At 34.1% G+C, this 288,358-nt stretch overlaps 8 protein-coding genes and 2 long non-coding RNA genes across 11 annotated transcripts; 2 read left to right on the top strand and 8 right to left on the bottom strand.

Annotated features, from left to right (window-relative positions):
• Positions 1–547: 547 nt before the first annotated feature.
• On the bottom strand, positions 548–11,188 carry LOC100375301 (uncharacterized). The gene is made up of 5 exons (XM_085500634.1): positions 9,777–11,188; positions 2,170–2,381; positions 1,770–1,868; positions 780–952; positions 548–625 (listed from the first exon to the last, which is right to left on the bottom strand). The coding sequence occupies exons 1-5, from the start codon at positions 11,186–11,188 to the stop codon at positions 548–550; spliced, it is 1,974 nt and encodes a 657-aa protein (XP_085356760.1).
• Positions 5,556–6,389, top strand: LOC146742177 (uncharacterized). The gene is made up of 2 exons (XR_014929820.1): positions 5,556–5,780; positions 6,264–6,389. It is a non-coding gene; the product is annotated as an uncharacterized LOC146742177 (long non-coding RNA).
• A 4,306-nt stretch (positions 11,189–15,494) lies between the features above and the next one.
• Positions 15,495–16,328, bottom strand: LOC144343154 (uncharacterized). The gene is made up of 2 exons (XR_013418896.1): positions 16,104–16,328; positions 15,495–15,620 (listed from the first exon to the last, which is right to left on the bottom strand). It is a non-coding gene; the product is annotated as an uncharacterized LOC144343154 (long non-coding RNA).
• A 37,812-nt stretch (positions 16,329–54,140) lies between these two features.
• Positions 54,141–175,759, bottom strand: LOC102803250 (adenylate cyclase type 2-like). Its single transcript, XM_085500250.1, has 25 exons — positions 175,633–175,759; positions 112,275–112,595; positions 96,253–96,603; positions 88,330–88,479; positions 85,805–85,971; positions 83,695–83,806; positions 82,552–82,679; positions 81,988–82,146; positions 81,390–81,525; positions 80,356–80,520; positions 79,631–79,689; positions 78,368–78,385; positions 76,357–76,437; positions 75,843–75,912; positions 74,575–74,757; positions 72,566–72,694; positions 64,260–64,367; positions 63,654–63,829; positions 62,287–62,371; positions 61,463–61,621; positions 60,392–60,538; positions 58,784–58,921; positions 57,951–58,074; positions 56,615–56,739; positions 54,141–55,828 (listed from the first exon to the last, which is right to left on the bottom strand). Exons 2-25 carry the CDS (start codon positions 112,539–112,541, stop codon positions 55,682–55,684), a joined length of 3,384 nt encoding a protein of 1,127 aa, XP_085356376.1. The 5' UTR covers positions 112,542–112,595; positions 175,633–175,759; the 3' UTR covers positions 54,141–55,681.
• LOC102803143 (AN1-type zinc finger protein 1-like) lies at positions 175,654–183,759 on the bottom strand. The gene is made up of 4 exons (XM_085500633.1): positions 183,723–183,759; positions 182,213–182,337; positions 181,082–181,237; positions 175,654–175,821 (listed from the first exon to the last, which is right to left on the bottom strand). The coding sequence occupies exons 1-4, from the start codon at positions 183,757–183,759 to the stop codon at positions 175,654–175,656; spliced, it is 486 nt and encodes a 161-aa protein (XP_085356759.1).
• A 1,119-nt stretch (positions 183,760–184,878) lies between these two features.
• Positions 184,879–187,179, bottom strand: LOC146742176 (AN1-type zinc finger protein 1-like). Its single transcript, XM_085500252.1, has 3 exons — positions 187,096–187,179; positions 185,801–185,843; positions 184,879–185,165 (listed from the first exon to the last, which is right to left on the bottom strand). Exons 1-3 carry the CDS (start codon positions 187,148–187,150, stop codon positions 185,090–185,092), a joined length of 174 nt encoding a protein of 57 aa, XP_085356378.1. The 5' UTR covers positions 187,151–187,179; the 3' UTR covers positions 184,879–185,089.
• Positions 187,180–187,230: 51 nt separating this feature from the next.
• LOC100375155 (proteasome assembly chaperone 2-like) lies at positions 187,231–201,551 on the top strand. Of its 2 annotated transcripts, none has more exons than XM_002741582.4 (7): positions 187,231–187,369; positions 192,673–192,847; positions 198,961–199,019; positions 199,461–199,579; positions 200,184–200,378; positions 200,539–200,659; positions 201,406–201,551. In XM_002741582.4, the coding sequence occupies exons 1-7, from the start codon at positions 187,313–187,315 to the stop codon at positions 201,496–201,498; spliced, it is 819 nt and encodes a 272-aa protein (XP_002741628.1). In that variant the 5' UTR covers positions 187,231–187,312; the 3' UTR covers positions 201,499–201,551. The 2 variants fall into 2 exon arrangements, with proteins under 2 accessions (XP_002741628.1, XP_085356377.1); XM_085500251.1 differs by having other exon boundaries at positions 187,326–187,352.
• Positions 201,552–206,323: 4,772 nt separating this feature from the next.
• Positions 206,324–213,761, bottom strand: LOC100374049 (phosphoenolpyruvate carboxykinase, cytosolic [GTP]-like). Its single transcript, XM_002741574.3, has 9 exons — positions 213,609–213,761; positions 212,203–212,478; positions 211,772–211,956; positions 211,128–211,331; positions 210,614–210,801; positions 210,114–210,452; positions 209,354–209,555; positions 208,408–208,503; positions 206,324–207,303 (listed from the first exon to the last, which is right to left on the bottom strand). Exons 1-9 carry the CDS (start codon positions 213,635–213,637, stop codon positions 206,846–206,848), a joined length of 1,977 nt encoding a protein of 658 aa, XP_002741620.1. The 5' UTR covers positions 213,638–213,761; the 3' UTR covers positions 206,324–206,845.
• An 18,196-nt stretch (positions 213,762–231,957) lies between these two features.
• On the bottom strand, positions 231,958–258,144 carry LOC100373895 (tyrosine-protein phosphatase non-receptor type 1-like). The gene is made up of 9 exons (XM_085500249.1): positions 257,990–258,144; positions 250,179–250,275; positions 242,409–242,509; positions 236,268–236,366; positions 235,556–235,705; positions 235,240–235,449; positions 233,908–234,084; positions 233,615–233,802; positions 231,958–232,419 (listed from the first exon to the last, which is right to left on the bottom strand). Exons 1-9 carry the CDS (start codon positions 258,044–258,046, stop codon positions 232,233–232,235), a joined length of 1,266 nt encoding a protein of 421 aa, XP_085356375.1. The 5' UTR covers positions 258,047–258,144; the 3' UTR covers positions 231,958–232,232.
• A 5,558-nt stretch (positions 258,145–263,702) lies between these two features.
• Positions 263,703–285,056, bottom strand: LOC100373747 (eukaryotic translation initiation factor 2 subunit 2-like). The gene is made up of 8 exons (XM_085500248.1): positions 284,889–285,056; positions 282,912–283,134; positions 282,419–282,507; positions 279,369–279,564; positions 272,305–272,378; positions 266,829–266,977; positions 266,484–266,626; positions 263,703–264,110 (listed from the first exon to the last, which is right to left on the bottom strand). Exons 1-8 carry the CDS (start codon positions 284,904–284,906, stop codon positions 263,935–263,937), a joined length of 1,068 nt encoding a protein of 355 aa, XP_085356374.1. The 5' UTR covers positions 284,907–285,056; the 3' UTR covers positions 263,703–263,934.
• Between the last annotated feature and the right edge of the window lie 3,302 nt (positions 285,057–288,358).

Genomic DNA, 288,358 nt, shown 5'->3' with positions numbered 1-288,358 from the left:
ACAGCTTTGATATTATTAATAAAATAATGAAAATGTGTCATTCAACTATTGTGATTTTAATCTTGTATGAAAATTATCATCCGCATCAAAATACGTCGGTATACACTATAAGGTGCATTAGGTTATTGAATTTAAAACGCGAGTTGTATATATATATATACTATGTTTTAAATAATTTGACGTGTTGATTTAATTGTGTGTCCTTAGGACCATCTTTACCGTGAGACTATTTCTATGCTTTATTTATGACATAGTGGAAACAATATGACGTCACTGAATAACCATGGTTTAAACAAACGCTGATTTTCTGTAATTCAAGCAAAACACTTGATAATGGTAATGAGAATCAATAATATTCAGGTAATGTTTATTGAAGAAATTATTGAATCGAGAGACTTTGATCTTGACTTTGATGTATACTTTTTAAATGAGGTAGAAATTGAATATATGACCTGAGTTGTTGTTTGCCAATACAAAATTTCTCTGCATATTGCACGATGTGAATGACTGTATATAATAAGCTTTTCATTGAGGAGCTCTTTTATAACTAGTCTGCCCACTCAACATGATGATCTTCGGGTTCTATTTTGTTCTTAAGCCAGTATGTCTGCATGAAACCTTTGCCCTGTGGATAAAACACAAAAAATAGAGATGTTATACACAGTGCAAGTCACACATTGGTCAAAGTTGAATATTATTGACGAGAATTTTAAATATACAAAATATAATTGTTAAGTTGAAGACCTAATACTATCACATTTACATTAAATTACATTTACCGTAAAATCGTAATTTCCAGAAATTCGATAGTATAGTGTCACACATTCAATATATGCTAAACATATAGCTACATTCTTCACCTTAATATCGATAGTTCCGCGTTGTTCTATGACAAACAATGGATATCTGCATAATGCTTCTTTAGTGCTTTCACTTATATGAATCCTGAGAGCTGAAAAATATAGAGATACAACTATAAGTGCCATAAATTTGAAAGCAATCAATATTAGAGCACGTAAATGGGAATGTTCGCTAAAGTTCTCTCTACACTGTATAAACCTTCACGGATTAAGAGCGCCGTTGCTATTCATGTAACTAAGAACATGGATCTTGTAATTGACCATATATGCATATATTATATGATAAGAACATCACATAACATTTTGATGTTTTCTCTGTCAACATAATGTGTGACCTCATCATGACAATTTATTAGAACTGACAACGGTCTTACAAAATGCAAGTAAATATGTGCATGTTAAGTTGTTAATAAGCTACCTTAATTCTAGTGTTCTGTCCGTGACGTCAGTTATTGGCAAATATGGAAAAACTGAAGTCCTCGTATGTTTTCAATCACATTGAATCAATAGATCCGGTGAAATAAAATTGATCCGCCATGTAAGCGACCGAATAAATTGATTTGCAAAAGAAGTTTATTTCAATAGAGCCTTTACTAGATATGAGTTGACAGTGTTGTATGGAATGGTCTCGCACCCTTCATTTCTTTACAGTTAATGAATTATTTGAGGTAAATCTAACCTATATACAGTGTGTCGATAAACTGACTGTACACTGGACCATTGAACATCACACAATACGTACGTTGAACACGTATACATATATATATCTCATTTGTACTTTTTTCGAGGGGATGGCTCGGGTAAGCGCCCACCCCTAAAAAAATCGCGATTTTCTAAGTTGAGGCCCCTGGGCGCTAACGCGGTCGAGTACGGTAAATGAATAAGCTCACAAAATTGCACTCGTTGTACCTTGTCCTGTTGATTCCATCCGAGCAGCCGTGTTAACCGTGTCCCCGAACAAACAAAAACGAGGCATTTTGAGCCCAACCACGCCCGCCACACAAGGACCTTTAAAAGAGATACTAGTAGTTAGAAGATAACGACATATCCGTATCATCATGAAGACATACGAATATTAGTTTAGTTTCTTTTCTATCTTGTTTTATTAGTAGTAGCCAAATTAGCATTGAAAATGCCAATTCGCTAAACATATTTGTAAATCGTTTATATTACTGTAGACGTCGTTTAAAAATGAATAATACATCCTGTTTTTGCAACATCACTATTAAAAATGCTATAAATGCTACAATCGTGACAACAATATTGGACGTCACAGTTGCTATCCTTGACCGGGGTGTTACAAACTTACCCGTATGAATGCCGATACGAAGGCTCAACTTTTCGTTAGGTAGATGTGGAACTATGAAATGTTTAGCTTCTTCTAATAGGTCCAGAGACATACTCGCAATCTCCCATGCATGCAGGTCAGTGCGTCCTGGTAAGCCAGACACAACCATGTAAGCATCGCCTATGGTTTCTACTTTGTAAACATCGTATCGGTCAATGCACTCGTCAAAGGTACTGTAAGAGACCAGCAGAAATCCGGCGATAATGCGTAATGAAAAATAACATGTAACAAGTTTTTTCTTCATTATTCTTTGTATTTATTTATTTATTTATTTATTTGTTTGTTTGTTTGTTTGTTTGTTTGTTTGTTTGTTTGTCTGTCTGTCTGTCTGTCTGTCTGTCTGTCTGTCTGTCTGTCTGTCTGTCTGTCTGTCTGTCTGTCTGTCTGTCTGTCTGTCTGTCTGTCTGTCTATTTATTTATTTATTTATTTATTTATTTATTTATTTATTTATTTATTTATTTATTTATTTATATTTGTGTATGTCCATGTACGACTCTTGATATCCGCAAAGCAGTGAGTGTTTTTTTTTCTTTTTAAACAATTCTGACGCCAATTATTGGATCTATGTGTCTTAGGGTCCACCTCCATTTCACCGCTGATGTTACAGCTTCTTGTAATCTGCTTGGTTGCGTTTAGTTGTTTGTGTTATTTAAACTTTCACTAGTCAAGAGCGGATATTAATAAGTTGACGCCACTCCTCACTGAATTGGGCTGTCAAATTTAAAGGTGGGCCGAGGGTATATTCAGGGCAATATGGCAACTGGAATCATGGTGAGGTGCTTTGGGAAATGTGCTAGTATGATGAAATTGTTTTTGCGTATCTGTTAATCAAATTAATTAGCTGATTACGAGTGAATGGCTGTGTTATGTCTGTCATCGTTTAGGCCTATGCGAGGTCCTGCATGGGAATTGGCTCAGTGATTTGGAACTAATTACGAGATAACCGTCGCTATTCGGACTACTATTTCTGACAGTTGGTATTTGCAGTTGTTAATGTAGTGAACGATTAATCAAAAGATATGACGTGTTTATTACTTAGTATGATTGGCTGTATAATTGAAGGTTACGCCATATAGTCTTTATACTGCTTTGTAATTGGTTAAGGTTATGAAGGTGAATAAAGTTGTTTTAGTTGGTCTTGGCGAGTACACCGGGACAGACGCAGTCCTGGAGAGTCTTGGGGCGAGTCTTGACGCAGTCTAGAGGCAGTCTTGGGTCAACCTTGCGATAGTCTTGGGGACTTTTCCCCAGGGCACTGTGTCTTATAGACCGACTAAGGCGAGAGTTGAAACGTATTTCGGTGTATGCGTCTTATTTGACTGTAAAGTTTAAGTGACTTTCCCGATCCCGTACCTCAAGGGGACGCGATATAGAGAGACGAGACGAGATTTACCCCTGACACGTGTGGAGAACCCAGAGAGAAGAATTACCTCCTCATACTAGTTACGATGTTTTGTAGCCAAACTGCACACCATGAACGGGCCAAGAATATATGCGCCAAATATTCCACATATCTTTTGGCGGTTTGATGTCCCTATGTAATTGTTTGGTGATCAATGGTGATATTGATATAACAATGTACAAAAAAACAACAACAGAATTTGATTGGATGTGTTAGTGCTCAGACTAACAGTGAAATCTGAGGTTTGTAGTGAGTCACCACCAATTACTTCAATTAGGTTTCATCATGGGCCTATGTAGAATTTATGCTTCCATTCAGTGTATTCTTCCCCCTACGATCAGTCGAGTGTGCGCAATTATTACATGTAGTTTTAATTTTTCCTTGATTTCCAAACTTGGAAGTTTTTGTCCGGAGATTTATATTTTGCCAATTCTACTCGTTATCATTTCACGTGTACAATATGAGTTAATTTGCCCTTGAAACAAGAACAATATGTTTAGGTTTTAAGAAAGATCCAGAACGGTTTGCCATGATTATTCACTCTGTTGAGAAACGCACGTTATGCATGTGATAAAATGGTGTATTTATATCACGTTTTTTTTGTAGATTAAGGATTAAAGTGCTCCCAAAAATGTTTTAATCCCCATCGACCAATCACCTTACACATATCATAGTATTGTGATAATTTGTAAATCGTTCGCTAGTTTGGGATTAGATCGATGTACTTTAATGGCTCTAGACTTATTACGCAATTTAATAAATAGTCTATGAGCTAAGTTCGTGCATTCACAGAAATATCCCGCCCATAAATATCAATGTGCGAAATCGAACTTATATTTCCTTATACAGTCGTGGCTAGATGATACTGATTGCACCATCATGATATTATATTGAATCCAATTTGGTCTTTTACTGCTAGCAATTTGTCGGCAATCATGTATATTCACACATTCAATGTTCATCATCGTGTCTAAATCATAATTATACGTCATTTTGAATTAAGATCGGGCAAATTTTGCTAGCATATAGGTTCTAGTGTATATATAGATAGCGCTGTATTTTTCCAGTTTTACCGAGGGTACTGATAAGTTGATATTTTATTTTACATGTTTAAATCATTGAACTAGAAAATAATGGAATCAACCATTGGTCTGTATCGATTCCTAATGAGATATACCTGAAATATCTCTAAAATATACAATATTGTTACGTGAACTCCTTGAACTACAATAGTCACACTAGAAAATTGAAAAAAATATCGCTAGGCTTTTAGAGATTACAATTACCATATTTTGCCAAGTTTGATGTAAGTCTGTAGTTCCTAGACACCAAAGTGATTTCCTATCGTATCAACCGTAAGTAACAAACATGCAGCTTTTAGATTTGAGGACTACAACTTAGATTTAACAAGATATAATAATATGAACAAAAACAGGCACGATAATACGATATATTTTTCTAGTTTAGCCGTGTGCGATATGTATATCACCTCGCTGGTTGTGATTGGTTCCGGATAGGAGATCTAATAGTTGACTTCATTTCCGATGCAGCATGATCAAATAGTTGACCTAGTACATGTATGACTTGGTCGTGATTAATCAGTGCGATATATTCAGATATAATCAGTGGTGTCTTGTGTAAAGTGACAGTTCTGCAGTGGCGGATCTAGGGTGGTCTTGGGGTCCGCCCCCCCCCAATCTGATTAAAATCTGATGTAGTGTACGGGCTTTAATTATTTTGGCTATAAACTTATTTTAATTTAATTTTTATTACTTTTGTTATTACTTTTATTTTATTTTATTTTATTTTATTTTATTTTATTTTATTTTATTTTATTTTATTTTATTTTATTTTATTTTATTTTATTTTATTTTATTTTATTTTATTTTATTTTATTTTATTTTATTTTATTTTATTTTATTTTATTTTATTATTTTACTTTGATTTGGATTTTGTGATTTTTTTAATTCCGCCCTACCTACATCTGAGCCGATGCCTATGTAACGAGATTTCAACGAGACCCACTATCGACGATTTTAGTCAACGAATCACATACCTCCTTCTATAGCGCACATGATGACGTCACCGGGCGGAGTCGGGTGGCAAACACACTCAAATAAAATAGCGGATTATACCGACGTTAGCGACCGAGAATAACACGGCTTTTCAGTAAGTGTATCATTGTCAAATGCAACGAAAGTCATTTTTATGTTAATATTGTGGCTCGAATGGTTCGACTTTAGATCGTTATTTTGCATAGTTATTCTGGGAGTGACGATTTTGTTTCCGCCGTTTCGACCGAACACCAGTGTCTTTTTCCAGTCGCCTGCCCTGGAGACGGGTGATGTTTTGTTGAAGATCGGGTATTGAAACCGTAGCTGTAAATATTCATCAAATTGTATCATCATTTTGTACATTATACAATAACTCTTTATTAAAGTAATTGAGCTGATTTGGACTGGAATAAAATATTTTTTATTGGACCACATCGCAATAGTATTGATCAGGAAATATTTTTTTGCTCCAATTTTCTGCGTCGATGCCGTGGGCCGGTGACCGTTATACAATTCAAAATCAGTTTGCATTTTTTACTATAGCCGTTTACAGTGTTCTAATCATTACGATTTACTTATTTTTTTGCTTCCATTCTAGATAATTATGCTCAGTGATGTAAAATTGAAGCGATGACTGAATGAACGAACCTTGGTTGGCGAAGATGTATCTGGAAGTGTACACATTTGTTGGAAGTGAAAAAAATATTCAATGTAATGACAAAAATTGTAAAATGCTGTGGAATTTCTTTTGCAAATAAAAATATACTAGCAATTTTCTATTAATGGTTTATTCAAGTGGGCAAAATATAATGTACAGAAAGATTGCCCGTAGAGTATCACTACACTGAAAAGTAAGCAACCGACAGCCTGTATAAAAGGGGGGCTGTGATTGGCTGTTACTTATGCGAGATTTGAACGGGACTTACTTAGGCGTCGGATCAGATGTAGGTAGGGCAGAATTAAAAAAAATCACAAAATCAAAATCAAAGTAAAATAATAAAATAAAAGGGCATTAATAACAAAAGTAATAAAAAATAAAATTAAAATAAGTTTATAGCCACAATAATTAAAGCCCGTACACTACATCAGATTTTAATCAGATTGGCCCCCCCCCCCCGTTGAAAAAATTATTCAATTTGTTTTTGTATAATATAAAAAAATCATTAACTTAGTCTGTCGATTTTAAAGTTTGGACCCCCCATAAAAAATCCTGTATCCGCCCCTGTTCTGCTACTTCTGAATCAAAATACTGTGTCTATGAGACTAGAACGTAACGTCTGATTGATAGATGTGCTTCTCAAAAAATTAACTGCCGGTACATTCAATGCCAGTGCGAACACTGGTTAATATATTAGAGCCATGGCCATATAAATTGTAGTCTGTAATCTGAGATGAATATACATAGATATCGACAGACACGGAAATTGTGGCAAAGCGATGAGGCGTTCAAACGTCCTGTCCTTTGAAGAGTCAGCGTGTGGTCTCGAAATACATACTGTTTTTATGTCAAATTGAAATGGATTTCTAATTCGTAAAAGGTCATTCCGATGAGGGTTGGAACATATTGGAATACATGAACATATCCGTGTTAAAAACATATATGTAAATAAAAATGAAAGAAAAACGGAGTGGTGTCTTGTCTTGAGACAATGATATTAATACATGTATATTGTATAAATATAACGCATAACAGATATATAAATTTGTCTTGCGCATGGAAGAATTAAAGTGCAAAATCTTATTTTGAAATTCTAGGACACCCCGTGCAGAGAGTGATATCGTGAACTTATTGTCAGATGTATTTAATATCCTTGAAAAGAACGAAGGTTTTCGGGTATGGTGTATATGTATGGCGACTATGTGAACTACATTAATGAGCGCATATTAAAGGGAGGTGGTCGGCGCGCCGCGTCTTGTTCGGTATGCGACTCAGTGCGACTGTTCCGATAAAATGTAATGTGTTCTACTCTATTGGGGGGGGGGGGTCAAGGGGGTGATAGCTGGTACAGGTTACAGGAAATAAAAACGGCATTTTACGTTTTTACAGAAAATAAAATGAAAGTTTCATTTACAGTACAAAATAGTTTTTTACACTTTACAGATATAGCAAATTCCTAATTACATTTTACATTTTTATAATATTTTTGATAATTTGTGTTTAAGAATCAAAATTGGAAATTGCGTACGAATTGCAACATTTTATTCGGAAAATTCTTTATACGCTTACAAAAAAATAATATCATTGTACAAATAACGGACGAATAAAATAGCTGATTACATTTTACACCTTGCCCATGTCTACGAATTTACGTTTTTTATTTATTTAAATTACATTATTACGAAAATAAAAACAATTTATTACAGCTTACGACGCTAACATATAAACTATGTTACACGCAAGAAACAATAACTGTATCTCGAAGCAGCTTTACCGCACACAACTCACCGGACATAGACTATACATCAATGACAACAGTAACGTTGCATGATGTATTAAAGCTAACCAGATATCTTACGCCGTCCTCGGGAAGGGTTAGGGTTATGACTGTCCATGTGACCTGGTCAACCAGTACGGTTAACGGTCTCTCCACGTAATCCATTTCTGTCATTTTACAGACTTAATATACCATTGATGAATCCTTTCCTTAGTAACACCAGTATAAATTAATTGTATTGTTCATGATATGTGAAAACTAACACCACAGAACTATAAAACATATTCGTTAAAGGACAGTATAACTCTCAGTTGGAAAGATTTTCTTATTATTTGTTAACAAGCTAAGTACGTTGCTAACAACAGGAGCATTTCGTATTCTTCTTTTCAGTAACGATTTTGTAAAAAAACACTTGAAGGTTATTTCTACATCATGTGACCAGCGCGCTGTAAGCACACACTGTTTGTTAATGGTCATATTCGGGGTATATTATAACATTGCCGCGATCTTATCATTTATGCGATAGGAAAAACATATTTAAGTGCGCAAATAATTCCAAATTATTCAGACCAAAATCGATACCGTATCTAATACCAACAATGGGAACAATTGCGTGATTAGTCAATTAATTAGTGCAAAACTTCCAAATTATCAATTATAGCAATATCAGCTTACTAGTATGTCAATATTATATTATTACAGTTTTTTCATAATAATGTCTTTCGTCGATCATATTTATTTCATTTTTACAATATTATATTATCATTTGGTTATTATTATAATCTTTCACCATTATTAAGTCATTATTTGACCATGTGACCAAATAATTACCAAAAAATGACTTATGCATGTGAAATAAGTCAATAAAGCGGTTCAATAATTAACTACTACTGAAAGAATGATATGATATTGTCCTAAAGATAAAAAATATATTAAAAATAACAAATAAATATGAAAAAATGCTAAATGCAAACACACACGCAATAAATTTTAAATAATGAAACAATAATATAAATAAATATTGGTGAAAGAATATACGAATTACCGAATAATATAATGTTATAATATTGAAATAATTATCTAAATATGATCAAAAACGGCACAATAATGGAAAACAATGATGACGTAAAATAAACATTTTGTTTCATAGGTTTGGTTTCAGACGCATAAATATACTGTTGCCAATGCTTTGAAGTTGATTAAATGTTTCAGTGCAAAGTCCAGGTACAAGGATGGATGTAACCAATTGGTTGTTCCATGTTTCACATCGACAATATATATATTTGAAATTGAAAAGGTGAATTTATTTTTTACAATCTTGAATTGGACCGTTGGAAGCTTAACTGTTTACATACTTATGCGAATCATTGAAAGAAAGTACATAGTTATCTTTTTCGTGAAATTTAAATTATGTGTTTTTATTTTTGGTGATTCCTTGATTTATATTTTTATTTATATATTTATTCATGTAATTTGGGAAATTTATTTGTTTGTACTCGTATGTGTGGCCATTAATTGTGTGAATGTCGCAATCCTTGGTGCATGGACAGTTCATTTCCTAAAGATTATATTATTATATTGTTCCAGCAATAGAATACATTACACACAAAACATTTTAAAAACTGTATGTTCTGTATATGTGTGCCAACAAATATCATAAACGTAAGTTGTATTACCTATACAAAGCGTTTAGAAATTGGACTACATCCATCGGAGTGCTCTTTGCGGCCATTGCTGTAAACCCAACGATATCGCTAAAATATATGGTAACGTTCTCGTAATACTCTGTCTTGACTGATTTGTTAGATTTAAGTTGATCTGCCACTGACCTCGGTAACATCTGATAAAGCAGCCTGTCTGTCTTTTTTTTCTCCATGGATAGTTGTCGAGTTTGGCTAGTTATCTTACTACCGTACATTGTTAGTGAGGAAAGAAGCCGATATATACTATATGCGTACCAAAAACCCAAGGAAATGCAAAGTATTGTGATGCAGACCATCAGAGTAATGTGCGTAATCAGTTTTGTCCTGGCGCTTTCAATGATGAATTCCGCTTCCCTGATAATGTCAGCGGATATCTGTACTCTCACTCCTGCCAATATATCAATGTATTCTGTCATATTACCAAACCAATAGTCCGCCATTGTCGCAGACATGACAGCGCCGTATTCCTGACAATGGTAACTGTTTTGAAAAACCTCGCTTGTCATCATGGACAGTGACACGTTCAGAGGATAGTGCTCTTCCATGCGTATATATAACGTGTCTGCCAATGTAGGCGAATACCTGAAGGCTTCCCTCATTAGCGCCAGTCCCTGGGAGTGTACTTGCATCATCCAACGCAACGAGGACGTTGATAGTGGCGAACAACTTGCATAATATGTTGCTCCCAGTGCTCTCTCGATACCGATCACGTCTGTTGCACTTAATAAAGACGATTTGGCAACCAAGGACGACCAAAGCCAACCGACTTTGGCTTTAATCAACGCGTTTGTGTTTTTTTGCATTAAAGCTTCGTTAATGCTCGTATAAAATATAATATTATCTTCAATAGAAAGATGCACTGATGATTGAAGCACTTTTAGTCTATGTTCGTTGATAAAGTCGCTTAACTCCCGACAGCCTGTGACTGCGGTAATGACATCGCACATGCTTCCCGACTCCAAGGTGAACATAGCCAACAACTTGGCATCGGTATCAGGATACAAGGAATGAAGGCTATGACGCGCGTTTAAATTACTTCTATTTGAACTCAAGTACATTGCGGTGATCCCTCGTTCCTTCTGCAGGTTAATGACTGCTGCACTAATGATTAAGTCAATATCAACAGATTTGTACAACAAGGCAGCCGCATCTCTGTCCTCCAAGGTTTCCTTTCCTGACAAGCCTGACTGCACGATCAGCGTGATAATCGGCACCAGTATGATAGCCATCATTTTAACCATTTGAAACACCCGAGATGAACCCGAATTGCGAAGCACCTCGTCGAATCGTTGTTTGTCTGAGAACAGCGCATCAGAGCTTTGTATAGACACTCCACTTTGTCGTCTGGACACGGCGTGTATGTTTTCTACTCTGTTCGTAGGCATTTTTGAAACAGATAGAAAGTTTGTGAATATTTGAGAATCTTCCTACCTATATATATATTATGCTATTAGCATCGATCAGTTAATATTGCTTTCTTCAGGTGTAGAATATTACCAACCATTATCACCGACAACCTTTACCATAACGATTAACAATAAACTCCAAAATTGTCCAACAAAATCAAATATACATCATTTTGAAATTACCCACAATGCATTTTAAAGTCTCGTGTGTAGTGTCTCAGCCATATACAACCGTTTTACTGTTTCTTTATAATATATATATGACGTGTCTGCAATTTGAGTAAATTTTGTACTCTTCAGTAATGGGAATAAAATATAGCTACGAGCAGCAATTTGGGGCTCAAGATATATAATATACCGGACGTAGGCCTTATTATGCTTGTCAAATTTCGAATGACTATTTACAGCAGTAATCTTGGATGACTTATAGAAATCCGAGTGATATGCCACAGTAACTCAGATTGCTAATATTATAACATGGTGACATATAGGGGTGCTAATAATATAACATGGTGACATATAGGGGTGCTAATAATATAACATGGTGACATATAGGGGTGCTAATAATATAACATGGTGACATATAGGGGTGCTAATAATATAACATGGTGACATATAGGGGTGCTAATAATATACCATAGTGACATATAGGGGTGCTAATAATATACCATAGTGACATAAAGGGGTGCAATAATATACCATCGTGGGTAGTAATAATATACTATGATGACATTTACGGGTGTTAATATTATACAATGGTGAAGTATAGGGGTGCTAATATTATAACATGTGACGTATAAGGGTGCTAATATTATAACATGGTGACATATAGAGGTGTTAACAATATACCATAGTGACATATAGGGGTGCTAATATTATACAATGGTGACATATAGGGGTGCTAATATTATACAATGGTGACATAAAGGGGTGCTAATATTATAACATGTGACGTATAGGGGTGCAATAATATACCATGGTGACTTATAGGGGTGCTAATAATATACCACGGTGACATAAAGGGGTGCTAGTAATATACCATAGTGACATATAGGGGTGCAATAATAAACCATAGTGACATATAGGGGTGCTAATAATATACCATAGTGACATATAGGGGTGCTAATATTATACCATGGTGACATACGTGGGTGGTAATAATATACTATGATGACATTTACGGGTGTTAATAATATACCATGGTGACATATAGGGGTGCTAATAATATACCATAGTGACATATAGGGGTGCTAGTAATATACCATAGTGACATATAGGGGTGCAATAATATACCAAAGTGACATATAGGGGTGCTAATAATATACCATAGTGACATATAGGGGTGCTAATAATATACCATAGTGACATACATGGGTGCAATAATATACCATAGTGACATATATGGGTGCCAATAATATACCATAGTGACATATAGGGGTGCTAATAATATACCATGGTGACATATAGGGGTGCTAATAATATACCATGGTGACATATAGGGGTGCTAATAATATACCATAGTGACATATATGGGTGCAATAATATACCATAGTGACATATAGGGGTGCCAATAATATACCATAGTGACATATAGGGGTGCTAATAATATACCATAGTGACATATAGGGGTGCCAATAATATACCATGGTGACATATAGGGGTGCAATAATATACCATAGTGACATATATGGGTGCCAATAATATACCATAGTGACATATAGGGGTGCTAATAATATACCATGGTGACATATAGGGTGCTAATAATATACCATGGTGACATATAGGGGTGCTAATAATATACCATAGTGACATATATGGGTGCAATAATATACCATAGTGACATATAGGGGTGCCAATAATATACCATAGTGACATATAGGGTGCTAATAATATACCATAGTGACATATAGGGGTGCCAATAATATACCATGGTGACATGTAGGGGTGCTAATAATGTACCATAGTGACATATATGGGTGCTAATAATATACCATAGTGACATATAGGGGTGCTAATAATATACCATGGTGACATATAGGGGTGCTAATAATATACCATGGTGACATATAGGGGTGCTAATAATATACCATGTTGACATATAGGGGTGCTAATAATATACCATAGTGACATATAGGGGTGCTAATAATATACCATGGTGACATATAGGGGTGCTAATAATATACCATGGTGACATATAGGGGTGCTAATAATATACCATGGTGACATATAGGGGTGCTAATAATATACCATGGTGACATATAGGGGTGCTAATAATATACCATGGTGACATATAGGGGTGCTAATAATATACCATGGTGACATATAGGGGTGCTAATAATATACCATGGTGACATATAGGGATGCTAATAATATACCAAAGTGACATATAGGGGTGCTAATAATATACCATAGTGACATATAGGGGTGCTAATAATATACCATAGTGACATATAGGGGTGCTAATAATATACCATAGTGACATATAGGGGTGCTAATAATATACCATAGTGACATAAAGGGGTGCAATAATATACCATAGTGACATATAGGGGTGCTAATAATATACCATGGTGACATATAGGGGTGCTAATAATATACCATGGTGACATATAGGGGTGCTAATAATATACCATAGTGACATATATGGGTGCAATAATATACCATAGTGACATATAGGGGTGCCAATAATATACCATAGTGACATATAGGGGTGCTAATAATATACCATAGTGACATATAGGGGTGCCAATAATATACCATGGTGACATATAGGGGTGCAATAATATACCATAGTGACATATATGGGTGCCAATAATATACCATAGTGACATATAGGGGTGCTAATAATATACCATGGTGACATATAGGGTGCTAATAATATACCATGGTGACATATAGGGGTGCTAATAATATACCATAGTGACATATATGGGTGCAATAATATACCATAGTGACATATAGGGGTGCCAATAATATACCATAGTGACATATAGGGTGCTAATAATATACCATAGTGACATATAGGGGTGCCAATAATATACCATGGTGACATATAGGGGTGCTAATAATGTACCATAGTGACATATATGGGTGCTAATAATATACCATAGTGACATATAGGGGTGCTAATAATATACCATGGTGACATATAGGGGTGCTAATAATATACCATGGTGACATATAGGGGTGCTAATAATATACCATGTTGACATATAGGGGTGCTAATAATATACCATAGTGACATATAGGGGTGCTAATAATATACCATGGTGACATATAGGGGTGCTAATAATATACCATGGTGACATATAGGGGTGCTAATAATATACCATGGTGACATATAGGGGTGCTAATAATATACCATGGTGACATATAGGGGTGCTAATAATATACCATGGTGACATATAGGGGTGCTAATAATATACCATGGTGACATATAGGGGTGCTAATAATATACCATGGTGACATATAGGGATGCTAATAATATACCATAGTGACATATAGGGGTGCTAATAATATACCATGGTGACATATAGGGATGCTAATAATATACCATGGTGACATATAGGGGTGCTAATAATATACCATGGTGACATATAGGGGTGCTAATAATATACCATGGTGACATATAGGGGTGCTAATAATATACCATGGTGACATATAGGGGTGCTAATAATATACCATGGTGACATATAGGGATGCTAATAATATACCATGGTGACATATATGGGTGCTAATAACCTACCATGACCATAACACGTTCAAAGTTTAAAATCATAGTAATTTATCACTAATTAATAACCCGCAAAAAAGTATATGATTACCACAATGATACTATCATTCTGTCCAAACAGGTCAATGACCTGTATGGGCACGAAGACGAAGTAGTTGAATACAATCGGATGCAATCTGATTAAAATCTGATGTAGTGTACGGGCTTTAATTATTGTGGCTATAAACTTATTTTAATTTTATTTTTTATTACTTTTGTTATTAATGCCCTTTTATTTTATTATTTTACTTTGATTTTGATTTTGTGATTTTTTTTAATTCTGCCCTACCTACATCTGATCCGACGCCTAAGTAAGTCCCGTTCAAATCTCGCATAAGTAACAGCCAATCACAGCCCCCCTTTTATACAGGCTGTCGGTTGCTTACTTTTCAGTGTAGTGATACTCTACGGGCAATCTTTCTGTACATTATATTTTGCCCACTTGAATAAACCATTAATAGAAAATTGCTAGTATATTTTTATTTGCAAAAGAAATTCCACAGCATTTTACAATTTTTGTCATTACATTGAATATTTTTTTCACTTCCAACAAATGTGTACACTTCCAGATACATCTTCGCCAACCAAGGTTCGTTCATTCAGTCATCGCTTCAATTTTACATCACTGAGCATAATTATCTAGAATGGAAGCAAAAAAATAAGTAAATCGTAATGATTAGAACACTGTAAACGGCTATAGTAAAAAATGCAAACTGATTTTGAATTGTATAACGGTCACCGGCCCACGGCATCGACGCAGAAAATTGGAGCAAAAAAATATTTCCTGATCAATACTATTGCGATGTGGTCCAATAAAAAATATTTTATTCCAGTCCAAATCAGCTCAATTACTTTAATAAAGAGTTATTGTATAATGTACAAAATGATGATACAATTTGATGAATATTTACAGCTACGGTTTCAATACCCGATCTTCAACAAAACATCACCCGTCTCCAGGGCAGGCGACTGGAAAAAGACACTGGTGTTCGGTCGAAACGGCGGAAACAAAATCGTCACTCCCAGAATAACTATGCAAAATAACGATCTAAAGTCGAACCATTCGAGCCACAATATTAACATAAAAATGACTTTCGTTGCATTTGACAATGATACACTTACTGAAAAGCCGTGTTATTCTCGGTCGCTAACGTCGGTATAATCCGCTATTTTATTTGAGTGTGTTTGCCACCCGACTCCGCCCGGTGACGTCATCATGTGCGCTATAGAAGGAGGTATGTGATTCGTTGACTAAAATCGTCGATAGTGGGTCTCGTTGAAATCTCGTTACATAGGCATCGGCTCAGATGTAGGTAGGGCGGAATTAAAAAAATCACAAAATCCAAATCAAAGTAAAATAATAAAATAAAATAAAATAAAATAAAATAAAATAAAATAAAATAAAATAAAATAAAATAAAATAAAATAAAATAAAATAAAATAAAATAAAATAAAATAAAATAAAATAAAATAAAATAAAATAAAATAAAATAAAAGTAATAACAAAAGTAATAAAAATTAAATTAAAATAAGTTTATAGCCAAAATAATTAAAGCCCGTACACTACATCAGATTTTAATCAGATTGAATCGGATGTAACTAGAACACCGAGTTCAGTATTATTTTTCTATTTTTATCTTATCTTACGTAAGGGAAAGTACACACACATTATGAATGAACCGTATATAATGCAGCGATGCAATATTATTATTATTATTATTATTATTATTATTATACACAAGATGGATTGAAGCACACCTAGTGCTTCCCGACCAATCATCGCAAGACCTTATAGACATATTAATATTATGTTTTCGAGTGTTCAAGTCAAACGTCTTTCTTTTCATAAATTGTCCAAGGAATTTGATACACCTTTGTGTTCATATAGTGTTCGAGAACTTGAATACGATTTTACGATTTTACGCGACAAATATGTTTTTGACTCATATTATTGGCCATTCACACGATCGTTTCCAAGGGGAATTTAATGAGGTGATTAATTGGTACAATGCCAATAAATTAACCCTTAAAACCAACTTCACAATTTTTAAAACACTTATTAGAAAACATGTTGATATTGATAATAATTTACAATTAGGTAATATGTATTTAAAGAGGACTGATTATGTCACATGATCAACTGTTTAGCACTCCATTGGAAACTTCATTTTAAATATTTTATCAAAATAATTACTCCATAGGTGTGATATCAAGATTGCAGTATCATGCACAATAACACTTATCAGTGTTGCTATGAAACTGCCTCATTCAACCACATTCATACATAGGAATCAATTTTGAATACACGTTTTCAATAAAAGATATTCAGATTGATAACATTTCCAAGTTATGTTATACATTCAGACCCAGTCTTTGAAATCATGACAATTTAGCAAGAAATGAATTCCCTTATTTTGTGCCAATTTCAAGATCATTAACACAAAATCAAATTCGTTCAAATGCCTTCAATTGACTGTAAACATAGTATAATATAATATACAGTTGTACTCTTCTTGCCCTGAAATACACCTATTAAAAAAATATATTCATTTTGTGTCGTTATTTGTGCATTTAGTTTAGGTGCTAGATGCAGAAGATTATGTTTTGGGAAAAAAGATGTACCGAAAATGAGTTACAGCAGAGACCATATCATTTCCCAGCATGTCTTGCAGTATACTAGCATATATTTCACTTTTTTTTGGTAATCAATCTTTTTTACTTATTTTGGTTTTACTTCTAGACAATCATAAATATATTCGCCACCTGATACAGATATTTAGGTTGTACATGTAAGACATGTCAACGGTTGTTTTTGGGGGAGCTGCTGGCTTGGAGGGTAATAAGAGACAAGTAAACAAAGGCTCACTGTTCACCAGTATAATTGTCAATCTGTCATTTCAGTATTCAAATTGTATGTAACCAATGACGACATATTTCTAAAGATCATCACAAACACACACGTGTATTGATTCACGCATTGCGTAACAAATATTCAGAGACTTTTTTTTTTCAATTTTAGATGGGGCGTAGTCTTATTTTCATTACGAATTTTGTGTAAAATAGTTGTACTCATTGAAGGCCTATAATATATCAACTGATGGTTTAAATCCTCAATACTGATGATTTTAACATATACGTTGGGCAGGCCGTGAACGTGTTTGGAAATACGTGAATGTATGTTGTTATATATATTACAGGAAAACATCGACCGCATCAGTCACTGGTGTATTTTGCTCTGAATAGCGTCTAGCTATATTGTGTACAACTTTAATCAATGTTTTATTCATAATTTACCGGTGAATCGATGAAATATAGCAATTCAAAGTGTAGCATATCAATCTATTCACTTTACGTGTGTAGTGTGAATTAGATACTTCTGGGGAGACCAGTTTTATAATTTCACTGTCGAAAATGGCTTCTTCTGCATAAATATATAGACTCCTTGTAGCCTGTCCAATTCGTCGGGCTGGCCGTGAACGTTTTTGAAAATACGTGGATATATTCAATTTAAATCGTCAATATTGGGGATTTCAATTCACGCCAGACTGACCGTGAAAGTACATATCACCATTTACATTACTACAAAAAACTCGTCAAAGATAGATCAACCGATTTTTTTTACAGCCCGAATTAATGTACACGAAAATGATTTTTTGTCGCGTACGAGTACGAAATTGATGACGTCTGTTAGGAGTTCAAAGGACCCTTACGTTCAAAAGTCTCCCCTGTATATTTTTTATATCTTAATTACTCACTAATTTATGACTCTTACATTCATATTTTAGCAGGAAGTTGTTTAACTTTATATTATCAACAGATACTGTTGGCGTTTCCTTATTTTTGCGAGACTCTATTTATTATTAATAACTCTTTTTCGTCGGAAACCCCGTTCTACTTCTTCAAACGTGCGAAAAAACCCGTCGATAATTGACTACTAGCCTGAGGAGTATGAAAATGGCATCATGGGAAAACTTTAAATTTGTCTACCGGAAATCAATGGCCGTTCTGTTGCTGTTGAACCGTCCCGCGAATCTTCCACATAGATTGCTATTTTACATCACTGCGACTAAAAGGTGGGTAGTTATTCAATTTGTTAACAAACATGTACAAATACTAAATAATGGGAGGTGGGTGTTTCATGATTGTAATCGCTTCGTGGACAGTTGTCGCTGACGCTGGTTCCACCAGTGCCAGAGACAGAGTGCTCGTTTACTAGTGCAGTGATGTGATGGTGTGAGCTGCAGTCCGGGTGATATGAATTGGGAGATACAATGTAATCAGCAATCATAGCTAGCATATAAATTGTTCATGTTGCTTCTAAAATATGCCCGTACTATTCGAAAATATTGGGTACGTTCAGTGAAGTGAGTGACTCAGGCCGACAAACAGCTCGTTGCAGTTTAGTCGGTCGCCACTTATTCTGATCATGGAGGTAAAAAACATCCGTGTCCTGATAGACAATCTGCATGGTGCTGTCTCCAGTGTTTTCGTAATTTTGGTAATGTGTTTTGAGAAATCTGATTTTTTAAATATGCCTGTGCGTCGTACAGCTCCGAACACGAAAATTAGAAGCAGACTGGCAACGCAAGCCCCATCAAGTCATTCCATGTGTGCCTCCAATTGATCGAATGTACAATGATACGCATTATTAACTTGTCGAGATAAATTGATACACTGAAATACCCCTACCCAAAGGAGGGCAAGTATGTTTGAGTTACAAACTTTGAGTTACAAACAAGTCTTATCATAATTTAAAGGTCACTGTGACCTTATTCAAAATTATTTAATTTATACCCCATAAAAGTATATACTGAACAATTTTACATTACCATATGTTTTGTGTTGTTGATGTAACAGTTTCTGTCTGCATTTGGTCAAGATCTAAAGAAAAAATATGTTTACTATGAATTTATTATTTTATTCTGTTTTAAAAAGAATGAGAACCTGTTTGTAAATTTTATATGATAAATTTAATTTGGGAAAAAACACAAACTGTACACACTTTATTCTTTTATCCAAGATTTTGTATGATCATATTTTTATAATTTATACTATTTTGAAGTAGTGTTTTTGCGTGAACTTAAAAAACATTTTTTAGAGAAATTTAGAAACAATACAGCAAAGGAAACACAGGCGTACACTACTGTACGCTATTATGTAACACATATTTACAACAGCATAGTATACAAAACAGAAAATGTTGTATTTAAGTTAAACAACAATCACATGTTGCGCATCTCCATGCCTGTCATAAAAGTGGTATCTCCCAACTGCCCGCGAAACATGTATCTAAACTCCAAAGGCCCGGCCTTTGATCTGATTGAGTTTTGTCTAAACAATCATGTACATTTCATGATCGACCTGACCGCTTTTATCGAAGGTTCTAACCGGCAAATCTGCACGTCTGTGTTTCCGTTACTGATTTATCTGCATGATTGGTTGGAACTCCATTGACAATCCCTTTTCACAATGTATGGTCCAGCATAGTGGTTACAAGTGTACGAACAGTCATATCTCTGTCATTTCTATGCCAATCTTCTCCAAACTGGGTATGATATTAGTGTACTTCTGGGTCCGGTGCTGACAACATATAGTGTGTGTGCTAATTTGCATATTTGTAAATTGTAATGCTTATGGATGAAGTAATATCTCTGGCATGGCTGATATTCTTCAAACTTAGCATGATTAATGTAATTATTGATCCGGTGGTGACAATATATAGTGTGTATGCTAATTTGCATATCTGAATATTATTTGCATATATTGATATTTGTGGACAAAGTCGTATCTGGTGTTTCTATGTTGATCTTCTCCAAACTTGGTATGGTTAGTGTACTTATGGTTCCGGTTCTGACAACATATTGTGTGTGTGCTAATTTGCATACGTTTGCATATATTAATGCTTATAGACCAAATTGTGTCTGGCATTTCTATGCTGACTTTTTCCAAACTGTATTGACTGTCACGCTTATTTTTAAAACTGTTGCTCTCAATTTACAAATTCTCTCCATTCACACTAAAGCTTTTCAGTGTTTAACTTTAAATGCAAGAACAAAGAGTTCAAACATTTCGAGCAACTACATACAGATTTGTTCAGTGTAATCAACCAGATTTAAAAATAGCATACACTGCCTTATGGTCACTGTAATAGCAGTGTAAGGTACCCAAAGCTGTAACTGCTAGTGAATGATTCCTGAACAGCTTGGGAATCAACCATCTCTGATGGTTTTCTTGTTTTATTTACATATTAAGACATTTGAACAAAGTGATTTAAATTATTGAACTTAACACACAAAATCACCATTACCTGTAAATAGCATTCTATTTATTTGGAAACTGTACATGTATAACTAACCGGATGCAACACATACATGTGCGGTCAGAAGAGATTTAAATTTTGAGAAGTCTATAAGAAAAGGGGGGATTTGTCGAGCGGAGCTTATCATATGAGTGAATGTCCGTCTTCGTCCGTCCGTCGTCCTTGTCAATGTTTTACTTTTTCGACTTCTTCTTGAAAACTACCAGCCTGAATGCTTTTATACTTGGTGTATATGTACCTTGGGTAGATCTCTCTCAGATTTGTTCATTTTGTATTGATATCTTCAATTTTCTAATTTTGGTGAATATTTTTGTCATTTTTGGTTAAAAGTGATATTTTCGGCTTCTTGTTAAAAACCACAAGTCTAATTGCTTTGATATTACATATATAGGTACTACATGTGGACCACTCTCAAATTTGTTCATTTCATGATGACACTTCAATTCTCTAATTTTGATGAATATTTTTATCATTTTTAGTAAAAGTGATATTTTCGACTTCTTGTCAAAAACCACAATCATATATGGTGAAAAATGATATTTAGGGGCCCAAGCCTGTAGGGCGTGGCCCCTATTCTTATTGTTCGGTTTTTAGGGGCCCAAGCCCGAAGGGCGAGGCCCCTATTCTTATTGTCCGGTTTTTTCTTCTTTCTTTCTTCTTTCCGCCGCAACTTTTTTCGTCAAGCCGTTTGAGAAAACCGCTGAACGGAATGGTCTGATAATGCTCTATACTGATAGTCCCTAATGTGAACTGGTGCAACATGCTTTCAGAATTTAGATTGTTCAATTAGTTTGGCAGCCATATTGGATTGAAATAAAACCGGAAGTGGCTGTTTGACCACTTTCTGAGGGTCTAGGCGTCTAGATTTTTTTATGGTATATAGTACAACTCATGTGTAATAGATATCAGCAATAAAAACTTTAGCGGTCATGTGACTTTTCCCGCCATTTTGTTTTTCCTAAAAACGGCAAAAAACACTTTAAAATCTTCTTCTTCAGAACCGCCAAGTAAAATGTTCTCATATTCAGTACTTAGCTTCTACATATGGAGCAGATTTAGATTTGAGAAATTCATTATGATTGGTCACGTGGTTTGGCCGCCATTTTGGGTTTGTTCTCAACAGGAAGTAGTTTTTTACTCATGCCGCACTTGAGCGATTATCTCAAATATTGCGTCATGGCATGTCTCTAACTAACCCTTTCAGAAACCTAAAAAAAATTTCAGATCAGTCACATGGTTTGGCCGCCATCTTGGATTTTAAGCAAAATTGATTAAAAGTTTGGGCATTTGTTTCTCAGAGGTGAGTCAACGAATCTACTAGATGTTTTTATATTTACCATGCCTGGCCTCAACTGCATATGAAAAAAATAATATATTTTCGATAAGTCACGTGGTTTGGCCGCCATCTTGCATTTTGTGAAAATTGATATTATGCAACTACATGTTTTGTATTAGTCCGATTGGAATAAAATTTTGTATGTGTATTCTACTCTTTAGATACATTCTTTCCCCTGAATGGCATATGGCTAGGTCATATGGCTACACGCCCATGGGGTGGGGGCTTCTAACCTCATTAATATGCATAGCTGCTATATCTCAAGCACTGTTGCAGTTAGGAAGATGATTCCTGTGTTATCATGACAACAGTGAACAAGCAATTTCATTAAAATAACAGATTACCATATATGGTCATGTGAACTCATTAATATGCATAACTGTTATATCTCAAGCACTGTTGCAGGTAGGAAGATGATTCCTGTGTTATCATGACAACAGTGAACCTTAGATTTGATTAAAATAACATATGACCATATATGGTCATGTGAACTCATTAATATGCATAACTGTTATATCTCAAGCACTGTTGCAGGTAGAAAGATGAAACCTGTGTTATTATGATGATGTTAAACAAGAGATTTGAATAAAATAACAGATGACCATATATGGTCATGTGAGCTCATTAATATGCATAATCGTTGTATCTCAAACACTGTTGCAGTTAGGAAGATGAATCCTGTGTTATCATGACTATGTTGAACAAGAGATTTGATTAAAATAACAGATGACCATATATTAATAACCTTTATATCTCAAATAAATATATGGAACCAACTGCATTTCGACCTCATGGTACTAATCATTCAAACTAATTGTGTATCATGTGTATCATTTGACATTATTTATGGCATGTATACTTGGGCCCCTGTGATGCTGCTTGCAGCTTTAATTAGGGGCCCAAGCCTGTAGGGCGTGGCCCCTATTCTTATTGTTCGGTTTTTTCTTCTTCTTTCTTCTTCTTCTTCTTTCTTCCATAACTTTTTTCGTCAAGCCGTTTGAGAAAACCTCTGAACGGAATAGTCTGATAATGCTCTATACTGATAGTCCCTAATGTGAACTGGTGCAACATGCTTTCAGAATTTTGATTGGCCAATTAGTTTGGCAGCCATATTGGATTGAAATAAAACCGGAAGTGGCTGTTTGACCACTTTCTGAGGGTCTAGGCGTCTAGATTTTTTTATGGTATATAGTACAACTCATGTGTAATAAATATCAGAAATAAAAACTTTAGCGGTCATGTGACTTTTTCCGCCATTTTGTTTTTCCTAAAAACGGTAAAAAACACTTAAAAATCTTCTTCTTCAGAACCACCAAGTAAAATGTTCTCATATACAGTACTTAGCTTCTACATATGGAGCAGATTTAGATTTGAGAAATTCATTATGATTGGTCACGTGGTTTGGCCGCTATTTTGGGTTTGTTCTCAACAGGAAGTAGTTTTTTACTCATGCCGCACTTGAGCGATTATCTCAAATATTGCGTCATGGCATGTCTCTAACTAACCCTTTCAGAAACCTAAAAAAAATTTCAGATCAGTCACATGGTTTGGCCGCCATCTTGGATTTTAAGCAAAATTGATTAAAAGTTTGGGCATTTGTTTCTCAGAAGTGAGTCAACGAATCTACTAGATGTTTTTATATTTACCATGCCTGGCCTCAACTGCATATGAAAAAAATAATATATTTTCAATAAGTCACGTGGTTTGGCCGCCATCTTGTATTTTGTGAAAATTGAAATTATGCAACTACATGTTTTGTATTAGTCCGATTGGAATAAAATTTTGTATGTGTATTCTACTCTTTAGATACATTCTTTCCCCTGAATGGCATATGGCTAGGTCATGTGGCTACACGCCCATGGGGTGGGGGCTTCTAACCTCATTAATATGCATAGCTGCTATATCTCAAGCACTGTTGCAGTTAGGAAGATGATTCCTGTGTTATCATGACAACAGTGAACCTTAGATTTGATTAAAATAACATATGACCATATATGGTCATGTGAACTCATTAATATGCATAAATGTTATATCTCAAGCACTGTTGCAGGTAGGAAGATGAAACCTGTGTTATTATGATGATGTTAAACAAGAGATTTGAATAAAATAACAGATGACCATATATGGTCATGTGAGCTCATTAATATGCATAATCGTTGTATCTCAAACACTGTTGCAGTTAGGAAGATGAATCATGACTATGTTGAACAAGAGATTTGATTAAAATAACAGATGACCATATATTAATAACCTTTATATCTCAAATAAATATATGGAACCAACTGCATTTCGACCTCATGGTACTAATCATTCAAACTAATTGTGTATCATTTGACATTATTTATGGCATATACTTGGGCCCCTGTGATGCTGCTTGCAGCTTTAATTAGGGGCCCAAGCCTGTAGGGCGTGGCCCCTATTCTTATTGTTCGGTTTTTAGGGGCCCAAGCCCAAAGGGCGAGGCCCCTATTCTTATTGTCCGGTTTTTTCTTCTTTCATCTTCTTTCTTCTTTCTTCCGTAACTTTTTTCGTCAAGCCGTTTGAGAATACCGCTGAACGGAATGGTCTGATAATGCTCTATACTGATAGTCCCTAATGTGAACTGGTGCAACATGCTTTCAGAATTTCGATTGTTCTATTAGTTTGGCAGCCATATTGGATTGAAATAAAACCGGAAGTGGCTGTTTGACCACTTTCTGAGGGTCTAGGCCTCTAGATTTTTTTATGGTATATAGTACAACTCATCAGTGATCGGTCATGTGATTTTTCCCGCCATTTTGTTTTCCCTAAAAACGACAAAAAACACTTAAAAATCTTCTTCTTCAGAACCACCAAGCAGAATGCTCTCATATGTAGTATTTAGCTTCTATATATGAATCCCATTTATGTTTGAAAAAATGTTTACGATTGGTCACGTGGTTTGGCCACCATTTTGGATTTATTCTAAACAGGAAGTAGTTTTTTACTCTGATAGCACTTGAGGGATTATTTGCAATTTTGCTTCATGGCATCTGTGTATCAAGCCCTTTCAGAAACCTAAACAAAATTTCAGATCAGTCACATAGTTAGGCCGCCATTTTGGATTTTAAGCAAAATTGACCAAAAGTTTGGGTATTTGTTTCTCAGAGACGATTCAACCAATCTACTAGATGTTTTTATATTTACCATGCCTGGGCTTAGCTCCATACGAGAAAAATAATATTATTTTGATCAGTCACGTGGTTTGGCCGCCATCTTGGATTTTGTGAAAATAGAAATTATGCAACTACATGTTTTGTATTAGTCTGATTTCTTTCAAATTTTGTATGTGCATTTGTGTCATCAGATGCATCATTTTGCCCCAATAGCACACTGTTAGGCCACGTGGCTGGGCACCCATGGGGTGGGGGCTTCTAATCTCATTAATATGCATAACTGTTATAACTCAAGCACTGTTGTAGTTAGGATGATGAATCCTGTGTTATTATGACAACGTTGAACAAGAGATTCGATTAAAATAACAGATGACCATATATAGTCATGTGAGCTCATTAATATGCGTAATCGTTATATCTCAAACACTTGCAGTTAGGAAGATGAATCATGTGTCATTATGACAACAGTGAACAAGAGATTTGATTAAAATAACAGATAACCATATATAGTCATGTGAACTCATTAATATGCATAGCAGTCATATCTAAAGCACTGTCGCAGTAAGGAAGATGAATCCTGTGTTATTATGACAACAGTGAACAAGAAATTTGATTAAAATAACAGATGACCATATATGGTCATGTGAACTCATTAATATGCATAGCAGTCATATCTGAAACACTGTCGCAGAGCAGGACATGTAACTAGTGTCATTATGAAGACATTGAATGAAAGATGTAACTGACATTAGAAATGGCTATATATGATTATGTAATCTCATTATTGTGCATAAGAACATGGCTCATTATATATCCTGAAAACCATATTTCGATAACCAAACCAAGTGAATACATGGTACCAACTTCATTTTGACCTCGTGTTACTGATAATTCAAGCTACCTGATTGTCTAACATGTGATCTCATTAATTATGAAACAGAATCTTGTCATCTTGGGCCCCGGTGACGCCGCTTGCGGCTTTAATTAGGGGCCCAAGCCTGAAGGGCGAGGCCCCTATTCTTATTGTCCGGTTTTTAGGGGCCCAAGCCCAAAGGGCGAGGCCCCTATTCTTATTGTCCGGTTTTTTCTTCTTCTTTCTTCTTCTTCTTCTTCTTCTTTCTTCCACAACTTCTTTCGTCAAGCCGTTTGAGAAAACTGCTAAACTGAATAGTCTGAAAAAGCTCTATACTTATAGTCCCTAATGTAACCTAGTGCAACATGCTTTCAGAATTTTGATTGCCCAATTAGTTTGGCAGCCATATTGGATTGAAATAAAACCGGAAGTGGCTGTTTGACCACTTTCTGAGGGTCTAGGCTTCTAGATTTTTTTATGGTATATAGTACAACTCATGTGTAATAAATATCAGCAATAAAAACTTTAGCGGTCATGTGACTTTTTCCGCCATTTTGTTTTTCCTAAAAACGGCAAAAAACACTTTAAAATCTTCTTCTTCAGAACCACCAAGCAGAATGCTCTCATATGTAGTATTTAGCTTCTATATATGAATACCATTTATGTTTGAAAAAATGTTTACGATTGGTCACGTGGTTTGGCCACCATTTTGGATTTCTTCTAAACAGGAAGTAGTTTTTTACTCTGGCATCACTTGAGGGAATATTTTCAGTTTTGCTTCATGGCATCTATGCATCAAGCCCTTTCAGAAATCTAAAAAAAATTCAGATCAGTCACATGGTTTGGCCGCCATTTTGGATTTTAAGCAAAATTGACCAAAAGTTTGGGTATTTGTTTCTCAGAGACGATTCAACCAATCTACTAGATGTTTTCATATTTACCATGCCTGGCCTTAGCTGCATACGAGAAAAATAATATTATTTTGATCAGTCACGTGGTTTGGCCGCCATCTTGGATTTTGTGAAAATAGAAATTATGCAACTACATGTTTTGTATTAGTCTGATTTCTTTCAAATTTTGTATGTGCATTTGTGTCATCAGATGGATCATTTTGCCCCAATAGCACACTGTTAGGCCACGTGGCTGGGCACCCATGGGGTCAGGGCTTCTAACCTTATTAATATGCATAACTGTTATAACTCAAGCACTGTTGTAGTTAGGATGATGAATCCTGTGTTATTATGACAACGTTGAACAAGAGATTCGATTAAAATAACAAATGACCATATATGGTCATGTGAGCTCATTAATATGCATAACTGTCATATCTCAAACACTGTTGCAGTTTGGAAGTGGAATCCTGTGTTATTATGACAACATTGAACAAAAGATTTAATTAAAATAACAGATGACCATATATAGTCATGTGAGCTCATTAATATGCGTAATCGTTATATCTCAAACACTGTTGCAGTTAGGAAGATGAATCCTGTGTCATTATGACAACAAGTGAACAAGAGATCTGATTAAAATAACAGATAACCATATATGGTCATGTGAACTCATTAATATGCATAACCATTATATCTTAAACACAGTCGCAGTTAGGAAGATAAATCCTGTGTCATTATGACAACAGTGAACAAGAGATTTGATTAAAATAACAGATAACCATATATGGTCATGTGAACTCATTAATATGCATAGCAGTCATATCTAAAACACTGTCGCAGTTAGGAAGATGAATCTTGTGTTATTATGACAACAGTGAACAAGAGATTTGTTTAAAAATAACAGATGACCATATATGGTCATGTGAACTCATTAATATACATAGCAGTCATATCTGAAACACTATCGCAGAGCAGGACATGTAAGTAGTGTCATTATGAAGACATTGAATGAAAGATGTAACTGACATTAGAAATGGCTATATATGATTATGTAATCTCATTATTGTGCATAAGAACATGGCTCATTATATATCCTGAAAACCATATTTCGATAACCAAACCAGGTAAATACATGGTACCAACTTCATTTCGACCTCATGTTACTGATAATACAATCTACCTGCAGCTGATTGTCTAACATGTGACCTCATTAATTATGAAATAGAATCTTATCAGCTTGGGCCCCGGTGACGCCGCTTGCGGCTTTAATTTCTTCTTTAGGGGCCCAAGCCCAAAGGGCGAGGCCCCTATTCTTATTGTTCGGTTTTTTCTTCTTTCTTCTTCTTTCTTCCGCAACTTCTTTCGTCAAGCCGTTTGAGAAAACTGCTGAACTGAATAGTCTGAAAATGCTCTCTACTGATAGTCCCTAATGTGAACTGGTGCAACATGCTTTCAGAATTTCGATTGGTCAATTAGTTTGGCAGCCATGTTGAAATGAAATAAAACCGGAAGTGGCTGTTTGACCACTTTCTGAGGGTCTAGGCGTCTAGATTTTTTTATGGTATATAGTACAACTCATGTGTAATAGATGTCAGCAATAAAAACTTTAGCGGTCATGTGACTTTTCCCGCCATTTTGTTTTTCCTAAAAACGGCAAAAAACACTAAAAAATCTTCTTCTTCAGAACCACCAAGCAGAATGCTATCATATGTAGTATTAAGCTTCTATATATGAATCCCATTTATGTTTGAAAAAATTATTACGATTGGTCAAGTGGTTTGGCCACCATTTTGGATTTCTTCTAAACAGGAAGTAGTATTTTACTCTGGCAACACTTGAGGGATTATTTTCAATTTTGCTTCATGGCATCTGTATATCAAACGCTTTCAGAAACCTAAGAAAGATTTCAGATCAGTCACATGGTTTGGCCGCCATCTTGGATTTTAAGCAAAATTGACCAAAAGTTTGGGCATTTGTTTCTCAGAGGTGATTCAACCAATCTACTAGATGTTTTTATATTTACCATGCCTGGCCTTAGCTCCATTTGAGAAAAATAATATTATTTTGATCGGTCACGTGGTTTGGCCACCATCTTGGATTTTGTGAAAATAGAAATTATGCAACTACATGTTTTGTATTAGTCTGATTTCTTTCAAATTTTGTATGTGCATTTGTGTCATCAGATGCATCATTTTGCCCCAATAGCACACTGCTAGGCCACGTGGCTGGGCACCCATGGGGTGGGGGCTTCTAACCTCATTAATATGCATAACTGTTATAACTCAAGCACTGTTATAGTTAGGATGATGAATCCTGTGTTATTATGACAACGTTGAACAAGAGATTCAATTAAAATAACAAATGACCATATATGGTCATGTGAGCTCATTAATATGCATAACTGTCATATCTCAAACACTGTTGCAGTTAGGAAGTGGAATCCTGTGTTATTATGACAACAGTGAACAAGAGATTTGATTAAAATAACAGATGACCATATATGGTCATGTGAACTCATTAATATGCTTAACCATTATATCTTAAACACTGTTGCAGTTAGGAAGATGAATCCTGTGTTATTATGACAACAGCGAACAAGAGATTTGATTAAAATAACAGATGACCATATATGGTCATGTGAGCTCATTAATATGCATAACTGTCATATCTCAAACACTGTTGCAGTTAGGAAGTGGAATCCTGTGTTATTATGACAACATTGAACAAAAGATTTGATTAAAATAACAGATGACCATATATAGTCACGTGAGCTCATTAATATGCGTAATCGTTATATCTCAAACACTGTCGCAGTTAGGGTGATGAATCCTGTGTTATCATGACAAGAGTGAACAAGAGATTTGATTAAAATAACAGATGACCATATATGGTCATGAGAACTCATTAATATGCATAACCATTATCTCTCAAACACTGTTGTAGTTAGGATGATGGTTCCTGGGTTTTCAGGACAACAGTGAGCAATTGATTTCATTAAAATAACAGATGACCATATATGGTCATGTGAACTCAATAATATGCATAACCATTATATCTTAAACACTGTTTCAGTTAGGAAGATGAATCCTGTTTTATTATGACAACAGTGAACAAGAGATTTGATTAAAATAACAGATGACCATATATGGTCATGTGAACTCATTAATATGCATAGCAGTCATCTAAAACACTGTCGCAGAGCAGGACATGTAACTAGTGTCATTATGAAGACATTGAATGAAAGATGTAACTGACATTAGAAATGGCTATATATGATTATGTAATCTCATTATTGTGCATAAGAACATGGCTAATTATATATCCTGAAAACTATATTTCGACTACCAAAGCAGATAAATACATGGTACAACTTCATTTTGACCTCATGTTACTGATAATAAGATCTATCTGATTGTTTAACATGTAACCTCATTAATTATGAAACAGAATCTTATCAGCTTGGGCCCCGGTGACGCCGCTTGCGGCTTTAATTCTTCTTTCTTTCTTTCTTTCTTTCTTTCTTCCGTAACTTTTTTCGTCAAGCCGTTTGAGAAAACCGCTGAACGGAATGGTCTGATAATGCTCTATACTGATAGTCCCTAATGTGAACTGGTGCAACATGCTTTCAGAATTTAGATTGGGCAATTAGTTTTGCAGCCATATTGGATTGAAATAAAACCGGAAGTGGCTGTTTGACCACTTTCTGAGGGTCTAGGCGTCTAGATTTTTTTATGGTATATAGTACAACTCATGTGTAATAGATATCAGCAATAAAAACTTTAGCGGTCATGTGACTTTTCCCGCCATTTTGTTTTTCCTAAAAACGGCAAAAACTACTGAAAAATCTTCTTCTTCAGAACCACCAAGCAGAATGCTCTCATATGTAGTATTTAGCTTCTATATATGAATCCCATTTACGTTTGAAAAAATGTTTACGATTGGTCACATGGTTTGGCCACCATTTTGGATTTCTTCTAAACAGGAAGTAGTTTTTTACTCTGGCAACACTTGAGGGAATATTGTCAATTTTGCTTCATGGCATCTGTGTATCAAGCCCTTTCAGAAACCTAAAAAAAAATTCAGATCAGTCACATGGTTTGGCCGCCATTTTGGATTTTAAGCAAAATTGACCAAAAGTTTGGGTATTTGTTTCTCAGAGACGATTCAACCAATCTACTAGATGTTTTTATATTTACCATGCCTGGCCTTAGCTGCATACGACAAAAATAATATTATTTTGATCAGTCACGTGGTTTGGCCGCCATCTTGGATTTTGTGAAAATAGAAATTATGCAACTACATGTTTTGTATTAGTCTGATTTCTTTCAAATTTTGTATGTGCATTTGTGTCATCAGATGCATCATTTTGCCCCAATAGCACACTGTTAGGCCACGTGGCTGGTCACCCATGGGGTGGGGGCTTCTAACCTCATTAATATGCATAACTGTTATAACTCAAGCACTGTTGTAGTTAGGATGATGAATCCTGTGTTATTATGACAAACTTGAACAAGAGATTCGATTAAAATAACAAATGACCATATATGGTCATGTGAGCTCATTAATATGCATAACTGTCATATCTCAAACACTGTTGCAGTTAGGAAGTGGAATCCTGTGTTATTATGACAACATTGAACAAAAGATTTGATTAAAATAACAGATGACCATATATAGTCACGTGAGCTCATTAATATGCGTAATCGTTATATCTCAAACACTGTTGCAGTTAGGAAGATGAATCCTGTGTCATTATGACAACAGTGAACAAGGGATTTGATTAAAATAACAGATAACCATATATGGTCATGTGAACTCATTAATATGCATAACCATTATATCTTAAACACTGTCGCAGTTAGGAAGATGAATCCTGTGTCATTATGACAACAGTGAACAAGAGATTTGATTAAATAACAGATAACCATATATGGTCATGTGAACTCATTAATATGCATAGCAGTCATATCTAAAACACTGATGCAGTTAGGAAGATGAATCCTGTGTTATTATGACAACAGTGAACAAGAGATTTGATTAAAATAACAGATGACCATATATGGTCATGTGAACTCATTAATATGCATAACCATTATATCTTAAACACTGTTGCAGTTAGGAAGATGAATCCTGTGTTCTTATGACAACAGTGAACAAGAGATTTGATTAAAATAACAGATGACCATATATGGTCATGTGAACTCATTAATATGCAAAGCAGTCATATCTAAGCACTGTCGCAGAGCAGGACATGTAACTAGTGTCATTATGAAGACATTGAATGAAAGATGTAACTGACATTAGAAATGGCTATATATGATTATGTAATCTCATTATTGTGCATAAGAACATGGCTCATTATATATCCTGAAAACCATATTTCGATAACCAAACCAGGTAAATACATGGTACCAACTTCATTTTGACCTCATGTTACTAATAATTCAAGCTACCTGATTGTCTAACATGTGACCACATTAATAATGAAACAGAATCTTGTCAGCTTGGGCCCCGGTGATGCCGCTTGCGGCTTTAATTAGGGGCCCAAGCCTGAAGGGCGAGGCCCCTATTCTTATTGTCCGGTTTTTTCTTCTTTCTTCTTTCTTTCTTTCTTCCGTAACTTTTTTCGTCAAGCCGTTTGAGAAAACCGCTTAACGGAATGATCTGATAATGCTCTATACTGATAGTCCCTAATGTGAACTGGTGCAACATGCTTTCAGAATTTCGATTGGTCAATTAGTTTGGCAGCCATGTTGAAATGAAATAAAACCGGAAGTGGCTGTTTGACCACTTTCTGAGGGTCTAGGCGTCTAGATTTTTTTATGGTATATAGTACAACTCATGTGTAATAGATATCAGCAATAAAAACTTTAGCGGTCATGTGACTTTTCCCGCCATTTTGTTTTTCCTAAAAACGGCAAAAAACACTTGAAAATCTTCTTCTTCAGAACCACCAAGCAGAATGCTCTCATATGTAGTATTTAGCTTCTATATATGAATCTCATTTATGTTTGAAAAAATGTTTACGATTGGTCACGTGGTTTGGCCACCATTTTGGATTTCTTCTAAACAGGAAGTAGTTTTTTACTCTGGCAACACTTGAGGGAATATTTTCAATTTTGCTTCATGGCATCTGTGTATCAAGCCCTTTCAGAAATCTAAAAAAAAATTCAGATCAGTCACATGGTTTGGCCGCCATTTTGGATTTTAAGCAAAATTGACCAAAAGTTTGGGTATTTGTTTCTCAGAGACGATTCAACCAATCTACTAGATGTTTTTATATTTACCATGCCTGGCCTTAGCTGCATACGAGAAAAATAATATTATTTTGATCAGTCACGTGGTTTGGCCGCCATCTTGGATTTTGTGAAAATAGAAATTATGCAACTACATGTTTTGTATTAGTCTGATTTCTTTCAAATTTTGTATGTGCATTTGTGTCATCAGATGCATCATTTTGCCCCAATAGCACACTGTTAGGCCACGTGCCTGGGCACCCATGGGGTGGGGGCTTCTAACCTCATTAATATGCATAACTGTTATAACTCAAGCACTGTTGTAGTTAGGATGATGAATCCTGTGTTATTATGACAACCTTGAACAAGAGATTCGATTAAAATAACAAATGACCATATATGGTCATGTGAGCTCATTAATATGCATAACTGTCATATCTCAAACACTGTTGCAGTTAGGAAGTGGAATCCTGTGTTATTATGACAACATTGAACAAAAGATTTGATTAAAATAACAGATGACCATATATAGTCACGTGAGCTCATTAATATGCGTAATTGTTATATCTCAAACACTGTTGCAGTTAGGAAGATGAATCCTGTGTCATTATGACAACAGTGAACAGGAGATTTGATTAAAATAACAGATAACCATATATGGTCATGTGAACTCATTAATATGCATAACCATTATATCTTAAACACTGTCGCAGTTAGGAAGATAAATCCTGTGTCATTATGACAACAGTGAACAAGAGATTTGATTAAAATAACAGATAACCATATATGGTCATGTGAACTCATTAATATGCATAGCAGTCATATCTAAAACACTGTCGCAGTTAGGAAGATGAATCCTGTGTTATTATGACAACAGTGAACAAGAGATTTGATTAAAATAACAGATGACCATATATGGTCATGTGAACTCATTAATATGCATAACCATTATATCTTAAACACTGTTGCAGTTAACAAGATGAATCCTGTGTTATTATGACAACAGTGAACAAGAGATTTGATTAAAATAACAGATGACCATATATGGTCATGTGAACTCATTAATATGCATAACCATTATATCTTAAACACTGTTGCAGTTAGGAAGATGAATCCTGTGTTATTATGACAACAGTGAACAAGAGATTTGATTAAAATAACAGATGACCATATATGGTAATGTGAACTCATTAATATGCAAAGCAGTCATATCTAAAACACTGTCGCAGAGCAGGACATGTAACAAGTGTCATTATGAAGACATTGAATGAAAGATGTAACTGACATTAGAAATGGCTATATATGATTATGTAATCTCATTATTGTGCATAAGAACATAGCTCATTATATATCTTGAAAACCATATTTCGATAACCAAAGCAGGTAAATACATGGTACCAACTTCATTTCGACCTCATGTTACTGATAATACAAGCTACCTGCAGTTGATTGTCTAACATGTGATCTCATTAATTATGAAACAGAATCTTATCAGCTTGGGCCCCGGTGACGCCGCTTGCGGCTTTAATTCTTTCTTCTTTCTTTCTTCCGTAACTTTTTTCGTCAAGCCGTTTGAGAAAACTGCTGAACTTAATAGTCTGAAAATGCTCTATACTTATAGTCATTAATGTGAACTGGTGCAACATGCTTTCAGAATTTCGATTGGTCAATTAGTTTGGCAGCCATATTGGATTGAAATAAAACCGGAAGTGGCTGTTTGACCACTTTCTGAGGGTCTAGGCGTCTAGATTTTTTTATGGTATATAGTACAACTCATGTGTAATAAATATCAGCAATAAAAACTTTAGCGGTCATGTGACTTTTCCCGCCATTTTGTTTTTCCTAAAAACGGCAAAAAACACTTAAAAATCTTCTTCTTCAGAACTACCAAGCAGAATGCACTCATATGTAGTATTTAGCTTCTTTATATGAATCCCATTTATGTTTGAAAAAATGTTTACGATTGGTCACGTGGTTTGGCCACCATTTTGGATTTCTTCTAAACAGGAAGTAGTTTTTTACTCTGGCAACACTTGAGGGAGTATTTTCAATTTTGCTTCATGGCATCTGTGTATCAAGCCCTTTCAGAAACCTAAAAAAAAATTCAGATCAGTCACATGGTTTGGCCGCCATTTTGGATTTTAAGCAAAATTGACCAAAAGTTTGGGTATTTGTTTCTCAGAGACGATTCAACCAATCTACTAGACGTTTCTATATTTACCATGCCTGGCCTTAGCTGCATACGAGAAAAATAATATTACTTTGATCAGTCACGTGGTTTGGCCGCCATCTTGGATTTTGTGAAAATAGAAATTATGCAACTACATGTTTTGTATTAGTCTGATTTCTTTCAAATTTTGTATGTGCATTTGTGTCATCAGATGCATAATTTTGACCCAATAGCACACTGTTAGGCCTCGTGGCTGGGCACCCATGGGGTGGGGGCTTCTAACCTCATTAATATGCATAACTGTTATAACTCAAGCACTGTTGTAGTTAGGATGATGAATCCTGTGTTATTATGACAACCTTGAACAAGAGATTCGATTAAAATAACAAATGACCATATATGGTCATGTGAGCTCATTAATATGCATAACTGTCATATCTCAAACACTGTTGCAGTTAGGAAGTGGAATCCTGTGTTATTATGACAACATTGAACAAAAGATTTGATTAAAATAACAGATGACCATATATAGTCACGTGAGCTCATTAATATGCGTAATCGTTATATCTCAAACACTGTTGCAGTTAGGAAGATGAATCCTGTGTCATTATGACAACAGTGAACAAGAGATTTGATTAAAATAACAGATAACCATATATGGTCATGTGAACTCATTAATATGCATAACCATTATATCTAAAACACTGTCGCAGTTAGGAAGATAAATCCTGTGTCATTATGACAACAATGAACAAGAGATTTGATTAAAATAACAGATAACCATATATGGTCATGTGAACTCATTAATATGCATAGCAGTCATATCTAAAACACTGTCGCAGTTAGGAAGATGAATCCTGTGTTATTATGACAACAGTGAACAAGAGATTTGATTAAAATAACAGATGACCATATATGGTCATGTGAACTCATTAATATGCATAACCATTATATCTTAAACACTGTTGCAGTTAGGAAGATGAATCCTGTGTTATTATGACAACAGTGAACAAGAAATTTGATTAAAATAACAGATGACCATATATGGTCATGTGAACTCATTAATATGCAAAGCAGTCATATCTAAAACACAGTTGCAGAGCAGGACATGTAACTCGTGTCACTATGAAGACATTGAATGAAAGATGTAACTGACATTAGAAATGGCTATATATGATTATGTAATCTCATTATTGTGCATAAGAACATGGCTCATTATATATCCTGAAAACCATATTTCAATAACCAAACGAGGTAAATACATGGTACCAACTTCATTTCGACCTCATGTTACTGATAATACAATCTACCTGCAGCTGATTGTCTGACATGTGACCTCATTAGGGGCCCAAGCCTGTAGGGCGTGGCCCCTATTCTTATTGTTCGGATTTTTCTTCTTCATCATCTTCTTCTTTCTTCCGTAACTTTTTTCGTCAAGCCGTTTGAGAAAACCGCTGAACAGAATGGTCTGATAATGCTGTATGCTGATAGTCCCTAATGTGAACTAGTGCAACATGCTTTCAGAATTTCGATTGGTCAATTAGTTTAGCAGCCATATTGGATTGAAATAAAACCGGAAGTGGCTGTTTTACCACTTTCTGAGGGTCTAGGCGTCTAGATTTTTTTATGGTATATAGTACAACTCATGTGTAATAAATATCAGCAATAAAAACTTTAGCGGTCATGTGACTTTTCCCGCCATTTTGTTTTTCCTAAAAACGGCAAAAAACACTTAAAAATCTTCTTCTTCAGAACCACCAAGCAGAATGCTCTCACATGTAGTATTTAGCTTCTATATATGAATCCCATTTATGTTTGAAAAAATGTTTACGATTGGTCACGTGGTTTGGCCACCATTTTGGATTTCTTCTAAACAGGAAGTAGTTTTTTACTCTGGCAACACTTGAGGGAATATTTTCAATTTTGCTTCATGGCATCTGTGTATCAAGCCCTTTCAGAAACCTAAAAAAAATTTCAGATCAGTCACATGGTTTGGCCGCCATTTTGGATTTTAAGCAAAATTGACCAAAAGTTTGGGTATTTGTTTCTCAGAGACGATTCAACCAATCTACTAGATGTTTTTATATTTGCCATGCCTGGCCTTAGCTGCATACGAGAAAAATAATATTATTTTGATCAGTCACGTGGTTTGGCCGCCATCTTGGATTTTGTGAAAATAGAAATTATGCAACTACATGTTTTGTATTAGTCTGATTTCTTTCAAATTTTGTATGTGCATTTGTGTCATCAGATGCATCATTTTGCCCCAATAGCACACTGTTAGGCCACGTGGCTGGGCACCCATGGGGTGGGGGCTTCTAACCTCATTAATATGCATAACTGTTATAACTCAAGCACTGTTGTAGTTAGGGAGATGAAACCTGTGTTATTATGACAACATTAAAAAAGTGATTTCATTAAAATGACAGATGGCCATATATGGTCATGTGAACTCATTAATATGCATAACCATAATATCTTAAACACTGTTGCAGTTAGGAAGATGAATCCTGTGTTATTATGACAACAGTGAACAAGAGATTTGATTAAAATAACAGATGACCATATATGGACATGTGAACTCATTAATATGCATAACCATTATATCTTAAACACTGTTGCAATTAGGAAGATAAATCCTGTGTTATCATGACAACAGTGAACAAGAGATTTGATTAAAATAACAGATGACCATATATGGTCATGTGAACTCATTAATATGCATAACCATTATATCTTAAACACTGTTGCAGTTAGGAAGATGAATCCTGTGTTATTATGACAACAGTGAACAAGAGATTTGATTAAAATAACATGACCATATATGGTCATGTGAGCTCATTAATATGCATAGCAGTCATATCTAAAACACTGTCGCAGAGCAGGACATGTAACTAGTGTCATTATGAAGACATTGAATGAAAGATGTAACTGACATTAGAAATGGCTATATATGATTATGTAATCTCATTATTGTGCATAAGAACATGGCTCATTATATATCCTGAAAACCATTTCGATAACCAAACCAGGTAAATACATGGTACCAACTTCATTTTGACCTCATGTTACTGATAATTCAAGCTACCTGATTGTCTAACATGTGACCTCATTGATTATGAAACAGAATCTTGTTCTTAGGGGCCCAAGCCCAAAGGGCGAGGCCCCTATTCTTATTGTTCGGTTTTTTCTTCTTTCTTCTTCTTTCTTCCACAACTTCTTTCGTCAAGCCGTTTGAGAAAACTGCTGAACTGAATAGTCTGAAAATGCTCTCTACTGATAGTCCCTAATGTGAACTGGTGCAACATGCTTTCAGAATTTCGATTGGTCAATTAGTTTGGCAGCCATGTTGAAATGAAATAAAACCGGAAGTGGCTGTTTGACCACTTTCTGAGGGTCTAGGTGTCTAGATTTTTTTATGGTATATAGTACAACTCATGTGTAATAGATATCAGCAATAAAAACTTTAGCGGTCATGTGACTTTTCCCGCCATTTTGTTTTTCCTAAAAACGGCAAAAAACACTAAAAAATCTTCTTCTTCAGAACCACCAAGCAGAATGCTATCATATGTAGTATTAAGCTTCTATATATGAAGCCCATTTACGTTTGAAAAAATTGTTACGATTGGTCACATGGTTTGGCCACCATTTTGGATTTCTTCTAAACAGGAAGTAGTTTTTTACTATGGCAACACTTGAGGGATTATTTTCAATTTTGCTTCATGGCATCTGTATATCTATCTCTTTCAGAAACCTAAAAAAGATTTCAGATCAGTCACGTGGTTTGGCCGCCATCTTGGATTTTAAGCAAAATTGCCCAAAAGTTTGGGCATTTGTTTCTCAGAGGTGATTCAACCAATCTACCAGATGTTTTTATATTTACCATGCCTGGCCTTAGCTCCATATGAGAAAAATAATATTATTTTGATCAGTCACATGGTTTGGCCGCCATCTTGGATTTTATGAAAACAGATCTTGTGCAATTACATGTGTTGTATTGGTCCGATTTGGCTAAAATTGTATATGTGCATTCTACTCTTGAGATGCATTTTTTCAACCGAATGGCACGTGGCTGGGTTTTGTCGATGGGCGCCTAAGGGGTGGGGGCTTCTAACCTCATTAATATGCATTACTGATATATCTCAAGCACTGTTGGAGTTAGGAAGATGAAACCTGTGTTATTATGACAACATTAAACAATTGATTTCATTAAAATAACAGATTACCATATATGGTCATGTGAACTCATTAATATGCATAACCATTATATCTCAAACACTGTTGTAGTTAGGAAGATGATTCCTGTGTTATCATGACAACAGTGAACAAGAGATTTGATTAAAATAACAGATGACCATATATGGTCATGTCAACTCATTAATATGCATAACCATTATATCTTAAGCACTGTTGCAGTTAGGAAGATGAATCCTGTGTTATTATGACAACAGTGAACAAGAGATTTGATTAAAAATAACAGATGACCATATATGGTCATGTGAACTCATTAATATGCAAAGCAGTCATATCTAAAACACTGTCGCAGAGCAGGACGTGTAACAAGTGTCATTACGAAGACATTGAATGAAAGATGTAACTGACATTAGAAATGGCTATATATGATTATGTAATCTCATTATTAAGAACATGGCTCATTATATATCCTGAAAACCATATTTCGATAACCAAACCAGGTAAATACATGGTACCAACTTCATTTTGACCTCATGTTACTGATAATTCAAGCTACCTGATTGTCTAACATGTGACCACATTAATTATGAAACAGAATCTTGTCAGCTTGGGCCCCGGTGACGCCGCTTGCGGCTTTAATTTCTTCTTCTTCTTTCTTCTTTCTTTCTTCCGTAACTTTTTTCGTCAAGCCGTTTGAGAAAACCGCTGAACGGAATGGTCTGATAATGCTCTATACTGATAGTCCCTAATGTGAACTGGTGCAACATGCTTTCAGAATTTTGATTGGCCAATTAGTTTGGCAGCCATATTGGATTGAAATAAAACCGGAAGTGGCTGTTTGACCACTTTCTGAGGGTCTAGGCGTCTAGATTTTTTTATGGTATATAGTACAACTCATGTGTAATAAATATCAGAAATAAAAACTTTAGCGGTCATGTGACTTTTCCCGCCATTTTGTTTTTCCTAAAAACGGCAAAAAACACTTTAAAATCTTCTTCTTCAGAACTGCCAAGTAAAATGTTCTCATATTCAGTACTTAGCTTCTACATATGGAGCAGATTTAGATTTGAGAAATTCATTATGATTGGTCACGTGGTTTGGCTGCCATTTTGGATTTGTTCTCAACAGGAAGTAGTTTTTTACTCATGCCACACTTGAGCGTTAATCTCAAATATTGCGTCATGGCATGTCCCTATCTAACCCTTTCAGAAACCAAAAAAAAATTTCAGATCAGTCACATGGTTTCGCCGCCATCTTGGATTTTAAACAAAATTGATCAAAAGTTTGGGCATTTGTTTCTCAGAGGTGATTCAACGAATCTACTAGATGTTTTTATATTTACCATGCCTGGCCTCAACTGCATATGAAAAAAATAATATATTTTCGATAAGTCACGTGGTTTGGCCGCCATCTTGCATTTTGTGAAAATTGAAATTATGCAACTACATGTTTTGTATTAGTCCGATTGGAATAAAATTTTGTATGTGTATTCTACTCTTTAGATACATTCTTTCCCCTGAATGGCATATGGCTAGGTCATGTGGCTACACGCCCATGGGGTGGGGGCTTCTAACCTCATTAATATGCATAGCTGCTATATCTCAAGCACTGTTGCAGTTAGGAAGATGATTCCTGTGTTATCATGACAACAGTGAACAAGCAATTTCATTAAAATAACAGATTACCATATATGGTCATGTGAACTCATTAATATGCATAACTGTTATATCTCAAGCACTGTTGCAGGTAGGAAGATGATTCCTGTGTTATCATGACAACAGTGAACCTTAGATTTGATTAAAATAACATATGACCATATATGGTCATGTGAACTCATTAATATGCATAACTGTTATATCTCAAGCACTGTTGCAGGTAGGAAGATGAAACCTGTGTTATTATGATGATGTTAAACAAGAGATTTGAATAAAATAACAGATGACCATATATGGTCATGTGAGCTCATTAATATGCATAATCGTTGTATCTCAAACACTGTTGCAGTTAGGAAGATGAATCCTGTGTTATCATGACTATGTTGAACAAGAGATTTGATTAAAATAACAGATGATGACCATATATTAATAACCTTTATATCTCAAATAAATATATGGAACCAACTGCATTTCGACCTCATGGTACTAATCATTCAAACTAATTGTGTATCATGTGTATCATTTGACATTATTTATGGCATGTATACTTGGGCCCCTGTGATGCTCCTTGCAGCTTTAATTTTGAATTCTTGTTGAAAACAAGTCCCATTGCATTGATACTATGCATATTGTTCATTTTCTAATGATATCTTCTGTTCTTTAATTGAAATGTGCATTGCTAACAGCTGAGCTATCTCAACCGAGAGCTGGTTGTTAAAAACTTCTATCTGAAAAGGGGTTTAGTTTTCTCACTTGTTACTACAGCTGCTAACAATATTGTATAATTTTATCTTACCATTTTGTTGTAAATTCATATTTTACCCCATTTATGCATTTTATCGTTTTTTCGGACTGCTGTTTTTAGTCCCTGTTCGCACGAAGTCCGAAAACGAGGACTTATAATTCGGTCTCCGTCTGTGCGTCTGTGCGTCCGTCCAGAGTCGTATCTCAGAATCCCTTGGACCGATTCCGTTCATTCTTTGTATGTTCCTAGTACTTTATGTGGGACATATGCACATGCAGTGGTTTAGCGATTCGATTCAAAATGGCCGACTGGCAGCCATCTTGTTTTTTGAAAATGTTGTATTTTGCTTTGTCAGCTTTGTCAGTTTTCATTCAAACTTGGTACATAGATTATACATGTTAGGATACATGTCCCTGGCCGTCCGTGAGTTCCTGAGTCTGTCCGTCCGTCCGTCTGTCCGTCCGTGTGTCCCTCTGTCCAGAGTCATATTTCAGAATCCTGTGGACTGATCCCGTTCATTCTTTGCATGTGCCTAGTACCTTATGTGGGGCATATGCACATGCCGTGGTTTCGTGATTCGATTCAAAATGGCCGACTGGCAGCCATCTTGTTTTCTGAAAATGTTGTATTTTGGACATGCTTTGTCAGTTGTCATTCAAACTTGGTACATAGATTATACATATTAGGATACATGTCCATGACGATTTATTTCGCAATTGGATCAAAGATTGTCGACTGGCAGGCATCTTGTTTTTTTATGCGGTATCTTGGACGTGCTCTGTCAGTTATCATTCAAATTTCGCACATACATGTACTTTATACATGTTAGGATGCATGTCCATGACAATTTGTTTCAAAATCTGGTAAAGGATGGCCGATTGACAGCCTTACTACTATATTTCCACAATTTGTGTACCATTTTCATTCGTATTTGGCATACACCATACATATCAAGTGTGTTTCATAATCAGATCAAAGATGGCCGAATAACGGCTGTTTTTATTTTTGGCCATATTACTACTACACGGAACACGTGTTTTGATGTAAATAAACAATCTGTTGTATACGCCACTTGGAACTCAAGTTTCAAGGACACGCTCGCGACAACCCCTCCGCTTTAATATGACGAGCACAAAGAGAACTTTGAAAAATTTAACGGGGACTGTGTCATTTTCAATGACTTGTTTTTAATTGTAATTTTATCATATTATTTCGTAGTCATTTTATTAGCTCCGCTGTCGACTTTGTCGAGCGGAGCTTATCATATGAGTGATTGTCCGTCGTCTCCGTCGTCGTCCGTGTCAATGTTTTACTTTTTCGACTTCTTCTTGAAAACTACAATTCTGAATGCTTTGATACTTGGTGTATATGTACCTTGGGTAGACCTCTCTTAGGTTTGTTCATTTCATGTTGATATCTTCAATTCTCTAATTTTGGTGAATATTTTTGTCATTTTTGGTAAAAAGTGATATTTTCGACTTCTTGTTAAAAACCGCAAGTGCAATTGCTTTGATATTACATATATAGGTACTACATGTGGACCTCTCTCAGATTTGTTCATTTTGTAATGATATCTTTAATTCTCTAATTTTGGTGAATATTTTTATCATTTTTGGTAAAAAGTGATATTTTCGACTTCTTGTTAAAAACCGCAAGTCCAATTGCTTTGATACTACATATATAGGTACTACATGTGAACCTCTCTCAGCTTTGTTCATTTTGTGATGATATCTTCAATTCTCTAATTTTGGTGAATATTTTTGTAATTTTTGGTAAAAAGTGATATTTTCGACTTCTTGTTAAAAACCAATAGTTCAATTGCTTTGATATTACATATTTAGATACTACATGTAGACCTTTCTCAGATTTGTTCATTTCGTGATGATATCTTCGATTCTATAATTTTGGTGAATATTTTTGTCATTTTTGGTAAAAAGTGATATTTTCGACTTCTTGTAAAAAACCAATAGTCTGATTGCTTTGATATTACATATATAGATACTACATGTAGACCTTTCTTAGATTTGTTCATTTCGTGATGATATCTTCAATTCTCTAATTTTGGTGAATATTTTGGTCATTTTTGGTAGAAAGTGATATTTGATACTATACATATTGTTCATTTTCTAATGATGTCTTTAGTTCTTTAATTGAAATGTGCATTGCTAACAGCGGAGCTATCTCAGCCGACAGGCTGCTTGTTTTATACCCTATTTATGCATTTCTTTATTGTGTTCTCGTCATTTTTGCAGTGGATTGTTCAATTTTATGTAAAATTTTATATCTATATGCTGTGCATGAAAAACCATTTATGAATGTACTGTTTTAAATTAATAAATTACAAATTACAATTACAAATTTTGACCTCAAAACAAATCGATTTGTCCATGGTGTCAGCGATTATTTCCATCAGTACATTCATCATCCCTATCCAAACACATTTAGTGCTACTGGTAACTTCACTGTCCTTTACATGTGTTTAACCATTACACAGCATAATTTTCAATACCCCACTATTAAACATCTGAACTCTGCCCCCCCCCCCACCCCCACCCTAAAAAGCATGGGCAGTAGAAGCATTTTCAAACAAGAGCTGAAGAAAATGCTTCTCAGTGAGTGATATTTATCTATGTACATAGAGCATATTCATTTTAAAAGTATGCAAATTTGAATACTCTTATTAAATAATTTTAATATCATTCATTCATTGTGATGATTGATTATACTATTTACTGGTTGATCTCATTTATTTAATTCATTATTTTTGTTTGTTTACTGTGACTTTTATGACGACTTAATTTTTTTATTTAATATTAAGGGCCATGGACTAGACTAGTCCAAATGGACTATTTCCTTGGTCCTGGCCAGTATTATACAAATTTGTCCCGTACATGAACATGTAAATATTTTGTTTGTATACTGGTGAAATAAATAAATATAAATATAAATCTAGAACCAGTGATCATATTCAGACAAAACTCGGCAATCGGATAGTATGGGACAAACGAAAGATTTTGTTACAAATCTGTGCATATTTAATCAGGAAAATTTGCATTATAATGAATTCTTCTGGTGCTAATATCTCAAAACAAAATCGTCACATACAACCCAGAACACTGAAAAATATATTTCTAATAACCGGACGAAATCACAGATAATTTAAGGCACTAGTTGTTGGTGTCAATCTGTGCATAATTAATTCACTTTAACTTATAACTTTTTTGTATGAATAAATTCTTGTTCCAATTGTACCTTGATAACTAATCTTAATATTTAAGTAGTAGATGTGCAGTAACCGTATGTCAACAAGCTATTCTGATATCTGCATTAGGAGCATATATATTGCACGTTTTATATTATATATTTACTTCTCAAGAAAGCTGGCACAAAATAAAATGTTGTAGTATATTTCTGTACGGTTTAAATTAAGGTTTATTGTACATTTCTTTTTATTCACAGGATAAATGCAGTACACCAATTAACTAAGGAGTTGTAATGAAGACCGGATTGGTGGAAATTTGTCAGATCCTGACCCTCCTGAACCTTGCATACATGCAACCTGATATTATTGTTTTGTTTTGCAAATGTGTGTTTAATATTAACTTGAATAAATGATTTCCCCAAATGTTACATTTTAGGTGTTTGTTTTGTTTGCCGTCTACTTCACGAATAGTTCAATAATTTATAAAACATGATGTTCAAAAGTGCCCTCAATAAATGTCTACTAATATTAATTATAAATAAATGGAAGTTCAAAAGTATCCTATTTACATTCAAAAGTATACTCGTAATATCTTAGGTAATAGAAGATTTCAATAAATGTCTACTAATATTAATTATAAATAAATGGAAGTTCAAAAATATCCTATTTACATTCAAAAGTATACTCGTAATATCTTACAGTTGTGTAATAGAAGATTTCAATAAATGTCTACTAATATTAATTATAAATAAATGGAAGTTCAAAAGTATCCTATTTACGTTCAAAAGTATACTCGTAATATCGTAATGTTATGTAATAGAAGATTTCAATAAATGTCTACTAATATTAATTATAAATAAATGGAAGTTCAAAAATATCCTATTTACATTCAAAAGTATACTCGTAATATCTTACAGTTGTGTAATAGAAGGTTTCAATAAATGTCTACTAATATTAATTATAAATAATTGGAAGTTCAAAAGTATCCTATTTACGTTCAAAAGTATACTCGTAATATCGCAATATTATGTAATAGAAGATTTCAATAAATGTCTACTAATATTAATTATAAATAAATGGAAGTTCAAAAGTATCCTATTTACATTCAAAAGTATACTCGTAATATCTTACAGTTATGTAATAGAAGATTTCAATAAATGTCTACTAATATTAATTAGAAATAAATGGAAGTTCAAAAGTATCCTATTTACATTCAAAAGTATACTCGTAATATCTTAGGTAATAGAAGATTTCAATAAATGTCTACTAATATTAATTATAAATAAATGGAAGTTCAAAAATATCCTATTTACATTCAAAAGTATACTCGTAATATCGTAATGTTATGTATTAGAAGATTTCAATAAATGTCTGCTAATATTAATTATAAATAAATGGAAGTTCAAAAGTATCCTATTTACGTTCAAAAGTATACTCGTAATATCGTAATGTTATGTAATAGAAGATTTCAATAAATGTCTACTAATATTAATTATAAATAAATGGAAGTTCAAAAGTATCCTATTTACATTCAAAAGTATACTCGTAATATCTTAGGTAATAGAAGATTTCAATAAATGTCTACTAATATTAATTATAAATAAATGGAAGTTCAAAAATATCCTATTTACATTCAAAAGTATACTCGTAATATCTTACAGTTGTGTAATAGAAGATTTCAATAAATGTCTACTAATATTAATTATAAATAAATGGAAGTTCAAAATGATCCTATTTACGTTCAAAAGTATACTCGTAATATCGTAATGTTATGTAATAGAAGATTTCAATAAATGTCTACTAATATTAATTATAAATAAATGGAAGTTCAAAAATATCCTATTTACATTCAAAAGTATACTCGTAATATCTTACAGTTGTGTAATAGAAGATTTCAATAAATGTCTACTAATATTAATTATAAATAAATGGAAGTTCAAAAGTATCCTATTTACGTTCAAAAGTATACTCGTAATATCGCAATATTATGTAATAGAAGATTTCAATAAATGTCTACTAATATTAATTATAAATAAATGGAAGTTCAAAAGTATCCTATTTACATTCAAAAGTATACTCGTAATATCTTACAGTTATGTAATAGAAGATTTCAATAAATGTCTACTAATATTAATTATAAATAAATGGAAGTTCAAAAGTATCCTATTTACATTCAAAAGTATACTCGTAATATCTTAGGTAATAGAAGATTTCAATAAATGTCTACTAATATTAATTATAAATAAATGGAAGTTCAAAAATATCCTATTTACATTCAAAAGTATACTCGTAATATCGTAATGTTATGTATTAGAAGGTTTCAATAAATGTCTACTAATATTAATTAGAAATAAATGGAAGTTCAAAAGTATCCTATTTACATTCAAAAGTATACTCGTAATATCTTAGGTAATAGAAGATTTCAATAAATGTCTACTAATATTAATTATAAATAAATGGAAGTTCAAAAATATCCTATTTACATTCAAAAGTATACTCGTAATATCTTACAGTTGTGTAATAGAAGATTTCAATAAATGTCTACTAATATTAATTATAAATAAATGGAAGTTCAAAATGATCCTATTTACGTTCAAAAGTATACTCGTAATATCGTAATGTTATGTAATAGAAGATTTCAATAAATGTCTACTAATATTAATTATAAATAAATGGAAGTTCAAAAATATCCTATTTACATTCAAAAGTATACTCGTAATATCTTACAGTTGTGTAATAGAAGATTTCAATAAATGTCTACTAATATTAATTATAAATAAATGGAAGTTCAAAAGTATCCTATTTACATTCAAAAGTATACTCGTAATATCTTAGGTAATAGAAGATTTCAATAAATGTCTACTAATATTAATTATAAATAAATGGAAGTTCAAAAATATCCTATTTACATTCAAAAGTATACTCGTAATATCTTACAGTTGTGTAATAGAAGATTTCAATAAATGTCTACTAATATTAATTATAAATAAATGGAAGTTCAAAATGATCCTATTTACGTTCAAAAGTATACTCGTAATATCGTAATGTTATGTATTAGAAGATTTCAATAAATGTCTACTAATATTAATTAGAAATAAATGGAAGTTCAAAAGTATCCTATTTATATTCAAAAGTATACTCGTAATATCTTAGGTAATAGAAGATTTCAATAAATGTCTACTAATATTAATTATAAATAAATGGAAGTTCAAAAATATCCTATTTACATTCAAAAGTATACTCGTAATATCTTACAGTTGTGTAATAGAAGATTTCAATAAATGTCTACTAATATTAATTATAAATAAATGGAAGTTCAAAATGATCCTATTTACGTTCAAAAGTATACTCGTAATATCGTAATGTTATGTAATAGAAGATTTCAATAAATGTCTACTAATATTAATTATAAATAAATGGAAGTTCAAAAATATCCTATTTACATTCAAAAGTATACTCGTAATATCTTACAGTTGTGTAATAGAAGATTTCAATAAATGTCTACTAATATTAATTATAAATAAATGGAAGTTCAAAAGTATCCTATTTACATTCAAAAGTATACTCGTAATATCTTAGGTAATAGAAGATTTCAATAAATGTCTACTAATATTAATTATAAATAAATGGAAGTTCAAAAATATCCTATTTACATTCAAAAGTATACTCGTAATATCTTACAGTTGTGTAATAGAAGATTTCAATAAATGTCTACTAATATTAATTATAAATAAATGGAAGTTCAAAATGATCCTATTTACGTTCAAAAGTATACTCGTAATATCGTAATGTTATGTATTAGAAGATTTCAATAAATGTCTACTAATATTAATTAGAAATAAATGGAAGTTCAAAAGTATCCTATTTACATTCAAAAGTATACTCGTAATATCTTAGGTAATAGAAGATTTCAATAAATGTCTACTAATATTAATTATAAATAAATGGAAGTTCAAAAGTATCCTATTTACATTCAAAAGTATACTCGTAATATCTTACAGTTATGTAATAGAAGATTTCAATAAATGTCTACTAATATTAATTATAAATAAATGGAAGTTCAAAAGTATCCTATTTACATTCAAAAGTATACTCGTAATATCTTACAGTTGTGTAATAGAAGATTTCAATAAATGTCTGCTAATATTAATTATAAATAAATGGAAGTTCAAAAGTATCCTATTTACGTTCAAAAGTATACTCGTAATATCGTAATGTTATGTAATAGAAGATTTCAATAAATGTCTACTAATATTAATTATAAATAAATGGAAGTTCAAAAGTATCCTATTTACATTCAAAAGTATACTCGTAATATCTTAGGTAATAGAAGATTTCAATAAATGTCTACTAATATTAATTATAAATAAATGGAAGTTCAAAAATATCCTATTTACATTCAAAAGTTATACTCGTAATATCGTAACTTTATGTAATAGAAGATTTCAATAAATGTCTACTAATATTAATTATAAATAAATGGAAGTTCAAAAGTATCCTGTTTACATTCAAAAGTATACTCGTAATATCTTACAGTTATGTAATAGAAGATTTCAATAAATGTCTACTAATATTAATTATAAATAAATGGAAGTTCAAAAGTATCCTATTTACATTCAAAAGTATACTCGTAATATCTTACAGTTATGTAATAGAAGATTTCAATAAATGTCTACTAATATTAATTAGAAATAAATGGAAGTTCAAAAGTAATCTATTTACATTCAAAAGTATACTGGTAATATCTTACAGTTAGGTAATAGAAGATTTCAATAAATGTCTACTAATATTAGTCATAAATACGTTTACATTGAAATTCTTATTTTTCAACGAAGTTAAAAAACATCATTTTTTTGGCGTTCTAAAACCTCGTAATATCGCAAGTTTAACAAATCTTAGAAAGGGTATTGAGACCAGAAATAAAAATCTTGTACTGAAGCTCAAAAAATTACAGTTGTACCAAATATGTCAAAACTCATGATTGTTCTAGTTAGCTCATTGATATACTTAAAATACAATATTCAGATATGTTTTTCATGCATAGTTTATCTCTAGAAAATGGAGGAAACATTTATCATTCACCAATTTTCATGAAATTAAACAATCATTAGTATTCTAATTTGCATATTCAGATAATTACCACTAGTAATATGGATGCAGACTGCATCAATGTATGTGCCTATCATATTTCGTCCAAATCTGTCGAGTTGTTGAGATAATCCATATTTAGTAATGTGCAAATGAGGCAATTTACATATGCAAATTATCTCTAAAAGCAGGGGCCATAGAAATGATGTCAATGTATATCCCCACCAAATTTAGTTCAAATCTGTTGAGTGTTGATGAATGAATCCAAACTTAGTGAAAAAATGCAAATTGGCTAATTTACATATGTAAATTACCCAATAGTAATATTGCCTGCAAATAACATCAATGAGCACCCGTATCAAATTTGGTTCAAATCCGTTGAGTTTTCATGAGATAATCCCAATTTACTAAAGAATGAATATGGAAATTGTCTAATTTACATATTTAACATTAACAGATTTTGTATAAGTATTCATATTTCTTTTCAAATGTCTTCAAATTTCATTTATCTTCCTTTTAGACAACCTCAGAAAGTGAAGTTTATGTGTAAAACGCCTGCATTTGTGGTGAGCAGGCAGTAACGTGAATTAAATATGCTATCAGACAGTACCTATGCAGTACCACCTAAGCTTCTGTTCATTGGGACATGGGACCCTTTTGAACGCAAGGACCCTTTGAACTCCTAACAGACGTCACCCATAGCGCCACATGTGGCAACGTGATCCCAAGGAGAATTTATTTCCATTCATGCACTTATATACGATGATGTTAAATAAATGGGCCCGGACAGCTAAAAATGTCAAAATAAAAATATGACATCCATCTTACCATAAATAAACAGATATTGTTATAATTCTTTGTTAGTAAAATTTCATTGTGAAGGATTAAAAATAATATGTAAGAAGCAATTATGATTATGATGAAAAGTAATATACCTTCTATGTGGTTATGTACACTTTTTCTAATGCACACATTTTACGAGGCAACGTATGTGAAACGGAGTAGCGTCAGTCCAGCAAATTACGTAAAATTACACTAGATATAACATATAAAACTGGTTGCAGCATTTCCTCGTGGTCGTGTTTTTATTTTGTCATTCCCTCCAAACGGTTCCGGGTATTTGATTTGATTTAATGAACTGTTTGACATAAATGGCTGCCAGTCAGCCCTTACAATCTACCACAAACTGGGTGTATTCTAACAATCTAAAATAAAAAAAACCATGTATATGAATAATAAAGAGATTGTGTATCCACCAATGTCAACATGCGGTACGTGTTTTCAAACAGTCGACAATGTGTGTATCCAGGCTATAGACACATAACATATCTGTTTAAGTTGGTGTATCATATAAGAAAATGCCATTTCCTTGTAAAAAGGGCCTTACCACTAGAATATTTGATTGACAACATATTTGTCAAGATTGACAGACACATTTCAACAAAGCATTGATGTCACAAAAAGGTTTTATTTGTATGAAACAGAATTTCTTTAGAAATTGGTTAATCCTTGACTGTACCAGCCTTTCTGTTCATACATCTTACAAATTTAACTAAGTTTTGTACTATTGTTGTCACTTTTAGAATGTCCGTTTTGTTGTGGATTTGACGGTTTATGATTTTGAATAGCGATGGATTATGTTATTTCAGGATTATGTCAGAGCAGGATTCTCTTCAATATATATATATATTGAAATTAAGAATGGTCGCATATAATTTTTAACTATGGTTTCAGTTCATAATAAACAAATTATTACTTAAAAATTATTTACCTCAAATGATAATTTCATTGTTAACAGTCTCTGAAAATTTGTTCATCAAATTATGTCTAACAATATCTATTTTTTTCTTTATTACTACTAATATTTTATATTTCTTTGCTTACGTATTGTTTTATTTGTTATTGATGTTTATTGTTTTGTTGTTGTTGTATGTTTATTGACCATAGATAATGTAATCCAATGCATTATTTCGAGCCAAATAAAACATACTATACTAAAGGTATACTATACTATCACATTGATATATGGCAGTTGCCTCGCATAGTGGTAACTCACTTGAATATCACTGGCATATCATGCCATATATATTAATACGACACTCATTAATTGACCTTATTGTTTTGTTGTAATATTAGTGTAGAATTATGACGAAGAACTTCACTTGGTTGCTGGCTACATCATAGAATGCCAGGGAGTTACTTAGAGCTTTCAAATCACGCATTTCGCTAAATACAACTTCGATACGATACCCAATATGATACATTCACGTATGCAAGTTAGATTGTTTACGGGATCCATCTGGAATACAGCTTAATTATGCAAGTGTAAAGACAAGTAATGTTGCATCATGCAGGTCGTAAGGAGACTGCAGCTCTAATGAAAAGGATCATGATGATGTAAGCAACCTCATTCTGTGGTGTTGTAGTTCACGTGCGAGTTAGCCCCTTCCTTGTAGAGACTTTTGTTGAAATACCACTGCTCTGTACATCTTTGTGAACACTGAAGGCGCTGAGCAAAGACCAACATAATTACTCAAAATCGGTATGCCATTCCCTCTACTACAAATTACAACAAAGGTCAACTATCTGATTGTATAGGTATATGTTGGTATACAATTTGTAATCCAGAACTGCTATCTTGTCATTTGATTTGACACAAATCGGAGATTCAATTCAATACATTTGTACATCTATGACTTGATGTATAATGAATATATCAAATTTGAACATAATCAGTCAAAGCATGTCAGAACCACATTTAGTAATATTTTGAATCCAATCTGAAATACAAAATGAAGTGCCTCAGGGACCCATAATGTCTAATGTAAGTACCAAGTTTAAATAAAATAAGAAATTAAAAAGATCTGGTGATATAAACAAAATGGCTGCCAGTCGGCCATTTTGAATCAGATTTGAAAAACAAAATGACATGCTTCAAGGTCCTATAATGTCCAATGTATGTACAAAGCTGAGATCTGGAATGCCAAATATGTTTGACTTTGTTGATTTTTCAGCACAAAAATGGCCGCCATTTGAATAACCATTGTGAAACAAATTAATGTATAATATTTATAATATTATGTATGATGTATGAGTGAAGTTTGAATGTAGTCAGTCCAGGAATGCCTAAGCATGGATGCACACAGAGATGTCAATCTATCAAGTTCCATTTTCGGACTGCGACCAAACAGGGACTTAAATAGAGTCTCTGTGCTCTATTCTAAGGGTGCAAGTTGATGTGAATGAATGGCTAGTGGCGACATGAATGGGAATAACTAGATTAGGAAATATGGTCAATTCAATCACTTGCATATATATACATTCAATTGCAAACTAGGATTTGAAAACTGTATATTAATTTATTTTTTAAAAAATGTGCCAAGATACAAAAACAGTAAACTACATTTGTATATTTAGTCATTAAAAACATCTTTAAAAATACTTATATAAGTTTAATAAATAAAATATTTTCAACACGCTTGTTATTAAACTAACAGTGTTTGTGCTACATTTGGTGCACTGCAACTCAATCCAACTGGTCTTAGCAGCATTAATATATCTACAGTTAATTAATTTATTGCATATCACACAATATATAAAAGATATATAATACATGTCAGAGTGAAGAGATTGGATGTTATTTCTCAATCACTTTATTAAAATGGTATACCAGGGTCCACAGCAATTGAAAAATCCTCTGAAAGTCTTTTGATTTTTTGAGGTCTGGAAAGTCTTTGTGTTGTCTTTAAATTACAGGAAAAATGAAAAATCTTAGAAAAGTCATAGTTATTAATTCAATTTTTTCTCCAGGGAACAATCATATCTTCAGAACTTTGATGAGCTCTGGTGATGATGTTGGCCTGAATTAAGGGTCAAAATGTCTTGGAAAAATGCAAGAAAGTTTGGTAAAGGTGTGGAAAAGTCTTGGAAATCATTTGGCTTTTGGTGCTATGGACCCTGTATACACCCCTGACACTATACAGTTCGTGAACACAAAATTATAAGACAAGTTTTGAGTTTCGTCATTGCATTAGAAACTTGCCCACTCTGGTGTAAAGATGTTTCAACTTATGACATTTAATCAGAATGCCAGGAACCAGAAAAACCAGTGAACAAACTGTACAAGCTAAAAATCACCCCCTTCTCTGATAGTGCTATAACCCAAAACTCGTCTATTGGCAGACATCACCCCATACCATGTTAGCGCAGCATATAAACATGCACACTTGACAGTGAGCAGGTTTAAAAGCGCTTATGGTTTTACAGAAGCTACATCATCAATAAAAACATAGAAAAATAGAGTAAATACAAGATATATTAAAGCATGGTTTGACAGAATAATGATAAGTGTAAATTTTATTATTGATCAATACGACTATTTATTGTGAATATGCAGAGTACTAGGTTAGGAAACATAGTTTACATATTATGTAAATAAGAATTTGAAGCATGAGATTAACTTTAATATAGTTCAATTATGTAATTTGTTTTCAAATAGATGGTCTCCATTTGCATAAATTGTGACATTATCATGTTCACGTAAAACATTTCAAAACTACATGGAAACTAAGACAGATCAAGATGAAAAGGGCATTCAGAAGTTTAGTTATCCAAAAGATGAATACAAGACATTGGACGAAACTAATAATATTTGTATTGAACAGATTGCATAATAGAGGCTTTGCATCATTACAAGAGATATGTAACAAAGAGAATCTGGAGACGATCCATGAATAAGAAATATGTGGATCCTATCATCTGTTTCCTAGCGATGCACATGATACAGTGTAGTGTACGATCTATCCAATATTTGTGTTGACTAAAATTGGTAAAACGGACCATGATATTTGCATACCAATGATGGATATTCCGGTACTAGTGAATAGCTGCCTGTGATAGAGATTTGTCCAGTTTGCGTACAAGAAATGTTTTTAGTTGTCCTTTGCCTTTAACAGACACATAACCTCGAGTCTCGCATACAAACCCCAGTTCTGATAACACTTTACTTGTTTCTTCAGTCACCTAGGATACAATGTGTGTATCATTGAGTAATAAAGAAGAACTACGTCAAATGCGTACGGCTGATAGTGCTTTGCTTGAGGATTGATCAATAATTCTCGACTGACAATAATGCTGACAATGGACGTTAAATAAACACGCATTGTATGCGACGGGAAGCTTATCGCCCGTTATATCAGAATCGTCAACAACAGAGTATACAGATAAGATGTTACTATTTAAACCGTTCCAAAGATAAACATTATGCAAATATCCACGAAACGGCAGTTGTAGTCTTTTCTGCTAGCATTTTAAAACACTAATTTAAGCAACGTTATTTCGCAATTTCGATCTTTTGTAAACCTGGGATGATGTATCAAGGTCTAAAGTAACCGTTTTGTCAATTTTTGAAAAATCAAGAAAAAAGTGAAAATTTCCCTTCTTGCTACCTTAATATTTAAAAAGCTTCAGTCCTTTTTTTCTAAAATCAACACACACGAGGAGCATTTAAATTTTATTTTTATTCTGAAATTATCATTAAAATTATGATTTAACTGATGAAGGCAGTGACATGAATATTTGGGGGAGGGGGAGCTAATAGGGAACAGTGAAGAGAAATTGGTGTTACCTTGAGTTAGTGTGATTTTGGTTCATTCATATTAAATCGAAGACTATGAATCGATGATATCTACTGTGATCATACTTAATCGTTTCTGTACTATTAGTTCACAGCTTATTTGGTCACTACAGCTACGTAATCCAATATACTGGTACATACAAATAAAATGACTCCTCCTCCCTCCTACTTACCTGTATACATCCAATAACCCCTGTAGAATCCATTCGACTTGCAACATTAACAGTATTACCCCATATGTCATACTGTGGTTTCCTTGCACCAATTACTCCTGCCACAACAGGGCCATGATTGATACCTATGATGCAAAAATAAATAAAATCACAGAAATCTTCTATTGTTTATCAGCTTAAAATGAACAGTAACTTTTTTTTAGATACAATTAAACATTTTGCAAATTTTATATTCTACCGGTATATCTAAACAAGGCATCAAAAAGCAAAATAGGGAAGATTTGGAAATAACCAAAGAGAATCATGCTTTCACAATTGACATAATTAGCATGATCCTAAGGAGGATGATAGAGGATAATAATGAACTTTTAAGAACATATCAATATAATTATATGTGCTACACACATGAAAGTTATGACTATATAGTGTTATTTGAGGTGGTGGAACATTCTCTTACATTTAAATCGATTATATATATATTACTAAGAATTCATAAATTGAGAGTATGAAGGTGTACAGTATGATATGTATTGAGGGTCACAAATGAATTTGGGAAATCACACGAATTGTGAGATGTTCTCGAAATCCTAATACAAATTAGTGAGTCTGTGGAAGAACTGATTCTAGTTCATCTCAGACTGTTTTCAATAGTGTCCTTGCTGTGTAATATGTGTTTTTCTTTATTGAATGCAGTGATAATTTCATTCTCCTTTGTTTACGTAATTAAACAAGCGAGGATTTCTGAAAATGTAGGTTCCTCTTGAAAATTTGTGATCACATTTCATTTTGTGTGACCGTTCAATTAATGTGAGATTTTCATCACACATCATACCCTAATCTTATAAATCATTGCAAGGGATGCAAACTAATTTCTGTCGCAACAAAATAGATAAATTTGTCACCCAATTCAAAAGTGGGCAGTTCAGTTTAGTTCAGATGACCAATATATTTTAACCCTCAACACATACAAAAAGAGATAATTGATATTATATACTGTAAAAGGGTTAATTTTTCACTGGGCTTTAATTTTGCTTATTTCACTGACTGGAAAATGCGCTAAATTAAAACCCAGTGAATATGTAAAATTTTGCATAGAGCCCATTTAGATAAATGATAAAACAATGAATTTAAAACCCATTGAATATGCCTGAAACGGTAAATCAGCCAAATTTAAACCCAGTGAAAATTAGTCATTTTACAGTATATAAGAGTAAAGATCAGCTATGAAACATTTTTAATATACGAATGACATCCAATATGCTTTAATTGGAATGTTTATATATTCTTCTTTTTCAATTTTACTAAGTTCAAGAGTTTGAGAAGAGATTTCACTTACCTATTCTGAGTTTAAAATCATTAAAAGAATGTTTATTAATAATATCTAATTTTTGCATCATTGCCATGGCAAACTCATTTAATACACCAACATAATATAAGGCCTGTTTAGAGTTGGCACCATCCTGAAAAAAAAAAGTTATTCTCATATAAACACATTATATAATTATAATAATTACTGACACATACAGGAGTAGGCCCTGTGGCGATTGTGCTAAAGCCTGTTTTTTTTTTCATATTAACCTTTACTATGATTAGTAAAAAGTTGTTCAACCCCCTCCCCAAATCCCTTTCGGTTTGGAACTCCTGCCATTAACTATATTTATGAGTGCATGCAGGTGATGTATTCTCACATTTATGAGTTTATCGCATTCTGAACTGAAACTTTATCCACTTCTAGCCCCATTTTTTTGGTTTTAGAAACCCACTTTCAGATTTTTAATGATCATCAACAGGGCAATGTGTATTTTGATCAGTTATGCACCTGCATAATTAAGCCTCTAACCAAGGATGATAGCTTCGTGGACATGTCTACAACCAACTACTAGATGGCAGAATAAGAAAAAAACGTCTGTTTACAAACAAAATTAAGTGAAATAGAACAACCAGTAAGGTGACACTGACTGTTTACCCTGTCTATTAATTACTAATTACTATTTATTGATTTGTTGATATCCTTTTACATCAGGGGTTCACTAATAAGAAATTAGGAGCTGCAATAAAATTATTGGAAAAAGCACATACTATCAAGACTGAGCCAAATGCTGCAACATATCGTGTTAACATTGTTTTTTTTTCATTTTGTGAATTAAAATATATTACATGAATGCTCACTTTAACATTTTCCTCAGCAAGTTTTTCAAGCGGCCGTTCATCATTTTCTTCACTTTGATGGAGCCCTGCTGCTGCCATGTAAGTGCTGCCAATTGTTTTAATCTTCTCCACACAGCTGTATTTAGGCTTGGACAACAACTGAAATCACATCAAGAAAGAAACCATTGGATTGTAAGTTATTTTACAAACCAAGAATATGCATATGGTGTATTAAGTTTATAGTTAACAATAAATAAGATTCAATAGCACTAATCAAGTGATTTATAATAAAATACATACAATGTACGTCTGTCATATCATGGAAGTATAAACAGATTATACCTCCATGGTCATATACATGTAACCACACACTAAGAAATAACTCCTATAATCAAAACAGCATCTGATTCAGTAAAGTAGAGATGTAGTCATTTGGTTTTTCAGAAAATAAATAAACATTTTAACATTTGCTCTATCTGTTATCAGACATGGTTTTTTTTTCTATGATAAAATGCTGTTTTTCTACTCTCATAACAAGTTTACACTCTTTTCTTTACTCATGGTACACACTGTGTAAGTATTGTTTCATTAATATTCAATGATTCTACAACAAGCTCAATTAGGTGTGAATGAGGATTAGCTGCCATGTTTGTCAATTACAAATACCTAGATAAAATATAAACAATGATTATTTCCAAGGAAGGGTAAATATCAACATACTAGTAGTAATGTTTCAAATTATTTATTTATCTTAAATTAACTGACTGTAAATGTTAAAACAAAAGATAACCTTGCTGAAAGTATAGATTCACAAAAGTATTTGCTCCATTTTCAATTCTGAACAACTTTGGTTTGCTAAAATCCAACTTGATCGGTGAATATAACAATACAGTGTTGCTGTGTTTGATTTTTTTGGTTGTCAAGGATACAGTTTTTATTTTGAACAGAATTACTCAGAATTAGATGTAGTAATTTCTGAATGTTAACCCCATTATCAGTGGATTTTTGTTAAGAAGGCTTCTCTGGTTACACAATGTCAAATTTCACATACTCCTACAGTAGAATGTTTTACTGCATTTATATATAGCATCCCTATAAAAAAAAAGTCTGAGAATTCCACATAAGTTAAAGGAAATTTTATTTTATTATAGATTTTCTTAATAAAAAAAAGAAGAAATTGTTATTTTTCTATACAATTGCATGTATATATCGAGCAAATTTCTATACGAAGAAAATTTTCATAAAAATCCTGGAATAGAATTGATAAGAAGAATTTAGGTTTTAGTTTAGTTAAAGATTTACAAAATGTCTGTAGAAACTACCGGTACAATTTATTGAGGTGGAATCAATATTAAATGTTAGTTTGCCAATAATATTTTTTCAGAAAATATTAATTTGTATAATCCATGATTAAATGCTCAAAACTCTAAAATGTGTTACCAGTTGTAAAATATTTTCCATAGAAATCATCATAACAGTATTGATATTTTATTACATATTACGCTTGAACTAAAATGTAGGAGCCGTGCAGACAAATGCTCTTATCAAACTCTTTTCATTTCTTGCATAATATTCACTTTATAATCTATATATATTAAGACACAAGCTATGAGTTGTTAACAAACCAACCTCATCAAAATCAGCAATGATTTCATTTAAGAGTCTCAGACATTCCAGCCCTTCTTTGTTCACATCTGTCTCTGTATAAAACTCTTTGTAGTTTGGTATTGATGCAAACATCACAGCAACTAAACTGTAGCCCTGATGGTATAGCTCCTATTGTGAAAATTAGAACATGTAAATGTAAACTAAGATATGCAAGTTGCAAAAACAAAACAAGCAGCCTGTTGGAAGAGATAGATCCGCTGTTAGCAATGCACATTTCAATTAAAGAACTGAAGATATTATTAGAAAATGAACAATATGTATGGTATCAAAGCAATCGGACTTGCCGTTTTCAACAAGAATTCAAAAATATCACTTTTCACCAAAAATGACAAAAATATTCATCAAAATTAGATAATTGAAGACATCACCACGAAATGAACAAATCTGAGAGAGGTCTACATGTAGTACCTACAATGTATATGTATGAAAGCAATTGAACAAGAATTCAAAAATATCACTTTTTAGCAAAAATGACAAAAATATTCACCAAAATTAGAGAATTAAAGATATCATTACAAAATGAACAAATCTGAGAGAGGTCCACATGTAGTACCTATATATGTAATATCAAAGCAATTGGACTTGTGGTTTTCAACAAGAAGTCGAAAATATCACTTTTTACCAAAAATGACAAAAATATTCATCCAAATTAGAGAATTGAAGATATCATCATGAAATGAACAAATCTGAGAGAGGTCCACATGTAGTACCTATATATGTATAATATTAAAGCAATTGAACTTGTGGTTTTTAACAAGAAGTCGAAAATATCGCTTTTTACCAAAAATGACAAGAATATTCACCAAAATTAGAGAATTAAAGATATCATCAAGGTACATATACACCAAGTATCAAAGCAGTCAGGCTTATAGTTTTCAAGGAGAAGTCAAAAAAGTAAAACATTGACAAGGACGACGACCGACAATCACTCATATGATAAGCTCCGCTCGAAAAAGTTGACAGCGGAGCTAAAAATTAAAAGAAAATCAGACCTATAACATAATATGAAATAAAGCTTGTTGTTACACTCACATCAGATTTCATGCCACTTTTTAAGAAATGTTCTGCCACATGTTTAGGGAGTACATTTTCTAAAAGGACTTTATTTAGCGACTCCATGGTTTCCACTTCTTCTCGCTCAACACCAAACTTTGACTGCCATAAAAAATCTAACCTAGCTGTATACTCCATCTGAAATGCGAATAAGATAATGTATGTAGATAGTTGGTCCTGTTGATCATCATCGTCCGAATCGCACGGTTTTGCTAAAGCCGGCCATTCATAACCGCTCACGAACCTGTGCGTGATCGTGTTAGTTGGTCCTGTTGCTCACCTGCTGATACACGTTTAGCTCTCACTAGATAAGCAGTGGTTTCAGGAGTGTAACAATTGTAGAGTCTAGTACTGAAGTAGCATGCAGGATGTAGGATATTATACAATCAAATGTTATTTTTTCATGTAATAGATCAAAAGACAAGCCATGCAAGGCACAGTCCCTGTTAGTTATTGATTTTAAGATATAAAGTTTTGTTTATAGTAATATAGCTGGAATATAACCATGTCAGGAATATAATTTTTTAACATTAAAATGATTGACATCTTGTATCTGATCGTCAAACGAGTACCTGTCCATATTGAGAGATAATGCTCTGGAACAGCATTAATTAAAACAAAATCGGCCATTTTGAATACAGCTATATATCTATAACATAATATATAATGAATATATAAAATTTGAACATAATCAGTCAAAGCATGTCAAAGATATAGCTCTAGAAGTGCATTCATTTAAAAACAAAATGGCTGCCAGTCAGCCATTTTCTGCGTCCAAACAGGGACTAAAAATTTACACTTACCTGTCTGTCTAAAACCAACAATGTAACATATATAGTTGCTAAATATAGGGTGCCATGCCAACGGGTTGATACATAATCATTGTAACTGAAATATATAAAATTATAGATTTTACAAATTTAAAATTCTTTTCATAAATTCAATTTTGCCAGGAACAAATATTTTGTAAAAAATGAGAACTTAAAAGAAATGAGAAATAAACCTAAGCCACCTACAATTTATTGCCTAACCAACAATTCAGGCCAAATGGTGCAAAATAACAAAAGATTTCAAAGAAGTAAATGTCGTCTGTTGAAGCAACAAATTAATTAATTGTGGGGGGGGGGGGGGGGCTAATTTAGCAGTTTACAGTCAACCTTGTTTACATGGTAAAGCCACGGGTTTCATCCCTCTAGGCAGGATTTTTAAAGGAGAAGCTTTTAAAATGAAGTCTATAGATGTCACACAGGAGGGGAGAGGGCAATTTAGCAATTTTTCAGCATGTTGATCTTGTTTACATGGTACAGAGACTGCTTTCATCCCTCTAGGCAGGATTTTTAATTGAGAAGCTTTGAAAATCATGCCACACAACCAATCTATGCAAATCCTCAGATAAAAAAGTGAGGTTGCATTAATCATTGAATGTATTGTAATATACTGTAGAATGAATACAAGCAACCTCTCCGCTGAGATAGCTCCACTGTTAGCAATGCACATGACAAATCCGAGAGAGGTCCACATGTAGTACCTATATGTATAATATATCAAAGCAATTGGACTTGCGGTTTTAAACAAGAAGTCGAAAATATCACTTTTTACCAAAAATTACAAAAATATTCATCAAAATTAGAGAATTAAAGATATCATTATGAAATGAACAAATCTGAGAGAGGTCCACATGTAGTACCTATATATGTAATATCAATGCAATTGGACTTGCGGTTTTTAACAAGAAGTTGAAAATATCACTTTTTACCAAAAATGACAAAAATATTCACCAAAATTAGAGAATTAAAGATATCAACATGAAATGAACAAATCTAAGAGAGGTCTACCCAAGGTACATATACACCAAGTATCAAAGCATTCAGGCTTGTAGTTTTCAAGAAGAAGTCAAAAAAGTAAAACATTGACACGGACGACGGACGACGACGACAAACAATCACTCATATGATAAGCTCCGCTCGACAAAGTCGACAGTGGAGCTAAAAAGTAAAACATTGACACGGACAACGACGAACAATCACTCATATGATAAGCTCCGTTCGACAAAGTCGACAGCGGAGCTAAAAAGTAAAACATTGACACGGACAACGACGAACAATCACTCATATGATAAGCTCCGCTCGACAAAGTCGACAGGGGAGCTAATAAAATTGAGTGTACTTACCCTGTATTAAGGTAAAGTGTATAATCATAGGCATCAAACACCAATTTGTGTGTGTAGTTTAGAATAACGATATATGCAGTCAGAGCTGCCAACATAAATATGGCTTTCATCCAATATGTAATACGTAAAAACACCATGCTGGCAACCATTGCTAATATGCAACTAAATATAAAATACTGAAAAAAACAAACATCTTACATTAATGAGCATGAATTTGTCATAGTTAAGATAGTCAAAAGGCTGTTATTGTAAAATAATTTATTTTAGCTGGAATAAATTTTCGCTGAAAGGACTATTTCGGTGTTTTGTATGAAATTTATTTTCACTGAATTTTTACGAGTTGAATGTAAAATATATGTATATTCGCTGGATTTTATTTTCACTGAATTATTCCTTCAGCAAAAATTAATTCCAAGTGAAAATAAAGTATTTTACAGTATACTGTTACCTCATTTGTTTATATTTTTGTAATGGTACACAAGACTGCTTTAATGCCTCGATTTACTCAAATCTAATAATTAAAAGCAATTTGTTGTCGAGACAGAATGCAGTATAACATAATGAAAACCCCTGTAATCAAGTAAATATTTTATACATTTGACTTACAGTAGGGTATGGACAGGTTAATTCATAAGAAACAGTCTGATTCGCCTCTACTGAGTCATTATTTGATGACAGCTGTATTGATTCTGACGATGATACACTGCAACTTAACTGAAAATACAATAATTGAATGTGTTAGGAATTAATTATAAAGAACAACAGTCATCGCATCACATGTTTTTTTAAATATGTCCCAATGTATATGTGTAATTAAAATCACATAATTTTTCACTTTTTTTTTCAGAGAGAATCAAAACTTTATTTTGTTTAGTGTGCATACAATCAGCAATACCTTAAAGCATGGTGGTCGCCGCGCAGCGCGTGTTCGAATTACATGTAAATAAACAATGTATTTTACACGTGTTGTATACGTCGCTATGAGTCCCATATCGAACAGGTAGCGGCACGACGACTACTCCCTTTAATATAAGAAAGTCTGAATATCCTTCTATTCCAACGCATACAGTGCTATTAACAGTGTTACAACAGTAACATTTTCATGCTATTCAAATTTCCAAATCTTTGCTACACTATGGTAAGTACATGGAATTGTTCTATTATACAATTAATAATAGTCCTAATAGCTATTGATATATACAATTTGAATAAGGTAATTCTTCAATTAGAGAATGACTCAATTACATGGAATCATTACATTTTTTTTTTCGACCTCTTCCCCTAGGAAAAAAATTACATCAAGTATGGACTTTAAGATATCAGCTGTTCCAGCAGAAAAAAATAAATACAGTATGCCTGCCTTAGATGTACCTGCTTGTATTTGTGCAGTCTTGGGCATTTATGTACCAAGGTTTATTTTAAATCCGGTACATGTTATTAAGATATCAGAAAATTGCAAAATTTATGTAAATTAGGTAATTAATATGCATGTATTTCAAACTCTAAAGTTATCAAGTCTCTGGATGGTTCAAAAGCACCTATATACATAGTTCTATTTAAAATGAGTGGTATTGGAAAAAATATGTAATATATAATTTGGTTAATTGGTTAATTTATGCAAATGACTTAATTAGTATGCACAGAATTCAATCCCAAATTAAACACGTACACATGTACATGACTTAACCCCGAGAAAACCTATATAACATGTGGTAATTTAGATAATAGATAATTTCCCTAATTTATGAAAATCAGCTAATTAATATGTGTGGGAATCAGCTCTACAGTATTCCGGTCTGATCAATGCCAAGTACATCAAGCTACCAAGGTTCATTAAAATGTGTTGATATCAGTAGAAAAACAAAAAATTAGTTAATTATTAAGCAAATTAGAAAATTCATATGCATATAATTGCAACTTAAAACTGATCAGTTCTGTGCTTTGTTCCGGGGCATCCATGTAACAAGTTTCATTGAAATCCAGCAAGAGGTTCTTGAGATATCGATAGAACAGACACATACTGTAGAATACTTTATTTTCGCTTGGAATTTATTTTCACTATTTTCGCTGAAGGGATGATTCCGTGAAAATAAAATCCAGCGAATATACTTTTTTTCCTATATTTCACATTAAACTCATCAAAAAACAGTGAAAACAAATTCCATACAAACTGCCCAAAAAGCCTTTTCAGTGAAAATTAATTCCAGCGAAAATAAAGTATTCCACAGTACATGTTTAAGTGCTACGAACACAGTCAATTACTAGCAAGCTTATATTGTTGGGTTACTAATGATCTCTTCCTCTGAATGACCTCTAACATTTTATACATATAGTTGCAGAACATTTATTTATTTATTTTACACATGATTTCAGGTTAGAAGCATTCTGCTCCAATACGGAAAATTTAGTTTTTTGTTCAAAAACGTTTCACGGCTGCACTGCCAATGCACAAAGTATTTTTCATGCCCTAATTCTCTGTCATTTCTGGTGATTACTGATATATATTTCTGTAGATCATCAAGTCTTTTAATCCAAAGGCTTTTTCTATGTGAAATATAAGCTCTGAAAACCAATGATGATTTTTTTCTGAGAGAAAATTCTGATTCTGCAGGGCATAAAATAATAACCAAGGAGTGAATTACTGTAATTTGAATCATTATTTGGAAGTTTGGAAAATTCAATGGAAGAAGATTATTAAATGAGCCACATCTATTCGGATAGAGGGCTTGTGAATGAGCCATGCACTGAATGTGTATTCTATTACACCATTGTCAACACCAGTAAATTTTAAGGTGTCAATACTGACCATTATTCAACATAATGGATTCTCGTAAACTGCACTGAGTCTCCATTTGGATACAATGTTGTATGTTCGCTTCAAAGTAGTCAATTTAAATAACCAGCCTCTGGTGCAATGTAACTATACAGATTGGATAGCTGGCAATAACATCAACATGTACTCCTATGCTTTGAAAACTCTGGAAATTGCGGTAATAAAATGACTCCATACCCCTGAGTATGCACACATACACACAGGCAATCTGGCGGGAACTATGAGTAAATGTATAGTGTAGCAGTGTGAGGCTGAGGCCGAGGTCTGTGGCTAATGATGGCCAATATAATATTTTCTGGACTCTAACATTTTGTTTTTTTGGCATGATATCAATTGATGAGTTGACTGTAAGCAATTGCGATTTAAAGTTTAGCTGCAGTTTCGAAGTTATGCCTGTGGCGGCAACATTTAGTTTTCAAAAATGGGATTATGAAATGAGTGACAAAAATCAAAATCCTATTTTCATTTTGGGACGTTTCATTTTTCATTTTCATTTGCCAGAGGGCCTAGGTATGCCAGAGGAAGGTACAACTTCAAGAATCACAGCTAAAATATTAACTGTGATTACTTACTGCCAATTCATCAATTGAAATTACGCCAAAAATCAAAATGTTAGATTCCAGAAAATATTAGAATTCACTTGGCCGTCATTAGCCACGAACCAGCCGGCCGGCCAGCCTGCCACGAGATTATGAAAGTTCCTTGTTCATGTTAATTTAATTTGAAAGATGCAATAATGAAATAATGCATGATTTTATGTTTGTAAAATTGTACAAGTCTTCTTTGTTCAACAAATTATCAGACTTATAGTATTAATTTTTTTATAGATTATAATTGAATGTCACAGTTAGTTTGTTGTGTCTCCAGCCTTTTTTAATAATAATAATAACTTTATTACACAACTTAACCATCTGTGGGTTTAGTAAGGTAAAATGAATACAAAAGACAAATAAAATAAGACACACTAAAATTAAAATACACTGAAATTCAACATAGAAAGAAATACAAATTAGAAAATCTCTGAAAAAAATGATTAAACAGCAGCAAGGTTCTCCCAGACCACAGTTACATATTTATCTTTTAGAAAATTGTATTTTTTAAATAATATGACAAAGCCATATTATTTCCCATTATTTTCACAAGTCATTAATTTTTATTTTAAAATACTCCAAGACATGTTTTCTCTCTACTTCATAGAAATTGCAATCTAAGATGAAATGCATTTCATCTTCAATTTGATCTGAATTGCATTTTTTGCACGTTCTTTCATTTTCTGGGGTTTTTGGTTTACTCTTCCTTCCCAATTCAATTTCAAGGTTGTGGTCACTGAGCCTAAACTTTGCTAAAACTCTACGTTGGCTGAAGTTTTTCATTTCATTTAGATAGTTTTCTAATTCAAATTTTTGTTTAAATACACTATATGTTCTAAGTTTGTTCCCCTCTTTTTTATTTAATTGTTTTCTCCATGATTGAATAAATTCATTTGATAGCTTTGTTTTTACAACATTAGTTAGTTGATTAATATTGTTGATCTTGTTAGTTTCTTTTATTTTAGACAAGTTTTTTTCTCCAAAAATTGTTTTTATTTGAGTAATCCAGGTAGAATTATTTTGTATTTCCTTTAATGCACATTTTAATATGTGATTTTCAGGAAGCAAATTTATTCTGTACCAGTATTTAACCTTTGAAACCATTGCATTTATTTTTACTGGGAATCTACCTAGTTCACCCCTTATACCAACTGATTGTGTAAATTTACTAACACCAAGAATAAAACGATAATAATTATTACAAACTTGCTCTAGGTTATTTGTGTCATTTGTTAGTTCACCTGCCCAAATTTCTGACCCTTACATTAGAATGGGTGTAACCAACTGATCAAATAATTTTAAACACAATGAAGTTGAAATCACTTTATGACTAAGTATAGTTTGTCTAATGGCAAATAATGTCTTCATTGCTTTATTTTCTAGCATACAATGGTTTGTTTTAAATTTTCCATTCGGAGTGAATATCATACCCAAATAACAGAACTCCTTGACTGGTGTTATGTTTTTACCATCTATAATAAAAGTTTGGTTTTTGGTTTTTTTATTGCACTAATTACTTCAGACTTTTTAATCTCTTCGTTCAACACTGCATTGTAGTTTTTTAAGTTCTCCTTTGCTAATAAGTCTTGGTCAATTTTATTATTCTTTATGTTATTATTATTATATAGCTTATTAAAGTGATCCATAAAATTGTCATTTGTTATAATGGCATCAGATTTTCTATTTTCTGCATTCCTCAAACATTTTAGAACTGACCAATACTCTGTGTGATTGTTGTCACCCATTTCCTGCAACTGTTTTATTGTATTTTCTTTAAATTCTTTTTTCTTATTTTTGACTATTTTTTGTAATGTTTTTTTAATGTATAGTATGTTTAACAATAAAATTGTTTGGCTGATGAGATAATGTTTTTGCCAGTTTTATAAGTTCTCTTCTGACTTCATTGCACGTTTTGTCAAACCAAGGCGTTTTATATTTTGTATTTCTTTTTTTATTTTTTCCTTGTTTGACCTTTTTTAAGCTATTGTCAGCAATATTTAGTAGAATGTTTTTTAATTGATCAGTTGTTTCATTCACATTCATGTTTTCTGTATTACAATTAAGAAATGTATAAAGACTCTTTTCAACATTTTGATTTTGTAAAATATTTTTGAACTTATTTTTTGAGTCTTCATCCCATATGTATTTGGGAGGGAGTGGGTTTAACCTATCCGTCTTTTCATTGTTTCTTTCTCCCTTAATTGCCAATGTCATTTCAATTGAACAGTGATCTGACAGGTAGTTTAAGTCATTCACTTTGAAATGCTGTATGTATTTATACATGCTTTTAGTACATACACAATAATCAACCAAACTGGATCCAGCTGGATGATAACATGTATAATTTCCCACTAGATCACCTACTGTCCTCCCATTAACAACTATCATATTATTACCAATACAAAGATCAATCAACTGTTTACCAAACTTATTAATTTTACAGTCTTGCGTTTGCCTTTTACTGAAATTATCTGAGGTATAAGTAGTTGGAACAGGAATATGCAAATTGCCATCAAATGGTATGTTGTCAGTAAGGTTTCCTGTTCGACTGTTCATATCACCAATAATAATCACCTCACCCTGCTGGGAAAACCTTGCAATATCTTTTTCTAAAGTTTCAAAATAATCATGGTCGGAATGGTATACAGATACCCCAGACCATTCGTCCCGGTGTTATCGCTATCGCCACACGAGACTCCAGCTTGTCTCCTATACAATTTTCCTTCCGCCCACTTAATTTTAATATTCATATGACCTTTGCACTGACATCGATAGCCAATCGCATTCGACCGCGGACGTCACTCTAAATAAACAACTGAATAAATTAATATACCATATTTGGAAGATAGCGGGTAAATTCAACGTTGTTGGTGTGTTCCTTCGGGTTCCGAAGTCGCACGAAACGAGTTCATGTTCCGTTATCTTTCGCAAGTAAAACAGGTCGATATGTATTAAACATGGCATTTGTTTTCTTGTTTTAACCCCCTTATTACGCAAGCTTCCGTCGAAGTGGTGTTTTTTTCGACGATTTGTGGCATGTTGCAAAACGAACGAAACATTGCGGCATTCTTAGCGGTGGATAAGGGATAGCTGCAGTTCTGTAGCTCGCTTGGTTTCGCTGTCGGTTATTTTGTTCGTCGTGGTGTTAACGCGAAACCAGGGAGCTACAGTTCCATCCTATGCGAGTTACCATATTTTACCGACCTGAAATCAGGTCACAGCCGTTTTTTTTCATTATTTTCGCCTCAAGTTTCTACTTTTCTACTATCGATGGGTCCCGAAACTATTTCATCAATTATTTTGAGGGCGATTGTCCGAAATTGGTCGATTTCACGACGAAAACCGCGGAAAACTACAGCGAAATCCCCGCGTTTGCCGCCATCTTGAATAAGTTATCAAGGCGTCACAGTTTTCCCATTTCACGCAGTTTTCGTCGTGAAAACGACCAATTTCGGACAATCGCCCTCAAAATAATTGATGAAATAGTTTCGGGACCCATCGACAGTAGAAAAGTAGAAACTTGAGGCGAAAATAATGAAAATAAACGGCTGTTACGGCCCGACCTGATTTCAGGTCGGTAAAATATGGTAACTCGCATAGGATGGAACTGTAGCTCCCTGGTTTCGCGTTAACACCACGACGAACAAAATAACCGACAGCGAAACCAAGCGAGCTACAGAACTGCAGCTAGATAAGGGATCGACTATGTCGTCACATTTATGTCTCGTTTGAAAGAGAATAAACAACCGCTCAGAAAAATATGTTGCTAATATTTAAGTGCGGTGCCTTGAAATCGCCTGCCCGACGTCCAAATTTCAAAAGGATGTTCGATTTGCAATGACGACCGTTCATATGTACTAGGGGACGTTACTAATTACTACTAGGGTCGGTGTTTGCATTAAGAATTATAGAACAAAAGATCAGCAAAGCGGTGCTTTTGTCGGCGATTTTGTCAAAGGGAATATTGATAAAATGTTGCAAAACAGAATCGCGAGTTGGGTGAAAAATTGCGCTGGCGGCATTCTCAGCGATGGCGACACCCGAGAAACACCGTGTCACGGTGCATTCGTGCATCAGTACACCGAAGAAATACATACATATTGTTGCGGACAACTATTGTAGACTGTGTTCGTGTAGTCTTCGAGTTTGTGGACAGTTAAAGTCGTGTGTGAATTTATTCAAGCCAGGAAAAGCAGGAGGGATAACTTATGGAAATCGTCTTTCCAATTTGATCCAGTGCGACGTTGTGAAAGGAGCGACTCTGTCGTCTCATCTATGTCTAGTTTGTAAGAGAAAGATTGATAGCGCAGAAAAATCCGCCAATAATGTAAAACAGTGGCGTGAAATTGTCAGTCATTCTAATATCTCCCAACCTGTGAACGAAAGGGTTAAGCGTGCTGCCTTGAAATCGCCTGCCAAAACTAAAATGGCGCGTGTCACGTGACTTTGTTTACTAAAGATAGCGTGGGCGTTTGATTGACACTCAACTCATTAGTATTCCACCAATCGCAGCTACATCTACTTTCTGGATGTGCGCAGTCAAATTGTATAGGAGACAAGCTGGAGTCTCGTGTGGCGATAGCGATAACACCGGGACGAATGGTCTGGGGTAGTATACAGAATTCTCTGGCGGTATATAAATGCAACCCAGATAGATATCTTTGTCCAGAGAAAAATAACTTTTATCCAATTTGCACCACATAAAATCACTTATGTCAGAAGAAATTTTATGTAACCCATTTCTTAATGTTGATTTAAACAACAGTGCAACACATCCCGAATTTCTTCTGCTCCTATTAGATTTTCTTATCCTATCTGACCTGAAATGGCTATAATTTTCTACATCCAATACTAAACTATTACTACTGCTACCAAGCCATGTTTCTTGTATACAAAAAATATCATAATTTTGTACTACTGTACTAAAATCAATCTCAGTACATTTGTCATCTAAGCCATGTACATTCCAGCTGCCTAGCTTTAGGTATGTTCTATTAATTTGTTTCATTTTTTAATTACCTAACTGTGTACAGCAAACAGGTAGGTTGTAGGTCGAAATATTATATCTAAATAGTTACATGTTGTATATAAGAAAAAAAAAAATTTGGCATGTCCATAATTAAGTAAATGTAAAGATGAAAAAAGATTAATAATTTGGCATGTACTCATCATACTGGTGATTATACATATAATCTCTTCTTGGTTTAGTGTCTTTATAATATCCAGAATCATAATTGTAGTGTAGATTGTCGTCATATCTGTCATAACAATACATCCTTGGGGCATGTTGGTACAAGTCTCTTTTAATAATACATATATTATGTATAGAAACTATAATCTTATTATAAAATTTTAATCTATTTATATATATCAATTGTGGCAGTTTCAGGTTTAGGAAATGTGACTTCAATTAAATATCTGATCAGTTTTTTCCGTTACCCATAGTACATAGTACATATTGGGATTACCTTTAATTAGTGAGTACTTACAATATTAATGACGGCCATGACATAGATAATGATCACAGTGATAGATGCCAACAATCTTCTTAGCCATCGATTTCTTAGTACTGCATTAACTGAATCTGTTATCCATGATGGTGTTTGTTTACAGTAACACTTTATAAAGAGATATAGAGAAACAGAAGGGAAGGAGTAAACAAAAACAAATTGCCATCTTGAATCAATAAATTTCCAAAAAATAAGAATCTGCCTCTCATTATGTATTGTCATTGTACCAAGTTGATTTAGATCAGCTCATGCAATCATCTCAGAGAACTAGTGGCAGATGAGTTTATGTTATAGGATTTAACGATTTTAATCCAAGAATGATGCCAAGTAGCCAAATTCGATCAGATAAGAAAACAAAACAAGCCATGCATGGCACAGTCCCCGTTAGTTATCGAATTTAGGATACCGGTATATAGTTTTGTTTATAGTAATATAGCTGGAATATAACCATGTCAGAAATATGATTTTTTAACATTAAAATGATTGACATTTGTATCTGATCGTCAAACAAGTACTTGTCCATATTGAGAGATATTGCTCTGAAACAGCATTCAAAATCAGCCATTTTGAATATATGTATATATATATATATGATATTCATTATATGATGTATAACGAATATATAAAATTTGAATATAATCAGTCAAAGCATTTAAGAGATATGGCTCTAGAAGCCCAATCATTAAAACAAAATGGCCGCCAGTCAGCCGTTTTGAATCCAATCTGAAAAATAAAATGACGTGCATCAGGAACCTGTAATGATCTAATGTATGTTATAAGTTTGAACAAAATCCATCCATAAATGCAAGAAATGATTTTTTTAGCACAAAAATAGCCACAATTTGGCCACTTTGAAAAGGAACGTCAAACCAATATATCCGTATATCCATGACATGATGTATAATGAATATTAAAAATTTGAAAATAATCAGTCAAAACAAGTCAGAGATATGGGTCTAGAAGCCCATTCATTAAAACAAAATGGCCGCCAGACAGCCATTTTGAATCCGATCTGAAAAATAAATGATTAGCATCAGAAACCTGTAATGTCTAATATATGTACCAAATTTGAACGAAATCCATCCATAAATGCCAGAAACGCTTGATATTTGATGATTTTTTAGCACAAAAATGGCCACCATTCGGCCATTTTGAATAGGATCATCAAACCAATATATCTGTCTATCTATGACATGATGTATAATGAATATTTAAAATTTGAACATAATCAGTGAAAGCAAGTCAGACATATGGCACAAGAACCACATTCATTAAAACAAAATGGCCGCCAGTCGGCCATTTTGAATCTTATCTGAAAAACAAAATGATGCGCATCAAGATCCTATAATGTCTAACGTATATACCAATTTTGAACAAAATCCATCTGTAAACAGCCGAAAATGCTTGATTTTGATGATTTTTAGCACAAAAATGACTGCCATTCGGCCATCTTGAATCAGATCGTGAAACAAATTGATGTGCATATGTATAATATCATGTATGATGTATGTGTGAAGTTTGATTGTGATTAGTCCAGGCATTTCTAAGATACAGGTCGGGACGCACACACGGAAGCACGCATGGACGCACAGACACACGGAGGTCAAATCATAAGTCCTCGTTTTCGAACTGCGTCCGAACGAGGACTAATTAGCTGCATGTGTATCTTGTGATATAGTATCTGTGTACCAAATTTGAACATAAGTAGTCGCTGCATGCCAGAGAAACATAGTAAAAAATAAAATGGCCATTAGTTCGCCATCTTCAATTAGATTTAAAAAAAAAAAAAACTGCCTACCCAATATGTACTAAACTTGATCATGCAAAATTTGATTAAAATTGTCAAACTCATCTATGAGAACCGGTTGCAGACATGGCCATTCAGCAATATTTAGTGAGATCAAACAATATTGACATGCATTCTGAGTGAGTGATTCTGTTATGATTATAAAGACATATAAAAAGCACTGAATCATACAGATACTTACAAATATGTGCTTTGCAATGGCAATGAAGAGAATAGATAACAACAGAATACAAGACACCGCATAGCTTATGAACAACATCATTGTCTTCGGCATGACAATAAACTGCACAATTGCCATACATAGAAAGAGGATGAATGCACAGCCAAGATACGACTTGAAAAATGGGTCCTTCAATTTACCATACTGAAAACAACGAATAAAACAAAGTACATCTAGATCTGTTAATGGTGAATAATACACATTTACAGTGGGTGCAAGATATTTGCATACACTTGACTCCCGTACCCGATATCCCCAGACACTTCAATGGTCATTGTAGACTGACTCTCAAGTAAGTGGATATGTAACTTTATTGCGTCTATAACATTCACTGGAGTGTCTAGGAAAGTATCTCGAGATGTTGCAAAGTCTCTCGGTAATTGCCTTAGTACCGGGTACGAGAGTCAGGTGTATGCAAATATTTCGTGCATGTAACATCATTAGCCACCAGAATTTTTAAACTTGTCTAATTACATGTACAGCTACCAGATAAATTACTATCCAAATTGTGTTCAGTAATCGTTGAATCAGAACCAATCAGAAATAGTATTACTGGCATCTTTATATAGTAACGTAAGCATAAATTCATTAACAAATTTGTTCAAAGACGAGCTACCTGAACATGATTTTGATAGTTATTTGAACAAATGTAGTTGAGAGCACTGTATCTCAGTTAAATGAGATTTTACATTGGTGACAACCTGCTTGGTGTTAAACAGATTTTTCAGAGCATGCACAGAAAGTATGGGAATTTTGAAACTACCCCAGTGTAGCCATTGATGAAAAAAAACAATGGCAAAATTGGTACTTGAACTTGTAACAGATGTTAGTCAAGTATATGATTCACAAAAATAATGTCATAAAATCAGGAGACCATAACTTATCTTTTATTTTATTCTTTATGTCATGTAAATTTGAAAAAGAGTCAAACAGTAACGGATCACTGAACTTGACTTTATTGCTATATTAACCCCATAGCATTTTAAAGCAGAAAATGGTGGCCATTGAAATCGTGTAAAACTAGAGACGTCTGTAATGGAATAAAATAAATAATATAAATAAAAAATTTGCATGTATATAGTGCCTGAATCAATCACACTGTGTAATGTACGATTTTCCAAAATCTTTTGGAAGATGTTCAGACTTGATGAGCAGTATGTAAAAAAAATGCCCATCCTACAAAACATCCTACATTTCAAAACATATTGCAGTTTACAAAATTTACATACCTGTTTTTCTCTTTCTTCATCTAAAAATAACAATGTTCCTCTCATTATGTCTTCTGACTTCAACCACTGCCTGCGAAAAAAATAACATTCCCTATGATGCATGAAAAACCATACAAGGTAAAAGATGATTTATTGGAGCTTTGTGACTTCACATCAATATATGCATCAACTCTCGGAAACAAGAGTAATCAATTTTTAGCAATTGTTATCACTTCTGAATGTTGGCAATCATTGTGGCTGCTCATTTCATTTTTGGTTCAAATTTCATTGGCTAAGATTTTTGATTCATGATCCAAATTCATGCACACAAAATGCACCATTAAATACATGACATCACAGTCTGAAAACATCATCTCTATAATTAAATATTTTCTCAGAGAACTGGTTTAATCTGAGTTTACTTCGAAACTGCATGGAACAGTTGATCACTCAGTTGACAGCTGTTAACATCTTTAAGCCACTTGTAAAACTAAACAACATACTTTCAGTGAAATTTAATCACCAATTTACTTACTTTTCTGCTGCTTTGCCATCAATTGCTTCTAAAAGACGCTCACTAACCTTTCGCTCCATTACTTTATTCCTGTATGCTACCCTAAAAAATAATTCAATATCATGAATAATTGCGATAATTTTTGTCATTTTGTCATTTTCAAAGTAGTTTCTAACATCACTTGAGACAAACTGCATTTGCTAGTCATCTTTGTTTTAGTCATGATATTTTGGGTGAAAGGAAAACTAAGTATAGACATTTTATTCTATAGATCAATTGTTTATGTTGTCAGAAATAATGAAAACTACATAGCGTTTTCAGCAAAAATGGAATAACATTGTACAGAAAGCTGCATATGTATGAAAATTATTCCTACTACTTACTGTCTTCCTACAATCAGAAGCACAGTTGAGACCATGATACTTATTTATTATAGTTTAAAATCCAGGGAGAGAGCTAAAATTGTTCAGATAAATCCCTAATAGGACCTTGAAAAATAATTTGGATAATTGTCATTAGGATATATATTAAGGTCAATTTTATATTCCAAAGAAGTTATTACTGTCCTGTTTGACTAAAAAATGGCTCATTATGTCTTAAATTGATTTACAGGTAAATCTAATTTGATAAAAAAGTGGTTATTCAATCAGAATATGGTCAAATTCAATGTAAACAATGTAAGAGACTACAACTGTATAAACAATTTAGTACCAATCAGTGGTTACATTGCCTCAAACTATATCTGATCTACTATACCTATATACTTATCTACTATACCTATGTAAACCAATTGGAGTATGCTTTACTAGGAAGTGGTTTGTAACAGAAGTTCTGATTGGCTGATGATCCAGCAAAATTTGCATGAGATTTGCACAGGTCAAGTTAGTGACAAAGTACACTAGAATTGAATGCTACCACCATAGATTTTATACTACTCAACAAATTACATATACCATATTCCCCAAATGCTACCACCATAGATTTTATACTACTTAACAAATTACATATACCATATTCCCCAAATGCCACCATCATCTATTTTATACTACTCAACAAATTACATATACCATATTCCCCAAATGCCACCACCATCTATTTTGTACTACTCAACAAATTACATATACCATATTCTCCAAATGCCACCACCATCTATTTTATACTACTTAACAAATTACATATACCATATTTCCCAAATGCTACCATCATAGATTTTATACTACTCAACAAATTACATATACCATATTCCCCAAATGCCACCACCATCTATTTTATACTACTCAACAAATTACATATACCATATTCCCCAAATGCCACCATCATCTATTTTATACTACTCAACAAATTACATATACCATATTCCCCAAATGCCACCACCATCTATTTTATATTACTCAACAAATTACATATACCATATTTCCCAAATGCCACCACCATAGATTTTATACTACAACAAATTACATATACCATATTTCCCAAATGCCACCACCATCTATTTTATACTACTCAACAAATTACATATACCATATTCCCCAAATGCCACCATCATAGATTTTATACTACTTAACAAATTACATATATCATATTTCCCAAATGCCACCATCATCTATTTTATACTACTTAACAAATTACATATACCATATTTCCCAAATGCCACCACCATCTATTTGATACTACTAAACAAATTACATATACCATATTCCCCAAATGCCACCACCATCTATAATAGTTTTATACTACTCAACAAATTACATATACCATATTTCCCAAATGCCACCACCATCTATTTTATACTACTTAACAAATTACATATACCATATTCCCCAAATGCCACCATCATCTATAATAGTTTTATACTACTCAACAAATTACATATACCATATTCCCAAAATGCCACCATCATTTATTTTATACTACTCAACAAATTACATATTTTATAATCACCTATTGTTTAATTTACCTACTATGAATAATATTTTTATTACAAGGCTATTACTTAATTAGAATGCAAGTCTGGACAGTAGCAGATACTCACGGAATATCATAGTGAACACTGGAATTAGAAACATTAACATAATCAATCTATCAATCAATAACTAACTAAATAAACGGTAAATAAGTGAAATTAATAAATGAATGAATAAACAAAAAGCAAATAAAACAATAAGAAAATCAATTAATAAATGAATGGATGACAATTAATGAAACAATGAATGAACAATCAAACTTTTATTTTTTTTTTAGATTAGTTTCTGTAATTGCTCTTTTAATAATTACAGGTAGTCACAAATTAGTAATGAGATCAGTTTTCATAGGTGGTGCATAGCGCCCTCAAGAACCTATCTGAGAATGAGTGTAAGGAGCCACCTACAGAGGGCAGGCTCTATAACCAGTCTGAAGATCAAATAGAAGACTATTGAGTTTGGGGGTAAGTATATGAGGTTATTACAAGCCATCTTATGATTAATAAAATATATTACAAATCAATTATATTATTTAATTCAAAAGGTCTATAATATCCTAAAGTATGCGCCATTGTTATCAGTCAAAAGCAGGCACATGAACGTTTGATATAATATTGGCCTCTCCCAGTGTATTTCTTGTCTCCAATATCATTTTTTGTGTTACTGGCTTCTTAATCCTTAACATCTGGGGCATTTAGATTGTAAAAGGATGGCAACACTTCCCAATGTGTTTCCCCACTGGGGGCTAGGTAATTTGATTTTAGTTATTGTCTGTAGCTTCTGCAAAAAACAAGAATTATTGTTCCAAAGTGGCTGTCAGCCACTTGGAAACGCTAACTCTTGATATCAGCCTCCAGCGAGGACAATAACTATATAATAATTTAATTCATTGGTTGGTTTGTACAACAACAAAAGCTCTGAAGTCAAATGTCTCATACCAGTCACTGGTAGCATCAGACTCGTGATCGGTAGACCCAAGTTCAAATCCTACTTTAGGCTGAAAGGGTCGACCTCTACCCTGGGTGAGTGTGCCACAGACTCAATGGGAAGGCCAATTCCACTGGCTGAGATTCATTCACTAACTGACTTTTGGGGAACCTGGTAAGGTCCATAGGTGTTTGTGTTCGACCCAGCCTGGTTGATGCCAGGGTAGAACATTAAATAGTCATATGTCTTTCTACATTCAAATATTATTTACTTATTGCCAAAATAAAATATTTGGTGTGTTGGAAATCTATGTATATTAATTTATTCAAACTTAATTTAGTAGAGACCTGCATGTAACAGATAGTCATTCATGTTATGTGTAATTCTACCATTATCATTCCACTTACTTTGACTGATGATCAATGTTAGTCATTGCCAACATATTAACTTGCATAGCATATAAGCCCTGGAAAAAAAAAAAAATTTTTTAACTAAATAAAAAATACAAAACTTATTTAAAATTGTAATTTATTTTTTCTACTAAAGCACAATACAGAGAATGTATAACTCTGGTTTTAATATAGTCAATTATTATACATGTACATGACATGTGTCACCATAACACTATAAGTTACAGCGTGCTGTAATTTGCGGTATTTTACAGGGTATTTTCATCCTACCATATTAGGAAATACGAATTTCAAATATGGAATGATTATGTGCGTAAGCGTCCTCTAATAATAAAAACAAAAATGGCTGCTGCAGACTTTGACCGGACTCCACACATAGAAGTTCGCTGATTCTGTTCTAAACTTTTTGGATTTCGGCATTCCCATGGTATATCCTTGGAAGGAAAAGATGTATAATAATAAGGTTATTACGAGGATACTGCATAGTATGCACTCAGAAAGTACACTGTTGCATCGACCTCCACTGCACATCAGTCAATACTCCCGCTGTACTGTCTTCGTGCATACTTTTTGGTACTAGTATCCTCATAATAACCTCATATTTTTATATTCCCTGCATTTGACATTTGTGTAGACCTCACAGGTATATATTTTTTTTATCACCATTGAACAGAGATACTTGAGACATTATCAAGTTGACAGCAGCCAAGAAACAAACTTACCGATCCAACACCTTTACCAGTCATATTAACTTCAGATAGATTAGCAAATGGTTTGTCTGCACCCCAAGTTTCTAGATATCTGGCGACTTTCCTGGCTGTTGATTTTCGTCTTTTTATTCCAGATGCCTTTCTGTGGGTTGTTGACGGAGATGGCGCAACAGTACACTAATAATCAAAAAAAATAGATTGCCTTGTAATGAGTCTAAAAGGTCTACCATCAATGCAAAACATAAATTAGTTATTACAGGGTTTGCGCTAATGTCTCGGCAAGACGAGTCCCACTTACAAAATTTAAAAAAATTTAAATTTCACCCTGGGTAACTTTATTAGAAATTGGATCCTAGCTTGCCTGCAAAACTGGGTTCCTCTTCAATAATTGGAGTCTGGGAAGCAAAATATGGAGTTAACGCAATCCCTGAGTTAATACTGTGATACACCATCAAAAAAATTGATCATATATACTATGACTATTAAATAATATAATTTTATTTCCCAAAAGTATATAGTAGAACTGCACTGCATGAATTATCTGAATGCTATTTTATTTTATTCCCTTGTCCACAGTTGTACTTGCATCAACCTATATTGTAACTACTGGTTATATAAACATTTTCACCATATACCGTTCTACATGTTTATTAAAACAAAGTCAAACACCATATTTACTAGCCCCTTCTCCACAAGCTTATACATGAATGAAAATACTTTATGAATGGAAACACCAGTCTGTATCTCAGTCTGTCAAACAAGGTTTTAGAAAAATAATAGATATATATATATATGCAAGGAAAGTGCATTATGTATGTATTGAAAAGAATGAGGTGACCTGACTTAATTCAGATATATCTTCAAAAATCAAATCATGCTACACATGTTAGTGAGTTTACTGGACAGGGAATGAGGATCCAGAACAGGATATTACTGTAAAACAAGTTTTGTAGTAGCTAGTGAACATTGATGTTCATGAAATTATGTTTACATAGGCACACTCAAATCATCAAATGGCGGATAGGGTTTGCAGTTCGGTTTATTACCTTAGTAGGAGGTATCACAAGATAAGTTTCTATATTGAGATCTCCAAGATATTCATCACGTTTGCCGCCGTTTCCTGGTTCCACTTCATATTTACCACCAAGTTGACACAAAGTAGCTTCTGTAATATGGGTTCGGCTACAACAAAAGATGAAATAAAGGTCAGAATCTCACTAGATCAAAATTTATCCACATGGATTTTGTCAAAAATCAGTAACTGTATTCTTTTGCAACTGATCTACTGGAGGACATTTTTAAAAACAATATAAAATCATTGAAAATACAAGTATGCAAAAGCTAAAAAGAGAAACTTAAATTCTCAAAAACAAAAGTTTTATCAACATAGACAAAAGAGGGCAGTATCATGGACTACTGTCAAGACGCACAGAATGTACACGTTTAATATGATCTTCCAAAACACATAACATTTACTTGGATTGTCGGGTATTGGATATCTAAGTCCAAAAACTGGTCCTTAAAAAACATATTTAAATTATTATGTATATGTGACCTAAAAAGCACATGGGGTTGATAAAACAACAATATTTTATCCCAGGAGCCGCTCTTCTGATCTATTTTGCCAACACATTATCAACTTACCCTGGTAACCCTCCTGATTCCATATGATTGGCTAATGTGACATCATGTGACCATACATCATATTGCCATTTTCTAAGTCCTAATACGCCACATAGTACATTACCAGTGTGTACACCAACTCTCATATTAACATCTACACCGGTGGCTTCTCGTACAGTTCTATTATCAAGAAATATTGAATGAAATTATAAAGCTATAGGTATATTCTCAACAACTTGTTGAGGGAATATGGTATGTTACACTAGCATATATTTTTTTAATAGTAATAGCTTAATAATATGCATCTATCAGCTGGGTAGATTGATGCTAGGTGGGAGTGGGAACAATTGTACTAGGTTGCTGGTTACCTCAGCAACTTTCTGACTGAGTCATGGCACATAAATTATGGCACACAAAACAATGACTTCGCATGCAAACACTCTATCAGACATTTTTTTCAAAATATATGTCAATTTTTTAAATTTGGAAAAAAAAAAAACTCTTGGGATAGCATCTGAGTACTAACAGCATTGAATGAGATGCACATATTTAATGTAACCATCTGTCAAGATGAATAGTTCTTACCGTATGGATTCACACATTGATAAGCCCATTTCAACACAGTTCTCAGCATGAGTTGGTCTTGATATAGGTAAGCCAGATACACAATAATAACAATCACCTAAAATCTTAATTCTCATACAGTTATTCTCCTACAAAGTAAACAATTACAAACTCACATTTAAGATTGCATGTCAGGAACATTCAAATTCACAATAAAGTATTGCAGAATTGGAACAGCACTCGGTAGTCGAAATAACTATTCATTAATTTTTTTAAAAGTCAAAAATCAGTATGACATACTGTACATGTACACTTTCAAACTTGATCACCGATATATTATATTCTAAACTTAGTTATATACTGTCCACAATCAATAAAAACAACAACAAATAATTAGTTTTTTGGGGAATTCACCAAAATGTTGCATAAACACCAGCAAATGTGTTTCTCTATTTCAAAAAAAAAAAGTTTTTTTTTTTCATTTGTTTTTAATTAATTAATTAGATAAATAAAATTTTTATTGAACTTTATTTTATTTTTCCAATTTCGCATTTAAAATGAAATAAAGTTAATAATAAACTTTCCTAAGTTTGATATGTTTGTAGTTTTGAAGTAATTCTATCAACTAATAATTTCTGGCTGTGCTACCAATTGCATATGAACAATACCGGTACTGGCGATGGACGTTAGGTGGCAAAGTCTCTAACAACTAGAACAAAACTACTTTTTGTGGGTGTGCTGTATTTTGTCTTGTGCATGGACGATATGACTACCACAACAGCAGACCTCTTTTGACCCTTAGGATTAATAATTGCAAAACCAATTCAACCCATTATTCTTTATCAACATGTAATGTTTAATAGATATCTGCTGCAGAATTGCTGAGAGAAAGCTGCAAATGCAGAGTGACAAACAGATGGATAAACAGATGAACCCAAGTAAGTAGTAATATGAACTAACCTCTTTAAAGTGAGAGGGGTGTCACCTGCCCATGCCCGAGAATTGAGTCCCAAGCGATGATAACAACACACGCTAAGAACGCAAAGGCTCATGGGTAGACGTTTGTTTGTAAACAGTGAAACGCTATGGCCACCTGATGCATACGTAGGTGACGACTCCCCCACTTTAAAATTTAACTAAGTTTAAAATTTTAAATTCACCTACCTCTGCCAGTTTATCAAATCTTCCGAACAATTCATTCAATGTTTTGACAAGCTCTGGTGCGGAGCATTCACTTGCTAATGCAGTGAAACCAACAATATCTGCATATAAAATACTATGAAGAAAACAGTGAATATATGCAGTATTTGAATCCTACAGAAAAGAATGTGCTGCCCACCACAAGTATAGTAAACACTGCCCTCAGTGGTAGCAACAACAAATGCATTTGTTTGGTTTTATTGTGTATACCGATGTTCAGAAAACCCACATACATGTGGTCACTGAACTACATGTACTTTTTGCACAAAAAAATAGCTCTATTCTCCATGAAAATGGAGATTTTTGAGCAATTTACCATATATTTATCACCCATGTTTAATGGATTGAATGTCTACAAGAATGATGGCAATTGCAATCGAACTGCAACACAAAAGAATCCCATTTCTCTATATATTATATTCATTGTGCTAATTAGGCTTTAGTACGGGGGCGGTCTGACTCCTTTATTGGAAACAGAAATTTAGTTGGTTTTTCCCATAGCATACCCGACAAAAATTTTGAAACTCTTCCACGACATTAACTAAATTTATTAAATTTATAGTTGTACTTTATTTTCACTATACCATTCCTAATTAGGTTTTACACAGTGAGTTAGTTCTGACATGATACAACTGCAACAGATCTGCTACATGTATGTGTAAAACAATATATGAATCCAAAGATTCCACTGGAATAATAACTTTAGAAATTTCGGTCAACCACGAATTGGTTATTTACTTGTATCTTTTACATTCTTTGCCTGTCAAACAATATTCTGTCTCTATTTTTAATATTGAATAAAGCTATTTTTATCACATTATTCTATGTAAAATATGATTGGTATTTTTATATTTTTAAGAATTACTAAATCTATATTTCGGGACTCAAAAGTAAGACTACCACTTTTTATCTTTGGGCTACAATTCTAAAATTAGTTGTCGAACATGACTACCCAAATTACATAGAATTAATTTTAAAACTTATGAGTATTCTGCATAACTAAACCAAACCAATGACTTATATTTATATTTTTGTGTTTGGCTGTAGTACCCAATAAAAATACTAGCCCAGCTAGACCTAATTTTGTTAGATGACAGAACATGTAAAAGATGTAACATAAATTCTCTTGATGATGAGAAGCATTTTATCCTTAAATGTCCTTCCTTTAAAAGTGAAAGGAAAAGACTTTTTGAAGATTGTGATCTCAAGTCTAATTTACCAGATGATATTTTCCTTGAGGTAATGAAAAATGCAAAAGCCCTTTCACTATACCTTAAAGATACTATCTATCCTCGGGGGCGGAGCTACGTCACAAGACGTTCCACGTTGCTACGACGCGCACCACTGTACATGCATTTCTACGGGCTCTGTGCGCGCTGCTGTGGAACGCCGGTCGAGCCGGTGAAAATTCGAGAAAACAACACAAACTCAACTTTGAAGTAATCCCAAACAACCAAATTTATATATGTTACACACCTAGAGCTAATCTTGTTACACTGTTCAGAGGAGTCTCAACAATCATCCCAAAGTACCGTTTTCTGCGAGTTTTGGGCCTTTGTTTTCACCGCCGCGGGTTGCCAGACGGTGAAAATGCCCGGATGTCCGCCCCCGAGGATAAATCCCCTGAATAAAAATTGTGAGAATCTTGAAGTTACTATTTTGTTATTTCTTTATTTTTTTCCAGTTTTACTGTTTGTTTTTATTATATTTTACATGTCTTGTTATTCTCTTTACCTTACTATTAAAATCTTCTGATGATTTAGTTGTGTAACAAAGTTACCGGTATTATTATTATTACTGTAAAATCTGTATTAGAAGCTGCGGCTTCTATTAAAATGGTACATAACACAGGAGATGCAGCTTCTATTAGAGCATCTACACATATGAGAAATGGTGAATTTTTGGTTCTCAATTGTTCAAAATGAATGGGTTCGACTTCTATTTGGGATACAACTACAGATTTTATGGTAATATATATGACTACCATGATGAAACATTGTATTTTGATGACTGATACTATCCAACATACTAATCTTGTGTCATTTCGCTGAGATACAATGCTACTCATACTAACCTTACATTCATGTGTCTTTTTACGTAAAGATTATGGAAATGTGTTGTACAAACACTATTGCGATGTAATCTGTGATATTGACGAGGATCATCACGGATTCTTTGTATCATTTCGTTTCTCATTTCCACTGCTAAATGGGCCGGTAACACTGATAATAGCAACTTCTCCTGAAATGTAGTGACAAAAGGCATCAATAACAAACTAGAAAGAAAGTTTTTATGTTGAGTTCCCTTCCAAAACATCCTTATCTTAAAGTTAATTAAATTAAAAAAATAAATATGATGGCTTAAGATAGGAAATAAGTTACTGCCACCCCCTCAATAACAAATGGTTTACCCCTAGTACATGGTAAAGCTGGCAATTTCAACATGGACATATGGACACAAATCCACTAAAGCGATTGTGACAAGTCGTGTATGTAAATGGCCAGTCCCAGGTGATGACAAATAAATAATTAATTTTAACTAAAAATTGATGTGGTGTGGTGTACTAGGGAAGCAAGGCTGTGGCGATCGAACCATGGTATGGTGAACAGACTTAGGGGAATTAATAGTTGAGTACATATGATAGTCAAGCATATCATAAGATGCCTCTTGTTTTATAATAATTCTAATTTCTTCCAATTCCACTGCATTTAGACTTCAATTATGAATGTAAATCACACAACGCACGTTGTCACATCACCGCAGGGGATATTTCAAGATGGAATGTAGATTACAGCATATCAGCTGCAAAATAGATATCACATGCATTTTGGAGATTTGTGATAGTCAATGCTGGATTAATCTGAACCCAAAAGACCATGCAGTATTGCTGTGAACATTTCTTGATCTCAGTATTGTATACTAATTAGATCAGAGCATGGAACTTATCAAGAGTAACATACACGTCACTTGTATAAGGGTTTCAATACTGTAAAATCTGTATTAGAAACCACGGCTTCTATTAAAATGGTACAATGCAATAGAGGGGATGAGGCTTCTATTAGAGCATCTACACATATGAGAAATGACGAATTTTTGGTTCTCAATTATTCAAAAAGAATGGGTGCGACTTCTATTAGGGATGCGGCTTCTAATACAGATTTTACGGTACTTGGAAAGTAATCTCATTTTCAATTACTGTTACCGGTTAGATGTGTCACATTAAAACAAAATTACGGTAGTTAAAATAGCTATATGTTATTCCAGTGAGTTTGTCTTATTGCTTGAATTAGTAGAATATAAAGTGTCACAGTCATTGCACTAACTTAAGCATGTTTGGTGATGGGTTTCATCGCAAGAAGATTGTTATAAAACTTAAAATTTAAAGGCTGATGGAAACGGGCATTCAACTCACATCCTTTACAATTTTAATTTCATTAGTATCAAAGCTCAAATCTTTTGAAGAAGAACTGCAATGAATTAGGGATACCATTATTTTTACATGCGCAGAGTGACGACTGTGGCATTTTAAATTTGCTTAACATTCAGAGTGATAGAGGCAACTTTTGTCGCCATTCGCAAAATTAAATCCATATGTAATTTGATTAAATTTCTTTCAAAAATGTTGATCAAGATAAAAGGTTTAACAAGCAGCCTATCGGCTGAAATAGCTCCGCTGTTAGCAATGCACATTGCCATTAAAGAACAGAAGATATCATTAGAAAATGAACAATATGTATAGTATCAAAGCAATCGAACTTGCTGTTTTCAACAAGAATTCAAAAATATCACTTTTCATCAAAAATAACAAAAATATTCATCCAAATTAGATAATTGAAGATATCATTACAAAATGAACAATTTATGTAATATTAAAACAATTGGTCGAAAATATCACTTTTTACCAAAAATATTGACCAAAATTAGAGAATTTAAGATATCATCATGAAATGGACAAATCTAAGAGAGGTCTACCCAAGGTACATATACACCAAGTATCAATTTGAAAGTATTCAGGTTTGTAGTTTTCAAGAAGAAGTCGAAAGAGTAAAACATTGACACGGACAACGACGGACAATCACTCATATGATAAGCTCCGCTCTGACAACGGAGCTAAAAAGGTAAACTGAATATTTTAAAGCGGGAGAGTCGTCACCTGCGCATGCGTCAGGTGGCCATAGCGTGTCATTGTTTACAAACAAGCGTCTACCCATGAGCCTTTGTGTTTTAGTGTGTGTTGTTATCATCGCTTAGGACTCAATTCCCGTGTGCGCGCAGGTGACGACCTTCTCGCTTTAATGAATTTTTAATTTTTTTGTGGGGAAGGGGGTGATAAAACAAACAGAAAAAGTAATTGCATCCATTTAATTCCATCTTGATAATTTTTTACAAATTATCAACAAACCTGCCTGGCATTTTGAGAATATAAAGCACTGCATGACTTCTTGAATTTGTTTAGATCAAGATTTATTTGGAAAATACTCGGACGCTATTTCTTCGATATTTGTTTTGATGCCAATGCTGCATGCCTTCATGCGCTGGACAGTTTATTATCCTCTTGCATGTTTGCTTTATGCACTGTGGTCAGTATAAATTACATACCTGCTGAGCTTGTTGATGTTCCAATTTAATTCGAGATTCTATACAAGATCTGGTATCCAAAAAGGTTCTTCTATGTGCAATATCTGTCATGTACTTGTGGTAGAGTCCAGCCAGATTCAAGCATAGAAATATCACAACATTAGCTACTATCTGAAAAATACAGCAAGAATAAGATGCATATAGTATTGTAGTATTTAATATTCAAAGCTTGTTTCACTGGTCACAACATTGGCTACTATCTGAAAAATACAGCAAGAATAAGATGCATATAGTATTGTAGTATTTAATATTCAAAGCTTGTTTCACTGGTCACAACATTGGCTACTATCTGAAATATACAGCAAGAATAAGATGCATATAGTATTGTAGTATTTAATATTCAAAGCTTGTTTCACTGGTCACAACATTGGCTACTATCTGAAAAATACAGCAAGAATAAGATGCATATAGTATTGTAATATTTAATATTCAAAGTTTGTTTCACTGGTCACAACATTGGCTACTATCTGAAATATACAGCAAGAATAAGATGCATATAGTATTGTAGTATTTAATATTTAAAGCTTGTTTCACTGGTAAACACAATTGAAGTGTAAATATTAATATAAGGATTATGTGGTAATAAGAATATTGACTTTAGAGATTATGATGAATAAATGGGACATGTAATGAATAGTTTTTTTTTAAAAAAAAAAAACAGATTGCAATCACGCTCAGTACACACATGCCTGCTTCTTGTAAATTGAATCAACTATATGGAAAATCTGATCCTAATTCACTGATAATATTTACGTTAACCACATATATAATTACATAGATTTAACAAAAAAGTAAAAAATTCTACAAAAAAAATATGGCAACGAGATAATTATAAGAATACAAAAATAAAGATAAAAGAAGATAAAATAAAATAAAACAAGCAGCCTATCGGCTGAGATAGCTCCGCTGTTAGCAATGCACATTTCAATTAAAGAAGTGAAGACATCATTAGAAAATGAACAATATGAATAGTATCAAAGCAATCGGACTTACAGTTTTTAACAAGAAGTCGAAAATATCACTTTTTACCAAAAATGACAAAAATATTCACCAAAATTAGAGAACTGAATATATCATCACAAAATGAACAAATCTGAGAAAGGTCTACATGTAGTATCTATATATGTAATATCAAAGCAATTGAACTATTGGTTTTTAACAAGAAGTAGAAAATATCACTTTTTACCAAAAATTACAAAAATATTCACCAAAAATAGAGAATTGAAGATATCATCACGAAATGAACAAATCTGAGAGAGGTCCACATGTAGTACCTATATATGTAGTATCAAAGCAATTGCACTTGCGGTTTTTAACAAGAAGTAGAAAATATCACTTTTTACCAAAAATTCCAAAAATATTCACCAAAATTAGAGAATTGAAGATATCATCACGAAATGAACAAATCTGAGAGAGGTCCACATGTAGTACCTATATATGTAATATCAAAGCAATCAGACTTGCGGTTTTTAACAAGAAGTCGAAAATATCACTTTTTACCAAAAATGACAAAAATATTCACCAAAAATAGAGAATTGAAGATATCATCACGAAATGAACAAATCTGAGAGAGGTCCACATGTAGTACCTATATATGTAGTATCAAAGCAATTGGACTTGCGGTTTTTAACAAGAAGTCGAAAATATCACTTTTCACCAAAAATAACAAAAATATTCACCAAAATTAGAGAATTAAAGATATCATTACAAAATGAACAAATCTGAGAGAGGTCCACATGTAGTACCTATATATTTAATATCAAAACATTTGCACTTGCGGTTTTTAACAAGAAGTCGAAAATATCACTTTTTACCAAAAATATTCACCAAAATTAAGGAATTGAAGATATCAACATGAAATGAACAAACCTAAGAGAGGTCTACTCAAGGTACATATACACCAAGTATCAAAGCATTCAGGCTTGTAGTTTTCAAGAAGAAGTCGAAAAAGTAAAACATTGACACGGACGACGGACGCCGGACGCCGACGACGGACAATCACTCATATGATAAGCTCCGCTCGACAAAGTCGACAGCGGAGCTAATAAAAAGGGGTATGCCAGCGTCACAGCATATTAAAATGATAAACCTACTTTGCTAATTGTAAATTTGGAGAAATACTAGCAAAGCATCATGTGTGTTTGGGTAAATCACCATCTCATATGAGACATTAAAGTCTCCAGCTTTCAAAACACTTGCATCTTCTTTTATTCACTTAAGAGTCTATGGGTTTGTTATTGCATGGAGGTAAAAGACAGTCTGTCTTTTAACTCCATGGTTATTGTATATTGCTTTACAGCACTCATAATGCAGCATGCATGATCCTTATATACCTGTTAAGACCTATTCATCTATGAAAAATGATTTTGTAACACATTTATCGTTTTAGGATTTTAGATAAAATGCTCTTCAATTAAAAAAAATCTTATCAAATCACAAATTAACACAACCTACACAAGTGTAATAGTTTAAATTTCACTGATTTACCATTTCAGGCATATACAGTGGGTTTTAAATTCACGGTTTTATCATTTAGACAATGTGTTCTATGCTAAATTTTACATATTCACTGGGTTTTAATTTAGCGCATTTCCCAGTCAGCGAAATAAGCCAAATTAAAACCCAGTGAATAATTAACCCCTTTACATAACCTGTTAAAGGGGAACCTTCCAAGCCCAGGGATTGCACCAAAGAGTCATGGGACACTATTGTTTATGTTGTTTACAAAGTTAATCTATTTTTTGTTATCTATTGTAATTTTAATCCACAAAGTAAATTTGTTGTGTGATTAGGCTTAACTGGTTACTGTACATCCATTGTTTTCTTCTAATGTCAAACGTTCAGGAGATATATATAATTTAAACCGCTTGAGAGACAATAAGAGACAAATTTACACAAATTTTGCGAATCAGTGAGAATCGAATCATGAAAGTTAAGAAGGTAGCAGGTAGGTAATTTTTCTGGGGTCCTACAACATGGAGTGTCAGCAACTTTCATGAAATTTCGTCTTCATAAATGCCATAAAATCATCAAATTACAAAAATTTCAAGCAGAGAAAATTAAGCGATTTACAGTACATTGCCATATGTACAGGTTGAGTAACCGATATAGACTGATTTAATTAAAGATCAATCTATTGTGAGATTTTCCCTAGATTCTATCTCAAATCTGTATTCCCCAGATTACAGGAATGATCAATTTCTGTAATTACCTATCATAGCTTAAATCTTCCTGTCTGGGGCGGGTCTAATTAATGTAGACCTTGCCATTCATAAATTTGATAGAGCTGGTTTATCCTCGTGGAGTATGTGAACAGCATTATCTACAAGGTTGCATGTAATCCAGCATGTGATATGGGGATAACATTATAGTGTTATGCACATGTGCCATATCAAGCAAGGAACTTATAATAAACAAACTACCAGTAGTACACATTTTATTAAAATAACATAGTTGCACCTGGTGCTAATCTTCTAACACAATCATTATAAAAATAGATACAGACAAATTATAGTATATTTATGTGGTAGCATTCCTGAGACGTAATTTAAACTCTTATCTATTCCCAGAGTGAGCAGACAGACTGTTGGTTTTCATTTAAGCAAACCATTTATATATGGTTATTGATTCAACTTGCTGTTAATATAGCTTTGCATATAACTGTCCATCCAATAATAACACATACTGTATTTGTTCTATTGTAGGTGCATTTCTAAGATGTCAGGACACATAAACCAAAAACTATTTATTGAATACTGAATTATTAAAATCTGACTCACACATTTATTAGCGCATGTACTACTTACATGTAACTAAACAAACAAATACTGTAAAGGAGTTAATTATTCACTGGTTTTTAATTTTGCTTATTTCACTGACTGGAAAATGCGCTAAATTAAAACCCAGCGAATATGTAAAATTGAGCATAGAACACATTATCTAAATGATAAAACCGTGAATTTAAAACCCACTGCCTGAAATGGTAAATCAGCGAAATTTATACCCAGTGAATATGTCAAATTTAGCATAGAAAACATTATCTAAATGATAAAACCGTGAATTTAAAATCCACTGCATATGCCTGAAATGGTAAATCAGCGAAGTTTAAACCCAGCGAAAACAAGCCATGCATGGCACAGTCCCTGTTAGTTAGCAAATTTAAGATATATAGTTATCTTTATAGAAATAGCTGGAATGTAACCATGTCAGGAATATGATTTTTTTAACATTAAAATGATTGACATTTGTATCTGATCGTCAAACAAGTACTTGTCCATATTGAGAGATATTGCTCTGGAACAGCATTCAAAATCAGCCATTTTGAATACATGTGTATATATATATATATATATATAACATGATGTATAACGAATATATAAAATTTGAATATAATCAGTCAAAGCATTTAAGAGATATGGCTCTAGAAGCCCAATCATTAAAACAAAATGACCGCCAGTCAGCTATTTTGAATCCAATCTGAAAAATAAAATGACATGCATCAGGAACCTGTAATGTCTAACGTGTGTTATAAGTTTGAACAAAATCCATCCATAAATGCAAGAAATGCTTGATATTCGAGAATTTTTTCAGCACAAAAATAGCACACTTTGAAAAAGATCATCAAACCAATATATCCGTATATCTGTGACATGATGTATAATGAATATATAAAATTTGAACATAATCAGACAAAACAAGTCAGACATATGGGTCTGGAAACCCATTCATTAAAACAAAATGGACGCCAGACAGCCATTTTGAATCTGATCTGAAAAATAAAATGACGTGCATCAGGAACCCGTAATGTCTAATGTATGTACCAAGTTTGAACGAAATCCATCCATAAATGCCAGAAATGCTTGATATTTGATGATTTTTTAGTACAAAAATGACAACCATTCGGCCATTTTGAATAGGATCGTCAAACCAATATATCTATGACATGATGTATAATGAATATTTAAAATTTGAACATAATCAATCAAAACAAGTTGGAGATATAGCATGAGAACCACATTGATTAATACAAAATGGCCGCCAGTCGGCCATTTTGAATGTTATCTGAAAAACAAAATTATTTGCATCAAGGTCCCATAATGTCTAATGTATATACCAAGTTTGAGCAAAATCCATCTGTAAACAACCAGAAAATGCTCGATTTTGATGATTGTTAGCACAAAAATGGCCGCCATTCGGCCATCTTGAATCAGATCATGCAACAAATTGACATGCATATGTATGATATCATGTATAATGTATGTGTGAAGTTTGATTGTGATTAGTCCATGCATTTCTAAGATACAGGTCCGGATCCACACACAGACACACGCACGCACACACGGAGGTCAAAACATAAGTCCCCGTTTTCGGACTGCGTCCGAACGGGGACTAATTAGTCATTTTACAGTACAGTATTATACAATATACTCGTAGTCTCTTGATTGCAAGCTGCTTAATTAACATTTGGGTACAATGTAGCCATATACGCTACCCATAATGCCAACTTTTCACAACTTTTGAAAAAACAACCATGAATACAAACAAATGATAATTTGCATGGAATTAAAATTTGTTTTAATATAAATTGCATAATACAAATAAAAATATTTTAACAAATTTCTCTCAACTAAAACAAAGCAAAGAATTTGAGTAATGCACCTAGATCAGCAGCTTTTGGCTTGTAGCTATAGGAAGTCTTCTTCTGATTTGAACTGGTGCTATATTTGAAAATGTCTATATATATATCACGGATCCACCAATTATATCTATACAGATATGCTGGGATCTAATGTCAGTTTTATTTTTACTATTATGCCCAAGCCTCTCACAGACTGAATTAATTTCTGTGTGGTACATGTATCACTAAAAATACTGTTTACTTCCAAAATGTACAAAAATATTTCCACTAATGCAGGAGATTTTATGCAGGTTGTGAGTGAATCCAAAGAAAATTTGGGTGATTGCAGGTGACACACAGCAGTGAAAAAAATGGCCACCAGTTGACCATTTTGAAAAGGAAAAACATGCACCTGCAACCTAATATGTATTGTCATCATATCCTGTTTGAAGTTATCTCTGAAAACTGCCTGTTTTCAAACATGAGGATTTAATAATTTTATTATTAAAATGGCCATCAGTCAGCCATATTTAATCAGATTTAAAAACAAAATTAGTTGCTTACACATATGAAACTTGTGATATAGTGTTCTGTGTATAAAGTTTTGACATACATGTAGCTGGTCATAGCATACCACAAAAACAAACATTTTGAAAAAAAAAAATGGCCACCAGTGTCGTCTTGAATTTGATCTTGAAAAACATGTAACCCAGTATGTTTTGTCATCATACCAAGTTCAATTGAAATCAAACCAGTCATCTCTAATCAAATCAAAAACATAACTGACATACATATGCCTCATCTTTAGATATAAAAGTTGAAAGAATTGAGAAATAAATGTCTTATAATGAGTGGGTTCGAGTTGACACTTTGTCCAAAAAACAACAATGATAGGTTTGTGCTCTTCAAATGTGCTACACAAAATTAAAAAATGAATGTTTCTGCTCTTGCGCATCTCTAATCACATCAAACAAAAGTGAGAAACTAAATATTCTACAGGTATTAACCATACCCCCGGTAATATCAAAGCACCTGGTGGGTGATACCATTATTTATAACTTTGGGGGTCAACTGGCTGGAAGACCTTATATCTAACTTAAACAATAGTAAAGTAATGAAAATGATGCCATAAACTTAATATATTATGAGGTTACTATGAGGATACTGCAAAGTATGCACGAAGACAGTACAGTGTGAGTATAAGCGCGATGCGTATTGTCTGAGCGCATACTTTGCTGTATCCTCGTAATAACCTTATTATTACACATCAAAGTTATGCACTGAGACAAGCAGCGAAGGTCAATGTAACAGTGTACTGTCTGAGTGCATACTTTGAGGTATCTTCGTTATAACCTTATTATTATACATCTTTTCCTTCTAAGGATACATCATGGGAATGCCGAAATCCAAAATGTTTAGAACAGAATCAGCGAACTTCTTTGTGTGGAGTTCGGTCAAACCCTGGTGGCAGCCATGTTTGTTTTTATTATTAGAGGACGCTTACGTGCGTAATTATTCCATATTTTGAATTTGCATTTCCTAATATGGTAGAATGAAAATACCCCGTAAAACACCGCAAAATTACGCCATGCTGTAACTTATGGTGTTAAGGTAACAGATGTATAATAATATTAATTACCGGTATGCCTAATCAGCTGCATCATAATTAATTTCAATGAACCTATTTCAAAAGTAAATATTATCGGCTTCATAATATAAATTATCTCTCAGACTTTTGAAATATAGCATTCATATTCACCAGAGACTACAGCATAGAGACACATGTCGCCACTGATCCGAAAAAATACATGTTATAGGTAGATTTAAACCCTTCAATATGGCTCACATGTGTAACAGCTTGATTTAAACAGACATTATGTTTGAATCTCATAATAAAATTGATACCTAATGGTTTTGTGAAAACAGTGTAAGGCCTGCTTATTGCAATTGAGAGGGCCACCCACAGAACTCACACCATACACTGTGACAGAGTGTTTAAAACACTGTGAACTGCTTTTTTTTCAAAAAACAAATTTTAAAACCACAACATTTTGCAACAAAGAACATTTCAATTCATTTAAGACAGGATTTTAAGTCTCAGTGACTAAAGTCTCCACAAATGTCCTCAACATATCATATCATATCATATCATATCATATCATATCATATCATATCATATCATATCATGAAAGCAGTCATGAAAAATAAGTGTTTACAATATTCTTGCATTTAATCAACTAATTTCCTAATATTAAATTACCACCTACCTGTAAAACTTTATCTTGCAAGGAACCAATGGACAGGACAGCAACTACAATAACATGTGGCAGACATGTTACTATGGCAACAATAAAAGCATCTCTCACAGACAGTGGTAGTAGAGTATAAGTCACCAAGAGAATAAAGGCAATAAATCCAATAAATTCGGTGGGTAGGTGGATAGTTCTAAAAGCGATTAGTAAGTAAGCAGTCGAAACCAACAAAAACCAGACGATAATGGAGATTGGTTTCATGAAGTTCTTGATGACAAAATCAAAGTAGAGGAAAATCAGAAGACAAACGTAGATGAAACTGGATACTATGATTGTAACTATTGATGGCAGATCACGGTAAAAACTCTGAAAAAGAGAGAAAAAAAAATGTCATTAATCTTACTTAAAAACTAAATTAACTCAACTTTTACTAAAGACTAAATGAAATGAGTGCTCAATATGGTTGTGCACATATTATTGAGTCTAAAGTTTGGGTGTTATAGCTTGATATATTTAACATTGTATTTGTCTAAGTCAAATCTGGGTATAGTGAACACTCAAGGAACTTTAAAATGCTTTTTATAGACAGGAGGTCTCTTTATATTGATGTTGGATTAATTTTTCATGGATTGCCAAATTGCCAATCGCCATGTTTGTACAAAAAATAATGAGATGGTACTGTTGAAAATAAAAAAAATTGACTGGAAGGAATTAAAAATTATTCGTAAACAGAATGCTATTATTTTGGACTGAAGATGATGTCACATAAGACAGGTGGTTTTTATACACAGGTTGTTCATACATTATACCGTTGGACTACCGAAAGTGGTCACTATAAGCAGGTGGCCTCTATATAGAGGTTTTGGATGGACTTGGCATCAATGTATTATCTTTATCTTTTGTTCTTTTCTGCAATTATATAATACATCTATTCAACACATCCATTTCCACTTTTTTTTTTTCCATGCATACATATACTAATTCTCCTCTCAAAACTTGAACTACTGTAAAATACTTTATTTTCACTGATTTTTGGCGAGTTGAATGTAAAAGAAAGGAAAAAAAGTATATTCGCTGGAATCTATTTTCACTGATTCATTCCTTCAGCGAAAATAGCGAAAATTAATTCCAAGCAAAAATAAAGTATTTCACAGTATTCATAATGCTCTATGTATTTAATGACACGATTCAACGAATGTAAACATATATTTTGGAATACCCCACATCAGTCTTCACATTTACTAGAACATTAATTAATTCTATTGTCAAAAACACAATATCTCATGAGTGGCAGGCTGATTATGTAAATTGATCTTTCTGCTTTCTGATCTACTGTATTTATCTACCCATCCAAAACACTGCCCATGGGCATGTATCATCAGGTGGGCGTTTTGGAGCCAGTACGTGCTCATTCAAAAATATGTCCTTCAAAACATCGCCCAGGGCAGGGTATCAGATTAATACGATATTAATTAAGAAAATTGAAAATAATAAAGGTCAGTATTGCCTAAACCAATTTGTCTGAAATTATTACACATGCTTCTTTGAAATCAATACTTTGAGTAATTATTACTGAAAACAAAGACAAAAAATAGTCTCAGACAGTATTTTTCAAAATTCACAAAAGTGCTGATTTTGATATCCAGTACTAACTTCATATGAAACTTTAATTCTTGTAGGTGAAAAATCAAAAATTTTACATTTTTGGAACAGAATAAACAAAAGCAAGTTTTTATACTAAAATAAACATAACTTGCAGATAACTTCAATTATAGTGCTTACAGAAAATAAACAACATGTTAATGATAAAATGAGATTTATACATTATATATAAGTGAAGATGTGGTTCTAATAGAGCAAACATATCTTATGTTTATATGTTTGTTTTTTTCATATAATATAAATGAATCATTTTTAAACAGCAAATAAACATTGACCAGACTATTTGATACCAGATTTACTATTATAATGATTAATATTATACACAAAAAATACAAAGATTAGAAGATTCAGTTATGCTACAACTACCCCAGTACTACAATGAATTATTACTTTCCAATAGTGGTATGCTGCCCTCTACAGTCACATGGATGTCTCACAAGTGGCAAAATGAAACCACAAGTCTTAGAGCTCACAGTGACAAGGGGACTCAAAATCTAGTTTACACATACATCCATTATTGAATTATTGACTAAACCGTTCAGCTGAAAAACTATAAATATTTTCTACAATGAGTAAATCAATAAATATCCGTACTAAAATAAGTAAGTGATGATATACACCTGTTATGATCACAGAGTGATAATGTTTTTTGAGTTCACATCAATTTGAGTAAAACAAGAGCTTTATTTTTTGTGTGGAATTATTTATTTCTCTTATATTTCTTTTCATTTTAATTTATTATCTATTTGCTAGAAGTTTTTTTAAAGTGTTGGTAATCATGCAGAGCTCACAAGACAATGTGACTATAGTTGAAATAAAACATGTACATCATAAAAACAACAAAACAATTGCCTTATATTACATTAAAGGGACACTTCCAGTTAAGCCTAATCTCACAACAAACTTACTTTCTGGATTAAAATTACAATGGATAACAAAAGATAGATTAACTTTGTAAACAACATAAACAATAGTGTCCCATGATGCTTTGGTGCAATCCTTGGGATTGAGCGGTTCCCCTTTAACAATCGATACAATAAGTAGCTCACAACATATCAAAATTTTATTTTCAATGAACGAGGAAGATGATGCTAAAAATTCCTGAATTCCTTTAAAAATGCATAGCTCGATTCTCTGTCTGAAGTGCATGTAATTTATGTACTTCTAGTAGAGACGTGATCTATTAGAGCAAATACAGTACTGAAATTCATAGTTAAAAATATATTATGCCTCATGGAATTTAATAGAAAACGGGTATTATATTTGCTCTATTAGTAGTGCATGCACTAATGTAAATAACAGAGCGATGTATGTACAGTCAAACTATTAAGTAATATTTTAATGATCCAGCATACAATGAACAAAATGTTTGGTTTTATGTTTGCGCTTCTAATAGCAAATATGGTATATGTATATTTACAAAGCTAAGTTATAAATGGAAAAAAGAAATATATAGCATAAATAAACAACCATCTTAAAATTTAACGAGTAATTTATCTTTTTTTGGCGTCTCAAATTATTTAACATAGCAAGCACATGTGTCATTGTACTAAACTGCTAATAAAGATGAATGAAAGCAAAATATTAAATTAACTCCTGAACATAATACCGACTTTAACAAGCTTCAAGAGAATCACTAGAATAAAATGAATAATGACATTTTCGCAGGTAATCCTTCTGAGAATGGATGATATGAATACCTTTTAAATCAACTGTCAGGAAGTTAACAGATGATGCTATTTTGGTCAAAAGAGTTTGAAATAACAAAGCCAGTTTCAGTGATAAATGTTGTCATATAAAACATATGTATCATTTTGTTTCATATTCAAGATCTCAAGATATTTTCTTTTAACCTTTTCACCACCAGACTTTCTCGCCCAAACTATTTCAAATTTATTCTTTTTTCTTATATACTTCTATATTTCTGGAAACTAACCCTAATTTTGGAGCCAACAGACATAATTTCAGACAATTTTCAGTTCTTACTAAAAAAATGTTGCCATTTTTGTCCCAAACTTCGGAAAGAAAATGCAGACTATAAACGGGACTATTTTGTGAATGGTGGTAAAAAGGCTAAGTCTGGCATCAGTAGACATGATTGTTTAATTGCTGACATGTTTCCATTACTAAAGAAAATCAAAGAAAGCTTAGAAAGAACTCCCGTGTGCTGAGAGTTTTGGAGACACATTAAAAATTAATTCAAAATTACTTATACTTGAGATATTGATGGAATAGCTGAAAACTAATTATGCAAATAAGGTAACTAATATGAACAGATTTAGGTGTAAAACTAATAAGGTCTGCACAATGTACCAAGTTTCATTGGAATGTGATTAGAACCAAAAAAATATTAATTATTATGCTAATTAGAGAATTAATATGAACAGATTTTAACCCAAAATTAATCAGGCTGTCTATTGTCCTAGAGCATTTATGTACCAAGTTTTATTCAAATGTGATGATCAATACTTGAGATATTAGTATTAATTAATTATGTTAATTAGGTGATTAAGAAGCATAAATATTTACCAAAAACTAATATGGTGCATAGTCTTAGGTTCATTGAAATGTGATGGGTACTATTTAAAAGTTTCATTGAAATCCAATGAGTGGTTTTTAGACATCAGTGCAACAGCCATAGAACAGCAAAAAATTAACTAATTATGCAAATTAGGTAATTAATAGGCACAATTTTTTATCTCAAAATTAATCAGGTCTCTGCATAGTCCTAGAATATCTATGTCGCAAGTCTCATTGAAATGTGATGATTAGTACTTGAGATATCAGGTGAAAAGCTGAAAATTAACTAATTATGCTAATAAGGTGATTAATATGCACAAATATTTACCAAAAAAACTAATTAGGTCTCTGCACAGTCCTCAAGTAACTATGTACCAAGTTTCATTGAAACGTGATCATTACTACTCGAAATATCAAAAGCTGAAAGTTAATTAATTATGCAAATTAGGTAATTAATATGTACTGATATTACCCTAAAAACCATCAGGTCTGTGCAGTGTCATAGGACATCTATGTACCAAGTTTTATTGAAATGTTATGATTAGTACTTGAGATATCAGTGGAAAAGCTGAAAATTGATTAATCATTATGTAAATTAGGTAATTAATAATATTCACAGATTTTTACCCAAAACTAATCAAATCTGTGCATTATTTCAGAGCATCCATGTGCCAAGTTTCATTGAAATCCAATGAGTGGTTCTTCAAAAATCAGTGGAAAAGTCATAGAACAGCTTAAAATCAGCTAATTATCATGCAAATTAGGTAATTAATATTCATAGATTTTTACCCAAAACTAATCAAATCTGCGCACTAGTTCAGAGCATCCATGTGCCAAATTTCATCAAAATCCAATGAGTGGTTCTTCAGATATCAGTGGAACAGTCTCGGGACAGCTAAAAATCAGCTAATTATCATGCAAATTAGGTAATTAATATTCATAGATTTTTACCAAAACCTAATCAACTCTGCGCATTATCCCAGAGCATCTATGTACCAAGTTTCATCAAAATTTGATTAGTGGTTCTTGAGATAACGGTGGAACAAAAAAAGTGACATACATACATACATACAGACATACAGACATACAGACAGGGTAACTGCAAAGACTCCCTTTTGTGCTTCGCACACGGGAGTCAACAATGGAGTGTGGAAAGTGAGACTTAAATACAGATTGCAGACTAAAAATAAATCACTGCAAATTTCACAATAAGGTTTACTTTTGCACATGAATATTCCATGACTTTGCATATGATCCATTATTTGTTGCAATTAACCAGAAATATTTATTCTCAATGTTTTTCCAGAGATGGAATTTTGAAAATATGCCTCCAAATCAATCTGATTAAAATAAGATCCTGGTTGGCTTAATTTTTTTTTTTATATAATTACTATAATTATTATTTATTGTAATTATTTACTATAATTATTATTTCTCGGTGGCTTTCACAAACAAAACCATTTTGGCAGGAAAATAATTGTAACGTCAAAATATAATTAAAAAGAATAATAATTATAGTAAATAATTAAAATAAATTGCCCCACTGCACTTTAATAAATCTGAACCATGCTTATCATATACAGGTTCCATAGCAGAAAGAGCCAAATGATTTCTAAGACTTTTCCAGACCTTTTCCCAAACATTTTGACCCTTAATTCAGACCAACATCATTACCAAAGCTAATCAAAGTTCTGAGGATATGGTAGTTCCCTGGAGAAAACAGGCCTTTCTAAAATGAAGTAATAACTATGAAGAATTTAAAGACTTTTCAAAGACTTTTTTATTTTTGCTGTAATTTAAAGACAACTCAAAGACTGTCCAGACCTCAAAAAATACAAAGACTTTCAAAATATTCTCCCAACCCTATGGACATAGCTATTACAACCTTGCCCATTAAGAATCTAACAAATGGTGGATCAATACAAACTAACAATGCATGATCTTTTTTGCATGACAAAAGTGAGTATGAAAGTTCTCCAATAATATAATTTAAACATTTAGGTTGGAATAATATTGACCACAAAGTTGGCAAGGATAATCAAGTTATAATAATTACATAAAATCAATATTCAAGACATGTTCCTCAAATAATATTACATTTACTGTATTAATCTCAATGTACCTTATAGAATGTTCCAACATGAATTCCAACATAGTACAGCAACATGCTAAACAAAATTTTGCAAGAAAAATACTAGTCAGTCTATTCCTCAATCAATACATGTGATGTATTAATCTCAATGTACTGTGAAATATTTTTGCGTAGAATTTATTTTCGCTGAAGGGATGATTCAGTGAATATAAAATCCAGCGAATATACCTTCTTTCCTATATTTTACTTTCAACTTGTCAAAAATCAGTGAAAATAAATTCAATACAAAACACCCAAAAAGTCTTTTCAGCAAAAATTAATTCCAACTAAAATATAGTATTTTACAGTACTTAAAGAATAATATAACAGGAATTGTACAAAATTTCCCAAATAATAATACAGATTTGGCGAGAAAGTACACTGTACTGTTCCTCTTGATGACTTATACTACACAATGAAAACATCATATTGGTTTACCACACATATCCAATAGACCATTTTCCGTTCACTGCGAGAATCACGCATTATGCGTGAAATCGAACGTAAAAACAGGACAAACAAAGGTCATAGCGTCGTAATGTTTTAAATAACTGTTGTGAAAAACACATTATGCATAAATACCTAGAACCATATGTAAAGTTGGAATTTCCATTCAAATGTAAAAACAGCTGTTTTTGAATTTGTTTTGAATTTAGTCTGTCAATGTGACTTTCCCTATTCATGTATCAATATTAGCACTTTTGTCTTCTAGTCATACATGGCTGATGAAGAAGTCATTTGGATAATTATATTCTGCTCACTTTCCACTCAACTCTCTTGAGTGATTTAGTAATCCATTTTCACTACCGGAAATTTGTCAGATCAAAGTCCCTTGTTAATTGAGGGACGATTTGGTAATTTGAGGTTGTTTGAATTCAAGAACTAAGTCACTGCACTGAGACAATATATCTGCCTATAAAAAGAAACATTTTGCAAAGGTCGCTGTGTTGCAGGACAGAAAACATTTTCAAAATTTCCATTGACTTCTGAAATTTAAAAAAAATCTCTCAAAATTTGGGCAATTTACAGTGTACATTGAATGAGGCTGATGCAGTGACGTAGATAATAAGATTGATGGTTGCACTAAGAGAATATCTGGTAAATACATTCTTATTGACATCTAAATTTTTGTACACATTTGTAGCTGTAGTCCAAGGGAGTGTATGGACATAGTGACCTTGTACGAGCTTATATCTGAATTCCTGCTGTAACTCTCCTACAGGAATGTCCCTCAAAAATGGCTGCTATCTCTTGATTGGTATCAACAGTTTCAAATTAAAAATAACAAAACAAAACTTTTTGGAGGGTGGGGTGTGTGTGCGGTTGTGAGCTACTTGTCAAAACATGCACTGAACTGAAACAAGTTAAGTAAGTGTTTCTAAATAAATAAACAACAAATCATTGTTAATGACATAGTCCCCGTTGGAATTAGGGTAAATGTTGTTCATGCCAAAAATGTAGTATTATGATCCAAAAGCATAGTTAATGATTTAGCATGAATAATTGGCTGGTCTAGTATCAACAGAAATCCGATGTATTAAATGACTCTTCCAAGATTAAAATATATGGTCAGAAATTAAACAGGATATGCTATTTATGCATTTATTGTATCCATGTTGAATTTCATTTGTCCAGGCTCAAGTACAGAGATTCAAAACAGGAAACAAATCATTATGGACATGTATCTCAACATATATAATGTTTGTATCAAATTTGAAAACCGACAAACCCTATCCAAGATAGCACATTTGCAAAAAAACAAGATGCATGCCAGTCGGCCATTTTTGATCTGATTATGGAACAAACTGACATGAACATGTATTCCTATATGTATGATGTATGAGCCAAATATGAATGAAAATGGTCCTTAAGCCTTGGAGATATTGTAGTATGGTCAAAAAGCAAGATAGCCACCAGTCAGCCATCTTTGATCTGATTGTAAAAAAATTGTAATCTAAAGTGTACAATGTATGTACCAAATTTGAACAAAACCCCACAAAGCATGCAATAAGATACCACATTTTCAAACAAACAAAATGGATGCCAGTCGGCCATCTTTGATCCGATTCCAGAAACAAATAGTCATAGACCTGTATCCTAACATGTATAATGTATGTACCAATTTGAATAAAAACTGACAAAGCATGCATAAGATACCACATTTTCAAATCAAAGAAAGCTTAAAAAGAACTCCCGTGTGCTGAGAGTTTTGGAGACACATTAAAAATTAATTCAAAATTACTTATACTTGAGATATTGATGGAATAGCTGAAAACTAATTATGCAAATAAGGTAACTAATATGAACAGATTTAAGTGTAAAACTAAAGGTCTGCACAATGTACCAAGTTTCATTGAAATGTGATTAGAACCAAAAAAATATTAATTATTATGCTAATTAGAGAATTAATATGAACAGATTTTAACCCAAAATTAATCAGGCTGTCTATTGTCCTAGAGCATTTATGTACCAAGTTTTATTCAAATGTGATGATCAATACTTGAGATATCAGTATTAATTATTTATGTTAATTAGGTGATTAAGAAGCATAAATATTTACCAAAAACTAATATGGTGCATAGTCTGAGGTTCATTGAAATGTGATGGGTACTCTTTAAAAGTTTCAATGAAATCCAATGAGTGGTTTTTAGACATCAGTGCAACAGCCATAGAACAGCAAAAAATTAACTAATTATGCAAATTAGGTAATTAATAGACACACATTATTTATCCCAAAATTAATCAGGTCTCTGCATAGTCCTAGAAAAAATGTCGCAATTCTCATTGAAATGTGATGATTAGTACTTGAGATATCAGGTGAAAAGCTGAAAATTAACTAATTATGCTAATAAGGTGATTAATATGCACAAATATTTTACCCAAAAACTAATTAGGTCTCTGCACAGTCCTCAAGTAACTATGTACCAAGTTTCATTGAAACGTGATCATTACTACTCGAAATATCAAAAACTGAAAATTAATTAATTATGCAAATTAGGTAATTAATATGTACTGATATTACCCTAAAAACTATCAGGTCTGTGCAGTGTCATATGACACCTATGTACCAAGTTTTATTGAAATGTTATGATTAGTACTTGAGATATCACTGGAAAAACCGAAAATTGATTAATCATTATGTAAATTAGGTAATTAATAATATTAACAGATTTTTACCCAAAACTAATCAAATCTGCGCATTAGTTCAGAGCATCCATGTGCCAAGTTTCATTGAAATCCAATGAGTGGTTCTTCAAAAATCAGTGGAACAGTCATAGAACAGCTTAAAATCAGTTAATTATCATGCAAATTAGGTAATTAATATTCATAGATTTTTACCCAAAACTAATCAAATCTGCGCACTAGTTCAGAGCATCCATGTGCCAAATTTCATCAAAATCCAATTAATGGTTCTTCAGATATCAGTGGAACAGTCTTGAAACAGCTACAATGTAAAAATCAGCTAATTATCATGCAAATTAGGTAATTAATATTCATAAATTTTTACCAAAACCTAATCAACTCTGCGCATTATCCCAGAGTATCTATTTACCAAGTTTCACCAAAATTTGATTAGTGGTTCTTGAGATAACGGTGGAACAAAAAAAGTGACATACATACAATGTACATACATACAGACATACAGACATACAGACAGGGTAACTGCAAAGACTCCCTTTTGTGCTTCGCACACGGGAGTCAAAAACAAAATGACTGCCTGTCAGCCATTTTAGATTGAATCAGTATACCACTGCATGTGCATATGTCCCAGATAAAGTACTAGGCACATACAAAGAATGAACATATTTGGTCCACAGGGTTCTGAAATATGACTCCGGTCGGAAGGAGACCGAATTATAAGTCCCTGTTTCGAACTTCGTTTGAACGAGAACTAAACATGGTTGTCATTTTTGAGTTGTATGATTTAATCCTAAACTTTAAAAAAAGAATGCCATATGGTACAAGGCAACATGTGCATGATGAAAAAACAAGCAGCCTATCGGCTGAGATAGCTCCGCTGTTAGCAATGCACATTTCAATTAAAGAACTGAAGACATCATTAGAAAATAAACAATATGTATAGTATCAAAGCAATCTGACTTACAGTTTTTAACAAGAAGTCGAAAATATCACTTTCTACCAAAAATGACCAAAATATTCACCAAAATTAGAGAATTGAAGATATCATCACGAAATGAACAAATCTAAGAAAGGTCTACATGTAGTATCTATATATGTAATATCAAAGCAATTGAACTTTTGGTTTTTAACAAGAAGTCGAAAATATCACTTTTTACCAAAAATTACAAAAATATTCACCAAAATTAGAGAATTGAAGATACTATCACAAAATGAACAAATCTGAGAAAGGTCTACATGTAGTATCTAAATATGTAATATCAAAGCAATTGAACTATTGGTTTTTAACAAGAAGTCGAAAATATCACTTTTTACCAAAAATTACAAAAATATTCACTAAAATTAGAGAATTGAAAACATCATCACAAAATGAACAAATCTGAGAGAGGTCCACATGTAGTACCTATATATTTAATATCAAAGCAATCGGACTTGCGGTTTTTAACAAGAATTCGAAAATATCACTTTTTACCAAAAATGACAAAACTATTTACCAAAATTAGAGAATTAAAGATATCATCACAAAATGAACAAATCTGCGAAAGGTCTACATGTAGTATCTATATATGTAATATCAAAGCAATTGATTAATTGGTTTTTAACAAGAAGTCGAAAATATCACTTTTTACCAAAAATTACAAAAATATTCACCAAAATTAGAGAATTAAAGATATCATTACAAAATGAACAAATCTGAGAGAGGTCCACATGTAGTACCTATATATGTAATATCAAAGCAATTGCACTTGCGGTTTTTAACAAGAAGTCGAAAATATCACTTTTTACCAAAAATGACAAAAATATTCACCAAAATTAGAGAATTGAAGATATCAACATGAAATGAACAAACCTAAGAGAGGTCTACCCAAGGTACATATACACCAAGTATCAAAGCATTCAGGCTTGTAGTTTTCAAGAAGAAGTCGAAAAAGTAAAACATTGACACGGACGACGACGGACGACGACGACGGACGAACAATCACTCATATGATAAGCTCCGCTCGACAAAGTCGACAGCAGAGCTAATAAAAACTGACAAAGCATGCATACATGTAAGATACCACATTTTCAAAAAACAAAATGACTGCCTGTCAGCCATTTTAGATTGAATCAGTATACCACTGCATGTGCATATGTCCTAGATAAAGTACTAGGCACATACAAAGAATGAACACATTTGGTCCACAGGGTTCTGAAATATGACTCCGGTCGGAAGGAGACCGAATTATAAGTCCCTGTTTCGAACTTCGTTTGAACGAGAACTAAACATGGTTGTCATTTTTGAGTTGTATGATTTAATCCTAAACTTTAAAAAAAGAATGCCATATGGTACAAGGCAACATGTGCATGATGAAAAGAAAGTGAAATCAGGTTGTACAAATTCTCCTTATTTATTCATAAGGGGCATCATCGAGGGTTATAAAATATTCTATAGAATCATGTGTTCACAGTATAGCATACACAAGAGGGTTACGAACTATAGGTCTCAATGATGTATGTCACAATCAAGTATTTTATAATCCTATCGAGAGTTCAGATAAGTATTACACACCATTAAATCATAATCTGTTCTTATAAAGTTCCTGTTGGACAGGAAACTGAAATTACTTACACATTTTGTTCGAGTGTGACCACCATGTTTATAGTCTTGTGCTTTAGAGCATTTTTTTTTTTTTGCAATTTCATACACTCATCACAGTAAATGTCATTTTAGACTGATTTGATTTTTAACAACAATTTCACAGTTCTCAGTTCTCACCCAACTTGAAATAGTCAATCATAGGAGTGTCAGTTGAAAAAAAAATAATTTTGATTTTTACAAAGAATCAAAATAAAAAAAAAAATTTTAAATTAAAATAAACCAGACATGTACCGAATTTAAAACTGTGTGTTAATTGAGTGGATTAATTCAAAACTACATGTAATATAAGGACTCTTCCCAATAAAAAATTATTCTGGTAAAAGGTTTTTTATTTATATTAAAAATCATTTTTTTTCTTGTATTGATATAATAGAGAACAAAAAAGCTGATAATTTATGTAATTAGTAGGTAAATGTGACTGACATATGATTTTCCAAATGTGATGTCCGAAACACATTTAAACACGGTTGGCTAAATTACATTGTTTTACCTGCCAGATGTATAATAAATTATTTTTTGTAACAGTAATACTGTCAAATAATATCCTGTACTACCTGAGGCATAAGTGAATATACTCACTGTTGCAGCTAGGAATGATTTATTATTTATAACCATATAGTAATTCAACTGTTCAAAAATGGAATGTGCAATCACTGCTTTTAGCTGCATCTTCTGTATGTGTATTGAGGACTGTAATTGAATTGACTCAAACTGTTAAGCCCCCTATCCTTGAAACATAGTTAAGTCATTGAAGCTTATAGTCATCTCTAAATCTTTTCAATATTTTAACTTCAGTGTTGTGGGTAGATCTTGATCTTGTAAAATACGTTTTTACAGATTAGTTCAAAAGTACAACCACAACAGGTGAAATTATGAAGTATTGAAACAGCTGTTGAGGTTTAAGAGCATAGATATTTTTATCAATAGAAATTATGAAACTTGAATAATACTTTTAATACTGATAGAATATAAGATGGCTAAACTTACAGTTGAACTGATTTATACAACAGCTCGAACATTTGGATTAATTACCGGTATCTAATTTTTTATTTGCCCATGCAGTCATAATTTTTTTATATTTCTGGGGATGGATCTATGTCACAGAACGTTCTACGTTATTTGGACGTGCACCACACCCACTAATACAGTGATGGGACGTGGTCAACACTAAAAGATAATACACGTATGATTCAATCAAAAGCCAAATTATTTATGCAGTTTCATTTCATGTTTGGGAAGAACCTGTTTTACAAAGGTTGTCAACCTGAATAGAAGGGCAACAAACATGTATATTTGGTCCATTGGTTTTAATTAGAATCTGCTATTGCCCTCTTACTGTCTTAATGCGACAATCTCATCTAATTATCACTTGAGTAAATTTAAACTGACTGACTTGGCCTCATCTCAAGGGGGAGCAACATTGTTGGGCAAGGGCTGCAAAAACACTGTGCAATATGTCATTAGAGGCTCAATCAGTAGACAGTTGGCCAAATTCACTTGTGGAACAATAGACTGCATCTGGATGGGAACTTGGTTCCAGCTGCACTGGGTCACTCACAGGAACTTTGGCCTTGGGGAAACCATTTCAAAGAAACCAAGTAGGTGTGATGAATTCAGATTCTAACTCAAGGATCAACGACTATAAAAGCACATGGCATTATCTGCTGCCAAAACTGCCTGTTCAGACACTTGGCCAGTCAACTAGATAAATCGTGTACATCTGCATGCACAATCCAAACAGTCGTGATCATAGGCTTTCATCACTGTGCTTCAGATGTGATAAAATAGGCTTGGATTGGGCAGTCTTGTTAAATTGTTGAAGCACATGGTCCTTGTGACAGTGTGCTTCTTTGTGATCTGACATCTTCAATGTTTCAAAGCATCACAATACAGTAGTAAACTATCCAATCCATGAGATCTATGAATATTAAACTAACACAAAATGAGCTAATTAACTCTGCAATCAACAACTGTAAACTATATCATTCTGGGTTTTAAAACACTCCAATCACTTTGAGCAATGAAAAGAAAAATTATTGCTATATAGGGTCCAAACACCCCAAGGTGATCAACCATGGATATGTGATCATCTCCCATATTAAAAAATCATGACCAAGATAATCGATAATAGGATAATCAATCCACATGTTTCACTGATTAGTTCAACTGATCGTACCTGTATCTTCATCTTTATGATACAAGTTGGGTCTATTGAATGCTTTGTTATATGTTCATTAATAATTCATATTTGAAAGCATATTTTGATGAACACTACAGGCAATAAAATCTTAATTATAATAAAATTACTACCTTTATTGGCAGACTGCTCAGCTGAAAAATTAAATTAGAATTGGACAAGCTTTTAATTAATTATGTAAAGTAAAACAACCATAATTACCTACCTGAGTTATTTTTATACTTATACTAATTTCATACTATGAAACAGAAAATCTAATTGCAATCCAATCTTCTTATATAATATAATTTACATTGTGTAATAGCTACATAAATCATTTTTAATATTCCTACAAAATTGAGACAGACTTGAGCAAAAACTTTTTTTGACTTGTAATGTCAAATGTGACGATAAATTTTGATTGGATATGCATTTGCCCTTTCTACTTTCATAATAAAACATGCAAAGAAGATTGTTCAAACGAGTTATACTGATACAGTTTGATATCTATGCAGAATATCTAGAGCTGGTTAATTTCTTATGTCGCCTGTTGTTTATTAATCATCTTGCAGAGAAAATACAATTGGACTCCCTGCAATTATTTCTTTAGTCTTTGTGCCAATTAATTTTTATGTAACAGAGAACTCATTATTGCTTGGACATGCTGTATATATGAATATCTTAGGGCAACTGCAGTATAGATTACTTTATGATAATAATTGTACCAAAAATAACAAATGTTTGTAACTAAATATGACCAGTCGTTAATTACCGGTAATAAAAAAATATGACAGTACAGTCTTCAGTCACAAGCCTTAAAGCAAACTAATGGGTCTCTACATCATCATATTTGGGACATGACTTCTGTGTTAATTTCCTGTTTCAATCCACGGTTGTTTACAATTTGAACCTGCAACACCTGCGCACTGAGCAATTGTGGCCTTTTCATTAATTAAATTTAAGCCGCTTAACAAGAACACCCACATTCTTTATTTTTACTGGTGCACAAACAAAATCAATTATGGTAAAGTGCACGCTGCAATGCAGTTTAAATTTTAGTGTGCATATGACAATCTTAAAGCAATAATAGCTATGATTTTGCACATTTTTTTTGTTTAAAGCGAGAGAGTCGTCACCTGCGCATGCGTTAGATGGCCATAGCGCTATATTGTTTACAAACAAGCTTCTGCCCATGAGCCTTTGCGTTTTTAGCATGTATTATTATCGTCGCTTGGGACTCATTTCCCACGCGAGCGCAGACGACGACCCTCTCGCTTTAAATATAACCACATAAAGCTGATCAAATCACACCAAGATATTGTTTTACGCAATTGCATGGGCTAAGTAACCCCACACAAGACTAATATCACAATACATTCCCGCACAAGCACATTACGCCAACATATCTATTTTGAGTCAATTTAAGATATGATCAATTATAATAAATATTTTTATGTTCAGAAAATATTTGCAGATGTATTTTACTCACTGCAACATTATTTTTTTAAATTCAAGAATTTAATTTCCTACAAAATCTCAACACACAAAAGTTGGGAAAAGACTAGTAGAATGGGAGTATTAAATTAATGTGGAAACATAGTGTTGATAGCCTTCATTTAATACAGTCATAATAAATTTCAATTTAATAATAGCAATATTATCGAAACGGAAATAAAACATTAGTTTCAGCTATGAATGTCTGTTGACACAATCTGCACAGATAAAATAAGTGGAAATGTTGAAGTACGATATAATGAAAACAATACCTTGTGAAGGAGCAGCATCAATGTTATTATGCTAAGTCCAATAGCCAGGCCAATTACTATCAAAGTTATTAACAGAGAATGTCTTTGTTGAACACGATATTTTTTATATAATTCTTCCATTTCCATCTTTCTAAACTTCTCCTTAAGTTCACTGAGCGACCAGTGAGTTTGATCTGCAGCATTTTCTTGATCCTGGAATATTTCCTCAATTTCCACCGAGTCCAAGGTGAGGTCATTATTTTGAGAGCGTCCATATTCCAAATTCATTTTGAATGTCTCAGGAGGTTGGCATAACAGTCACAATCCCAGAATGGTAGTCATCTGATTAAGAGAAACAGGGAATTACATATTAATCAAATCAGCCTACAATACTTTTGTTAGTAGTAATTGACCTCATACTGCTGAATCACGTTCAGTATTCAAGTAAGGAACAAAAAGATTAAATGAGACGCATAATGTAGTTCAGAAGCCACATGTGCAGTGTAATAATTAAATAGATTAAATGGATTGCGATTATACCACATGAAGTAGATGGATTACCCATGAATTACAACCTGTAGCAGGAAGTGAACTATAATCATCCAAAAAGAGGTTTAGATACCTGAATGGAAAGGTTGATTTTTCTCAGTAGAGTGAAATTTTATAGATACCCCATGCATCAATGATTTGTTATTCTGATCAAGCGTATTAAACATGGAAATTCCCACACAGCTGAGCTCAAATTCACTGCAGTAAAACCCAAACATCCCCTAATTTGATGTTAGATGGGCAAGAAGCCTTCATTATCATAATGGGTGGAATGGGGGATGGGTCTTTTTTATGTCATAAATTGTCATAAGAGTATCCTATTTTCACCACCTGAGACTTGCATTCAAACAAGTTATTGTTTTTCCCTATCAGCAGACACATTTCAATCAATACAAGTAATAAATACAGCAGCATTGCTTTCAGAAATAAATACATTGTTACTCTTTCTTATACATGTATATCTAACTATAAATGTTGCCAATCAATAAAAATTGTAAATATGAGACAATTTAAGTATTTAATCATATTTCATACCAAACAGGTCAATATCCCACTTTAAAACCAGGAGATGAGATTTTTTTTTAAATCGCTAAAAGCAACATTTTGTTATCTGCAATTGCAACTTGCAACATTTGGCAAGTGAGTAAAAAGTTAAATCTGTATTCCACAGGGACGAGCAATTTCTGCAATTTGCTGTCCAAGTAAAATTGCCTGTCTGGGAACGGTGGACATTCATTTTAACCTCCAAAAACTGTGTTCATTGAGTAGATAAAATCACTCCAGTTACTACAACCACATTAGGGAAATCTTAGGAAGATTAATGACAAAATAATCAACAACAATATCTGAACAGACATGTTGACCTAGTGCATTAATCAATGTTAAGGGGAAAATGGTTATTATAGTTAACATCACAATGACCAAAGAGACTATTTCATTTATCTACATAAAGGGAAGTAATTTTCTTTCAAACAATAAATCAATGTTGGCTAAACATCTAGTTGCGTAAAATCATTTTTTATGTAAGTTTTAATGCACATTGTCTTGTCCAAAAAGTATTCAATACACAAAGAAACAAGAAGAGTTCCACCGCAGAGTTCACCAGTATCAATACTATAACAAGTCATTGAAAATAACACAGTCCCCGTCATATTAAAGCGGAGGGGCTGTCGCGAGCGTGTCCTTGAAACTTGAGTTCCAAGTGGCGTATACAACAGATTGTTTATTTACATCAAAACACGTGTTTCGTGTCATAGTAATATGGCCAAAATATAAACAGCCGTTATTCAGCCATCTTTGATCTGATTATGAAACACACTGATATGTATGATTGATGTATGTGCCAAATACGAATGGAAATGGTACATAAATTGTGGAAATATAGTAGTAAGGCCAAAAAGTCAGATGGCTGTCAATCGGCCATTCTTTGAAACAAATTGTCATGGACATGCATTGTAAGATGTATAAAGTACTGCATAAAAAAACAAAAACAAGATGCCTGCCAGTCGACCATCTTTGATCCAATTGCGAAATAAATCGTCATGGACATGTATTCTAACATGTATAATCTATGTACCAAGTTTGAATGACAACTGACAAAGCATGTCCAAAATACAACATTTTCAAAAAACAAGATGGCTGCCAGTCGGCCATTTTGAATCGAATCGCTAAACCACTGCATGTGCATATGTCCCACATAAGGTACTAGGCACATGCAAAGAATGAACGGAATCGGTCCACAGGATTCTGAAATATGACGTTGGATAGACTGATGCACGGACAGACGGACACACGGACAGACAGACTCAGGAACTCACAGACGGTCGGGGACATGTATCCTATAAACATGTATGATCTATGTACTAAATTTGAATGAAAACTGACAAAGCATGTCCAAAATACAACATTTTCAAAAAACAAGATGGCTGCCAGTCGGCCATCTTTGATCCAATTGTGAAATAAATCATCATGAACATGTATCCTAACATGTATAATCTATGTACCAAGTTTGAATGAAAACTGACAAAGCATGTCCAAAATACAACATTTTCAAAAAACAAGATGGCTGCCAGTCGGCCATTTTGAATCGATTCACTAAACCACTGCATGTGCATATGTCCCACATAAAGTACTAGGCACATGCAAAGAATGAACGGAATCGGTCCAAGGGATTCTGAGATATGACTCCGGACGGACGCACGGACACACGGACGGACGGAGACTGAATTATAAGTCCCCGTTTTCGGACTTCGTCCGAACGGGGACTAAAAAAAATATTCACATGTCTTTTCTCAAAACAAAATAAATTGCTATTAAATAGAGGCAACCAGTAATTATTTATTCCATTCATATGCAGGCATGTATGTACAATATCAGGAGTAGACAAAAAATGGTCTAACCAACTAGCAAGTTACAATTTATCACACAGATATTTGTTTTTTTAAATTATTAAAATAAAAGATGATACATTTTAAATGGTACAGTTTCAAATAAATCAGTTCCAAGAAAGAAAAGTATGATATTAACAATAATATGGTCCAGTGGTTTCTAGGAAGTGATAATCATGTTGTAAACTGACACCTTTCTCTTGTCCAGCCAGACAAACAGCAAGGATTTATGTGTATGTCACCACCAAACCTATCGTAATTATACAGATATGCTTATACAAAATATAACTATAAAATAACACCTACCGAAAAAGGTTGATTACAAGAAAACTTGACGATTGCAAATGATTAATAGTATACAAGTAGATAATTATTCCGACATTCGAGCATAAAGAAATACTGCAGAGTGAATTTCACCACCACAGATTGAAGGGTAGTGTAAACAAACGACATATTATACATGTGTTCTATATGTCACATGACACCATAATTACTACAATTAATGTGTCAAAGTTAATGAATGAAACATGCATAATTTAGTACAAACAAGGTCATTTTGGCTTTGAAATGACTGTTTTTATTTAATAAAAGTATTCATTAACTGCAGCTGTGTGTCCCTCTAGCACATATAAATGGATATATAATGCATATTCATCCACGCATACTCACTATCAATGGTAGAAACAATCTTATTAATATACCTGAAGAAAGACATTGTTTTATTAGGAGAGCTCACTTTGTTCCTCCAACTGTTAACTATGGATGGGTACATGCCACCAATAAGTTGACATCTACTGAGCAGTTCAAACTAAAAAAACATCTAGTGAGTATTCTGATTGAACACAAATTAAAAAGACAGGCATTCACAGTTTGTGAACGTTTTTAATTATTTGACAATGTTTGTGTCAGAGAATATACGCAGTTTGTTTACTTTTACTGGATGAAACAAGTTTAATTACAGATATTCACAGATTCAATTCACAACAGGTATAACAGATGAATGGTTCAATGGCATGATTTGCTCACATACTGAGAAAACTGGATACAAACTTTTATTATTAATATGCTTTAGAAATACGAATAATGTCATTGTAGTTGACCTGAATAATATTGTGAACATTTAATCAACCAAAACATTGGTGTTTGTGCCATATGACATTGTTAACCCCCAACCCTAAGATAATTGGATAGGCATGAAATTTCAATTCCTAAATAAATACCAGACAAATAGCTATAAAATCTACGTCAACAGCAGAGCTAAAAAGTGTTGCAAGCAATAGTTTATAATTAACTTAGGCACAGTGGGATTCAATTCTGTTAATGGTCCACCAATGGTGATCTACTTAGGGGAGCATTGCAACAAATCTGAGATTTTCAAATATGATTTGACTGAAAACCAATCGGCTTGGACACTATATTACTGTATACAGTGAGCAGTGTGTCTTCTAAGCCAATATAACAAATCACTGAAGCACACAGACTTCCTGCATGTGATGCTACTGTAAAATACTTTATTTTCGCTTGGAATTTATTTTCGCGAAGGGCTGATTCAGTGATAAATAAAATCCTGCGAATATACCTTTTTTCCTATATTTCACAATCAACTCGTCAAAAATCAGTGAAAATAAATTCCATACAAAACACTCAAAAAGCCTTTTCAGTGAAAATTAATTCCAGCGAAAATAGTACTTTACAGTACTAATTGTGCTAATTCACTGGCGCATCGTTGACGCAACGGAAAATCATACATTGCTTTGGCGATCTTGAAAAATCTCTTATTATAGTCATGAAATTTGTAATATGTCACATACAATTTTTTTTTCTTTCTAAGATTGAGCTTCCCAGCAGTCAACAAACTAAGTCAACTTGATTTTGGGGATTTCATTTTGACTCATTTTGATTTCTACAAATCAGTCCTGTTAGAGACCACACTGTCAGTATATATGTTCGGATGCAGCTGGGTCAAATATTTTAATATTACCGGTAATAACAACAGTGTCATGGATCCGGCTTCAGTTGTCCAGAGACATTAAAGTACTGTGAAGATGTTGTTTACTGTTTCATTCAAAAACAACTATTAAAATGATACCTGACTCATTTAACCTATCGTCAGACATGTAAATGTATGACTCAGTACAAAACAAAGTGTGTGAAAAATATAGATCTGAGGTTTTTTTGTATTTTGAAATATATAAAGATATAAATATACCATTCGTATAACATGAAGGTCATAAAGACAGTTGTAGTTCACTGAAAAAAATACATTTTAAAGATGCAATATGGATGAAAACATCATTTTTTAATATTGATTGTTCAATACTCAATACTGTAGACAAAATCAGCGCCAAAGACAAAGTAACATGGACCAAAAGCATAGTTAGTAATTGAGAGTGAATAATTTGCTGGTCTAGTATCAACAGAAACTTAAAAAATATATTAAATTACTCTTTCAAAATCAAAATATATGGTCAGAAATTAAATAGAATATGTTGTTTATGCATTTTTTGTATCAAAACTGAATTTCCTTTGTTCATGCTCATGTACAGAGATATAGTAGTAAAGTCAAAAAGCAAGATTGTAAGCAGTCAACCATCTTTGATCCAAATGTGAAACTACATGTAATTGTCATCAGACATGTATCCTAACATATATAATTTGAAGTGAAAAACCCATGTCAATGATACATTTTGAAAAAACAAGATGGCTGCCAGTTGGTCATTTTGGATGCGAACATGAAACCAATCGCGGACATGTATCTCAACATGTATAAAGTTTGTATCAAATTTGAATGAAAACTGACAAATCCAGTCCAAGATACTAGTACCACATTTCACAAAAAGTAAGATGGTCGCTAGTTGGCCATCTTTTATCTGATTATGAAACAAACTGACATGGACATGTATTCGAATATTTATGATGTATATGCCAAATATGAATGAAAAAGATCCGTAAGCCTTGGAGATATTATAGTAGTATGGTCAAAAAGCAAGATGACCACCAGTTGGCCATCTTTGATTCGATTGTAAAACAAATTGTCATGCACATATATCGTAATCTAATATGTACAATTTATGTACCAAATTTGAACAAAAACTCACAAAGCATGCATAAGATACCACATTTTCAAAAAACAAAATGACTGCCGGTCAGCCATCTTGAATTAAATCAGTTAACCACTGCATGTGCACATGTTCCAGATAAAGTACTAGGCACATGCAAACAATGAATGGATTTGGTCCATAAGGTTCAGGAATATGACTCCGGACGGACGGAGATCGAATTATAAGTCCCCCAATAATATAAAAACAGTATAGAGTGGCTATACTCAAAAACCAATTTCCCACATCCACAAGTATGGAGTATTGAACAACAAAAACAATTATATTTTGACATTCCATCTGTGTAATATTGCCTAGTTGACATTTAATTTAATATTTCTGGGGGAAAAAAGCCCCCAGGATAGCTCCCCTGTTGATAATGCATATAGTCTGAAAGCAATCGGATCTACAATATAATCACAGAATCTGAAAGAAGTACACCAAACGTACCTACATACATGTATAAATTATCATTTTTTACTCAAAATGACAAAAATATTCACTAAAATTAAGAGTTTTCATCACAAAATGAACAAAATCCATGATACCTTCTTGGAAAAGATCAAAGCCAATGTATAATGGATAACAAACAATGAACACTCAGTAATATGAATAGTTCCTTTTGACTTTAAATTATTTAAAAAAAATATTTTTATAATAACTACTTTTTGGTACAACCTGTGCTGCAGAAAAACAATCTAAAACATGCCAAATTTGAAGTATTAGTTTGTTAAAGTATGGTAACTTGGATGCTAATGTTAAATACTATTTTTTGGCTTGTATCTATTGTTCTTATGGTCTGCTAACATTTGATAATGGACAGTTTTCATTCAGCATTTACTAGGAAAGTACCAGTCTATTACAATGTAGTTTCTTTGTTACCATTTCACCAATACCTGTTCACCAAAGACCATTTACCAGAAAACTACTGTTTTTCAGTATGAGGTTGTTTTCGAATGACCCAATTATTATAATGAAGAGTACAACATCGATCTTATCCCCTTCACTATTTAAAAATAGGCGATTTTTTGGGCAGCATCACCCTGCATTTGAACCAATGATTTCTAGATCGAGCTGTATGGATGCATGGTCACTCAACTAAATGAGCTAAGCAGGTAATTTGTACTTGAATGCAATATATTAAGTTACTATATGTACATGATTCAGGTGCGATTTCTTCAGTTCATTGGTCAATTGTCCTTCTGTACAGTGACAACACACAACAGGGCTTCAGAAAAAAACACCTAAAACTAGTTAATTATCAGTATCACTTCATTGAAGTAGAGCAACTAGGATGTTAACGATAGTGAGGCCTGTTTTGGGTCTTGATTCTACATGTAGATGAACGTCCTTTGCCCAAAACAGGCTGATAACGGCAACAGCTTGTTTAGGGTCTGTCTCAGTTCTAATGAAATGTCCTCAGTCCTCTGGACCTCAAAGTTTTACTTGAACCTTGACCACAAGACAGGACATTATCTACTGTTAGCATTTCTGTAGCTGTGCTTTACGTGTTAGTAACTGTCCAACTCATCCGGGGAGAAATAAATGCTTGTATCTCAACAGAAAATTTGGTTTTCCCGAGGGAGGTAGTAGGAATGATCAAAAAACAAATTTGGTTCATTCATTATTCTCACTTTATCATCCCTTGGGAAACCAATTTATTTTAAAAACATGATTATCACTTCAAATGTCAGCACATTTGTTGTTCTTCATTCATATTTATCCAAAGAAAATTAGATATCATGTACGTTTTTTATCTTTAACTGAATAATTGACTTGGTACTATGGTAGTATGATAATTACTATCCAATGCTGATAAGATAACATCCCGTCTGTAGGAATATTGAGGGTACCTGTGTTTGTTTCCATGGTGACAAAACCTCCCCATAGCATACAAGTCAAACTTGATTATTTTCTATTTTGAATATTAAAAAAAAACAGAGATCAACCAGCTTGAGAATTGTACTTTTTTTCTCTAATTTTCAGTCAAGGCATAAGGTTGTAAATATTTCAGAGATTTCAATGTATCCTTAAATACAAGACCTGGTCTTCCCTGTCGTATCTGACTGCATTCTGCCTCATACAATTGTTTGTCGATTAGTATTAAGCACAAAATCTCAGAATATAGTTTCTATTAGCTGGTCAACACATGCATTTCTAGAAAATGCATGTGATTTGACATTTGAGTTTTTTACAAACCAGGAAATGGCAACAAATAATTATGCTATGTATTGCACTATTAGCTAGAAACTTAGATGGTAGGTTGTGTAGCCAAGACAGATTTTGTCACTTCTATCATACATGTGTTGAAAAAAAAATGCGTGCATACTTTTAAGTTTTCATAATATCCAAATAAAATATGCATTTAATACACATAAATTATGATTAAAGACTCACTGGAATTGCAAAATTATTCTAATGATTAAATCAGGTTTCACTAAATTTGCTCACAAATTTGTACCTACAATCATTTTATTTATATACCCAGAGCATCTTATTGAAGAAATAGAAAAATCTATTAACATTGTACATTCTCCTTTTGCCCTCCTGGCGATAAAATCAGAATGTGACGAATTTAGTGGTTGCACATCCATTATTGTCTGCATGATTTATAACTTCATTATTTACTGGCTTTGTGGATAATAGGTGTGTAATTCCGCTGTCAATCTTAGCATAAACCTTCAATTAAAATCACTGCATTTATAACACTCAATACATCAATAGACATTTCTAATGGATTTACCGACAGCCAAATTCAGTCAATTGATTTTATTATGTATGAGTGAATTTGATTGGTCTGGTGTGGAGATAAAATGAATCTGTGACATAAATTGTGTGGGAAGTTAAAGAGAAATTAATAAGTATACTGAAAATATAACTAAAATTGGGTTTCAGCTTAGGATTCTGAAGGCACTATATAATTTCAAAGCCTGTTACCTCCCGTTTTATAATGTAAAAATTTCATAATTTTCATATATTTGGTCTATTACATTTTTTTTTTTTATAACAACTATGACCAATCTTTTCACAAATATAGTGAATTTCATGACAACATGAATGGCTTTATGGAAAATCATAAATATTTATAAAACATACAGCCCATCAGGCTTCATTCATGTCCTAAGTGTACTCTTTCATTGACTATATAGAAACCATTTGGTAACACCAATTTACCAGTAAGTATTTGCAGATTTCTATCAATCATTGGTCGATTTACTAGCATCCGGTACTGCCTGGTTTGCTATGCTTCAAATAGATTTGATTAAATCACTGTTATGAGGGTGAGACGAAGCTAAATGCATACAGTATACTAGTAACTTGTTTGGAAACATGACTGTTTCTGTAGGTTTGAAACGTGCAAGGAATGACCTGACCTGACAACCGCTTAAAAAATCTGCCATAATAATATGCTACATTAAATATAGAAACGTATTGGTAATGCTTGGATTGATAACAACTCTATTTACTAGTGTTATGCAATGAATTAGACATCCTGACATGTGAAATACATTTAGGATACAATGTAACTAAATACCATATATTATATGGCAATATTTTATCTTCTACTGATATCCAATATGTCCCTTAGTATTGTAGTTCAACATTCTTAACTTGTTCAAATCACGAAACGACCTCAAGACACATGAAAGCAAACCGACCAACAACTTATAACTGGCAATGTTGCCATTTGAGTGTCTAAAAACATATGACGATAACAGTATATGTGTTGCGATTGGTCAAGCTGTTTGTAACCGTTATTTATAAATATTTTACGTATAAACAAGCAGCCTGTCGGCTGAGATAGCTCCGCTGTTAGCAATGCACATGGCAATTAAAGAACAGAAGATATCATTAGAAAATGAACAAATCTGAGAGAGGTCCACATGTAGTACCTATATGTATAATATATCAAAGCAATTGGACTTGCGGTTTTCAACAAGAAGTCGAAAATATCACTTTTTACCAAAAATTACAAAAATATTCATCAAAATTAGAGAATTAAAGATATCATTATGAAATGAACAAATCTGAGAGAGGTCCACATGTAGTACCTATATATGTAATATCAAAGCAATTGGACTTGCGGTTTTCAACAAGAAGTCGAAAATATCACTTTTTACCAAAAATTACAAAAATATTCACCGAAATTAGAGAATTAAAGATATCATTACAAAATGAACAAATCTGAGAGAGGTCCACATGTAGTACCTATATATGTAATATCAAAGCAATTGGACTTGCGGTTTTTAACAAGAAGTCGAAAATATCACTTTTTACCAAAAATTACAAAAATATTCACCAAAATTAGAGAATTGAAGATATCATTACAAAATGAACAAATCTGAGAGAGGTCGACATGTAGTACCTATATATGTAATATCAAAGCAATTGGACTTGCGGTTTTCAACAAGAAGTCGAAAATATCACTTTTTACCAAAAATGACAAAAATATTCACCAAAATTAGAGAATTAAAGATATCATTACAAAATGAACAAATCTGAGAGAGGTCCACATGTAGTACCTATATATGTAATATCAAAGCAATTGCACTTGCAGTTTTCAACAAGAAGTCGAAAATATCACTTTTTACTAAAAATGACAACAATATTCACCAAAATTAGAGAATTGAAGATATCATCATGAAATGAACAAATCTGAGAGAGGTCTACCCAAGGTACATATACACCAAGTATCAAAGCATTCAGGCTTGTAGTTTTCAAGAAGAAGCCGAAAAAGTAAAACATTGACACGGACGACGACGACGGACGACGACGACGACGACGGACAATCACTCATATGATAAGCTCCGCTCGACAAAGTCGACAGCGGAGCTAAAAACTGATAATCATACCTTCAGGAAATTCACTGTATCAGCAAATTCCTAAAACACAATTATCGTATTGATCAAGTTTAATGAACGAAATGTTCACCTGGTAAACATAGGTAGGTTGTTCCAGCCAAACCTTGCAGGTGAAATCCAAATTTCAAGAGGTACCCGGTACACCAATTCACATGATTTTAACATAAAATGACAATTACCACCAAACAATTATGAATACTTAAAAGAGGAAGATGCAAGACAAAGAGAAGTATAAACCAACATTTTCTGAGAACACCGATCAGTGGCAAGATCACCAATTAACAGAAATTTGAGTTACTAGGCAACATACAGTTAACTGTTAATTAAAGTTTGAGCTACAAAATGTAGACATGGTTTTGCAAAAGTGGTTTCTGAAATATGGGCAGGGTCGTTTTTGTAACTCAATGTTTTCGTAACTTGATTTCTGTTACTCGAACAATTCAGCATCTCATCAGTGGCCACCATTTCCTTCAAAAATTCAAGGTTTGTGATAGTGAAGAAATGATGCATGACTGATTGATTGCTTAAGTATGTTGAATCATGTATGAGTTTGATGAATCAAAGAGAAGTGAGTGTATATGCATCCAGAACGTAATTGCATCTTTGTGTTTGATTAGGGTCTCATGTGATGTATACACATAAAACACTGTAGCACCCATTGAAACCAGCCACCACACAAGTTTTGGAGGTCTTTGCTAAAAAGTTCTTTAACTTATTTTATACTGAATGGGAAGTTAGTTATAACTGAATCAATTATTGCTCCCTGATGCGAGGTGAGCACATTTGTATCATGTACCCAGGTATATTGATTACTTATTTTATCTAAACTAATCAGCTTCCATAGCAGAACATACGACCATGAGAAATACCTGCCTTATCGTCAGTTGTCACACAGAAGTCAAAATAATTGAGCCCTGAAGCACAGATCTAGCAACCATGCCTGATTGGGGCAATACAATATTCAACCCTGGAATCCAGGATGGTATTCAACATTCACCACAGGCCAGCGCACTGTGACATCATTGTTTACATTTTTGACAATTATTTATCCAACATGAAAACAAATGTTACACATGGATCTGCACTAGCTTGCAATCTGCTGTGACAATATTGTTCTTATTATGAATTTAAAAGCTGTTTTATTAACCAAGAAACATACATGTATATATTTAATCTAAAATTGTTCTATTAGAATGTGTTCCCACATGTGTATTTGAATAGGTATGGATTCCCGAATGAGCATATAGGTCCCCTATGTATTTGAATTGGTGTGTATTTTCCATGTATTTGAATGGGCATAGGTAAGGGATAAATGGATCACTCATAATGCTTTCACATTTAATGTTGTAAGTGCACACACTGATAAAAAGTATCTCATACTGAGCAATATAGTCACAAACATATTGAAATATAATTAAATTACATACCAAATCTAGTGGTGGATATCATCAAATCAAATTACCGGTACATGGAAAATGAAAAAAAGAAGAATTCGTATGAAATGAAATTTGCAATCCTAATTTATTTATTTATATTTATTTATTTATTAACACACAACATCCCCCGGAGGGGATGAAAAGGGTTACAAATCAAATATTAGTAAAAGAAAAATAACTACATAAAAAGTAAGGGAACAAAAAAGCATTAAAAAAAAAAAAAAAAAGGCAAATTTGTATACAAGGAATGTGTTACTGGCTTAGTTTATGTAGGTGCTGCTGTCTTGTATTAAAACAGTTTTTTAAATATTGCACTAAAGGAATTGACATTTTCTCGTTACTTAGTAATGATATGAATTTATTTTCATTACTAAATTTGTCAAAATTTGGTATACATTTATTAGCAACAATGTAAAGTTTTGATCTTATTTCGTTGTAATGAGGACAATTTATGACAAAATGTTGTTCATCTTCAACATGGTCATTGTCGCACATATTGCAGACTCTGTCTTCAAAATCCAAACCTATATGCTGGCCTGTTTCAATTTTCAGACAGTGGTTGCCAAGTCTAAATTTTGTTAAGGATTTGCGAAGTTCATTGTTTTTCATAATTGTTAAGTAGTTTTCTTGTTCAATTTTGGTTTTAAAAAGTTTGTAGGTTCTTAGTTTATTTTTAGAATTTGATTTTTTCCTATTGTCATTATTTATTTCATTTTTCCACTCAGTTGTAAACTCTTCTTTTAATTTCTCATCAATTGTTTTTAGTTTTGATAATGAGATAATATTTGTTTCATTTAAAAGATAAGAATGGTTTATATTTTTTAATATCAAATCAAGTCTTTTAAACCATAATTGATGAATGATTCAATTTCCATTTTTCATATCAGTAAGTATAGTTCAAATGTTGACTTCTCAAGATAAAAAAATTAATGGAAAATCTTGTGTACAAACAAAGTGTAGAAAATGTACTAAATAAAGCTGTACATGTACATTAGATGAACAATATATCAATAAAATGATTTAGTTTCAGTTAATTGTCTAGTGTATGTTTTTAAAATACAAAATTAGTACTATTTTCTCATTGATTTAAGCAGCATAATAAACCTGAATAAATTGACTTTCACATATAGACAAAATACATTTCATAATACACTGTCAAATAATAATATATACAAATGAAAGACAAGAACTTTATGAACAATTTAACAGAATAAACAATAATTTCTCAACACAGAATTACATAGACAAATTCAAAATGATTTTTAACACGACAGAGCCATCTCTACTTTAATAGACATGTTATCAGATACTTAAACAATGCTTTTACTAATAGACTAGCACTAACTTGTAGTTGAGTTGGTGTTTATATGCACTATATCAAAAAAAAAATTTTTTTTATTATTTACAAATCGAAAAAATTGTAACTTTTTTACGGTTATAATAAAGGTTATTATTATTACATAGAGAAAAAACTAGCATATTATGATGGAATATTCTTTTTACCTAAAAAATCGAATTAAAAAACAAAAACATAGTTGAACTCTGGTGACTTTGTCCTTTGTTATATAACATTATTTCTTTTTTCATAGTTTGTATCATAATTAATTTTGAATACAAACAAATTTTAAGATTGAAACAGCAGTGGGAAAGCAGTCTATCATAAAACCCTGATTGTAATTTCTAGTTGGCTGAACAGGACGAAAAATTGTAGTTGTATGCATTGTTTTAATCATTCATAGCACATATTGGGAACAGAATATATGTGAGGGGGTATAACTCATTAACATATTTAAATGAGTTGGCATCATCCATCATTTTGATTGGTTAATTAAGGATTTCACCTATCAGGTCAAAGAATACCTCCCCAGGTCAACTCGATTAAGAGCAAAAACATGGCAGATATCCTACTGCATCGAGCATTATATGCAACCGGAATCATTCGCTTCAATAAATTTATTTTTTGTCCGTTAATATAATCACTACTAAGTATTAATCAACAATTGTGAAATGCAGCATGACTGAATTGCACTACCGTGATGATTTGCTACTAAGCAATGCAGTCGTGTTTATATTTATTTGAAACTTCTTTTAGAATATACTTTTGTTACCAATAAAATAAAAAATAAAAAAATTGTATTTGTACCAGCGGTCTACTTTTTAATTCAGCATCTTCTTTATCTGGGAACCCTTGCTGTGCATAGAACATTAACTGTAGCAACAAGAAAAAAATGTATCAAATTTTAGATTAGCTTTTACAACAGTTTCTTTTGTCTTGAGCGGTCCAACTGCCAGCGTTGAAAGTCGGCGTAGGTGGATTTTTCCAAAAAATGTTTGATGATCATTATTTGAAATTTTGAACTCCAAATTAGGGCCCACCAGCCATGAAATCGCCAAGAGCGATTTTTTGGATGGGCCAATTTACGACAGAATTCGGTACATGTATGTCATCTATCTCTTACTATGAGCTGACTGAAGGCTCGGCTGAACACTGCTATTAAAGTAAGGATTATAAAAATACACAGAAAAAACACTGCAAAGATGTAGATTCTCATGAGACAACAGTACTGTTGACTTCTTTCTCCACTAGACACCAACTAACTATTTTTAGATACAAAGTACATACTTCAAGTCTGAAGATGATTTGCATACAAAGCAGAGCTTGCAACATGATAGTTATCCCTTGAGGGCGCTTTTTACTCTTCAAATAATACAGACATCACACAATGAATATAATGAGGTAGTTTATATTTGTCTCAGTAAATCATTAATTTTTGACAGAGATACCTGTAAAAAATACCAGCTAAGATTTTCTGTTATCTTGCATGTTTCATGATTCTGTTTGTGTCTAAATGCAGCATTATTTTTTCTGAGATGAGGGATTTGTTTTTATACTAAAATTTTGAATTACTTTGAATAGTATTAATTAATGAATTACTGATTCGATTTACTCTGAATAAATTTAAAACAGAGAGGAGAATCATATTGAATTATGGGTAAAACTATTTTTTATCAACAACAAAATAACAGTTCGTCACAACTATACCCTTTAAAAAAGGATTTCACATTGTTCTAATCACTGTAGAATAAATGTAATAAAAGAGAATGAGCTAGCTAGCTGAAAAGTGAATCAGAAAAATATCAAATAAACTGATGGTGACCAGTTTAATAAATATGAATTCAGAGTGTTCTATTTCAAGAAGAAGCCAACTAGCGACATTTGAATGTGTATCACCAATAATCAGACAAGTAGAAACATTCACGATTTTTTATCAGACTACTACTTTCTCATTTTTTGAATCATATTTTCACACAGGACATCTGTCGTTCGCACTAAGGGCAGATTTTATACTGATGAATTAAGTGACAAAGTTTGATACAGTTTGGAATAGAATTAGTAAAGTTATTATGTACACAACAATTATTAACAACAATGGCGCCAATGACGATTACAGACATTTTTCCCATCTTTGATGATACGGTCAAGGTAAAAAATATGTCAAAAACACAATAAGATGAGTTTCATTGAAGAGATAAATTAATGTGAACAACTTGTGGCCATAACAAAATTATGTTATGTTGATAAATCTACTAATATTGTTTTAAACTGTAAAATAAAGATGGCTAATTTCAGTAAACAAATCACACTTCAGTATAGTGATTTATCAGGTCGGAGTGCTCTGCAAAAAGGCTGTTTTTGAAAATAAGAAGTACTTTATTTTTTTGTTGTATACAATCATGAATATTCTTAGGATACAATGTTAGTTTTAGTTTACTAGTAAGGCTTGATTTAAGCAGAATTTGAGTCTAAAAGTTAACAAGAAGATATGTTTTAAACAACCATGCAACTCTTCCAGGTGACTGTCAATCACAGGTCTATTCAAATTAATATGTTGTTTCAAAGCAGACAGTGATGTACATGATATGTTAGCGCATATGATTAACACATAGCTGTGGTAACATTTGCATATGATGTGAATACTTATTTTTTCTGCAGAACCTCAAAGTCTCAAAACATTTAGGCCATTTACGTCACCATCTGTCACTGTAACGTCAAAAGTTACAGTTGCCGTAATTTTGCGGTATTGCACTGGGTATTTTCATCCTACCATATTAAGAAATGCGAATTCCAAATATGGAATGATTACACACGTAAGCGTCCTCTAATAATAATAAAAACAATCATGGCTGCCACCAAGGTTAGACCAGACTCTACATAAAGAAGTTCACTGATTCTGTTCCAAACATTTTGGATTTTGGCATTCCCATGATGTATCCTTGGAAGGAAAAGATGTATAATAATAAGGTTATTACGAGGATACTGCAAAGTATGCATTCAGACAGTACATTGTCGCATCAACCTCTGCTCCCGTTGTACTGTCTTTGTGCATGCTTTGAGGTATTCTCGTAATAACCTCATATTCTCATTTATGAATGGGACAGAAGATCTGATTTAGTCTGACGGCAGATGCTACCTTGAATACAATAATATAATAAGAATCACACTGTACTGTGAATGACACTAATTGGTTATCATTTTACAATAGATTCTCCAATTATATTTCAGAATGCAATCACCTACACTGACTTCCGCTTTAATATCATGCAGCTAAATGTAACAGATATATTTCAATGTATTTATATAGATTAGTCTGACACTACATTCATTCATTTTGTCACATATGTGGAGCACAATGACAACTAAATATACAGGTAAACCTTTTTAAAGATGTATAAAACACTTATGTATCTATATATAAAACTTATGTATTCACAAAATGTATTTACAAAATCAGTTTAATAATATCGAAATTGCATGTGTATCTCATATGATATATTACTGAAAAGCAGTTTTTTCATATTTACATGAGTAATGTATTATGTCACAAGAATTCAAAAAAATTAATAAAATTATGTATACACTGTAATTGTCAGAAGAAATTGACATTGAAAATTCGATTGAAAATACCAATTATGTCCTGAATATTGGTTTTTATTGAATTTTAAAAATATCTGTAAATGTGGTGTGATCTTGTAGAGCGAAAATATTGTATAAAACCATGAAAATAACTTTTCATAGAGTGCACTGAATTAGTGTTTTGCTTACTGAAAATTGATTTCCCTTGAAATAATCCAAATCTTATAAAATGTCATTGATTGGTTGACTGATTAATTGAGTTTTACTGTCAAGCCACTTCTTACTCATTTTAATCACAAGTCAAAACAAATACATTGGTATTGGTACTTTATCAAAGACATCAGTATCTATTTTACTAGTATATCAAATACTATTACTGTAAAATCTGTATTAGAAACCGCGGCTTCTATTAAAATAGTACAATGCAACAGAGGGAATGCGGCTTCTAATAGAGCATCTACACATATGAGAAATGATGAATTTTTGGTTCTCAATTATTCGAAAAAAATGGGTGCGACTTCTATTAGGGATGCGGCTTCTAATACAGATTTTACGGTAGTTATAACTATAACCTCATGGGAGGTGTACTGGTAATGTACTATGCCAAATAAAAGTTTAAATGGCGGTAGTCGTCGTGCCACGCAAACGCGAGATATATATGGGTCTCATATAAACAAAGATGGAGACTTTGACTGTTGAGCAGATCAACGAGTACAACCTGAGACGTTTCCAAGCTTTAATTAGGTAATTTTTAGGTGATTGGAAGTTATCGAAGGGGTCAACGGTGGTAATCAGTGCATTTAAGTCGCGCCCAGGTCAAACCTCATACTTGTGATTTTCGACCACCACGCTTTGAGTAAAAGTTATATCATGACACTAATAGTTGTAATTTATTAAAATTTGATGCACATAATGTACAATGTCCTTAAAAAAAACATTACCTTGTGGACTGGGTTATATATCCATCATTCAAATCATATGGTTTAATTGTGACTAACAAACACATGGGGAATCATCACTTCTGGTAATTGTGCATGTAATTTATACGATTGGTGGTGCCTCAAAAAAAGATGACTCATTGGGGATACTTTGTAGTAATAATCCCATATTGATAAGTTATATATATTAGATTTGATGTACTGGACATAAGTGAATAAAATTTGTGAAGATACGACTACTCAGGTAATTGCAATCATGTAAATTAAAGGGGACATATGATCAAGCAAACTGACAATCAAAAAAAACTCTGCTAAGGACATTGTGGTAGCTAAGTCAATTAATGCCAACCCACAAGACAAATTACAGTTCATCCACAAGAAAATAGTTTTGTTCTATGGCTGTTGAGAACATGCTCTCCGTACATTATCAAACAAATATACTATATGCCCCCTCCTCTTCCGAAACCCAAATTATGTACACCTTAGCTATAAAAGTCATCAGGTAGTAGTGTTTAAGAAGTTCAAAATATTTTGTTATAAAAAAAATGACAAAAATATAGAGAAACAAATAGAGAATTAATGATACCATCAGAAAATGGACAATCTGATAAAGGTCCACCCAATTACAATGTATGCTACCTATTAAATATCAAAAACACTGGGCTAGCAGTTTCAAATAAATTAATAGAAAATTTCATCACAAAATAAACAAATCTGACAGGGGTCTTCCAAAGGTACCTGCATACTTAGTATAAAAGCAATTGAGCTGGTAGTTTACAAGAAGTAAAAATAAGAATCGTTGACGGATGACTATGGACATTGCTCGATTGCTCTCTCATCTTCAATGACTGCAGAGCTAATAAACTTTTAGTCATCATTATCACGAGTAATTGTCATTCCACCACACAAGTAATTGTTCTTATTGAGTCTGAAATTCTCGTATTGCACAGATAAAAATGGTCCTGTCACACGATTTGGTTTTCTCTGTGTACTGTTCAAGCGCACAGACTGACGACGTTTTACATGCATATCGCCATGTTAAGTGAGAAATATCAGTTCAAATGTATACTTTAAATTTTTTAGCCTTTCTTTTAATATCCCAATAAAAATATGAATAATTATGATCTGAATGTGATATAATATTTAAGTTACATGTGGGTGAAAAAGGGTTTGACTCATTTTTTGCTTCTAAATTGAAATCTAGAATACAAGAAAATAAATTAAATGTGGTTGAGGTAAAAATAAGCACATTATCTATGACACTGATGTCGCGGTTTGCAGTACTTGTGAATTCATTCCAATGAATATGACCTTGCTATACTTCTCGCTATTATAATTCTGGTGTAGGATATTTGAGAATTAAACTGTGTATTTGTTAATATGTCCATATAACAGTTTGATAAGCTGTGGCGAAATACTTTAAGATAAGTTTCTTGCAGGATAAACATGCATGTTAATGCAAAATTCAAATAATTCTATATAATCTACAAATTTGGGTACATGTACACAATTAATTGTTTGAAAGACACAAACAAAAAATGCATTTCTAATGAAAAATATCCATCCAGAAGGATAAGAGATCGATGAAAAATATCCATAGTAGGAGCAGTTATCTTGAAAGCAGACAAACCAGTAGTTAATGAAGAGGCTATTTTAAAGTCTCAGAAATACAACTTAACGGTAAGTTCAATGACCAGCTCAAAAACTCCACTCAACCCAAAGACTATAAAGAAAGCTGTTCTGACAATGGACTATATAATTTATTCATTAATATGATTGTACACTAATTCCTCACATAACCAATGAATTGGGTATTAGATTTCAATTAAAATACCTTTCTCATAGGAAGAACAAAAAAACATCATGTTTAATCTTGCTTTCTCCAAGTGTACACACCATATGTACCCACATAGTTAATACCTGATTTGAGTCATGTTATTTATTTAAATCAACATCCATAAAGAAATACATTGTCGAGATGGAAACAGGGAATTTGAACTATTTAAGAAATAAACAGTATTACCCAGTATTATACATGTCACCGGAACATCATAAGTTACAGCGTACCGTACTTTTGCGGTATTTTACGGGGCATTTTCAAGCAAAAGCAAATTCCAAATATGGAATGATTACGCGCATAAGCGTCTTCTAATAATAAAAACAAACATGGCTGCCACCAGAGTTTGACCGGACTCCACACAAAGAAGTTCACTGATTCTGTTCTAAACATTTTGGATTTCTGCATTCCTATGGTGTATCCTTGGAAGGAAAAGATGTATAATAATAACATTATGACAAAGATACCTCAAAGTATGCACTCAGACAGTACGCAGCGCATCAACCTCCACGTACGTCGGTCAATACTCCAGCTGTACTGTCTTTGTGCATACTTTGAGGTATCCTCGTAATAACCTCCTATAGCTGTAATAACTTTATTTACATTTTCTCAACAATGAAACAGAAATAGAAAGTATATGTGATGGGAAACATATACACATATAATAAAACATTTGTCTGTTTCTATTTCCTCAGGCAGTGCACAGTCACTCTCCTAGCAGAGTGACTGTGGGCAGTGTTAATACCTGTATAGAAAATAAAACTGGGTCTATAAAAGGAAGTATTAAAGGTTGTCTAAATGCTGAAATGACAGATGCAATTTTCAGTTATTCCCTGCAGAGAAATGTACTTTGAAATCCATAGGGAATAAGTGTTATGTGAAACTGTATATTATCTGTAACTGCGAGAGTGTGCTGCAACCATAAAACATTGGAAATATGGAAAGAAGTGTGGTTTATATTGTAAGACACTTCAATCTGACTGGGCATTTCTTTTATTAACATAACTATTATTATTATACGCCTAGCTCTGTAACCTATGGCGCTGAGTGCTACAATAATTGTTGTTATTGACCCATGACCTCTCCATCTCATCAATAAAAACACAAAGCAAGTTATCATTAGAGTGTATACCAAAGTGTACAATGTACAAGAACCTAAATCTCGGTATTTTGTTAATAAGATGCTGGAAAGAAAAGGTTGGTCAAAACATCACTTTCACTTTCAGAACTAGATTGCAACCAAACACTGTGAGTGATGTATTCAAAATTTGCATATTTGCATAATTTACAAATTCTGAGTGTTCGTCATTAGGTCATCACATATATTAGAAGTGGAACAGATCAGGAAGTAAAGTCAGTGCACATGTAGATCAAGTTTACTGTATGTGATATATCGCAGCTTATATTTATACCCACTTCCCATTAATTTAGCTCATAATCATACAGTCACAACACGTGTTTATACAGTAACCACCTTTATAATAAAGACCACCTTACCGTAGAGACCATATATGGCAGTCCCAATGTGATTTACATGTTAAAGTGACCTCTAAGGATGACTCAGAAATGAATAGGGCAAAAAGTGTCAGTAAGCGAAGCTGAGAAATTATTGCCACAAAAAATAATTGATCAACAGCCATATAAAAACTTTTTTTTTTATCAGAGCTTTGGGTGGTCACTATACACAGGCCTGACTGTATTCAAATTCATAGCCCCCCTCCACATACCATTTTTTAATTTCAACCAATACTTCATCTGTATACACTGTCACAAGTTTGTCACTTATGTTTAAAAAGTCTACATGTTGGTCCGCTTTGTCATTTCCTCAATAGATGATCAGCATACTAATAAAGTTAACTTTTAGTACAATTCCTTAGTTATCAATTATACAGAAAAGAAGCACATTCATTAAAATCAACACAGTACTTAATCTGATCTTGGATGCTATTTTCATTATTAGTAAATTCTGTCAAATGTTACCAGACAATACACAGAAGCGAGAGTCCATGGTAGTATTTATTAATTTGCATTCATTAATCAGCTAATACATATGCATTCACTGTATTAGCTTATAGAAACTAGATTTTCAATCAGTCTTGCCGATGACTATTTTTATCAATCACAACAAGCCCATGCAATCACAACAGCTGTCATCCTTTTTTTGTTTTCACAGAGAATCTTATTGTTTATTATTCCAAGTTTCTTATGTATAGTGTATGCCAGATTCAATATAGTTTGCATTTTGAAATTGAATGTTGGATATATTCTTACTTTCTAAGAATAAAAGAAAATCTTATTGCCATCTGTAACAGCTGTAAAAATTACAAACGCTATCAAGGAGTGAAAGCAAAGAAATATCAGAAATCTATAATCAAACTGTACGTAAGTTTAAGTATTTTGTATCCAAATAATCGAAAACAAAGATTTGCTACAGAAAGTCAGACAGATTATCATTAAATTTTGAAAGATGAAAATATATAAAAGAAAGCAAACCCACCTTTAAATGAAAAGTGAATGAAATAACAACCACTTTGTTACCAGATGCTAGTATGGGTGTGGTTACTTCAGCGTACAAGATAAGTTTTTCTAGCCAGCTGTTTACAAAATTAGAGTGCAACCACATAGATTTAAGTGTGGACAAGAAAACAATACTTGCATATTGAAATACCAAGCCACATAAAACAAGTTAATCACACAGCCAGAGAAGATACCACACAGAAACAATTAATATTTAAGATAACACCCTCTTATTACTCAGACCTACCTACAATGTAATGGTACATCCCAGAAACTAATAAAGCATCAAGAAAAAATGGCTAGAAATCTTAACCATACAAGTTTGCTGCCTTGTGGGTTTTTAATGTAAATATAAAGTTTAAGACTTGTGTGTACTCAAAAAAGAATCCCCAAGTTTTTTATTCAAACAGACTGGGGATCCTTTTATGTGCTATCATGACATGTTTTCGACTGAAAGATGCAGGTTATAGTTTTGATTGGAATAACATCTGTATTCTCTCCCCATAACTACAGACTTTTTATCAACTCTATTCAAACACATACTTCAGATAATCTTGATTCTTCTTTACAGTGAGCTGGTAAAAGTGACTATAATTGCTCCTAAATTTTGACATCTTGAATACACATACAAATTAGTCTCTTATCAAATCCTCCTTGTTATGAGCGTGTATAATCTGAACCAAGAGAAAAGCCTGAAGTAATAGCCTTGCGTGAAAAATCTTCTTTTGATAAGTCACGCCTCAATCCAACTACAATGTACATTGTACATGTCATGGATGTACACACACACAAAACCACTTGTCACATTTCCATTGTGCATTTCTTTACCTCAAAGACAATAGGAAATAAGCCTTCCTGCTACGTACTGTAAGCAATAACTGTAAACATTCTACAAATACATTTATTTGGTTTTTACGCAAATTATGGTAATTGCATGTTCCAATGCAACAGGTACATTTGAGAAATCCATTATGGTGATTTTAACACAGTCATAATTGCTAAAGATACTATGCATGCCGAGCAGGGTTATCTTTTGTATTGTATAGGACCTCATCTATTATAGAGAACATGTGCATGTGTGAATTCTATGCCAATAACTATTGCAAGAATACATGATAACCATATAAAGGAAGCAGTGTAAATCTTTTGATAAATGTTCAGTATTTTTAACCATCTTTATGCAGCTTACCTACATTTCACATTACAGACAGGTAATCATTTATTCTATATCAACTTATAATGGAATAGACTCTCAATAATCTCTGTACTTCATTCATAAGGTGAAATCATGAAAATATATTATAAGAATGGTACATGTAAGCAAAGTAGTTTTATGAAAGACTGAATCATATTAAGCTGAAATGTAGTTAAACTGTGAGAACCTTGCCCGGTAATTTCTTTACAATCTTATCTGTTGAATGCATGACTTCACTATTTGGTATGATATGCTTTGTTTAAACATATGTTTTGAAATGGATACACCAAAGCAAAAACTATTGTGGAGTTTCAAGTGGATTAATTTTGTTCACATCTTTTTAATTTTATCAAGTTTAATTAGGCACAGAAATTCTCACTCTCAATATCAAGCCAAGAGCAGAGCGCACAAATTGCAATGTACAATACACTCATTACTAAACACAGCACAACAAAATTATTAACAAAGACGACTACAAAATAATATAACTAAATAATAATAATAATAATAATAACTAATTAAAGCTGCAAGCAGCATCACAGGGGCCCAAGTATACATGCCATAAATAATGTCAAATGATACACATGATACACAATTAGTTTGAATGATTAGTACCATGAGGTCGAAATGCAGTTGGTTCCATATATTTATTCGAGATATAGAGGTTATTAATATATGGTCATCTGTTATTTTAATCAAATCTCTTGTTCAACATAGTCATGATAACACAGGATTCATCTTCCTAACTGCAACAGTGTTTGAGATACAACGATTATGCATATTAATGAGCTCACATGACCATATATGGTCATCTGTTATTTTATTCAAATCTCTTGTTTAACATCATCATAATAACACAGGTTTCATCTTCCTACCTGCAACAGTGCTTGAGATATAACAGTTATGCATATTAATGAGTTCACATGACCATATATGGTCATATGTTATTTTAATCAAATCTAAGGTTCACTGTTGTCATAACACAGGAATCATCTTCCTACCTGCAACAGTGCTTGAGATATAACAGTTATGCATATTAATGAGTTCACATGACCATATATGGTAATCTGTTATTTTAATGAAATTGCTTGTTCACTGTTGTCATGATAACACAGGAATCATCTTCCTAACTGCAACAGTGCTTGAGATATAGCAGCTATGCATATTAATGAGGTTAGAAGCCCCCACCCCATGGGCGTGTAGCCACATGACCTAGCTATATGCCATTCAGGGGAAAGAATGTATCTAAAGAGTAGAATACACATACAAAATTTTATTCCAATCGGACTATTTATACAAAACATGTAGTTGCATAATTTCAATTTTCACAAAATGCAAGATGGCGGCCAAACCACGTGACTGATCAAAATAATATTATTTTTCTCGTATGGAGCTAAGGCAAGGCATGGTAAATATAAAAACATCTCATAGATTCGTTGACTCACCTCTGAGAAACAAATGCCCAAACTTTTAATCAATTTTGCTTAAAATCCAAGATGGCGGCCAAACCATGTGACTGATCTGAAATTTTTTTTAGGTTTCTGAAAGGGTTAGTTGGAGACATGCCATGACGCAATATTTGAGATAATCGCTCAAGTGCGGCATGAGTAAAAAACTACTTCCTGTTGAGAACAAACCCAAAATGGCGGCCAAACCACGTGACCAATCATAATGAATTTCTCAAATCTAAATCTGCTCCATATGTAGAAGCTAAGTACTGAATATGAGAACATTTTACTTGGCGGTTCTGAAGAAGAAGATTTTTAAGTGTTTTTTGCCGTTTTTAGGAAAAACAAAATGGCGGGAAAAGTCACATGACCGCTAAAGTTTTTATTTCTGATATTTATTACATATGAGTTGTACTATATACCATAAAAAAATCTAGACGCCTAGACCCTCAGAAAGTGGTCACTTCCGGTTTTATTTCAATCCAATATGGCTGCCAAACTAATTGGCCAATCAAAATTCTGAAAGCATGTTGCACCAGTTCACATTAGGGACTATCAGTATAGAGCATTATTAGACTATTCCGTTCAGCGGTTTTCTCAAACGGCTTGACGAAAAAAGTTACGGAAGAAAGAAGAAAGAAAGAAGAAAGAAAGAAGAACAAGCAACCTGTCGGCTGAGATAGCTCCGCTGTTAGCAATGCACATGGCAATTAAAGAACAGAAGATATCATTAGAAAATGAACAAATTTGAGAGAGGTCCACATGTAGTACCTACAGTCAAAACTCGTTAGTACGAACTCGGTTACAACGAAATACCGGTTACAACGAACGAACACCGAAGTCCCGTTTGAAAATCCATTATCCCTATGGTAATTGACAACGCTTAGAACGAACTCGTTTATTACGAAAACACGCTTAGTACGAAAGGATTTTCTCTGAAAAACAATGGTCTGTAACACCTATAGCGAACATTTCATTCACTCAAACAGCTGCGAAATCCTAAAACGAATCGCCAAATACACGGTGTTACGCTTCCGCTGTTGGCAGTGGGCTTGAGCTGTGCAGCGTAAAATAAAAACAATGTAGCCATTCACTGGGCGTGAAAATCTTTTGTGTACGTGACTTCCAGTGTCTAGTCACTTTCGACGCCCTTGCTGCTCAAGTTTTTAATTTTACGATTCACAATAAAAAAGTGTGAAGCATGGACGCTGTAAATTTTAGATAAATTACGGCGACTACGAGTGAGATGCCAGTTTCCGTCCTGACTTCAAAATGTCAACTCGTGTCAAACGGCGTGCCTTGTCGTTGGACTGTAAAGTCCAAATGATCAAAGCGATTGAGTCGGGCATTCATCACGGCGATGTCTGTCGAAAATTTGATGTTAAACCCAGTACACTGTCAACGATTTTAAAGAAAAAAACTGATGTTTTGAAGATGTTCGAACACAACAAAATTGAGCCGTGCCGGAAGCGAATGCGGTTTTCAGCAGTCGACGACGTTGAGCAGGCATTGCTGAAATGGTTTACCAGTGCCCGTTCTATGAATGTCCCAATCAGCGGCCCTATTCTCCAGGCAAAGGCCGAAGATTTAGGACAGAGAATGAATCATTCCGAATTCAAAGCCAGTAATGGCTGGCTGGAGAGATTCAAATCCCGACACGGTATCACGTTCAAATCCGTGTGCGGCGAAGCTGCTTCTGTCAGCGATGACATGGTTGATGACTGGGTAATGTTAACATTACCTGGACTCATCGATGGCTACGCTCCCAGAGATATTTTTAATGCCGACGAAACTGGGTTATTTTTCCGCCTGATGCCCAATAAGACATTATCATTCAAGAATGACGTATGCTCTGGGGGAAAGACAAGTAAAGAAAGATTGACTGTGATGCTTTGCGCAAATATGGATGGATCTGAAAAACTCAAGCCACTGGTCATCGGAAAATCAAAAAACCCTAGGTGTTTCAAAAACGTAAAATCCCTACCCGTCGATTACAAGGCAAACAAAAAAGCGTGGATGGTCAGCGATTTGTTCATCGAATGGCTACACAAACTGGACAAGAAGTACAAACGCCAGAAAAGAAAAATTCTCATGTTCGTCGACAACTGTCCCGCCCATCCAGCTGTCAAAAACCTCAAAGCCATCAAACTCGTCTTTCTCCCGCCTAATACAACTTCGAAGCTGCAACCGATGGACCAGGGCGTGATTAGAAATTTCAAGTGTTTTTACCACAGGGAGCCCAGGAACTATGATCAACTGTACCACAGTCCCTGTTGAGGGACTGTGACTGTACGCACTCCCTATGAGCGGGGGGGGGGGGGGGAGTGCGTACAGTTGATCATAGTTCCTGGGCTCCCTGTGATCATAGCGTCCATTTTGGAACAAAACGCTGAGGCCGATGAAGACGACATCGAAAATGTCAGCCCAGACATTCCTGTTGACATCGAACTGCCTTCATCGTCGGAAGCTATGGATTGCATAGTAAAATTACGCACTTATCTTCAGTCCCGTGAAAATGTTGAAACTATGATTTTTTCACAACTTTCAACTATCGAGGACATGCTGTTCACATCGATTTGTTCTGGTCGTCGTCAAACCAAAATTACCGACTTTTTAAAATAGCCATTCGTGTTAATAGCGAACATTTTACATTACAGATTTGTTTACCGTATTACAAATGTAATGAATGCAATGTGAATTTTATTTTTTATGACTGAGAAATCATGAAACGAATACAATGAGTACATGTGTGTTTGTGTATGCATACGTGACAAATTCAGTCGATCCAGCATGGACGTACTGAGAATTTCTTTATTCATTTATTTATACATGTACTTTGAATAATGAACAGTACATTTGTATTTTCCATTTTAATATTATTTTAATAAACATGACAATGTTTATTTCAATACTATTTGTGTGTTTTTAATGTTTGGTCTAGTGTTTAAAATGGCGCCATAGTTTGTTTACCCTGACTTATGGTAATTAGTTTGTCTCTGTAAAGCGCCCTCTAGTGGTGATCGGTTATTACGAACACCGGTTATAACGAATATATTCACCTGGGGCCTTGATATTCGCACTAACGAGGTTTGACTGTATATGTATAATATATCAAAGCAATTGGACTTGCGGTTTTCAACAAGAAGTCGAAAATATCACTTTTTACCAAAAATTACAAAAATATTCATCAAAATTAGAGAATTAAAGATATCATCATGAAATGAACAAATCTGAGAGAGGTCCACATGTAGTACCTATATATGTAATATCAAAGCAATTGGACTTGCGGTTTTCAACAAGAAGTCGAAAATATCACTTTTTACCAAAAATTACAAAAATATTCACCGAAATTAGAGAATTAAAGATATCATTACAAAATGAACAAATCTGAGAGAGGTCCACATGTAGTACCTATACATGTATATGTAATATCAAAGCAATTGGACTTGCGGTTTTCAACAAGAAGTCGAAAATATCACTTTTTACCAAAAATTACAAAAATATTCACCAAAATTAGAGAATTAAAGATATCATTACAAAATGAACAAATCTGAGAGAGGTCCACATGTAGTACCTATATATGTAATATCAAAGCAATTGGACTTGCGGTTTTCAACAAGAGGTCGAAAATATCACTTTTTACCAAAAATTACAAAAATATTCACCAAAATTAGAGAATTGAAGATATCATTACAAAATGAACAAATCTGAGAGAGGTCGACATGTAGTACCTATATATGTAAATATCAAAGCAATTGGACTTGCGGTTTTCAACAAGAAGTCGAAAATATCACTTTTTACCAAAAATGACAAAAATATTCACCAAAATTAGAGAATTAAAGATATCATTACAAAATGAACAAATCTGAGAGAGGTCCAAATGTAGTACCTATATATGTAATATCAAAGCAATTGCACTTGCGGTTTTCAACAAGAAGTCGAAAATATCACTTTTTACTAAAAATGACAAAAAAATTCACCAAAATTAGAGAATTGAAGATATCATCATGAAATGAACAAATCTGAGAGAGGTCTACCCAAGGTACATAAACACCAAGTATCAAAGCATTCAGGCTTGTAGTTTTCAAGAAGAAGTCGAAAAAGTAAAACATTGACACGGACGACGACGACGGACGACGGACGACGACGACGGACAATCACTCATATGATAAGCTCCGCTCGACAAAGTCGACAGCGGAGCTAAAAAAACGAACAATAAGAATAGGGGCCACGCCCTACAGGCTTGGGCCCCTAAATAGGCAAGTTAAAAAGGATAGATATACAAAATGTATCTTATAGTACTGCCAACTTGTTTAAAAAATTTGCAAACAGAGATAAGATAACGAATCATCTACCACAAAATTGTTCAGATTCATGTTGAGAATATGTTAACCTGATATTGAATTTAGTTTGCTGTGGCTGTGGATGGCATAGTGTTTTTTGTAGGTCACATAGTCTTTTCTGCAAGTGGTAGTATGCTTATGCGTCAGCATAGTCTGTGTTAATGCTCAGCAACGACGCCTCAGTTTTAAACCCTAGCACACGACTTACGCAATGCACGCCAGTCGTAATCCCCTGCACATGACATCAACATGTGCACGCCTCGCCCGTGCTATTTCCATTCACACGCATATTCTAAGCTCATACTCTTGTGACGGTCATTTGCCTAATCCTACTTGCCATGCAATCGTCATGCTTTCCTGTATCCTGCTTTGCCTTAGCATAGCAAGCGACCTAAACCCGTCTCCAAGCTATCCCACCCACCCACTACCTCATAATTTAAGCATTCAACTCCTGCATCAACCTGTATTACATTTCAACATTGTTTCAATAAAGTTAAGGGGGGGTGTCATCGCAGTGCATGCGGGCACAACTCGATTAACACGCTCTGCGACTCACATCACGGAGCAGATTTTGGCGACGACACTTGACCGTGGCTCACACCCCTTCTCTCTCAGCCAAGACTTGGTCTCTAGTGTCGTTTCTTAGCATTAACATGGTGTTTTCTGTGGGTAGCATAGTGTTTTCTGTGGGTAGCATGATGTTTTCTGTGGGTAACATGGTGTTTTCTGTGGGTAGCATGGTGTTTTCTGTGGGTAGCATGGTGTTGTCTGTGGGTAGCATGGTGTTGTCTGTGGGTAGCATGGTGTTTTCTGTGGGTAGCATGGTGTTTTCTGTGGGTAGCATGGTGTTTTCTGTGGGTAGCATGGTGTTTTCTGTGGGTAGCATGGTGTTTTCTGTGGTTGCACAGTGTTTTCTGTGGGGAACATAGTGTTTTCTCGTGGTAGCATAGTGTTTTCTGGCGGTAGCATAGTGTTTTCTGTGGGGAGCATAGTGTTTTCTTGTGGTAGCATAGTGTTTTCTCGTGGTAGCATAGTGTTTTCTGGCGGTAGCATAGTGTTTTCTGTGGGTAGCATAGTGTTTTCTCGTGGTAGCATAGTGTTTTCTGGCGATAGCATAGTGTTTTCTGGTGGTAGCATACTGTAGTGTTTTCTGTGGTAGCACGGTGTTTTCTGTGGGTAGCATAGTGTTTTCTGTGGGTAGCATAGTGTTTTCTGTGGTAGCACAGTGTTTTCTGTGGGTATCAAGGCGTTTTCTGTGGGTAGCATGGTGTTTTTTGTGAGTAGCATGGTGTTTTTTGTGAGTAGCATGGTGTTTTTTGTGAGTAGCATGGTGTTTTCTGTGGGTAGCATACTGTAGTGTTTTCTGTGGTAGCACAGTGTTTTCTGTGGGTAGCATGATGTTTTCTGTGGGTAGCATGGTGTTTCCTGGAGGTAGCATGTTTTTTTGTAAATGATGACCAATTTCTCAAAATATAAATTCATAAGTCACATACTGTATTTATGACATACCGTATTCCAAGCGCATTTCCAATAGCTGATCATATCAATAAAACACACATTTCTTTTATACTGAATTATCAAAATATCGCTTATTTTGATCAAAGAAACACCTCTGTAATTTTGCGTATTGGCACATGTGCTACTAATAGAACAAATAGGGTAATTTATTTTAAGCCAAATCTAGAGGTAATTCACCACTGGCGACTGCCAAATGTTTTTAGGAAATACATGCTTGATGATGTAATATTACTTTTGCCATCCACTTAAAATAGTCATACATAATAATTAGCAGTGTAATACTTGGAGTTATGATTACATTCAATGAAGCATAATAACAACTCTGCACCACTGCACCTATGTTGATTATCTAAACCTTATTTCAATTTATTTCTACTGACTTTGTTATACGCACCACATAGCAGGATTGCATATTGTTAATTTGTAGAGTTAGTCTAGTAATCAAGATATTCATCACCCCTAGACATACGTTTTGTGATTTGCTAATTATATTAAATCACCCAACCACAAGCTTTTATGAGGCTTCATGACAAACAAAAGATTGAAACTAATCTGATGAAAGTAACCGATTAAGTACACCCACAATGGAAATGATGATGACAGCAAAGAAATAGATGTACATACAAGTACCATTAAGAATAATCATGCACAAGTCATTCCTTATTGAAACTCATATTGTATAGTTATGGTGATGACAACAGAACATAAATTTGAGGTAATGGTATTAAACCTCAGTATAACGGTAATAATGGATGCACTGATATTATAACCAGCTCATATTATCTCTAATTGTGGGACATCAAATTTAATTTCTTCAACAATCACACCTGAATGATTGACTGTGGGCTCCTTAAAAACAAATTAAGGGATAATTGCCAATTTAAAATGTTTCTGGGCTCTCTGTGAATTGCTTAAAGTGTTACTAAAATTCATAACTTGGAAAGGAGAGCAAGTAATAGGAAATATTTTCTTGTTTTTAATGTTTAATATTAAATCTTGTAGTTTCATATGTTTTCACATGATTATTTGCATATTACCGATGATAACTAGATTTTGTTCTGGCACCATCCTGAAAGTATCTTTCTTAAGTGTTAATTATATTATTATGTCGATTTATCCATATTGTTTTGCCATTGATATTGTGGACGACACTACCATCTTGATGGGATTTTGGCTGCAGCCCATCCAGTTCAATCTAGCATGACCAAAAAGAATTTTATTCCTAATTTTCATTCCTCTATACATTGTTTGAATTAAATTGAGATGGTGTGCTATAGCCTCCGCTGTCAGTTGCACATCTGCTTTTTCATAGTAACTTCTGGTAGCCCCAGTTTTTGGTGCAAACAAACATGTTTCCAGCTTATAATGCTTCTCTAAGTTTATATTTTTTTTTGCAGCTAGTTTTTCACTGATTTGGAGGCTCTCTGTGTTTAAGCAATCTTTCAGCCTTTTATGGCTTTAATAATTTAAAGAATTGCTTTTGTGTGTGCTCCTTCTTTGCCAAATAATTTTATTTTTAAACATTTTAATATTAATTTTCCTAATTATATTTCTCAGTTTCAGATTATTAGTGAATTTTAGAATTGAGAATTGCATTTATTAAATAACTTTCACATTGATGCAATAAACCTGCAACAAAGTAATGAAACCTATAGCATACATGTACATAAGGAAACCCATAAGAAGGAAAAACTCATTCATCAAAAATTGTTTGCAGAAAGGATGACATTATTTGTTTAAAAAACACTGAAATTAACAACATTTTTTTTTTCTAGTTTTAAAGATGCAATATTTTATATTCAATGATTTTGGCATTTACTAGGAATTATGATGCACTTAAGTAGATCTAATGTTATTCAGAATGTACAATCCTTAAAAGCAAAATAAATCTCACAGTTAAAGTAGGCACATGCTGTATTACAGATAATGAGGAATATAATGTAAAGTTAATAACACAACATAAAAGACAAACCATTAAACCTCAATAAACTGTAATTTCATCCATCAACATATATTTTTATGATATTTGTCAATGTTAAAATAATCTCAAAATTCCAATTCTTACAATATCAACAAATAAATTTTATTTATGACTCAGTTATACATTACACAGTCACTCTCCTAGTAGAGTGACTGTGTACACAAAAAACAAGCAATATCACTTTTTACCAAAAATTACAAAAATATTCACCAAAATTAGAGAGTTGAAGATATCATCACAAAATGAACAAATCTGAGAGGGGCCTACCCAGGGTACATATACACCAAGTATCAAAGCATTCAGGCTTGTAGTTTTCAAAAATAAAAAGTTGACGCCGATGGACAACGACAAAGTCGACAGCGGAGCTAAAGATGTAGATAGATCACAGTTAACCTCCTGCGGGAAGTATTCAGCATGTCAACAACAAACTGATACTATTATTTCAAATCCACCATATTTTGTTCAGTCAAAATGACACCTTCTAGACTAATTTGTGTTTTCTTTATTTTTTCCAGTTCTGTTAATGTGTTTGCCAGTTGAACTGTGTATTGAATGAATGAATGAATGAATGAATGAATGAATAAATAAACAAATAAATAAATAAACAAATAAACAAACAAATAAATAAATAAATAAATAGATAAATAGGTAAATAAACAAGCAGCCTATCGGCTGAGATAGCTCCGCTGTTAGCAATGCACATTTCAATTAAAGAAGTGAAGACATCATTAGAAAATGAACAATATGAATAGTATCAAAGCAATCGGACTTACAGTTTTTAACAAGAGGTCGAAAATATCACTTTTTACCAAAAATTACAAAAATATTCACCAAAATAAATTAATTAGAGAATTGAAGATATCATCACAAAACGAACAAATCTGAGAGAGGTCCACATGTAGTACCTATATATGTAATATCAAAGCAATGGGACTTGCGGTTTTTAACAAAAAGTCAAAAATATCACTTTTTACCAAAAATGACAAAAATATTTACCAAAATTAGAGAATTGAAAATATCATCACAAAATGAACAAATCTGAGAGAGGTCCACATGTAGTACCTATATATGTAGTATCAAAGCAATTGGACTTGCGGTTTTTAACAAGAAGTCGAAAATATCACTTTTCACCAAAAAATGACAAAAATATTCACCAAAATTAGAGAATTAAAGATATCATTACAAAATGAACAAATCTGAGAGAGGTCCACATGTAGTACCTATATATGTAATATCAAAGCATTTGCACTTGCGGTTTTTAACAAGAAGTCGAAAATATCAGTTTTTACCAAAAATGACAAAAATATTCACCAAAATTAGAGAATTGAAGATATCATCACGAAATGAACAAATCTGAGAGAGGTCCACATGTAGTACCTATATATGTAGTATCAAAGCAATTGGACTTGCGGTTTTTAACAAGAAGTCGAAAATATCAGTTTTTACCAAAAATGACAAAAATATTCACCAAAATTAAAGAATTAAAGATATCATTACAAAATTAACAAATCTGAGAGAGGTCCACATGTAGTACCTATAGATGTAATATCAAAGCAATTGCACTTGCGGTTTTTAACAAGAAGTCGAAAATATCAGTTTTTACCAAAAATGACAAAAATATTCACCAAAATTAGAGAATTAAAGATATCAACATGAAATGAACAAACCTAAGAGAGGTCTACCCAAGGTACATATACACCAAGTATCAAAGCATTCAGGCTTGTAGTTTTCAAGAAGAAGTCGAAAAAGTAAAACATTGACACGGACGACGACGACGGACAATCACTCATATGATAAGCTCCGCTCGACAAAGTCGACAGCGGAGCTAATAAAAGAGAATATTCATTTTGTCATGTTTTGCCTTTGTACCAAATTAAAACAAAATGAAAGTGTTTCTGAAATCAGTTAAGACGCATAAGACATAGTGTCTCAGTTTCTGTCTTTGAAAAGGAAACGCATATATATCATAAATAACTAAATAAAAAAGATAATGTTTTATTGTATTGTGAAATGTATCACTGAGAAAATAAGATTTATTCATTTTGAATTTGCTTCGTTCATACAAAATGTTTCATATGTAGGTTGTGAATGTAGACCATTCAAATATTAGGAACCTACATAGACACTGAATCTGATCACAATTAAGAAATATTCACCAATTTTAAATCAAACCTTAAAAATAAATAAATCAGTAACCTCCATGAGAATAGGCAACACCACATTTGACTGAAACTGAACCAAATACACCAAAAAATGGTTCATGACTTCTTGAAACTAATGTGTTTATGAATACCCCTGGTGCTCTTTTTTCTTAGTACCAACTTGCAACAGAACATCCAAAGAATGTCTTGGAAATGGTTAAGAACCAATGAAAAATAAAACCAACATGTCTGTGCCAATCGATTATTTTCAATCAAATCTTATGTGCATCAGTAAACTATCATGTGTGACGTTCATACCAACTTTGAATACAATCAACCATGACATGTCTGAGAATGGCCAATGACATAAATGCTGTTTTTTTTGGGAATAAAATGGCCACCAATTAGTCAAAGGTCATCCAAATGAAAAACAAATCAACAGCCAATCGGCCATTTTGAATCAAATCAAGAAACGAATTGATGTGCACCAGAAACACAATATGAGTAAAGTCCATAAGAAGTTTGCATAAAATCAGCTAATGCATGCCTGAGAAATGGGTTGGTGAGATGTCATAATGTACATTTATGGTGTTTTTTGGGACAAAGCAGGTAACAAGCCAGTCAAAGGTCAAACTAGCGAAAAACAAATCATTTAACCATAGATATAGGTTCCATCTACATAAAATATCTGTTTGGTTTTTACAACCTATTATTAAACATTTTCTACATATCTGAAATATTTTCCACTGTGTTATTTCCTTTCTGTTTCATATACAAGAGTGTCTGATGTATGTTTACGTATTAAATTCACACCATATGCACGATATGTAGCGTGCTATAGGAGAATTATTTCTATGGATTAGTGCATTGAAAGTATTTACACAGAATAATAATCAAAACAGTTTTACTGTAAAACATTAGCTAACATGTTATTTCAGCTAATTTAGCTACATATAATTTGTATTTTTTGCCCCACAATGAGATTAACACTAGCTAAATTAAGATTCTCGAAATTCATGCATTGAGCCATATTTGCTAACCCGACAAAAATTACCAATATTATTCAAATAACATTAATGATTATGATTGATTAGTACATGATCCATCATAATACTGTTAATCAAAGGGAAAGTTGAGATTGGCTTGCGAAAGTGTTATTGACCTCTTGTATATCTCATTACTGCAATGTTATTGGCCTGACATCATATCATCCAAGCATCTCAATCAGCTAATGGTAACCATATGTAACCAGAAGCACTGTATGTATCCAGAAGCTCTGAATGTATCCAGAAGCACCGTATGCAACAAGAAGCACCGTATGTATCCAGAAGCACTGTATGTAACAAAAAGCACCGTAAGTAACAAGAAGCACCATATGTATCCAGAAGCACTGTATGTGTATCCAAAAGCACTGTATGTGCCCAGAAGCACTGAATGTGTATCCAGAAGCACTGAATGTGTATCCAGAAGCACTGAATGTGTATCCAGAAGCACTGAATGTGTATCCAGAAGCACTGAATGTGTATCCAGAAGCACTGAATGTGTATCCAGAAGCACTGAATGTGTATCCAGAAGCACTGAATGTGTATCCAGAAGCACTGAATGTGTATCCAGACATACTTTTTGTGTATCCAGAAGCACTGTATGTGTATCCAGAAGCACTGAATGTAACAAGAAGCACTGAATGTAACAGGAAGTACTGTATGTGTGTATCAAGAAGCACTGTATGTGTGTATCAAGAAGCACTGTATGTGTATCCAGAAGCACTTCGTGTATCCAGAAGCACTTTGTGTATCTAGACGTATTTTATGTGTATCCAGAAGCACTGTATGCATATCCAGAAGCACTATAAGTGTATCCAGAAGCACTGTATGTGTATCCAGAAGCACTGTATGTGTATCCAGAAGCACTGAATGTAACAGGAAGCACTGTATGTGTATTCAGAAGTACTGAATGTAACAGGAAGCACTGTTTGTGTATCCAGAAGCTCTGAATGTAACAGGAAGCACTGTATGTGTATCCAGAAGCACTGAATGTGTACCCAGAAGCACTGTATGTGTATCCAGAAGCACTGAATGTGTATCCATAAGCACTGTATGTGTATCCAGAAGCACTGAATGTATCCAGAAGCACTGTATGTGTATACAGAAGCACTGAATGTATCCAGAAGCACTGTATGTGTACCCAGAAGCACTGTATGTGTATCCATAAGCATTGTATGTGTATCCATAAGCACTGTATGTGTATCCAGAAGCACCGAATGTATCCAGAAGCACAGTATGTGTATACAGAAGCACTGAATGTATCCAGAAGCACTGTATGTGTACCAAGAAGCACTGTATGTGTATCCATAAGCACTGTATGTGTACCCAGAAGTACTGAATGTAACAGGAAGCACTGTATGTGTATCCAGAAGCACTGAATGTGTATCCAGAAGCACTGTATGTGTATCCAGATGCACTGAATGTATCCAGAAGCACTGTATGTGTATCCAGAAGCACCGAATGTATCCAGAAGCACTGAATGTATCCAGAAGCACTGAATGTATCCAGAAGCACTGTATGTGTACCAAGAAGCACTGTATGTGTATCCATAAGCACTGTATGTGTACCCAAAAGTACTGAATGTAACAGGAAGCACTGTATGTGTATCCAGAAGCATTGAATGTGTATCCAGAAACACTGAATATATCCAGAAGCACTGTATGTGTATCCAGAAGCACTGTATGTGTATCCAGAAGCACTGAATGTATCCAGAAGCACTGAATGTATCCAGAAGCACTGTATGTGTACCAAGAAGCACTGTATGTGTATCCATAAGCACTGTATGTGTACCCAGAAGTACTGAATGTAACAGGAAGCACTGTATGTGTATCCAGAAGCATTGAATGTGTATCCAGAAACACTGAATATATCCAGAAGCACTGTATGTGTATCCAGAAGCACTGTATGTGTATCCAGAAGCACCGAATGTATCCAGAAGCACTGTATGTGTACCAAGAAGCACTGTATGTGTATCCATAAGCACTGTATGTGTACCCAGAAGTACTGAATGTAACAGGAAGCACTGTATGTGTAACCAGAAGCATTGAATGTGTATCCAGAAACACTGAATATATCCAGAAGCACTGTATGTGTATCCAGAAGCACTGTATGTGTATCCAGAAGCACTGTATGTGTATCCAGAAGCACTGAATGTGTATCCAGAAGCACTGAATGTGTATACAGAAGCACTGTATGTGTATACAGAAGCACATATTAAAATGTCATTGACCATGCATATTGAACTTATCATCAAATGAATACATGTGTACAAGTGTGACATGTATGATGTATATATCAAATTTGAATATGAACAGTTATGGCTCGTCAAAAATATCATCTTTTTAAACATCACTTCCCACCCTTTCATGGGGGTCACTCAGTCCCACTCGTATCTTTTTCTTCGTGCACCCTCGCTGGGCAAATTTGTTAGTGTGTATTCTTTTCATTAGTAGTTATGTCAATACATGTATTTTATTTCTTTATTTCTCAGAATTTTGAATATCAAATTAAACCTGATAAGATAAATCTGTATAAACCAGCCTTCAGTTTTATAAACAATACTCCTTGAATTATGTAAAAGTTGTTTGATATACGCATCCATTTAACCCTTTGAGTGTCAATTTTTTTACTGCTCAAATTTGGGTACATTTGTTCACAGTTTTTCACTGGATTTAATCTTAATTTTGACAGACAGACAAAACAAAAAATGTGACATTACTTTAAGCTTATGATCATAAAATTAGAAATTTTCACAACATGTGGCAAAGAGCAGACTATCAGGTACAAATATTTTGTAGATGGTGCCTTCAGTTGACTTTTGCACTCAATGGGTTAATAAACATATATTCATGAACACTCATCCGAATATCAAGAAAGCTAAGGATCACATAACCCATGCACTGTAAGAACCTAATTTATAATTATAAAATATATTGCCATATAGATCCTCATGGAGTACAATTATCTTGAAATATTTAATACGACACTGTATAAATGATTCACAATGTCTGGTTTGTTTGACTGAAATTAGCTTCAGTCTGATTAATCAATGGGAGCTCATAGACAATGCATAGATATCACTGCTGTATCTTAGAATCGGCATTAAAACTATCAGGTTTTTTTCTCTGATTTTTATTTTTTAATAAAACATTTGTTATCAGTGTCAATTTGTAATGGCCATCACCAAAATGTGGACACTGAACGCATACATGCAGCATATGCCCTACAGACGTTGTACATGAAATCACTTGCAAGTAGAAACAAGCAGCCTGTCGGCTGAGATAGCTCCGCTGTTAGCAATGCACATGGCAATTAAAGAACAGAAGATATCATTAGAAAATGAACAAATCTGAGAGAGGTTCACATGTAGTACCTATATGTATAATATATCAAAGCAATTGGACTTGCGGTTTTCAACAAGAAGTCGAAAATATCACTTTTTACCAAAAATTACAAAAATATTCATCAAAATTAGAGAATTAAAGATATCATCATGAAATGAACAAATCTGAGAGAGGTCCACATGTAGTACCTATATATGTAATATCAAAGCAATTGGATTTGCGGTTTTCAACAAGAAGTCGAAAATATCACTTTTTACCAAAAATGACAAAAATATTCACCAAAATTAGAGAATTAAAGATATCATTACAAAATGAACAAATCTGAGAGAGGTCCACATGTAGTACCTATATATGTAATATCAAAGCAATTGGACTTGCGGTTTTCAACAAGAAGTCGAAAATATCACTTTTTACCAAAAATTACAAAAATATTCACCAAAATTAGAGAATTAAAGATATCATTACAAAATGAACAAATCTGAGAGAGGTCCACATGTAGTACCTATATATGTAATATCAAAGCAATTGCACTTGCGGTTTTTAACAAGAAGTTGAAAATATCACTTTTTACTAAAAATGACAAAAATATTCACCAAAATTAGAGAATTGAAGATATCATCATGAAATGAACAAATCTGAGAGAGGTCTACCCAAGGTACATATACACCGAGTATCAAAGCATTCAGGCTTGTAGTTTTCAAGAAGAAGTCGAAAAAGTAAAACATTGACACGAACGACGACGACGGACGACGACGGCGGACAATCACTCATATGATAAGCTCCGCTCGACAAAGTCGACAGCGGAGCTAACAAAGATGGCCGTGGGGTTGCGTCCAGGTGCCATTGAGGGTGTTGAAATTCAGTTGTCAAGCGAACTTCAGATATAACGATACATGATGACAATTTTATATCAAATACATCGCCATCTTGAGGGGTTAAGCCTCTATCTGACAGCCTCTCATTGAAGATGTTATGTGCTATTTCCCATAATAGTGTGTGTCGTACACCAACATTTGTTACGGCTCCCATCAAATGAACTATTTCAATGAAATGATGACTATTCAACCCTTAGTTTTTATATCAAATGTCACGTGACATTATTCTGTGGTAGGGTCACTTTGCCCATGCATTTGTGTCTAAAACAATATTTCAGTAAGATTAGCTCATTTTTATATGATTATATTTGAACAAAAATATGTCGCTTTAACAATCCCACAATGTAAGTAAGTAAGTAATGCCTTTATTGAAATCATATCCTATTCAGGATCTGGATTTTTAAAATACAATAAAGTTTCAAATACATACAGAATGGCAAGACGAAAAATACAAATGAAGACATAGTGAAAACATAATAAAATCAAATAAAAACAGAGAACAAGAAATGGTTAGAAAAAAAACAAAACAGAATGGTATCTTAATAAGTTATATTAATTATAAAGCAGCTGGTATTTTTTGTTTATAAGTGTCATTTCTTAAATTGAAGCACTCAAAGATATATTTTGCCAAATGAATTAGTGATTGTTTATCTTTTGTTTTTAGAATGTCTACAGCGTTTTCAATATCAGATTTGTCAATTGTTGTAATGACCTTTGTGGTATGGAGGAACTTGTTTCTTAAATCAGCATAGAGAGAACATTTTAATAGAAAATGGCTTTCATCTTCTATTTGTTTTTCGTGACAGTAGTGGCATTTTCTCTCTTCTACTGTTTGGTTGATGTATCTTCCTGCCTCAATCTGCAATGTGTGTGCACTGATCCTTAGCTTAGTTAGAGCAGATCTGTGCGATGGGTTTTTAACATCTTCCAGATATTTTTCAAAATCGAAATTATGTTTTATCATTCTATAAGTTCTTAATTTATTTTTGCAATTTTTACCTTTGTTATCATTATATAGTGTCTCTTTAAAATGATGGTCAACTTTAGCTATTATAAAGGCCACTGGGAATACAGATTACAGTCAATACTAAAAGAAGAAAAAAACATTCTGTGGTGGAGAGTAATCAGTTCAGTGGACTTGAAACTATCTCTTCAAGATACAGCTATTTCAATTTATTATATTCTGTACATACCTCATACTGTAGAATACTTTATTTTAGCTGGAATTAATTTCCGATGAAAAGGCTTTTTGGGGAATTTATTTTCACTGATTTTGATGAGTTCAATGTGAAATATAGGAAAAAAACAATTTTTTCACTGGATTTTATTTTCACTGAAGTATCTTTCAGCGAAAATAGCGAAAATAAATTCCAAGCGAAAATAAAGTATTCTACAGTAGTTAAAACTTTGAGAAAAATCCAAACAGGGAAAACTGTAAGGATAACTGTTCTAGGATATTTTTAGCACAAGATATTGTTAACATTATCATGTGCCTGAATTAAATCAATATTAATAAAACCCAATGTTTTCATTTGAAATTAGTCTCACTCAAAACTAAATGAGATGATTAGATTAGCAAAGTAGGCACCTCGCTCTATTCTATGAAGCGCTCAGCACATAATAATCAGCCCACAATGTGTTGTTATTGGTCAATGTTTTGGCACCTCACCAAACAATGACTAAGTGTTGTTTTATTTTATAATTATTTTGGGGTTTATAAAGAATTTATAACATGCATAGTTTTGACTCCAGAGAATTGTACCAGAGGTAATAGTGAGGATTACTATACCCATGCAATAGACCATTTTCCGTTCACTGCGAGAATCACGCGTTATGCGTGAAATCGAATGTAAAAACAGGACAAACAAAGGTCATAGCGTCGTAGTCGCGTCAAACATCGCGTGGGATTCGACAAACGCGAAGTATTTTGGGGAACATTTCCATGCTTAATAATGTGCTGTCCACATTTGATGATAGGCAATTTCGATTAAGTAAGGGTATTCGGAAGCAATATTCCTCTGTCGAAGATCGGCCGGTCAATGTAAGCTGCGAAATAAAGAAATTCTAGTTCAAAATCAAATCGTTCGATTTTTGCGGCAGACGTTCGACGCGCGTCTTTCATGCATCTCGCGAGATCTCGCAATTGTACGGAAAATCCCGTATTGAATAAGGTGTGCTCGTCTTCGGCTCATAAGATTTATAAACTCTTCATCCAACAAGGCACTGTGGTGAATTTGAAAAACATTTTTTTTTTTTACAAAGATATTTTATACTGTAAAATGACTAATTTTCACTGGGTTTAAATTTCGCTGATTTACCATTTCAGGCATATTCAGTGGGTTTTAAATTCACGGTTTTATCATTTAGATAATATGTTCTATGCTAAATTTTACATATTCACTGGGTTTTAATTTAGCGTATTTTCCAGTCAGCAAAATAAGCAAAATTAAAACCCAGTGAACAATTAATCTCTTTACAGTAAGCTGTTTATAATGTAACCCAATTATATCAAAGAACCTACAATATACAAACTCTCTGATTAAATGTTTCCATAATTAATAGTTCTGTTGTGCGGAAACGGCATGTTCTCTATACTTGATGGGTACGTACTAAGTGAAGCCCTGTTATCGAACAGTCCTGAGGTTAATGCATGAAGAGACAAATAAAATTGTGTGTGAATTAATCAATATTATCCAATGTTTCCCCATATTTGTATGGATCTTTTGAACAGCGAACCAACCATAATTCTTTTACATTAGGAAATTCAGGTTATTTTCATCCAAAATGTATTTGGTGTTTTATTTTGAATAACTAAGCCTAATGCAGCCATAGTAATGCAACACAGCCATAGTAATGCAGCACAGCTATTGGAAATGAAATTACAAAGTTTAGCTCTCTGTAGTTGTGACTTGATTCATACATAACTTCCTATATTATTCGAAGAAGAAGCACAAGTGAATTGTTTTTCTGTTTAGGTAGCCATGTACTGTAGAATACTTTAATTTCGCTTGGAAGTTATTTTCGCTGAAGAGATGCTTCAGTGAAAATAGATTCCACCGATTATACTTTTTATCCTATATTTTACATTCAACTCGTCAAAAATCAGTGAAAATAAATTACATACAAAACACCCAAAAAACTTTTTCAGTAAAATTTAATTTCAGCTAAAAGAAAGTATTTTACAGTAAAAGACTACCTGGTACTACTTTTTCGGTGCATTCATACATATTTAAAGAATACTGTTGCAATAAATATAGACAATTATGGCATACACACACTGGAGTGTGTTTTGCAGTAACAAGTCAAACACATTGACATTCCTCATTTATAATTATTTAAAGTTACCAACACCTAATTGTTTCATGTATTCCATGACGGAGTACCACTTGACAACATTCCTTTAGGTATTGTATTGTTAGGCTCATGGTCAATTATTAGTTTCAAACCGTCAATTTTAGATTCAATCATATATTGTTTGCCGGGTAACCATGCTTCAGAGATGAAATGGCTACCAGTTTGTCATTTTTTATTGAATCCATGCAACGAAATGATTTGTTCTGTGGGTCTATTATGTCTGGTCTATTTGCCTAGTATGAATAAAATCAACTGGTTCACTAATTTTTACCACTAAAATGACCACTAAGTAGCCGCCTTGGTTTAGATTACAAAGCAAAGTCATGTCAACCTGTCGGCGATGTTTTATTGAATTCTATTGAACTTTTCATGCCAGAGCTAGATCCAAAGCAAAAATTTGAACGATCACTATAACCATCAAAATACAAAACATGTAACAGTTAACTGTTACATGTATTTGTATTTTGATGGTTATAGTGGTCGGCATGGAATAAGTTCAGCTAGATGATGAGTACAGCCAAATGAAAGAGAAAAATTCTTTAGTCCCTAATATTTCCAAAAAAGGATGTATAAATATCACGGCCATGTGAAGCAAATGCTATATATTGATATATATATTGATTATGAACTGAAAAAATTTTAATTTCCTAAGTTGAAATGATTTGCTAAAGTAATACAATAAGTCATCCAAATACATGTAGATGGTTCAGACTGTCAAATTGGTCTCTCATGTGTTGAAAATCACTTGAATGAAGTAGAATTGTTAAATTTTAGCACCCCTCCCCAGAGATGCTCTGAGAGCTGCACAGGGTTGTTCAGGTATGTGATATTTAGGGAATTAAGTGTAATGCACTGTTTATTATTGTGTGATAACAAGGGAAAGATGGGATAATAATGAGCAAGATAGCAGTACATTGCATGTTCTATATGCAAACATGCAAACATTCACAACCACCAATCCTTGATTGTTATAATTGAACAATGCACAACTTTAAAAACAAAATTACCAGAATTTCTCAATAAACTCTGAAATTGAAGTCAAATGAGTACTCAGAATGTGTTTATAATAACATAAAATAAAACACTATAGATAGCAGAAATTAAAATTGTTGTTACATTATCAAGACAATCCTGTACAGGTTAAAAATAGTGAGAGAAAGTTATATTGACTAAAATAAGTGTCAACTTCTATCAATAACTAATTACAGGCACAGTCGTTTTTCGTTTTCTAGGTTTAATATCATTGCACTAAATTTAAGGCTTTTAATTCCCCACGAGAAATAAAATACTTCTGCAACCTTTCTATTGGGAAATTACTTCCTTGACAGTGATATAATTGACTAACTATTAAATGCTAGTTCTTGTTATGCAATGTAACTCACCCCCACAAGCTTCGAGAGAAAGCCAAAATATAAGTTATTATGCAAATTAGGTAATTATTATGGATGTATATACACCCAAAACTAATTAGATCATTGCATTGTCTTAGAGTATTTATGTACCAAGATTCATTGAAATAAGATTTAAGTACTTAAGATATTGATGAAAAACCTGATAACTGATTGTTATGCAAATCAGGTAATTGATATGCACAGACTTTCATGTAAATGTATTAACCCAAAACTTATCAGGTCTGTGAATTGTCCTATGACATCTATGTACCATGTTTCATTGTAATGTGATGAATAGTACTTGAGACATCTGTGGAAACACTGAATATTGACTAATCATTATGAAAATTAGGTAATTGATATGCATGGATTTAATCCAACACCTAATCTAATCTGCACATTAGCCCAGAGCATCTATGCATCAAGTTTCTTCCAAAACAAACATATGGTTCTTGAGATATCAGTGGAACAGGCAGACACACAAAGACTTCGCATATGGGAGTCAAAAACAGACAGACTAAAATCTGTTAAAGCTGCACACATTGCTGAATTCATAACAAATGGTTGAAGACATGGTCCTCGGTAGGGAAAGTGTCTGTCATGATGAACTTGTTGGTTCGTTAACTGTACCCTGCTTTTAATAGAGACATTAGCAATTTTTTCATTCATGAAATCTGCTAATGTGCATAAAAAAAAACTCTCGAAAAAATATGTCACAGTACAGTACAGTTGAATAACAAAGGATTACCAGAATGGAATGATCTGGCAGCTTATTTTGCTTGATCAATAGTTTATTTTATATTCTAGTCTACAAAATATTTCATTTTTTATACTATAAAAACAAGGGAAAATGAGCATATAATACAATCTCCCAGGCAGAGTTCTATTACGAATATATCTCTGCCACCATACGATCTTATGCTCATCGTTGATTGGTCAATGCATGACAGTGGCACTACTTTCAAGATGCTCACCAAAACATTACCATGCAAGTGTTTGATTTTCGAACCCGACAAATGTGTACCTGTTATTTGCATATACTGACTGTTTTAAAAGTTAGAAGCTTTTTTTCTTTCTTTCCATAACACAGACAGTAGGACGATTTAGCCGTCAATACGTTTAAGTGCAATCGTTTCTTTATATTCCTTTGTCTGGCAATCGACAGGATGGTCAGTTTTGATGAACCAAGTAACACCTTGCTTAGTAACTGTTCCGGGATGAAATTATTTATTTTTGTAAATTATAACTACTTCACCTTTGACAGTGCATTTACGGAAAAATCGTTATCAGCTATCGATAAAATATTTTATAACTTGTTTTCCAGTAGGAATAAATTAACACGAGAGCCCTCTAATAACAAAAATACACAAATGATACGTGTAGTAAAAGTCTGGTGGTGTTTCACCACAAAATGGCAGTGTGTGGTGGCAGAGATACTTTGGGTGTTCTAACCGCAAGGAACTCTGGGAAGGAGAATAGTCAAAGGATGTCTAACCACATTTGGTGTTCAATGTAAATTTATATATCTCTATATAGGAAATTTTTTACTCACTACTTTCATTCAGGAAACTATTAAATATAAATTGTCTAATTGTGCAGTAAAATAAGTGCAGTTTGTGGACAACAAATGGCTACGAGGCAGTTCTTTCTTATCAATTCAACAAAATTGATGCCACTTATTATGAATCCTAGCATAGCATGGGGATCTCCAATTATTTTTTATATCATTATATTTATATTGCCGCAAGGTACAATTTATTTTAATTTTCAAAATAGGTTTTAAAAGACACTGTCACAAACTGTGTATATGCAAATTTTCTGTTCTTCCATTGTTTTCTGTTCTTCAGTGGTTTTTCACTCATATTTTCTTCTAGTAATAATGATTAGGTGCAGTACATTCAAACACATTCAACAATGATTCACTGCAATACATATTTTTGTTAATGTCCAATTTTTATAATGCATTTGCCTTGAAAGCTGCCACATATTTGGTAGTCCTCGTTGTCACATAAACTGTACATGTCTCTCTGTAAACATTGCTGAAACTAAATTTTAGAGCACCTATTTTACACAAGTGCATTACCTTCAAAAAAGTTGTTTTTGCTAATATCATCACTACTGGGTATATAATAATAATATCTAAACGAAGTTTTTAAATAGTGAACTACCTGTCTGATGAACTTTAGAATTTGTTTTGAGAAATGGCTATACATTTTTGTTCCCAATATTGTAATTGTCACAGGTTATAATAAAATGAATTTCATCTTCTACAACATTGCACTTTTTTTCTTAGATATTTTAGGTTGTTTGTGGCAGCCTAGTTCAATTTGCATCTTATGTAGTTGCTTGAAAGTTTTCAACATCACAAATCTATAAAGCCAGCACTGCTTTGCCTATTCAACAACAAATCACTGGAACACCCTGCCTTACATATTCAAATCTATAACAAACAAAAGCATTTAAAAAAAATTGTAAAACATTAATTATTAAAGAGCGGTGGTCATTGTGCCACTCATGCGCAAGATGTGGGACTCATATGAACAAAGATGGTGACTTTGACTGTTGCATAGACCAACGAATACAAATTGAGACGTTACTGAGCGTTAACTATGTAATTTCCTTTGTGATGGAAATGTATCAAAAGAGTCAACAGTGTTAATTTCTGAACCTCGCATCCAAATCAAAACTTGTAGTTGTGATTTCCATTAGAAGAGCTCATTGGATTGTGGGTAAATCAATGTTTATCAACACAAATGTCACACATGCACGGCTTAACAACCACCGCCCTTTAAATAATTATTTATGTCAATGCTTTTTTTTTTGTCATTTAAAGAATAATTATACTTTACATTTTTTTTCTTACAATATGTGATATTTTGGGCCACAGACCAGATTAGTTTGAATGAACTACACCTGTGGTCCATGCCAGATTATTATTATATTATAGCTACTGTTATTATTATTAATATTGTATTTATTATTTGGTGGAATAAACTTGATTGATTGATTAATCACAATGATTAATTGAAAATTAGGTTATTCTGGTCTCGTATTTGAAATGCCATCCCTTGTGAAAACACATTTCGAAAATGATGAGAATTACATTCGTAGATGCATATGTGACCTCATGCCTTGAATTCTAATTGTAGTGTGAAACCTACAGTTCTATTGCTAATACTCAGTGAGTGATATTCACTCTTCAATACCCAATAACTTGCATACACTGTCAATAGCGTACAAGAATGACAGAACTACTATGGTAATGAGCAAAATGCAGTATTGTAGACATGCTGGCTACTGGGGGAAATGACACATGAAATCATTAGACATCTAGCATAACCAAGACATTCCAACTACTACCTATTGGCTCATTACCCTGGTAACTCTCATTTAGTACAGTATGGCAAACCCATTCAAGTTTTATTCTTTCACTTGGATTTGCAGGTTGAATACAATGTCTTTGAGGGTTTCTCACGATATTATTATACAATGTACTAACATTTTTATATACTGGGATTTAAATTAAGGGAACCCAGGATGCTTCTAGAATCTTTCATAGGGTCTTATTTTCTGATGCAATATTCTAAATTTTACACCAAGACCTCCAGATTTACTATTAATCACAAATTATTTAAAATACTAACAAATTTATATACATTATGCATTAACCAATCTTGCACACTATATTCACACTGCTTTCAATGAATGAAATATGTAAGCTGAACTCTTTTTTTCATTTCATATTTATGTACTTGTTTTTTCATAAAATGTTATTGCTACGTCCTGATAGAAACTGGTATTTCTAAAGAAACAATAAATTATATTATTATTATTATTAGCTTATATTGCCATGAGAAGCTCACTTGACTCTCTAAATGCTTCATTCAAATTAACTATTTTCTGAATGCTCTGATACATGTCAGATATGCTTAAGAATATCTTTAATTTTCTTCACAATAATTTTATATTCTTATCCTGCTCATAATTTCTGTCTGAATTATTTTTTACCTCCTAATCTATCCTGCCATTAACTTCCCAAATATTTGTTATGTTTCCAAGCTCTTTGTTTTTTTGGCTGGCTCTAAAATTATTCTCAAACAAGCCCACATGGTCCCAAAATGTCACCCCATAATTCTACCCCTGGCATGTTATATGATATATATTAGGATTTCACAAATATTTGTATCAGAATATGTAGATTCATTTTGGTACACACAAATATGTAAAACTTTCAAAAATAGTGAAATTAAAATCTTCCACAAAATATCTTTCCCATATTTTGTAATACTTTAGACCTATAATTTTTAAAAGGTATTATTTTTTTCATTTCATTATAGTCTCACATCATGTAGTTCTATCAAAATCAATATGCAGAGTATTTGATTTTTTTAATGAACAGACACTTGTTTTTGTCTAAATAAAACTTTTCTCCCAAGGACATGTTTAATTTAATGAGTGCACACCAGTCAATTTTGATTCTAAAAATCAATACCATTTCATCTCTAATCAGTAAACTCATTGTATATAATTGATTTGATCCATAGGCTGTATAAAAATATATAATTTAATTACTAATTCTAGGGGGAAAAATAATTTACACAGAAACCAATAAAACATTGGAACAGCCCTTAATCTTAAGATTGGATATTGACAATAGAATATTAGAATACTATCTCTGCACAAACACTGGCCAAGCAAGAAGTTAATCATATAAATTGGTATACTATGTATTACATTTAGTTACAATAATTAACTAGAATTATTACTATTTTATTTTGAATACCTAGTGCTTTCATAAAAGTGAAGTACATACTGAATAGTGAACATGCTGTTATGATATTCCCTATACACTGTATATGTCAGGCATATGTAGTTTTTCATGAGGAAGTTAGGAATTTTAACCTAATGCAGCAATTGAATGTATGCACTGCATATCTCTGGTGAATAATTGGTGTCAGGAATCATAAAATAAAGCCAAGTAGAAACCATACTAAATTGTCGAAAACAGAAATGAGTATACATACCAATTCCTACATGCTTCCTACTACAGAGATTGAATTTCCTGCAGCGCACGACTGACCACTAGGGATTAAAGAACTATAAAAGGTTACCAACTCAAGTGAAATGAGCATGATAAATGACACGGTCAATTCTTAGTTCTTTTCTTAGCTTTTTACTGATCATCTAATTAATGTCATGTAATGAGTCTCTGAGCTGTCAAGACCTGGCCTTTTTAAAAATAGGACCCACAATGTGTTTATGATCAGGAAGTTATAGTCTACCACATAGTTAATACATAGATGGAAGTCACTTTTAACAGCCTTATATACACCATGTACACACTATCAGGTAATACAAACACTTCAATGCACAAGTTTGCCCAAAAGAAAAGAGAAGTAGGTGAAAGAAAATGGCACTCACAGATTTTAAATGGATCACTCGGCATGTGGTGTGTGTAGCATCTCAGAAATCTCCAGAAATAACACATCAACTTTCAAGACAGTCTTGCTAATGCTTTATTGGTTTACATAACTGTGGGATAAACCATTATCAAACAAAGGGAGATAGCAGTGAAAACATGGGGCAGATATGAATGACCTTCTAAGAAAATGGGGACACCACTCATCTGTATTTATTGAAATCTGCAAAACTGAAGGATCTCGTTAAAGAGACTGAGGCATATTTTTTATTTCTACTTCTGATTTTTTCATTATTAAAATGTTTTGAAAATGTAAAATGCAGAGGTCATATGTATAGGGTTTCCAGCTACAGTATGTCAAGTTATTTATAAACGCTCCATGCTATAAAAGTGAGATTTATGTAGGGGGAGGGGCATGCAACTTTACAGATAGGGAAGTTTAAGCTTCATTTATTTATTTTGAATTATTTAAGTTGGTGTTTGAGAGTCCATTTGAAAACTCTGTATATCAAATAGTAAGAGCTGTAAATCTGATAAAACTAAACAGAAGTTGTACTTTACAATATTTTCATTTGATACTGGTACATTGTTAAATTTGTGAAATGTAGTTAGATAGGTACAAATGATGTCAAGGTATTAAAGTATCAAAAGTTCATCTGCAATAGTTTCTTCCCCATATAATTTTTTAATGACAAACACCGACTCAGTTTGGCATATGAACAAATAAAAAACCAAAGTTGTACCCCTGATGACAGTATTTACACACTTTGTAAGGATGCAACTCCAGACCACTTTGTTCTTCAGTACAAATGTTGTTCAGTGCAGAGAACTATTAACGCTGACGAGAGGCATAAACAAATTAAACATATACAAAGATTTTGAGCAAGTCACTAGTGCACAACTGTTTGATGACAAATTTATTAATACATTGCCTGCTGCCTACTGGTTTCCCATTAATTTTTCCTACTTGTGAAGGCTTACAAACAGTTGATGTAATCAGTGCAAAAAATAAAAAATAAAAGACTATAGACTCTTTTAACTAACAACAAACTATGTTTTGTAATATTTGGTCAAACTTTTCTGACAGTGTCTTATTATAATTTTTAACCATCTTTGAATTCACAGAAATATAAATTCAAGATTCTAATATTATTCAAATAATGAGGCCCTGATACAAAAGGGTCACAATAAAACACACTGGGTAGTACTATCACTGACTGAACACAGATGCAATACATACATGATGGAATTCCTTTTTTTTAAATGAAGGTTTCTCAGAGGATGTTTTGTTCATTGAATTGTCTGTGAAAGAACACTAGTGTACATGTGTAGGTGATATTTACTAAAATCAGTGAGGTTCAATGCACAATGAGTCCATATGATCAGATTGCCTTCTATACAAAAAGAAAGCCGCATAATACAGTACACCTGGAACATTATCGTAATAACAATTGCGTAACAAATTTATGAACATCAGATTATTAAAATTAAACTAATAGTAGTAAATATGCTTATGTATATGACAGATATTGTTATGATCATAGTATGAAGATGTGATAAATGACATTCATACAGAGGTATACAAGTGCAAGGCATTCACAATGGAAGGAAGTAATATAAACAAGTCATTGACAATATATTGTACTCCAGGGCAATATAAGGATATTGACTTAAAAAAAATATAGGGTGACCAGCCTAATTTCAGAGAAAAATGATACTCTTATTTTAGTTGATTGTTTCCATTTTGGCAGTATTATTATACACTTTTACCATAGGTTCATATGGCAGAGATATATTATGCCATATTTTAAATTGAACGCTGATTACATATATTGGTAATCTCAGAGTACTTATTGTTGTTCTGATTTTGAAAATCTGGTTTAAAAAGTGTTGAAAATACAATTAACATTGTGTTCTATGGAATTGTTCTAAAAGTAGCGATTTTTGAAAAATATTTGGAAAAGTTTCCAAGTTTCTCAAAAAACAACACTGCAACACACACAAAAAATGCTTTTATTGTGTCATGAGGCAATAGCTTCATGATTTTACATAATAAACCAATGAATATTGTCATGGGTTTTATGACCAATTTTCTGTAAAACTATGAATAGGCTTCTACCTTAATATATGACAAGAGAAATGTCAGCATTTATATGCTTCTTTTTGAATGTACCAGTTCTACACTGAACAAATTCCTTGGACTGCCAGACGATCTGACATATGCGAGTCTCTAATATCAATGTAAAACATATATCACAATTCCAAATTATAGTGCATTGTGGGATAGTTATGTCAGATTGCGAGAGCAGACATGCTTTATGGGGTTGTGTTTGACTCAGTCATAACTATCTTACAATACAATATGATTTGAAATTACGATATGATCCATGGTTGCCAGTCAACCATCTCAGATTGTATTGTAACACAAATCAACTGTTTTTAATATGCTAGAGCACTGAACCAAGTTTCGATCTAATTGGACAGCTGAAAATATATAGAATTTGCTCATTTGCATAAAATAAACTTGATTTCCTTGATTGATTTCCTGAAAAATATGGTTAGGGAGGTTTAGCATTCAGTTTCCGCCAATGTTTGGGAGATATATTTCAGATAATATTAGGGGTTCACTTAAAAGGCTGACATTTACTGGTAACAGTAATAGTAATATTTAAGATTGTTAGGCATCAGGGATCAGAGACAACATTTTATATAACAATGGATTTCTTGAGACAAGAATTAAATTCCCACAATATGAAAATTGTAATGTCAAACAAGAGCAGGCAATTGATATTCATATAAACAATCAAGCAATATGATATGACATTGAAAAAGCTTTCAGATAAATTTATCCCATTAAGGTGAAACCTGTATAAACCTATATTTATTTATAACTGACAGGAACAGATGAAAATTATATAGAGGCACAAAATGAAATAAAATACGATGATAAAAACAGATATGACCCATCTAGAATTGCCCAAGGATCACTACACTATTATGGTATGGGGAAGAGCATTTTTGTTGGGATGAGGTACGTGGTGCCAATTGTCTCTCCTTTCCAGGCAACCAAGGCCATTGAATAGGGTTTCATTTGTTTATCAAAATTCTGGCTAATTTATTACAGAAAATACAGTATTTATGATTTATGACAATTTTGTGAGAGTTCAGAAAAATCCTTGGTCCACCAATCCTCAAAATAACTTTACATGTGGTAAAATGAAACTAAAATTATTCTTCCAGAATGATAGGCAGCATTACCCTCCCTGTAAAAGCAACACCTCCCAATAAAAACGGTTTGCAGTGAAGTTACAATCAAGCATAATATCTACTGGAATGCATCTCTACATTATATTCCTGATGAGTTAAATAAGTTTAGAGATATTTTAAGAACATAAAGTCAATGACTGATTTTATTTCACTTTCTTTCCCTGTACTGAGTATAGAGAGACATGACATCACAATATAGTTTACATATCTACTACATAAAAGATGCATCTGTCAGTTCATTGTGCTGTCAAATATCAATAAATTATTTGCCATGTATCACATTTTGAACCATTAATTTAGGAATTAATTATAACTTTTTAGATGACCTGGATTCAAGTGTCACTGTGGTTGGATGCCCACCCAATGTGGTGATATCACAACTCAGCATGGTACCACACTTCCAGGTAGAAAGTTAATTGGTGTCTGCAACTAGGTCTTATTAAATTTGACATTCTTTATTTAGAGGGTATTTATATTTAGTCTGTGGTATTTTTCTTGAGCAGCTAGAATAGATAGGTATGGCAGTATTACATTAAGACTCCTTGGGACTTCATACTATTTGTCAGTCCTTAGGCATAGCAAGAGTATTATTTGTGTACAAGTTTTCATCTTGTGACTATAAATGACTGATTATGACTATAAATGGTTACAAAAGACCCATCAAAATATACATTTTTAGAATCACCAGGCTTCAAGCTATTTAACAAGCAGCCTGTCGGCAGAGATAGCTCCGCTGTTAGCAATGCACATTTCAATAAAAGAACAGAAGATATCATTAGAAAATGAACAATATGTATAGTATCAAAGCAATGGGACTTGCTGTTTTCAACAAGAATTCAAAAATATCACTTTTCACCAAAAATGACAAAAATAATCATTAAAATTAGATAATTGAAGATATCACCATGGAATTAACAAATCTGAAAGAGGTCCACATGTAGTACCTATATATGCAATATCAAAGCAATTGGACTTGCGGTTTTTAACAAGAAGTCGAAAATATCATTTTTTACCAACAATGACAAAAATATTCTCCAAAATTAGAGAATTGAAGATATGATTATTAAATGTACAAATCTGGGAGAGGTCCACATTTAGTACCTATATATGTAATATCAAAGCAATTGGACTTACGGTTTTTAACAAGAAGTCAAAAATATCACTTTTTACCAAAAATGACAAAAATATTCACTAAAATTAGAGAATTAAAGATATCATCACGAATTGAACAAATCTGAGAGCGGTCTAACCAAGGTACATATACACCAAGTATCAAAGCATTCAGGCTTGTAGTTTTCAAGAAGAAGTCGAAAAAGTAAAACATTGACACGGACGAAGACGACGAACAACCACTCATATGATAAGCTCCACTCGACAAAGTCAACAGCAGAGCTAAAAACATGTTTTTCATGTCTGTCTGTCTATCCTGTGTGACGTGCAACAGAGTCGCTTTTAAAATATTTCTTTTTCTGAAAACAAATAATATACTCAATTATGAATATGCTAAGAGGCTGTTTTTATCGTGTTTTCTAGTAGTTCAGACAGTTGAAATGCTGCTGCTGCACTTGAAAGACTGACTTGAGTCAGTGGTTCAGTCAGTCTGTGGGTTTTTGTTCTATTAGTATCAGGGGGTAACACATGAATGTAAAGGACAAAATACATAGTAAGTCATATTTTTATTAATGAACCAGCATATAATAAATGCAATCTTTAGTTTATGAGAACTTCTATTTAGAGATGTGATGCTAATAATTTAAATACAAATAATTTAAATACATTACCACATTAAAAGAGCAAATACTGCATTTATATTTTCCATCATAATAAAAATCTGTAAATCTGAAGGGTCTACTCTATTATCTTAAATGGCATAACATTAATTTCTATTATTTATTAAGGTAAGCATTTAGTTTTGATATCTTCACTTTATCATAGAAGATAAATTTAAAGTTTAACTACTGGTAGTCATAACTGAAGTGCTATATAGCATTGAATGACTTTGTTTTATGAGTGCATATCTGTTTTTGGACTAGAATATATCAAATGCCAGTCAATAATAGACTAGGAAGAAAAAAACTAAAATATCCAACTGCACAATTAAGTATGGTGCAGTAATATTGTATGCTTTGCTCATTAATAACTGAATACCTACAATGTAGCATTGACAGCTCATGATATCATTAAAATATGTATATAATTGCATCAACAGACAAATCCGCACTTCTTTAATGTATGAGTTTGAACTCAGCCTATGGGCATCTTCTTCAATAGTTGAGAAAGTGGTCTCAAGCCACTTCAATTTCAAAGATTATGGCTTGCTCAAATTGCAAAGTATAAATTGACAATCTACAGAAAAACACAAGATTTACAAGGCTCTGTTGTTTCTCCAAGTGTGATGTTCAAAATCTCCATATAGATACAAGTGTGATTTTTTTAAATCTCCATTTGAATACATGTGTGATGTTAACAATCTCCACATGAATACAAGAATGATGTTTACAATCTCCACATGAATACAGGTATGATGTTTACAATCCCCACATAAATACAGATACGATGTTTACAATCCCCACATGAATACAGGTGTGACGTTTACAATCTTCTCATGAATACAGGTATGATGTTTACAATCTCCACATAAATACAGGTGTGATGTTTACAAACATAATTTGAATACAAGTCTTATGTTCAAAATCTGTATTTGAATATAGTTGATATTTAAAAACTTAAATAAATACAGTTGTGATGTTTACAATTTTCCCATAAATACAGGTATGATAGTTATAATCTGCAAATGCATACAGTTGTGATGTTTACAATTTTAACATGAATACAGGTGTGTGGTTTACACTCTCAATAAATACAAGTATGATGTTCATTTAAATACAACAGTGATGTTTACAATCTTCACGTCAATGCAGGTGCAATATTTACAATCTAAATTTGAATACAAGTGTGCAAGTTACAATCTCCATGTAAATACAAGTATGATGTTCACAATTTCCACATGAATGCAGGTGTGATGTTTACAATTTTCACATGAATACAGGTGTGATGTTTACAATCTTCACATGAACACAGATATGATGTTTACAGTCCCCACATGAATATAGGTGCGATGTTTACAATATCCACATGAATACAGGTGTGATGTTTACAATCTTCACATGAATGCAGGTGTGATGTTTACAATCTTCACATGAATACAGGTGTGATGTTTACAATCTCCATGTGAATACAGGTGTGATGTTTACAATCTTCATATGAATACAGGTGTGACGTTTACAATCTCAATGTGAATACAGGTGTGATGTGTACAATCTCCACATGAATACAGGTATGATGTTTACAATCTTCACACAAATGCAGGTGTGATGTTTACAATCTTCACATGAATACAGGTGTGACGATTACAATCTCCATGTGAATACAGGTGTGATGTTTACAATCTTCACATGAATACAGGTGTGACGTTTACAATCTCCATGTGAATACAGGTGCGATGTGTACAATCTCCACATGAATACAGGTATGATGTTTACAATCTCAATTTGAAAACAAGTGTGCAGTTTACAACCTCAATAATAATACATGTTTGTGGTTTATATCTGCATGGCAACAAAAATAATATAGTTCGATACATAGGCTTTGCATGCAATAAAACAGTTACTATAACCAAAACATGCATACAAATAAATAGTTTGCATTTTTGTATCAGCCAGTTTCATTCCAGTTAATATATTACATCACTCTGTCTGTATCCTCTTTAGTTCAGAAATCTTGTTACAATTCCTTCCTTTATCTCGTATTAACAAAAATCTTCTCTAACCTGACATAAAACTAATAGAAAATATCAGAGGATTATATACAAATACCTCCAAAATTTACAGTGTACCATAAATGTTGTAGTATTATCTGAAATGCATGATGAACATTTTTTCATTAATTGTCACTATAATGCCCAGGACTTCATACATCAAACAGTTGGATAGGGAAGATGTATGGATACTGCAAAGTATGCACTTGGATAGAATTAATAGAGTGTGTATCAAATTACATCACTAAATACTAGGTAATGTGATTAATTATATGAAGATTAAAGATTAAAATAGTGAAATGCATATTTATGACTGTTTTCACCACCAGTTTCATCTTTTCATTGAAAATTCACAAAATACAGTAGTCATGTTTATAGTCTGTACTTTTCTTCAAAAGATTCGGACAAAAATAGCCAAAATTTGTTGAGTAAAAACTTGAGTAAAAAATTTGTCTGTCTGTTCAAATTGAATCTCATTTTTCCCAATGACTTATCCTCTCACTTGTTCACAATGGTTTGTTTATTCCCTGCCATTTTGGACATCATGGTGTAATTAGAGGGTGTCCTCCTGTGCACATCTTTTATCTCAGTGTTTAGCAAAGAATTCAGGGTTCCAAAATAGCACTGTGTAACACCTGATTCATATGTTCAAATGAGTTTTCCAACAGAGGGTTAAAAGTATAGCATTACAGGTGTGATTTGATATTATTTATAATGTGGATTTAGAATCTGAATGAGAAAATCGGTTTTACCCAATGATCCAATTGTATCATGCAACAAGTTACATCATGAGATGACATAGTCCCTGTTGGTTCAATAGTAAACAAAACTAAAATGGGCCTGCCGTTTTGAATCAGAATATGAAACAAAATGATATAATGTCTAGTTGTAAAGTTTGATTGCGATCAGTAAATGCATGTCAGAGACATGGTGCTAGAACAGCATTTTTATTGGCTATCGATTTCAAATCTGACCTGAAAAAAACATTATGAACCAGTTATATGTATGTACAAAGTAGGGCAAGCAAGATCTGGGTCCCTAATGGCAAATATGCTTGACTTTGATGCATTTGTAACATCAAAATGAATCTGATTGTCAAATCTTAATGTGGTATGTGTGACATCATATATGATACATATACTTGAACATGATCAGGCAAGAACTACAGGATGGAATCACAAAATGACCACTGGTTGGCTATATTGAATCTGATCTAAAAAACAAAATGATGTGAATCAATTGTACCCACGGTACTCATAATATCCAATGTATGAACCAAGTGTGAAGTTTGAATGTGATCAGCCATGCCTTGGCCTTAGATACATGTCCTGACAGACAGACTGACTGACAGACACATGTTCGCATTTTCAAGCTGTGTTCGAACAGGGACTAAAAATAAAATGGTATTATCTAATTCAATAAAAGGTAATGTATTAGGACATATTAGACCCAGATGGAAATTTTTTGGTTGATTTTATTATTTTCTTAACTAGAAATCCATCTGTATAAGTAATACATGCAGGATTATAGTAGTGGAATGTACCTAACTAGATCTGCCATCTGTTTCACCAAGAATATGTAGTATTGGATGATCAATGACACTAGATGATTCAGTGGTATGGAATAATATATGTACATCAAATCACACAATATTTTATTGATCATGAGTTCATAAACAAATTCACCTTTGAGCTGCATTAATTCTGACCAGAGGTGAAGCAGTACAGCAAGCACACAATTCCGACAATCAATATGTGATGTTGCCAGCTGCTAGTACAAATGAAATTCTTCAGAAGATTGCCGTTCAGTATGTTAATATGTATGTGTGCATTGAGCATAACTAGTCAGGTGACATGTATACTACTAGAAAGAGCCAGTAATTTTAATTAAGTAAGTTAAAAAGGCTACTGTAAAATACTTTATTTTAGCTGAAATTAATTTTCGCTGAAAATACTTTTTAGGTGTTTTGTATGGAATTTAGACGAGTTGAATGTAAAATATAGGAAACAAGCCATGCATGGCACAGTCCCCGTTAGTTATCAAATTTAAGATATATAGTTTTGTTTATAATAATATAGCTGAAATATAACCATGTCAGGAATATGATTTTTTAACATTAAAATGATTGACATTTGTATCTGATCGTCAAACAAGTACTTGTCCATATTGAGAGATATTGCTCTGGAACAGCAGTCAAAATCAGCCATTTTGAATACATAACATGATGTATAATGAATATATAAAATTTGAATATAATCAGTCAAAGCATTTAAGAGATACATGTGTGTATGGCTCTAGAATTAATCCAATCTGAAAAATAAAATGACGTGCATCAGGAACCCGTAATGTCTAATGTATGTACCAAGTTTGAACGAAATCCATCCATAAATGTCAGAAATGCTTGATATTCGATGATTTTTTAGCACAAAAATGACCACCATTCGGTCATTTTGAATAGGATCGTCAAACCAATATATCTGTTTATCTATGACATTATGTATAATGAATATTTAAAATTTGAACATAATCAGTCAAAACAAGTCGGAAATATGGGTCTAGAAGCCCATTCATTAAAACAAAATGGCCGCCAGACAGCCATTTTGAATCCAATCTGAAAAATAAATGATGTGCATCCGGAACCTGTAATGTCTAATGTATGTACCAAGTTTGAACGAAATTCATCCAGAAATGCTTGATATTTGATGATTTTTTAGCACAAAAATGGCCACCATTTGGCCATTTTGAATAGGATCGTCAAACCAATGTCTCTGTCTATCTATGGCATGATGTATAATGAATATTTAAAATTTTAACATAATCAGTGAAAGCAAGTCAGAGATATGGCACGAGAACCACATTCATGAAAACAAAATGGCCGCCAGTCAGCCAATTTGAATCTTATCTGAAAAACAAAATTATTTGCATCAAGGTACTATAATGTCTAATGTACATACCAAGTTTGAACAAAATCCATCTGTAAACAACCAAGAAATGCTTGAATTTTAGGATTTGTTAGCACAAAAATGGCCGCCATTCGGCCATCTTGAATCAGATCGTAAAAAAAAATGATGTGCATCAAGGTCCTATAATGTCCAACGTATGTACAAGGTTTGAACAAAATCCATCTGTAAACAGCCAGGAAATGCTTGATTTTGATGATTTTTAGCACAAAAATGGCCGCCATTCGGCCATCTTGAATCAGATCATGAAACAAATTTACGTGCATATGTATAATATCATGTATGATGCATGTGTGAAGTTTGATTGTGATTGGTCCAGGCATTTCTAAAATACGGGTCTGGACGCATGCACGCACGCACGTACTAGCTTGCTTTACTACTATTCTATATTTGAGTATCAACTAAACTCAAGGGGCATAATTAACTGTCTAAAAATTCTCAGTTTGAAGAAAATCGCCCACAGGTACCAGAAAAAAATGACAGCCTGGGAAAATATTAGCATCCAAGTGAGCAGTTCTAAATTAGCCACCATGGAGCCCACGAAAGTTTGTAGTGATGGGGTACAAATGGAAGTAAGGTGAGTATAGTTTACAAGCTTGAATGTTTTTCGTATTTAAAGTCCAGGAAAATTACACCAATCAGTTCCTTGTTCTCCATACTGAGATTCAAGCTGACTGGCACAAAAGGAAGGCACAAACTTGATTAAGATCATTTACCATAAAGATAAATATTACTTTGTAAGTAGACAATGAAAATAGCGTTTAATACTATAGATAAAATTGGTACAGACATGACGAGAATCACTGGGATCACTCAAACTCTTGTATATTTCCACAAGCAGCGAAATTTTCAAGGTAATAAATTAATTTGGAACACTAGTAAATAGTTAAAAGCTTTGCCTGCAGCCCATCTAAACCAGCAGCCTTATTTACATCTAATGACTTTGGTTGCTTAGCAACAGAATCTATAGTAACAACTGGAATATGAAACAGTGTACCCTCTTAGCTGATATGACATGTCACTGACGCACAAAGAATTAGTACGACGCAACAAGTTGTGCTAATTCACTGGCACGTCCTTGATGCAACAGAAATTTTTATATAGTGTTCTTGAAAAACATTACTAGTTATACAATTTGTAATTTGGTAAAATGAAATTCACATTTTATAAACAAAATAAGTGTAAAAATTAAGGAAATGAGGAACCAAAGCAATTTTGTTTGTGCCTTAAGTTACATACATGTATACAATCACATACTTTTTTAAAGACCGACCTCCCCAGCAGCCAATAAGCTGACGGAACTTGAATTTCATTTTGACTCAGGATATATATACAAAATCACCCTGTCATCCCTTTTTCTTGAAATCAAGTTCTTTAGAGGGATAACACACAACCTGTGATGGGGCTGCAGAAAAAAATATCTACCACCTAAGATTTTACCAGGTCAAGGCCCAAAAATTAGCAGTAAAATCGTCCCAACATACTCATGAGAGTACAGTAACTATCAGTAAATCTAATTAAATTTATACTGAACATGAAATTCTATATGAAGCAATATAACCAATTAAATTTGACATATTACTAATTACTGAACAGTAATTCAGTGACCAGCTGCAATATCACAGAATGGAGTGTGACAGAATATATTAACAGACAATTATTCCAAGTTTACAGGAAATTAAAGCTAGAGCAGTAATGAGGCAATTAGTGCTGCATACTACAAGAAATATTATATAATATTCCATTTAAGCTGAGCATTGAAGTTCTCTTCATGCACAGACTCTATAGGCAGGTATAAAAAAAGATTAATTCTAATCTTGTCAGCCACATGTACTTTTTACATTGACTTGACCACGTAAGGGTTAAATAAAGAAGCTAAAGAGAATATCCTGCAGGTGGGGATATTCTATACTTAGACTAATAAAGTCAGTCAGAGGAAGCCATACACAACTACTGTCAGTCAAACCTCAACAACACTATCATTCAAAATAGGAAAAAGAATGCCTGGAGCAAACGTTGTTGCGATTATAAACTTTGAAAAACAGCTGCCAACATTTAGTTTTGTACATTAAATAAAAGTAAATACATTAAAAATATCCTGATGAATTTATTGAAGCTTCCTTATTTTTCAATATCATCGTTTTCTATTTTATTGAATCAATGTTTTATTTTATTTAGTTTATCGTAATCTCAGTACACAGTCTCTCTATCAGTATGATAGAGGGACTGTGCCCAGTAATTGCATTGTGTTTATTTTATTCTTAGCAAACACTGACATTTTATTTCAATTTAACTTTATTTTATTCTATTCTAGACAGATTGCCAAATCCATCAGTAGTTTACAGTATTCAAGAGCTTAATTCTAAAACATTTGCCAGCTGCAATAATTACAACCATATGTACCCTGTGAAGCAATTGCATGCTCAATAACTACAAATATCAAACTAGAAGTAGATCGATCATTTGCTATAATAAAATATATATAACCATGGAGAAAATATGACATACAATATGGTAAGTTTAACTAAATCCAAATTCCTGGGTCTGGATGAAAATTGTCTGAATAGCCCGCAGTCAGCAAATGGATCACATCACGTGTGGAAAAATGAAATGGAACTATAGAAAGATGTTTGGATAGGCAGATAAACAATGTTCAAATAATAAGTACTTTTGATTTCTCAAAACTGATCAAGTAGATAAATAAGCACAAATTTTCTCATAAGTATAATTGATTTTAATCTTACCTTATATATTAAACTGTGTGGTTATCGTGATGAATAACTCTCAATATTTTCCAACTTAGCACAACTGTCATCTACATACTCTATTATAACAGAGCCTCCACTGTGAAACACCTCACTTTCTATCAGCCTATCCAATGACTGCTCTAAAGGTAATATAATACAACCGTTCTCATCAAATATACGTAGTTTCTGAAAGTAAATATTTTGACGATATTATGAATACTAGTTATTAAGACTGAAGTGAGTTATAAAATGGTAACTCTTTACATGTATTGATGTAAGCCATTAACTATCTATAGAGGGCGATAAATAGGTAAATATTGCTATCAGGCAACTCAATTAAAATCTTCCTCTAGCAAATAGCCTATCAGAGGCCGTGGTCAAATCATGCAAGTATTGATGTCAGGCATTATCTGTCTATAGAGGGCGCTAAACAAATAAATATCATCTATCAGGCAGCATAATCTTGTCCACCAAATAAAATAGTCAATCAGTGGCAGTGGTCAAATCATGTGAGCTTTGATGAACCAATGAAAAACTTTTTTTTGGCTTTGGAAACATGATGTTCAAGGTCTCAATTCAATTACTTCAATTGTGTGTGACAAGGGTTTTTCTAGAAAAAAACTGCAAGAGGGAGCACTGCAATTTAGCGGCGGCGCCACCAAGTGGGGGAGATAGGGTTCTCCCTACTGGGGTGTGGAGTTTTTGATAATTCTAAGTTAAAATGGAGCATTCTATGGCTTCCTTGGGGCCAAAATTACTATCAGACAGGTCACATGCAGTTGAAGACTGTGGACACACGTGATTCCTGGTCAATCAGAATTTTATGGTTGCCAGCGGATCTGCTCCCCAGGGTAAGGAGGCGCATGGCCCTGGCATGAGGGCGCTGCGCCCTTGTTCCCTTGTTTAAAAAAATCCCTGTAAGTGATATACACTGCATTTTTTTTATATTGACATTGACCAATAATAGGTTTGGGCAACAATAGACTTTAATAGTTAGGTGAAGCTTAGTAATTTGAAATTATATAGGTACTGTAAAAAAACCTGTCACACACTATCATCTTGGTAAACAAACTTTATGCCCCCCCCCTCTTTCTGACTTACTAATTTATGAGCAATGTGTAGTGGCAGGCTGCCCTCTGGTGAGCAGATAAGAACATATATTTGTTTTTACGGCCATAGAACCCATTGTGATTTTTTTTTTGTGGAAAAAAACAACTTTGTGTTGACCTGTTGTAATAAGCTAATTATTTTAGATGTTGGAGTAATTACAAGTAATCTAATTTGGGAACAGGTCAGGTCAGTGTATCATGTTAAAGTAACAAGATATATAAATCAAATATAAACAATCAAATGTATTATAATTATCATCCACAAATATGTACAATCAAAGAAAGCTTAGAAAGAACTCCTATGTGCTGCTCAAGAGTATTGGAGACACATTAAATATAATTCAAAATTACTTGTCAGAGATAGTGATAGTGATGGAAAAGCCGAAAACTAATAATGCAAATCAAAAAATTAATATGAACAGATTTTAATGGAAAACTAACGAGGTCTGCGCAATGTAACAGACCATCTATGTACCAAGTTTTATTGAAATGTGATTGGAACCAAAAAAAATTATAAATTATTATGCTAATTAGGGAATTAATATGAACAGATTTTAACCCCAAACTAATCAGGTTTGTACATTGTCCTAGAGCATCTTTGCACTAAGTTTCATTGAAATGGAATAATTAGTATTTTAGATATCAGTGTAATAGCTTAAAAATGGTTAATTATGTAAATTAGTAATTAATATGTACAGATTTTAATCCAGGTCTGTCTATTGTCCTACAGCATCCATGTACAAAGTTTCATTGAAATGTGATGATTAAGTACTTGAGAAATCAGTGTGAAAGCTGAAAATTAATTAATTATGCAAATTAGGTAATTAATATACACAATTAATTACCCTAAAGCTAATCAGGTCTCTGGATAGTCCTAAAGGATCTATGTACCAAGTTTCATTGCAATGTGATAATTAGTACTTGAGATATCTGTGGGAAAAGCTGAAAATTAACTAATTATGCAAATTAGGTAATTAATATGCACAAATATTTATCCCAAAACAATCAATCCCTGCATAGTCCTTGAGTATCTATGTACCAAGTTTTATTAAAATGTAATGCTTACTACTTGAAACATTAAAAGCTGAAAATTAATTAATTATGCAAATTAGGTAATTAATATACACAATTAATTACCCTAAAGCTAATCAGGTCTCTGGATAGTCCTAAAGGATCTATGTACCAAGTTTCATTGCAATGTGATAATTAGTACTTGAGATATCTGTGGGAAAAGCTGAAAATTAACTAATTATGCAAATTAGGTAATTAATATGCACAAATATTTATCCCAAAACAATCAATCCCTGCATAGTCCTTGAGTATCTATGTACCAAGTTTTATTAAAATGTAATGCTTACTACTTGAAACATTAAAAGCTGAAAATTAATTAATTATGCAAATTAGGTAATTAATATGCACTGACATTACCCTAAAAACTATCAGGTCTGTACAGTGTCCTATGACATCTATTTACCAAGTTTCATTGAAATGTGATGATTAGTACTTGAGATATCCGTGGAAAAGCTGAAAATTAACTAATTATGCAAATTAGGTAATTAATATGCACAAATATTTATCCCAAAACAATCAATCTCTGCATAGTCCTTGAGTATCTATGTACCAAGTTTTATTGAAATGTAATGCTTACTACTTGAAACATTAAAAGCTGAAAATTAATTATTTATGCAAATTAGGTAATTAATATGCACTGACATTACCCTAAAAACTACCAGGTCTGTGCAGTGTTCTATGACATCTATGTACCAAGTTTCATTGAAATGTGATGATTAGTACTAAAATTGACGAATCATTATGCAAATTAGGTAATCAGTAATTACTAGTAGGTAATTTTTACCAAAAACTAATCAAAACCAAGCATTAGTTCAGAGCATCTATGTACCAAGTTTCATCAAAATCCAATAAGTGGTTCTTTAGATATCAATGGAACAATCATGGAACAGCTAAAAATTAGCTTATTATCATGCAAATTAGGTAATTAATATGCATGAAATTTTACCAAAAACTAATCAAATCTGCGCATTAGCCCAGAGCATCTATGCACCAAGTTTCATAAAAAACTGATGTATGGTTCTTGAGATATCAGTGGAACAGACGGACACACATACACACACACATACACATACACATACAGACACACTAACCGCAAAGACTCCCATTTTGTGCTTCGCACATGGGAGTCAAAAATGTATACTGGATGAGATCTAACATTCTGGAGAACGTTGGGCAATGTAAAGCAAGTAATCTTTTTTATACTCTGGGGTTTCCTGTCAGGTTCCGGCAGCTTGCTAATGGGTTTCCAAAGCTGGCAACTTCCGTCATTTATTATGGATAAGGGTAATTAGCGATGTCAACAATTACCGGTACAAGTCATTGTTGTGATAATACAGAAATTACCAATCACTGCTACGATAGTTCAGCAATGTATAAACAAATTAGTAACAAAGAACATGGAAGTTTTAAAAAAAAAACATTTTGAAAAAGAAAGTTTTAATTTTTTGCTCCACAATCACTTCTATAACACCCAATTCAAGTGTGTTGTCTATTTCTGGTTACTTGGTATGTATTATTGATTGCACTATTGAATTCTTAATGATATGTGTTGAATGAACACAAAACGCTATGTACCCACATTCACATTAGGCCAGACTTTTATTATCCCTTGTTTCGCAAACCCGCCGAATGAACAGGGGCCGAAAATTAAATAAAAATAAAATTTTATTTCAGTGTAATTTCTCACGCCTGCCGAATTCTAAGTACAAAAAAAGATTATTTTTATCTTAATTTTTTTTTCGCCCGCTGCATAACAAATCCAAGTTGCATTTTCGTGGGAGTATCATAATCAAAGTACCGAAGTCTTGCGCAGATGAGAAACAAGATTATACATGAAATAAAATTTTATTTTATTTCATTTCTTCTCTCCGATAAATGATCTCACTCACAATTCTTTGAGAATCACACAAATCTAATAGAAAAAAAAAGAATTAATTTTTTTTTTTTTTCGCCCTCCTCAAAAAATTTGCCTTATAAAAACTTGAGAAACAAAAAATAAAAAATGACACAGTCCCCGTTAAATTTTTAAAAGTTCTCTTTGTGCTTGTCATATTAAAGCGGAGGGGTTGTCGCGAGCGTGTCCTTGAAACTTGAAGTTCCAAGTGGCGTATACAACAGATAGTTTATTTACATCAAAACATGTGTTCCTTGTAGTAGTAATATGGTCAAAAATAAAAAACAGCCATTATTCGGCCATCTTTAATCTGATTATGAAACACACTGATATGTATGATTGTATGTGCCAAATATGAATGAAAATGGTACATAAATTGTGGAAATATAGCAGTAAGGCCAAAAAGTCAGATGGCTGTCAATCGGCCATCCTTGACCAGATTTTGAAACAAATTGTCATGGACATGCATCCTAAAATGTATAAATTACATGTATGTGCCAAATTTGAATGAAAACTGACAGAGCACGTCCAAGATACCGCATAAAAAAAACAAAAAAACAAGATGCCTGCCAGTCAACCATCTTTGATCCAATTGCGAAATAAATCGTCATGGACATGTATCCTAACATGTATAATCTATGTACCAAGTTTGAATGACAACTGACGTGTCCAAAATACAACATTTTCAAAAAACAAGATGGCTGCCAGTCGGCCATTTTGAATCAAATCACCTAAACTACTGCATGTGCATATGTCCCACATAAGGTACTAGGCACATGCAAAGAATGAACAGAATCGGTGCACAGGATTCTGAAATATGACTCTGGACAGAGTGATGCAGGGACGGACTGACACACGGACGGACTCAGGAACTCACGGATGGTCGGGGACATGTATCCTAACATGTATGATCCATGTACTAAATTTGAATGAAAACTGACAAAGCATGTCCAAAATACAACATTTTCAAAAAACAAGATGGCTGCCAGTCGGTCATCTTTGATCCAATTGTGAAATAAATCGTCATGAACATGTATCCTAACATGTATAATCTATGTACTAAGTTTGAATGAAAACTGACAAAGCATGTCCAAAATACAACATTTTCAAAAAACAAGATGGCTGCCAGTCGGCCATTTTGAATTGAATCGCTAAACCACTGCATGTGCATATGTCCCACATAAAATACTAGGCACATGCAAAGAATAAACGGAATCGGTCCAAGGGATTCTGAGATATGACTCTGGACAGACGCACAGACGCACGGACGGAGACCGAGTTATAAGTCCCCGTTTTTGGACTTCGTCCGAACGGGGACTAAAAAAGTCTGGCCTTACGGTATATATCGATATACTAGTAGTATTGAGCTCACCTGTGCAGTAACTATATTGTTGTTATTTTTCAATTTTGCTAGTTCCGCTATCTTATCAATAGTTTTACCAATAGTCCATACTTTGGAGAAAAACATGGATTGACTACGTACACTGTGGCCAAGTGGCAAAAATATTTCAAAGTATAGTCTTTCATTCTGAAAAAAAAAATTATGTAAATCAAATTCAAGTCTCCACATTTTATTTGAAATCATATATTAATTCTGAAGAGGAATTAAAACAATCTGCGACAAACTAAAAATGTTACAATATATGTGGCATGTAAAACATATGATTATATTATCATGCAAATTGAGAGGGAAACTACAACCTACACAATCATAATCATAGTTCATTAAAATCTGTGGATGAAGCCAGCCAACCAAGGCACTTAAAGCCATGCAGTGATTATTATAATTATTATTATTTTTAATTCATATATATCGCATTACATAAAACATATAATCTCAATGCACTTTACATTAAAAAATAGTTATAAAAAATAAATTATTTAGAAAAATAAGATTACATTAAAAACTGGATAAAACACATCATTGTACTATGGTAAGATATATGGTAATGATGAGGGTTTTTTTGAGACTTGAAAGCAGACAAAGTGGGAGCAAGGCAAAGAGCTTTGGGAAATGCCCTCTTTTTGTAATGCTCTTGCTTATAATATTATAGTGGACGAAGAACGAGTTTGCCTAACTGGAACTGGAATAGTAATGAGTTCTGATAGATAAGATGGTGCTTCATTGTGTAAAATCTTATATACAAACATTGAAACCTTAAATACAACAAACAACTGTTGATTTTTATTATTTCTGGTTTATTTGTCACATTGTAAGGAATAAATTATTTTTGTTAAACTTCTAATGTTGCATATTGTTCATTTATTTCTGTTGCATGTTTTCATTTGTCGTTCTATTCCCTGCTGCAGTTCGATCTGCGTGTTGTCAATTTTCACGAATTTTCGTTTTTTTGCAGGGGATGTCTTAGCATACGCCCACCCCTATTTTTTGGCAATTTTCCCATGTTCAGAACCCTGGGTGCTTATCCGAACAACTTCGGTATTAGTCATATTATATAGTGTAGCTATAATATTTGTTCTTTGTGTTCATAAACTTACTTACCTGAGGCAAGCCTTTGTCCCCTACAGCATGCATTTTCATTTTCATAAGAGCAACTTTAGCAGCAGTCTTTTTAGATTTGACACCACTGGGACCTTTCTTCAAAGGACTTTTATCTTTCTTTGAATCTAGTACAAGTAGTCATCAAAGCTATATAATTAATACATTTTAGGGCTGTTGCCAATGTTGATGTAAGGTATTTGGTAAGACGTAGCCCCAGACACGAACCACCCATGTCACCTCCTTTCCATCAAACGTAACAATACCACAAAATATGCACAATGGCAGTTCTGTGGTCATATCAACTGAAGCATAGCAGAGGATGCAATGACCCCTGTATTGCTGAGTGCATATAATCTACATATTGTGTAGTGGACAGGAGAACATTTTTCATAAAATTTCCCCATTTCTTATTGTGAGAAGTCAACCTATTCCGTCTGACAGCAATGAAGTACTCTATCTCCAGGAAATGTTTTACATATCTTTTGTATGCCATGAATTCTGGCTTTTTCGTTTTGATGTCTACAAGAATAAATATAATTTTTTGCCACAAGAAAGAGGAAGTTGACTAAACATGTAAAATTTTCATTCCTGAGAAGGATTTACTGTGCGTTTGGGAATGCCCTTAGGCCAAGCTTGCCCTTCCAAAGCATATACATTGTTTCCAAAACTCTTGGGTACATTGAATGCATACTTTTTGTTATTCTCATGAAAACCTTATTTTAATAAATGAGATTACAGCCTTTGACAGGATTCTATTTCTGTTGCATTATAGCACTTCTGCTACGTTTGAGTCCAGGATGTTAAATATTAAAATCTGTTCATTAATAACAATGAATCTATTAATTTGATGTTGATTTTATTATTAAAAGGAAGACCAGGCAAACAACTTAATGCTCCCAGATGAAAGGGCTCCACAAATATAGCAGAATGCAATTTACAGTTTTTTTTATCCATTTGTGCTGCCAATAATTTTGCTTTCATAGGTGTAGGCAGATTGCATCACAGATTGCAATTTATTACATTCAGGAGCTAAAATTCTGTCATGGTACCTAATAATCTGTCTGTAAATATCAATGATAATTGGGTAGCTTCCAATTTCAGCTCTTGATGCCAGGAATTTTTTTAAACAGGGGAACAGAGGCGCAGCGCAGCGCACCCTGGGGACCAGATCCTCTGGCAACAATAAAATTCTGATTGACCAGGGATCACATGTGGCCACAGTCTTCAACTGTGACCTGTCTGATAGTAATTTTGGCCAAAGGAAGCCATATAATGCTCCATTTTAACTTGGAATTATCAAAAACTCTCTGGTAAGGAGAACCCTATCTCCCCTACTTGGTGGCGCCGCTGAATTGCAGTGCTCCCTCTTGCAGTTTTTTTCAGTAGCATTTACAAAATTCAACATGTAATTATTTATAATATGTTTTATTTTTGAATGAATTTTTCACTTGTAATTTCACCATTAATTTTGTGATTTCAAACATGGAAAGCTCTCTAGAATTAATCTTACCAATAATTTGACGAACATGTTCAGAAGTCTTAGTCATCTTTTCGGTAGGGGCTTCATATTTACTACATCTGTGATCCACTTGATGCCGATGACTGAGAGAAAATAAAACACAATAGCATTTGGTGTTTTGCAAGATACCAGTTAGTGTATTTACATGCGTTAATATAAACTGTAATTTGTTTATTTTCACCAACAGTAATTTACCCGATTTTACGACATTTTCGAAGACAAATCTTTATTATTAAAAAGACTCAAGAATAATTTTCACTGCTAGAAAATTTAACCACTTTTGCTGACACCAAAATTTGGTCTCTTACAAAATCAAAGCGATTTACAGTTTACTGTTCATGAAGCCAAAACCTTACATGAGGCAATTAATAATGACCTACCTCAGACAGACTTGCATTTGACAGTGTTCACAAATTATTGGCAACAATTCCTTTGCATTGCAATGTTCAAAACTGCATTTGTAAGATTTTGGTCCTTGGAATTCTGGTTTTTCATCTGAAATATTGCACTGTACAATGAAGACATAGATGTCACACTTAGATACATGTATAACTCAATAAAGTGAATCTTTGATTGTATCGTATCACAGAAGAAACAAGATCCATTTAAAATGAATTTGCCGAGTCTCCATTATGAATACAGTGCATTATAATATTAGAGGAGCAGCCTACGACATAGACACTGAGTCTGAATTTTCACACCACCAATATTTAGTAGCCATGTCTTGCCTTTCTGAAACAGCTAGGATACACCAATTCGATACACCAGAAATAATGTATTGCACAAATGTGTATAAGAATACCATTATGTCTTTCTACCGACTTTGAACTATACAAAGCATGTCCAAAAAATGGTAAAAGATGCAAGAAAATAAAACCAACATGGGTACAAACTGAGATGTTACTAGGCTTTAATTAAGTATTTTTTAGGTGATTTGAAGGTATCCAAGGAGTCACTGGCGGTAATCAGGGCAAGTTGCGTCCAGGTCAAACTTCATACTTGTGATTTCCATTTGAAGAGCGCATTGGATTATGGGAAAATCAATGTTTATCAACACAAATGTCGTACATGCACAAGGCGACGACCACCACCTATTAAGGCGTACCAGAGGAACAGTGGATGACATATCCAACTGTTGATATTTTTTTTTTTTTCAGGGACAAAACTGGTCACCAGTTGGTCAATGGTCAATGAGACTAAAAACAAAACATGCAGGGACTAATAAGGCACACAAATGTGATACAAAGTCTGCCTGACGTATACTATAACCAACACTCTCTATACATATTACCACCACTATGTCTAGATTTGACAGCTATCATCAAACAGTATGAAAATATACAAAATACAAACAATATTTATTTTATAGTCAAACAAAATAATTCAACACCCACCTTTGAACATTGATGAACATCCATGGAACGATGCTCCAAACTGAAAACCAACAACAAGTTTTTTTTAATATAGTCCTGGCAGCAATACAAATGAACAACACAAACAGTTCATCAATCTCTACATCAGGGTGCCCTCAAAGCATATATTACACGCCACTGACACAAATTTGCTGTGATACAACTAGCATGTATATGCAAAGTACAAAATACAAAAATACAAAATGGCTGCCATCTCGTCGTCGGTTTGTGTTTTTTAATGAGAAGGGCTCAAAATGTATTAAAAAACGGATACATAACAAGACCAAGACACAGTCGATTTATCAATAGTATGTAATCTTCGCCTGGAGATATTTTGTTTGGCCGAAATCAGGGTATTTATTTTGTTTTCTGGCCATTTTCACAGGCCGGTGTTCACTCTCTCCACTTTACCATTTTGCTCATAGGGCTGCACTGTGGCGTAAGGGTATACTGACGATTTGTATATAATTGACAGACGAAGCAAAATAACTTCCTGGACCCAAAACGCAGCAAAACCACAGCTAACTTTTAGTGTACTGTTTCAAACATTAAATTCAGATCACATGCAGCTAAGATATGAAACTATTTACATGTACATCAAATCATCTTTCTAAAGCAAAAGACAACATAGAAAATTTAGTATTTTTATTTACTTACCAAAAAATTTTAGAACAACCACTGCAAGTGAACGGAAGGAAATCTGAAAAAGAAATATTAACTGGGTTTAATTTTGAAATGTCATTGCGCAGTGAGTGTACAAATTTTGTGTAAACGAACGATGTATTTTATCGCTATGGAATCCATATTAAATTGAGCTACAGGAATTTAAGTGAACTTTGTTCATAATGAAAATAAATTTATCACTCTTACTACTGGCTCTACAATTATATGAATTTAAACTTTGTTAAATAAATGCAGTCTATGTAATAATAATAATAACTTTATTGTTATCGAATCTCTGTTGAGATATAGATAAAATTACAATAAAGAATAAAATCATGATAATAAAAAAGTAAAAACAGAAAATTCAGTTGAGACAAAAGTAAAATAAGTACATTGCATAGATGGTAATATTACAATAAAGTGTTATTTATTTATTTTTTTCTTGATGGTTCTGATATGAGACAGCTGGTAAATTTATTTATTCAAACTTTTTTTCCTCATTTGAAGACAACTATAGATAAGTCGACCAAGTTCAATAATGGTTTCCTGATGTGTACTTTTTAATAATTTGATAAAATTCTGTTCTGCTGAACAGATATCAGGAACAATGTTGAATTTTTAAAAAAATGTGTTCCTTAATTCTGTGTAATGACTGCATTGAAGGAAAAAGTGTTTCTCATTTTCAATTTCACTGTTTTGACAGATTTGGCATTTTCTGTCAGTCACATCTTTATTAGTATATCTGCCAGTTTCAATGTGGCGATTATGTATGTATCCCGTATGCTAAGCAATTTATAACAAAGTTTATTTCATTTTCAACTTCGTTTTGTGTAAATTGGTCACATGTTCTAAAATTAACTCCACTCCGTTTATATCCTGAACGTGCCTTATCTGCATATGCCCAGACTCAAATTATTAAACTCACCAGCGAATAAATTCAAAAACACTTGTAGAAATTATCAAGTTGACGATTTTCATTTCACTACAATTCCATGTTTCTAAATAAACTGTATGAGAAACAAATCCATTACTGTGGATATCTACCCTTCCAAATTTGTAACCCTAAACTTTCAACAAAAACACGAGATGGTTGGCAGCAGACGACGGTTTCTGGAAGTGTATAAATAATGGCTGTTAGTTGGTACAAGCTCAGCGGGACTGTGGTACAAGCTAGAATCAGTCAATATGAACTGTGCGTTTGAATGTAAATACAAAAAAGTACTAGTATTCTTACACAATCTGAGATATCAAGGTATTGTTTATAAATGAAGAAAAGCGTATAAAAATACCTAATTGTTTGCATGTTTTCACGGAGCAATGCTTTCCAATGTCCAGCTCTGCCATTTTGAACGTCGGGATATTTGACACGCCTTTGACCTAACTATGGGGGCGCTATATTGACCCCGTCTTAAAAGGGATTCTACTCGTCATGTGTGCTGCTCTTGAAATTTGAGGTACTGGGTTCTCACAGACTCGTTGACTTTATTTGATTACTACAAAACCAAGATGTATGTGGGATGTCCAGGAAGTCCGGATGACTTTAAAGGTTGTACTCTTATTCTAGTAAGTTCATATTTCAGTTCAATAAGACTGAGCATTCGACACTGAAACATAAGTAATTGGAGAGGGTGATGAAAGTGGATTTAGTTGCATGGTCGCCCGCGATTAACCCTCTTCTTACCGACGCCATAAAATACCATGTGAAAAATGGACACCTATTTTCCCAGCATACATTTCACACTAACTAGCCAAGACTTTTTGTCAAGTACTGCCTTTTAAGTAATCAAATTGACATTAAACTTGGTTTTCCATTTAGAATAGAATATTGTCTTCTCATTTCATGAAATTCAGACACATAAATTAAATTGTACGATTAGAGGAGGGTTACAAAAATATGCTAATTAAGATAAAAATGACAGCTGTGAATTTTGTTAATAAATCATGAAACCAGAGATAAAAGTGAACTTGCCTAAAAGAGTAAGTCATTGTTTATCAAGTAACTATGCTACTTGAGAATTTGAATTTGGGGGGTCCAAAAAAATGTTATCCCCCAGAATATGGTTTTGTATGGCTTGGGGTGTTTCCAGTCTAAAATCAATTATATGGTATTTTATGCATTCAGATTGTGCAGAACGTAGGGCATTTATCTTATGGCATTATATGGCTACAGTAATAATTAAAGATATGGTACTTTATGGTTTCAGAAGGAATAAGTACTCAGCCAGATAATATGGGTTTTTATGGCTTGGGAAAGGAAATCGTTGGTCCATAAAATACCATGTTATGGTAAAATATGGTTTGGGGAATACACGTTTATTTTATCATAACCTCAGGACCACAAAATATTGTACTTTATGGTTTCAGAAGGAATAAGTATTCTGCCAGACAATATGGTTTTTTATGGCTTGGGAAAGGAAATCATTGGACCATAAAATACCATGTTATGGTAAAATATGGCTTCAGGTTTTTATTTGAGAAAATATAATTACCTAAATGCGACAATCAAATTCTGTTAAACTCTGAATGATTTTGAAAATGTCAACAGATTTAGCATTTACATGTACTGCCCGTGTAGTAACCTTTTTATGGGGTAAAACAGCTGTCATTTTGAAATGTTAATGATTTTCATTTGTTTATAGACTAGCGGCACTAGAAGAATTTGTTTATCAAAAGAAATGAACATTTCTACAGTTTGACCACGGATATATTTTGGCTAAAGAAAAACTAAGTATAAATATGATAAACAAAAACGTCTGGACAGATAGAAGCAAAAATATGTCATTAGTCTAAACAGATTTGCACCTGTGTATCAAATTTTAATGAAACCTTGATGGTATAGTAACACATGGTTTAGTGAACTCTGATACCATATATTACCATAAAATTTTAAATCTGAAGCCATAATATACCATTTCACAATCAAGTATCATATAAAATGCCATAAATTACCATATTCAATCCAAGTGTAACAAATTTTATCATAAAAAACCATAATGTCCATAATAGCTGATACCATAACAAGCCGGTAGGCTGGTTGGCGATCCGCTCCGCTCAAAAACAAGCAACATGTTTTTTGGCTGTTTCCATGGTGACATAAACGTGAAGCTGACGTCGGTTTATAACTAATACGAAGTTCGCAAACACCATTCAGTCTTTAGAAGTCACTTAGTTTAGTACTAGGACCACAGTTACTCTCTCCTAGTAGAGTGACTGTGCTAGGACGTATTCTGCTGTTACATTTATTATTTCCAACCGTTTTGCGATAGCATTTTTTAGAATGAAACGTTTCCCGGAAATGCTGGAAAGCGAAATAATGAAATAACGAAATGGTAAATATTTACCTAAATTGCAGTGTGTTGACCTTCATAACAATATACTTCATAATGCAAAACACTAGTCACAGTGAGTAATTTAAATATACGACTCCTAATCGAAAAATATGACCACAGTCCAGAATTTCAGACGGATATTAAGCAACCTAAGAGCATATCAGAAGCATTTACTCTAAAATATAAAAAAAGAACTGCAGTCAAAAGTCAAGAATGCCAGCAAATAAAGGACTCTGTCCCACAATCCTTTGTGCGCGTTATTACGGACACGCGCAAAAAACTGTACCACGCTTGTCAAATCTGGGTCAAATATACAGTACGCTACTATCTTGCCACAGATTGTTTAGTAGTGGAGTGTTCGGTGACCATTGAATTAGCCCGTGATTCATATTTTATGTGTATTAATTTATTCATCAATTTTCGTGACTGACAGTACAGCCCAAATTTTAGTCAAAAAACGCAACTGGTGAAACAGAAGAGCATCGCCAGGCGATGGACGCAGGGCTCTTTGGCAACGACCGCATAGAGGTCAAAATACGCGTTCTATTTTTACGCGTTAAATTTGGCTCTTCCCTTTCGCCCCCTCCGGAATGTTCTACTTTTGCAGCCTAATAGCAGGTTTTTCGAAAAACGTCTAAAAAACACAAGAATTAGTAGAAATGTTCCTGTTTTGGGCGGATTATTGATAGAGAATAATGTCTTTATTACAAAAATGCTGAAAAACCGTGAGTTGTTGCCTTAGTTATTTTTTTATTGGCGAAAAACTGCGAACTCGGCAAATTTGGTTGCACAACTTCCCTTTATCATATACACCCAGCGACACCGATGCCAACTGACTGTGTACAAAACTGGTAGGAGGTAATACATTTGGGGCGAAAGTATTCAAAAATCAGTTTTTGGATGTTGCAATGGCAATGGTGGGCCAGGATTTTTTTCCAATTAGTGACGGCACGACCTACCTGTGAAGTATGAACAAAACCAGCCGAGCCGTTGCTGGTGAAAAGTTACCCCAACTTTGGGGTCAAATTTCTCGGTAATGAAAACAGATATCAAAAATTCAAATGGTAACTTTGTGCCCACACTCAAGCTGAGTAGAATGAGCTATGTTTGAAGTATTTTATCCCAAATTTGTAGGAGGAGATACATTTGGAGCGAAGCTATCCAAAAATCAGTTTTTTGGCTGTTGCTATGGCAACGGTGGGCCAAAAAATTTTTCCAGATTTTTCCTTATAACTAGGGTTAAGGTGTGACCTACCTGCCAAGTTTGAACGAAATCGGCCAAGCCAAAAAAATCACAGAAGAAATATTACGTGAACACTGGAACACTGGAAATGTACACACACAGACACACACACACACAAAACGACAAAAGTGATTATAAGGGCAATCCTAGCGGAGCGGATCGCCAATAAACCATAAATCCATACCAACAGCAATATGGCCCAATCCATAAAAAAACCATGTGTGATTTTTTAGTGATGACTAGAAAAATACCTTTCGTGTATTTCATAAAAGTAGTATAATACATAAAGGACATCATAATAGATATAATGCATACAAGAAGTTGTAAGAATATTCCATAATCTAAAGTTCAGGAGATGTAAAACCAAAAGAGACAATGTGCAAAAATGGCTATGGTATTTTAAGGTATCAGGCAAAAATGCCCTCTATTTTCACAAGGTTTTTTATGGTGTCGGTAGGATAACACAAAATATATATTGGTTAAAAGGGGGTTAACAGGTTATTCGCACACACACATACACATACACAAGACCTGCGACAATACAGAAAAACTATTACACAATCTCCATACAATCCCTGTTCCCCACGGACTGAAAAAAAATGGACAGTGTTCTTCACAAATTAATTCACAGGCTTTTATTACAGTATTCCCAGGTTGGGCGCTAATCGAAAATACGATGAATTACTTGCTAGCTCAGTCCCTGTGTTGTTATCGATCTTATTTCAATTTTGAAAAATGGGGCATACCTGTTTCTGTGCACGAAGGATTACATTATGCACACCAAATGCTACATTATAACGGTTCTGAGAATTATTCGGACTCTTGTTTCGTTTGCTATGTTCTATCTCAGACCACTAATTAATTAATAAATTATTAGTGGTATGGTTCTATAGACTTGACAGCGTCATTTAACTAATTACATGCATATGGATTCAGTTTTCATGATATTAAAATGAATTGGATAAATTGTGCGTGGCAATATCAGGGCACCGTCAATTCATGGGGTAGTGAGGGATTGAAATAGAATTTTTTCCCTGCATGCACAGTGTGCATGTTGAATTTGAAATTTACCTGCACTAACTTGTTGTGAAATGCACCAATTTTAAAGTTTTAATAAAATTTACGGGTTATCGATTCATGAGATCATGAAAAAAGTTGTCTTAATGTTGGTTGAACCAGAGGTACATTACTTGGGGTTTGTAACTACGGTGACATGATACCATGATACCAAGATCCCGTCACAACCTCGCTCTCGCATTAGCGTTCCAACTCAGAAAAAATGCGCATGCCCGAGGTGACTAGGATACTGGGATGTCCAGGTGGATCAAAATAGCTGCCCACGATATGACGGATTACGAGAACTATATTTTCTGTACATTTTCGATGTATTACATTTTTCACTATGATAGTGACAAGAAAAGTTTATTTTTTTCATTACAAACCTTGAACATTGATATGCGTCATGTCAGAAGGTCGTAGCCTCAGTCTTGCTATCTACGAAAAGAGACTTGAATGGGATCTTGACATGATGTCACCATACAGTACTATGCAAGTTGCAAACCCCAAGTAATGTACCTCTGGTTGAATTTAATTTAGGCTTAGTGAACGAAATAAGAAAATGTTGTTTCTACATGCACAGCGTGCACATTATATTTTGAGTTTACTTGCACTAGCTAATAATCCATGTGCATAGTGCAGTGTGCACCAGAGTATTGCGACCCCTGTTAAAGTCAATTCTAGTTTGAACAATAACATAAGTGCTTTGTAAAGTTTCAAGAGATCTTGAAAACTGAATGTTCAACTAATTCTCAGAATTGCTGTAATTATTTAATTACTATTTCCTTTCCCTCAAGGGATTGTGTAAGAGTCAATAAGTAAATAAAAAAACTATAACAATCATTTTGACTACTTTCCATTTTTTTTCTGGAATGCATGTTGTATGTTGATGTAGTATGTCTTATCAAGTATTGAACAATTTGGCCAAAAGCAAGCCCTGACCTTGATCTCTGTATGCAGGTGTATAAAAACATTTATTTTCACTGCTATACAAGGCGACATTCCAAATTAAATCTGTTCATAGTCGTGCACAATTGAAACAAGTCTTCATCTGGCAGATTGGGGGGAGGGGGGCTGCTATCTACAAAATTAAATATTTATAAAGTGCTTTGCATTCTAATACCATACCAGTGATGAAGAAATTATATTGGAGAACGATAAAAATCACAGAGCCGAATCTTCTGAACCTTAAAACCATTACTCACTAATGTTATGCTTATTTTGTTTTGTTTATTCAGCCGGCCGTATCAGTTGGTAACATTGGTCAGTTATCAGTGGATCTACTAGTTACTACGTTAGAACTGGTCAAAGTAGGTTATATACACAGTGAATGTGTTTTACCTGTATGCGGTAATGATCCATTTAATACTGATAAGAAGAGAACAGAAGGAAACTTGGCAACCAGTACAGAAGGTAGTAGAGTTGATGATAGAAATGATAAAGTTTTTCATTGATGTTTGCAGCCACTTGACCTATTGAATACAAGTGATAAAATTATCACTATTTTTTCTTTCTTTCAATAGTGGATGCATAGATGTCATAAACTTTTGCGGAATGTGACTACAACAATTAGCCCTAAACTGGCGATTTTAAATGACATGATGTTTCTGTATGTTAGATGGTGCCCACTAATAAATTGGCAGTATTGGCCCACCAAAATACCCATCCAATATGACAATTAGACTTAAAAAAGCGATTTTAAATGACATGATGTTTCTGTATGTTAGATGGTGCCCACTAATAAATTGGCAGTATTGGCCCACCAAAATACCCATCCAATATGACAATTAGACTTAAAAAATTGATTTTAAATGACATGATGTTTTCTGTATGTTTGACGGTGCCCACTAATAAATTGGCAGTAATGGCCCACCAAAATACCCATCCAATATGACAATTAGACTTAAAAAAGCGATTTTAAATGACATGATGTTTCTGTATGTTAGATGGTGCCCACTAATAAATTGGCAGTATTGGCCCACCAAAATACCCATCCAATATGACAATTAGACTTAAAAAAGCGATTTTAAATGACATGATGTTTCTGTATGTTAGATGGTGCCCACTAATAAATTGGCAGTATTGGCCCACCAAAATACCTATCCAATATGACAATTAGACTTAAAAAAGCGATTTTAAATGACATGATGTTTCTGTATGTTAGATGGTGCCCACTAATAAATTGGCAGTATTGGCTCACCAAAATACCTATCCAATATGACAATTAGACTTAAAAAAGCGATTTTAAATGACATGATGTTTCTGTATGTTAGATGGTGCCCACTAATAAATTTGCAGTAATGGCCCACCAAAATACCCATCCAATATGACAATTAGACTTAAAAAAGCGATTTTAAATGACATGATGTTTCTGTATGTTTGACAGTGCCCACTAATAAATTGACAGTATTGGCCCACCAAAATACCCATCCAATATGACAATTAGACTTAAAAAAGCGATTTTAAATGACATGATGTTTCTGTATGTTAGATGGTGCCCACTAATAAATTGGCAGTATTGGCCCACCAAAATACCTATCCAATATGACAATTAGACTTAAGGTAGAGATGCAGTTTATTTGGCTTGCTTTTTAATTGAGTAATTAGACAATGAAGATGGTATTATATATCCAACATGTTATATATTTTCTGAAAGCTTATTATACAAACTTTGTAAAACTTGTCTTTATTTTAAATATCCAGAATGCGTTTTTGATTTTGGGTCAAAAATATGCTTTTTTGGACAAAAGTGGTTTAAAAAAAATTAGCTTAAAAACTTCAAGTCCATTTGTGGGTAAAATTACATCACTGGATACCTTGGTATACTACTAATTCAAATGCGTCCACTCATCTCTCTAACGACTTTCAAAGTCGCACAGCATGACCTCAAAATTCACTCTTTTCTATTTTTGCATAATTTATATATCCATGTTAATTGCGGACTTGTTATTTTTGTCCACTCGCCGTAATAAACTGTCCGGACGCATTTTGAAGGGGGAACAACTTGTCTATAATGTGTGAAAATTTCGAGGCAAATGGCCAAAGCGTCTATCAGCTATTTTAATTTAAAACCCAAGAATTCACCAAAAATAGAAGACGAGAAAAAGGCTAATTTGCATATTTGCGCGTTAAACCGGGATTTACTGCTTTGTCATACTTTGTCATACTTTCTAGACTATTGAAATTGAAAGTTGACGTATAGACATAGACATTTTATGTAAAATCGTTGGACCAGAACAACTGCTCTTGAATATATAAATCAGAAACACGTCATTCATACCAGTGTTTTGATGGGGTCGGTAAAAACATGTGGCAATGCCCAGTAAATATGACGTCATCTCATGAATTATTAAACAGGGGGCGGTCCTAGGAAGGTGACCTTTTATCACGATCAAAACATGGCTTCTCTTCGATGTATTTTCAATAAAAAATCTATGAGTATTTCAGAGCCTATGGTTTACCGTGAAGAGTACAAAGTGGGATATTAAATTATTTATCCTTGATGATTTTTATGTAGTATTGAGAACCAACTCCAGGAAGCGAACGCACAATAATGAATAATCGCGTAATCCTAGAATCGAAACGCGAGGCACAGAAGTTTTGTTCATCGTTTCCAATCCCATTTTTCCCACTGCAACATATTTGTTAAAAGAAATATTTGAATTATGTTCGTTTTTTAAGGAGGCATTTTTTTATTTTTCCGATTTTGGCAAATCCCTGAATAAGGATTCAGGGATTTTCTAAGACAGTCGCAGACAAATCAGCGCACGGATGTACGTACAAAACATGCTGTTGTACTACCGGCGACGGTCGCCTGCAAGAAGAGAGCTCCAGCTCCTAACGTAAAAGTTTTAAAATTTCGACCGGTTTTAAATAATTAGTGTTGGAAATCTGACATGTTTTAAGAGTGCAAAATTAAGGTGCATTTTCGAGCGGTCGAATTTTTCTGAATAGAAATCGGCAAATGAAAAAAACAGGAGTGCTAAACAGTGTGCTTCGGTAGTTTAAAAAAATGAAATGTCCGTCAAATTCACGTAAACTTCCCAATTTTTCACGGAAAAAGCAAAGGTCGTGGCCGTGTTGCAGGCTAAAAAACTCAAAAATCAAAACAAAATCATCAATCAGTAAGTATTATGACAAGGAAAGCAAAACTTCAGACACGGAGAAGCGGTCAGCGCGTCGAAAGAGTTGTTACCGTAATGTATCAAGTTACCTCTCCCTGTGATTTATTTTTCATTGAAATTATTTGGTTGTTTTCAATTAATTTTAGCGTACCTTTGCAATTTATTTTAGCATTGTCAGTTGCTTGCTTCATTGAATTAAACGGAGTTCGTCCGGTTGCAAACAAAGCTGTCTCGCACCACCGAGCAAAACTTGCGAATGATCGAAGTACAGGTACCCATTGGACAAAAGATACACAAAAGTTTGTATCTTCCCGATCCAGTGCAATATATCCGGTTAGAATCAAAGCTCACGTGTCCCTTATTTGAGGGACCAGATTCTGCCATAAATTCGGGATGGGATTTAGAAAAAAAATAAAATGGGACTTTTAAGGTGTATTTTGGCGTCATTTCAATCATTCCTAATGCCTAAAATAGAGTCTAAGTTTTACCGTAGTTATTGACGCCTATTCAAGAGTATGATGTTTATTGTGACTAGCGTGAATGGGTAAGCTTCGTTTCGACTATGAGCAGTTATCACTGTAAACAATGTTAAATTATTCTTCACATGCTCAGTTTATTTTTTGAGAACAATTATTTAAAAATAAAATCTCTCAGTCAATCAGAAACTCGGATTCATGCCTTCAGGGAAGTCATGTTTGGACGCTCACATCGATTTGTTTTTCGTTCGGTGGGCTGATGCCTTCAGTGTAGCTTTTGCATCTTCCGACATAGAAATCATCTGAATCTTCTTTCTACCTCTCTTTCTTTTCACACCACGCATAATGTAATGATAAAAATTAAGAAAAAACGCTGAGGAAATATAATGTTTGGTTTGCTAGCGAGCGAGAACTGATTTGAGAATAATTGCATATGCGCGTGAATTGAATGAACTATGACCCGTACAATCTCGATTTGCATATTGTCAATCAAAGGTCTTGTTATTTGGTTACTCATGCAAATTAGGCAATTGGACATAAACATTGCCACGTGTGAGTGTTTTTTATTTTTAACCAGAAAATAAACAGCAATTTTAACGGTGTTCCAATAAGAATTCATTGGTCAAATTTTCACAGAATGTTCTTTAGATAAAAATCTATATAAAAAACGAAAAAAACTATTTTTGATTGAAATTCACAAATAAAGTGCATCTCTACCTTAAAAAAGCGATTTTAAATGACATGATGTTTCTGTATGTTAGATGGTGCCCACTAATAAATTGGCAGTAATGGCCCACCAAAATACCCATCCAATATGACAATTAGACTTAAAAAAGCGATTTTAAATGACATGATGTTTCTGTATGTTAGACGGTGCCCACTAATAAATTGGCAGTATTGGCCCACCAAAATACCCATCCAATATGACAATTAGACTTAAAAAAGCGATTTTAAATGACATGATGTTTCTGTATGTTTGACAGTGCCCACTAATAAATTGGCAGTATTGGCTCACCAAAATACCCATCCAATATGACAATTAGACTTAAAAAAGCGATTTTTAAATGATATGATGTTTTCTGTATGTTTGACAGTGCCCACTAATAAATTGGCAGTAATGGCCCACCAAAATACCCATCCAATATGACAATTAGACTTAAAAAAGCGATTTTAAATGATATGATGTTTTCTGTATGTTTGACAGTGCCCACTAATAAATTGGCAGTAATGGCTCACCAAAATACCCATCCAATATGACAATTAGACTTAAAAAAGCGATTTTAAATGACATGATGTTTTCTGTATGTTTGACGGTGCCCACTAATAAATTGGCAGTAATGGCCCACCAAAATACCCATCCAATATGACAATTAGACTTAAAAAAGCGATTTTAAATGACATGATGTTTCTGTATGTTAGATGGTGCCCACTAATAAATTGGCAGTAATGGCCCACCAAAACACCCATCCAATATGACAATTAGACTTAAAAAAGCGATTTTAAATGACATGATGTTTCTGTATGTTTGACAGTGCCCACTAATAAATTGGCAGTATTGGCTCACCAAAATACCCATCCAATATGACAATTAGAACTTAAAAAAGCGATTTTAAATGATATGATGTTTTCTGTATGTTTGACAGTGCCCACTAATAAATTGGCAGTAATGGCCCACCAAAAATACACATACAACCACCCTTGGGTACTTTACACACATATTTAGATCTAGCCTGACAAGTTGGCGTAGGTGGCGCCCTGGACTGCTGCGATCCCCACCAACGCCTGACAGAATAGTGTAGTTTTTTCTTATCTCCGACAACTTTTTGTCGGCACCAATCAGATTTCAGAAACTATTGATTTTGACATTCGTCATAATTTAACCATTCACGAAGCGTTGCGATTGTTGAGACAACAACTTATCACTTCTGATCGTCTTCCTGCCCATTATTTACCAACTCGTTGAAAAGTATGTGTGAGGTTGCCGACAGCACGCGTCAAATTGCCGTGGACACAAGTACCAGTTAAATGTTCAACTTAATCATCAACTCTATCAAACAGGCTAATGTTGAACTTGAGAGCAAATTGAACATCCAGTTGAAGTCTGAACAAAAACTCGGAATTGCGTCACTGTATCGGGGCATGGAAGGTACTAACGGAAGGAGCCACGACGTTCGTACCTTCCATGATCGGGGTGAAGATGCGTTGATTATTCTACCAACTGGCTTTGGGAAATCACTGATTTATTCGCTGGCGCCAAAAGCATTCGACATTTGTTCAGAAAGTTCTGGCTCGATAATATTGGTTATTTCCCCTTTAATATCTCTGATGTTTAAAGTACGGGATTGTTGACTTGTTATCTTTATCGTGCGTAATCTTGAGTGGCGTTTGTTTATATTTAGCACGTTGTAATCTATGACTAACAGAGTTACCATGACTACTTCATTGAATATTCATAACTACACAACAGAATCTAGATCTGGGTGTGGAGTTTCTGTTTTGAAATTGCCGACGAAAACTACACTATTCTGTCAGGCGTTGGTGGGGATCGCAGCAGTCCAGGGCGCCACCTACGCCAACTTGTCAGGCTAATTTAGATCCCTTGTAGGGGGAATTTGACACTTCTGTAAACAAAAAATGCCAAATTCCTCTAATTCAACCTGCACTTCACCACTGGGGGTAACAATGTATTACCTGCAAGATTGAAACTACTGGTACCGTAAAATCTGTATTAGAAGCCGCATCTCTAATAGAAGTCGCACCCAATCTTTTTGAATAATTGAGAATCAAAAATTCATTATTTCTCATAAGTGTAGATGCTCTAATATGGTACAAGCCGCATCCTCTCTGTTGCATTCTACCATTTTAATAGAAGTCGCGGCTTCTAATACAGATTTTACAGTAGTAACACTTGATTTCCTCCTTTCAGTTTATTTTTCAGCTGCAAATAATTTAGTTGTGGTTCAGCAAAGAGCTCCCCTTGTTAAAGTAAGTATCCAATAACAACATACATTTTCGTTATGTGACAGTACCAGGGTAGAATGGCTGGATCTAGTTGCCATGGTTATACTTAGTAATACCGGTAATAATAATAATAATAGCTTTTATTTCGAGAACCAGCTCATGACAGAAAATTTAAAATTACTAAAAAAAAAAAAACACAACAGTAAAATAGAAATTAGAAATAGGGTGCCTTAGAAATATCTGAGAAGACCCTTTTCCAGTAGTTGCTGTTTCTTAACATGTCAATAAACATGGCTGCCTCAATTAAACAATTCTCACTAACAGTCATCTTGTGTAAAATCCAGCCTTAGACTTGAGCAGAATACTATGTATACACATATGTACCGGTAATACACATGTAAAACATTCATTCATCAGAAACCTTGATCAGTTCAAACATGATAACGAATCTTATTGCATTTGTAGGGAAAACATGCAGACTATTGCAATGGTTTGATAGATTGGATAACAAGTTTTCAATTTGATAAAGTTATCATGCTTACTAGTAGCCATGCCTATGAAAGATTGGACTCACAACTACAAGGGTAAGTGGTGTCATCAGATGATTAAGTAGATAAAACATTTTTACAGTAATCAGTATTCTTAATTGGTGATGCATTCCACCTACATGGGGGAGTTTAGTTGCAGGGTAATGACTTCCGGTAAGTAAGAATTTAAAAATGGTTCTATTAATCTTTTGATGTTGTTAGAATTATTACAACATAATTGGTGTTATTATTGGAGACCATTTTGGTTTTGAAAGTTTTTATTTTTACATGTTTTAATTCCATCTCTATGTAAAAGCTACATTGGAGAATGTTTTTTTTTATTCTTTTAATTTTGAGATTTTTTTTCATGAAGATGTTGTTGTAAAACTGTTTACTTTTCTGCTATTAATTGTGTATGGACTTTCACACAATTTTGTTTCTGTAGTTTTTCCTGTACATTTTTTTAAAATTAAAATTTTTGTCCACAGATTTGTTTTGTAGACTACGGTATCCCAAATAGCCCCCCCTCCCAATTAACTAATGATCTACTCTGTGGCATGAAAAAACGAAAAGTGTCAAAAACAATAATAACATTTTTTGGAATGATATTGACAATGACTGAAATCACTGTATGTAAATTTTCAAATTTGTTTTCTTTTAGCTCCTCATTCAGATACATAGCTACTCCTAAACTAGAAAAAATCATTGGTGATCAGATGAAAGATGAATTGAAGTGGTGTCGGCTGGAAAACAGAGATTCCACGTGGTGTAACGAACATAAAAATGAGACGTCAAAGATATCAAGCGGTGTCTTTATACCTGGCGGTGGTATTGCTAAAAGGCTCTATACCCAGTGGTAAGTCAGTAAAATCTTCAACGTACTAGGGAGTGCAGGATGCTTAACTCCCTAGATAGGACTAAATATTAAGGATTTTATTATGGTTCAGTGCAACGTTAAGAAACATTTGTTTGATATTTTATATACGAGATGGAACAGTTTGACTTGTTCATTGCAGTTGTAATAAGGATATATCCATGGCAGTGTTACTGGTGTTCTGTTCAGAAGGTGACAACATATCAGATGCACTATCCTTAACAACGTATTTAAATCACTGGTTGAAAGTTATACCAACAAAGGTAAATGTATGCTTATGTCACATAAAAATTATTGGTAGATTACTTCATATTGTTGTCATAAAAAGTTGAATGCATGTATGAAAAGTCATGTGTGTTTTTAATATATGGATCCCATTACGATATAAAAATCCTTGTGGGCCGGCAGAGCTACGTCACAAGACGTCTACCACGTTGCTAAGTTGCGCACCACTGTACCATGCATTTCTATCGGCTCTGCGCATGCTTCTGTGGAACCCCAGTCGAAGAGCCGTTGAAAATAACTGGATGCCCAGATGTTCGCCCCAGAGGATAGACCTTTAGTCAAGGAAATTGGTACAAGCAATAATTACCTTTTTGTTAGTAAGGCAGAGCTTGACACGATGTGTATTTCTATAGCCCCGATAAGTAAATTTGCCATTCAGACAACTGAATAGTAACTATAGTAAATATATCGGCAACGTATATTTTGGCAAGTTAAAAAATTAATGTCATGGCTTATTGGACCACCAAAAAATACTTTGGGGGAAGTGGTAAATTTAAATATATTTTTGGAGAGGTTGAAATTTATTATTTAAAATAATTGATCCTTTTAGGTGGAAAATAGAAAAGTTATTTTTTTTATGTAAGTTAGGTGGTCTAACAAACAATACTGTGGTGCTAGAGGATCAATGAAAGATGACATACTCCTTGGCAGTGATAAAAAAGCACATGCAAGTTTTTCAAATCAAATGGCTGTAATATCTTAGTGTTTTATGCTAATTTTTCAGGATCCATCAGATGTGACATCATCCAGAGTGTGGCAGATTCCAAAGTCATGGAGTTTGTTATTTGGATCAACTTTTGATAAGTCAATTTATTAAACCTGTTTAGTTATTATATTGTTGATGAATAAAAATCCTTTTTTAAATTACAACAGTTACAATTTCAGTTCTTCAGAGCTCCAATGTACCCCAGGCGCTGGAGGTTGTAATGTTCCGCTCGCCCGGTAGGATAATGCTACACAAACAACACTCCAGTCAAACGTACCTCCAATGTAACAAAGCTATATATTTTTAATATTTAGCAAGTCATGCATGACATTCCATTATTTGATATTTTGGTCATGTATCTTGTCAGACAAAATTATATCATATCACACTGATTTCAACCCTAAACTAATCAGGTTTGCGCATTATCCAAGGGCATCTATGTATTGAATGGTACTTAAAAAACAAATGAAAATGCCTAAAATGTGCTGAACAATATGCAAATTAGGTTATTAATATGCATAGATCTGTGAATAGTCGTGAAGCATCCATATACCTTGTCGAAATGTTAAGTACTTGAAACAGCAGAAAATTTACTAATTATACAAATTAAGTAATTAATGTGCACAAGCATCCTAGAGCATCCATGTACCTAATTTCATTGTAGTTTGATGATTAGTACTTGAGATATCAGTGAACAAGCTGAAAAATTGACTAATCAAGATAATATGCATGGTATTTCAACCCAAAACTAATTAGGTCTCCACATTGTCCCAGAGCGTCCATGTACCAAGTTTCATCAAAATCCAATGACTGGTTCTTTAGATATCAGTGGAATCAGCGAATTATCACACAAATTAGGTAACAAGCCATGCATGGCACAGTCCCCGTTAGTTATCAAATTTAAGATATATAGTTTTGTTTATAGGAATATAACCATGTCAGGAATATGATTTTTTAATATTAAAATGATTGACATTTGTATCTGATCGTCAAACAAGTACTTGTCCATATTGAGAGATATTGCTCTGGAACAGCATTCAAAATCAGCCATTTTGATTACATGTATATATATAACGTATAACGAATATATAAAATTTAAATATAAATCAAAGCATTTAAGAGATATGGCTCTAGAAGCCCAATCATTAAAACAAAATGGCCGCCAGTCAGGCATTTTGAATCCAATCTGAAAAATAAAATGACGAGCATCAGAAACCCGTAATGTCTAATGTATGTACCAAGTTTGAACGAAATCCACCCATAAATGCTTGATATTTGATGATTTTTTAGCACAAAAATGACCACCATTCGGCCATTTTGAATAGGATAGTCAAACCAATATATCTATGACATGATGTATAATGAATATTTAAAATTTGAAAATATTATCAGTCAAAACAAGTCGGAGATATGGGTCTAGAAGCCCATTCATTAAAACAAAATGGCCGCCAGATAGCCATTTTGAATCCGATCTGAAAAATTTATGATGTGCATCAGGAACCTGTAATGTCTAATATATGTACCAAGTTTGAACGAAATCCATCCATAAATGCCAGAAATGCTTGATATTTGATGATTGTTTAGCACAAAAAAGGCCACTATTTGGCCATTTTGAATAGGATCGTCAAACCAGTATATCTGTCTATCTATGACATGATGTATAATGAATATTTAAAATTTGAACATAATCAGTGAAAGCAAGTCAGAGATATGGCACTAGAACCACATTCATTAATACAAAATGGCCGCCAGTCGGCCATTTTGAATCTTATCTGAAAAACAAAATTATTTGCATCAAGGTCCCATAATGTCTAATGTATATACCAAGTTGGAACAAAATCCATCTGTAAACAGCCGAGAAATGGTTGATTTTTAGGATTTTTTAGCACAAAAATGGCCTTCATTCGGCCATCTTGAATCAGATCGTAAAACAAATTGACGTACATATGTATAATATCATGTATGATGTATGTGTGAAGTTTGATTGTGATTGGTCCAGGCATTTCTAAGATACAGGTCCGGACGCACGCACAGACGCACGCACTCACAGAGGTTAAAACATAAGTCCCCGTTTTCGGACTGTGTCTGAATGGGGACTAATAAGCACAGATTTTAACGAAACATAATATCAACATATGGTTCTTGAGATATCATAAATTTATTATGTGCATCAAAGTCCCATATGCATACGTGAAGTCAGTGATTACAGAAGCTTGAATAATGTTGCTTTAAAATGGCCACTATTTGGCCATGTTGGGTCCGAAATGGACATGCACCCCAAGACAGGCTTGTCAAGTTTGAATGATCAGTCCAGGCATGCAAGATCACCAACATAAATCCACAAACATTCGCACGTTTTCTACCATTTATTCGGCCGAAGCCTCAACATTAACCCTTGGCAACGATAAGATTCACTTCGGTTCATTTGCATCACTCAATCAGAACTCGCGAAACTACACATTACTTGTTAAAATTAAAATGGCGGAATCAAATAAACGTGTTGCTAGCTTTTTCTCTGAATGAGCTTACTGATCAAAAGAAAGCGCTTAGTGCTGTATCTGAGGAAAATTACTAGTTTGTTGTAAAGACCAAATCGGGCAAATTGATATTTTATTAGTTTGCACAGATATTCAGACATTCCATCGTCCTCATTCACTTGCCCACAATTTTCAAAGTTGGAAATGGAAATTTTGGAAATTAGTCTACGAATATAGACCACCCACCTACTCTTGACTCAATGTGAATCAGCGCAAAGCCTACATTGTTTTAATCTGTGATGAGCTCCCCGATCTTCACATTGATGATACAGCAACTCTGGTGGTGCCAGCTTCATGTGCACCCAATCAATGACTCAATTTAGTTCGCTGCAGTGAAATGCAGCTTTTCCTAATACAATCACGGACGGGGTTCGTTTTGAATGGACTGCCGGCTTTAGCGAAACTGTGCAATTCGGACGATTGTTTTCTACCATATTGTACGTTTTGAAGTGACACTGCTAGATTGTAACAATTTGTATATGCCAATTTGAATCCAAAGTGTACAATTACATAGGTACAATAGAACTAAAATGATCAAAGTACACATGCATCCATTGACACAATTTGCTAGACCACATGGATCTGGTATTTTCACGGTCGAAAAAAGTACTACTGGCATGTTCAAATATTAGCAGAAATATACATTGAATCTGATAACAAGTATTCACACCATACATTAATGCTTTCATTTCTGCACAAGAACCAAATAGGCACAACAATTTTGTGAAATGTAAAAATGCTGGTGCATAAAAATTCATGTAACAAGTCATTGTCAATGACACGTCCCTGTTCCATTCATATTTGAGTGACATGTACATTCAAAGCAGATCATGACCGAAATGCACCTGCATATGTACAACACATTGTTCTAAATCTGAACAAAATCCGTCCATGCATAACTGAGATCCGGGTCTGGAATGGTGAAAATGTGTGATTTTGATGCATTTTCGGCCTTAAAATGGCTGCTATTCGTTAATCGGATCATGAAAAAAATGCATGTGCATATGTCTCATATAATGTGTGATGTACGAGTGAAGTTTGAACTTAATCGGTCCATGCATGTTCGAGATGCAGGTGATCACGGACACACACAGGACAAAACATAAGTCCCCGTTTTCGGACTACGTCCGAACGGGGACTAAAAATGACAGTCCTTGTTAAATTTTTGAAAGTTCTTTGTGCTAGTCATTAAAGCGGTGTCATTAAAGGGTTGTCGCGAGCGTGTCCTTGAAACTTGAGTTCCAAGTGGCGTATACAACAGATTGTTTATTTACATCAAAACAAGTGTTCCGTGTAGTAGTAATATGGTCAAAAATAAAAATGACCTTTATTCAGCCATCTTTGATCTGATTATGAAACACTTATATTTATGATGTATGTGCCAATACAAATGAAAATGGTACATAAATTGTGGAAATATAGTAGTAAGGCCAAAAACTCTGATGGCAGTCAATCGGCCATCCTTGACCAGATTTTGAAACAAATTGTCATGGACATGCATCCTAACATGTATAAAGTACATGTATGTGCCAAATTTCAATGAAAACTGACAGAGCACGTCCAAGATGCCCGCCAGTCGACCATCTTTGATCCAATTGCGAAATAAATAGTCATGGACATGTATAAGCTATGTACCAAGTTTGAATGACAACTGACAAAGCATTTTCAAAAAACAAGATGGCTGCCAGTCGTCCATTTTGAATCGAATCACTAAACCACTGCATGTGCACATGTCCCACATAAAGTACTAGGCACATGCAAAGAATGAACGGAATCGCTCCAATGGATTGTGAGACACGACTTCGGACGCACGCCGAATTATAAGTCTAAGTTTTCAGACTTTGTCCGAACTGGGACTAATAAGGACTACCGTAAAATCTGTATTAGAAGCCGCATCCCTAATAGAAGTCGCACCCATTCTTTTTGAATAATTGAGAACTAAAAATTCATCACTTCTCATATGTGTAGGTGCTCTAATAGAAGCCGCATCCCCTCTATTGCATTGTACCATTTTAATAGAAGCCGCGGCTTCTAATACAGATTTTACAGTACTAGTTAAAACTAAACTGGGCCACGGGGATCAGAGATATTGTTGAAACAAAATCTGCCACAGTACATTAGAGAAATTGTCAGAAACACAAATGATACCAACATGGCAGTTTGCCATTTTTGAAACAAATCTCAAAACAAATTAGAAACCAGTCATGTCAGAAGTTTGAATAAAATTAGCCACAGCGTGCTAGAAAAATGTTACAATTTTGCAATGCAATTTTATTTTTATGGGCAGTTTTGCTGACCAAAATGGCCACCAGATAAGCATTTGAACAAAAAGAAAATAGACATGCAGATGCAAGTAATCATAGTCTGAGCCCAAAATCACTTTACTTAATAAACAAGAGTTACAATGGTGAAACAGGAATTTTATTCAGCAAGTGTTGGCAATACTACGTCAATTCACAATAGAAAACTGAACAGACTACACAATGTCATCTAATATATACTCTGGTAGAATAACAATCTATGTCTCAATTGATTTTCAAATTACAAAATGTGCCTCGATTGTAATGGATGATTGGTCAATGTTAGTCACAAGATAGAGTGGTTAATAAATTACAACATGTACACTACACTTTATACAGAAATGAGATAAATGGAGATGTAAAACTGACAAAAATACACATCATTTGCTTTATGAAGTACAGATTTACTAACAAAAACATTGAAAAACGGCAAAGCTATTGTAAGAAAATACTTTATTGTAAATTTCACAAAGTTCTGGTTTTTTGAAAATCAGTTGTGCAAAACAAATATACTAATAAATTAAAAGCATTGTACTTATTGCATTCTAATTTACTCACACTGTACTCGTTTCGTAAATCTAGATTTCATTCAGTTACAGTACAAGTAAAGCTCCCAAAGCTTTACATTTTAGAAACGCGTTGTTCTAGAGAAGCGAGTTCATCAGCAACTTCTTTTGGTAAGTCTTCGTTCACTTGCTCATTGAAGTAATTCCTGATTTCCTGCACCTCTTTCTCCCAGAAATCTTTTGGGGTGTCAAAAAGCTCTTTGTAATTCACTTCTGATTCAAGTCCATCCAAGTTGAGCGAGCCTTTCTTTGGAAGGTAACCAATAGCACTCTTCTCAGCAATGTCTTCACCTTCACATCTACGAATGATCCAATCCAGGACACGAGAATTCTCACCAAAGCCTGGCCACAAGAACTTGTTGTTCTTATCTTTACGGAACCAGTTGACGTGAAAAACTTTAGGTAGCTTAAGTTCTTTTTTCTTTTCAAAACTCAACCAATGTTTCAGATAGTCACCAAAGTTGTAACCAAAGAATGGTCTCATAGCGAATGGATCATGCATCACTTCTTTACCTAAAATGATAAATTTTAAGTATTAAAAACCATACTTTAGAACCGGAGTTCAAGAACTCTAAAATTTACATGCACACCTCCCATGATGAACTTTGTTTTCTTCAGATCAGTGCAGTGATCATACTACTGACTGACTGACTGACTGACTGACTGACTGACTGAGCGAGCTAAGCAGGTGATTGTTCACCATGAGTGACCCAACATGTATCAGATGTGCCTAGCTATCCAAGTCCATTTTGTTACGGTTTGTCGTCTTGTTAATTTAAACAAATGGTTACATAACATGACTGGAGACTAATATCTAAATGAAAATGAATATTCAACAGAGTAACCTGTACTTTCACAATTAGACTAGTTCTAAATGCAATAATACTAAACGAACAGACTTTTTACGAATGTGCAAGTTTAGTGAATCTCCTTCTATCAAAGTTACTAGATTTAGATTCAAAGCCAGAAACTCATTGTGGGTTTTAATCTAAAAGAACTGTCTTATTTCCGATTTTACGTTGCATTCTTTTGCCGTTTGCTAGAAATTCTGATGGATATTAAACTTTCACTTCTGTAAGTACAGACAGGAAGGCTGTCAGCTGAGATAGCTCCGCTGTTAGCAATGCACATTTCAATTAAAGAACAGAGGATATTAGAAAATGAACAATGTATAGTAATATATAGTATATTCATCAAAATTTGAGAATTGAAGATATCATCACAAAATTAACAAGTCTGAAAGAAGTCCACATGTACCTATATATGTAAAATGAAAACAATCGGACTTGCGGTTTTCAACAAGAAGTCGAAAATATCACTTTTTACCAAAAATTACAAAAATATTCACCAAAATTAGAGAATTGAAGATATCATCACGAAATGAACAAATCTGAGAGAGGTCTACCCAAGGTACATGTACAACAAGTATCAAAGCATTCAGGCTTGTAGTTTTCAAGAAGAAGTCGAAAAAGTACAACATTGACACAGACGACGACGGACAATCACTCATATGATAAGCTCTGCTCAACAGACATGACCTTATAGCAAGAATATAATTACCGGCCAAACATGGTGCTCTGCTATCAAAAGTTTTAAATAATGTATGAATTTATATACCTGCATGTTCTGCAGCTGCAGTAGCTTCTGACCTCACTGATGCACCAATGTAAACGCCATGCTTCCAGTCAAGGGCTTCATATACCAATGGAACACCTAATAAAAACAATGATAAATTTGCGATAAAGCCTTCAACCTGGTCTAGAAAACATTGATTTGTAGAGAGAAAAGACATTGTACAGTTTTACTTGTGCAGCATTTAACACTACAATCTGAGTGATGACCTACCCACTTTGATTTGACATTAGTATTTACCTTCCCATGTAATGGGAATGTAAATGTTGTCTGATGCTGGGCCATCCCTGGTACTGCAAGTTTGTATCCTGCAAAAACCCTACATTTGATGTGCTTGAACAATAGGATGGTTATAGTGCTTCCATCCAACACATTCGTATTCCAAGTTCTTTGCTCTGTATTGTAAACGTGTATATATGCCTCAGCTACTCTAGTCTACTGAATTTATTTTTTTAGAGACTGAAAACATTCATAAAGCGTTTTTTACCTCATACCAGTTTTGTAATAGAGTTCAAAAGATCATGCTTTTTATTTTGGCTATTGGTAAACTGTATCAACACTGGTCCTAATGCAAGTTTGAACTTTGAATTAACTGTATATGTTGTGTTCAATCAATCAAAGAATCTAGAAAATAACTATTGGGAAATAATTATAGCACAAAATACGTGCTAGGAATAAAGTAACTTCTGAATGCTCTTTTCAAACTCTAATACGGTTTTAGTTGTAAGTAGATGTTAGCTTCACGTACACGTCCTGCCATGGCAACAGCCAAAAACTGAGTGGATTGTTAAACAACCTACCAGCTTGTTACATTTGATGTATGAATTTTATAAAGATTTAATAATTATTCTATTTACAATATTGATTATCATGAGTGAACATAGTTTGTCTTCATGCAAAATGATACAATTTCAAGCACATGTGTACTTACCTTGTGGTCTACGCCCACCAAATATGAATGCAGAGATGGGCACACCTTCAGAACTCTCCCACTGAGGATCAATTATGGGACACTGTTTGGCTGGTGTACAGAATCTGGAGTTGGGATGAGCTGCTGCAATAGGTTTGCCTTCAGCATTCTTCATATCCTTGTGCCAGTTTTCATGATGCAACCAGGAAGTGATCTTGGCATCCTGTTATGTCAAGTATTTTAACTTTTAATTGGTAAATTTATATCTAATGATGCATTATTCAGGTTTAAGGAATATACCAATTAAACAAGCAGCCTATCGGCTGAGATAGCTCCGCTGTTAGAAATGCACATTTCAATTAAAGAACTGAAGACATCAGAAAATGAACAATATGTACAGTATCAAAGCAATCTGACTTACAGTTTTTAACAAGAAGTCGAAAATATCACTTTCTACCAAAAATGACAAAAATATTCACCAAAATTAGAGAATTGAAGATAACATGAAATGAACAAACCTAAGAGAGGTCTACCCAAGGTACATATACACCAAGTATCAAAGCATTCAGGCTTGTAGTTTTCAAGAAGAAGTCGAAAAAGTAAAACATTGACACGGACAATCACTCTTATGATAAGCTACGCTCGACAAAGTCGACAGCGGAGCTAAAAAAGTCGTACAACTTGCCGTTTCTAGGACCTCTATGAAATGTTTATTTTCAATTGTCTCACAAAATTAAACTGGTTTACAAAAGTTATGGGAATTAGCAATAATGAATTTTACCTTTGGGGTTTGATCTTCCAAGCCTTCCCAAAAGATATCACCATCATCGGTGACGGCAATGTTGGTGAAGATGGTATTTTTTTTAATAGTTGCCATAGCCATTGGGTTTGTTTTATTCGAAGTGCCGGGCGCCACACCAAAGAATCCACTCTCTGGGTTAATGGCACGCAATACACCATTCTTGTCAAATTTCAACCATGCAATGTCATCACCAACACATTCTACTTTATAGCCAGGTATGGTAGGGTTCATCATAGCCAAGTTTGTCTTGCCACAAGCACTTGGGAAAGCAGCACAGACGTATCTTTTCACTCCTTGGGGATTGGTAATACCAAGAATCTACAGGATGACAATACAAGTCATTAAAAGTACGACACACACGAGAGCACTTGTCAGACCTTAATTATTTTTTTTTCTGTGTGGGAAAACAAACACTTGAAAACCATGCTGCATATCAAACAGTCAAAATATTTTTCTTTTTCACATATTCAATGACATACCAACATGTGTTCAGCTAACCATCCTTCATCTCTAGCAATACAGCTAGCAATTCGTAGAGCAAAGCATTTCTTGCCAAGCAGCGAATTTCCACCATATCCACTACCGAATGATATAATTTCCCTTGAAGCAGGGCGATGAGCAATCATTGTTTTTTCTGGATTGCAAGGCCAGTTGTTGACAGCAGGTTCTGGAAAAAAAACAGATAGAGTTTTAGATAAATGCTTTACTGGAAGCTTACGTTTTCCTCAATTCAAAACAATTGGCTGTTTTTACAATAAAGGTGTGTAGGCAATGGTGCAATAAACACAGATAAGATCATTGTCTCGTTTTGGAAAAAAAATTACGTGCAATGTTTATTGTTCTGAAACCGCATCATAAATCTCTGAAAGTTATTCAACAACCTTAAGGAGGTTATAATAAAACACTTTTTATTGCAGTTTAATATTTAACATGTATGAATTGTTAACAAGTTCCATTTTCTATCTATAGATATTACAAAGTACATTTACTTACTCTCCATAGGTAATGGTTGACCCACGGAATGTAAACACTTGACAAATTCACCATCTCCAAGGACATCTAATACTTTGCCACCAACCCTCGTCATTATATACATATTAACAGCAACATACGAAGAGTCTGTGATCTCAATACCAATCTTAGACAAAGGTGATCCGACTGGTCCCATACTGAATGGAATCACATACATAGTACGACCTGCAAACATTAAAGTATTGTTAAAGTATAAAACACATCCACCATGTTAGGAGCAATGAATGCAAATGTTGTAAAATAATTTGTTTCCCAATGCCTTGGAACATGCAATTTTATTCTCTGGGACAAACCAAAGGAACAGTTCACACAACGACTAATGCAGAAATGAGAACTCCTTTTATTCCAGAATATTTCAATCTGGGAAAACTATTCAAAACAGCTGAAAATATGAATTCACATACAAATCAGCAATGAAATAAATTACACGCATGGAATGACTTACTAAAACCAACTGTACCATACAAATAATTAAGGTTCCATGAAAAATCAAAAACTGAAAGAATTTTAAGTACATGCCATCTGACAAAGCATATATATATATATATATATATACTACCCACAACATGTGCAGTAACCAACACGTTAAATATAAGAAAACTTGCCTTTCATGCAGCCAGGAAATCTTTCTTGAACAGCATTTTCAAGATCTTTTGGAGAAAACCATTGGCCAAGCTTTCCTTTCACTCCAGGTGCAGTAATGGGTCTCGTCTCCCTCTCACTAGGAGTTGATATAAGTGTTTTGCTTTCCACACGAGCAACATCTTTTGGATCAGTCAAGCACAGATAACTTAAAAAAAAAAAATGGTGTCAGATATTTGATGTTATTTTCATTCGTGTGAATCAAATTATCATAAATAAAGCAATGAAAAAGAAAATTTGCATATCTTAAGGCATTTCAAAAGGACACATCACGAATTATGTACTCCAAGCTACATTTAAAGTATAACTACACTTTACACAAGTGAACCTTCTGCAGACTAGCAAATCCTAGATCAAAGGGATTTTAAGAAAAAAATATGCATAGAGTACTTACTTATTTTCGTACTTGCGTATTGGCCTTAAAACTCCCATTTCAACAAGTTCCTTTGTAAGTTTTTTATTCTCTTCAACAGAACCATCCAAAATATGGACTTTGTCAGGTTGGCACAGGTTGGCACTATCGACAATAAACTTTCTGACTGAAGGTTGCAAGTTGTCCAGATTACCATGTACTACTGAAAATGCCCTGGCATAGTTACACATAGTACCAGGCATTTTGAAAAGTCTATGGTTGTTGGCCAAGGCTGTCTTGATGAGCCCGGTCGACCGCCTGAATATAAAAAGTAGAAAAATTTAGTCATCTTTGCAGTCCAACTCTTACATTCTTAGCTTTAAGTTTGAAAGTACACTGTCATCAAGCTTGTTCAGTTCATGCACGCACACACCAAAGCAATCTATACACTGCAACTTCTACAAGTGCCAAAGATTGCATTTATTGTATGCTGCATAATAACAGCAACTCTCAGAAGTATTGGGGAAGCAAGTTAGCAAACTTGCTCACTAATTTGCCAACAACTTGTTCTGACCAAAGCAGATTTGACCAACACTGGCAACAGAAATAATTTTGCGTACTTCGCAGTCTTGTAAAACCACAAACTTATTTAAAATGTTTTATAGAGACTACTAGTATTTGGTGACGATAGAATGAAGGGTAATATTTGAATTGTAGGTCATGCGCTTTAGTGAACACCGAAGTACCGGTTAGTTAGCAAATTAGTGAGCTAGTTCGTTTTGAGACCTGCTGTAAAAAACAACTTATTTAGACCAGACATAACTCATTTCAAAGAAAAGTAGCCATTATACAATCTACATGTAATTTCTGTTCTCTCCAACGACAGATGAGCTATAGCAACGCCATTTCAGCTTCACATTGACTCCCGACATTCACTGAAATCAATTTCACTAATGACCTATGCATGACCCCTATGGCGCGATCACAGCACATTAGCAGACAACTATTTTTTGTGAACATTTTTGCTCGAAAATAATTCTAAAAATGCAAAAATGTCATTAACTTAAAATATTGAACAAAAACCGATAAAAACATTAAATAGAGTAACATTCGGCGTCTATTTGTGTAGGTTCATAATATTAAAAAACCGAGGTTAAAATTTTCCATCGACAATCAAGGACGCCTGGTGCACATGGAATAGTTCATCCTTCACATTGCTAGGATTTTACCATACGGAGCAAGCAAAAAATTACATTTAATTTTTCGATATCATATAAGCGTTGCGAGATTTCGTACACGAGTAATTCAGTGAACATACAGTACGAATTTCTTGAAACACAGGCCGTTCTGCTTGGAACTAGCGCACACACGTAGGCATTTGACCCCGGGTTTTCTGCATGCAGAGACTACTGAACAATTAGTATACGCTAAAAAAGCGATGTACTTACCGCAAAATATTCACAGCTAATGACGGCATGGTTACGGCGAGATTGTATATATGACGAGACGAAGTAAAATGCCGTCACACGACTGTTACGACACAGACTACGAACGAGTGCCACAATGGTGTCAAACGAGTTATAGCGACAAAGATAAGGAATACTGCGGTCTAAATTTGCATAAATTAAATTTCCTTCCGCAACGGACTACTTTTTTTATGTTCGTTATCTTGTTTCGGACGTTTTTATCAATAATTAACTGAAAATATATTCTGACATAAGCAATAAGAATAACAATTTTATGTGTAAATAATACATTGCCAGTCTACTTGACATTTTGATATCAGTATTTTGTTAACGAAGGTATTGATATTTTGACATGGCAAGTGAATAGGCAACGCGGAGGTGTGACCCACTAGTAGACCACGTGATGGTTTGAGGTCATGATCCGGGGCCAAGGTGACCGTGCAGGTCGCGGTGTGTCTAGGTTTTAGTGATTTATTGGAGATTTGAAAAGCAAATAGTGTTTCCGGGTGCAAGGACAACATAAAACTATGTTTATGCATGGAACTATAGTTCCATGGTTTATGTGAACACATCGCGAAAGAGGGGGGGGGGGGCTCATTTAAAACTATAAATGCAAAGCCGGGAGAATGAATGCCCTGGAGACAATATGGGGTCAATACCCTTTCAAACGGGTAACTTAGCTGTATCACAGTCCCTCTAGCCCTGCGTACAGTGCTGTGTGTACGGGGACACGTTCGGTTGATAGATGTCCCCACCACAGCCCTGCGTACCTCCATAGACAAAGTCCGGGACTTTGAAAAAATATAACTTTTTTAATGAAATAACATGCCCAGGTACCAAAAATGATGATCGATTACCAGATATATCTAGAACTCCCAGTTCGGAGTCCTGTTGTGGATGAAATCGGCTACTTTGCCCTAAGAACAAACGCATTCAGTCTCTCGCGTGAATGAAATTAAAAATGGCGGCGTTTGGTGGATAATTCCTCCGGTTTACAATTTGTCCGTCTTTACTAGTTGTTATTTAAAGACATTTCAGTTTCAGATAACTTTGTAATGCTTGTTACGGATAACTATTGCCATTTCAACCGATTTCGGCTGGGAAACTACTTATTAAAAGTTATTTTTAACTTGCGCACCAATTACGGTGCGCTCCCGGACTTTGTCTATGGAGGTACGCAGGGCTGTGGTGGGGACATCTATCAACCAAACGCGTCCCCGTACACACAGCACTGTACGCAGGGCTACAGTACCTCTATCCCGGGACTGTGGCTGCGCAATATTTAAAAAAAAACTGTTTTAATACAAGACAGCAGCACCTACATAAACTAAGCCAGTAACACATTCCTTGTATACAATTTTTTATCTTTTTTTAATGCTTTTTTTGTTCCCTTACTTTTTATGTAGTTATTTTTCTTTTACTAATATCTGATTTGTAACCCTTTTCATCCCCTCCGGGGAATGTTGTGTGTTAATAAATAAATAAATAAATAAAAGTATACTATATTAAAATGCACCTTACAGACAGTATATATAGTATACTCATATGGGCATTGTAATTTATGTAAAGTTGTTCAAATCTTTGTTCCTATAAAGATGGTTTCAATGTTGTGATGAAATCAGTGCCCGGGAATCTATGGCTTTGATGATATATAGACGGCGCTGTGAGGGCGCTGTGAACCTTGAGTACCGGTAGTTTTAACCTGGGGATGATCAGTACTCGTATTATATTTAAAGCGCGGCGGTCGTCGCGCAGCGCGTGTTCGAATTTCATGTAAATTAACAATGTATTTTACACGCGTTGTATGAGTCCCATATCGAACAGGACGCGGCGCGACGACTGCCGCCCTTTAAGAATGGTAATAAATGTCATAATATTTTAACACTGTTTTATATTTATTTTGTTTCATATTACTGATTTGTTTGTATGTAAAAACAAATATTGTTTATGACTTCTAAAATGTGCACACATAGTGTAAGGTAAATAAATACAAGCTCCCTGATTTTGGAAAAAAGGGATATGTTTTTTTACTTGAAATTTCTTCCAGATTTAGTAATTTTATGAGAAATTATCTAAGAAAGGGGACATTTTTTGAAAATGGGAAACAAGCATGTGCACCCATATACCGCACGAGTGCCACCGCCGGGCCCGGACCTTAGGCGCAAGGTTAGTGAGCAGATTTCGCCCCATCATGCAACATTTCGTGTCGCCGCCTCTGACAGAGGTTCACAGCAATTATTTTTATTTTCGTAATAATGTAATTTAAATAAATAAAAAACGTAAATTTGTAGACATGGGCAAGGTGTAAAATGTAATCAGCTATTTTATTCGTCCGTAATTTGTACAAAGATCTTATTTTTTGTAAGCGTATAAAGCATTTCCACATTAAATGTCGTAATTCTTATGCAATTTCCAATTTTGATTCTTAAACACAAATTATCAAATATATCATAAAAATGTAAAATGTAATTAGGAATTTGCTTTATCTGTAAAATGTACACAAACTTTTTTTTTACGGTAAATGAAACTTTCATTTTATTTCTTAGAAAAACAAAACAAAATATCACGTTCAATATTTCTTTTACTATTTCAATTACTAAAATAGTTCTCTTTTTATTTATCTATCTATCACACAACTGCATACCGGGTAAGTGTTAAATTAGAAACATGCTAAAAAGCTGCATTCGTTTATTTGATTCAATGCTTTGTATGCAGGGGACGGTGAATTAATCGGACAGTAAGGTACACGCACATAAAATCCACATGGTGTATCCGATAGGCGAACTACTAGACGCTCAGTATGTCTAAATCATGAATTCTCCAAAGGTTATGAGTTATTGTCAAGTTTTTTTTATCGATTTTAGTCAGGTTGGGTCATAATCGACAATTCTGTCATGATTTATATTTCAGTCAGTTTGACAGTGGTTGCCATGACATATACTGATAAAGGTTAATGACAAGACCAGATGGCGAGCTGGTCGAAATCAACCAAAAACATCTTATGACTCTGCAGTTTTTAAGATACAATACAGTAGCTGTAATCCTAAACCAATTTTGGTTGCGATTCTAACTAAGGCGGTATCTTTGTGGAATGTTAGTGCAAGACTATTACCTCATAAATATTAGTTAGTGTTGACAATATATAGTAGTGTTTTTCTAGACAGCTTGATGAGTAATTAATTGATTATGATGTGTAAAACTTTCATGTGATTGGTTGTTTGTTTGAAGGCAAGGCCTTGGAGTCTCTTATACTGATTGTAATTGGTTAAGGAGTGACAAGAAATAAAGAGTGATTTAATGCGGTCTCGGGTGAAAACCAGGGACTTGGCAGAAAATCGTTTGGGAACATGAACGAAGCTTGTGTGTGTCTTTTGTCAGCCTAGCGTGGAAACGACCGAATCCCGGTTACCTAAGTGAAAGGTTTTTAACCATCAAAAATACCTATCACAATTCTAAGATCGGAAATTCTCCGATAATTATTGTCTATATTGAATTTTTTAATTGATATTAAACAGGCTGAGACTTGTCAAAATATCCGAGATCAAGCAAGAAATCTCCGATAATTATCGATTGTGTAGATGTTAACAGGCTGGAACTTGGGCCATGGTCAAGGTTTCTGGCATCGGGAATTCTCTGATAATTTATAAAGTTTTTAGATCGATATTAGACAGGCGGGGCTTGGTTTATAGTCAATATTTCCGAGATCGGGAATTCCCCGATAATTATCAGGTGTTTGATCGAAACGAAACAAGTTGGGTCTTGGGTCATAGTTCAGCTTTATAAGATCGGGAATTCTCTGATAATTATCAAGTTTTCAGATCTATACTAGATTGATATTAGATATGCTGGAACTCTTCAAATTACAACTTTTAAACTTACAATTTGCAAAGTAAACTACTTACCGCTATCACAGTATTATTATTCTATAATATTGCTGTGAACTTTGTTTACATACATGTATACTACGTTCACGTTACGGGATCTCGGCACGTGCCGAAATTTTTAATCAGTTGTGTTTGCAGAGGGATTACAGCAGTTGTGTTCACGTTATTCAGGACCCACTTAGGACCGACTGGGCTCGTGCCGAAATCACGCTCTCATTCGTCGATCTGTTGGCCCAAACATGGAAAACGATACGCATATGATGATAATAATAATTGTTATACTGAAATTATATCCATTTGTTGCAATGGTGTTTATAACGAGCCATCGTGCACATGAACGGCAGAGAAGATTCGAAACACAATTATTTGTTTCACGTCAATGTAAAAAGTGCAAGAAAATAGAGGTTGTAGCAGCACATAAATATGCGTCGCTGATGACGGTTTGCATTCATTACTACAGCATCCGACCATCTACTAGTATATCCGAATTTCCTGTCATCGTCATTTCATGCTAGTATCAATCAACTTATGTTTTTCTTAAATTTACCACCGAGGGCGTGATTTCGGCTCGTGCCGAGTGTTCAGGCAGCAAATCTCGACACGTGCCGAGTTTCGGTCCCAAGCATCCATCGGGACTGAGATCGAGTTCTTTTCGGCACGTGCCGACTCGGTCCCGACCGTTCACACACAATTTTCGGCACGTGCCGACTCGGTCCCGAGTCTCAGCACGTGCCGAGATCTCTAACGTGAACGCCACTGTAGTCCCTTTTTCTTTGTGAACATGAACGAAAACAGTCTGCTGATAAACTGCATTCAGAGAATATTATGTTAAATTTCAGTAAAATATTTGTTAGGGATTCATAAAAGTAACCAATACTGCCGAAGGATTTGTTTTATTTTCGTTACTTATCATTTTACCACCACATGCGACTAAATACTTCATTGCTCCTCAGACTACTATAGAGAATGCCCGGGCTTCATTGGCCCGTTAAGATTATGCTTATTCTGGCCATGGATACTAATCGTTTTAGAAACCATGTCCTGGCTTATCTACAGTCATACTTACACTGCACAACCCACAATAACTGGGCTGCCCTCATTATAAAATCATGGCTTAGTTTAGGCTCTGTCAATATACAAGAAAAGCATGGTGTTGAGAATCTGTGACCTTTATGTACCAAACTGTAAATGTTAGTACTAGAGTCAGGTTTATGCTAAATTAATGAGGTCATACAAATTATTTAGGTCTAGGCAGACAACTTAACGCTTCTAGATTATAGAGCTTTACAAATGCAGGAAAAGGCAATTTCCAGTTTTTTTGTACCACTTGTTATTCTTGAGATATTAAAAATTTCATCAATATTGTGTTGTCCACCATCTTGATTCTCCAAGCAAAGGATTTCCATTATTATAATTATATACGCGAGTACTGTAATACTGAAAATTTGAACTAATTCATATTAGTATTTCTCGAGTAAAGAATGCAACCATTTTCTTGTTTCAACACGTGTTGTCATATCTTACCCACAACATGGATAACGTATACCAAAATAAAAATGTGAATATTTATAGAATGAAGAGTGATATAGAAAAGCTCTTTATTGCATTCTCCTGCATTTGGAGCTCTTTCATTAATGGGAGTATCACGCTGTAATAGTCTGGACTTTGCTTTTAAAAATAAGTTCAACGCAGGCAATTATTTGTTTGGTAGCCGTAATATTCTTGATCGTGAAGAATTAACAAAATTACATATTAGTACACATCAGAATTGAAAGTAACCATTTTGTATCTAAAAATCTGCCATATTAAAAAGGGATACAATAGAGATGAAAAGCATGTATTATATTGCGCCCTCTATTGCCAGAAATGATAAAACTATTCAATTGCCGAGACAAATTCATACATTTTTCTCGTCTTGAGGGTAATCAAAAAAATAAAATTTCTTATGTACTATATCTCTTTATGACAATTATACATATACATATAGTTGTATTGTGCAAAGAAACATCAATACATATAAATATATGCAACTGGTATTTATTTGTATTATGTCTTTTTGTTGGATAAACACTAATATGTGTTAGAAGTTCATGAGGTCACTGTGCGTAAATGTGTAAGCATGTGTTAATGCATTTTAATTCTTTATGATGACACCCTGGCATCATCAGTGAAACTTTAACAAACTTCTGTGTGTTATGTATATGATAGAAAGCATGCCCAGACTGTTGTCACTTGGTGTTGGAGATAACTGACTCAGAGACAAATAGTCTGGAATAAAACAAGCCCAAAAACATAATACAAATATATTTGAAATACAGACAGAAAGGCATGAAGTTTCGCACTTCATATATATTCATTTTGTTGTGTTATCTGTACACAGGAGTTAGGTGGGGAAAAAACACACACATATATATATATATATATATATATATATATATATATATATATATATATATATATATATATATATATACATATATACATGTATATACACATATATACACATAAGCACCAGTGGATCAAAGTCCAAACAAACGAGTAGTGCACAATTGCTAATTTTATTGATGTTGAATCATATTTATTGGTTTAAATAGTGATTGTATAACAGAGTTTATTACTGTGAAATGTGATTGTTTGCATTGAGAGCATCGCGCCATCTCGAACTGTCGGCTATTTGTTGGTCATAGGAACCCCAGGTAGGGATGGCCATGCAAATCGGACGATGTCAGTTGGTGTGATTTCAAGTGTTTGATTTTTTCAGTATGCGAGGTCATTCGACAAGTGATTATGATAGAATAAGCATTTGCATCATAGATAAAATATCATTTAAGAACTAGTATGAGTAAAATGTCATTTTGGGGGATTTTTGACGTGTTAAGATACTTGAACATAAAAAAATTGTTTTCAGTCTAAAATAGTACTGTAAAATCTGTATTAGAAGCTGCGGCTTCTATTAAAATGGTACAATGCAACAGAGGGGATGCGGCTTCTATAAGAGCATCTACACATATGAGAAATGATGAATTTTTGCTTCTCAAATGTTTAAAAAGAATGGGTGCGACTTCTATTAGGGATGCGGCTTCTAATACAGATTTTACGGGTAGTCTCATTAACCCATATTTGTATGTGTATCTGAATTGGTTGTACATGTACAACTAAATAAAATTTCGAAAATAATGATTTTTGTTTTTAATTTTACTTTAAACTCGTCAAAAATCGGCGAAAATAAACTTCATAACAAAACAGCCAAAATGTCTTTTCAGGGGAAACTAATTCCAGTAATTTACAGTATGTGTATTCAAATTTTAATTGGTCCAAGCGTGTCTGAGATATTGGTGCAAATGAACAGAACAAGTTCCAGTCTGAAGGGAGACTAAAAGTAACAGCAAATTGACAAAAGCGATTTCAAGTATTTACGAGGCAACTATAAATACTACATGCAGTGTACAATTGCATTGCATTTATGAATGGCACACAAAATATAAACAGGTATCAACATTTTAAGCTCTATTAGAAACACTATATGTACACTGAAAATAAAGTTGGTGGTCTCGAAGCATGCCAGTCTAATACTGAAGTCTGTTACCAAAGCATATGTACTGATAAAATATGTACTTTTAAAGTCACATAAACAAATCTCGTGATTCAATAATGATAATTTATTTAACAGCAACTGAGTAACCATTGCTGTGGTTGACGAGAATGTGCAGGTGTGCTTTTGTGTGACTATCAATCAATTGAGGTATTACAATATCGATTTCTCAATTCTGGATCTAAGTTAAATTGGTTTGCTACAAAACCGATACATAAAATATTTGAACACTATGATCTGTTATTTGTCAGGAAATGAGAACGAATAGAAAAATCTGGAACACTTCTGTCAGTGCATCCAAGCAGTTATTGCAGCATATACACTAGTGAGTGCATCCTAGTACCGATTGCAGCATATACACTGGTCAGTGCATCCAAGTACTCATTGCAGCTTATATACTACTCAGTGTATCAAAATACTGTTTGCATCGTATATACTCAGTCTAGTGAGTGCATCAAAGTACTGTTTGCAGCATGTACACTAGTCAGTGCATTTGATTGCAGCATATACACTACTTACTGCATCCAAGTACTGTTTGCAGCATATACACCAGTGAGTGCATCCAAGTACTGATTGCAGCATATACACTAGTGAGTGCATCCAAGTACTGATTGCAGCATACTGTAAAACACTTTTTTTCTTGCAAGCATGTCTTTTTAGTGAATTTAGCGAGAGAATTGATTCGCTAATTTAAGATGTCGCTAAAGACTTTATTATAAATTCAAAATGGCCAAGGCTTGGGGATTTGTATACAGTAATCCGGAACATAAAAATCTGGGGTGCTTCCTAATTAGACTTGACAGTTTTTCCTTGTTTTTATGGAGGTGATAACTGCGCATTTGTGTTGGCACGCGACAGACAAGTATTGTGAAAACAGGAAATCAACAATGACAAGCGAGATTCGCTAAATAAAATAAATAGTTAGTTAGTGCATCCAAGTACTGATTGCAGCATATGCACTACTGACTGCATCCAAGTACTGATTGCAGCATATACACTACTGACTGCATCCAAGTACTGATTGCAGCATATACACTACTGACTGCATCCAAGTACTGATTGCAGCATATACACTACTGACTGCATCCAAGTACTGATTGCAGCATATATACTACTGACTGCATCCAAGTACTGATTGCAGCATATACACTAGTGAGTGCATCCAAGTACTGATTGCAATATATACACTAGTGAGTGCATCCGAGTACTGATTGCAGCATATACACTAGTGAGTGCATCCAAGTACTGATTGCAGCATATACACTAGTGAGTGCATCCAAGTACAGATTGCACCATATACATGTACATGACTTTAGTTGGTAGTTTCAGCTAAAATAAAGCCCAGCATGCACATTTTGATGCATTATAAACATACATGTTTAAGTTTATTCATATACGACACACTTTAGCAGATATTGACAGCAGTTCAAATATTCTGAGACTTTCTCTTAAAAAAGAATACAATAATGTTAGACGTCTTTCAAATATAGAAGACTATTATGTGCATGGTTAAAAAATTGACAAAGCCAGATCAAAGGTCAATGGATACTGCACATCGCTGAGGTTTCTTAATTTTGTAACTGGAAGGCTTTCAAAATTATATGCATTACACAGAATTTATGTTTAGTTACGAAAATGTAATATAACGGAAATTGAGCGTGATGATATGACATTAAAGCACCAGTTGCCCTACCACATCATTTTTTTATACAAATCCATGTAATGTATATAAGAATGTGCTAAATACGTGGCATTTTCCACAAGATATAAGCAAGTGCAGCAGAATGACTGACACACTTAAAGTGCTTGACAAACCGATCATCTTCTACAATTCTATCGCATGTAATATTATTTTTGTTTACAGTCGGGGAATGATAAACCAGAGTGTTTCTTTTTTTCTTCCAATTTCCTACAGAGAAGAAAAGGAAAGTCAAAATGTCAAATAGCGACTGGAAAAAAAATAATAAACACTAAATTAAGATGGAAAGTCTGGCAAGTTTACAATGTTTTTGAGAGATTTAGAGTCACAGATCACAATAATAAATAATGGAATAGACTTTTTAAGTGCTGTTCCAGTCTGCACACACTGTCAGACTTTTACGTGTTTCAATTGTTCTTTAGTCAAATCATTTCTTATAAAGAGTTTTGTGCACTGCACTATTTATGATAATCAGCTTGAGATGTTGAAAGCACACATGGCCTGGGAAAACATTAAAGCGCGGTGGTCGTTCGAATTTCATGTAAATAAACAATGTATTTTACACGCGTTGTATACGTAGCTACGAGTCTCATATCGAAGAGGATGCGGCACAACGACCACCACGCTTTAAATTGGACACGCTTAAACCAATTTGAAGTGTTTTTGCAGAGAGTATAATGAGACACGAAAGCATACACGATTCTGAATTGCGTAATGAAGTGTTGTGAAAATGTAAACAAAAGCTGTAAAGTCAGTATCTCATACATACTTTTCCCTTATTAGAAAAGTGTTTTTGTGGAATTTCTTTGCATAAAATATTTCTGCTTCTGCATTTTGTAGACTGAAAAAAAATTCCTAGCTTTGATTATAAATTTAGTGGCCCTCCGAGGAAAGTCAGGATGAAGAAACTGCCTTGCGAGCAGCTAATTAAGCTTTACCAAATATTGACACAACAGCAGCAATATTTGTGTAATTTGTTTATTTTAACATAGAAAACACTTGTATTAAAACGTACATATCATTGTTGATGATAGAAACACTAAAAAAAAAGAAATACTCAAACATGAATATAAATACGAACATTGATAACAGATGAACTACAAAAACTCCCGAAATGATATTTAATAATTCCTGTACCCAGTATACCTAACCCAAAGGGAGGATACAAATAGTTGATTTTATGACAAAATTATAACAGATTTGGGATTAATGGATTATTCATACAATTAATCAGACGTGTTTGATAATTTCACTTCACAATCACATCATTTTATCGACGTACATAAAACACAAAATTGTTTAAAATTAAATATATGTTTATAATAAGGTATCTAATAATGGTGAAAATTCAAATGAGGGACGTAGTTGAAGATTATGTCAGGATATAGAAGGTCATAAGCCATATGTATTGATAGATATTTCACTTCATATAATAATCTACAAAATGAACATGGTCACATTGTCTATACAAGGGATTGTATTATATAACTTAGATATACACATACAATGATATGTGATGAACTATCATATTCCTGTATGTTAAGTTGAAAATATTTCTAAACCAATGTCATCAGAGACCATAATGGATGACTGGAACGTTCGAGGTGTATCAAAAACAGCTCAAGACAAACACTAAACAGTTCTTTCACAGATTCAATCATTTGAATTAGTATTTTCACAACTGTCAGTTTGTTGTCTAGGTGATGTGTACATGTGCATAGGCAGCTGTCTAGGTGATGTGTACATGTGTATAGGCAGCTGTCTAGGTGATGTGTACATGTGCATAGGCAGCTGTCTAGGTGATGTGTACATGTGCATAGGCAGCTGTCTAGGTGATGTGTACATGTGCATAGGCAGCTGTCTAGGTGATGTGTACATGTGCATAGGCAGCTGTCTAGGTGATGTGTACATGTGTATAGGCAGCTGTCTAGGTGATGTGTACATGTGCATACCCAGCTGTCTAGGTGATGTGTACATGTGTATAGGCAGCTGTCTAGGTGATGTGTACATGTGTATAGCCAGCTGTCTAGCTGATGTTTACATGTGCATAGCCAGCTGTCTAGGTGATGTGTACATGTGCATAGGCAGCTGTCTAGGTGATGTGTACATGTGCATAGCCAGCTGTCTAGGTGATGTGTACATGTGCATAGGCAGCTGTCTAGGTGATGTGTACGTGTGCATAGCCAGCTGTCTAGGTGATGTGTACTTGTGCATAGCCAGCTGTCTAGGTGATGTGTACATGTGCATAGCCAGCTGTCTAGGTGATGTGTACATGTGCATAGCCAGCTGTCTAGGTGATGTGTACATGTGCATAGCCAGCTGTCTAGGTGATGTGTACATGTGCATAGCCAGCTGTCTAGGTGATGTGTATATGTGCATAGGCAGCTGTCTAGGTGATGTGTACATGTGCATAGGCAGCTGTCTAGGTGATGTGTATATGTGCATAGCCAGCTGTCTAGGTGATGTGTATATGTGCATAGCCAGCTGTCTAGGTGATGTGTACATGTGCATAGCCAGCTGTCTAGGTGATGTGTACATGTGCATAGCCAGCTGTCTAGGTGATGTGTATATGTGCATAGCCAGCTGTCTAGGTGATGTGTATATGTGCATATCTAGCTGTCTAGGTGATGTGTATATGTGCATAGGCAGCTGTCTAGGTGATGTGTATATGCGCATAGGCAGCTGTCTAGGTGATGTGTATATGTGCATAGGCAGCTGTCTAGGTGATGTGTATATGTGTACAGGCAGCAGTCTAGGTGATGTGTACAGTCAGCTGTCTAGGTGATGTGTATATGTGTACAGGCAGCAGTCTAGGTGATGTGTACAGCCAGCTGTCTAGGTGATGTGTATATGTGCATATCTAGCTGTCTAGGTGATGTGTATATGTGCATAGCCAGCTGTCTAGGTGATGTGTATATGTGCATAGCCAGCTGTCTAGGTGATGTGTACATGTGCATAGCCAGCTGTCTAGGTGATGTGTACATGTGCATAGCCAGCTGTCTAGGTGATGTGTACATGTGCATAGCCAGCTGTCTAGGTGATGTGTACATGTGCATAGCCAGCTGTCTAGGTGATGTGTACATGTGCATATCTAGCTGTCTAGGTGATGTGTATATGTGCATAGCCAGCTGTCTAGGTGATGTGTATATGTGCATAGCCAGCTGTCTAGGTGATGTGTATATGTGCATATCTAGCTGTCTAGGTGATGTGTATATGTGCATAGGCAGCTGTCTAGGTGATGTGTATATGCGCATAGCCAGCTGTCTAGGTGATGTGTATATGTGCATAGGCAGCTGTCTAGGTGATGTGTATATGCGCATAGGCAGCTGTCTAGGTGATGTGTATATGTGCATAGGCAGCTGTCTAGGTGATGTGTATATGTGTACAGGCAGCAGTCTAGGTGATGTGTACAGTCAGCTGTCTAGGTGATGTGTATATGTGCATAGACAGCTGTCTAGGTGATGTGTACATGTGCATAGGCAGCTGTCTAGGTGATGTGTACATGTGCATAGGCAGCTGTCTAGGTGATGTGTACATGTGCATAGGCAGCTGTCTAGGTGATGTGTACATGTGTATAGTCAGCTGTCTAGGTGATGTGTACATGTGCATAGGCAGCTGTCTAGGTGATGTGTACATGTGCATAGGCAGCTGTCTAGGTGATGTGTACATGTGCATAGGCAGCTGTCTAGGTGATGTGTACATGTGCATAGGCAGCTGTCTAGGTGATGTGTACATGTGCATAGTCAGCTGTCTAGGTGATGTGTACATGTGCATAGGCAGCTGTCTAGGTGATGTGTATATGTGCATAGTCAGTTGTCTAGGTGATGTGCATAGCGAATTCTATTCATGAGGAAATTGGCAATAACTCAAGTCACTTCAATGAAATTGTATAACTGGACAGTTCAGAATTTGATACATTTGTGGTAAAATTGTTTTAGTTGCTATGGAAATAACAGCCACAAGTACACACACACAAACTACTCTATAACTTGGTTCGCCATGTTAAAAAGTTTGAGAAAACTTTCAAAAACAGAAATTGATTGAACTTTAGTTTGCTGTTGAGATACAAAAATTCGAAACTGTTTTATGATATATTGATGACCCTGAACAAATGTTTTAGGTCAAATTCATGAATATCTTAAGAAAATGAATGAACAGCTCCAAATACTGAAAATTATACCAAAAATTGATTCACATTTTTTATTCTATACAATTTATTTTCATCTGGGAATGTCATTTGCTTATAAGTGTTCTACACTTAACAGAAATAATAGTGTTAAAGCGGGAGGGTCGTCATCTGCGCACGTACATGAATCGAGTCCACAGCGACGATAACACGCGCTAAAATGCAAAGGCGCTTGTTTGTAAACAATGACACGCTATGACCATTTGACGCATGCGCAGGTGACGACTCCCCCACTTTAAACAAAGCTGATGTTTTTCCTCTCAAGGTATCACTGCACATGCATTAAATTTTTCAGCATTTCAACATACCAGGGTATTATAATTTACCTAAAGCAATATTTACTACACATTATGTAGGGGATAAAAGACAACACACTGCCCAATGCGAGATTAAAGAGCAAGAACGGGGGATGTTTGTAACCATGAGCAAGCTGCAGTCGAACATCCCTGTTAGCATGCAACAATGGGCAGTGTAGATTCCTTTATTTCAATTACAATACCCTGAAAAAATGAATTAAATGCAGTTGTATCTTGAGAAGAAAGAAAATCAACAAAATTGTAATTGTGTCATAGATGCTCGTACCATATAACGCTCACCAACAATTGAAAGAATGCACCAACAAAAGCATGGTTGTTTTGTTGGTCAATGATTCATGCAAAATTGGAAAATAGAATATGCCCAAGTGACATACAGTTTTGTGTTCATGCACTGACTTTAAAACTTCCCCATTGTCGTCGCTAACAGGCTACATGTGGCACTGATCAACCAATGAGAAAAAGACATTTAAATAATAGACAGTACATGGTATTATAATACATAACAGGTCTTGTCAGGGACATTGGCTTTAATAAATAATGAACTTGACTACATCTCGTCCATTATTTGCACACATCTACTGGCCAGCGCATTGATACCAAAATCATAGTGAGATACTAAAGACTGTGGCGCCCCCAACACCAGTCTATTTGTTTATTAGTCAGTCTCAGATACTACCACAAAATGTGCTTTATTTACCATAAAATAAAACTTAATGGCAATACATGGAGCAGCCCTGTCAAGAGGGTACCAGCTGATTCCTTGGTCATAAAATAAGTCCCTTTTTTAATGCAATAACAGTAATGGTAACCTTGGGAAAAAATATACCATGCCCCAATGGTATGGTCGGTAATAGCAAGTTTCAGAGGCAGACTAAGAAATAGTCTTTATAGTTTATATCAGCCTTTGATACAACCCCATTAAGTTGTGTATTACAAAGGGATACAAAATGTGTAAGAGTCCAATGTACAGAAGACGTGCAGGCAAGATACAAGGCGCAGTCTTTTATATCAACCTGAGTAACTGAGATCCCCCCCCTGCTTAATCAGGAACTCTGTGAACTCTGTAGGCAGAGATGTTTTCTAGCAACTACCGGTACAAGTAATTAGAATATTAATGACCGAAAATCACGATGTAAATTCCACAAATAAATTACAGTTTAGAATGCATAATATTATTCTTGCAAGTAACATGGGTATAACAACTAAACAAACTATCTACAAGAACGTGAAAGACAATGAACATGACAATATGTATTATTAGGGTGTCTGGACAGAGGTACACTCTTATCATAGTAAGTATGAAGTGAGCACATGCCTGCAAGCCATATCAATGTGTGTGAAAAGCAATTGTGATTCTCTGTCTCGTATACCCGCACTGTAGTTGGTGAGATCCTTGAGCAAATAGAAACCAAAAGCATTGTGCTATTTCAAAAACCCTGCTGCTAACATATCGTTAAAGGTCACCCTAGTGCAGAATGCTATGGAGTTGCCTTGGCCACTTCAGATCATGCATTTTAGCGACATACAGAGTTTAAGTTCTGGTATGCAAATCTGATGGTTTTGAGAACTCATCTCAACATGAAAGTACAGCTGGCCGGAGTGTAACGAATTCCCTCAGCATAGCAGATGAACATTTGAGGTCCAGTGCCCTTGATAGTGAAAACGTCACTCTGACCATGTGCATAGCAAAGGCCCCCAGTTGGGTTCAACTGCACACCAAAGCTATAAATGGGGGTAGCTGATACCATTAATTCCTTGCACTGATCAGGTGGTTAGTCCATGATGTGACCATGTCCACCTGTAGATAGCATCTGAAACTCGTTGCATCTTCTTTCATAGACCAAGGGGAGTAAAAATATCATCTTCCTAGACCAGTCAGCAAGATGATGAAGAATCAGCAATGGAACCATGTGGAGTTGCCAGTTTCAATATCAGAGAATACGACAAACCTGCAAGAAGCCTTTACTGCATCATTCTTAGATATGCTAGTGTGAGGCTAACTCTGATGCAATTAACCGTGCTTTCTTACCCCTCTTAGTTGTGCAGCACAGAAAATTTACCAAGAATGGGATATTAAGTATTTGATGTTGAAGACACCATTCTCTGTAGTAACACCAGTGTGCCCCGGTATGACAAGAGTGAGCTACTGGGTGAAGGGACTATTTAACTTCTAAATAGCAGAGTGCAGTTCTAAGCAAAGAGGACAGTCTTTAGGAATGAAGGTGAACGACGCAGGAGTCGCAGACAGTTTAGTCTGGGATAGTTAACAGATCCAGGTCATTAGGCAGTGCCGCAAGTGACACACGAAAAAAAAACACCTTCAAGCCAATGAATATTTCTGCTTCTACAGAAGTTCTGTCAGAGTTGACACAAAAACCACAACTGCATAATCTCTTGCCACGATGACAAGTTGCATGAAAATCATTGTTGAAATCGAACAACTGACAATGTTTACACTTTGGAAAGGTTAACTTTAGAGTTTGGTGAGTAAAAATGCTTCATTTTCACTCGCCATGGTTCTGCTGGTGCCTTCTCCACCACTGAGGGCGCAACTTCCTGTGTGATTTTCAATCCTTAGTACAGTTTATTTAACAGTAAATAAAGGCCATCTTGTAGGTAGTGTACTATTATAAAACATTATAGCTCGTTATTTTTATGCTCGAACAATGCCCCAAATAATTTTCAACTTTGCTAATTTGCCACCCCGATTAAATTTTTTCTCAGTAGACAAATGATCCTGCAATGACACCGAAATATTCTGAGAATAATTAATATGCGAGGATCTGTACCTAAAACTAATCAATATTTGTTATCTTTATCTGTGAACCAATTTATTTAATTTCATTCAGCGAGTGGTTCTCGAGATATAAATGGAACAAGATTTGATTCAAACAGTGACACAGACATTAGTACTCCTTTCTCAAAAAAATAAAGTGTACAATTGTAATTCATTTAAAATTCATTTGTTCATTAATGAACTACCCTCAAATGAATTAATTTCATGCTATATGTTCAGAAACTGGCAATCTTCATAAATAGAAGGCATTTCAAGACGCTCAACTTCGTGAATTTCTGTCTCACTCAGAGGTCATGCCTTCCACCGAGGCTAAACAACAACACTCCAAAATTGTTTTTGTTGTGACAAAGCCTTTATGATGAAGCATAATCAAGAGGAATTTGAACAAATAGTACTGTATTCAAAGCTATTTTGAGTGATCAGATAAAACTATGGTCAATTGTAAATAGGTAATTATTAAGTACATGGTTTAAAGACCAAGGTTGCACCAATAGTTGTGCATGATGAGAAACAAAAACAAAAAGTGGAAGGAATTCCATGAAAAACAAAATAAATGTATATATACTAGTATATATTTTATTTAGGATAGGGGTATGAATAAATGCTTTATCTTTTAATAATTTAATTTTAAAAGGTAGTAATATTTTTGTTATTGACTTTTTAGATGCTGACTGGTGTCCCAAATCTACTCTGGTTCAAAGCACAGAGTACTCAAACTTCCCAAACATGAAATCAGATGCAAGGGGGATCTGGTCTGTGATTTACAACTTGTATAATTTCTAATGAATTTGTATTGTGGAAATACGGTAACTCGTGTACAGGCTGCCAGACCCCAATTTCACTTGTACTTGAATTCAGTTCCAGCTTCTAATGAGATCGTGTGTGGAGCGAGTTAGGACGTTCAGAATCATCCGACAAAGGACATTTTTCTGTTATTACTAGCAGCACTGTCATAGCAACTGGAATTATTTACCAACATTCTCGTTCTTACTACTTTATCAGTAATTTTCTTAGCTAAGAAATTTACAGCAGAAAAAACATGACTGTATACCAGTAATCTAGGAATGATGTTCATTTGAATATCCATTTAGTCTGAATAATATTATAAATACATTTTAAACAAATATAAAAACGTTGAATTACAACAATTTTTCCTTTGAAAATGCACTGATATCTCCCTTTTTATAAACTTTATAACTTTGCAGTCATGGCTTATCCTTTTAAAATTCATAATTATTGCAGAACAGATATCACTGTGATACCTGTACTACTTCAGAATGTACAATATTACCATTTGCCAAATCAGACAGAAACCGTGAATTATCACCATTAAAAACTTTTCACGAGTCAATCACATATAATTTTTATTTCAATCAGCGACATACAGTATTCCCTGATTAGTCGAGACTTCATTCCACTCGGCATCTATAATGCTACTAGTACTGGCCAAATCTCTATTTTAATTTAAGTCAGTACGAGGTGAACTCAAGTCCTGCACTACTGAGCATGTTACTGCATATATGCAATGCATTATGGGAGATGATATATAATTAGATACTGGTATGCCGCTGGAAACGAACTAAATTAATTATATGTCAATTTTTTTGCATGATTTCACAATATTAGATTTCAATATCATTAATAATATACAATTTTTTCATCCCATGTCATCAAGCCAAATTCTGAGATATGATTAAATAATATCTGCATGAAAACCTGTGAAAAAAATGACAATATTGACTATTTTCCATAATATTTTAGACTCTTGTATCTCAAAAAATAATCTGGTGACCCCAATTTTTGATGGTATGATCTCATAATAATAAAAATATGCAAACATGACATGTAATCATCAATTCGACTCGAACCTCCCTAATTTTAATTTTATTGATAATAAAAGCAAATGATATTCTTTGAGAGGTATATGTGTAAATTTAATTGTGCATTTGATAGACTTCCTTCAATTGGTGTAGTTCTATAGAAACAGATTTTAAACATAAAAAATAAAAATCACCAAATGTGAAGAGAAACACCAACAAGAGTGTGATCCATTAGATATTTTTTTGCAGACTAAATAGTATGATTTTTTTTGTTTTTTGCTTTTTTGAATACCAAAATATTTTTTTTTTTTTTAGAAATAATATTTATATAAGAGAAATACACCAGTGACTACGACTACACCAATGCCAATATACTGTAGTAAAGACCTTTGCTTTTTCCAAATTTCACTGTCGTGTTGTTTTTTCCTCATTTTGGATAATCTTTCCTCCATACTGTGTCTTTTTTCTTCTCTCTTCCGTTTCCTGATTTCATGCTCCCTGTGTATAGGTGGTGAAACGTTTCATATTACTGTAATTACTCGAACAAACAGTGAATTATTTTTATATCAAAGAATAGAGTCTTTCCCTTCTTCAACAACTTGTCCTAACACTGTCAGACAACACACCTTTCTCGTTTGTTTCCATTAGCCTTTGTTCCAAATAATGTCATTAGAAATTACCTAATGTATTTAAGTATGCAAGGACACGTTTAATTCAGACGAAGTGAATAAGAACTTAAATAGCAACTACCGGTAATGTTGTTGCGCTGAAATACTTTCGCAAGGACTTTGGTAAGGTAATAAACTCCTTGTGATTCACCGAAAAGCAAAATAGCACAGTTGCAAATGTCTTTATTGTCTATGCATGATATCAGAGGTACGGGACATTACTTGGGGTTTGCAACGCGCATAGTACTGAATGGTGATATCATGTCAAGATCCCATTCAAGTCTCAACTCGTAGATAGCGAGACTGGTGCTACGACCTTCTGACATGACATAGGCGGTTTGTAATAAAACATGTATTACCACACTCATAGTGAAAAAATGTAATACATCAAAAATGTACAGAAAATATAGTTATCGTAATCTGTCATATCGAGAGCAGCTATTTTGATCCACCTGGACATCCCAGTATCCTAGTTTCATCGGGCATGCGCATTTGAATTTTTCTGAGTTGGAACGCCAAGTAATGTATCTCTGATGATATCCACGTATGATCTGTTTCATGCACTCTACTGTGTTATATAAGACAAACACTACTCTGTGACGTGAATGAGCGTAAGAGACATCTCTGCTAACGTATCAATATCGGTTTGATCAGTGGCTGTCACAGCAATTACTGTTTAGGCAAAATGAAATACACTTGATTTTATTTGTTATTCTGATACATTTCAAGCGTTTCTTTATTCTGTTAAGTACTGTAAATTACTTTATTTTCGCTTAGAATTAATTTTCGCTATTTTCGCTGGAGGAATGATTCAGTGAAAATAAAATACAACGAATATTCTTTTGTTCCTATATTTTACATTCAACTCGTCATAAATCAGTGAAAATAAATTCAACACAAAACACCCAAAGATTCTTTTCAGCGAAAATTAATTCCAGCTAAAATAAAGTATTATTCTTGCAAATTGCAGTGTATTAAAACTGTTGATATGCCAGCAGTAATCCAAATAATAAGTTCTACATTACCTTTTCGCAATATCGTCTGTTTCTGTATTAACTATTGGTTTTTCAGCCTTCACATTAATTGGGGATACTGTTTCTTTTGAGGCTTTATCCCGAAATTCTTGACTACGTGATTTCTTTGGTGGAATAGGGGGTGGTGGGGCTTCAGGTTCACTGTCATTATTACTATTGGCGCTGACACCTACATTATTCTGCAATTCAATTAGGAAATATACAGATTAGTACAAATATCCTGATAACGCTAAGATGCGAAATGTGAATACAGATTTTCGGTTATCTTTCTCAACTATCCTTACCTCACATGTTGGTAGTTCCAAACGACCATGTTTAAGAATCGTCTTAGCACCGGCTATTATGGCCAGATACGTAAATCGTAACTGATCCGGCGTTTGTATTAATCCCATCCGATACCGCCTCATCTCTAAAAGAATATTTTGTACTTCTATATTGTCCATGTCTTGATTTTTCTCGACCTGCAACGGAAAGTGTTTATAAATTAGATACCGAACAACAGTTTTACACTGGATAAAGTCAATAGCAGGAGCAATGAGAGTTTCATAATGAGTCCCAATAGCTAAGAGTGGACATCTTTGGGACAATACACATTTTTGTAATTTAGTTACATGACAACTGATCACCTGGACTGACATGTCAAATGCACAACGCTTGGTAAAGCTTGAAATGACAGAATAAACAATTACTGTAAAATGACTAATTTTCACTGGGTTTAAATTTCACTGATTTACCATTTCACGATTTAAATTCACGGTTTTGTTATTTAGATAATGGGTTCTATGCTAAATTTTAAGTATTCACTGGGTTTTAATTTAGTGCATTTTCCAGTCAGTGAAATAAGCAAAATTTAAACACAGTGAATAATTATCCCCTTCACAGTAGTCAATCGTGAAGGTTCTCTGGTTTCATGCATGTATAGCGCACATATATTATGAATTTACGCAATGTATGCAGCGGTGTATTATGGAGGTGTGTTATAGTCAAAATATGTCTGGATGTACAACACATGCAAATGCTGTTCTACTCGCTGCTTCACAGTTATACATCATAGATGCAGCCCTCACTGCACATATTTCTTAGACTGTACACCTGTGTGTATATTTATGACAAAATTAGTCATGCTACAAAACACTACCAGATATATAATATGATGTTATTACGAGGATACCTCAAAGTATGCACAAAGACAGTACAGCTGGAGTATCGACTGACAATGCATGGCGTACTGTCTGAGTGTACAATTTGAGGTATTCTTCTAATAACCTTATTAATATACATCTTCTCCTTTCAAGGATACACGATGGGAATGCCGAAATTTAAAATGTTTAGAACAGAATCAGCAAACTTTTTTGTGTGGAGTCTGGTCAAACCCTGGTGGCAGCCATGTTTGTTTTTATTATTAGAGGACGCTTACGCGCATAATCATTCCATATGGCAGGATGAAAATACCCCGAAAAATATTGCAAAATTACGCCATGCTGTAACTTATGGTGTTATGGTGACAGATGTATAATAATACTATTTAATACATGCATTTGTACTTAATTCAGTCTTCTCCCCGCAATGTGCAATCCCATTACTAGAATAGTTGAATTAATAGCATATAAACTCACCATAACAAGGCAGGCATCCACCATACAAAACATACCAGACCTGCCGATACCAGCACTGCAATGAAGTACTGGTGGTCCAACGTCAGCACTGAGCGAACCCGAGTCACGAACAGCAGATAAGAAATTCAAGAATGCTGCTGGCGAGTCTGGCAGTCCGAAATCTGGCCAGGTCGTATAGTGGAAATGAAATATATCTCTCGTATTACCCGACTAAAATAGAAATAAAACAAATTAAGAGTTTATTACTAAACATAAGCTGACATTGTAGACATACCATAGTTTACTCTAATTCGCAAACAACAAATGAAATACTCACCACCATGTCTTCAATCTGTAACGTCCTAAGCGTATAGTATGACCTGACATCTTCATCTAATAAGGCAATACGAATTTGTTCTTCTTCAAACGTGATGATATCATCACCTCCATTCTCCTCTCCTAATGGCCAGTACTGAGCACATTTGATCTGTTATATACATGTGGTTGTATTACATTACATGACATGTATTACACTATGTTATGTGTATTACATTAGTTACATGTAATACATTACATTACATGTATTACATTATCAGGTTAATGATAACATGCACACCTTGATTATGGTGTTTATTTGAATTGAGGAATTACTGTCACTGCCACATTGTTCGATCACCAAAACAGCAACATTGCTAGCTATCTTGCTGACTGCTTTACTAAGCACGGCTGAAGATCGTTACATAATTAGAACAAGTTGGGTCAATCAAACCTCAACAAGGGATATCAAACTAATAGTGGGGTACTAAGACACATTGGAATATAAATAGAAGATCACAATGCGATTGCTTTTCAATATATTTTATGATATACATTCTATATAATAAATGGCAAATTGCTGTCACAAACTATGCCATCGCTTTGAGTAACATTGCTGTCACAAACTATGCCATCGCTTTGAGTAACATTGCTGTCGCTATCTGCGTCATTATAGAGGGAACAAAGGTGTATTGGCAAACAACATTCACCGATTCATCTTTGGTTTGACTTACCGTGCCTTTCTCAATAACATTATTTAACATGACAACTGCTTTGGATCTTTGCTCCCATACCATCAACCAAAAGTGTCCCGAAGTAGAAGGCAGTGGTCCCTAAAAAACAAACATAATTATTATCATTAATGAAAGCAAAATTCCAACATACTGTTATCTAATTCGCAGGCTCCTTGGCAAGTACAGTAAAATCTGTATTAAAAGCCGCGGCTTCTATTAAAATGGTACAATGCAACAGAGGGGATGCGGTTTCTATTAGAGCATCTACACATATGAGAAATGGTGAATTTTTGGGGCTCAATTGTTCAAAAAGAATGGGTGCGACTTCTATTAGGGACGCGGCTTCTAATACAGATTTTAAAGTACTAGTATTGAATTTGTGCTCACGTAATTTACGAAATGTTTCCATGGACGAAATAAGTGATATTTTAATAATTGAATGATTGAGTGTGAAACAAATTTTATGTTCGATATATAAGTACTTCTATTGTAATAACATTGCACTCTGAAAACACTCATATACTCAGGCAGACATCTATGCATTTTCACTGCCAGGCAACCACCAGTGACAACAAAGGCCGAAAACTCTCAGAAAACTGTACTTTGGGATGGTTGTTGAGACTCCCCTGAACAGTGTAATAAGCTTACTCCTACATGTGCAACGAATATAAATTTTGCTCAGGATTACTTTGAAATTGAGTCTGTGCTGATTCCTTGACTTTGGCTGTTTTCACCAGCTCCTCAATTAGTGTTCCAAAGCAGCTCACACAGCCCATAGAAATACATGGTATAGTGGTGAGCATCTTAGCGAACATAGAACATTCTGTGGCATAGCTCTACTTCCGAGAATAGCCGATGATACAGATAAAAGCCATAACCTGGTCACAACGCATCTATGCACTTATAGTGACCAGTTACATATTTGTGCATTAGGGGAGAGTAGGAAATCAAACGGGCGGTTCACCGCAGTAATCACCGTGGCTCTCCGCGGTACACCGGGGAGAGCTGCGGACTGCTTATAATTAGGGGTCTCTACTGCGGTACTGGTAAGTACCGGTTGCAACCACGGTCGTAGGAAAGGTGTGAAATACGTACTTAACAGTTTCCTTTGTGATTCCACGAGTCTTTGTTTCAAATAGCTGTTTTTAAATAGAGCAGGTTACGAGCATCGCTGGCATGGAAATACTAAGCATATGGTAATATTATCGGCTCACGTATTTTATTAATATAAAAATCCATAAGTCCAATGCTGTATACAAGATGTTGTTGCGTATATGTTGTATTTTATGCATGTATTTATCACCAATTCCAAGAGTAAAAGTCGCAACTTTCGAAGGTACGAGTGTTATGACTCGTCCATACATTGCACTTACGTTTGTTACACTTGAATAAAGTCTACCACATGAAAAGAATGTTATTTACGAAGTTTTAAATAGCCGAGCCTTCCTGATTCGAGCCTCTTGTTGATTTGACAACGGTGGGTATCATTAATGTTTATTCTTTGCCTGTATCGCATTCCAGACAAAAAGTTCAAGATCGGTAAACAAGAAATGGACGAACTAAAATGGCATGATTATTAAAAAAAAAACAGAGTTAGGGAAGAGTAGGAAATCAAACTCGCGGTTTACCGCGGTCATTACCGCGGTGGTGGTGGGTGCTCGCCGGTCGACCACATTTTATGCAAATTTATGCATAGATTCCATGACCCCGGTTTACCGCGGTCGTGGGCGGTAGGCTCGCATGGCAATTTACACCCTATTGTTAAGACTATGAATGGACACAATAGACTGGGAAACTAAAGGTTACTTGCCGCCAAGTTCAAATAATAAAAATCGAGTGGTACCAGAAGATTGAAAAAATCCTCTCTATTAGTTCGCAGAAGAACACTATTTTATTTTCACGAGTCTTGGTATAACATCGCAAAGCAACCCAGAATAATGTAGACCCCACATAATGTAAAATAATATCACATTATTTTGAATTTACATCATGTATAGTCTCAGGATTTATTTTAAAAGATTAATGTTTTGCGTATACCAATATAATCGGGCGAAGTATAAATTCCAAGTGTAAAACACTCGATGAGAGGCCGCAGTTTACGCTACCTCGAGACCATGCACTAAGTAGGAAAAGCAAGCCGAAGTCGAAGAGGGAGTGTCACACACTTGGTGCTACAATATATACTACAACAACTGGGTGATCAGCGAAAAAAATAGTGCACTTCTTGGCGAAACTGACTAATCTAATAAACCTTGGCCCAAGTTTAACCCCAAGTCACGCGCTGAACAAGTGGGTTGTTACCTTGGTGACCATTCGCGCTCCGCGTGTTGACCTTTTTATTAAACACATCCCATTACGCAACTTTTTACTGGCTCTACGTTGCCTACGTAAAAATTGGTACTGTTCTGGTTGTGAATATTTCACCATTGCCGACGTGATAATGCGTTGCCTTCGTAATAATTACGCAAACTTATTTTTCATTGTTTACGTACTGGCTGTGAATATTTCAACTTTGCTGACTTGATAATGCGTTGGCTTCGTAATAATTGCGCAAACTTGTTTTTCATTGTTTACGTACTGGCTGTGAATATTTCAACTTTGCCGACTTGATAACGCGTTGCCTTTGCAATAATTACGCAAACTTATTTTTTATACCCCTGTCGACACCTCGAGTCAGGCTGCTATCATCCTTTCTATTTCAGTAATTGACGGTCTGTAGGTGTTAAGTTGTCACCTCCAACTGACGGCAAAAAACAATACAATCGTCCGGAGCCATCGAACTACGCGACTTAGTCGAAACCACGACTTAGTGCCTCAGAGACGGGGCCACTGAATAACTGTTGTTGATAATGATATTGTAAACAAACATGCACACACAAAACATTAAAGCCAGAAAAGTCAAGTCAAGAAACAACATTTCAAATAATAATAATTATGGTTTGACATCTATATCATTTTGAAATAAACTAAATTTCATGTAAATAAAATCCATGCGTTACAATTTACTGTAATTTCAAACTCGGGGCAGCGTACTTTGAACGCAGAGTATTCGATCGCTTGCATTTCGAGTGAAAAACAACAAAACAACGTCAGGTGCTTTTGAACTACGTGCGGTTGGCACAGTAACGGGCAATGACCTCAGCGGTTCACACACAATGAAATTCTAATTGAGCCAGCTAGCGTTATCGTACGGTATCATAAACTCAATAATTATTCATTCAAAATGCCTTTCACACTCACGAGTACCATGGAACACGAACATGTAACAGAAAAATAACGTCTTTTGTTTAAAAAAGATTCTGTCAACCAAGAATACATGCGCAAGGCAAGATTTATGAAACGAAACAGAAAATAATCATGTCATTGTCAGTGCAATGCAGACAGCCTGACCTGTTTTGATTAGTTCGCCCGTTTCTCGTTTGCTGGCCATTTTTTCTGGAGTGTGACACAAATGGTGAACATGATACTGCCAAATCAATCAAGAACCAGGATACGGCTTGGATACGCTGAAACTTTGTAAATCGTCCTCTTTTCAATTGTAAACTTTATTCCAGTGTAATAAAGGTATACCTACATGTACCATGAAAAATTGTATTGCATCACTTTGGAAATTTACGCTAAATACATGTACTAAATACTAAACAAGCGCACATATCGTATTCATTTACAGCATCGGATTTTAAAACAATGACTCGTGGAATCACAAAGAAACTGTTAAGTACGTATTTCACACATTACCAAGGACCGCGGTAGAGACCGGTACAGCGGTAGAGACCCCTAATTATAAGCAGTCCGCGGCTCTCCCCGGCGTTCTGCGGTACACCGCGGTGCACCGCCCATTTGATTTCCTACTCTTCCCTTAAGCGGTCATGTATGTTCTATGAATCTAACCTTTCACACATAATCTTGTATTGACGTGTTTTTTTTGTTGTCAAAAACGATGTTGCCTTTCAGTTAACTTTTCGCGTTCATGGTGTTTGTGAGAGTTTACAGATTTTTTGAACAAATGTTAAGTAACTATTATATCGTTTTGTGTCAAACTGGGTGGCCCGAATTTAAATGTCAGTGCGTGAACTCATTGAGGTCATTGCCCATTGCCGCACGTAATTCAAACACGTGGTTATTAGAGTTCAGTCGAAATGTATGCGAATAATACGATCGAAGTGCGCTGCGAGTTTATTATAGAAACAAGCAGCCTATCGGCTGAGATAGCTCCGCTGTTAGCAATGCACATTTCAATTAAAGAACTGAAGACATCATTAGAAAATGAACAATATGAATAGTATCAAAGCAATCGGACTTACAGTTTTTAACAAGAAGTCAAAAATATCACTTTTTACCAAAAATTACAAAAATATTCCCCAAAATAAATAGAGAATTGAAGATATCATCACAAAACAAACAAATCTGAGAGAGGTCCACATGTAGTACCTATATATGTAATATCAAAGCAATCGGACTTACAGTTTTCAACAAGAAGTCAAAAATATCACTTTTTAACAAAAATGACAAAAATATTCACCAAAATTAGAGAATTGAAGATATCAACATGAAATGAACAAACCCAAGAGAGGTCTACCCAAGGTACATATACACCAAATATCAAAGCATTCAGGCTTGTAGTTTTCAAGAAGAAGTCGAAAAAGTAAAACATTGACACGGACGACGACGACGGACAATCACTCATATGATAAGCTCCGCTCGACAAAGTCGACAGCGGAGCTAAAAATTAACATTACGCATGATATTGTATGTTATTGTATGGTTAATATTACATGTTCACTTTATTTCGAATAAAAGTATGTAAAATATTTTCTCGACTTTCGTTAGACACCTGACTCCGGGACCTGACTATCTTTTTCAATGATTTAAATGCGCCCATGTTTATATTTACGTAATAATTACGAATGCAACGCATTATCAAGTAGGTAATATTGAAATATTCACAGACCCAATAGCCCGGGTTAGTGTCCCAACAATAATAAAAATAACTTAGTTTGCGTAATTATTATAAAAGCAATACATTGCAAAGTTGAAATATTTAGAGCCTGTGCAATACTGTAAAAATATTTGCGTTATTAGAAAAGCAGCACATTAAGTAAACGATGTTGAAATATTCAACGCCAATACAGAGTTGGATACAAGTTGTGTTATTACAGTACCACCGGATATAATAACAATTTTACTAAATCGACGCACGGACCAAGAAAGATAAAGGGTTGCTAAGGTAACGTGCCAGTTCAGTGAGTGACTTCAAGTTGGGGTCAAACTTCGGTCAACACACACTTGATGTCAGCATCGCCGCGTAGTAAGTTTCGCAAAGTACTTGAAGTTCAATTGTCCCCCAAAATGATGTCGACGATCACTCAACTGTCGCAGCGCATGTTGTACCAAGTCCATGATACACCCCGTTTCGACTTTGGCTTGTTTTTCCTTCTTAGTGCATGTTCTTGTTCACGTAAAATGCGACCTCTCACCAATGTATTAAAACACTTTGAATTTATACTTACGCGTGATTATGTTTGGTCTACGCGAAACATTAATCTTTCTAAACATTTTCTGAGGCCATGCATGATACATATTCACAAAATAATGCGATCATATTTTATATTATGTTGATCTCTATGTCTTTCTGGATCGTTTTGTGATTTTATTCCAAGGCTCAGGCAAATAAAATAATGTCAACTATTATAGACAAATTGGTTTAATTTTTCATTGGAACTTTGTGATCCTTTTAATCTCCCAGTTCTTTGTGTCCATTAATGGTCTTGACAATAAGTGTGAATTGCTGTGCGAGTCTACCGCAGACGATCGCGGTCATCCGGCGTCATGGAATCCATGCATAAATTTGCATAAAATGCGGTCGACCGGCGAGCACCCACCACCACCGCAGTAATGACCGCGGTGCACCGCCCGTTTGATTTCCTACTCTCCCCTTACTTAGAAGTTAATATTATTTATAATATGTGTAATCATTAATGACAGTTATTTATGTACATCATCGATAGCTTCCATATGGTTTTGGAACAAAAAAAATTAAAATTAAAAATTACCCTGTGATTCTGACAAAAAGTACGACTTTAAAAACCTAGGAAAAATTTTAAGAGCATCAGGCTCCTCTTATTATAACCTTTGACCTACCTGAGTGAGAATATAAGATCTGTTAGCTTCTGGAGATTTCACTAAGCAAGCATTGATATAGTCATTGTCAGCTCGTTTGAGCTTTACTCTGGTATGGTCATCTGGAATACAAGTGTAAGTGTTAGATTGTAAGATACTTTGATCTGAACTTTACAGGAAAATACAACTACCGTGTTTGCTCACATAGATATGTGTAAGTACCGTATTATTTTAATCATTCAGTACACAGTACCGGTACATGTGATTTTTGGTTTATATGGGCTTCAATTCGTGATGATCTTTTCGTAGCACAAATATGATAGTACCAATAATTACATTACTAAGCATATTAAAGAGATTCAGGCAACTGGAAAGGTGACAACAATTATGAACACATCTAAAGAAAAGTTTCATTCACACATTTCGAACTATCATATTTGCTTTTTATAGCATTTATAAAAGACGTACTGGTAATTAATTTATTTTTATTTTTTATTCATGTGAATATGCATTGTACCCACAACAATTCATCATTCACTTGCTTCGTTGTACTCCTCAGACTTACGCTCAGGGCACTGAGCTGCAAAAATTTAATTTTTCAAGGACTGGGTGCTTTGTCGAATATACTGTAAAATTTTCACTGGGTTTAAATTTCGCTGATTTACCATTTCAGGTATATTCAATGGGTTTTAAATTCACGGTTTTATCAATTAGACAATGTGTTCTATGCTAAATTTTACATATTCACTGGGTTTTAATTTAGCGCATTTTGCAGTCAGCAAAATAAGCAAAATTAAAACCCAGTGAATAATAACCCCTTATAACCCCTTATAACCCCTTTACAGTATAATGTTTCATTCATTCATAGCACTACTAAAAGACGTTTGGCTGAATAATTACATACCAGTACCATATTGGAAAGAAAATTCATTTTGTTTTGTTTGGTTACACCATGATTTTTTCACAATGAATATTCAAAACGCAGAGTTATTGATAATTTTCGTTGCACTGTCACAGGCATAATGCGGCAGCACTGTGCAAACCAATGCAGCTTGAATGAAAAAAAATCTTCCTTCTTTTGTCTCAACAATACTTCATTGTCAAAACATGGTTAACCATATCAAATCAATTGAGCTAGTACAGTAGTTTTCAAGAACAAGTTTAAAATTGCATTTTTTATCAAAAATGACAAAAGTATTTGCCAAAAGTAGAGAATTGTTATTACATGTATAGTCATGAAATAAACAAATCTGACAGAGGTCCAACCAAGGTACACACATATGAAGTACCAAAGCAATTGAGCAGTCAGCAATTATGTATACGAACAGCTCCGCTCTGTCATCTATGACCCAAGAAACCTTGAATGGACTCAAGAGACGCTACAGTACCACAAACTGATTCACAACCCATGATTTTACAGAATAACCAACGTGATGAAAACATTTGATTATTGCGCCCAGCACCACTCCTTGACTAGTCCATGTTTTTATCACCATTAGCACCAGCATGCACCGAGGAAAACATTTCCCTGCCTCAACACCCAATCATCTCTAAAGACCCAATGTGCGTACAATTCTTTCAATATGTAAAATAATTTCTGAAGAATCAAAAATCATCAGTTTTCAATACTTCTTCTAGGATGCACAAGATCACATCATCAACCATCAGAAGGTGGAAAAAGTATGATTAAGATCGCGAACAGTTCACACAAGATAAATGACGGTAGGAGGGTAGGAATGTGACATAAAGATTACATTCAGAATTGAAATGATTAGTTATCATGCGATGTCAGCAATAATTACAACATTTCTTGATTTTAAAGCATCTCACAGTTGGTGTCAGCATTTCATAAAACACAACAATCTTAATCTTCAATGGCATAGCGATTGCCCACCGACATAAGAACGAAAAGTCTGTTCATTTTGATCTTGTCTCAAACAAAACAGTCACATACAAAGAGTGAAAACCATGAAAGTATGAATATGAACAACGAAAAGCGTCATCTCACTGTTGTATCGACTGTCATATCAAAGGGAGATGTTCTTTCACCCATGGTTATATTCAAGGGAAAACGCAAACCGAAACTGAAATCCCTACCAGGTTGCATCGTTGCTATCAAAGAACATAGTTGAACTCTGGTAACCTTGCCCTTTGTTATATAATATAATTCCCTTTATCATAGTTTGTTTCAATATAAATATGCATTGTCATAATTAATTTTGAATACAAACAAGTTTTGGGGTTGAACCAACAGTGGGGAATCAGTCTACCGAATGTCCTTAAAAGATGTAAATATCTTACAAAAACATTGGTGCCTTATTTGTTTAATTATTTTAAGGAACATAATTTCCAGCTTTATTGAAAGTAATTGAGATATTTTAGAATAAAAACAAATGTCTCATTGCAAAAAAAAGTGCTGCATTTAGATGTGAATAGATTCATAAAACATGCAAGATAACAGAAAATCTTAGCTGGCTTTAGTCCAAGTATTTTGTACAGGTGTCTGTCAAAAATGAATGATTCACTGAGACAAATATGAACTGCCTCATTGTGTGACTACTGTATTATATAAAAAGTAAAAAAAAAACACTCTTTATGAATAGCTATCATGTTGCAAGCTCTGCTTTGTATGCAAATCAACTTAAATAGTTGGTGTCCAGTGGAGGGAGAAGTCAACAGTACTGTTGCATCCTGAGAAACTACATCTTCAAACACTGCAATCTCTGAAGTGCGTTTTTAAACTACCGTTAAAGTCCTAATATAAACCGCATACGTAATAGTAACCGCACCCCCAATTCCGGCTTCGGGGTTAAAGAGTTCTTAACAAAAATTGAAAACTTGAAAAGTACCTATTACTAACCGCACCCCCAATTCAACAAGACCGTGACTGACTTCATTGTTTCAACCAGCTGTTCCAAAACGGCATTGTTTCTAATCCTATTCATTTGTTTCGACAACATGCCTAAAAATATTCACACCTATTTATTGTTCAGCGGTGATAAGATGTCAGACAGGCAATGAAACTGCTTTTGTTCTGGCGGCGACCTCTGTCTCTTTCTGAATACGTCTGTGTTTCGTAAGTTTTAGACAATGAGCTTTTATCACCGTAAAAGTGTTAAACTGAGCATTGAAGAATAATTTATCTTTCGAAAACAAATAATTTCTTGATTTAAAAAAAAAATCATGCCGTTTTCCCATGGAAATCAAAGGCAAAAGATCGCACTACATTATCGGTAAATCTCTTTTGTGTTGCGTTCACCATGAGGTCGCTGAACTGTCATTAACATATTTAAATGAGCTATCTAATTTAGACACGTGGGCACTATCCAGCATTTTGATTGGTTAATTAGCGACTTGACCTATCCGGTCAATAATACGTCACGTGAGCATTCAAAAGCATGGTGGATATGGTATCGGCTGTTTACATGTGACTGAAATCATTCGCTTACGGGGAAACTAAGTTGAATTTTACTTGCATTTTATAACAATTCAACGAATTTATTTTTCATGCGTTATTGTAATCACTACTAAATAATAATCACCAATATCAACACTTCGAAAACAAGTAAGTTATTCACTTGTGACCCGCAGCATGGCCGGATCGAGCTACCGTTACGAGATCATTTGCTACTAAGCAGTGCATTCGTGTTTTTATTTGAAACTTCTGTTAGAATATACTTTTCGTTACCAAGAAAATTAAAAAAATAAATGCATATTACATTAAAAATACTGAGTATTTTTTGTATCATGTAGAATTTTTTTTTTATTGACTGTAATTTTTCAACATTTCGTAACGCCTATTTTAGAACCAAAATAAGGCCTTTCACTCTTCCCCGACGCCTATTCAAGAGATTGTACGGTGTATTGTTTGTTTTGTGCATGTGTTGTGGACAAAAAATGACCACGCCCATTTAGTGATTGCAGTATGTACGTAATAGAAACCGCACCCCGAACTTGAGCTTTTGATCCCAATTTTTAAAGTGATACATTGTAATACAAACCGCGGTTTATAATAGGACTTTAACGGTAGTATTATAAAAACTATCATTCTGTTCTAATAGCTGAAACATATTCCTGTGAGTTTTCATTTGTCGAATGAAATGTTTGTCAAATACAGAATACATATAGTTTAGAATAATTTTCTTTTTAAAATGTGGATGAAATGTTTTGCTTTTAATGTATTTTTTTATGTATTGTTTTTGATTTGATAACTTTGAACTAAACAGATTTTCTATTAGCTTCAGATCTTGATCAAAGTTAGGCACCCAGTTCATAGGAGTGCTTATATTGATTTTCTGACATCTTGTTTTCTGTAAAGATTTTATTGGTAGGTTTGCAAATGTGTATCAGACTGTGCAATCTCTCCATGAGTTGGTTTTGAAACCCAGTATGGGATTCTGAGATACATTACCAAGGATATTATTACAAGATAAATCATTTGCTTCATTGAACACATACAACAATGCATATTTCCACTGAGATCAGTGACCTTTGATGTGTATCACCAGTGATCAGTCAAGTAGAAACAGTCAAAATATTTTATCAGATTTTCTCAATTTTTGCATGATATTTTCATACAGGACATCTGTTGTTCAAACTCAGGGAAGACTTTATACTGATGAATAAGGTGACCAAGTTTGATAAAGTTTGGAATAGAATTAGTAAAGTTATTATGCACACAATAACAATCATTAACGACGACGACAACAACAACAACAATAACGACAACAACGCCGGACAAAATTTTTCCCTTAATATACCTTTCCCTTCCATCTTTGATGGTACGGGCAAGGTAAAAAGGGGTTCACACTACGCTGGGTATCATCACAGTCCCTCTATAGACCAGTTTCGAAACGGCTATTGTTCAAAGGTGTGAACGAGACCAAATATGAAACGATGTGCGATACGTCTTTCCGCGAAGCATGCTCAGTTGATCACTGTATCCTGTTTGCTGCACACCACACCTCTGTTTCAAAAGTCAATGATTTACATCCCGTCGAAGCTAGATTGTTTTGTTCATTGCTATTGAAACATATCAGTACTTATCGATCGGAGAGTGAAATTATATATATTTTTCCATTATTAGACTAACTTTTTCATCTTTAATGTTACGAGGTCAGTTTTTTTTTTTTTTTTGTGCCGGAAACACCCTTGACGCATTGTTCTTAGGGACCACAGATTATCATACGTTTTCAAAAATAGTCTATTTTCATTGTGGAAAATGGCACCCCTTCTCTACGTTTTGTCCCCGTATAAATACATCATTCTGTGAGAAGTAGTAGCTATCGAATTATTACATCACGACTTAGCACAGCTGTCTAACTGTGTTTCTGTCCATACTTCAATCGGTTATAAGTATTTTAATATCATAGAATTGAAGTTTTCTCGGTTTTTTAACGAATGTGTGTTGTTTGAGGGCGCCATCGTCAAGGCACTCGTCTGGAACATTTCATTATCACCCCTTTGTAAAGAATTACACTCTGTGTCCCAATTATTTGTTGTTATATGTCAAGATACAACTATTTAGGAGTTGGTCAAATACTCTAATATTGTTTTTGCGACTGTTTTGTCAGGATTTTCACGATGTTTTGTATTGTTTACATTTTGATCATTTGTGTTGTTGATTTCGAAATGTTTTACGTTGCCAGTCGATCCACAATGTCATGACTACTAATCAACTCTATATCAGGATCAGTAACCTAAGTTTCCTCCACTTTAGCTGCCTCTTCCATTTCGAGAACAAAATCCCAGTCAGAGTTGTTATCGTCAAAATCTACAAAGTCTCTATACACTTTCCGTGGCATGGTTTAAATGTTTTGGTTTAAAGAGGTCACGAACGATGTCTATGCACTATGCATGGGTTCGAAGTCAGGCGCTTTGCATTCTGGGCTTATTAACATGGCTGCAATCCGTCTCTGGCTGCAATCCGTCTCTGCCCCCAATGATAATTTTCAAGGGAACTAAAGTTACATCTCAGCCTTATTTTGTTGTAGCTGCCCAAAAGCCTGGATGGAAGAAAAGTTGATGTTGTGTTGGATTGACAAGATCTAGGGGCCATATACCAAGCGTCGCTACTCAATGCTTGTTATCGATTCATTTTGATAGCACATCACTGAATCCAGATATCGCGGTGTGAACACTTTACATCTAAACTTCGGCAGTTAGATTTTTGTTTAATAAGTTTAATAAGGGACAACTGCTATCAAAGAAGTACAGGCCAATACTACCAATGACACTCAACTGAAAACAGCCGACTATAGTCAATTGGATTGTCAATGCCTGGGTGAAAAATTACGCAACTGCTCGTCCAAGATCATTCATGCTATAATAATGATGGTGCATGTCGAAACATAGAAGGTGGATACATATATGAATGCATTGCTGGATTTGCTGGTGATGTTGACGTTAACGAGTGCGCCAGTAATCCTTGCCAATTACGCAACTGCTCGTCCAAGATGAATGGCGCCGAAGATCATCTCATCAGAAGTAACAAAGAAATAGTTATCATTTCTGTTTTACTGTTGAATGACAACGATGGTGACGACTGGTTTGAGGGATTCACGCAGTCAGAGCTGCATAAGTAACCATCTCTTCCTTGTACCGTCTAATGGTAATTTAAACAAAAAAGTTCTTTTCAAGGCCACCACATCGCATGAAAAAATAAATGATTAAAGGCCCAATTCACTTGCCCCGGGCAAGTGTGAATTGGAGGTGTGACTATGCTAATGAGTGCTTAGCCTATGACACATTCTGTTTCAGCAGTCCAACATAACGTGACTTTGATTGACAGTAGTTAATTATTCAAGATTAGTCGCGCATCCCTTTCCCCAGTTCCTGTTTTTTACTTTTATCCGCCAAAATCTCAACTCATACACTATTTATTGTCATAAATACTACACACAGTCACTGCTGTGATATTCATAGTCACATACATCCATTTTGGCACGACATAATCGACCTGTAAGTTAGAGAAAACGCGTTTTTACCGGAGCTTGGCTGGAGCTGTTTACTACAGTGTGACAAGCAAGGAAATAATCCCTATTGTTTAGGAGCGTATTTATAGTATACCTAGGCCTTTAAGCAAGTGTGTGTGTAAAAATTTTACAAATGAGTTTTTATATATTTTTGTTTTTTTGATACAGTGTGTACACAATTTGACAATTTCTCTGTGGGTGGTACACAATAGTGGCATTGTCTCTTGAAATGACTTATTATTTTTTGACAATTTCTCTGTGGGTGGTACACAATAGTGGCATTGTCTCTTGAAATGACTTATTATTTTTTGACAATTTCTCTGTGGGTGGTACACAATAGTGGCATTGTCTCTTGAAATGACTTATTATTTTTTGACAATTTCTCTGTGGGTGGTACACAATAGTGGCATTGTCTCTTGAAATTGTGGTACTTATTATTTTTTGTTGCATTTGGATTATCAAAATTACACTTGATTTAACAGAAGGATTATGGTAATCTGGTTTTAACTTCTCACAACACACAAAACATCCTTTTTCAGGGCCACATACATCCTCCAAAACGGGATATACCGTACCTAAATGTGTGTGTGTGTGTAAAAAGTTTTGTTTGGCGTCTGACGAACTGAGTAGAAAAATAAAATAAAACGGTTTGATTAGACACATCTTGATTATTTGTTAAAATATTAATTGCTTAGTCTAGCATAGCAATGAGTCGGTCAAGTATGGTAATGAATTTCCCACAGTGCTAGATTGAAATCAAAGACAATTCAATAAAAATCAATATAGATCACAGAGCAATTGAAGAACATATACTTACAGGGACTGACATCTCTATAACGATTTCTTGGTCTGTTCTCTGCTTTTTTAGCATCTTGAATACTATAGTCATACTGGCCAGCAGTAATCTTTATTTTCTGTAAAATAAACGATCAATTGTAAACTTATTTTAATAAGCCATAAACCAATAATAAGTTAAATAAACAAGCATCTTCATTGCAAACAAACAAATTCATCTCTACAGTAATTTGTTGTTTTGCCAGGCTGGAAAGACACCACCACACAGTCAATATGACTGTCACACTGGTTTTGCCATGCTGGAATGACACCACCACATTCAATATGATTGTCACACTGGTTTTGCCATGCAGGAATGACAAGACACCACCACAGTCAATATGACTGTCACACTGGTTTTGCCATGCTGGAATGACACTACCACAGTCAATATGACTGTCACACTGGTTTTGCCATGCTGGAAGGACATCACCACAGTCAATATGATTGTCACACTGGTTTATTTCTATTCATTTAGTTTATTTAAGTGTTTCAAAAAGTACATTATCGTTAATAATGTGTTTTAAAATAATTATCCAAATGAAATGAAAATTAGAGAGAACATTCCTACTGTTGCATTCATATTAAACAGTTGACCTCATAATGACATCATCACACCCACCTGGACCTGTCTTGATGACTATACTCAGCCCACCCACTCGCTTTCGTTTTGTGAAAATACCTTCCTCTTTAATGAGGGTTACTTTTGTTCATGCACTTATTGTATATGTTGACATAATCCGGATGCTCTTTTTTAATAAGATAAGACTGTCAACTTTCTGTCAGGATTTCTCATCTGCAATCTGGGTTTTTCGTAAGATTTTGATGAAGAGACCCAAATCAAGACAGTTAGCATTTTATTCATACTTTCCTGCACATAGTATTTAGTAAAGTAGGCTACTTATGTGTCATTTAAAGGACAAGAGTGAACAGCTTTCTAAGGCAACTCCTGCACAATACAAAGGAAGTAGGGTCAATTTCATCTTTATTGAACCTTTATGGAAAGCTTACACCTTTGTTAAGGATGTCACCAATGGAGTTCTTTCTATCTCTGGGTTTAATATCCGTAGCAGCGTGCACCCTGTTTTAATTGAATCAGTTACAGGTTTTTTCTCAGTACAAATTTCAATTAGATTTTTAATGATTATGCGAGTACTGCACCTTGTACTGCAAAACAAGTCTATTTTTTTTTACTCATTTGATCTATTTCTTTTCACACCATCCTGTATTTTTGGGCTTTAAATTAACACACTGTGGGGTTTTTTCCCATTCCTTTTGGCTACCAGTAAAGGCTTTCAGCAGTAGTAGTAGTAGCAAAACGCAAATGAATAAATGCCATCCTGCACAATTTATTCAAAACATCCATAATTTTAAAGAGAAACAAGTCATTGAAAATGACACAGTCCCTGTTAAATTTTTGAAATTCTCTTTGTGCTCATCATATTAAAGCGGAGGGGTTGTCGCGAGCGTGTCCTTGAAACTTGAGTTCCAAGTGGCGTATACAACAGATTGTTTATTTACATCAAAACACGTGTTTCGTGTAGTAGTAATATGGCCCCCCAAAAAAACAGCCGTTATTCGGCCATCTTTGATCTGATTGTGAAACACACTGATATGTATGATGTATGTGCCAAATATGAATGAAAATGGTACATAAATTGTGGAAATATAGTAGTAAAGCCAAAAAGTCAGATGGCTGTCAATCGGCCATCCTTGACGAGATTTTGAAATAAATTGTCATGGACATGCATCCTAACATGTATAAAGTACATGTATGTGCCAAATTTGAATGAAAACTGACAGAGCACGTCCAAGATCCCGCATAAAAAAAAAAAAAAAGATGCCTGCCAGTCGACCATCTTCGATCCAATTGCGAAATAAATCGTCATGGGCATGTATCCTAACATGTATAATCCATGTACCAAGTTTGAATGACAACTGACAAAGCATGTCCAAAATACAACATTTTCAAAAAACAAGATGGCTGCCAGTCGGCCATTTTGAATCGAATCGCTAAACCACTGCATGTGCATATGTCCCACATAAAGTACTAGGCACATGCAAAGAATGAACAGAATCAGTCCAAGGGATTCTGAGATATGACTCTGGACGAATGCACAAACGGAGACCGAATTATAAGTCCCCGTTTTCGGACTTTGTCCGAACGGGGACTAACTAGTGAATGTAAAAACATTGTGTCGTTATTTTGTAAATTTCAAATAGTCCAGACGGGCTACAGAATTTAGAAAATTGACATGAGTTGGTATCTGTGCACACTGACTATTGCAAATTTCAAGCTTTTGTTATGAAGGCAAACAAATTATTTTTTCAAGTGCACGAATTAATAGTGTAAAAACGGAAACAATTGGTTTTTGGTGCGCGAATTAAAGAGTACTTTTAGTTCGATTCAAAAAGATGCTGTTTTCATAAATTTATTAGTGATTTGTTTTGTTTTCCAATGAACACGATTACAGGACGTTTTTTTAGTGCCTCTGAGACTCGTGGCTAGCAACATTCATGGCGTATAGTCGGGCAGAGAACACGCACTGCGTCAAGGACCACGCACCATGTTACACTTGAAATGAAACAGTGAAATGGCAAAGGTCACTCTGTACACAAACAAACAATGAACACGTGGCTACAAAGTAGCCGTCTGGCTGCACTGCCTTTTTTTATTTTTCTAGGCATCGCCGGGGCGATGTTATGGCAGATATTACGAAGCCCATCTTATCTGGAAAAATAACCCTGCGTTGATAAAAATGATCTCAAAAAATGTTTAGAAAAAATATTGTTTCGCGTTGACCAAATATAATCATGCAAAGTATAAATTCAAAGTGTTTCAATACATTGGTGAGAGGTCGCATTTTACGTGAACAAGAACATGCACTAAGAAGGAAAAGCAAGCAAGTCGAAACGGGGTGCATCATGGACATGACACAACACACGCTGCGACAACTGAGTGATCAGTGACATCATTTTGGGACGCACTTGAACTTCAGGTACTTCTTTGCGAAACTTGCTGCGCAGCGATGCTGACATCAAGTGTGTGTTATCTCAAGTTTGACCCCAAGTCACGCACTGAACTGGTGCGTTACCTTAGCAACCTTTTTCTTTCGTGTCCCACATATACATGCAACTCTGTACTGGCTTTGAATATATCAACGTCATTTACTTAGTGCACTGCTTTTCTAATTACGTAAATTTGTTTACAATATTGTACTGGCTCTGAATATTTCAACTTCGTAATGTATTGCTTTCATGATAATTAGTTTTTTTTAACCACGCATTTGAATTATGTGCGGCATTGGGCAATGACCTGCAGAGTTCATGCACTGATATTTAAATTCGGGCCACCCAGCTTGACGCAAATCAATATAATTACTTGTCATCTGTTCAAAAAATCTTTCAACTCTCACAAATACCATGGACGTGAAGAGTTAACTGGGGGTTAAATGAAAAGGAACGTCTTTCTTGGACAAAAAATATGCCAGTACAAGATTATGTGTGCAAGGTTAGATTTATAGAACGTACATGACCGCTTAACTCCGTGTTTTTTACCCAATCTGGTATAATGAAAATGTGACACAAGGTCAATCGCCCGACCAATCAAAAACGTTAATTTATGCACCATAGGACATAATAGAATAATGGCGGACACACGGTCGATGCAACCCTGTGGACCAGCGACGAAAAAGCCCTGTACTAAGCTTTCCGTCACGGAAATTCGTAATCGATGTGCTGAACGATGGATTTTTATCGACTAAGTAATAATCTTGCCCAACATCTGTAGTGTTATGGGGGAATGATTTTTTTCAGGTCAAATCTTTACCGAACCTAAACTGCTTGCTAACTGAAAGGCTGTGATGACGGAGATCATCTGCGATTGCGGCTACACCAAGTACTGATAACATAAAAACTCAAACAAAATATATATTTTTAATGTTTTCATGCAATATATTCTGAGTTATCCACTTTATTCTGGCCTGCGAATTAATAGTATAGGATACAATTTCAAACATGTTTTTTAAAAGTTTAGCATCTACCCATGAATCTTTGGATTGACATTACAGGGATTTGGTCACCCAAATTTTGACGAGAATAGCAAGTTATTAATCAAAGACTACAGTAAAATATACCAAGCGTTTGCATAACTAGCAGCAATTTCCCTTGTAATTCCAGTAACAAGCGTACATTGTACCATGTGAGTATGGTTTCTGCACTCAAAATTGAATAAAATGTGCTAGACGATCGCGTCTAAAGGAAGTGAATGATTTCATGCTGATTCCAGTGCCCGGTCCACTGACAGATTGTACACTTGAACTCTGAAAAAAGATTGTCGCAATTTGTGAAAGTAACATACTTTAACAATACTAACTGTGGTTTTAAATACTTTGTTTGCAACATTGTAATGTATTAAATAGTGTTGTTAATAAAAATGACTGAAAACTGAACATGTGTCATGTGTGTGGGTGTACGCATAGATGGTCTATCGAAACACATTTTTTGGGACTTTTGCATTCAATATACGCAACTTATAAAAATCTAGCGCGATCATCGATATTGCTACATGTATGATAGAATGTGAGCCGTGACACATGACAACCAAAGCAAATTATATCACGTATTCTTGTGCATCTTTCATTGGCACACCCTTAAAGTGCCTGTAAAATGGCTGCTATTTTCACGCCTAAAATTATCCATTGATACATAAATATTATTAATTTTTATGTTTCTAAGCATGAATTATTTTTTTATGTGAAAAAATGTGTTTTAAACTCAGTCTACGGCAACTTTATTTTTGTGTATTTTAAAATGAGGCTCCTCATTAGCTTCTCATTTGCATACAGAAATTCTCCTTGTGACGTCAGAAGGGGAAGTCGCATGGCAGCGTGACTAAGTTGTCACTTATGTACTTGTTCGTCAAGGAAGAATGGACCATAATGAACACATAGTATCAATTTTTGTTGCATGGGTTTGAGTTAGATGCGAAATATGTCCGTTCTGGTGTTGCCTGTCACCTAGCCCTGAGTATAGTCCTGTAGGTTGGCCTCCTTCCGCTGATCATGTGGGGGCCGAATGATCAGCGGAAGAAGGCCAACCTACAGGACTGTACTCAGGGCTACTGGTCACCGTGATCGTCACCGACACCGGCGCACGTTTGTACACTGTCGCTGGACAAAATAGAATTTGACATCAGAATTATCTCGTTATTTAGCAGGTTACTAGGCACGTCACTACACTGTTTTATTTCATCGATCGTCTGAGTAAAACTTTCAAAATTAAAATAAAAGAGAACATATTTTGACATTCTAAACATTAGACTATTGTGAAAAACGACAAATCACAGTTACTAAATAAATGACAGCCGCGTGGAAATAAATTGACGTTTTGTTAAAACAGGTGAACGCGTCAGGTTACGACGAGGGCAAGTGCGTTAAAAGTGGCGTTTAATCAGATATCGAAAATAATCGAGATCGACACACATACAGATAAATTCAGAGTGGATTCGAGTTATCGTGATCCATGGCGTGATTTACTTGGTGGAAACACATTGACCAAGCCCGGATTCTTATTTCATAAATTATTACGCAGATCAAGCTGCAAGCATGGAGGTAAAAAAAGAACAGAGGTGTGAATTCGACATTCAACACCAATCACCAAACAATTCAGAAACTTTTAGCCTTTGAAAATGGCTGTGTAATTTCCTGTTTGCTCGACGCTTCGTTTCACTGTCAAAATTATTGCTACCTTTTACTTAACAGGGACTAAATGGTCTCTATAAAACGATAATCAGGATCACAAAAAAAGTCAACTCATTTGAAACACTTGCCGGACGTCTCTTCTGAAATCCGCCTCGATGATCATGGGCTGGTCCGTAATCTATTTCTTTCAAAAGTGTTGCGCCAGGTTTACGTTGTCGATGTTTCTCTTTAAAACTAGTTGTTTTTTCATGGACGAGGACAGTTTTTTCACACAAAAAAAGAATCTGAGGTTAAGTGGCTTTCGTCCACTGATGTCGCACCTTCGGATCGATTAGAAACGTGTGAATACATGTACTTATACTATGACTATACGTTTCACTGCAACTGCCCACAACACAACATCTAAAAACTCCCTCTCAAAAAAATAAATAAAATAGACAAAAAAAAAAAGAAAAAACGCTGACCGAAAATTGTACCGGTATATCGTTTAAAAGTATACTGAATGACCAGTGTTATTACGGCTCAGGGTATGACTTCCTCTCACATTTTGTCATTTGGTGACGCACTTTCGGCAAGAGTCGGAAATCCGGAAACAGTCGACCGTTTCAGGATAGGTGGGCGTGGCTACAACACGAGAAATATCCCAAATTTACTTGGATACGAGTAATCATTTTCAGCAAAAAAATCAATAACTGCCTATTTCAGTGGGACACAGATCTAAAATGGGAAACGTGTGAGTGAACATTGCACAAGCACTTTAAACTTGCCTGTCCAAAATGTATGTTGCAAGAGGTACATTACTTGGGGTTTGCAACGCGCATAATACTGTATGGTGACATCATGCCAAGATCCCATTCAAGTCTTATCTCGTAAATAGCGAGACTGATGCTACGACCTTTTGACATGACATACATGTAGGCAGTTTGTAATAAAACAATAAAACATGTATTACCACATTTATAGTGAAAAAATGTAATACTGTGGAATACTTTATTTTCGCTGGAATCAATTTTCACTGAAAAGGCTTTTTGGGCGTTTTGCTTGGAATTTATTTTCACTGATTTTTGATGAGTTGAATGTGAAATATAGGAAAAAAGTATATTTGCTGGATTTTATTTTCACAGAATCATCCTTTCAGCGAAAAGAGCGAAAATAAATTTCAAGCGAAAATAAAGTATTCTACAGTACATCGAAAATGTACAGAAAATATAGTTATCGTAATCCGTCATATCGTGAGCAGCTATTTTGATCCACCTGGACATCCCAGTATCCTAGTTACCTCGGGCATGCGCATTTGCATTTTTCTGAGTTGGAATGCTTATGCGAGAGCGAGATTGTAACAGGATCTTGGTATGTCACCGTAGTTGCAAACCCCAAGTAATGTACCTCTGATGTTGCCTATCGTATATTAAAGGTTAAGGCAAGTAAGTCACTATTCAGTTGTAAGGACTTTCAATTTTACTTGTCCAGGAGTTTCAAGTCTGACAAGATTTAAAAAAAATTGATGTGTTTCCATAGAGATAAATATGACAACGGATAACGGCATCTTTATAATATGGGTTGTTTTGCATACAACCCACATTCGTTAGGATGACGAAAAATGAGCAGAGCAGGGAGAAGACGTGGTGCTTTTTCCATCCATTACTATTGTAAAAACATGTCAAGGTCACATTGTATACAAGGTCGCACCCGGACTGACCATCTCATGTAGACACCGATACGGTATATATATATATATATAGTAAATTATTAAACACACAATTGTTTTAAATCGAAACTAAAACTAAATTGTTTCGGAATTGTCATGCATAAGTCGGGTGATTTGTCACAGGCCACATGACAATTGACCTAGTTCTTTGCGGTTTTAACGTAAATAAGGTTCTTTCTGTTCAAATAAAATAACCGCCTCACACTGACACTGTAATACCGATAATAAGTTATCAGAGGTCACACATAACTAGGCCCTATGCCCTCTCTTCTCTTGGGTGGCCTTAGTGACATTAGCAGATCAGTATAAACATGACAATCGACGTTTCGGATTTCCCCCCGATCGAACAGAGCATTCCCATTCACAACAAAAAGGTACATTTACCATAAAGGCCATCTGCCAGCCATTACGCTGCTCGATTTCGTCAAATTCGTCCTCCATTGGCACATCAAGCTGAAACCATGGTCAGCAGCAAACTTCTATGTATTAGTCAAAATAGTCGATAAAATCTCTTTTTCTTGGAATCCCTCTCTCTGCACGAGAGCCCAGATCGCCGGAAGTTTCGGGCCCCTCAGCTCTTTCTTCAGTGCCAAATATGCGACCTTTTAAGGATCCGGTATTAAAATTGCAGACTCATATTACTCTACTTAATTCCTATAGTTTTAGGTATTCTGTTACAGAATAAAACAAAAGAAATGGCATGACTGTCACAAGCAGCGAGATCGTATTTAATTATTTGTTATAAATATGTCAAGCAGCCTAGGGAGGATAAATTTACCGTAACGAACTAAAGAGGGCGCACCTAAATGAGTCCTTGTGGTCTAAATCCGAAAGTACTAGTAAGTGATTGGCCCAAAACAAAAATCACTCTAAAATATTTTGTGTAAGAAATTTTGACAAGATAATTCAGAAATTTGTATTAAGAATAATTATTAACGAAATGTATTCCCTATACACCCATAAATAATTTTAATAATTACCGATTACACAAGAATATTACAGAAAAAAAAATTGCTATATTCTCTATGTTTTGTTTTTTATTTGTCTTGAATTATGACTGAAAGAAGCTGAATGAAATTACGAACTATGTAGTGTGTTCGACAACTCATGTATGAACAATAATTTCTGCATAAAAACAAAAGAATTTCACAATGTCGAAAACGTCTTTATTGCAGTGTTTGGAATACTACTAATCCGCTGGGCAATGTTGCAGTTTACATCGCTGTTTAGCTAACAATGTTGCAATACATCGAACAGTGTCGCTTATCAATTAAGAAGCTAAAATAAAATATCGCAACAATGTTTCATTATCCCAGACTAAGCGGTGCCTCGAAAACTTCGATGGGATTGCCTTTTCAATGTGGGGTTAATAATTTAGCTGGGTGTAAATTCGCAAAATTTTGTGGAAAGAGGAAAAATCCACGTGATCTGCAATTTGCAAAATAAAATGACTTCAGCAACCTGGTTCCATTTCAAATCAAAATGATTATTTTGCCTGATGTGTGTTTGCATTCGACCAGTTGGCAGTCCCTGAAAAGATAATGGAATGTACCAGGGCATGGATATAATTACATTGTTTTTGCTTGAAATACTGATCGATGTGACCATGGATGACCATGGATGTACTATCCATGATGTGACATTGCAATATTGGTCAGCGGATTATTTTCGCGATGACAGTAAACAACAAATAATCAGATTTGAATTTTCAATATGGTTTAATTGGCTCCCGTGCGGGAAGTACGCAATGGCAGTCTTTGCGGTTAGTGCATGTGTGTGTGTGTGCGTGTCTATTTCACTGATATCTCAAGAACCAATTATCAGATTATAATGAAACTTTGTACATAGATGCTCTGGGATAATGCTCAGACCCGATTAGTTTTTGGTTGAAATCCGTGCATATTAATTACCTAATTCACATATTAATTAACAAATTTTTAAGCATTTTCACAAGTTTCTCATGTACTAAACAATGAAACTATGTATATAGATGCTCTGGAATAATGCACAGACCTGATTAGTTTTTTGTTGAAATCCTTGCATATCAATTACCTAATTTGCATAATGGTTGAGCAATTTTGAGCATTTTCACTTGTTTCTCATGTACTATTAAACAGAATTCGATGAAATTTGGTACATAGATACTCTATGATAATGCTCAGACCTGATTAGTTTTTGGTTGAAATCCGTGCATATTAATTACCTAATTTACATATTTATTAACCGATTTTTAAGCATTTTCACATGTTTCTCATGTACTAAACATATTTCAACGAAACTATGTATATAGATGCTCTGGAATAATGCACAGACCTGATTAGTTTTTGGTTGAAATCCTTGCATATTAATTTCCTAATTTGCATAGTGATTGGACAATTTTGAGCATTTTCACTTGTTTCTCATGTACTATTAAACAGAATGCAATGGAATTTGGTATGTAGACACTCTATGATAATGCTCAGACCCGATTAGTTTTTGGTTGAAATCCGTGCATATTAATTACCTAATTTACATATTTATTAACCGATTTTTAAGCATTTTCACATGTTTCTCATGTACTAAACATATTTCAATGAAACTATGTACATAGATGGTCTGGAATAATGCATAGACCGTGTATATTGAAAATCCGTGTATATTAATTACCTAATTTGTATATTAATTAGACAATTTTGAGCATTTTTACTTGCTTTTCATGTACCATTAAACAGATTAAACAATGGAACTTGGTACATATATGCTCTGGGATAATGCGAATACTGATTAGTTTTGGTTGAAATCCCATGCATATTAATCACTTAATTTGCATATTAATAAACCAATTTTAAGCATTTTCATAAGCCATATACATGTTCAGTTTTAGCTTACTAATTACCTAATTTGCATAAAATAGCAAATTTATAGGTGCTCAACGTCAAATTTTAATGAAACTAGGTACATAGGTGCTTTTAGATAATCCACAGATCTTATTACTTCAGAGTTCAAATCCAGACATATTAATTATCCACCTTGTATAAATGGGGTCATGTGACCTTATTAATGTGCAGAAGAGTAATATCTGATGCACTGTAATGGTGGCATGTGACAAGAGATATGATTAAGATATCTAATGACCATCTGTAATGTACTATGATGTGTTGACTCAGGAACACACAAAACATCAAAGAAACGAGAGCTCTTTCACGTTTGTCTTCTGGTTTATTCCACCATTTTCAGTTACTGGTACACCAACGGCACTACTTTTTACATATCAATGCAGTCGGGTGATCAGGTGACATCTAACACCATTACAAAAATAAGTATTCTGATGCATGCCTTAAAGTAGTCCCCAATACATCAGATGTACTAAGAACTGTTGCAGATAGGAAGATGTTTCCGTTGCTATAATGCTTGCAATTATATTTTTAAATAATGTATTTGCTCTTTCAGAAGCACTTGTGCTTACTGTAGATATAAAGTACAAAGACAAATCTATGGTCAAAATAAGATATTTCAATGATTCTGCATGCCTTAATACAATATTCCTTGTTTGTACTTCATACCTCCAATTCCTTCACACAGTTCTTTCTAAGCTTTCTTTGATTTTATGGTGTTGTTCACAAGACCCCTCTCAAAATACAAGACACAGGTGATTCTGGAGCACTCTACCCTTGGGTTTCTATTGTAAAAAGTTCTCACCATTTCTTATGGTTGCTATGTATGATTCGGAAACTTTATATTTTTTTTATAAAACAAGCAGCCAGTCAGCTCCGCTGTTAGCAATGCACATTTCAATTAAAGAACAGAAGATATCATTAGAAAATGAACAATATGTATAGTATCAAAGCAATAAGACTTGCTGTTTTCAACAAGAATTCAAAAATATCACTTTTCACCAAAAATAATCATCAAAATTAGATAATTGAAGATATCACCACGAAATTAACAAGTCTGAAAGAAGTCCACATGTCGTACCTATATATGTAATATGAAAACAATCAGACTTGCGGTTTTCAACAAGAAGTCGAAAATATCACTTTTTACCAAAAATGACAAAAATATTATGCAAAATTAGAGAATCAAAGATATCATCACAAAATGAACAAATCTAAGAGAGGTCCACATGTAGCACCTATATATGTAATATCAAAGCAATCGGACTTGCGGTTTTTAGCAAGAAGTTGAAAATATCAAAATAACAAAAATATTCATCAAAATAAGAGAATTTGAGATTTTGACATGAAATGAACAAATCAGAGAAAGAACCATCCAAGGTTCATATCAAATTTGAAAAAATTCTGACTTGCGGTTTCAAAGAAGAAGTTGAAATTGTAAAGTTGACGACAACAACGGACAATCAGTAATATGAACACTAATAATGTTGTAACATGAATTCCTCTGGAAATTGTTCAAAACATTGCATTGTAACTCATAAAAAATATCAGCCCTCAAAGTCAGTTATCATAAAGATGCAATTTTATTTTATTATTAAAGAAAGGACATGTATTACCGCTGATAAACTGGACAGAAATCATCGATTTTGGTGCAAACATCGAGGCCTACAATCATATATGCGCTATCATTTTCTATGTGGGGGAAGGCCCCAAACCTTGTTGTCTATCAATTTCCATGTTCTCATCTCTATCCTGCATGTATTGGTTACCTAGCAACCAAGCCCTGCCCCCCCCCCCAAATCTGAAAATGTCTACCAACTATCCTTGGGTCTTGGTAGTTATAGCAATTTTATTATACATGGTAAGCTTGAATGCTGCATAGATTTTTGATCACAGCAGTCAGGATTGGCTTGAACAATTATTAATTTACTGTGAATGGGGAAAAGCAACCAAACAAGCAGTATAGGAATATAGCCGACTATTTTTCAAATGAAACAGCAATATTGATAGTTCAGTTTGCTATGGTAAGCTGATATCAATATTGCTAGTTTGTTAGAAAAAACAGTGAGCTTCAAAATCCAAAATGGCTGACTGGCAGTTTAAATTTCACACATCAGGTCATACCGGTATATTCTAGAAATGGATTTCAGGTACTCATTTTTAACTGATATACATATGTAATTTTGTTTCCTGATTGGATTCATAATCCCCTGACTGCAGTGGCCACCGGTATATTGTTTTAAAGCAATTAGTGTGAATTGATATAATGTGCACAGGAAAGATCGGTTGGAATTAATCTATTGTACAACATTCTATAAAACTATGGGATTACCAAAGAATTTTATAAAAGAAATTACATGAAAAGAAACACATTCAGTTACATTCATAAGTATATTTATTGAGTTTGCAATTTTCAAACTGTGGCAAATTTTCATGTATTCAAAATCAGTACACATCGAATGCAGCATTATTGATACAACAGTTGCAGTCTCTCTGCTGCTTTTAATCTACTAAGCAAAAAAAATCTGTAGATGCCTTTCATCAGTACAAATATATGCAAGTCAGTGCCGTAGTAGAGAATTTAAGAGTATGATCTGTACATTTAATAAAGTTGTTTTGTCACCTATTTTCTTTTATTGGAAGCGCTAAACATAGAAATTGAATTAAAAGCAAATACAACAGTTATAATAATCACACAAAAGAGTGAAAAGATTATTTATATGAACTGAATTTCGGTACATTTGTTGGTGATTTCAGTTTTCAGGGTGTTGATGTGATTATATGTTAAGCGATTCAATGATGATGTTTATATCAAATTAAAAAATTAAGCATTGCTTGAAACTATGACAACGCACACCAAAAGCTCTAGTTTAGTTTTTTGTACGACTGTCTTGTTCCTTTTCTGCATTTGGACAACTACAAACGGAAACCAATGCAGACATACTAGGTTAGACAAGATAACTTGCAAAGTGTTCAACACCAACTCTTGATTCTGTATATTGCTCATGTTACTTCATATGGAAATAACTTTATGAGCAGTATTCAGCTGTTTCCAAATCTTGCCAAATTGGAGTAGCGATGCAACTCCGTGTTTCTTGTCAAATGACGCACACTCGCCTACCCTATCCAAGAATACTGACAATATATTATCAGATATCTCTCTTTACAAACTAACTGAGACACATCGAGAGGACAACTTAGACATAATTTCAACTAGACGTGTGCACAGGAAAGGACAAGTTTTTTTTTTATTATCAAACTCGGACCCATGTTTAAGCATGCAGTACAGAACAAACAAAAAATTAAACTGGGGAAAATAAATCAAAACGATTGAATATGATTCTAGCTAAGTTATACTAGCACTTATAGTACGATAATCAAGTAATTACACTGTCCAATGTGGAGCACATGTATACAACGTCACGGTGATCTGCAGCAATAGATAAACAGATTTGTTCATGTGGCCTTGGCCCTCATCTGTGCTCTCTTCGTGGTGACGGCTTGGAAACCTGACTTAATGCTAGCTACTGAACATCTTGAGTGACACGTTTCACACTGCAGGAAAAATAATCTATTGTCTTTCTGTAGAATAGTATCAGGTGATCGGCATGTGTGACAAGTTACATATTCCTCTGCAAAGAAGAAACAAGATGAATGAATGAGAACGAAGTCATACTAAGTCAGATCATTGTGAACTGTTAAGCTTATCACCAAGAAGACATTGACCAGGAAAATATTTTCTACATGTGACTGACTGCTACCCCCAATTGTACCAACATGCATCTTGCTTCAAAAAACAAACATTATGAAGAAGTTACTGTCAATAATGTCAGTGTTCTCCCTAGCATTCAATTTGTGTGCGGGGCCGCCACGCTGCTTTCCCTGCCCGCCACTGTGGTCTCGAGCCACCACGGTGATTAGTAAGACCGCCACAATGCTTTTTTCATTGTTCATCCTGTGAACTGTATTACGAAAATAAATAAAGAAATACGTAGCTATCAGGGATCTTGCTACGCTTCCGACCAGGACTATTGTCCGATGTACCGACCGACACGCATCCTGCCAGTCGTGGATTATAATTTGTAAACAATAGACGTAGTCGCATGGTGTGGTAGTGGCTTATAAACAACATAAGTTAATTTTGTAAAATTAGCACCTCTTTGTTCGTAAGTAAATACTTTGACGATCGACGAAGTCTTTAGATTGAAAGATAAAATTCTTTCAAAATCAATTCCACCCCAATATAACATGGGCAAAGCGGAGTTCAGCTTACGCTACTCAAGAAAATAACGTGTTCATTGCGTGATTGGGTAAAATACATTCGAACTTTTATCATCGCGAATCATGTAAAAACTTTTCTTTCAAGACTTCTTTTTACCTTTTAAAAATTGCTTATCACCTATTTCGAAAACCATCATGCAGTTTTCATCTGAAATCCATACCAACACATCTTTACTTCCGCAATGTAATTTTTATGACAATCACTACCATTCGGAAAACTTCGGGTTCTGCCGGCATTACCATGCGACATTCCGATTGGTTTATGGCGATTTTGACCCATCAGGTCACAGGACACATGCCGGTCAACTAATACGTCACAATTGTCATGGCGGTCTGTGTTTTTCACGGAAGCGATCGAGTTATCAAAAATAATCGCTCCCGATAAAACTAAGTCAAATTTTACGTTTATTTCATATAAAAAAAGAAGTAACATTTTTTGCATGGCATGACTGAGTAAGAGGAATTATTGGTATAACCGGTGTATAACATCGCAAAGTAAGTTATGTCACGTCGTAACTTTGACGATTGTTTGGAAGTTTTATGGAATGTTTTTGTAGTAAATAAGACCATGGAAGTCGAGAACATATTCCTGGCTGAAACGTTTCAAATGCGTTTCATTTAGTCTTTTACAATTTATTTGTTTGCTTGTTTTTAATAGTCTGCAGCATTTGCAATTCGATTCGAGAATGTATAATTTTTAAATTCAAACTCTTCTAAATTTTGAAACGTAATATTTTGACTCCAATAAAAAAAATATTTGCACTGTGACTGAGCTCATTAATATTACAAAAGTGCTCAAAAGAATAGTGTTTATAACACTGTATGAAGCAAATAAATATGTACCACATTGTTTTTGACAATATATGTTGTTTGTTGTGTGGCTGTAAATGTGCTTTGGTCAATCGAATTATATGCGAATTATAGGAGAACACTGAATGTTAACAGAACATTTTCAAACTTGAGTAAAGTAGTTTATTTAACAGTGAAAGAACAGACGAGAATTAATTATGCAGTAAAGCTTTCAGCATATATAGAACCAGAGGTACATTACTTGGGGTTTGCAACTCGCATAGTACAGTATGGTGACATGTCAAGATCCCATTCAAGTCTCATCTACGACCTTCTGACATGTCACAGGTGGTTTGTAATAAAACAATAAAACATGTATTACCACATTCATAGTGAAAAAATGCAATACATCGAAAATGTACAGAAAATATAGTTATCGTAATTCGTCATATCGTGAGCAGCTATTTTGATCCACCTGGACATCCTAGTTACCTCGGGCATGTACATTCGCATTTTTCTGAGTTGGAACACTTATGCGAGATCGAGATTGAAATGGGATCTTGGTATCATGTCACCTTAATTGCAAACCCTAAGTAATGTACCTCTGTTAGAACTTATTCTTCCCATCATGAGATGCAGTCTGATGCACCTTTTGCGATGCAGCATTCAAAATAAATATTATCTTCTAGTCCTACCACCACTATCAACAAACATCAATTACAATTCGCAGTAAATGGAAAATATTCAAAGGTTAATGAGATCATTCGTCTCAGTTTACCAAAATTTGCAGAAAGATATGTCTGTTTGGTTTGGTTTGCTTCAGGTCAAATTGGATTTGGTTTTGGTGGATTTTTTTGTAAGGGTTGGGATTGGGTTGTAAGGCGGAGTTTAGTGGGTTTGAGATAGGACTGAGTTTGGTTGAATGGTTCACTTACTGATATAATGCCTAAGAACATTTTCAATTTGTTTCTGTTGAAATCTACCCTTGATGATGAGTTGATTATTGCCATCAATAGAGCCACTTGTACCCAACTCAGCAAGTAAAAATGCTAGTAAATGATTGGGCTGTCTATGTAACCTGCAATGATAAAATAAACATGTGATTTCAATCATGTCTTTGATTCAGTTCAGACAAAAAAAAGGAACTGGATTTAACTAGGATACTATTTGTCATGTTGTTATAAACTCACACAGAATTCAATTCAGCATAGACAAGAAGAGACAGAATTTACTAGCTTATGCAAGATAAAAAAGAATTCATATTTCAAATATCTACTCACATTTTACAGATGTCGGCAAAATTGACAAAAGACGACTTCTTGGTTCCCACTCTCACGACTTGAGGGGGCCTCATAACAAACCTCTTTTTTTCACCGGACACCATGTCTGGGTTCTTTGCTCTCATTATTTCAAACACTCTGGTCAATAACTGGGAATGAAAACATTAAAAGTTAACAGACAGGAAGACACACCTTCATTACATCCTCCCTCCTTCCTTCATCTCTTCCCCCTAAATGGTTGGAAAAAGTATACTTCAAGTAGAAAATAATGATGTAAGATTTCATCACCCAGCTTGTACAGAAGGTGACCGGAGGCTGAGAAAAAATAATAAATCACAAAAAAGGGGAACATGCCTATCAAGAATGACTAAAAAAACTGAGTTTTCAATAATTATAGTCCAAATTGTATGTCCACCTTTTATACTATAACAATCATTGCTTTCACTCAGAGCAAATTTTTACTCCATTGAATTCACACAAAAACAAGATATTTCACATAAATTCTATAAATAACTATTTTTCAGGTATCGTGGATGGTCACTACAAATACACAGGTTTGACGGTATTGATGATAACACAATAGTAATAATATTAATTAAGGTAGTGGGACTATTATTTGCATTCTTGTTTTCATCTTCTAATTGTGACCAAATGACTACAAATAGACCCAGGAAAGTATATATTTTTGGAATCGCCAGACTTCAAGCTTTTCAAAGGTGTGTTTTTCATGCCCGTATCTGCATTCTACGGTGCGTTACTTAATCAAAAGTGAAAAATTACTTTTTTTGTAAAAAAAAATAATTACGCATTTATGCTGGTGATAAGAAGTTTTTTTTTCACTTTTCCTAGTTGTTCAATAGTCTGGTAAATTGAATGTGTCTGGTCAGTTTTATTCAAGCAGCGCATTTTGAAAAATAGTGTCCTGAATTTTAATTTCTGTTTTAGTCACATTGCCCCCAACTCAAACCACAACACATTGGTAAATAATCCATGAAATAGTTTGCCTGGACACATTCGAGTTTCTCTCATTGTCACCTTAAAGCTGTGAAAATTTGGTGTTAATCCGACGACAATAAGTATATGTTATTTATTAAAAACAAACTCTTAAAAAACGTCGATGAAGTCACAGCAAAGATTTTCAAGCTTGTTTATCTGCACAATCGATTTGTTTTCCCATCAAGGTCTGTTTTAACATGTGTAGGGGCATCCAAATGTGTAAGGCTATTGGAAACCAAAATCAAAGAAAGCTTAGAAAGAACTCCCGTGTGCTGAGAGTATTGAAGACACATTAAAAATTAATTCAAAATTACTTGTACATGAGATATTGATAGAAAAGCTGAAAACTAATTATGTACATCAGGTAACTAATATGAACAGAACAGAACAAAAAAATTATGAATTATTATGCTAATTAGAGAATTAATATGAACAAATTTTAACCCAAAATTAACCAGGCCTGTCTATTGTCCTAGAGCATTTATGTACCAAATTTTATTCAAATGTGATGATCAGTAATTGAGATATCAGTGTTAATTAATTATGTTAATTAGGAGATTAATAAGCATAAATATTTACCAAAAACTAATTGGGATTCTGCATAGTTCTCTTTAAAAGTTTCATTAAAATCCAATTTGTGGTTCTTTATATATCAGTGGAACATTATGCAAATTAGGTAATTAATATCCAATTAAAACTAATTAGGTCTCTGCATAATCCTAGAAGATCTATGTAACAAGTCTCATTGAAATATGATGATTACTACTTCATATATCAAAAGCTGAAAATTAATTAATTATGCAAATTAGATAATTAATATGTACTCATATTACCCTAAAAACTATCAGGTTTGTGCAGTGTCCTATGACATCTATGTACCAAGTGTCATTGAAATGTGATGATTACTACTTGAAATATCAAAAGGCTGAAAATTAATTAATTATGCAAATTAGCTAATTAATATATACTGATATTAGCCTAAAACTATCAGGTCTGTGCAGTGTCCTATGATGTCTATGTACCAAATTTCATTGAAATGTGATGATTACTACTTGAAATATCAGAAGCTGAAAATTAATTAATTATGCAAATTAGGTAATTAATATGTACTCGTATTACCTTAAAAACTATCAGGTCTGTGCAGTGTCCTATGACATCTATGTACCAAGTGTCATTGAAATGTGATGATTACTACTTGAAATATCAAAAGCTGAAAATTAATTAATTATGCAAATTAGGTAATTAATATGTACTCATATTACCCTAAAAACTATCAGGTCTGTGCAGTGTCCTATGACATCTATGTACCAAGTTTCATTGAAATGTGACAATTACTACTTGAAATATCAAAAGCTGAAAATTAATTAATTATGCTAATTAGGTAATTAATATCTACTGATATTACCCTAAAAACTTTCAGGTTTGTGCAGTGTCCTATGACATCTATGTACCAAGTTTTATTGAAATGTGATGATTAGTACTTGAGATATCAGTGGAAAAGCCGAAAATTGATTAATCATTATGCAAATTAGGTAATTAATATTGCACAGATTTTTACCCAAAACTAATCAAATCTGCGCATTAGTTTGGAGCATCTGTGTGCCAAGTTTCATCAAAATCCAATGAGTGGTTCTTTAGATATCAGTGGAACAGTCATGAAACAGCCAAAAATCAGCTAATTATCATGCAAATTAGGTAATTAATATGCATGGATGTTTACCAAAACCTAATCAAATCTGCGCATTGGCCCAGAGCATCTATGCACCAAGTTTCATCAAAAACTGATGTATGGTTCTTGAGATATCAGTGGAACAGACGGACACACATACACACACACATACACATACACACATACACACATACAGACACACTAACTGCAAAGACTCCCTTTTTGTGCTTCGCACACGGGAGTCAAAAACAAGTCATTGTCAATGACACGTCCCCGTTCCGTTCATATTTGAGTGACATATACATTCAAAGCAGATCATGACCGAAATGCACCTGTATATTATGTACAATACATTGTACTAAATCTGAACAAAATCCATCCATGCATGACTGAGATCCGGTTCGAAATTGTGAAAATACATGATTTTGATGCATTTTCGGCCTTAAAATGGCCATCATTCAGCTATTGTTAAGCGGATCATGAAACAAATGCACATATCTATTTGTGACATGATGTATCATGTACCATGTGTGTGTGAAGTTTGAACTTGATCAATCCAGACATGTCTCGGATCCAGAACTGAATTCTTTAAAACAAAATGGCCACCAGTCGGCCATTTCAAACTTGATCCGACAAAAAAATGACGTGCATCAAGGTCCTATTATGTTTAATGTATGTACCAAATTTGAACAAAATCCGTCCATGCATAACTGAGATCCAGGTCCGGAATGGTTTAAATGTGTGATTTCAATGCATTTTCGGCCTTAAAGCGGCCGCCATTTTGCTATCGTTAATGAGATCATGAAACAAATGCACATACATATTTGTGACATGATGTACCTTGTGTGTGTGAAGTTTGAACTCGATCAATCCAGGCATGTCTCAGATACGGATCCAGAACTGAATTCTTTAAAACAAAATGGCTGCCAGTCGGCCATTTCAAACCCGATCCAAAAAAAAAAATGACGTGCATCAAGGTCCTATTATGTTTAATGTATGTACCAAATTTGAACAAAATCCGTCCATGCATAACTGAGATCCGGATCCGGAATGGTGAAAATGTGCAATTTTGATGCATTTTCGGCCTTAAAATGGCCGCTATTCGGCTATCGTTAATCGGATCATGAAAAAAATGCATGTGCATATGTCCCATATAATGTGTGATGTATGAGTGAAGTTTGAACTTAATCAGTCCATGCATGTTCGAGATACAGGTGATCACGGACGCACACAGGGCAAAACATAAGTCCCCGTTTTCGGACTACGTCCGAACGGGGACTAATAAAGGAGTGGGATAGCTATAGTTAGATAAAATCGGCAGATGAAAACACTAAAATCAATGATTTTTTTCAGTGGCTGAGTGACCTTGTGTCTGACACATTCATATGCAAATGTCTAATCTGTGAAATAAACAGGGGCGGAGACAAACCACTCAAATGTTTGGAAACACTAATTGTGTGTCAGATAGCTACTGATAACACATTGTAACATTGCTTTGTCTTGAGTTAATTGCTATGATCACACAGCAGCATTCTATCGGAGCCGAACTACTGCTCCTCCCACAGATTAACAGGAGATTATCTACAATGCATTCATACGGTCGGGAGCCGAACGAGAGCCGAGATCTGCCAGAGTTAGATTCAGTTCGATCAGAGCCGAGCAGAACAGTGCCCTTGAATAAAACGATTTTAGTGTCGTGCTTGTGTTTTTTTCTTTACATGGCATGATGCTGTTCAGCTAGGAGAAAAAGGAGCCTGACCATGGAGGTAGAAAAGACAATGACTGGTATTTTAAATTTGGTACTAGTATCTCGAATAAACAGGAAACACGGCAGCTAAAATACGTTTAATACAGCCTATTCGCTCAAGTTATTGTCATGCAAAATTACCATTTTGTATCTATTAAAACTCCTAGGAAGAATCACAGATTCTCTCTATCTATCATAGACGGACTATGGAAGAATTTAAACCTACCAGGAACACGTCACCGTACCGCGATCGCTTCTACGATTTTTATCTTTAGTGTCTTTAAAAAGTTTCTGTTCAGTCGTTCTTTCAAGTTTTTGTCGCATAATTTCGTACGCCATTTTTTGTTTCCCATTGAGCTATCAACCTATCACAATGATTCGTTACTATGCACTAGGACGCCTATCTCTTATTCAAGCGGGAAATTGCGTGAAATTATGAAAGATGTTGTCTCCGCCATAATTGAAATGAGAGGTTACTCGAAGAAGACTATTGAGGACGTGATTTCGGCTCCGATAGTTGGGCCCCGATGCGTTTACACGCTCGGAGCCATGCCGGGACTCAACCCTATCGGAGTTCAACCCCGAGGGTTTAGTGGAGCCGAACTTGGCTCGAGCCGAACGCGTTCATACGGCCATTTTTGCTGGCTCGAGTCTTTGGGCTCCGATAAAATGCTGCCGTGTGAACGTAGCAAATCTTTGAAACTTATAGGCACACAGATTAAACCTGTGTTGTTGATTTTGGAAAACACTACTGAAGCTGCCTTGCTTCCCTTCAAAAAATCTACATTTTAACCAACTTACATGACATTCTAGGTTACGTTGACTTTATCAGATGAAAGTTCATAGTGCATTTCATCAATTAATAAATAAATGTGAAAATCGTAATTTTCAACACAAATAATAGTAACGCTACCTTAAAACAGTTTTAATTTATTTTCAAATGAACCCAAATTATTTAGACCAAATGATCAAACATCTTTGTGAATTCATATAAAGAATTCAACACATTTACTAACTGTACACGAGGGGCTGGAAGCGAGGAGAACTACGTTATATGTACTTACCTCTTCATATGTGTAGTCTCGCTCAGACCCTGCCCAGGTTGAGCTATCGGTAGATTTACCCAGCATGACATCAACTGTGAAATAATGAATGATCAAGATGTGAGTAATTTTTAAAACAGTTCTGGTTTTAGTCTTTTCACGGATGGATAGAGGGCGTTTGTCCAAGCAACAGGGTGTTTTCAGTGCTCTTCATAAATTCTGTAAAGTTATACGAATTTTACCCGAAATAACATTTAAAAGTGACATAGACTGCTCAGTGAAGAAATATCTTATCAGGTGTTTATTGCGCTATAGTATTGCTCGAAAATGTTTTCTCAACACGAGAATATTCCCGAAGTTCCGGTTCAGCGAAAGCACATGTGCGATCAACATGGCCGAATTCACGTGAGTTTATTCATCTTCGGGATCTTGCTACTTTTATCGGGCGATATTGAAGTAAACCCTGGGCCACCTCGCAAGATGCCTGATGGTCAGCGAACAATATCTGAGTCGATGACTTTGCGTAGTAGCAGTGGTCAGCATGTTTCGCCATTAACAAAAACCCAGTTAACGCAAATAGAAGACGGGGTAGATAAAGAGGGTCGCCATATTGGATTACAAGAGACTGGTGTCGAACGTGTTGATGAGTTTACGTTGGCTGATGTCATGATGGAAATGCGGGGTTTGCGCAAAGATATTATGGATCGTATCGAAGTGGTGGATAATAGAGTGAGGGTTTTAGCAGAGGAGGTAAAAGTCCTGAAAAGTAGTGTGGATGAAAACCGAGGCGAAATGGCAAAACTAGTTGAAGAAAATAAACAATTACGTGAACGTTCAAATAGGATGGAAGTAGAATTAGATAAAACGAATGCACAGTTGAAACGTAATAATCTGATATTTTATGGTATTGAACAGCCTGGTATGGAAACGTGGGATACAACAGAGAAAATTGTGAGAGATTTTATTACTCACAACTTGGATATAAACGCTGGTGAACTGGAATTTCAGCGAGTTCATCGTCTGACTGGTGGTCATAGTCACCCACAACCAATTATAGCTAATTTTTTGAGGTACAAGCAACGTATGCAAGTTCTCCGCGCAGCAAATAAACTGAAAGGTACTGACTATCGGATTGGAGAAGACTATACCTGGAAAGTAAGAGAAACTCGAAAGAAACTGGGAAAGTTTGCAGATGAGGCAAGAGCTGCGGGCAAACATGTAAAATTTATGTACAATAAAATCAAAATCGATGGTATATTGTATGTGTATAATGACCAACTCCAAGATATACGACCGCTGAGTGAGAGCCGTAAAGTACAACAAAACAATACCTGATGAGACATTGGCCTGGGCCATGGGCAAAGTTTTGAATGCTTGGACACAAGATGTTCTAAAACAGATAAGAGTTTGAGATTCCTTGTATGGAATGTGAACGGTTTATTGGGAAAAATAGAAAATGTAGATTTTTGTGATTACTTAAAATCTTTTGATTTTGCCTGTCTCACTGAAACATGGCTTTATAAGCCTTTTGATATGCATTTTGAGGGTTTTAAAAATTTTCATATGCTTGGTAGGAGGGAACGGAATTATGGTAGAGCATCAGGTGGGATTTCAATTTTATTTCGAGAAAATAATGAAGATAATTTTGATATAAAGTTTATTTCTAGTAACTCACAAAATATAAATTGGGCTTTGATAACACAGAGAAACCACCCGATTTTGTTACTTGGTAATGTATATAGAGCACCAGAAAGCTCACAATTTGCTGACAAAGATTTTTTTGATACTTTAGAATCTGAAATGTTAATTTATACCAGTAAATACAAGTGTAATATTATAATTGCAGGAGATTTTAATGGTAGAACAGGTTGCAAATCTGATGGTATTGATCTGGATTGCACATACTTGCCAATGGAGGGGTTTGAAAATATGGGACAAAGGGCTGATAAACGAATTTCAAAAGATGTGGTAGTAAATAATTATGGGATGGAATTACTTGAATTTTGTTCAGTGACTGGATTAAAAATTGTGAATGGGAGATTATTTCAGGAAAGAGGGAGTGGCAATTTCACTTTTATATCAGAACTTGGTACGAGTGTAATTGACTATGTGTTAACAACAGAGGAGGTTCTAGTTAAATTTACTGATTTTACAGTGGGCAATAGAGTTGAATCTGACCACATGCCTTTAGAATTTGTTTTAACTTACCAAAATGAGGTGGGGGTAAATCCAACTAAGGATAGTTCGGACAATTGTATTGCTAACAAAAATGACACATCTAGGTTAAGGTGGGAGCAACAGAAAAAACAGCAGTATCTTGATAACTTTCAAACTGAACCAATTGAACAATTAACTCTTACTTTTAACGATAGTATTATTATGGGAAACCTCGAGGAAGCAGCAGCGGGTTTGGTGAACATTGTCTCTTTGTGTGCCACTGACATGAAAACTGAGACCAAAAATAATATTAACAAGCAGCCTATCGGCTGAGATAGCTCCGCTGTTAGCAATGCACATTTCAATTAAAGAAGTGAAGACATCATTAGAAAATGAACAATATGAATAGTATCAAAGCAATCGGACTTACAGTTTTTAACAAGAAGTCGAAAATATCACTTTTTACCAAAAATTACAAAAATATTCACCAAAATTAGAGAATTGAAGATATCATCACAAAATGAACAAATCTGAGAGAGGTCCACATGTAGTACCTATACATGTAATATCAAAGCAATCAAACTTGCGGTTTTTAACAAGAAGTCAAAAATATCACTTTTTACCAAAAATGACAAAAATATTCACCAAAATTAGAGAATTGAAGATATCATCACGAAATAAACATATCTGAGAGAGGTCCACATGTAGTACCTATATATGTAGTATCAAAGCAAATGGACTTGCGGTTTTTAACAAGAAGTCGAAAATATCACTTTTCACCAAAAAATGACAAAAATATTCACCAAAATTAGAGAATTAAAGATATCATTACAAAATGAACAAATCTGAGAGAGGTTCACATGTAGTACCTATATATGTAATATCAAAGCATTTGCATTTGCGGTTTTTAACAAGAAGTCAAAAATATCACTTTTTACCAAAAATGACAAAAATATTCACCAAAATTAGAGAATTAAAGATATCATTATAAAATGAACAAATCTGAGAGAGGTCCACATGTAGTACCTATATATGTAATATCAAAGCAATCGGACTTGCGGTTTTTAACAAGAAGTCGAAAATATCACTTTTTACCAAAAATGACAAAAATGTTCACCAAAATTAGAGAATTAAAGATATCATTACAAAATGAACAAATCTGAGAGAGGTCCACATGTAGTACCTATATATGTAATATCAAAGCAATTGCACTTGCGGTTTTTAACAAGAAGTCGAAAATATCAGTTTTTACCAAAAATGACAAAAATATTCACCAAAATTAGAGAATTAAAGATATCATTACAAAATGAACAAATCTGAGAGAGGTCCACATGTAGTACCTATATATGTAATATCAAAGCAATTGCACTTGCGGTTTTTAACAAGAAGTCAAAAATATCAGTTTTTACCAAAAATGACAAAAATATTCACCAAAATTAGAGAATTAAAGATATCATTACAAAATGAACAAATCTGAGAGAGGTCCACATGTAGTACCTATATATGTAATATCAAAGCAATTGCACTTGCGGTTTTTAACAAGAAGTCGAAAATATCAGTTTTTACCAAAAATGACAAAAATATTCACCAAAATTAGAGAATTAAAGATATCATTACAAAATGAACAAATCTGAGAGAGGTCCACATGTAGTACCTATATATGTAATATCAAAGCAATTGCACTTGCGGTTTTTAACAAGAAGTCAAAAATATCAGTTTTTACCAAAAATGACAAAAATATTCACCAAAATTAGAGAATTAAAGATATCATTACAAAATGAACAAATCTGAGAGAGGTCCACATGTAGTACCTATATATGCAATATCAAAGCAATTGCACTTGCGGTTTTTAACAAGAAGTCGAAAATATCAGTTTTTACCAAAAATGACAAAAATATTCACCAAAATTAGAGAATTAAAGATATCAACATGAAATGAACAAACCTAAGAGAGGTCTACCCAAGGTACATATACACCAAGTATCAAAGCATTTAGGCTTGTAGTTTTCAAGAAGAACTCGAAAAAGTAAAACATTGACACGGACGACGACGACGGACAATCACTCATATGATAAGCTCCGCTCGACAAAGTCGACAGCGGAGCTAAAAAGAGAGAAAATTTATGGTTCGATAAAGAGTGTTCGGCAACTAAAAAAGAAGTATTACGTGCACTAAATCAGTTTAGAAATTCTCAAAATGGGAAAAGTTTGGAATATTACTTAAAATTAAAAAAGAAATATAGAAAATTGATTAAAGAGAAAAAGTTAAATTATTTGGAAATGAGACAAAATGAACTTGTAAACTTAGCTGCTTATTCAAACTCACGGCAATTTTGGCAGAAATTTTGGCAACGAAACGAAAATGTGTCTAAAATTATTACCCAGAAAGAGTGGCATGATTATTTTAAACATCTGTTTAATAACAATTTTATAGGGGATGAGGATATGGCGGATTTTTTTGATTCAGTAAATGATTATGTAACAAGGTTAAATTTTGATGACATTGAGAACACAGAGGTTGATAATACTGACCTTGACTGCCCTATCACACAAGAGGAAATTAAAAAGAGCATAAAGAAACTAAAAAATAATAAAGCCCCTGGGCAAGATGGAATTTCTTCGGAATTTTGGAAAGATGCACCACAGAAAATTGTTGAAATGTTATTTACTTTATTTAATGTATTACTTGAACAAGGTTATTTTCCTGAAAAGTGGGCAATTGGATTAATAACACCAGTGTATAAAAAAGGGCATAAGGATAACCCTGAAAATTATCGGAGCATTATGCTTTTAAATGTTATTAGTAAAATATATATGAATATCCTGACAGAAAGATTGACAGTATGGTTTTATAAATATAGTAGAATTGTTGAAAATCAGAGTGGTTTTAGAAAGAAACGAAGCACATTAGATAATATGTTTATTCTGAGCACAATTATTGATAAATATGTATTTCATCTCAATAGTCGATTATATTGTGCTTTTATAGATTATGAAAAAGCATTCGATAGGGTCCACCATATTTCACTATTTTATAAATTAACAAAGGCAGGAATGAGAGGCAGACTATTAACAACTTTGTTCTCAATGTATACACATGTTAAGGCAGTAGTTAAAACCCCACATGGTGTGACTGATCTGTTTAAAATTGGAACAGGCCTGCAACAAGGCTCAGTTATTTCCCCATTACTTTTTTGTTTTTATATAAATGATATAGAAAAGGCTCTTACACAAGGTGTTGAAACTGTAATCTATGTAAACACTTTAAAATTAATGTATTTATTATATGCTGATGACCTCGCATTATTTAGTAAATCTCCCATTGGTCTACAGCGTCTTCTAAATAGATCAGCAAATTACTGTAAAAGATGGAGGTTAACAGTAAATTTGAGTAAATCAAAAATTGTTGTTTTTCGCAAATCGGGTAGACTAAAGAAATCTGAAAAGTGGTTTTGGAACGGGAATGAAATTGAAATAGTCTCAAAATATAACTATTTGGGGGTTCTTTTTTCTAGTTCAGGTATCTGGTATCAGGCCCAAAAACACATTGCTGAACAAGCAACGAAAGCCATGCACAGTATTAAAAGTATTCTTTACAAATATGATGGGTTCAAACCAGCTATTGCGTTTCGTGTTTTTGACTGCAAAATTCTCCCAATCCTGCTTTATGGCAGTGCAATATGGGGAACACTTAAATCTTACGATATAGAAACAGTTCATCATAAATTTTGTAAATTTGTTTTAGGGGTACACCCAAAGGCCACAAACTCTGCTGTGAGGGGGGAGTTGGGAAGACATCTAATTAGAACACATGTGAACAAAGAAATAATTCGGTATTGGTTAAAATGTATAGGTGGTGATTCCTCTGCTTTAGTAAAAGAATGTTATGGCTATCAATATGACAGGGTACAAAGGGGATTCAATTGTTGGGCAACATATGTTAAGGATTTGTTATGTAATTTTGGTTTTGCACACGTATGGGAAAGCCAGTATGTGAATAACCCAAATTGTTTTCTGCTACAGTTTAACCAACGGTGTCTAGATATTTCCCAGCAACAGTGGCATGATCAGATTGGTAATAGTTCAAAATTATGCACTTATTCTAAATTTAAAAAATTATTAGCCGGGGAAAAATATTTGGATTCTATTACTATAAGTGTTTTTAGAAAATCTCTCGCTTGTTCTAGAATATCTGCTCATGAGCTCATGATTGAAAAGGGTAGGGCATTGGGAATACCACTTGACCAAAGATTGTGTCCTCTTGGTTGTAATCTCATTGAAAACGAGTTCCACTTTCTATTACAATGCCCCAAATTTGAGGAAATTAGAACTCGTTTTATACACAAGTTTTACTATTGCCCAGCGCTTGAATGGAAATTTATTTTGCTACTGCAATCTGAAAATACACATATAATACAAAATCTTGCAAAATACGTATTCTACTCTTTACAAAAACGTCATAGTTTGTTGGAGGGAAATTTAACTGAAATATAAATTTAATTTGGTATTCATAGGTGAAGTATAAATTTGTAATATTCAGACAAGCAGTAGCAGTGATTATTCTTGTCAAACGATTTATTTATTTGTGTTACATTTAAGTGTGTACATTATGGCCTATGGCCAATGGTACTGAATAAATATATATATATAGTCTTTTCACATCGCTATTGATGTTGCTTTCCATCAAGTCATTCGAGTTCACACTTGATTGTTACTTTAAAATCTCTTGAATTTTTTCGTCAAAAATAAAATATGAATATTCACTTGGTGCAAATTAAGATTAAAGAGAAGTGAAAAAGAACAAGGCATGTCATGAGACAACACAAGATCCAGTTCTGGAATGATGAATTGCTTTGAACGAATTTTCAGCACAAAAATACAATACCAAGCGAACTATTTAAACTGATACAAATAAAGAGTGTACACTCACAGTCTTTCTCATTGTCTTCCTTTTCATTTTCGTTTTCATTTAATTCATCGTCAATGACGACTTTCCTTTTGTCTTTCTTTTTCTTTTTCCCCTTCAATGATAAATCTAATTCGCCAAAATCATTTTCAACCACAGAGGAGACATTGTTTGCTTCATTTCCACTCTCCATATCATTGTCCATGTCTTTCAATACCTCCTGAAATTTCATGATAAAAAATGTAGTGAGCTTATACGAGATAGTTGTTTCCTTGCCAGTACAGCTTTACGTATATGTCGACTGACATTGCACACGGAAAAGTCATTTGAATATACATGACTGATGCAACATCACTAAGTTCTGATGCAACATCACTAAGTTCTGATGCAACATCAGGGATCTTGCCAGCCCAATGGGAGTGCTGGTCACTAATAATGAACATTAACCTTCTCACCACCACACCACATCACAAAATTATTCTACTGTGAAATACTTTATTTTAGCTGGAATTTATTTTTCGCTGAAAAGACATTTCGGGTGTTTTGTATGGAATTTATTTTCACTGTTTTTTGACAAGTTGAATGTAAAATATAGGAAAAAAGATATATTCACTGGATTTTATTTTCACTGAATCATTCCTTCAGCGAAAATAGCGAAAATTAATTCCAAGCAAAAATAAAGTATTTTACAGTCTGCTCATTTCATCAGAAGATTGGGGCAACGATATTCAAATTTTTTAAGTAAAAAACGAATATTGATTAAAATTTTGTCTGTTGGCTCCAAAATTGGGATTAATTTCCAGAAATATTGAAGGATTCAGGAAGTGCAGACAAATTTGGGCAAGAAGTCTGATGGTGAATATGTTAATAAGCCGATGAATATTACTGAACTGGATCACACAGGAAGTTTTTTATTCAAGTCAAAATATTATTTGTTTATTTTTCAGGTAAATGTATGAAAAAAAAGTAATTTCACAATAAGAATATTATTAGTGAAAGATTAAAGTATGTTTTTATTTAATAAATGTAGTATCATCAAATTTGTCTGCATAATATCAGTAAGCCAAGATATACAAGTACAGGTAATACTTCTAAGAGTACCGTTAAAGTCCTATTATAAACCGCGGTTTATATTACAATGTATCAATTTAAAAATTGGGATCAAAAGCTCAAGTTCGGGGTGCGGTTTCTATTACGTACATATTGCAATCACTAAATGGGCGTAGTCATTTTTTTTCCACAACACATGCACAAAACAAACAATACACCGTACAATCTCTTGAATAGGCGTCAGGGAAGAGTGAAAGGCCTTATTTTGGTTCTAAAATAGGCGTTACGAAATGTTGAAAAATTACGATCAAAAAAAAATTCTACATGATACAAAAAATACTCAGTATTTTTAATGTAATATGCATTTATTTTTTTTAATTTTCTTGGTAACGAAAAGTATATTCTAACAGAAGTTTCAAATAAAAACACAAATGCACTGCTTAGGAGCAAATGATCACATAACGGTAGCTCGATCCGGCCATGCTGCTGGTCTCAAGTGAATAACTTACTTGTTTTCGAAGTGTTGATATTGGTGATTACAATAACGCACAAAAAATAAATTCGTTGAATTGTTATAAAATGCAAGTAAAATTCAACTTAGTTTCCCCGTAAGCGAATGATTTCAGTCACATGTAAACAGCCGATACGATATCCGCCATGCTTTTGAATGCTCACGTGACTTATTATTGACCGGATAGGTCAAGTCGCTAATTAACCAATCAAAATGCTGGATGGTGCCCACGTGTCTAAATTACATAGCTCATTTAAATATGTTAATGACAGTTCAGCGACCTCATGGTGAACGCAACACGGAAGAGATTTACCGATAATGTAGTGCGATCTTTTGCCTTTGATTTCCATGGGAAAACGGCATGATTTTTTTTTTAAATCAAGAAATTATATGTTTTCGAAAGATAAATTATTCTTCAATGCTCAGTTTAACACTTTTACGGTGATAAAAGCTCATTGTCTAAAACTTACGAAACACAGACGTATTCAGAAAGAGTATTGACAGAGGTCGCCGCCAGAACAAAAGCAGTTTCATTGCCTGTCTGACATCTTATCACCGCTGAACAATAAATAGGTGTGAATATTTTTAGGCATGTTGTCGAAACAAAGAATAGGATTAGGAACAATGCCGTTTTGGAACAGCTGGTTTAAACAATGAAGACAGTCACGGTCTTGATGAATTGGGGGTGCGGTTAGTAATAGGTACTTTTCAAGTTTTCAATTTTTGTTAAGAACTCTTTAACCCCGAAGCCGGGAATTGGTGGTGCGGTTACTATTACGTATGCGGTTTATATTAGGACTTTAATGGTAGATTTGAACAAATTACAAATTCAAAAATTGGAATTAAAATAATTGGAATTTAAATAAAAAAACAATTCAAAACATTTTCAAAATACAAATGCTGCAGACTGAACACTGATACAATCTCACCAATAAAGCCATTAATCAATCAGAATTACTGATGGTACTACTACTTCTCGAATGGTAGTGATTGTTACATTGCGGAAGTAAACCGATATCGTAAGACGATTTGTTGGCATGGATTTCAGTTGAAAACAGCATGATGGTTTTCAAAAGAGGTGATGCAAGCTGTAACACTTGCCCGTGATGCTTATTGTTTTGTTTACAAGTGTCAGTCTCATCTTAAAAACAATAACATACATTGAGCGAAAGGTAATCCGCTTTTCTTAGCAATACAAAGACTGACAGTGGTAAGAACGGAAGTGTGCAAGTCTTTCAGTAGAGCGCTGTCTCTAAATTGGAAAACAATTATTACAATGGTAATAATTTGCTAACTGATTTGCAAAGCACTTATTTCCTATTTTTTATGACTGAATCACCGATGACACAAAACGGAGTCGTTTTTTATCAATGTTTTCTGGGTAAATAAGTGCTGATTTTCTTGCCACATGTCTGTAATTACGTTTATGTCATTGAATGATGAAGCAAGTTCATTTTTGAGGTTTTTTTTTTTATCATAATACATTGGGAAGTAACAAATTTCATGTACATACTGGTAAAGCCTCTTCCAAACCAGTCATATCCATACGTTTCTTTTTCTTCTTTTTCTTTTTTCCACGAAACTCTAAATCAAGCGACATTTCTGGGAAGAGAACAAGATGACAATATAATTGCTAAAAAAAATACACAAACATTAATTTCATTTTCACTCCCGATTCATAGAAATCTGGGTTGCTGACCTGATTTGCATATGGAACGGGACTGCTGGAATTCTTTTATTGTCATAATCTTACGACAGCTGTCACTAATACAATGCAGTGCAGATCCACTAAATAGTTAGTACTAAATCACATGTCGATATTGGAACGTTTCAATTTTGTATGTTCTAAGAGAATAATCTAAGATTAAATAATAATTTAAAAATTGAATTGCGCGATGCATAAAATACATTGTTTTGCGAACACAATTTTTAATTTGTTACAGCCATAACAAAAACAAACTGACTCATCAAGCTATCTTTCCAGCTGATAATTACGAAGTTCTTACCGTCACCAGGTTTCTCTTCCTCCTCTTGATACACATCTTCTCTTATGTGAACGGTCGTAGTCTGTGTGCTATATGGTGTATTTGCAGGAGGGATATTTTCACTCTCCATTGGTGTGGTTTCCGTAGCTGGAGCCTCAGGTGTCGACTCGCCAGCTAAAGCTGCCTCCATATCAAAAGGTGTCTTCTTCTTCTTTTTCTTCTTCTTCACAGTAGGATCAAATATCTGTGGAAGAGTATAGATCATTATAAGAAACCTACTTAACATACTGAGAAATAATTTATTTTCACTGGAATTAATTTTCGCTGAAAAGACTTTTTGGGTATTTTTGGTGAGTTGAATGTAAAATCTAGGAAAAAAAGGTAAATTTGCTGGATTTTATTTTTACTGAATCACTCCTTTGGCGAAAATAGCGAAAATAAATTCCAAGTGAAAATAAATTATTTAAGCCAATTATATTTGCCTTTCATTCCACTACTTCTGACAGGGATGTGTTGAGGAGAGGGGACTTGTGGTGGTAAAATTATGATTTGTTGAGTTTCGTCATTTTCAACACATAAATTTAATTATAATGTAAATTTCAAGTGAACACTCTTTCTGCAGACTATAATTTTTATTTTAGAAGAATGAAACTTCAAAACTTTTGATTAGAATATATTGTGGAAAACTTGTAGCCAATCGTAGTGGCCATGATAATGCAATTGCCATAGGAACACACGAGTTACGTGTCGTATACTATGCTTTCGAAAAAGTTAAATTTCAGATGAAAACATGTGCTGCAGACAATTAATTCTGGTCCTTGAGCAGCAAAAGATAGAGACAGAACAAGATAAAACGCAATATTAAACATCAACAAAAATAAAACACAATAAAGGTAGAGTAATGTCGGTCGCAATCTGGAACTACAAAGCTGCAGCTTGCAATTATTTTGCCAGAAACACCTTTTTCATTGATTGTTAAAAATATACATCCCAAATGTAATACCTTACATATTTGTATACACTGTAAAACATGTCTTTTTAGCTAACATGGGTTTCTTAGCTAATCAGTAATTTCGCTAATTCAATATTCCATATTTGGAATTTGCATTTCCTAATATGATAGGATGAAAATAGCCGATAAAATACCGCAAAATTACGACACGCTGTAACTTATGGCGTTACGGTGACAGATGTATAATAATAAACTATATTCTCACAATAAGACTTCAGCTAAACTAAGATTGTATTTATTCATGCATTGAATTATATTCACTAAGATTCATGTAGCTTGTTCAACATGGTTATGTGCTGAACAACCGTCCATTCTACACAACTGTATATGGGGCGAAGGAATATTAAATGTTTTTGTGAGATTCATCCTCTCAATGTGTTTCCCATTGCCATTACAAAAGAGTTAGGATTAGGAGTGGGGGTATAAAAGGAAATCTTTCCGTTATTTCAATTTTTGAACTTGATTTCCTGTGAGATCATTATTTTTATTTTCGGCAACTCCATAGAGACTATGCAGCAACTAACAACAAATATGAACAGAACCACACGAGAAGAGAGTACATAGCGAAGTGAAAGATGCTAATGTTATTTATCAATTTGTGTAATAGTAATGAATGGAAACATATAACACAGACAATGATTTATCTGTAAAATGTTTGATTGGAAATGTCCGGAAATTTCTATAAATTACGGAAATATGGGTGTCCTCGATCGTCATTTGACTTTATCGAGAGCTGTATAGAGGCGAAACCAAAAAAGCCGTACGAAGAATGTTACATGGAATATATTACTACAACCATAGACGTATTTAACATGCTACAGCGATATGAGGTTGCTTATATCGATAGGTTTTAGATTTAGTTCCCACATTTAGTGACAAATACCTATGATCGTAGCCATATTGAAATTATTCAATGGCCGGCATTTTCAGCTGGGACTATTATAGTACGAAACATCCAGCGTGACAGAACGGATAAAATAACCTACCGCTTCGTCTTCGGCCATTGTGATAGTTTCAGTAGTGTCTCTGGGTTCCAATCGCTTGAAATAAATAATTCCTGGTTCGCTAAAGGAAGCAAATCGAGCGTTTATTGTTTACGTTTACGGACTTAGAACTCTTGCATCAGCCGAGCACACGAGGGTAGGGTGTGACGTCATGAAGGCACTTGTACGCATGTTCACACCATGTACATGCTCATTGACACGAAGTTCGTCGTACACTGGAACCCGGACTGGAACCGGGCTTAAATTTTGTAATAATTAAATAACATCAAAATATTTTTATTGTTTATAATATCGTTATTAATTTTATAATTAATCTTATCGAAACAGTAAAAAAGGGTATTTGAAATGAAAAACTATCTCCATGTGTCACTGCAAAAACAGATCTACGTGGGTCCTTTATACTGGTTTCGACTGGATTATGCTCAGAGGATTAAGGCATGACCCCCAAATCAGTAGGGACAGGGCAGGGGAGGATTAATAGACCATTAATATTTCGTCTTCGTGCCAGAGAAATTGTAAGGGTTGTATTTGCTGCTACCTTAGATACATGTAACAAGTATTTTAGAATTATTTAGAATATCACCAGAAAAGATGTGGCAAATGTCCTGTTCGATAAGGGACTCATAGCGACGTATACAACGCGTGTAAAATACATTGTTTATTTACATGAAATTTGGACACGCGCTGCGCTACGACCACCGCGCTTTAATGAAATCACTTTGATACATCATTCCCAAGCCTAATTTGTATAGCGCCACGTGCGGCCAACAACGAAACGTTTTCGTTTTTTTGGCACACTTTAGTGTTATCGGTACGTTGATGTAATGATCAAAAGCCGTCATACTTCTGAGGGTATGGTAAAGCTTTTACAACAATCCGAAGTGAATTAATCAAAGCTACTCTGAGAATGGGCTTAAAATGACTAACCCTTTCAAAGTAGTTTTCTCATAAAATGGAAATTATCACTGTTCAGAATTTTGCACAAAATGGAAGTTTCTGGTTATTTGCTGCGTGGAGGTGTTTTTTTATGCTGAAATGTCCATCAAATTTGTGCTTTTAAGTCGATTCTTCATTGAAACTATTTTTTCTGACAAAAACTTTATAAAATCAAAGAAAGCTTAGAAAGAACTCCCGTGTGCTGAGTATTGGAGACACATTAAAAATCAATTCAAAACTACTTGTACTTGAGATATTATAACTAATATGAACAGATTTGAGTGTAAAACTAATAAGGTCTGCGCAATGTAAAACTAATAAGGTCTGTAGAATGTAATATCTATGTACCAAGTTTGATTGAAATCTGATTAGAACCAAAAAATTATGAATTATTATACTAATTAGAGAATTAATATGAACAGATTTTAACCCAAAATTAATCAGGCCTGTCTATTGTTCTAGAGCATTTATGTACCAAATTTTATTCAAATGTGATGATCAGTAATTGAGATATCAGTGTTAATTAATTATGTTAATTGATGATTAATAAGCATAAATAGTTACCAAAAACTAATTAGGTCTCTGTATAGTCCTTGTTTCATTGAAATGTGATGTTTAAAAGTTTCATTAAAATCCAATGAGTGTTTTTTTATATATCAGTGGAACAGTCATGGAACAGCAAAAAATTAACTAATTATGCAAAATAGGAAATTAATATGCACAATTATTTACCCTAATACTAATCAGGTCTCAGCATAGTCCTAGAAGATCTATGTCGCAAGTCTCATTGAAATGTGATGAGTACTTGAGATATCAGGCGAAAAGCTGAAAATTAACTAATTATTGCTAATAAGGTGATTAATATGCACAAATATTTACCCAAAAGCTAAGTAACTACGTACCAAGTTTTATTGAAATGTGATGATTATTACTTGAAATATCAAAAGCTGAAAATGAATTAATTATTCAAATTATTATTCAAGTACTGCTTTTACCCTTAAAACTGTTGGGTCTGTGCAGTGTCCTGTGACATCTATGTATCAAGTTTTATTGAAATGTCATGATTAGTACTTGAGGTATCAGTGGAAAAGCCGTAAATTGATTAATCATTATGCAAATTAGATAATTAATATGCACAGATTTTTACCCAAAATAATCAAATCTGCGCATTAGTTCAGAGCATCTATGTACGAAGTTTCATCAAAAATCAATGTATGGTTCTTGAGATATCAGTGGAACAGATGGACACACTTACAGACACACTAACTGCAAAGACTCACTCCAATTGTGTGCTTGGCACAAAGGAGTCAAAAACAAAACAAAATAAAAACAGATGACCAGAAACACGAATACATGTATTTTGTTCTAGGCCTTCATATACTCCATTTAATAATATATTTTAGCTTTTTTCTCAATGAAAACTGTTCATTAGAATAACTTTTGATAACAAGTGTCAACAGCTGCTTTGACAGCACAATGATCTAGACATGGGTGAATGCGCATTTCTATCTCGTACGTACTTCTAACTTCACTAACCCCGAACAGGCTGTAAACTACCATTAATGTCAGAGTTGCAACACTTTAACAAAGTACCAGTAATACTAAGTTTTGCAGCCACATCGTGGCGTGTTACGCAACACCTGTTTACCCATAGAAGAATGGGCCAATGACCTGTTGAAATCATACCCGATTCAAATGCATATCGTAGTAAACCACCTGCTAACACAATCAGTTGAATGACCATGCACCTTGTCGATCTGAAATTCGTTGGTTTGAATCGAGGGTGCTGCTCCTCAAAACACTATCATTTTTAAATAGTAAGGGGAAATTTACTCTCCACTTGAATCATGCAAGAACTTTGTCCTTAGCAAAATGGGTATATTTTTGAACAGAAAGAGTACTTTCCTAGTAAATACTGAACGATAACAGTCTTTCAAAGTTTAGGAGACGACACTCGCTTCCAGAACAGCGACTAGCCAACAAGTATTTTTTTTTTCATAAATTTTAAATTCCATTTGTATAACTAATGTAGTTGTTATGTAAAATTAGGCTACAACTACTCCACCCACCATCAGAGATAAACAAATTTTTTTTGGTCAAGTTGAATGGCAGGGACACTGCCACTCTCTCTGTACCTCATCAAAGATAGTATTTTTCATGTATGAATTTGACAGCCAAGTTCCATTTTGCCAGTTCCAGTTCCAGGTCTTGTTCTGAGATTAATTAAACCCTCTTTGGCAATTTGATACCAAAAATTTCAACATGGGCTGTGCCAGCTCTGAGTGGAAGCACATATTGATTGAAGGCATGTCGAAACAGATCTATGTATTTTGCCAAGGTCAAATATCAGTAGTATGACATGTACGTTTGCGGGATGGGGAGAGTGTGGGCTTGTATGCATGTGAAACGTTAAGGCTATTGTATAAATCGGTAGATATTCCAAAAACTTTGTCACCCCCCCCCTCTACCAGTTAGGTAGGTTCTTCATTGAAATGCTGTTCACTAAAAACGATCCT

This window comes from Saccoglossus kowalevskii, chromosome 6 (assembly GCF_978046115.1).
Source record: "Saccoglossus kowalevskii chromosome 6, keSacKowa6.1, whole genome shotgun sequence".
In the NCBI taxonomy this organism is placed as follows: Eukaryota; Metazoa; Hemichordata; class Enteropneusta; family Harrimaniidae; genus Saccoglossus; species Saccoglossus kowalevskii.
The sequence above is the reverse complement of the archived record's forward strand: the minus strand, read 5'-3'. Positions and strand labels throughout refer to the sequence as shown.

What these genes read in the sequence shown, in the direction of transcription:
- LOC102803143 (XM_085500633.1), bottom strand. Translation starts at nt 183,759, where the DNA reads ATGACTAAGACTTCTGAACATGTTCGTCAAATTATTG. An exon ending in ACATGTTCGTCAAATTATTG is followed by an intron (nt 182,338 to 183,722) that starts GTAAGATTAATT and finishes TACTTGTACTAG; the next exon opens with ATTCAAAGAAAGATAAAAGT. An exon ending in ACAATATAGTTACTGCACAG is followed by an intron (nt 175,822 to 181,081) that starts GTGAGCTCAATA and finishes ATTTACTTTCAG; the next exon opens with AAACTACGTATATTTGATGA.
- LOC100375301 (XM_085500634.1), bottom strand. Translation starts at nt 11,188, where the DNA reads ATGCCTACGAACAGAGTAGAAAACATACACGCCGTGTCCAGACGACAA. An exon ending in TTTCTAAACGCTTTGTATAG is followed by an intron (nt 2,382 to 9,776) that starts GTAATACAACTT and finishes GGTCTCTTACAG; the next exon opens with TACCTTTGACGAGTGCATTG. An exon ending in CTGGAAATTACGATTTTACG is followed by an intron (nt 626 to 779) that starts GTAAATGTAATT and finishes TTTTATCCACAG; the next exon opens with GGCAAAGGTTTCATGCAGAC.
- LOC100374049 (XM_002741574.3), bottom strand. Translation starts at nt 213,637, where the DNA reads ATGCCGTCATTAGCTGTGAATATTTTGCG. An exon ending in TCAACCATTACCTATGGAGA is followed by an intron (nt 210,802 to 211,127) that starts GTAAGTAAATGT and finishes TTTTTTTTCCAG; the next exon opens with AACCTGCTGTCAACAACTGG. An exon ending in TGGTGGGCGTAGACCACAAG is followed by an intron (nt 208,504 to 209,353) that starts GTAAGTACACAT and finishes TGTTTTTATTAG; the next exon opens with GTGTTCCATTGGTATATGAA.
- LOC100373895 (XM_085500249.1), bottom strand. Translation starts at nt 258,046, where the DNA reads ATGGAGGACGAATTTGACGAAATCGAGCAGCGTAATGGCTGGCAGATG. An exon ending in ATGTTATTGAGAAAGGCACG is followed by an intron (nt 235,706 to 236,267) that starts GTAAGTCAAACC and finishes TGTATATAACAG; the next exon opens with ATCAAATGTGCTCAGTACTG. An exon ending in TGGAACTACCAACATGTGAG is followed by an intron (nt 233,803 to 233,907) that starts GTAAGGATAGTT and finishes ATTGAATTGCAG; the next exon opens with AATAATGTAGGTGTCAGCGC.
- LOC102803250 (XM_085500250.1), bottom strand. Translation starts at nt 112,541, where the DNA reads ATGAATTTGGAATATGGACGCTCTCAAAATAATGACCTCACCTTGGAC. An exon ending in GAATCAGGAGGGTTACCAGG is followed by an intron (nt 81,526 to 81,987) that starts GTAAGTTGATAA and finishes CTTTTGTTGTAG; the next exon opens with CCGAACCCATATTACAGAAG. An exon ending in TCATTGCTGATTTTGATGAG is followed by an intron (nt 58,922 to 60,391) that starts GTTGGTTTGTTA and finishes ATGTGATTTCAG; the next exon opens with TTGTTGTCCAAGCCTAAATA.
- LOC100373747 (XM_085500248.1), bottom strand. An exon ending in GGAAGAGAAACCTGGTGACG is followed by an intron (nt 282,508 to 282,911) that starts GTAAGAACTTCG and finishes TTCTCTTCCCAG; the next exon opens with AAATGTCGCTTGATTTAGAG. An exon ending in GAGACTACACATATGAAGAG is followed by an intron (nt 266,978 to 272,304) that starts GTAAGTACATAT and finishes TTTCATTCCCAG; the next exon opens with TTATTGACCAGAGTGTTTGA.
- LOC146742176 (XM_085500252.1), bottom strand. Translation starts at nt 187,150, where the DNA reads ATGGCAGAGCTGGACATTGGAAAGCATTGCTCCGTGAAAACATGCAAA. An exon ending in GAAAACATGCAAACAATTAG is followed by an intron (nt 185,844 to 187,095) that starts GTATTTTTATAC and finishes TTTCTTTTTCAG; the next exon opens with ATTTCCTTCCGTTCACTTGC. An exon ending in GGTTGTTCTAAAATTTTTTG is followed by an intron (nt 185,166 to 185,800) that starts GTAAGTAAATAA and finishes GTTGGTTTTCAG; the next exon opens with TTTGGAGCATCGTTCCATGG.
- LOC100375155 (XM_002741582.4), top strand. Translation starts at nt 187,313, where the DNA reads ATGTATGTGGGATGTCCAGGAAGTCCGGATGACTTTAAAGGTTGTACT. An exon ending in AAGGTTGTACTCTTATTCTA is followed by an intron (nt 187,370 to 192,672) that starts GTAAGTTCATAT and finishes TTGTTTATTCAG; the next exon opens with CCGGCCGTATCAGTTGGTAA. An exon ending in AAAGAGCTCCCCTTGTTAAA is followed by an intron (nt 199,020 to 199,460) that starts GTAAGTATCCAA and finishes TTGCATTTGTAG; the next exon opens with GGAAAACATGCAGACTATTG.